The sequence below is a fragment of the Melanotaenia boesemani genome, chromosome 18, assembly GCF_017639745.1.
Source record: "Melanotaenia boesemani isolate fMelBoe1 chromosome 18, fMelBoe1.pri, whole genome shotgun sequence".
Lineage (NCBI taxonomy): Eukaryota > Metazoa > Chordata > Actinopteri > Atheriniformes > Melanotaeniidae > Melanotaenia > Melanotaenia boesemani.
Window position 1 is genome coordinate 29,922,651 of NC_055699.1, and position 288,358 is coordinate 30,211,008.

Genomic DNA, 288,358 nt, shown 5'->3' on the forward strand with positions numbered 1-288,358 from the left:
AGAGCAGCATTTCTCGCAGTTATATGCACAGCTAAATCCCAGGTATGGGTGAAGGGTCACTTCACTAAAAATCTGTCAGTCAAACACCGTTCTGGTGTGGAGGGAGGGCTAAGTCTGCTGCTTACTAACTATGGAAAAAAAATCCAGATTTTCATAAAAATAAACCTCCAGAAATGGAAAATTCAATTAATCGATTTTATTGATTAATCGCCCAGCCCTAATACATAGACTTGCTTAATCTAATAACTTCTCACAGTGCCACTCTCATCGATAACATTTTTATGAATGATACTTTAAATAAGACAGCTTGTGGAATATTACTTAATGACATTAGTGGCCATCTACCAGTGTTGGCGGTGTTTGAGTCCAGCTATAAAGCTAACCAATCTTTTGAAACAAAAATACACAGTGGCATCTCTAAATGCACTTAATAGTGACTTATTAGCACAGGACTGGAACTGTTTATGCACTGAGAATGACATCATGAACATGACATGAAAATATTTAAAGATTTGTATAATAAAAAATGTTTAATTCAAATTATTACTAAGAAACCAAAGTGTGAAGATCATCCATGGATAACTAAGCGACTACAGGATGTTTGTAAAAAGAAGAAAAAACTTTACAGAGTTCATAGAGGCACAAATTAAACATAAAAAATATAAAAATAAATTAAATGTAATCTGGATCAGACCATTAAACTCATTAGCAATTTCCTCAGTATTTTCAATAATTCAATTATCATTACTACCATTTTTATGATACCATGAGGCACTCTCTAGATACCCTGAATGTTTTAGCAGCAATTGATCATATTAGTCAGTTTTTTTGTTTACTCACTGAGAGTTATTTTGTACTCTCATAATAGTCAGTTTGTTTTATATTTTTTGTACTTCTCCTCCTTATGTTTTGTTCTGTGTGTGATCAATTCCCCATAGAGCCTATTTTTCTTTTAACAAGCTTTTTACAACCCTTCTGAAATCCATGGTTTTTCATTCTTTTTGGGATTTTGTCTGTATTCTTTCAATAGACAATAGCGGTCATAAAATGACAAAATGTATCTAAAGATTAGGGATGCGCGATATTTATCGGGTCAATAAAAAATCGGCTGATATGGGTATTTTTTTTATTGATCAAATTGGTACATTTTCCCGATAAAAAAACCCTGATAACACATACGTCATTGCAGTGCGCAAAGTACTGTTCCAATTCACAAAATTTTAAGGACCCTTAAAAATTATTTTTTTTAAACTAGACTTTAGTATAAATGTTACAAAACCAAGTACATTTAAAGCGTGTTTGTTAAATGCTGATATTAAAATTCGGTAATATTTGATATTCATGGACTTTTAAGGGGTTAATGAAGTGTGTACCGGCTGGAAAACAACAGAGCTTCAAACCGTGTTTTTTTTTTTTTTTTTTTTTTTTGTTTGTTTGTTTTGTTTGTTGTTTTTTTTTAACTGTCGGTGCTGCCGGTCAGTGTTCAGCGTCCACTGAAGTGTCCCATGAGTAATTTCAGAGGTTTAAGTGATTCAACGTCCTATGTTGTTGCTATGGGAAATTCTTGTTGGCTAGGTAGGCTGTCCCATTTCATTAACGTTAAGCGGACTTCGAAGTGTGTAGACTACGGAGGACACTCTGTAGCCTAAGTAGTCTGTGCACTTCGAAGTGTGCAGACCCTGAATTGTGACACACCTCTTACGTGCGTCTTACTAGCAGGACCCAGGTTTGGCCCCGAACCCCGCCTGACTAATAATAAGCAAGCATGTCTTCACCAGCATGGTCATTATTTCTTGGTCACAGAAGACGACAACAGAATTGCTGTTAGCAAAACCTGAATTCTGAAAGGAGGAAAGAAGGCTTCAAGTTTAACGCAATAAATATCTCACCTGAAAAATCGTCATCGTAGCGAAGCAGTATGGAAAGAATATGAAGCAGCCGTGGCAGCAGCAAGCGGTGCTAAAGCTAAAATAACAACACCTCACAGGCTCAAGGTGTCCATTCAGCAGGTGTTTGAGCCTGTAAAAACTTTTAATGGCTTTTTAAGCCATTAACGACAAAGTTATAGAATTTATAGCGCTCGACGACTGGCCTTTTTCTGTCATCGAGAACCCAGGTTTTAGTAAGTTAATAGCACATTTGGAGCCATGTTACACCCTTCCGAGCAGACGCTTCTTCTCGGATGTGTGTCCCTCCCTGCGCTCAATGATATGGTTGCCACACACATCGATCAACAAGAACAGACTACACATAAGTTTTACCACAGACACATGGATGTCCAGCGTTAGTCCAGTCAGCATGCCAAGCCGGACGGCTCACTGGTTGGATCATGTTTTTAACATGGAAAAAGCAATGCTGCATGCTGGGGGGAGGTTAAATGTTGAAAGTGGAAATCACTGAAGTTTTATTTATCATAAACTATAAGATTTTCAGAAAAAAATCTTTATGATGCCTGATGCAGTTAAAGCATTCACACTTCTGTAAACCTTTGGTAGATTATTCACTCCCATTTTTGCGGATGCACTTTATTTTATTCATTCGATTACATTTGTGTAACTGAGGCTGACAGTTTTTCAGTACATATAATTTCATATTTGAACACAAATACCTTTGGAGATAAACCATACATCTGCTACACAAGTTTGAAGGGATGCACTTTGTTGACTGAATGGAATTGTCTTTTGCTGCTGTTATTTACAGCAAATGACCACAATTATATGCTATGACATAAAAAAATAGACATTTGAAGAGCCAGAACTTAGTTTGCTGTTTTAGATAAGCCAGGGCTACTTAAATATCAGTTTCTCACAGCTGCATTCATCACAAACTGCAGATTATAATATCAACATAAAAAATGAACTTATTGGTTATCAGTATCGGCCATGAGAAGCAGAAAATTATCGGTATCGGTTGAATTTTTTTACATGCATCACTGCTAAGAAATGCATCACATGGTTGATTGGTATCATCTACATAAACTTCCTGCCAGCATCTTTGGTTACTCTACCAGGTTTTATCATTAACAAACGGAAACTCAAACTAAATATTGAAAAACTCTCCAGACTTCAATAAATCAGTGTTGAAGTCACCACAAACCAAATCAGTCTCATCATTATGTTTTTCATATAATTCAGAAATCCTCTGTATGAATTGACCCTGGTGTTCTATAAATTCTTTAATTAATATGTTTTTGGATCTTTCAACCTTTTCAATGGTTATATATTCCTTGTATTTAAGCTGCTGAAGACAATCTTTGATTTTGAAGTTAGTGTAGAGGCTCCTACTCTTAAAATTAATCGCTAACCCTCCATCTGCACACTGGAATCAAACTTCTCTTCAGAATAATATTCACAGTTAATGTCAATGTTCTTGTAGACGTGGATCTCTGGATCAGTGCCTTCTTCTACCTCATAGCGCTTGTGATCATGAAAGTCAAAAGACTTCAAATCTGTGTATTCACACATTTTTTACCATATTTATCACTAACAAGCAGTATTTCACATATACCAATATTTAATAACAAAATAAATATTTGACATTTCCCCACTGTTCCTCCTCTTCACCATGTTATTCATCGTTTCCGTGTGTATTAATGCAGCTCTGTAATGTCTGACTGCGATTACTTTAGCCTGGTCTGGTCTTCCATTTAGTTGGATCATTATTTAACAGTTTCTGCTCTAAGTGTCTTGAATCTGCTTTTCCTTTCTCAGAATTCTAGCCTGTCTTGCAATTTCACCATTTCTCTTACTGAGATGCTTATTTGCATACACCCTTAATTTTTTTGCCCGATTTAACAACTCATGTTTGTATTTTCTACTCACTAACTGAACGCTGGGCCTGCTGGGCCTGATGTCTCGTCTTTGGATTGGCAAGCAGCTGTATTGTGACTGTCTATAAAATATCTTTATTGCTGAAGAAGTGGATGACTTGCTGCTCAAGTGTGCATACTTCATCTCATGGGTCGGATCAGGTATGCCAACATCGTACTGAGCCAGACCCTTTAATGGAAATGGAGCTTTTTTCAGACCACAAGAAACAAAATCCTTTAAGCTGGTGGAGTGAAGACTAAAATTTAATTCAGTTGGTGGAAACCAGGCACTGAGCATCACCTCATTAATACCAGACAAGCATGGTGATGGCAGCATTATGATGTGGGAGTATTTTACTGTAAGAGGGGTTGAGATAATAGTCAGGATAGATGTCAAAGGGTCAACCAACAAATGCAAATGAAGGGTCTGAATATTAAGATTAAAAGAATTTTTCTGTCGTTGTATTCTAGATAAATTTATAACATATATTTCATTGTTGAGTTTAGAAATAATCAAATCTAATTTAGGATGACTTTAGGGTCACTGTGCTTCTCCAAAACCTTGACAGACTTCCACATGAACAGGTCACATTTAAACCCTGAAAGGTCTTGCTGAACTCAAATGCTTGACAACAAATATCGTCCCTTTTCTTTCCTGCTTCTACCTGCCCAAAAGCACCCATCAATCACAGTCATGCTGCCAGAATCTAAACTGCTCATCTCTCCAGCAGAAAGTGGACCTCAGCCAGTGCATGGATACCCAGTGCGAACGTCTGTGCACGTTTCTCCTGCATTAAGTGCACCATCATCACAGCCTCCTCTCATTCTTTAATGCAGAAGAAACGTCTATCAAAGCTGCCCATCCTGGATTCAACAGGCTGTTCTCACAGGAGACAAAGTGGTGGCGGGTCTGTTCAGATATTCATGAAAACAGTGGAGAGCAGTTGTGTGGATGTGCTCGATAGCCTGCCTCTGAATTAGTGCCAGCAGCTGCCCTCAGAGGCTCATAAAGGCTGATGTGTTTGTCTGGCTTCAATGAGCAATAGGTAAAGCAGAGGCAGTGTGTGTGTTTTATATTTCACTTCCCACTCTTTAAATAAATGATTTTCATTTCATGATAGTGGCCAAAAGACATGAAATGCTTTTTTTTTAGCAGTTTATATCTCATAAGAAATTTGTGGCTCCAGAGTGCACGAGAGATTTAATATGCATGAGAAATGGACAACTGTAGTTGTGATTCTGGCAGAAACACGAGGGGATACACTGCAGATGCAGATGTATCACACAGGCTGAACGGTAGAATTTTAACTCAACCAAAATATACCAGCAAGCTGGGAGAACGCTGCAGGAATGAAGCTTCACATGACTTCACAAAGCTTTTAATCAGTAAATTAAAAGTGTGTTGTTATGAGAACAGAAGATGGACAGCAGCTGTACTCATCTACCACCCAAAATCCAAAAAGGTTGGGTCTCTATCAGATGTGGAAACTGAGACGTTTTATCATTTCATGGAAAATATGAGCTGGTAGTGAATCTGATGGCGTCTGTAAAAAGCTGGAACAGGAGAAACAAAAAGCTGGAAAAGTAACTGGTACAAATCAGAAACAACTAGAACAGCAGTTAGGTTAATTGGTAACAGGTCAGTAACATGAATGCAAGGAGCATTTCAGAGATGCAGGGTCTCTCAACTGGGTCTTAAAATTGAGAAATTTCACAATTTATTTTTTTAAATTATATTTTATTTATGTTTTAAAAAGCACAACTCTTTGGGAATTGGTTTTGTGCTTAGGGGATGCTTCATCAGGTCATATGTTTTATTTCAGCCAGACTTCCAAACATTTTGCTTTACAAAATGAGCCAAAAGGAAGTTTTCGGTCCAGTCTTGTGGCTTCTAAGAGAACATTCACACTGGTGCTGTTTGGTCTGCCTCAAAAAAGAAGAAAAAAAAAAAAACATAAAAAAAAGTGACTTTAGTCTGAAGCACAGGTTGGAGGGGTATGCCCTGTAGGTTACCGGTGCGCCACCTAGTGTCACATCTAACAGCTCAGAGTCAGAGCAGTACACTACCATCAAACATATTTATTCTCCCAGTCTTAACAGTTAGTTTAAGTCCTTGTGTAAGGGGGAAAATCTCCCTTTGTCTCAGAGAGAAACTCTGCTGTATCCTCATATCAGCACACTATAACAATGCCTTCATGTTCAGTCTTTGTCGTGACGGAATCCGTATCCTGGAAATGCTTTAGATATCCCTCTCACTCCTGTTGCGCAGTTGATCCTGCCATCTCCCAGGAAAAATCTCTAAGTTTTGCACTCGAAGACGAACTACTGCTAGTTCCAGGTTGACCGGGCGCCATTCCTCTTCTCTCCAGATCCTTCCTTGCTTCTTCCGAGCTACTGTAGATCACTGAGCTGGTACCGTAAAACACTCTTATTTTTGCTGGGTAAAGTGTCTAGAAGCAAAGCCCCTTCTGTTTAAGTACCCTACCTTTCATTGTGTATTCGAGGAAATAAATGATCAGAAACCTAGGGGTGCTCTTGATGGTAGTTTTGAATCGAGGGACCAGTAAGAGCGTGAGGCCTCCAGGAGAGAAAGTTCGGATTTGATTAACTTTTCCAAAAACTCTTGCATATTCCCTCCTTCTGATCCTTCTGGAATCCCATGAATATGGATATTAATTCTGCAAGTGTATACTTTCATATCTGTAATATGAATTTCTTGCAAAGCTTCACACTATGGATGAGCAAATCTTCAGCTTCTGTACTCCATCTGTAATGGGTGACTGTGAGGACCCGGAAATTCAACCACACACAGAGGGTGGAATGTATAAAAAACAGATTTATTCAGCAAAAGGGGCAAGAGTCCGGCAAGGCTGGAAGAAGCGGTCTAGTCCTGGGGAAGGAGGAATGCTGAAAAATCCAAAATCCTAAAATCCACAGAGACAGCTGGGGTACTTATCAAAGGCGTCAGGCGAAGCTCGGGGTCCAAAACAAAGCATGGGTCAGAATCCAGAAATCCAAGAAACCAGGCAAGAGGTATCTGACAAGGGCAAGGTAAGAGGGGTAATCCAAGGGCGAAAGTATTAGGCAATCTGGAGACAACTGAATGCTAGATATCAACTTGGTGAGGTGCTGGTGATGATAATCAGGCAGAGAAGGAGAGACTGAAGAGGGATTAAGTGGTGCAGAGAAGCCAGGCAGCAATCAGGGAAAAACCAGGTGGGCTGAATTAGGCTGATAGCCTGTCAGAGCAGGAACAGAGGCAGAGAAAGAGTAGCAATTAAGCCCAGGTGATCTGAATCAGCTCATGAGCCCAGACAGGGCAGAGAACATGACACCATCTACATTATTCTTCTCTCCATTTCACCAACACTATCCCGGATCTCCTGAAGAGATCCGGGTTTTGTTCACCTTCCTGAACATCCACCCCAGCAGCTGCAGTAGGCGTAAGAGGCGGTGCCTTATTTTTAGAACCTCCCATTGTCAGAGCACCCTCATTAGTCACAGTAGAACCACCAGGCCCACAAGACACACCAGAGTCCACCAGCTGATCCACCACCAAAGCCTTCATGTCACTTTTAGTAGCCTGTTTCGGAACCTGTAGATTAAAGGGCTCCACAATCTGCAGCTGATCACATTTACGTCAATTGTCAGCAGCTACAAACATGCTCCAAACTAAAGGTAGATGTCATACTGAGCAGAGACAACCACATTCCGGGCACAGGGATTACCAGCGGATGCTCTTGGACGAGCCCCCCCTTACGTTACAACCCGGATCGGCTAGGAAAGAGAAGGGAAGTAACAAAACATAAAATAATAATGCCCAGATGTGAAATACAGTTAAAGGGAATTTTCTGTTCCATCTGGCAGGTGGACACAAAGAAACAGATATACAGAGGAGTAATGGGCGGGTGGTGTAGCAGCCGGTGGAAGACAACAGCCAGTCTAACTCAGGTTCAAATCAAAAACAAACAAAAACCTAATTAACTGCAGCATCGATAACAGTTACAAGAATTATAAAAATCTCAAGCAAAAAGCCTTAAAGTCTCAACACCAGACCTCAGGGGTAAGACACAATTCAGTATCTCACAAATCATAAGAAACCAACCAGTGACTCAAAAAGTGGGCAAGCTGTCAAACAAAGAGCACATCTGCCACTGACTGAAGGGATGCTGCGCCCTTTTATCCTTGGAAGAAGCCTCAGTAGCAGTGATTGGACCAGAGGGCAGCAAACTGGGGAGCAGGTGAAGAAAGTGTGATGACGTAGAGCCAGTCCCAGCCAGGCGATGACACATAGTGATTTGCATTCAAGATGGGTTAATTAGCTGCACAGCTGACAGCCGTAACAAGCCCAGTGTCCTGGTTTTTAAGAGCACATTCACACTGGCACTGTTTGGTCTGCTTTAAATTAACACTGGTCAGCTTCCCTGGATAATATAGTTCTTTTGAAGAGGTGTCATCGCCAACATCCGCACGTTGGTGTGGACCAAAGAAGTGAACGCTGATCAGCTTGAGAACTGGGGATCTCCTGGTGTGGTTTATTTCCAGGGAAGCAGAGAGAGGACATGATCTACAGTAATATGGTGGATATCTGGCTGCCTCTCATGCTGCTCATACTATTTTTGTAAACTACTGATTCTAAGAGTGTAGCGGTGAAACAGTTACAGTATGTGAGGTGGGTGAGTTGCGACGTGCTTTCTGAAAAACTCAGACACCAGCAGAACGTGAGGTGAGAAGCTGTGCAGCAGGTCTGATTAGCTCGGGCTGGGATAGTGTAGACTGGCATTACAGTAAAATATTATTGCTTTCTGTCCAAGTGCATGTTCTGCTTCGTGCACAATGACAGTGTGCATGCGGTTGGCATGTGCAGAGAGAATGTAAGATTCCCTAGACTTCTGAAGTTCCAGTATGATGATCAACGGGATTCTAAAAATAGAAGAGCACAGTCAAAATGACCACATGTAGCCAAAAAAGGTAGAAATGTCCATATTTCCTCTGTTCATTCTAAATATTAAAACTTGCTTTACTACTCATTCACACAATTTCACGAAATGCCAGGGACCAGCCAGCCTTGATCATTTTACTTGACAAAGTTACTGCAGCTGCTCTTGTGTTAAATTTATCTCATTTGTACAAAATAAAGATTTAGCACAGATATATTCAACACTACAGATTTCAACTGCAGGTAAAGTTAAAACTGACCATTTCTGTGAGGTGCATTCAAAGGCCTTGGATGAGACTCGGATTTGAAAAACAACAGGTGATTTATTGAGGTGATTAAATGAATAAATGTGGTAGAGGGAGGGGAGGAGGCTGAATATCCCAGACAGCAGTTTGCATTTATTTTTTTGCTTTCTTGGTTGACTTCATGTAAATATCTACAGTGTTTTTAGATTAAGCGATGGATTATTTACCCTTTTCAGGCCAGATCTGTAGTTTTGGCATCCAGACCAGTTTGAAGATATTATTGAGATGATTAATTTTCTTTACATTGTTTGTGTGGATGTGACAAAGATACTGTAAATCTGTGTTGTAGATATTTGTTTCTGCTCGCCGGTCAGTGGAAGGAGTCCTTCAGCAGCCGACCCGCCTAAACAAGCAGCTGACCCGCCTGAACAAGCAGCCGACCCGCCTGAACAAGCAGCCGACCCGCCTTAACAAGCAGCCAACCCGCCTTAACAAGCAGTTGACCCGCGTGAACAAGCTAAGCTTTTTTCAACATTTCCTGGAGCGCAGCAGCCGGTAAGACAGAAATGAATAAGCTGGTTGCGGGTTCATTGTAGGAGACATGCTCCCCCTGTCGACTATTGAATCGCCCAGGTTTAGAAAATTACTAGATAAAATGATAATGAGACAAGTGTGGCCATTTCTTCCCACAGACTGGGATGTTGTTCTTGTGGTTTTAAAGCCATTTTGTTTACAATATACAGTAAACACTCTGCAGACAGGCAGCGATGATTTGGCTATGATGTTTGTCCATGTCTACACGGTGAATTTAGAAATGGTAAAGTAGTGACGTTACTTTTCAAATGCAGTAAAGAGTAATTTAATTACAATTTACAGAAGTAACGAGTAACTAGTAACTAATTACTTTTTAGAGTAACTACCCCAACACTGAAAGTGACAAGTAAATAAGCCTCAGAAAAAATGTGTGACGGAGGTACTTTAGCTGATAAAACTAACCCGCTGCCTCTGACCACCTTTCTCTCACAATTCCCATAATGAGCTTTTGAAGGCAGAGAGGAGGAAGCTGATGGAGAGGCTGGTTAAAGACAGGCTGCTGCTGCTCCACAGGAAAATACAATTTTACATTCCTACTGACACACATGCACAGACTTCTGTTACAGATACACACACCTATAAGATCTTATATGCACGTACAGACCCACCAACGCAGGCTGAATAATTTACTGAGACCAGACTCCAGACTGCCAGTGTGTGTGTGTGTGTGTGTGCTTGGAATATCCCTGAGTAAACAGCGTAGGCGGATAAGGAGGGAAGCCGGTGTGTTCGAATTTCTTCCCCTCTCTAACTGTGAAATCACCATGGAAACTGAAGATTTGACATGTTAAGCTTTCAAATATGGACATCTGACCCACAGTAAGGAAACGTAGAACCCTTAACATCCTAGAGTTGTTTCACAGCAGGAACCAGTCCTGAACTCATGGAATCATTCATGATATTTATGATAGCCACCCTTTTTGCTTGCACTGGCCCCTTAGGTCCACCTTGCTAGTGCTGAGTTGGACCCTCTTTTTCCTTCAAGACTGCCTTAACCCTTAAAGTCCAAGCCATTTTCTGCCTGGCAGCTTTTTTTTATGTAAAAATGCATGTAGAAGCTCAACCCTTTTAATCCCGGTCAGCATGCAGACATGATGTTTACATCTACAAGACGACCACTCTACCCACTGAGCCATGCCGCCCTACTAACAGAATTTTGCAGAAATAACACACAGATCAACAGTGACCAAGTCTTTTCTCATCTGCACATCATTCTTTCAAGTCTTGGCTTTCAGGAGAAAAAATATTGGCATTGAAACAAACACACAACCAGGGGTCAGTTATTATTATCATTATTGAGCATACTCGATATATCCCGAGACCTGTTACGTAAGATATATAAAAGGGCTATATATGAAAAAATACACACACACACACAATCTACATATATATATATATATATATATATATATATATATATATATACATGTATACATATATATAGGGGGAGGGAGAGAGGGGAGATGATTGCTTGACGTTGTGTTACCTGACACAAACATCTCAGAGGGCGGGTGAAGCTCTTACAGCTTGTGTGTGTCCAGAAGATGATGCGACATTTTGTTTCAAACAGTCAAAGTCCACAGATAGTTTCCTACATTGTTTTTATTGCAAGACATATTATCCACCATTAACTCTGATCATGAAATGTGTATCAAGAAAGCAAGTCTATCCTAAATCGTTTTTATAATGTTATCCACCATTCACTCTGTATCAAGTATGTAAGTAAGGTAATCAAGACAGAAAAACAGGCGACGAACTATTTAAAATGAATGCAACATTGCCGTTGATCGTGACTTTTCAAGAAGATACTGGCATGTCCATGGTGGCGTTTGAAGGATGGAGATTTAACGTTTGTGGACCCTGACCACTGCTGGTTGGGACGTTGCAGGATGACAAAATGTTGCTCCATTCTCGTCTCTCCTGGACTGATGGAGCACAATAAGGCTGCAAGCTGCTTTAACAGCGATGTGCCTTCACAGACATGATCTGGTGTGTCTGCAGCCCAGTGTCTGAGTTTCTGTTGCCACGGTTACCAACTAGCGTTTAGCCAGTGCAATAATTTACAACAATAAGTCTATTTGACCGTTACTTCTTAAATAGGTGTCCATTATCACTTTTTAAATGGACACCCTCCAGCCAATCAAAATCGAGTATTCACCCAGACCATGTTATGTATATATATAAGTATATATATATATATATATATATATATATATATATATATATATATAAGTAAGTGGATAAGTGGATACATACATATATATACATACATATATACATACATACATGTACATAAAGGGTGAGTATAAACTATCACAGCAGCGTCTACGTGGGATTTTTTTCGTAGCACTCTTTCTGTTGGTCAGAGTTATGCTCACCTCACGCGGCATGGGCCCCCCTCTATCCAGAAAACTCTCCGGTGCACATGCGTGTTGTTGTTTCAGGAGAGACAGGAAAAACCATGGAGACCAGGCATGTGCATAGCTAGTTTACAAGCATTACGAGATAGAAGCTGAATGTGAGACTTCCATAATGACGAGGAGACTCATTGTTCAGCTGGGCGTGTTTCCCGATGGGCATGAAGTCCTTCGTAGCTAACATTATCATTAAAGCAGATATTTGTTAATTTACAAGTGGTTGATGCAACAGTTTCCAATGTGTGCTCTCTGTCTGCTGGTGGGAGTACAGCTGACCAGTGTGTGCACGCGGCAGACATGAGGCGGCATAATTATATGTCAACCTAAAAATCAGGCTGTTGTTTTTTTTAAAGGAAAAAATATAAACCTGTTCTAGAGGAAAGGGGACCTTAGATTACTTCTGATGTGATCTGGTGCAAAATAGAAAAAAAACTAAATACTTACATAATATTTGGAGAGAAAATAATCGAATGAAAGAAATGTAGATGATTCTGAGTAATTATGGAAAATAAAATAAACTTGCTCTTCTAGGGTTAATGTTGGGGGTTGGGACGCCCCCCTAATATAATGGTCATAAACTTAAACTTGATATAAACACTGGTTTATATTAAGTTTATGAGAGCAGGTCCCTGGTTCAGAATAAAAAGCCTGTTGAAAGAGAAAAAGTTCACCTAAATCTTACTGGTGTCTTTTTATGCTGATGATGTAGAATTTACACAGTGTTTCAGAGGAGATTTCAAACCGTCAGGATATATATCATGTATTGGGATAAGACAAGAAAAATATTGGGATATCAGTTATAGGTCATATCGACCAGCTCTACACAAACTATTTCCACTTTTTCCTCATTTCCAGTTATTTCTGCTACTATTTACCTGCTATCCTCACAAAACCAACTCCAATTCAGCTGCTTTTTGGCACCACCATGCATTAAAAACATCTTCATAGCTTTATTCCAGCCATAAAGGAGCATTTTTTTCTCTTCTTTTCTGCATACAGTTAACCTTCTGCTCACTTGTCACTTTTTGTCCATCACTAATCACTCTGCACCATGAGCAAGGTTTCTCCTAATGGTCAGGAAGAAGACAAACAATAGTTTCAGCTGCATAATTTTACTTTATTATGTTCTCTCAGCTTGAGACTGTGGATGTAATTTTGTTGATTTTGAGGATCTGAACTTGAGCATCCCTCAGAAATGATGAAGTAGGTTAACACGTCCCATCAAGTCAAACTGTCTGAATGTGAGGGTTTCTGCCTCATTTCCAGTGTTTTTCTCACAGTGGTGAGAGTAGAAAAAGCAGCATGAGTCATCATTTATGAGTGGAAAGCCTTAATAGGAATGAGAGATCTAATTACAGTAAAAGTGGATTTGCCTTTTCAGATTGAGACATTCCCACTTGGCACGGTCCTTTTGTTAGCACAAAGTAAGGGGGTCAGATATGGAACAATGCTGCACTCACTGTGCCGCTGGAAATAATTACTTCCATTCCTCTATTGGTTCACTTGGCTTTACAGACATTACAGCATTTCTCAAAAATGAAAACGATGTCTCAGCACAATGTGTTTTTCCAAGATTGACTTGTATTTGTGTCCTTTCAGAGGTGCTGGATGGACACTGTGCTGGAGAAGTGCTGATGTCATCAGTACGAGACAGCTGACAGGAGGACAGGAAAAGGAGCTCCTGTCAGGTTTTCACAGCATTTGTTTCTGTCTACTTAGTGATGCAGTGTAGAAAAAAAGTCTCTGAAAACTTTATATAAATGATGGATTTTGGTCAATGAATTTTTATTGTTGACAAAAATACCTGCTGGTACATTGTTGTCTGCAAGGCACAAACTCTGGAGAGGCGTCAGAAAAACCAGCATGCCTCAGACTGCACAGCTTAGTAAACTGCAGCTGTATGTTGTCTCAGTGATGCTCTGCTTTGGGACAGTAGAGCTCCCAAAGCACGGTATTCAGTTTATTCATAATAGCAGGGGATTTTACAGAGGAAGGAAACAAGTTCAATACCAGTCCAGTGCAGTTTAAATACTGCTTAAGATGACTGTTGCCAACATTTTTCATTTCAATATGATACCATTAGTTTATGGTACTTTTTCATCAGTACCTATACTGAAACTTTGTGCCCCTTAAAGGAAAATGACAGGGTCATAAAAATCCTGTCATAAATGTTTATCCATCGATTTAAATTTCTTTATATGATCATTTCATATTCAGTAGCATTTAATTTTCATTCATTTTTAGTTAAAATTACGTCTGAACGAGAACAGAAAATCCACACCAGCCATCACACATCAAGGAGGTGAATACATGGAACCACTGACTGTGTTTCCAGTCGCTACATATAAACTATGAAACTAAATGATTGCACTTATAATATGAACAGTTCACATGCTGTGGCCTGAACGCAGCGTCTCACACCTTCCTCCTGGTCTGCATGGACTTGAATTTCAGGCCCGCTTGTGCGTGATGAAATATCTCAAGTGGGATTGCTGCAGAGGTTATTGTCATGAGGTTTTGGGCTTTTGCCCTGGACAGGCGACTTCTCACGGCTGTTTGGATGTAGTTCTGGAGGCTGAATCTGAGCTGCGCTGCTACACTGGAGACTGGAATTACAAGCGCCACTTCAGCCAGAGTTTTTAAATCAGGGAACATTTCTCCAAGTGAAGTGATCAGAAGTCGGCACGACTCTGAACGCCGGCTTTCCTGATCCCGCAGCATGCGCTCCTTCTGGACCAGTGGTTCAGCTGCACCGTGTGACCATTAGTGGTCATTTTTCCAAGTGAAACCAACAAGGTCATGCAACAAGAGAGGTAAAAGCTAATTAATATGCTCACTTGCTACCAAGTGGTCAGGGGTGTGAACCGCAGTCTCTCAAAATGACAGATGGCCTTCAGATTTTTCCAGCACATTTTAAAAAATGGTCAGCGATGGAAAATATTCAGTTAACACGACCCCTGGTGTGAGGTGAGAATCCTCTGAGCCCAGGGGTCCTCAACTCCAGTCCTCGAAGCCCACTGTCCTGCAGATTTTCCATGTTTCCCTGCTTCAACCTGACTCAAATTTAATGGCTCATTGGCAAACATGTGGAGCTTGTCTGAGATCCATTTCATTTGAATCACGTGCGTTGCAGCAGGAAAACATCTAATATCTGCAGGATAGTGGACCTGAGGACCAGGGTTGGAAATTACTGCTCTGAACTTTAAAACAGCAGTACCAGCTTTGTGTGATAGGTGCTAGAGCACTGTTTGAGGAAAGGAATGTCTTAAAAGGACCATAGAAGAAGACAGTACACATTTACTGAGGCTGTGTCCGAATGTCCATCCTACTCTCTAACCCCTCGTTCACTACATAGAGCTGCACTACATAGCACACTACGTAATGACTCATTCTCTTGGCGATTCAGACACGAAGCTGCCTATTTTTTCGTCGCCCCAAACCACGTGACGACTGCCGTCACCATGGCAACCACAACCCACGTCAAGATGTCATTCCAAATCCAATCCAAAGTTGTGTGTAAATATTTTTATTTTTATTCCTTATGTTGTTTTTTATTGTTTGTTTGCTTATAGGTAATTTCGCGCAGCTCAATTTTTTCGCCTCCTTGCGCCATGTTGAGCTTCTGCCCGCAATGCATTGTGGTCTATATTGACCCGGTTAGTGACCATCGATGCTCACTACTTTTCAAGATGCATTGTGGGTAATTTTGAGTGCCCTACTTTTTTCTCTCTGGACATTCGGACACTCCAACAAAATGGCGTGACCCCTATATAGGGCACTATGTAGGGAGTAGGGTGCACATTCGGACACAGCTTTAGTGTCTCAAACTTACAGACAAACAGACAGATAGATTTTCTCTTTGATGTGGACTACTGATTGATCTGACCACAATCCACAGTTCTTCTGTGTGATGGTCCATCCCAGATGCCTCTGAGCCCAGAGAAGTCAACACTGACTCTGGACCAGGTTTTTTTTTCTGCTCAGTAAAGTCTGAAGTGACATTTGCAAATGTAACTGTATTGTAGAGTTGGACAAAGGTTTCCACAATATGTTCACGTGGTTCTATCAGCTGTTGATGAATGGCTTGATCCCTTATCCTTTATTCACTTTATTCACTCCCTCCGTTCAAAAGTTTGGGGTCACTTCCCTATTGAATCCCATGGCAAAGTGACCCCAAACTTTTGAACGGTAGTGTATGTAAATACCTTCCAATCTTTTTTAAGGAATGTTTAACTGTTTTTAAACAGTCCAATGATTTTCTCACATTTAGTCACAAACTGGCAACTCTGTCCATCTTTGCTCCTCAAAGACCTTTCATGCATGCTGCTACTGGACCAAACCATCATTACAACCACCTGCTGACATCCTGACTTTTCTTTCTTCTTTAAAACTCATTATTCACCCTAAACCTCCCCTGTCCCTAATTTTCTAGAATGTTTTCCAGGCCTGAAATATAAACACGGACCGGAGTCAACAAAGAAATATCTTGGATTCATAGTGTTTCAAATCTGAAATGCCTCTCTACAAAGCTCCAGATTCAGTCGTGCAATGTGGCACTTTTCAGAGAGTACACATCCATTTAGTTCCCAACAGTCGTTAAGAGTGATAATCCCGTAATCACCACAATCCTTAATGGGCTGTTTCGCTCTGAAGTGTCTCAGCCTACAGCGTGAACAGCATCTCTCTCTGCCTTAACGAGGTTATGCAGATTTATGCAAATGAGGTCTAATCCCTGGAGTTTGGGGACTCCGGAGAGGAGGAGAGTTGGCTTTTCTGTACCACCGGAGTCCCAGTGAATGAAAGAAGTGGTCCGAACAAGCAGGAGGCGGAAGCAGGTGATGGATGAGAAGATGATCGTGAATGAAAAGGAGAGAAAACTGAGACAGATAGAAGCTGAGAGAAAAAACAAGGGTGTAAACAGTTTCCAAAACTGTCAAATTAAACTTTTTCACTGAGATGAGCGTAACGAGTGAAGCATAACTAGAAACTAGACTCAGTATCATTGTGTAAAACATGATTTTCTTTTCTGCGTTACTTAAGAAACTTGTGTTCAAATGCAAACAGTAAAATTAAACAATTATATTTATAATTATATGTATAAATTTACACATAAATTATGTAATATTTGTAGAATATAACGAACGTTCATAATTTACACAGATTTTTTCTCTTCAACCTCACAAATGCAATAAGTTTCTTTTTTTAAAAAAAAAAAAAAAAAAAAAAGCTCCTGCTCAGACAAATCAATAAATACTGGCGCATGAGGTACCTGATATACACAAACACCTGCATATTATTAAACATTTTTATAAAAGCTGTATTTTATCCATTTTTTTCCTTAGAAAATCAATTTACTATTTAATATTTAAATCAAACTTTTAAATGAACAACTGAACACAGAACCACAGCAAATATAAATATTAAAATAAAGGCCAAAGCCTTTGTGACAGTTTTATCCAGCACACTTGTAATTACATCCCACTCCCCGTCTCTCTCCGTTACTCTGTATCTGGCCTTTACCACTACACTACAGAGTCCGCCCCTTTCTTTTTCCACATACTGGTATGATCCTAGTTTTTCCTGACATGTGATTGGCCAAAAGGTGTGCCCGTCAAAATAAAGGCCAACTCATTCTGGAGATTCAGGTCTTCCTGACGGGAGTCGCCTGTTCTCGTTTACGACAAAGACTCGGCTTTCAGAGCCGGCTCATTCCTAAATGACACATGGCTACACGATGCTTCTGAGACTCCGTTCACGCCTCCAGAAGCCTCACAGTTTCACACATACATGATGTGTGTAAGTACTGGTGGAAAGCTGGGAAATCTGGATTTTATTAGATTTTTCTTCTGTATAAAGGCTGTTTGCACCATATAGTGCAACATACGGTGATGAATGAAAGGAGTGTCTACTTCCATTCAGTGGAAATCAGGCTGGAGAATGTGTAATACACAGGGCTGCATGAGAGTTTTGTGCATGATGACAGCTCTATAGCATAGTTATCTGTGCGGCTACTTGGGTGGTTTTTTATTTTTATTTTTTGTGGTCAGATTTCATCAACTGATCTGGCAACATGAACAAATGACCCCACAAACACTGGGAAAAAAAAGTGTAACAGGAAAATGTTTCACCTATGAGATGCTGACATTTAGCGTTGCCTCTTTTCATGTCATCGAAAATTAATTTTACATGATTCCAACCTGAAACGACATATTCATTCATATTTCAGCTGTTTATATGTTGCTCTTTCTTCCGTCCTCTCACATTTTATTTTGGAAATTTAAAGGCTTTGTTTGTTTTAAATGTTGTAAACATGGACCTTTGAGCCAGTCAAAAATGAATTTCTTTCACCACTTCTATCTATCTATCTATCTATCTATCTATCTATCTATCTGTCTATCTATCTATCTATCTATCTATCTATCATGCCGCTTGCGTGTGTGGTGTGTGTGCTACAACAGCTCGGCAGATCCGTTTTTGAAATCACCCAAGAAAACTGTAAAACTAAGCCAACATACAGAAAATACATCAGTATCTCACTGGAATATATTAACCATCTCAGTGAAATCACATAAAATTACACATGAAAATGTATAAACACTGATAAGTTAGCTTAAGGCTAACATCTATAGAAAATACAAATGGCAAGCATGTGCAACCTGGAAAAAAAGATTTAAACAACAAATGTTTACCTCAACAATATTCTCTGTGTTCAATTACATATTGACTAGAAAACTTACAGGCAAATGTTTTCTGGCAATAAAGTAAAGCACGAAAAACATCTTAACTTCCACATTCTGTCTGAACTGACTGTGGAAAGACTGAAGGGACAAAACACACTGCTTTACGGCAAGAAATCTCCCCACTAGAGGGCTGCTAAACCAAAACGTCACAGTATAGTAATGATGTTTCTTGATTTAAAGTTCAATAACGGAGGTGAAAATAACAATTGTTTACATGTTGATGATATCAGAATAAAGTAGAAATGTGCAGTGGTAAAGAAAACTGAGGATGCAGCACACAGTGATGCATCGTTGAATCAAATCAAACCATGAGACCAGTGAAGATGCACAGCCCTACAAAATATTCCATTCAGGTGTTGGCAATAATTTGCCAACATCACAGAAATGTTCTTTAATCACACGGAACAAGAATTCCATGACTTAATTCATCAACTTAATGAAACAGATTTACAAACAAAGATAAACTGTTAGATCATCCTCGTTATTCTGTCCCCTGCATGCGTAACGCTCCACAGAGCGACAGGCAGCTAAACAGCTGTTCCAAGCTTTTACTTTTTTGTCTTCTTCATCAGTCGTCTCTCTTTACGGTGCTTTTCCACTCACGTGAAACTAAAAGCAAACTCAGTCATACTGATCACAAACACTTGCTAACTTATAGATTCTGTATGTGAAAGCAGAAAGCCACCATCAATTTTACCACATACCAAATAAAGACAAAATATTAAATAATAATATTAATTTCCAATCGCAAACTTGAAACATGGCAGACTTACTTAAAAGAAAGCTTCTTCAAGGCTGAACACAGGCAGACGACAGAGATTCAGCAGAGGCCCAACTGAAGCCTCTTCTACCAGACTTTGGTTCACAGTGGCAGGTCTGGCCTGAGATTAACCATGTGACTCAAACTGAGCAACAGAGAACCTGACAGAAACTGACTGACTGAAAACTGAGCTGCCTGCTTTCTCCACACAGTCAGTGGGTGGCGCTAAAACATTCGACTCATACATGAAACATGTAGCATCACACGTAGAGCTGTAATCATTTTGAAAAAAAATCTATATGTGAATGTTTTGACTAATTGCAGGTGCAATGTATTTGTGATCATTTTCATTTAAAAACATGTTAAAATTCTTATGGTTGATTTTTTTCCAGGGATCTGTACCAAACAAAAGTGCATTTTTAAGTCTTTAAATATGTTGTGAATGCCAGGTAAACACTTCAGTATCACATATTATGACTTTTATTCTTTTTTAATCAGTTATGTAGACTAAGTATCAACTCTGAGAACTAAACTCACATTCTTCTCCACTTTCCTCATCATCTCCTCCTCTCGGTGAACTACCAGCAGCTTTGATTTTTACCTGACAAAATAACACATTGCTTCATGATTTTGATTTCTTTATACTCGCCATTATTAATGACTCAATAATAGCTTGATAATATTCTTTTTGTAAATTAAACTTTTATGTTGACACACTCTAAAATACATCCTGATGTCCTTTCTTTGCTCTCAAAGTTCTGACTGAGGACAGAACCACCATTAGCACTGCCCTGGAACAAGCTAGCATTAGCCATTAGCAGAGTGAGTGACAGCAGGGACAGCCAATCACGTTAGCAAGACACAATAGAGCAGAGCCAATCCTAACAGCTGAAATGGTTCTTAAGGCCGGACTTGTTAGAAATAAAATTTATGGCTCTTTGATGGGAGCCAGATCTTGAGGAGCCGTTCTTTTCAAAGAGTCATTCAGAAAACTGTCTGTTTTTATTTTGTTATTATTATTATTATTATTATTATTATTTTTTGTAAATGTTTTGAATAGAACTCAGAGTATTTGTTAGCAATAAACACTATCTGCTCATAGATGCATCACGTTAATGGAGCTTGTTGGACATCAGACTCCTATGATGGCACACTTGTGTCATGTGAAAGCAGAGTGGATAATTTTTATATTAAAATGAGTGGCTCACAAATGAATGGCTCACAGCAGTGACTCGGTTCCCATTGTTCATCTAAGAGCCGTTTAAAAGAATCGATTCATTCATGAATGTCAAATCTCTAGGACTTGTAGCCGTCATGTTGTCAATTTAACAGCCCAGATCTGTCAGTTGTTTGTGTGAAAGAAAATTATCAGGACAACTCAGAAGATGCTGGACATTGACAGAGACTTGTGCCTACTGTTCCAACCCAGTTCTACACCCATGGCTTACGCCTCCATCGGCTGTTTGGCACTTATTTTACTCCTGTTGTGGCATAATATGTATTTTTTTAAATTAAATATTGCTAAAAATAAATCTTCTGAGATGCTTAAGTTGTAGTTGTAGAATACCAGGATGGGGTTAATGGATGGAGGGTCATCTGTGGTGGTTAGCTTTATTTCTCCCCTCCATCTGCTTCATCCTGATGATATAGACTCAGAAAAGCTGCTGGAGTCAGGAGAGAGTCACTGCCTCAAGATCACACTTGTGCTGGTGTGAAATGAGTCTCCTGCTCACACGCTCAGTGCTTCGTCTTCCTCCCTCCTCTCTGGTTCATACACAGACACCCACACGTTATGGAGGGGGCACACAGAGCATGTGCACAGTAAGCTAGCACGCTCACATACTTGTAAACTCTTAGAGCTTGTAAACACTTCTCTTTCGTTGACCTCACTCCTTACTTCTTGCTGTTTTGTCTCCTCCAACAACCTGTTTTCTGTCTGCTTCCTCCTCCTCCTCCTCCTCCTTTTTCAGTGCCCTGAACATGCCCGCTGTGCTGTCACAGCACCTGCAGGGTGTTCATACATTACAGCCTGTACTGCAAAGCCTAATAAATCCACCAGACGGATGATCGTGTAGAAATCAGCCTGAAAGTTTATTCATGCCTGAACAACACAGTAACGATATTCTCTTTATTTCTCTTACATTAATTTGTTTAATAGTTTAACTGAGTTTTTTTTTAAGCAAACCTTTTCTGGCAGCTTCATGATATGCAAACTGAGACCTTCATGATATTTTAATGACCAACTTATAGTTATACTGAATCCTTGAAATCATTTTACATTTTCAACATATCTGTTACTCTTCCTGGAGTCAAACTGAGTTGACTTTGTCTCTGAATAGACCTGAATGAAGCTCATAGCTCATAACATCATTCATAGCCTCATTCACAAGGATAGCCGGGAGGCCGTGGTGACAGGAGACTGGGATCAGGAAACGAAGGAGGGTCCCAACCCAGGACCCCCTCAGGAACAGGAGCCGGAAGCTGAGGAAGAGCGTCCCCCTCAGGTGCAGGAACCACAGGAGACAGAGGAGGAACGACTTCCTCGGAGACGTGAGCCACAGGAGGTGGAGGACCATCCTGACCTGGGACCCTTTCCTCCAGAAAATTTCCTCCAGGTTCCAGTGCATACGTTGCAGACACCATTTGTAGACAGTACCAGGACTCACCCCAAATAAAACTGCAACTTTTATGGAAAACCAGTTTAAAGTTGACTTATGACACCAACCCTTCCCAGATCAGTCAAACATGGCATGCTGGGAGCTGACACCAACCAACCACTGTCCATGCTCACAGGTGGCCATCAGTCAAGCTCAAAACAAGAGTAAACAGCAGAAAAAGCTGTTTGGCATTGGCAGAAAAGATTAGCAAGTTTTTCAACTCTGTTGCTCATCCCACGAATGCATTTTCCGTACAAATATGTCTCCATTTAAAACAGAAATAAACGGAATTTCCAACAGTGTTCCTATAACACAAACTGAGTTCCTTGCTTGGCTGTAGAGGAGCTTTTTAAACACATTTATCAGGTTCTGTATCCAACAATGCAGCTAAAACTACACAAACATGACCTTCATAAATCTTCAGCACACATTGAAGTATCATAAATGATCATTTAATGAATTTGGAGCTTCTTAAGCAGCATATGTGGACAGATACTGTTAAAAACAACTTCTAGTCTGCAAGGATCATCACTCTGGGTAATGCTGCAGAATTTTATCAGACCACGTTTCCAGTTCTATGCTGCAGCAAGAAACAGAGTCGACATTTTACTGTCGGAGTAGTTCCACTGAAATTCCTCTTGAAGATGTGTAGAGTTTGTCTCCTGCTGTCAGGTCGCACCAAACCAGAAGATAATCTGAACGGAAGTCTCATTCAATGGCCATGAAATAAAAACTAACATAGAGAATAAATACTTGTTGTGAGTCCTTTAAAAAGAAGCGGCTGATGGTTTGAAACTAGCAGTTACAAAAAGCTCTTAGTGAAATGTGGAGCTGAATGTTTGTGGTTGCACAGCTGTTGAAAGAAAGACAAGTTCCTGATCTGTTTTCTCAGATCGCAGCACACGTGTTAGCATCATCTAACACGTCTCCACATCACATGGTCAGGTTTTAATTAGCTCTGCTGGTACGTATATATTAAAAAAAGCTTGCCCCAAAGACCGAAGCATCAAACACTGCGTCTCTGTTGTGTTTTGCTGCTAAGATGAAAAGGAAAGACAGACTGATTGCATCAATAGCACCTTTTCAGGTGAAGCTCAGGGACTGGCAAGAAATCAGGATGCTCATTTCTTACCTTGATGTAAAACTGGAAGAAGGGCAGCTTCTTTTCTTGGATCAGAAAGAAAGAAGACTAAATTAAGCCATCTTGATAACAGACTGATTCATCTCCTAAATAGCTGCTGGGTTCTACTTAAGAGGAAACACGATGTAAATGATCACTGCTTCAGGCTTCAGTCTCAGAACTGTGAAGATATCCAGTTGTTTATAAGTTAAAACTTGTAAAGAGACTTTACATGACAGATGGAACCCTTCAGGGTTTCTGTCTCCCAAACTCCAGACTAGCACTGACTGTCCTCTTCCTCCTCTTCATCTGTTTCTTTATCTCAGGCCTTTCTAACTGGTTTCCTTGGGAGGAAAATCTGTGATCTGGTTTTTCAGTCTGGGACTTCAGACTGTTATCTTTATAAATGCTGGAAGGCAGCAGCTTCAATATCATCTTCTGTAATAAATCTCTTATATTCATTCTTTAAAATGAAGGTCTGCTGGGAGTGAATCAGTTTCCTGACTTGTGATGTTTGTTTTCATTTTAATGGTTCTGTCCTTGATGGCCTTGGAAGAGAAAGACATAGATCCAGTTTTCTGGAAAATTTAACGTTTATAAGTCCAAAAATAGATGCTGCAGTATGAGCAGCCTTACTTTCTTTTGAGTTGCCACAAAACTTGCAGCAGTCGTTGCGTTTTGGGGCTTTACCCACTTTGTTTGCACTGTTCATCTTTCCACAGAAGTTATGACATCACAGAAGTTATGACATCACAGAAGTTATGACATCACAGAAGTTATGACGTCAGTTTTTTTTTCTTTGGCATTTTTCATGAATTGGAATTTCATGAAAAGTGTGTTTGTTGTGGAAATATCAATCAACCTTACATTTTGTTGTTTGCTCATTTCTCGGTGCAAACTAGGCATACAGGTGAGCCAGCATAGTTGGTAATGAATGGATGCCCATGCAGGTTACACTTATATTTTACTGTAGAGCCACTGAGGAAGGACCTCCATGGGTTGCAGATTCCTGGTCTGACTGGTCAAACTAACACTGGGCCAGTCCACTCAAACTTTAAAAACCGTCCCCTTCCAGCTGTGGTCCCTGTGCCTGAATCATTCATTCATCCAAATAGTCAGCATGGGACTTTCTTTCCTGACCACTGGCCCATGAAACACATTAATATGCAGCCCATTGGTTCTTTTCTTAACAGACACCCACTTGAACCAGTCATATACTTCAAACCCCTTCTGGTTCTGTACCAGTGGATGCAGCTACCTGTCAGAACCAATGAGAGGAAACGGAGACGAAGAGCAGAGAAACAAAAGAGATGCTGCCAAATGTCCATAGATGATTGACATGTTTGCCACAGCAGGACCTTCATCAGCAGCCATGGATGATGATGATGATGATGATGATGATGATGGTAGAAACTGAGGTTAGCTGCATGGCTTTTACCTCACTGAATTTCTGCTCTGAGTAAAGAGACCCATTAAACCCAGTAAGTCTGATCCATGTGAGCCAGCTAGCCGTGGTGAACACGCTAAAAGATAGCAGTGAACATGCTGTTGAACATAACACGCTTAGGCCTGTTGCGATAACAAATTTTGCTGTGCAATACATTTTCTCAGAAATGATTGCGATAATATAAGCGATAATATGGCGCAAAGTGATAATGTTGTCATTTTGAAACCATTTTCAACTAATATAATAGGCCCATTCCGACAGAGAAGTTCTAAGAACGCAGTTCTAATAACTGTCCTAGTTCTAAGAACTACCTTCTCCAGGGGAACTGTTTCATGTTGCATTCGCACATGAGTTGGGGGCGGTAGCGAGACCGATGTGACGCATACGTCTGCGACAGTGACGTGTGATTTTAGCGCCACATAACAACAAAACAAAACCCGCTAAAAACAAAACAACACGGCAAGCTAACATGGAGAACGAAGAGATCATAGGGTTCATGCTCTGCTTGATGGAGATGTTACTGATGGACGATACAACCAGGCATCTCATGTCGAGGCTGGAAGGCTCCTGAAAGTCAGAAGATGAAAAATCCAGCGGCAGGAGATACGCCGCAGACAAAGGAGACGATGTGTAAGTTTAACTTATTAAACATGCGCCGATTGTATACGTGTCTTATGAGTAAATATTTCAGACGGCGGGTTTATTGTAACTCGTGTTCTGCGTTTCAGACGTTGCTGCAGCTCATTGAACCTCCTCACCGTCCGGCTGGTCCGAAGCAAAGCTGATAACTAGTGGGAAAAGGTTGTTCTCAATTTTACCGATGAGCAGTGGACAGAGAATTTCTGTATGTCCAGGGAGACATTTCAATACATCTGTGGCCGCCTGAAGCTGCACTGGAGAGGATGGACACAACCACCTGCTGCAGATACTGAAGGAGATGGAGAACAGCCTGGATGCTTTACCTCCTGCCTTCCAGCTAATCACTACACACCTCTTCATAATAAGCATCATGTTCTGGAAGTTCGACAGACAGAACATACATGTATACATGATGTACACATTTAAAGAGAAAATGTTCCATAGAAAATGCATCATTTCTTTTTTTTTTTCTTTTTTTTTTTGTGTTATGTACAAAATAAAGATCTCATCATTTGCTATTAAGCTTTGTGTGTTTTATGGAATCATCAGTAGAAAGGTGGAGGAGTGATCCATGACTGAAGGGTTGGTTGTGACTGAGTTATGGTTTAGAATTATGAGGACATAGTCACACAGATTTAGCGTATATGAAGGTAAAAATATAAAAAGGGTGGTGAAATGTTTACAGGTGTGTAATTTGTGTCAGATCTTGGTTAAACATGATAAACTTCATTCTGTGACATGGAGCATATTATAAAGTTGATAAACTAACGTAATTTACACCCAGGAATAAGACTTAAAATGTAGCGACCAAAGATGGATTATTTAATATTTCATAGCTGTGATAAGTTAATAACTACTCAATATTTTTATTAGCTAATATTTTATAGATGTGGCCAAAGCACATCTAACAGACACAAACTGAAAACTTCAGACTCTTTACAAAGTCATTTATTTTTTATAGTGAATACAGCAGAGCAAAAATAACTGTTTACATGTGTGTATATGCTCTGCATATCACACTGGCTTTTCCTGCCACACGCAGGAGTCATTTGCTGCGGCTTTGACGGAGTAAACATGTCGGTGGTACAAGCTGTCGAATTTACTGTTTTTTCGGTTTGTCCCGCTCCGGTTGTCGTGGTCCTTAATTTATTTGTAGTCTTGTGTGAGTTTTCTACGTGCGCTGCTTCGCGTTATCCCGCGTTCTCTGACTGAGAGCTGATTGTCAGGAATATTTTTATATTTCGCTGCGAACCTTCAAAACCTCTCTGAAAATCCTCTGTGGCGTAGACGGTCAGAAGAGCTTCGACCTCCTCGTCGGTCCATTTGTCGCTTGCTCTGTTGTTGTTTTTGTCCGTATGTGCAACCGTGTTTTTTAAATGTGGCGGGGACACAAAATGCGGAAATCTGACAAGGGGCGTAGCTACCAGTCACAAAGCACCTACGTCATGAGGGTTCCTATAGAACCCCGCTCAGACCCTGCCTCGGAGCAGGAGCTAAAATGGTTATAGGAACTGAGGGCTTTGGTCCCTAGTTCCTATATGTCGGAATGCGCGAAAAAACGGCCTGGTTCCTGAAAAGGTTATAGGAACTGCAAAAGGTTCCTACAGTCGGAAAGCGCCTAATGACAATGCTATAATTCAAAGATCAATAAATTTTCATTTCTGAGCATTTTACACTGGAACTGGAAGAAATTTTAAACAACAAAACAAAAACAATAAACAGAATGGACTGTCAGTCTGATTAACAATGAATGAAAAGCAAACACAACCAAAAACAGTAAGTATGTTAGATAATAAAGTCTCTGTTCTGTAAACAAAATTTCCCTTAAAAAATGTAAAAAAAAAATATATATATATATATATATATATTAAACATGATATTAAACATCATATATACTGTGTATCGTTGCTGTTTGTGAAGCTGAAATATCTCCCTCATCACTGCGTGTCAGACTGATCTATGAGCAGTGAATGAACCGCGCTGCTGCAACACACGCTTTTTCACATTCGCCGGGACACCAGCCCAAAAGTGATGTGGCCCACAGGAAATCCTTCTGAACCTCTCAATTAGCCGGCATGGCTCTTGATATGCATTTCAGCATGAGAAATCAGAGGTTTAGTGTGAGAGTGTGAGAAGCCACTCAAATGCACAAGTCTCACGGCCAATGCGTAAGAGATGGCAGCCCTGTAAAACAAATGCGGCGTACCGGCTCAACTCGTTAAGTTGTTCACCATGGTCTCGTACTGCAACATGCTGATGTCAAGTATGACACGAGAGAGATCACGCCACAAGAAACGAGAGCGTTCAGTCAAGATGCTCCATAGTGAAACCTACTGTCATACACAGTCTATGGTAAAGTAAGATGGAAAGAAAAAAAAAAAAAAAACGAAATCGCGGCTGGCAAACTTGTCACGCTTATTTTTTTCTTACCATGAAATTAATTGACTTATTGCTTATCGCAACAGGTGAACACGCTAGCAGTGAGTGCTGAAAACGCTAGAAGTTAACTGTGAACACACTGGTGAACACACTGGTGAACACACTGGTGAACACACTGGTGAACACACTGGTGAAAACGCTAGCAGTCAGCAGTGAACACGCTAGCAGTTAGCAGTGAACAGACTGGTGAACATGCTAGCAGTTAGGGGTGAACACACTGGTGAACATGCTAGCAGTCAGCAGTGAACATGCTAGCAGTTAGCGATGAAAATGTTTGCAGTTAGCAGTGAACACGCTGGTGAACATGCTAGCAGTTGGTGGTGAAAACACTAGCAGTGAGCAGTGAACATGCTAGCAGTGAGCAGTGAACAAGTTAGCAGTTAGCAGTGAACACGCTGGTGAACACGCTAGCAGTTAGCGGAGGACACACTAGCAGTTAGCGGTGAACAGACTGGTAAACACGCTAGCAGTTAGCGGTGAACACACTGGTGAACATGCTAGCAGTCAGCAGTGAACACGCTAGCAGTTAGCGATGAAAATGTTTGCAGTTAGCAGTGAACACGCTGGTGAACATGCTAGCAGTTGGTGGTGAAAACACTAGCAGTGAGCAGTGAACACGCTAGCAGTGAGCAGTGAACACGCTAGCAGTTAGCGGTGAACACACTAGTGAACACGCTAGCAGTTAGCGGTGAAAACACTAGCAGTGAGCAGTGAACACGCTAGCAGTGAGCAGTGAACACGCTAGCAGTTAGCGGTGAACACACTAGTGAACACGCTAGCAGTTAGCGGTGAAAACACTAGCAGTTGACGGTAAACACACTGGTGAACACACGGTTTTTGTATTCCTAAAATAAATCATCTTATTAAAAGTGAAAACATTTTCTATCGATCATTCATCAACATTATCAGTGAGTCAACAGTTTTCAGATTTTATCAACCTGTCTGTTACTGGTTGTGAGCTGATAGTCGGATACTTTTGGGTAAAATGTGTTACAAATAAATGTTTATTGAGAACTTTGTCTTTCCCAAGTGGTGACAGAAATCCTTCTTTGACTGGCTCAAAGGTTCACGTTTACAACATTTAAAACAAAGCATTCAAATTTCCAAAGGGTGAGAGGAGGGTTGAAAGAGCAACGTATGACTTGTGCCTATTTTATGTAACTCAGAATAGTTATGGCAGAGGGAATGAAAGATTTGTTTGTAGACGTTTTTTCGGGCCAGTGGAACTTTGTAATGTCTGGTTGAAGGTAGCAACTGAAAGGAGGTGTAAAGTGGGTGGGAGAGCTCCTCTGTAATTAGAGTGGCTTTCCTGGTCTCAGGGCAGCTGTACAGTTCAGACAGAGGTGTTTGGGGTGAATTGATTATTTTACTGGTCTGATTAATGGTGAGGTGGCTGAACCAGAAAGAACTAATGAAGGTGAGTACAGACTATCGCCAATTTGTACAGCACAGTTAAAATGTCGTTGCTGACACAGAAAGCCCTGAGTTTCCTGAGCAGGTGGAGATGCTGCTGGGCTTTTCGTAAACAGTGTCAGCGTGTTGTTTGAAGGACAGGCAGAAGTCAATTTCAGTTCCAAGATACTTAAATCCTGTAACCTGCTCCACCTGTTGGCTGTGGATGCTGATGGGTGTGAACAGAGGTGATGGAGAGTTGTCTCTGTCCCCACAGCACAGCTCCTTGGTTTTGGCAAGCGCCGGGTAGATGTCAGAGAAGGTTTGGACCAGATTGCTGACTGTCTGCAGGTACTCAGACAGAGCCTGGGTGTCGGTCAGGTGGGCCACCAGGGCCATGTTGTCCGCATATGGTGTTCCTCTTCTGCTACAGGTGATGTTGTTGGTGTAGGCAGACAAGAGAGCGGGAGACAAAGCTGGGGCAGTCCTGCGTTTAAAACTGATGCTCGAGATTTAAAACCATTAAAAAGAACCAGCTGAGGCCTGTCCTTTAAAAGTTCCCAATTCATAAAATCAGTGTGGGGTGGACCTGCAGGTCAGAGAGGCAGTGCAGCAGAGTGTCTGTGTGAATGGTGTTAAAAGAAGAGAATGAATCAATTTTGTCCAGCAACATATTTGAAACTCTCTTCATGCATTTACACAAGACAAACCTGAGGACAACTGGCCAGTAATCCTTCAGGTCCTGGGTCTTTTTAGGCACTGGGATAGTGGTGCACTTCTTCCACTCAATGGGGACTGAGCCTGAGTCCAGAAGGTGCTGGAATAGCCTGGTGAGAACCCCATAAAGTACTCTGCCTCTCAGCCTGTCAGGGTCAGAGGCCTTGTGCAGGTTCACCTTACGTAGCATGGAGGCCACCAGCTGTTCATCAACAGTGATGGTATGTAGGAGGGGCTAGGGGTCCAGGTGGTTGGTGTGTTCTCGCTAAAACGGGTAAAAAAATTAAGTGCTTAGTGAAGGAGACAGGATCTGGGTTTTGGGGACTAAGTCCATCATGATGTTCAACCCCTTCCAGGCCTCACTCACATTTCCAGATGTTAATTTCTGCTCCATCATGGCCTGTAACCCCCCACCATCATTAAAAAACAAGTCCCACTTTGTCAGCTCAAAACAGTCTCTTAATGATTCAGCTGTGATCCATATTTTAGTAGTAGGATGATGTTATGGTCTGAGTGGCTGAGAGGTGGGCGTGGTTTTGAGACGTATGAATTGGGATGTTGCCAGAGCACATGTCCAGTAGGTTCTGTATTCTGGTGGGTGTTGTTTTTAAACCATTCATTCATTCATTCGTTTTCTATACTGCTTAGTCCAGTTCAGGGTCACGAGGAAGCAGGAGCCAGCAGCTAGCAGGTGAGAGGCAGGTACACCTGGACAGGTCACCAGCCCATCACAGGGCCAACACAGAGAAAAACAACCACTCACACACACTCTTAGAGAGAATTTAGAGACCAATTGTCGTTGGGAGGAAGCCAGAGAACCCGGAGAGAACCAACGCATACACGGGGAGAACATGCAAACTCCACACAGAAAGGCCACTGTTCCGTCCTCCCCCAGCTGAGGATCGAACCAGCGAACTTGCTGTGAGGCAAGTCAAACTTGGTTTAAATTTATCAAAATATAACTAAGAGAAACACAAAGAAAAAAGAAAACTAAACAACAAAAAGTTGAAGACATTTTAGTTTATTATGACTGGAAAGTGGACATGATATTATAGTTTATTTCTCATTTTTTACATCTTCCTGAAATCATCAGAAACTTTTTGTCTTCTGAACAGTGCTGTGGAAGTTCATGCTTCTCAAGGTTCAGTTCCCACCGGTTAAAATGAATCATTCTCATTCAAGGTTCAGTTTGTTTTTTAGTTTAGAAATGAGAAGGAAAGATTGAACTTATACTTACTTTTATAGTAGAGCTTAAACTGTATCTACATGTGGAACAGACGTGTAGACAAAGCAGAAAAATGTTTTTTGTTTGTTTTGTTTGTTGTCTGAACAAACTTTTTCACTGTAACAGATGATCTTTCTTAACCAAACAGCTATCTTCAGCTTTTCTCCTCCCTAATATTAAAACCAGAAAAAATGCTGCAAATGTAGAAATATTATGAATAAACATCTTCTGACACTGGACAGATGTTTTAACTCCACTTATGTTCTCAAATTAGAAGTTGCTGAAGCTGATGTTCTGAATGCAGGCGGACATAATTTGCACAGAAATGTTAAATTGAATTTTCAGACAGTACGTAACATTCCCGTAAATGATCATTTGCAGACAAAGCATCTGATGTACACGCTGCGTCTGTAGCGGCAGTGCTGGTTTGTTAGAGTGTGCAGTGCATCGTGGGTGGTGTGACGTAGGTGTAGCACAGGGGAAACGCAGCCATTGACCCCACATAGTCTGAACGAGTTCACTTCAAGTTCTCTATTTGCAAATATGCTTAGTTCAGTTCAACGTTCTCAGAAAACGTGTTCAGTGAACTTGTTTGTGTACAACACTGAATTTAAATGGTTAGCCAAATAAATCAACCTAATTAACATTTTTTAACACCCATAATTTTTTGTTATTTAAGTGTGTTCATTTATTCAGTGGCTTGCACTCCACAAAGTTCATGTGACTTATTTAAGATCAGCAATAACAACTAGATTCAAATGAAATATATCCACTAAATATACTCTATAAAAACTAATGTTAATCTTACAATGTGTATGACAGGAAGATGGAGCTCTGGTAGCTGAAGGAGCCGTACTTTCTGTTCTGGGAGCACCAGGTCTCTGCACCTTATGCACCTCAGGGCTGACCTCGAAGCTGGAAGGAGAGCAGGACCGACCTACTGCAGGAAGGAAACTGAAAACAGGTTCAACTAGCCTGTTTGACCCACATTATAAGGTATTTCAAGCTATTATTAATGTTTCTTTGCAGAATTCTGTGCACTCAGCACCCAGTGCTGCTGGTATTTGTTGTTTTCACCTGTTGATTCCAGGTGAGAACAGCTGAAGTAATTGATGAATGTGGATGGGCACATTAAAGATCATAAAGATCTTCTGTTAGTAAGCATCCTACTGTGGGAGCATATATTTTTCTATATAGAAGACACAGTTGGCTGAGAGCTATGAGACAAGAATTAAAAGTGTAAACATATCTTCTAAATTTGCTGTAACTGTATCATCACTTTAGCAACAAAAGCTAATGAGCCTGGAATCTGACACAGCTAGCTGAAGTACTAACAGCCTGCAGCGCCTTTCATCTCCTTCATTTAGATGACTTACATACAACATGTTTATTTGGTTTGGCTTTGTAGCTGAAATGGGAGAAAATGTTCTAACATTACACAGATTTACACAAAGAGGGATTGTTTACAATATTTCCTGCTACTCTTCTATATTAAATTTCATGCCATATCAAAGTGAAGATAAAGAAAAATACTGTGCACTTGCTGCTTTTCTGTCTGCGTGTGTAGAGTTGCTTACATGTTAGTGACAGCTCACCTGCTGCAATGGTTCACTAGCTGGCCCCGTGCACGCCCTTATTCGGCCCCCAGCGGCTCATATTTCTTAAAGAGGTGAACTGCACAGTGTTTTTTCATTTTAACTTTTCGCTGATGAAGATGACTGGAGCTGCCAAATGGTCTGTCGAACTTTACCTTTACTTTGATTTTAGGATCTCTGAATAAATGTGATGCTAAATGTGTGTCAGCCTAATGTTTATCTACTTGTCTGCTTATTACTGCTCGTTTGTTCCAGTTAATAGAGTTCAAATTTGGTCACAGACTTATCAGTGAGGTCATTTCCTGAGCCATTTTTGGCAGATTATGTAGATGTGTCACATTGTTGAGTATTCTGAGAAGCAGGATGCTCATTGAGAACAGCAACGTGGCTCAGGGACAGTTTTAGGGCACCAGTAGACCTCTGCAGCACAGAATAATAGACTGACACACTTTACTTGTTAGAGTATTCTCCATATTCATCACTCCACTTAAAGTCCTGCTCAGAATGTCTGTCACGACGCTGGACGAGCAGCTTAGTGTGGAAACCTCAGCTTTCTACCGGACTTTCAGTCCTGACTGGAACCGTCCCAGTGTTTGGGATGTTTCCAGTGAATGCTGCTGCAGGTTAAGTTTGAGAAAATCAATTATCAAGAATAGATAAAAAAAAATAAAAAAATAAAAACCTTTGTGTCAGTAATAAAGTCTCTCCAGTTTAAACCATGAGACTTTCTCCTCCTGCTTCTCGGTAACGGACTGATTCAAGAACTCAAACTTCTTGTTGACCTGATAAGATTTGAAAGAACAGTTCATTTTTCAACAAGATTTCAGGACATGATGCAAAACCGCTTTTATAATATGTGCATGTTAGATTTCTAAAATATTTTTGTTAGAAAATCATTTTCAGAGGCACTAAAAACATTAATCGCCTATTTTTTACATTTATATAAACACATACAGCAAAAAAAAATCAGTTAAAATATCAAAAAGAAAAAGAATGGAATAAAATACAATTAAATTATAAAAAAATAAACAAATAAATTGATAATATAAAACAAATACATAAATAAGAGTAATTCTATGTAAAATTATGTGTAAAATACTTAGTGTAAAATACACAGTATTTCCTGCAACTTCCTGTTTTCTAATTTTTTACTTGTTTGCCAGTGTTTGACACAGCCAGGGTTACATCTAGAGAAAGAATCTGTACCTCTCACATGCTGCAAAACATCCAAATATTAAACCTCATAGCAGAGATTCTGTTAAGTGATATCAACAAGCCTGGAGCCATAAATACAGTATCTTGTGCCGATAGCAGTTGTTTGGTCCTTTAGTACAAACTTGAAGAAATTGAATTAAACTTTATCTGAAAAGCTGATACGCTAGTTTGCTGTTTTGTTTTTTTTTTTATTGTAGCTCAGATGTCAGGCACACACAGGGGACAGAGCAAACTATACAAATGATCTCTCCATCCAACTGCACATGTAAGAGGAACTGCCTTCACCTGTCACCTGTCTCAGTGAAATTAGCTTGTACCTATTCACAGAGCTGGAGTCATTTCATGCAGAATTGAAAGCAAACACTTTCTCTGACCAGTTGTGAAAGTAGTTTAACTTGTAAAAGTACTGAGCTGATTGATGTTTGCTGCAGTTTTACTCCTTATACGGTCATGTTGAAGGCATCCTGTGGTCAAGGAATAGGTGGAACTCTGTTTCAAAGGGTTAAATTATTGGTCTGTTACCCCCAATTTCCACCGGGTGCATGTACGAAGTGCTATGGCTGCACCGCGGCCTTCGTAGCTGTTCGCGGCCATTTTGGTCAAGGGTTTGGTTCCCACCAGACACCACGATGCGTGTCAGAGCGTCCCAGAAGTGCCTTGAAAAAAAAAATAAAATAAAAGTCCCCATGCAGATTTGTGCTGCTGTTATGCCATTAATCGGTCAGGGGGTCTCAGTGTTGTTTTTTCATCATGGATGACGAGACATTTATCCTGCAATTAGAGAATCACAAGATTCTCAAATTCTCCTGTGATTTCGTGGTCTTGCGAATCCAGCTAGGTGGACTGCACTCGCGGGAGCGCTGCACCTGACACGCCCCTGGTGTGGATTGACAGGTTACGGAGGTCGGAACAAAACCACGGCCCAGCCATAACGCGGCGCACATGCACAAGCTGTGATGTCATCATCAACGACTTCTTCACGAGACCCCTTGTACAGGGTTCGCATGGATTATGTAAAGCACAGAAGATGTTTGCAGACACTAAGAAGCAGCTGATGATGGGGATGATGATGATGGGGAGAAACTCAGCTGAAAGACTCCACCACGCAACGGCATTCAAACCAAACACAGTTCAAACCTCAGCAGTTATACGGGAATGTAAGAAAAACATGAGAACAGCTCTGTCCACTTTAGAGCTTCTGCTAATAAACTCCAGGAGAAACAGTGCTATAAACATTAGTTCCATGTCTCTGCAGTGATACATAACTCTCCTCTGGCTCCAAAGAAAATATTAGTCAACTCTTAATCCATTAGATGGGCACATTCCTAGTCTGTATCAAGCACTGAGAATCTCTAAGATGTCCAGCAAAAGATGCAGTGGTCCAACTCTTCCATAATCAGTGGGATATCTTGGTGAGTATTAATGCCCCTCTGGGTGGAAAAATATGGTGACATTGCAGAAATATTGTATATTGAAACTATTACACTGACTGGGTAGGTAGGCAAAGCTAAAGGTGGTCCAACTAAATATTAGAGTGTGACCAGTGTAAATGGCTCTGCAGAACCTGCTCGATGGTAAAGACTTCAGGTCTATCTGAAGCCATTTGTTGCAGACTTTGGTGTGTTGTTACAACTGTGACTGTCCACCTAGAGGAGAACCTTGTGTTTTCCTGTTTTCTGCCTTTCACCCGCCTCCCATCAATAATACCTGAGCTGCTTCCGCCTCTCTCCTGCCCCAGAGCTCCCAACTGCCTGACCACCTTTCCACAGCTTTGTGGATGTCAAACTTCATAAAAAAAACCGTTAAATGATACATTTCTTCATTTGGGGTTTTCATGCCTTTAAACATTGTCTCAGACAGCTCTTCTTCATCAGCTTCATTCTGTTTCTTTACACAAGCTTTTCCATTCAAAATGTCTGCTGTGAACATTTTCCTTTAGCTTCACCTGCTGCAAACAGTCGGATACAAAGAGTAAAATAACCCAGAGATGGTTCACAAGTTTAATTCCTCTAGCTTTTCTGGCTTTATCCTCTGTGTATGTGTGTGGGTGTGTGTGCATGCATGAGGTGGGTGGGTGTGTGGGTGGAGGAGTCAGCGGGGAAGTTGCCATGGTGATGAAGTATTTGTACTTGAGCTGCAGAATGGTAACATCCTCCCTGGAGGACAGTGGCTGCGAAGCCTGTAATTGGTCAAAGTCTTCTCTGAGCAGCATCAAACAGACAAGATCACATGACCCAAAGGTTGCTGTGACTTCCTATCCAGGTCAAATGAGCTGCCGCTTGGTGGAGGAGGCGCACAGACAGTCCAATCTGTGAGGAGCAGCATGGATTTCAAACATGGGGATCACAATACAGTGAGCAGAGATGGATACATGTGCAGAGTATCAGTATACAGTAAGCAGAGCCGCTGTGAACTCAGTGTATATAACAGCTGTGACACACCTGAGCTGGAAACCTTGAGGGCTAAATTTCCACACCTGTTTGAGCGCTGTTTCCCATTCTAATTAGTTTTACAGAGTCATATCAAATTGCATTTTTTTGTTATATTTGGTATATAGAAAGCAGAACAAATAGAAAGCTGGAAAAGTAAACATGCCCCCACCACACCGCCCCACCCCCCCCCACACACATCCATCCATTATGCATTCTCTGTCGAGACCGCTTGCAAATGAGCACATATTCAAACAAATGGCACACCCTTTGGCCAGTCAGTGCAACCTCAGAATAAACCAGCACATAGTAACAAGCTGCAGAAGGAGCTTCGTAAAGACGTGGTCCTCTTATGTCATAACGGCGTAGAAACTCTGATAATTCACTAAATTCTGATCAGTGGTGTTTCTGACATGTTTAGCCTTGAGGCCCTGCATCCACCTCACACCACAACAAGAAGAATGATATGAAAATCATGACAGGAATTAAAATACCAGACAGTTTCCATGTTTTTACTCTCCTATAAACAAATATGCTCCCAGTACTTTCCTCCAGTAGTACGTTCATAATAGATGTTTGATTAATAATCTGTCTAATAATCCGAGTATCCGTAGCCCAGAAACCCTTTGAAACAGCTACAATGCATCGCTGCAGGCTACCTGCCACCTGTCTGATTCATACACTGCTCATTGCACTGTAATTTTACTAGTAAATGTGATGCTGTGTCTCTTTACACTTGGAGATCATTTGCCATCATATGACATGGTATAAAATATAAATACAAACAAAATGCAATCATTTCCTTGATATCAGCCATGTCCCTTGAGCACAGGTTTGTCTCCAGATTCTCTAAATCTGTAGATGATTAAATATTCACACTTTTGTAGACATAGCTTTATGCAGCTCTTTACTTGTGAGACTTTACCTCTCTAAGCTGTTCTTTTTTAAATACTCACTTACTACCTGTTGAAATCCTGACCAGATGCCCGAGCCACATCATCTGGCTCTTCTCGATGAGGAGGAGCAGCGACTCTACACTGAGCCCCTCTTGGATCACCAAGCTTTTTACCAAATCTCTAAGAGAGAGCCCAGCCACCTTGCGGAGAAAACTCATTTTGGCTGCTTGTATCTAGATCTCTTTCTTTTGGTCACTACCCACAGCTCGTGACCATAGGTGAGGGTAGGAACGTAGATCGTCCAGTAAATCAAGAGCTTTGTCTTTTGGCTCAGCTCCTTCTTCACCACGACAGACCGATGCAGAGTCCGCATCACTGCAGACGCCGCACCGATCAGCCTGTCCATCTCCCGCTCCATCCTTCCCTCACTCGTGAACAAGACACCGAGATACGTGAACTCCTCCACTTGGGGCAGGACCTCATTCCCAACCCAGAAAAAACACTCCACCCCTTTCCGGCTGAGGACCATGGTCTCGGATTTGGAGGTGCTGATTCTCATCCCAGCCGCTCTACACTCGGCTGCGAATCGCTCCAGTGAGAGCTGAAGATCGCGGCCCAATGAAGCCAACAGAACCACATCATCTGCAAAGAGCAGAGACCCAATCCTGAGGCCACCAAACCGGATCCGTCAACACCTCGGCTGTGCCTAGAAATTCTGTCCATAAAAGTTATGAACAGAATTGGTGACAGAGGGCAGCCTTGGCGGAGTCCAACCCGCACTGGAAACAAATCTGATTTACTGCCGGCAATGCGGACCAAGCTCTGACACCGGTCTTACAGGGACCGGACAGCTCGTACAAGCGAGTCCGGCACTCCGTACTCCCGGAGCACCCCCCGCAAGAGTCCCCGGGGGACATGGTCAAACGCCTTCTCCTAGTCCACAAAGCACATGTAGATTGGTTGAGCAAACTCCCATGCTCCCTCAAAGACCCTTGAAGAGGGTGTAGAGCTGGTCCACTGTTCCACGACCGGGACGAAAACCACATTGCTCCTCCTCAATCTTAGGTTTGACTATCTGATTGACCCTGCTCTCCTGCACCCCCTGAACATACGACCCCCCCCCCCCCCCCCCGAAAAAAAGCTACTTTGAGCACACCTTCCAGTCTCCCTTTTTGAAGAGGGGAACCACCATCAAAGTCTACCAGTCCAGGGGAACTGTCCCCAATGTCCATGCGATGCTGCAGAGGCATGTCAACCAAGACAGCCCTACAGCATCCAGAGCCTTAAGGAACTCCGAGTAGATCTCATCCACCCCCAGGGCCCTGTCACTGAGGAGCTTTTTATCCACCTCAGCAACCTCAGCCCCAGACAAGGGAGAGCCCACGCCAGGGTCCCCCGACTCTACTTCCTCATCAGAAGACATGTTGGTGGGATTGAGGATGTTTTCGAAGTATACACACCACCAACTCTCAACGTCCCGAGTCGAGGTCAGCAGCTCTCCATCCCCATTGTACACAGTGTTGATGGAGCACTGCTTCCCCCCTGCTGAGCCACTGGATGGTGGACCAAAAGCTCCTCGAAGCCATCCCTTAGCGATCGCCAAAGCCGTGCTCTGCTTAGCCCACTGATACCCATCAAAAGACCATAAAGGCCCGATAGGACTTCTTCTGTTTGGTTTAGTGAGGATAGCAGGTAAATAGTAGCAGGAATAACTGGAAATAAGGAAAAAGTGGAAACATGGAAATAGTTTCTGTTGTGTGTTTGTTTCAATAACAATATTTTTTCTCCTGAAAGCCAAGACTTGAGAGAACGATGAGATGAGAAAAGGTTTGGTCACTGTTGATCTGTGTGTTATTTCTACAAAGTTCTGTTAGTAATAAATTCTGCTTTCTTCTTCTGGTCGACCTTTATGCTGCTACATCTATTCATACATTCATTTTACATCATTTTACCTCCCAATCTGACAGCTGAGAAACATCATGACTGATGCTGACTGGGATTAAAAGGGTTTAGCTTCTGAAGTGATAATTGTTCTGACATGAGATACATACACTGATGAAAATAATTTTTCAAGTGCATCATCTATGATAGTCAAACCCAACTTGAAACAACAAGTTTTGGCTGGTGCAGCTTCGTGTTTTAACAGTCTGCTGGTTTTTCAGTCTCAGTGCACTTTAATTTAAAATTTGACAAGCTAATCCTTTTTCTGTTCAGGTTGAATTAAAAACATAAGCTTGACTTCTTTGTTGGTTTACGGCAAGTTGAGAAAACACTGGATGGGTGATGAGATTATTTACTCAGGAGAAGATGTGTCAAGGAAACTAATAAATAACATTTAATACTGCTTATTAATATACAGTTAAAGAGACATAAGCAGTTCAAGTTAAAATAGGATGGGGTGCAGGCGGTAGTGATGTACATGCTGTGTGTGCATGAGAGCATTTGAGAGAAATTAAGGTCAGATGTGTGTTTTTATTTCTGTGTGCGTGAAAACTTATTTTTTAATGTGGCAAAAATGCATTTTTTATGTAAAGCACTTTGTGATACTTTTTGTATGAAAACAGTTTTATAAATAAAATTTGATTTGAAGGGAATATGACAGAAAAACGCTGCTTTGGAATTTGACGATAGAAAAACATTTTTTAGAAGTTTGGACAAATCCAACTAAGAAAAAAATAAAGTTGTGTAATGCAGAAAAACACCTGGAGAAATTAACCAATGAAAGATGGTTTGAGCAAATAACAGAGCTCATGTTCATGGAGTGGGAAGAATTTGACGATAACAACAGATTCAAGCAATTGTGAGAAACGTCTGCACAACAGATTAAACTGACAACCATCACTGAATGGATCATTTCATCTGCAAATAACCCAATAAACTAGTTTTGAAAGAAAAGTCTTCCGAGCAAAACTCACTAAAGAAGCACTGAAGTGGAAAGAAAACGGGTGTGATGGATCAGAATATGAGAGAATGTTTGGGGATCATGGACTCCAGCTTCTTTGATGGGAAGGGTGCTTCAGTTCATCTGTGAAGGCTCCATTAATGCTCACCAGGCTTTCAAGCAACATTTGCAGCTAAAGTTTTACTTATTTCAGAAATACAATGTCAAACCCTAAATACTGAAATAGATGGCAGCTGGATTTTCTTTTTCACTATTTGGGATCACAATGACCAAGATGAAAATATACAGCAACATAACGCGTCCATTCACATTCTGAGTTAGCACAGGTTGGTCCTGTCTGCAGACCTCACCTGTCTGTAGTCCTCACCTGTCTGTAGTCCTCACCTGTCTGCAGTCCTCACCTGTCTGCAGTCTTCACCTGTCTGCAGTCTTCACCTGTCTGCAGACCTCACCTGTCTGTAGTCCTCACCTGTCTGCAGTCCTCACCTGTCTGCAGTCCTCACCTGTCTGCAGTCTTCACCTGTCTGCAGTCCTCACCTGTCTGCAGTCTTCACCTGTCTGTAGTCTTCACCTGTCTGTAGTCTTCACCTGTCTGCAGACCTCACCTGTCTGTAGTCCTCACCTGTCTGCAGTCCTCACCTGTCTGCAGTCCTCACCTGTCTGCAGTCTTCACCTGTCTGCAGACCTCACCTGTCTGTAGCCCTCACCTGTCTGCAGTCTTCACCTGTCTGCAGACCTCACCTGTCTGTAGCCCTCACCTGTCTGCAGTCTTCACCTGGCTGCAGTCCTCACCTGTCTGCAGACCTCACCTGTCTGCAGTCTTCACCTGTCCACAGACCTCACCTGTCTGCAGACCTCACCTGTCTGCAGTTCTCACCTGTCTGCAGACCTCACCTGTCTGCAGTCTTCACCTGTCTGCAGTCTTCACCTGTCTGCAGTCCTCACCTGTCTGCAGACCTCACCTGTCTGCAGATCTCACCTGTCTGCAGTCCTCACCTGTCTGCAGACGGCACCTGTCTGCAGTCTTCACCTGTCTGCAGTCATCATCTGTCTGCAGACCTCACCTGTCTGCAGTCCTCACCTGTCTGCAGTCTTAACCTCTCTGCAGACCTCACCTGTCTGCAGTCTTCACCTGTCTGCAGTCCTCACCTGTCTGCAGTCTTCACCTGTCTGCAGACCTCATCTGTCTGCAGTCCTCACCTGTCTGCAGTCTTCACCTCTCTGCAGTCCTCATCTGTCTGCAGACCTAACCTGTCTGCAGACCTCACCTGTCTGCAGTCTTCACCTGTCTGCAGACCTCACCTGTCTGCAGTCTTCACCTGTCTGCAGTCTTCACCTATCTGCAGTCTTAACCTGTCTGCAGTCCTCACCTGTCTGCAGACCTCACCTGTCTGCAGTCTTAACCTGTCTGCAGACCTCACCTGTCTGAAGTCTTCACCTGTCTGCAGACCTCACCTGTCTGCAGACCTCACCTGTCTGCAGTCTTAACCTGTCTGCAGTCTTCACCTGTCTGCAGTCCTCACCTGTCTGCAGTCCTCACCTGTCTGTAGCCCTCACCTGTCTGCAGTCTTCACCTGTCTGCAGACCTCACCTGTCTGTAGCCCTCACCTGTCTGCAGTCTTCACCTGGCTGCAGTCCTCACCTGTCTGCAGACCTCGCCTGTCTGCAGTCTTCACCTGTCTGCAGACCTCACCTGTCTGCAGTCTTCACCTGTCTGCAGTCTTAACCTGTCTGCAGTCCTCACCTGTCTGCAGACCTCACCTGTCTGCAGTCCTCACCTGTCTGCAGTCTTAACCTGTCTGCAGACCTCACCTGTCTGCAGTCTTCACCTGTCTGCAGTCTTCACCTGTCTGCAGTCTTAACCTGTCTGCAGTTCTCACCTGTCCGCAGTCTTCACCTGTCTGCAGACCTCACCTGTCTGCAGTCTTAACCTGTCTGCAGTCCTCACCTGTCTGCAGTCTTAACCTGTCTGCAGTCCTCACCTGTCTGCACACCTCACCTGTCCGCAGTCTTCACCTGTCTGCAGTCCTCACCTGTCCGCAGACCTCACCTGTCCGCAGTCTTAACCTGTCTGCAGACCTCACCTGTCTGCAGACCTCACCTGTCTGCAGTCTTAACCTGTCTGCAGACCTCACCTGTCTGCAGTCCTCACCTGTCTGCAGTCTTAACCTGTCTGCAGTCCTCACCTGTCTGCAGACCTCACCTGTCTGCAGTCCTCACCTGTCTGCAGTCTTAACCTGTCTGCAGTCCTCACCTGTCTGCAGTCTTCACCTGTCTGCAGTCCTCACCTGCCTGCAGACCTCACCTGTCTGCAGTCCTCACCTGTCTGCAGTCTTAACCTGTCTGCAGTCCTCACCTGTCTGCAGACCTCACCTGTCTGCAGTCCTCACCTGTCTGCAGTCTTAACCTGTCTGCAGTCCTCACCTGTCCGCAGTCTTAACCTGTCTGCAGACCTCACCTGTCTGCAGTCCTCACCTGTCTGCAGTCCTCACCTGTCTGCAGTCTTCACCTGTCTGCAGTCCTCACCTGTCTGCAGTCTTAACCTGTCTGCAGTCCTCACCTGTCTGCAGACCTCACCTGTCTGCAGTCCTCACCTGTCTGCAGTCTTAACCTGTCTGCAGTCCTCACCTGTCCGCAGTCTTAACCTGTCTGCAGACCTCACCTGTCTGCAGACCTCACCTGTCTGCAGTCCTCACCTGTCTGAAGTCTTAACCTGTCTGCAGTCCTCACCTGTCTGCAGACCTCACCTGTCTGCAGTCCTCACCTGTCTGCAGTCCTCACCTGTCTGCAGTCTTCACCTGTCTGCAGTCCTCACCTGTCTGCAGTCTTCACCTGTCTGCAGTCTTAACCTGTCTGCAGTTCTCACCTGTCCGCAGACCTCACCTGTCCGCAGTCTTCACCTGTCTGCAGACCTCACCTGTCTGCAGTCTTAACCTGTCTGCAGTCCTCACCTGTCTGCAGTCCTCACCTGTCTGCAGTCTTAACCTGTCTGCAGTCCTCACCTGTCTGCACACCTCACCTGTCCGCAGTCTTCACCTGTCTGCAGTCCTCACCTGTCCGCAGACCTCACCTGTCTGCACACCTCACCTGTCTGCAGTCTTATCCTGTCTGCAGACCTCACCTGTCTGCAGTCCTCACCTGTCTGCAGTCTTAACCTGTCTGCAGTCCTCACCTGTCTGCAGACCTCACCTGTCTGCAGTCCACACCTGTCTGCAGTCTTAACCTGTCTGCAGTCCTCACCTGTCTGCAGTCTTCACCTGTCTGCAGTCCTCACCTGTCTGCAGACCTCACCTGTCTGCAGTCCTCACCTGTCTGCAGTGTAAACCTGTCTGCAGTCCTCACCTGTCTGCAGACCTCACCTGTCTGCAGTCCTCACCTGTCTGCAGTCTTAACCTGTCTGCAGTCCTCACCTGTCCGCAGTCTTAACCTGTCTGCAGACCTCACCTGTCTGCAGACCTCACCTGTCTGCAGTCCTCACCTGTCTGAAGTCTTAACCTGTCTGCAGTCCTCACCTGTCTGCAGACCTCACCTGTCTGCAGTCCTCACCTGTCTGCAGTCTTAACCTGTCTGCAGTCCTCACCTGTCTGCAGACCTCACCTGTCTGCAGTCCTCACTTGTCTGCAGACCTCACCTGTCCGCAGTCTTAACCTGTCCGCAGTCCTCACCTGTCTGCAGTCGTAACCTGTCTGCAGTCCTCACCTGTCTGCAGTCTTAACCTGTCTGCAGTCCTCACCTGTCTGCAGACCTCACCTGTCTGCAGTCCTCACCTGTCTGCAGACCTCACCTGTCTGCAGTCTTAACCTGTCTGCAGACCTCACCTGTCCGCAGTCCTCACCTGTCCGCAGTCCTCACCTGTCCGCAGACCTCAGCTGTCCGCAGTCTTCACCTGTCTGCAGACCTCACCTGTCTGCACACCTCACCTGTCTGCAGTCTTCCCCTGTCTGCAGTCCTCACCTGTCTGCAGACCTCACCTGTCTGCAGTCCTCACCTGTCTGCGGACCTCACCTGTCTGCAGACCTCACCTGCATTCCAGCAGATATGTTTTCTTTGCACAATTTCAATAAAATTAAAGACTTAAATGATATTCTGTTGGAAACATTGAACCTATAAAGACACCTGACTGTTGAATTAACTGTCAGTCCTACAAAGAACCAAATATCTGACTTGAAAGTGAGCCACAGAAAATGTTCTCCTTCGCAGTAATCCCTGCTGATCAGGATCACTCAGTGAGGCTGCAGTTGTGTGATGCTGCTGCTCGTCAGCACCTCTGTGTCTGTAGACAGGCTAAATTGTTGCACTGAATCCACCACTCGTGTTTTGTTTTAAACTGCTGCTGCTTTGATTATGTGATGATGAATGCAGAGAGACCTCAAAAAGATGCAAAAAGAGCTGCTGTCAACCTCCTGAACAACAGAGCACGGGTTAATAACCAAAATTTACCCCATGGAGTTCAGCAAAGATGTCCATTCAGCTCACATTGTGCAACCTTATCAGCTCCAGAAGAAAGTGACTGACATCCCATGATTCAAAAACCCTGTAAGTGATGTACTGTTAATGATACACAAGCCCCACAGCTCCCCTCACACTGCAACCCTCACCTTCCTCATCCTCTTCATCAGCCCTGAGGTGAGTTAATGGAGGGAACGTGCTGCGGGTGAGTGCTGAGGCATGTTTAAAGTCAGACTGCATATTCAGAGGTGGAAGCAAACATAAAAGATTTGCATCAGTGACAACACTGAAGATTGGACCTCTGACCTGCTACAGAAAACTGATTTTTGACAGTCAGAAAATTTGACGGTTTACACACTAAATGAGGCAGACATAATTGATTCTATGGCCCCAAAAGCAGCTCAGTGTGCAGTAGATTGCTTATCTGACTCAGAGAACAGCAGCTACACCAGACTCTGAGCGAAGCATCAAAGCATGAGAGCACAAACTAATCTCATTTTGCAAAGTGTTGTAACATAAAACCAGTAAAAGCACATTTTCTTGTATAACATTTACTATTTTATAAAAGAAAAAGTGATGTTTGTCTTTTATTTGACCAGATTTCTGTGTAAACAGGCTTCGTGTTTCCACAGATGTTCCACCATCGATGCGCCACTGTTGACTTTTCTGAGCCATTAAATGCGCATCGAAGAACTTCATTACAGAAGCTAATTCCAGAAAACAAGTGTCAGCCGAGAGCCTGCATCATTGGGAAGCCATTTTTAAAACAAATTGATTATTTATCACATAAAACACCCAGCAGGGTGAAGCTTTATTATGTCGTAATAAAAAAAAACTTGGGTCTTACTTTGACTGTCAAATTTCCTGATGATAGTATCCAGGAAGGTGTTCTGCGGAGCAACATGGCCCCTCCGGACCGGCATCTTTGCAGCTGTCGCCCCTGGACTTCGTGAGACTTTGCAGGACTTTTACCACACCGAGGCTGCGTTTCCAACCCCCGCTGCCGAGCGCACGATGGTCACTGCGCACCCAGCATGGACGCTCAACGCTGCCAGGTTCGCTGGCTGTAATCCAGGGACCGAAGTTTTCTCAAAAAGTTCAGACCGACGGTGGCACCCTGAAGGATCTCCAGGAGAAAGTGAGGAGAGTTCTGGAAAGGACGCGCACTGCACGCAAGGCAGATCTGAGCCTCTAATTTCCAGGCTGAGAGGAGAGAAGGGTGTCTGGTTCTGTCCCGTGAGGGGGGGAGCACCTGGCAAGTGATATTTCCTGAAGGTCTCACACTCCGTAGAGCACAGCGGACCTTTCATCCTGCTCCACAGCCCGCTCCTGGGAGGCGGACTTCGCGAGTTTTCCGATGAGGACTGTGGGAGCCATAGATGGAGCTGCGTGTTTCTGTTAATTTCTCCTTCCACTTCCTCTTTGTGCCTCTGAAGCACCGAGTGTTTGACTGGAGAGGAAAACAAAACAGTGATTATTAAAATAAAACTGATGCGTGCAGATCAGCAGCTTGGATCGTCCTGGTTCTGTGTTTTTAGGTGTTCTCAATGTCTCCTCCTCCCCGTGCGCGCTGCCGGGATGACTTCAGCTCCACCGGCGTCTCGCTGCGCCTCTTTAACCCTTTGCTCATCAGGAGGAGCTGCTCTGACGGGCAGAGAAGCGCACACATGCGCGCTCACTTCTCCAAAGAAACACCTATAATTACACCTGAAGCTCCAAACGTGGCTCTTAACCCGCCCGGATGATTAAAAACTCATTAATTAATAATTTGATTAATCTGAGGCAAAACGGATTATTTGTGGAGGTAACGAGCAGAAAAACTAAACACGTCAGAAAGATCTCACTGCCCGCAGGGACAGGTGGGAGTCTGGGAGCGCGTGCTTCGTTCACCATCCCAGAATCATCAACACATCACTCAGAGGCAGCGGATAGACGCCAGATGTGAACAGCTGTTGAGTTTTATTGCAGCTTTACGTGTCTTCGTGCGTGTGTGGAGGTGGGTTGGGGGGATTCAGTTTACACACAAACACCTCCTCCCTGTTCCCAGTGTGCGGCTCTGCTTTGTGTTAAAACAGGTTTGAAACGAACCTGTGGTGTGGTGACGCTCCTCCTCAGACGGACCTCGGCTGCTCCTGGATCAGCGGATCTGCTGCTGATGAGGTCGCAGAAAACGCGGCTGTAATGCTGCTTTGTTGAGCCTAAGGCCCGGATGGGGATCCACCACTTAGTCCTGCTCAGCTACGTCACACCGCCGGGGTTCCCCCCTTCCGTCATGCCGGGGATGATGCCTTCAGGAAGCGTCGGATATTATGTGTTTAAACTAGGCGTATATGGATCACATATTTCTTTTTAGGTATGATCTGCATTTATGTGCAGTCGATGCGCATTAAGTGCTTTTAGTAAGGATTGGTGGGGCGAGGTTAAGATGTAGTCTCTGCAACTGAAATATGAAACCCGGTTTGGCTAATTTTAAACTAAAAATCAACTTTGACACATAACAGTTCATCATCTGACCTCTGACAAAACCAGGGGCGGGTCTAGAAGATATTTTGATGGGGGGACAGGGGCACAGATTGGGAAAATTGTGGCACATGTGAATGAGACCTTTAAAATAATAATAATAATAATTTTAAAAATGGAAAATATAGGAATAGATAAGATAGAAAAGTAAACGGTCATATTAGTATTTTAAACAAAACATGTCTATGTTTTTTTTTTTTTAATGCACATTCAGCACCTTCAAGGACCGGCATTTTTTAATTTCATTGTACCTGTACAATGACAATAAAGACACTGAATTGAACACATTGAACTGAATGTAGTTGCAGAGTCTCTAAGAGTCCATTGGGAGGCGGAGCCTTCGGCTATCAGGTCCCTCTCTTATGGAACCAGCTCCCAGTTTGGGTCTGGGAGGCAGACACCCTCTCTACCTCTAAGATCAGTCTAAAAAACTTCATTTTTGATAGATATTATAGGTAGGGGTGGTTAGCCATCATATTTTAGTGTGGGGCCAATCTACCCCTCTGGCCCTCTGGTGACCTGTCCAAGTGTACCTGCCTCTCATCAGTGCTGGGTTAGACTCCAGCTGTCCCCCGACCCTTAATTGGACGAAATGGAATAGGTAAAGGATGGATATGAGCAAATAAAATACAAAACAAAGGCCAGATTTAGAAAATTTGGCCTTTTTTCATTTCCCTGAATTTATAAAACACATCATCTAAGTTCATGTGGTTCCTTTGGATTTCATCTGTAATGCTTTTAGATTATTTCTTGCTGGTTCAAATGATGAGTTTTTCTTTCCCTGACTGCATTTGAAGGTATCAGCAGTCTGAGCCCTTCATATCCAACATCCCTGTTAAAACAGGATTTTGTGCCATTTTTTTCATTGTGCAGGGCTGAGAGTGAAATTTCCTTTATGTTCAAGCCTAAAGCAACAGTGGCTGTGCAGTGGAGACATTCATCACCGTGGCCCGTACAGCTCCATGAATGCATTCATTCTTTGCCAGCGATCAGTGTTTTAATGACTGGTTGGAAGTGATGAATTGCAGCCTTGCTGCTGGACTACGACTCGGGAACAATCCATCAAAGTAAGGCATTTTGGTATGAATTAAAAATGTCTCGGTTGTTTTTCTCATTACCTTTAGCTGTATTTACAACAGCAAATGAAAAACAGAGCAGGCATGCTGAACAGTCCCCATCACAACTCCCTTATTTAGTCAGGAAAAGAGAAGGAGGGAAGATGGGGAGGTGTTATTGTGGAAGATGAGACAGATCCAAACCTGTCACACTTACGTATTTACAAAAGCACACATGACCTGTACACATAAGGACATAAATAGGCTAACTGAAGTTCTCTCTGAGCTCCAGGCCAGATGAAAAGCTACACCATTTCACGATGGTCAAACACTGATCAGAAATATCACCAAATCATTTTAATACTGCTGCTTCCTCCGGCAGATTGCACCTGAACCCAGTCCAACAAAGACAAAAAAGAGTTTTCATGTCTGTGGAAAAGCCGACGGAGCAACTGGGTGAAAATTATCATCTGCACATGATACAAAAGATGTAAAAAGAGGAAAAAGCATCAATAATTCAGAAGGGACGTGACTGCGATTTCAGAGTCTTCGGGGGGCGGGGGTGGGGGGTTGGGGGTCGTCCAGAGACAACAGCAAATTAAAGCCATGGTGACTGTGTCAGTGCATGATGTAAACTTATGTAACCCAGCTAAGGCACATAAATATTATGTTCCTGTGTGTGTTCTTGCAGTTTATCATAACCTAATGTGAATTTTCATTTTGAACCATGACAACCAGCAGTTCTTACACCCTCCAGATTTTTATCTGTAGCTCAGTCATAATGTGTTTATTGCAAGGGGATAGGTTTAATCAGTACAACAGCAACAAGAATTGTTACACACACACACACACACACACACATATATATATATATATATATATACTATCAAACTTGACATATATCATGTGTGTGTGTGTGTGTGTGTGTGTGTGCGTGTGTGTGTGTGTGTGTGTGTGTGTGTGTGTGTGTGTGTGTGTGTGTGTGTGTGTGTGTGTGTGTAACAATTCGATTCATATCATGATTCGTGGTTGCCGATACGATTAGGGATGATATTGATTCATTTAGAACGATGCAATCTAAAATGATTCAGTTACATCTTTAGCCAAAGATTCAACCAGTGTGACTGTGAAATGAATACCTGGGTACTGGACAGTGCAGGTAAAGTTTCCTAGATTCCTAGATACCAGGCAATTAAGTATAAATTAAATATGGGTATAAACAAACAAGTAAACAAGAACTAATGGCAAATGCAAGTTCAACAAACATTCTGGGTTGAATTAACAGGGGCTTAACCTTTCCTGGTATTATTTTCAGTATTTAAGGCATTTTTAATAAAAGTACAGTCAGTGCAAACAATATTTAAACTGTTTTGTACATGAAATGTGCTATACAAATACATTTTCCTTGCCTTAAACAGTAGGTTTACCTGCTACTTCCACTGCTGTTTTTCAACATAAAAATTTTACAGAATATTAATATAAAAATAGGAGCAGCTGGCATCGCTTCAGATTAAACGAGCAGTGGTTGAACCTGCTTCTACTCTCATTTTAATAAGCGTTTGTAGAACGGGTTTGTGATTTTTCTAGTTTTATGTGTCAGAACTGTCGATGTTCACAAACTATTTTGGAGGCGTCCATGTTTTCCACGTTGGTGGTGGGAACACCATCTGCCTGGTAAAAACCTCACCTACTCAGGATGCTTGGAATTACAAGACAGCTGGAATCCTGCTAGTTCAGGAGACATCACACAGACAGGAAGCTGCAGCAGTCAATATCTGTTTGAATCTTGTTTCGATCTTATTAATAGGCCCATTCGGATAGACGGCGTCTATCTACCATCTGACTTTGGGGTCAGAGAGAACTTCGTGAGTCATCAGGGGCGGACTATAAAAGCAGCGTAGCCAAGTCTGTTGACGTGACGAGTGCAAGGATGGAAGATCTCACGACATTTGCCTTCGTCGTTGCGAATATAGAAATCTACAGTACTGGATACTTTATGACGGAGGTTCGAATGTCCTCAACGGCGGCCATCTTGCCACAGGCTTGTTCTCTCGCGGGATCTGTGGTATCTGACGGAGGTGAGTGATCTGCACAAACATAAATACTCTTATTTTGCTGAAATCTTGACAGATTTACAGTTTGGTTTCTTACAAAAGTTATTAACATGGCTATAATCCTGGATGCTTGAACATGTTGAAATTGCAGCTTTTGTCTTTGATAAATGATTTTAACGTGCAGCATAGGTGTGTTCTCCATTAGAAGGCTCATCAGAGCAGCAGGGCGGCTCATTCGCCAGGCGTCAGCAGGTTCCAGCCAATCACAGCCCATCAGACTGCTGGAGGTCCTGTACATGGTACGGAAGAGGATCGGGTCGGAGGAAGTGTTTTTGCTGGAGGAGCACGTCGGCTGCACACAGTATGACGTAGACAGTCTCCACCATATGCTGACATTAGTTGTGTCCCTGTTTTTAGGCTAAAGCTGCACCACATTGCCAAGATGACTCCACTTAGCTTCCAGAGAAACAACATGCGCCAGAAGCTCAGCAACACAGTCCTGTTCAATGGGTTTAAGTTTTTTTTTTGTTTTTTAATTTTGTTTTACAAGAGCTTGTACTTTTATTACTGAGGTGTTGGTTTGATGTTCTCTCTCACTCGGACATGCCCTGTGTATCTGTCTAGTAACACCTGAAGTTAGGTCATTTAATTGTATATCAGTGTATCTCAAAGCCTTTTCAGTGTTAAATTAATTCCACTGTTTCACTGACACATCTGTTTTTATCTCTGTCCTCCATGTGTAAATCTCCACTACAGGGTGGGGTACAGGGTGGGGGTTTCAACAGGCTGCATTCCTTCATGTAAATGTGTAAATCTTGTACCTGTCTACTTTGTATTGCAAATAATTGTAACGTTTATGTCCAAGATGTTGACATTAAACTGAATAATGAGAATAATGTATTATTAATGCATTATAATATTACTAATATAATAAAATAATTTGAATTATGTTTATTACTAAATGTAATAAATCAATTTTTAAATAGTTTATATATATTATATATTTGTATATATATTTAGAATCCTTAGCTATAATTTGGCTATAATTATTCATTATCATTATTCATAGGTATGCATTGTCATAGCTACGTCTCTGCCGTTTGTATCACTATAAAACTCAGCAAGTTCTGGTTATTTATAAAGTGCATGTACCATTAAAACAATGTTATGAGTGAGCGAGCTGACTGTGGCAAGATGGCCGCCAGTGCAGACGTTCTCATTCTTCTCTGTCACAAATACAGTTTTCATTATACAGAATATTGTTATGAAGTCTGCCACGGCAGTTTTTTTCCTTTGTATACATATTGTACAAACTGAATTGGAATGACTGATTGTTCACTTTTGAATGAAGCATAAAAAACACAATAAAAAAATACCTATTTTTCTTTAGGACGGTGTAATTATGCAGCAAGGGAATAGCTGCCTTAATAATGGTCCGATGTCACTGCTTAACTGTGTCTAAGTAGTCTTTGTACAAATACTTGACTAGTCTAAATCTCTGTTTTGAAGTGAGCAGGTCAGGGCCCAGATCCTAACCCAACAGAGGTGCTATGACCTGAAAAAGTCACAGACTGAACACATCCAGGGAACATGAGTTAAAACAGTTCTATCCGGAAGAATGGGATGAAAGTTAGTGAACGTTGTGCAGGTCTGATCCAGTTCCTACTGTCACAAGGAGGTTTTCCTCGCCCTTGTTGCTCCGGGTACATCTAATAATAGACTGTTCAGAGTACTGAGACATTGTTGTTGGTGCTAATTACATGAACTTTTACTGCACCATTAGAAGCGTTTACCAGGCAGCATGTTATTTGCCTGTTAAGGTGCAAGACAAAGGTCACCAATCTGGTAAATGTTCAATGTCAAATATACATATTTTTAATGTTTTGCCTTGTCAGCTGCCTGCCAACAGCCTGACAGTAACAAGCAGGGAATGGAAATTCAGACAACATAAGAGATATGGAAAGATTTATTTGGATGGGTTATAAAACATCTTAACAAATGAGAGGGATTGATGTTATTGTTTTTACATCCTATTAAATACTTTTCATTTTTAAAAACCATACAAAGGTTGTTTTACTGAATATTTAATGACACCAGTCTGTGCAGCATCCCTACTGTTGAACTGATGTGAGCTGATCTCAGGGACACAAGCTGAACTCATACAGCTACTTATTTCAGCATTGATGCTGTACATAACACTGGACGCAAGTCTTTGGAACGAGGGGAACTCCTGTTGTCTGAACATGAACAGAAAAACCTGAACCTAGCAGTCCACAGCTCCACGTTTCCTCCCTCTAAATAGTGGCTGGTACCTGCTGCAGCATCAAAGGACTCCAGAAGTGACGCGTCTCATCCTTGCAGCACCTGTCCCATTATTTCCTCCTCTTCCTCATCATAATTTAATTATATTCTGTGTAATGTTGACTCAGATGTTTAAGGGGGATAGTGGCGTTGATAGAACACCTCTGAGTCTTCCCACACACATCACACAGCGTTCAGCTCCACATGTGATGCTTCGGCCTGAGTGAGTGATCGACATGCTGCTGCGGCCCTACGCTGGCCCATTTCACATACTACGGCAGGAAGAAAAAGTACTTCCTGCCAGCTGGGTATAATTTAGAGAAGATCCTGATATATTTACTTTTCGCTGTTTCCAGTTTGTTATAGACTGCAAATCCCAAAAACTGATTTGGGGCAAAATCAGTAAAATTTCAATATTCTAACATGAAAATCGATTCTACAATATTTGGTATCGTAGTATCGATATTTTAATATCGATCCTTTATGTAAGAATATGTGGGTCATCCAAATACAGTAGGCACATTTAACGGTTTGAATACACCAACAAACACTTTAAGAGGCAAACCTCTTAAAGTCTGGAAGCTTCTTAATGAACCAGGTTATATCTGACAAATGTTTGGAAAAGAGTCTTATTTATTCAGCTATTTATGTTTACAGTAGCTGTTTCAATCTCAGCATCTCGTTTTCTGTTGGAAACAGAAACAGACATTTTAGAAATACCTGATAATAGAAAGATGATCAAGAAAAAGGACAACAGAAAGATGGTAGAACCGTCTAATGCAGCTGGGCTGGAAACATGAAAACACTTCAAACTACTTGCTGTTTAGCCCAACTTTAAGAAGACCGATTATAAAAATATTTTTATTAACATTACAATAACATCTCCTGATGTGGTCAAACTGAGATTGTAATCTATAAATATAAAGTAGATAAGACTGTACAGGCTGGAGAAGATGCAGAAGAAGCAGTCAGTCATCTGATGACTGCAGAACAAAGTCTTCATCAGCACTCATCCATCTGTTTGGCCCAGAAGCATCCATCCATCATGCGGTGCCTTTCAGTGTGGTGCTCTTGTCAGCGTGGAGTTTGTACCTGATGTTTGCACCTGGCGCGCTCGCTCAGCGTCTGGACAGGTCACCTCCTGTGAAGAACCAAACAGTGATGCCTTCACACAGAAGTCATTTGTATTTTGTTTGATTTACTGATCACTCAGAATGTCCAACCAACCTGCTTCTCCGTTAGGAAGAGGTACATTAATGAAAGAACAAGTGCTAAGTTTGTGGAAGCCATAGCTATGTTACCAACAACCAGTGCAGAGTCAGTTGATGGACTCCTGGATCATTTCAATCTGAAAATCTTGAATGTAATGGATGCTGTTGCACCGATAAGAATCAAGAGCAACTTGATCAAACAGAAAACACCATGGAGAAACACCACTGTGGTTACCAGCCTAAAAAGAGAATGCAGGAAAACTGAACGGAAATGGCGGAAAAATAAACTTTAAATTCACTATAAGCTGTACAAACAAAGCCTGCGTAACTATAACAATGAGCTGCGAAGGCCAGAGAGCTGCATTTATCTGAAATGATTAACAGGAATGTCAACAATTCTCGCACTCTGTTTGCTATGATTAAAAAACTTACTAATCCTCCTATACAGATAAGCCTGGAGCTCCTTTCCACTGAGAAATGCAACCAATTTGCAAACTTTTTAACCAAAACATTTAACCAAAATATTAATGCCACACAAACATGAAAACTAGTCTGTGTCTAAAACACGGAAACATTTCTGATGTTATGTTCCAATTTAAAATGGTGAATTTAAAAATCCTACAAGAAACAGTTTGACATTTGAAATCAACAACATGCACTCTGGACATGATACCATCCGACTTTTTAAAACCAGTTTTTACCTCAGTAGAAAGTGATCTCCTACTGATAGTTAACAGCTCGCTGGCATCAGGCATTTTTCCCAAGTCACTAAAGATAGCTGCTATTAAGCCTCCTAAAGAAAAGGACTCTAGACGCCTCTATAATGAACAACTATAGACCTGTCTCTAACCTATTTTATTTCCAAGATAATTGAAAAAGTTGTATTTCACCAGCTTCATGACTTTTTAAATGAAAGTGGAAATCTTGATAAATTTCAGTCCGGCTTCCGACCTCATCACAGCCCTGAAACAGCTCTGGTCAAAGTGTTAAATGACATTAGGTTGAATACTGATTCTGGTCTAGTATCAGTCCTGGTTCTGGTCTAGTACTAGTCCTGGTTCTAGTCCAGTATCAGTCCTGGTTCTGTTGGATCTCAGTGCTGCGTTTCATATTGTAGATCACAGAATCCTGTTGCACAGGCTGGAAAACTGGGTTGGACTTTCTGGAGCAGTTCTTAACTGGTTCAGGTCCTGTTTAGAAGTCCGGGGTTATTTAGTTCCGATCGGCAGCTATGAATCCGAGCGAGTGGCCATGACTTGTGGAGTCCCCCAGGGGTCAGTCTTTGGACCTCTTCTGTTCAACTTGTGCTCCCTTTAGGTCACATATTACAGAATTTTAACATTACTTATCACAGTTATGCAGATGATACACAACTTTATGTGTCTCTGTCACCAGACGACTGCAGTCCAATAGACTTATTGTGTCAGAGTCTGGAACAAATAAACACCTGGATGAAGGAGAATTTTCTACAATTAAATGAAGACAAAACTGAGATTATTCTGTTTGGTAGCAAAGAGAAGAGGGTCAGCATTGGTAAACACCTGGAGACTCGGGCTCTTAAAACCACCGACCAAGTTCGTAACCTGGGAGTGTTGATAGACTCAGACCTGACTTTCAGCTGCCATATCAAAGCTTCACTAAGAAGCTTTTTACCAGAAACGTCAACAGAATTAAAAGTTTAGTTTCCCAGAAAGACCAAGAGAAACTCATCCATGCACTCATCTCCAGTAGACTGGATTACTGTTATGGTCTTTAACAGGACTTCCTAAAAAGAGCATTAAACATCTGCAGCTCATCCAAAACGCTGCTGCTAGAGTTTTAACCACGACTAAGAGATCTGAACACATCAAACCAAATCTTTACACTGGTTTCCAGTCAGTCACAGAATAGATTTTAAAACCCTTCTGATTGTTTACAAATCCCAGAATGGTTTAGGCCCAGAATACATCTGTGATATGTTCAGAGAATATAAACCTAGCAGAGCTCTTTGATCCAAAGACTCTGGTCATCTAGTCCAGACCAGAGTCCAGACCAGAGTCCAGACTAAACATGGAGAAGCAGCATTTAGCTGTTATGCTGCAAACAAGTGGAACAAACTGCCAGTGGAGATTAAATGTTTACTAAATAAATCCAGTTTAAAAACATTTCTTTTCTCATGCATCTATGCATGATATCAGCAGCTTTTAACTTATCTTGCTTTTAATCATTTCAATGTAATTTATTATTTTATTGTGATTTTTTGCTATTTTTTTGCTGCCATTTACTAGTTCTTAATGCTTTCTTTGTACCATCTGTAATGCTTTTAATGTTTTATGTAAAGCACTTTGAATTGTCCTGTACATGAAATGTGCTGTACAAATAAACTGCCTTGCCTTGTCATTAAAAACAAACCACTTCCTCTCTGCAGGGTGAGAGCAATGAAATTAATCTGTTAGTTTTGTTTCAGAAAGCCATGTGGCCATCATGAAGCCACGCCCCCACACTTCTGACCACCTGGTGAGCTTTCTTACACCTGGTAGGAAGTTGCTATTACATGATTTCACAATTAAACACAGTATAAAATGCTATGAGATAACCAGCAGCTTCAACTAGGTTAAATGGTAATGTTTATCGAACATATCACTGGCATTAAATGTTATGTTATTTTCATTTTTGTAATTATGTACAACACCCCAGATGAACTGGTCAGAGAAATTCAAGTCTCTCCACAACCTCACCCAAACCTTCCAGTTAAACCAGTAAAACCACCATGTTGAGGCTTCTTACTGCTGAAATGCTTTGCATTGTTTATATATTTTTTTTTCCTCAAATGTGTATGAACCATAGACTGTATATAAAAGATGGACGGAGCCTCTGTGACATCACCTGTAGGTTTCTGAAGAGCAAAAGTGAAGCTCGTTGAGCGGTTCCTACCATCACCATCTTGGCAGCGTCACGCCTGCTGTTGCTCCCGGAAAAACCAAAAAATGGGCAAAGTAGTGGAGCTGAGAGGAGGGTTGTGAGCATGGGGTGGATGATTGACATCTATCAAACTCTGAGCTGCCTGTAGCTAAGAGCTAACTGAGCCAACTCGGATCTAACGGTTGCTAACCAGCTAATGAAGGTAGGTGGGCTAAAGCGAAGGCGCACTGTTAGCAGGCTAAAAACCGCATTTGTGCTGCACTCTCCCTTCTTTCCGTGGATATCGGTTACATGTCAATCAAAAGGACACGCCCCTAATTATGCCGAATTTCAAAATTAAATAACATCCAAACGGATGAGTTAGAAAAATTCAGCCCCCTCACAGCTGTCACGAAGGTAAACTTGACCTATTAATCCTAAAATGGACTTTTGTACCGGGTATTAAACATGTTTATTTCTGCTGTGAAGTTGGTCTTTTTTAACATGGGAGTTTCTGGGGATTTGCTCTGTTTTGGAGCCCCTAGTGGATGAGGTGTGAACTGCAATTTTTGGCACTTCCACACAGGCTTCACATTTCTATTCATTGATTTTTTACAAGAACATACGACAAATATGAACAACAAAGCAAGAAAAAACAATAATTAACACAAACAACAAAAGAAATATAACAACCAGAACACAGACCTAAATAATAATAAAAAAAAAGGCTTCACATTTCACCGCTGGAGGTTGAACAGCAGAACTGATAACCTCATAATATCTGAGTGTTTATGTGTTATCCATCAATAGAGATCTCTCCAAATGTTCAGATCTGTTCAGAAAAACTCTGATTTCACAAATCAAACCTGTGCTTCAACAGCAACTAGAAAATGTGTTCACACATCATCCCAAGTCGTGTGTGTGTGTGTGCATGTGTGTGTGCCTGTTTGCTATCAAAGATTGATCACACCAAAAACCAAATCGGTCAGACATGATGTCCATGGGAGTGTAGCATCGGGGGTGGAGGAGTGTGCTCAGTCACATGTGGCTACATCCAATTAGCTAATGCAATCAGCCATGTTGATGAATGGATCAGCATATAATTGCTTTAGAGGTGGGATCCCAGATTGAATTATTCATGCCAAACAAAGGCAAGCATATGTTTCACAGAAGCTTCGCTGTGCAGGAACCTACAGAAATGTGTGTATGTGTCAGTGTTTGTGTTTGAGCCGGCTGTTAATGAGAGAGGGAAACACATGATGGCTGAGCGTTAGCAAACTTACTGAGCTGCTGGTGAAACTAGTCAAACTTTCACTGAGCCCACCAGTACACATACAGAGCCCACCAGTACACATCTCTGGATTTTTTTTTTTTTTTAGATTTCCACACCTGTTAGTTTCTCAGAGTGGAAGGCAGTAACGTTACCATGGTGACCAACTAGCAACAGGACAAATGGTTTTCAGATTGTTTCCTGTTTGGTTTCATTTCAGACGAGTCAGAAACTCTTAAGCTGAAGTGGGTTGGACGTTTTTAAGCGTCTTCACCCGTTTCCACCAACAGGTCCAACGCAGAACGGGACAGTACGCATTTTTTGACATTTCCAAAGGAAAAAACTGTGAAGGGTGGTGGAATATCCGACCCAAGCTATCCTACCCTTCCATTAGGGTCCCGGTATTACTGACCTGGCCCTAAAGGGTGGAGCTTGACACAATCCGTTGATTGGTTTAAAGAATCATCTCTTCCTTTGCGACTCGGCTAAGTGGGAACAGCTCCATGTTGAAATAGACTGTGGATTTTTTGTTGTTTAAACAACAGAAAATTTAGCCTTGTGGTTTTAAATTTTGAAGCCATAGCAGGAAGAAAGAATACAAGCTACTGGATGTCCACCATCCTTCGCTTTTGTTTCAGTGTCGTCTTCTGCTTCTTTCAAAGTCAAAGATGGCGTCACGCTGTTATCTCATGCGTCTATTGCCATCTAACTATCAGGTAAGGGTACAGCTGGCCGTTTGAACGCATCAGAAATCAGGGTTTACTGAACCAAACTGAAGCCAAATTGTCCCGTCTTGAGCCAAATCCAGATCTCTAGGTGGAAACGAGGCTCTGGATTGAGGTTTAGATTCAGACTGGGTGGGAGTTTTCCAGATACCACTCCACTGGTTTGGTTTATTAGCTGGAATTTCATTATAAATTTGAACGAAATGAGCAGATCATTGGATAAACTGTGAAAGTAAGCATGTTTCCATCCACCACTGTCTATCTTTTACAAGTATGAAAATATTTTTATGTATATTTGGTGGTTTTATTAATTTCATGGGTTCCATCCTACGTGTGTCTGTTGTCTCTCACAAGACTGGTCTCATGTTTCTGGATCCATTGTTCCCTCTATCAGTCTCCATCACAAAAAACATCCCCACAGGATGATGCTACCATCACCATGTCTGACTAAAGGGATGGTTTTATTTTTTTTATTTCTCTGCAGATATTGTCAGGTTGTCAGCTCATTTTCATTTCACCAGATTGGAGGATTTTACCTTTCTTGGCCTGATATTTGCTCAGAGGCTTTTGGTGAACTCCCATCCAGGGGTCTGACTCGGGACGGGATAGTTTGGCGTGGCTTGGTTTAGTAAATCCTGATCTTTGTAGCAGTCAAATGCACCCATACCTGGAAGGGATATTGTCAACTACTTCATAGCAGTGCAACGCCTTCCTTCAATTATAACGAAGAAGAACATGACCCAGAAACAAAGGAGGAGAAAGGTGGATATCCAGCTGTTTGTGTTCTTTTCTTCTTGGCACATAGCTTTAAACAACAAACATCTACTGTATATTTAAACATGGAGATGTTCTTGTTCTGTTCTTATTCGTGCCAAGCTGCACAGCAAGTGACAATTCTTTTGACCAATCAACCGATTGCATTGTGCCAAGCTCCGCCCTTTTGGGTCAGATCAGTGGGATTGGGAGCAGATCAGATATTCTGACATCATCTGAGTTTACTGCTGTCTCGTCCTGTACTGAGGTGGACCGCTTGGTGGAGATGGGGCTTTGAGTGAGGAATATCATCTGCCATAAAGAACGTAGTCCTGCACGGTTCTTCCATCTCCATAAAGGAACTCTGGATCAGTCGCTGAGTCAACTGCTTTCTTGGTTAGTTGCTGACCATGGTCCTGACTGGGCAGTGAGATCCAGGTTTATTTAGTATCTTTCTGTTTTAGAGCAATTAAAGTTTGCAGACATTTCCCAGATCTGCATCAGAAACATCATTTTCCATCAGTGTGTGATCTTCTGCTAGTCATCGGAGTTCATGCTGCTGAGTTAACCCAAAGAAAACCAAAAGGATTGTGTGTTTACTCACACGATATTAGTTGAGCTCATCTATAAACAACATCCTCAATCAAATTATCTGACTTTCCAGGTGGAGTGTTTACTCATAAAGTCTTTTGCATATAATAAAATGTTGCTTTCTTTTACTGACATGAGAGATGGGCATGCAAAACCCCACTAACCCCTTCATTCCTCACCTTGGCAACTGGTGCACTCACAGCTGTGTATGACCGGTAGGACGACCGGCTCACGCTCTCCGCTTTCACACTGCAGGCTGAGGAAACGGACCGGACTGTCCGGGTCCAGCCGGTAACTGCAGCACTCACACTCTGACAGGAGGTAGGGCTCCTGGAGGAAGGAGAAGGGAAGGTTTCATCTCAATACAACACGATGAGCGGATTAAATTACAGGTTAGGGAAGGAGGTTAGGGCTGAGATAAAAGTAGAAAAATAGAGAGATTATATGGAAGTAGAAGGGAAAAAATGACCCAATAAAAGGGGAAGAAGTCAGGTATAAGGAGGTGAAAGTGGGTAAGAGAGACATATGAGGAGAGGCAGGTGGCAAAATGAGAACCTCCATCATATTACAGTATACAATGAACCGGTTTAGTCTGCATGAACTTCAGCTGAGAAATAATAATAGAGAGCAAAAAGTCTACAGCATATAAACTAGCACAGTCTTTACTCACTGGGCATATGAACCAACATCACACATTACAGCTTCCTTTAGAAATGCACACATATTCTTAGTTAATGTTAAAACCTTAGCCACAACATATCAGGCAACACTAAAGCTATAATGAAACAAACCGTTAAATAAATCAAGAATCTGTAGCTGCTGTAGGTCTGTTCTGCCACTACAACACTGATGTAGTTACAATGCACATTAACATTTCATAGCAGTCAGTTTTCTCCAACATCCACCATCACTGTAGTTTCCACAGACGGTTTGGCTCTGAAGCTGCAACGTGAACCTCAGTGTTATGAAGCCTACTCAAAGAAGATGCTCGACTTCCCAATAACAGCTGGTTATTCATCCTTTAATCTCCAGGGAGCTGCAGTAAGGTGATTAACATCTGAGGTTCATCTCTAAGCAAGACTCCAAGTGGACTAAATATTGTTTTCTTGTAAAATAGACATCCAACACCCTGACAGGCGTTTGACATCTACTGTATATTTGGTTTTTGTTAAGTTGCACAGTAATAGTTACCTGCACACACAGATATCCTCCTAAGATACTAAAACTAAAAAAGCCCCACTCCAACTTCCAAAAATATTCAGCTTTGATATTTATGAGTCTTTTGTGTTCATTGCGAACATAGTTGTTGTTCTATAATAAAATTAATCCTCAAAAATACAACTTGCCTAATAATGCTGCACACCCTGTAGTGACATCAAAATGCAAACAACTTAGTCTCTTTTGGGTATACAAGGAGGGCAAATTAGCAAGAAAAAAGCCACAGAGGAATAATCTGCAGACTTCCGTTTCTGTGGGGCCTTCCTGCCATTTGAAAGTAATGTTTATTGTAATCTAAAATTTCCACAGCCTGAATATATCTATGAGTTTTTATATGAACCCAAGAGAAAAATGTGCTTAGGGGGATAAAAAATGGAATCTTATTCTGAAGGAAAGGTCAGAACAAAGAAAAACTCTCTGTTTATATTTCTCTCCAGAACAAACACTTCATAAGAGGAAACTCTTGCAAGGCTGCTGGTCCAGACTGCTTCTCAAGCACTGCGCCGATCAGCTGTCTCAGTATTCACAGACATCTTTAGCACCTCACTGACCCGCCATGCGGCGTCCTGCTTCACGGCATCCACCATCATCCCTGTCCCTAAAAAACCAAGCATCACAGGACTTTGTGACACCCTGACCTCTGTGGTCACAAAGTCCTTTGAGCACCTTTTGCTCTCTCAGCTTAAAGCCAACACTGACCCTGGACCCCCTACAGTTCACCTGCTGAGCCAAGAGGTCTGAAAACATGCGCCTCCATTTCATTCTCTGGCACCTGGATTCTCCAGGAAACTACCCCAGGATCCTGTTTGTGGATTTCAGTTCCACCTCTAATACCATCATTGCGCCTCTGCTTTGAGACAAACTGTCCCAGCTCAGCATGCCTGATTCCACCTGCGAGTAGACGTCCTGTCTGACAGGAGGCAGCATGTGAAGCTGGAAAAGGCACATAACTCCCACTGGTAGCATTGCCTTGCTCAAGGACCCACAGTGATGCACCAGTGTTCCCAGCCCAGGATTTGAACCCAGGTCCTGTAACCACTATCACTGCCCGCTAAATTCACTCAGCACTTTTGGGATGGATTTTGGGATGAAGCTCCACAGGTGAAGTCTGAGCTTTCTAACAGAGAAAGTCTCTCATTTGTTATCAGTCTTACTCTGAGGACACCTCAGCTCTCTGACCTCCTGGGCTTCTGGAAACAGATTGGTTCTACCTGACAGATTACTTTATGAGCAGAAACAAGAAAGTTAGCAGTGCGTGTGAACGCAGAAACATTCACAGGCAGAAAGTATCATTTCCACCGGGTGTGTGTGCATCACATTACAGCTGTGTCATGTTTTTGCAGCGAAGGCCGCAACCGTAACGTGGTGCACACGCACCCGGTGGGAAATGGTTCACTGGGAATCAGACTGACAGAGGCAGCAGTTAATGGAAAGGAAAATGGTAACTAAATACCTGTATAGTTCAGGCCGTTTGTTTACTATGACACAGATAAGTCTTGTATCTTTACAAAAATCGCTCTTTCTTGTTAGTCAGTCCATTTTTCTTTCTCTGCATTTTACATCCAAAGGGTTTTCACCTCCTCGACCAGAGACAGGAGGCTTCTCTGCTGCAGCATGACTGCAGAAATGTCCAGAATCAAACCACTTTTTTACTGTCATCTTCCTCTGCTGCTGGTATCTTCTTCTGTTTCTTCAAGACTTCCATTTTCTAGTAGAACCCAAAATACTAGTGAACAGTGTTACTCAGATTACTTCCGTTTTGGGTGTGTCGTGTTAGACGACTTTGTTTGCTTGTTACCTCCATCTTTGTAGCAACAACATAACATTAGATCTAGAACATAGAGATCTGCAGGATATGTCTCAGGTCCAACTAATACATCAGGGCTCCCTGCTAAATCAGCAGGCACACAACCTCTGACAGCCTCCAGCACAGGGGTCTCAAACTCAACTTACCTGGAGGATGCTGGAGATACAGTCTGGGTCAAGTATTCCAAAAACTGTACAACTGATCCAGTCTTCTCAATCTTTATTAACAGTTCTTCAGGTCATGAACGGTTCTTCAGGCTTCTCTTGCTTCCAGAGACCTGGCAGTGCTTCCTGTCACACAGCTGAGCCACATCTGGCCTGATAAAGGCAGCAGTCCAGACCCTTAGTGTGGGGCTTGAAGATGCTTATCCGTAAGTGTGGACCTGTACTTTAACTTGTTACAGTTCATGGTGGAGAAAAACTTTTCACACAGATTTGCGCTCTCAAAAACACACACGGTCCACTTGAACATCCTTAATATATCGGGACCCAAAAATACACAAAATCGCTTTATTCTACTTATTTATGTTTTAGGCCTTATTATTAATGAGCTGCTATTTATTAGCCCTTACATTTAGAATTTTTATCATTGGGTGTTTTATCATTGGTACTGGAGGTGAAGAGTTTGTTGTGCCACCATGGTTTGTCACTGTGTGCATATGTGTGTGTGTGTGTGTGTGTGTGTGTGTGTGTGTGTGTGTGTGTGTGTGTGTGTGTGTGTGTGTGTGTGGTCATGTCACTGTGAGACTACTTTTGACTGAGACCCTAATGACATTTAGAGCCATTTTTATACAGCTCTTCCTAAAAACATCATTTTGCATGACATCATTATTACCGGGTTAGTATGACATTAATTTCACCAGTTCTACTGTCCAAAATATTTACCATTTTATTGTTAACATTTTCCCTTAGTACTATTGAATTATAGCTACTATTACCAAATAGTTTTGGCTTTTAGTCATCTTTAAATCAGTTTCCCAATTATAAATGTAGGTTTTGGCCCCTAAGACCAGAAACTAGACCATCTCTAAGAGAAAACCTAAACTAAAATCCCACAGACCATGACACTTTCTGAAGCTGTGATGTGTTTTTTTTTTGTGTGTGTTTTCAGGTTAAATCAAAGCAGTTTAGGCTGCAGGAGACAGTGAAGGTGTTGTGGATTATTCATTGGACACAATAAATTTACAATATGCTGAGAGGGTATCAACAGTCTCATAACTTCTAACATGATGGTCTGAAAATAATAAAGCAAAGCCCTCCAGAAAGCTGAAGAAAACTTATGTTAAAGATTTTTCATTCTTCTTCTTTGCATTACAGATAATAATGAATTGGATTTTTCGTGTAAAACTCTTAGACAGTTAAAACACAAGGAACATTTTCATTATTTGATAATCAAGCATTTTATGAAATCTAATATTTAGTATGTTTGAGGGCAGCTCCACAGAAGCCACACCTGCACCTGACTCAGGGAGGAAAAGACCAAATAAGATGAAACTGTGGAAAAGTGCAATAAATGGAAGTAAAGACTGATTAGATGAGAGAGACAGGAGGTGAGAGAAGAGGCAGATTGAACAACCAGAAACAAATTAAACTTTAATCATTAATGCTTTAAGTGTGTGTGTGTGTGTGTGTGTGTGTGTGTGTGTGTGTGCTCTTGTTTTTGTTGCTGTGTTTCCTGAATTGATGGGACCAGAATCAGAATGAGTCGGAAAAGCATATCTGGAGGTCTCGCTGGACGTGGGGCTGAAGTGTGAACTGAGGGCTTGGCCCTACAAGGTAAATGAAAGCCAGTTTGATGTCTTGATGAAGATGTCAGTGTGTGTGTGTGTGTTTGTCTGCATGAACAGACCTAAGCTGGTTTGGTGGGTTGCCATGTGAGTCGGTTTTCCAGCTCAGTCTGGTCATTTTGAAAAGGGAACTTTTTTGTGCTGCTGAGTTACCGGTAACCATCCCCGGTTGCCACAGCAACAGGATGTAATGACACTTTTGGCTGAGCTGATGTTTATTTTCACTAATCTCTCACCATGACTGACTATTTTTACAATACAAATGCATGGATGCCAAGGAGTGACAACATCACCATGGCGATGATACAAAGAGCTGGATGAAAAGACACAAACATAGGAAAGAAAGAGGAGTATGTCCCAGTGGCATCTCCACAAGACTTTGATCAGTCTATATTTAAATCAAATGTGACTCTACTAATAAACTATTGCCCCTTTCCCACTAGTACCCACTTATCCCAGCCCGACACCACCCCTCCTGATTTGTAGGTGTTCCCATCAGGATTTTCCCAGGGTGAGTAGATGGATAAAGCACCATGTCCGTCGGGTTCTGAAAAACCCAACTTCCAACCACGCCATCTTTAAAACCCTGAAGCTGCGACTGTGGATAAAAACACTGGCAGCAGCGGCAGCAGAGATGGTGTTTCAGAAACAATCACCATGGTCCAACACAGAGATGAAGACCCCGCCCACACTGGACGCTGCCTCAACTGCCCTCTGTTGTAATGGGAACAATCAAAACCGGGGTGCTGTGGTGTCGCATTAGGGCCAAGTGGGTACTAGTAGGAAAGTAAGTATCTCTGTTTACCTTCATGTCACCTGTATGACTCGAGATTTATTGTGTTTCTAACAGCAGATGTGATGTGCTCCACTGAGCTGCATGTTCAGCTCAGTTTTGTTTTGTGAGAACACACTGAACGCTGAAATGCCAGGTCGTGTTTCAAGGGCGGAGCAGATAAGCTCAAGAACAGAAAAACCAAATACTCCAGATTTTATTGTTGCATATTGTGAAGACTAGTTTAGGGCTTATTTTGGATTTGAAGTGTTAAATTGCTTTTTGGTACTTCAAATTCCTAAGTTAGTTACTAAATCTGACAGAATTCCTCCACTCAGTCAAGCCTGTATACATTTGTTGGTTCGTTTTAGGTCATCTTGCAGCCAGTATTGATCTTTTCTCTGCTACCAGTTCTCACGATGTGGTCGATACTTATTCGTATGTATCAAGTAGTTCACTTATGTGTGTGCATGCATGACTTAGCTCCATACCTCCAGGATGACATCAGTTCTGGACAAACAGCGTCCCCTGCAGAAGCTGACTTCCACGTTGTCAAGCCGACAGTCTCCCTTGGTGATGTTCCGGACCTGAACGTAGCGCCGACACTCTGGTTCAGGCTCGCCTGACAGAAACAGAAAGGAGGGAGAGGTGGGAGGAAAGGGACAAAACAAGATATGACAGAGCAAAGGGGTGAAACAGAGTAAGGGAGAGGAAAATATAAGAACCCAGAAGCAAAAATGTTTTTTTGCATGAGAAAAGAAGGACAAAATGACAAATGGAAACCGAGCCGGAAAGTTCCCTACAGAGAGCACAGTGACTTTGCAGTGCCCCTCACAGTGTGACATTGCCTCTACAGGGAGGGAGATTAAAGCCCCACTGCAGGCTAAGTAGTGTAATCTCATACTAATTGGCAACTGCAGCATTGAGGTTTTAACCTCCTACAGAATGAAGATGAGAACTTTCATATCAATAAGGCGGTTTGAGGCCATCGGCCATGTAGATTTGGAGTATTTCATGAACAATAAATATCACAATGACTCCACTGGTTTCACTTTACCAGAGCTGAAAAAGCAAACACTGTGTTACTGAAGCATCCACAGACTGCTCTCACATCAAGGACTAACCTGGGAATGGCTTTCTACAGACCGGACAACAGCTGCCGGGTTCCTCCACCTTTACTTCTCCCTGAGAAAAAATATGACATGATTATTTAAATATTATTTACAACAGTCTAAATGAACACTTACACATCTATAATGTTGCATTCATGGTCAGTTTAGTAAAAAGGTAACTTCTTTCACCTTCAACACCTTATTTACAAACAGAAAGGTGAGTTTATCCAGGTGGGAAAGAGCTACAGGAACATGGAACTTCAAAATTCAGAGATTGCTCACAAAAAAACTGCTAACAAATACATTATAGATTAATATTCTTCTCCAGTTTTTAACTAGTAGATTTGTGAGGTTTGAGATTAAAAAAAATGTGTGTAAAATATGAATGTGCATTTTGTGATCCAAGATGGCGCAGCATCGTCCAGACACTGTCTGGACTGCTCCACTTACCCCTCCTTTAGATCGGGTGCGTGTGCAGCACGTTACGGCTACACCGCGGCCTCCACTGCTTTTCGCAGCCGTTTTAGTCAATGGTTTGATTTCCATCTGGTGCTCCGCCGTGCGTATTAGAAGCGTCCCAGAAGCGCGTTGTCGCGGCGCTCTTCTAAATTTATGCACAGAGTTAATTTTTGATGCTTCACGCACCCAGAATGCGTAACTTCCGCACTTTAGATAGGGGCAGACAGAAAATCAGACACGGGAGCAGTGTAAAAGCTTCCAGTATTTTTCAAAATAAAAGCCCCTGTGCAGATTTGCGCTACTGAACCATCAAAACATGACTTGATTAACCGGTCAGGGGGTCTCAGTGTGTTTTTTTTTTGGCATCATAGACGACGAGACATTTATCCTGGAAGTGGAGAATCACAAGATTCTACACTCCTGAGATTTTGTGATCTTGCGGAGCCTGCTAGGTGGACTACGGTCGCGGGCGCTCCACACCTGATATGCTCCTGGTAAAAACTGCAGCACCACGGAGGTCACAACAAAACCGTGGTCAGGACCTGACGGCATTCCTGGTCAGGTGCTTAAGTCTGTGCTGAGCTGCTAGATCCTGTCTTCACCATGGTGTTCAACCTTTCTCTGAGCCAGTCTGTGGTCCCTGCCTGCTTTAAAAGAGCCATCATCATCATCCCTGTGATGAAGAAAGCCTATCCAGCCAGCCTTAATGACTACCCCCATGGCCTTCACCCATGAGCTCATGAAGTGCTCCGAGAGACTGGTCAGGGGGCACATCTGTGCCTCCCGTTGAGAGTCTCTGGACCCACTTCAGTTTGCTTACTGGCCAAACAGATCCACGGATGATGCCGTCTCCCAGGGACTGCACACCACCCTCACCCACCTGGGACTATGTAAGGATACTGTTCATTGTCTTTAGTTCAGTTTTCAACACGATAGTCCCACCACGCTCTCCACTCCACGCTGCTTAGCATGGGGCTGAACTCCACCCTGTGTGTCTGGATCATGGACTTTCTGTCAAACAGAACTCAGGTGGTGTGGGTGGGCAGGGACATCTCCAGCTCCCGAACTCTCAACACCAGATCTCCACGGTCTGCATCCTCAGCCCTCTGCTTTCTCCCTGTACACTCATGACTGTGTAGCCATGGACAGCTCCAACACCAGAGTGAAATTTGCGGACAACACTGTGGTGGCTGGTTGCATCAACAACAATGATGAGCAGGCGTATACAGGGGAGGTGGAGAAACTGGTAGAGTGGTGCCATGACATGACAATACTCAAGACACAGACAGAAGCTGCTGAGGAAGAGATCCAGGGCAGAGAAATGAAGGTTGAATAGCTGCTGCTAGCATGCCGAGTCATACACACCAACAGCAGGTTGAAGCATCCCTACTATCATCATCCTCAGCTCAGCTCTGAGTCTTCAGCCATCTGTACCCAAATGCATCATCACACAGAGTCATAAAGAGGACCGCTTCAGGTCCTGTTTTATGTGGATTGCTGCTTATTCTAAAGTAAAAAAAACACTTGGGATCAAAACGAATGAGACAAACTGGTGTCTCTGACAAAAAAAGAAGTTGGTTTTTAGGTGAAAACATCCATGTATTGTCTGGAGGTATGATACCTTCATCACTGCAGAGCTGACTCTGTATGTCAACAGTAACCCACATTAACAGCATTAAATGAGCCAGTTATACTAACCAGGATGGTTCTCACCAAGTGCATTTTAAATGATCTGTTATGTCATAAATAATACCCCCATCGAGTTTGTATGGGCTTGGTCAGTGATTCCCAACCTTTGTTCCGTGGGGACCCCCTTTATGCAAATACTTACAAGCCATGGAGCCCTTAGAACCATTAAATCAGATAACTGGCTTTATGCATAATACAGACTGCCCTTACTTGTAAAATTAACAACAAATATAGTGTATTTTTACAGTTGTTGCACCAGACCTCTAAACAGTACGATAATAATAATAATGAACAAAAAAGAATATAAAGTGATTTATATTCGAGGACTTGCTTCATTTTATTTATAATGGAAATATTTTTTTGTCACATTTTTTTGTAGATGTCTGAAATGGGGCTTCCAACTAATTTTATTATTTAGTACCACTCCCAGAAACTCTTTTACATGTTCAATACTTTCATTATCTATATGTATGTGTATATAATCTTTGTTTTTTATAATTACCAAACATCATTATCTTTGTATTTCCTATTTTTAGTGATAATTATTATCCATCTTTTTAAAATTAATCTAATTCATAATTTCTAGTAATAACTAGCTAATCCTTTCCAGAAAAAAATGCTCTAATGTACTCTTTGCTTTAATATTATTATTGATATATGTGTTATTGATATTTTTCCTACTGCTACTACTTTATAACTTTATTGTAGCATCATGTATTGTTTAGAGTGGACTGAACAGTGGTTCAGTGGACAGTGGTTGGGCTGGCTGATCAACACATCATGGGACAGCTGTTTTCTCAGCTTCATGGTGTTCTCTGAACAGCTTAATGGGCTTTTAGAGATGTAGAAGTTGGAAAAAAATAAATACGTTTAGAGATATACTCACCATCCACCTGTTCAACTTCCTGTTAACACAGATCTCTAATCAGCCAATCACTTGGCAGCAACACAGTGCATTTAGTCATGTAGACGTGGTGAAGACGACCTGGTACGAGCAAGGTGGACATGATGATGTAGCTGATGAGTCTATAAATTATATGTTAAGAAGAAAGAAAAAACTCTTCATATCAATAATAACCTCGGGATCCTAAACAGTTTAATTCTAATCTGCAGGTTCCACCTGTTTTTAAGAACCACATAATGTCATGTTATCAAAGCTGATAGAGCTTTGGTTATGATCCATATTAATCTTTAAGTTTATGGTCAGGATCATTTTTAAGAACCGTTCCCAGCTTTCTCAGGCTGTGATGTATTACTCATGCTCGACATGAGGCAGCGGGTCAGGAGACAATAGAGGAAAAAGTGCAGGATGAAACGGTCGGGTATTGACCAACGTTAGCCAGCAGCATCCCGGCCTTATTGATGTTGGGGAAATGAGCATTTTCTCACTGACTCTCAGTAATGGAGATGTTTGTACCCAGCAGAGACGCCGTGGGAGCTGTTGCACCGGCGGGCGTAGTGGAGCGTACCGATGTTTCTGTTCAGGAGACTAATCTTTCTTCCACATTGCAACCTTCATGCCTACTCACCTGTTTGGATGCAACCAGTGCACACACACTGGAAGAAACACAGATTATCTACAAAATTATCTACAGATAACATACATCCGAGAGGCTGCTGAACAGTGCTGCTTCTGTTTTACCCGCCATATATGAGAAAATGAGAAGTTCCTCAATGTGTAGTAGAATCCGTTACCATGGTGACAGAATCAGGGTTTGACTTACCTCTCTTTCTGGACCAGAAAACCCAGAGTTAACAAGTAGTTTCAACATAACCTGCTTTCTGGAACAGGCCCCTGATATCATAGCAGGAGAAATGTTTGATAGAAAGGCCTGATCTAGAAAAACATGCAACCTTGATAGCACACACAAAAACATGTTGCAGTTAATTTACTAACAGGGCGAACCGAGGATTGCGTTTGCTAAATGGGCAAAATAATGTTCGCGGTCCATGTAGTCCAAATACTTACTTACCATGTAGTGCATTTGCCCATGATTGATATGATAAGATAAGATAAGATAAGATAAGATAAGATATTTATTCCCACTTATCTTGCTTTTAATCATTTTAATGTAATTTATGATTTTAATGTGCTTTTTATTTGTTGCTGCCTTTTACTACTTCTACATCTGTAATGCTTTTAATGTTTTATGTAAAGCACTTAAAATGTTCTGTACATGAAATGTGCTGTACAAATAAACTTGCCTCACCTATTCATCCCCAGCAGGGGAAATTCTAGTACAACAGCAGCGAGAAAGAAGGATCAGCAGTCAAAGCCACAATATAGGCATTTCTATCGGAACGTGTAAATTTTGGGAGGGGGAGATGCAAATAGATCAACATAGGACACCTAATGTGATTTACTATATAAACACACTGACTGCACCAGCTAATTTGGCGTCTAGCACGTCTGAAAGGCATTAACTGGCACAACTGTACGCAGAAATGGCTGCAGTCATTGTTACAAGGAGGAGGCTAGACACCTCAAAGGTGACGGGGAGACCTCATCTGTTATGATCATGTGAACATTTTTGGAATGCCAGAGGGAAAGATTATTGAAACGTGGCTGTGTTGAATGCTGTGTTGTGCAGGATGGGCTGCTGCTGCTGCGCTCTGGCTCTGCTGGCATTCAGAGCCCTCACCACCGCCTCTACCTCATCTTCCATCCCTCTCTTTAAGGCATTATTGACGGTGTTGCCAACTTAGCAACTATGTCGCTATATTTAGCGAGTTTTCACACCCCTCCAGCAACATTTTTTCAAAAAAGCAACTTTTCCAGCAACTTTTTCTGCTGATATTGGAGACTTTTGGAAACAGATGTAAATAAATGAATTTATTCTTCTCAATGAGGAGTGGGTACTACACAGACCCCTCTCCCATCCATGGAGGATCCCGCGCTGGCTCACCAACAGATAGTAATGTCTATTAATGCACTGCAGCCTTATGGCTGTGGTGTGGGCCCCGGTCTGCCCTGATCGGGGTGGCTGCCGCCCATGTAGGACATGGGTGGACTGGCTCCTGGTGAGGATGGATCCCCATAATATCGCTTCCTCACAGCAGCATCAAACCAGGTATTTATTTATTACTTTTAATATTTCATACATACTTTTGTGAATTGAATTGTGCTTAAATTTTTTTATCTTGTAAAGCACTTTGTATTGCCTTTGGCATGAAAAGGGATTTATAAATAAAGTTTGATTTGATTTGATTTTATGTAATGAAGAGTGTAAACAAAAACATTTGAGAAGTTAAGTGTTGAAGATTCAATTACACTTAATAAAATTAAGCTAAAAAACAAAGAATACAAAGAATTTATTTATTTGTTTAAGTATTTATTTTTGCTGTTCTAAAGAGTTTAAGGTTGTCTTTTCATCAAGTTCTGCCTTTCCCACGACATCCCTCTCCACATTAGCATCTATCACAACTATATGTACCAACCTGATTATTCAAATTAGATAGTAACGCCATTTAGCAACATCTACCAACTTCTGGGACAGACAGTAACTACTTTTATTACTGAGCAACTGGCAACAGTGATTATTGACCATCGTCAGCCCAGATGCAGCACTGATAAGCTGCAGAGTGTGCACTGCATGCACCCCCATTAGTGCACACAGCGTGCACGTCATGCGTGATAAAAGGTGCCACAGGAGGTGTGTTTATTTGATCAACATGTCCTGGGCTGAAAGTTTTATTTAAGTCAATAAAAACTATTGTTGTGTCACATACCTTGCTCTGCAATCAGCTCTAGTGGGTCATACCCAGTATTTCAGTCACCAGGGCCTCATTTATTAAACTGTGCGTAGCAAGCAAACTACAGGTGGTGTTTGCAGCGCAAAAAGGAAATGCAGCGCACTTCAACTTCCAGATTTATAAAAGCGTGCACACGCACGTCCTCCACCTGTTTCCGTTCATTAATCAGAATCAACTCTAAAGTGTCATTTCCATGACGGCTCAGCATCGGAGAAGGAGGGAAACAGTGAATTTTTTCAGGGTGTGAGACAGAGATCCTGATGGACCACGTTGACAAACGTAAAAATGTTTAATTGGTGGGCACAGCGTGGACATTACTGGTGTCAGGAAGGCAGAGTAGTGGCAGCAGGTGGCAGATGCTGTCAGATAGGGAAGACACGCCAGAGGTATCAGAACATGTAGCTGGATATGTCAGTCGGTAGGACGTCCGTCTCCCATGCAGGAGACCAAAGTTCGAATCTTACACGGGTGAAACGCTTTGGAGAAAAACGCCTGCTAAATGACAATAATGATGCCGGTAATTTGTTTTAATGTATAAAATAAATATGTACATATACATCTGAGATTGGTAGGAGTTTATTTAGTGTTAAATAATATTTCTTTCTCGCTGGGCGGGGCTCCAGCTGGATGGGAGGGGCTGCAGCTGGATGGGTGGGGCTCCAGCTGGATGGGCGGGGCTCCAGCTGGATGGGAGGGGCTGCAGCTGGATGGGCAGGGCTCCAGCTGGATGGGAGGGGCTCCAGCTGGATGGGCGGGGCTGCAGCTGGATGGGCGGGGCTGCAGCTGGATGGGCGGGGCAGAGGGACACGATCACCGCTATTAACGAGGTGGACAAGGAGTTGCAGGAAATAAAGACCATCCTGACAGAAATTGGGACAACAATTTTAAAAAAACATTGTGTAAGAATAAATAAAGGAAATCCTCCTCTTGTGTGTTTCGTTAGCATGCATCACTTCTAGACCTCCAGCCTCCAGTCTGGTCCCGCTCTGCTGGAATGAAGGACCAAAGCTACTTTCTACACTGACGGCTACATGCTGGCAGCAGACTGGCTCCTTATTTATCTGGATGGGTTTTATAACATGAAGTTTTGTTTCACAATGACAGAACATGTTTTAGTGGTTGAAGTTCTTATTAATATCATCTCCGCTTTTCCTGGAAATCCTGTTCCCCCCCCCGAGCGTGGCTTTTAGGAGAATTAATTTGCGTCTTTATTTATTTCTGCAAACAGCTTTCATCCCTAACATGTGGTGTGAAAGGTAATAGTGGATGGTGTACAAACGTCTCACATTTCACATCATTTCCTTGATTTCATTAGGTACCGTTGGTGTCGCGTTTCCCGTTTTTCTAGATTTTGTGCGTACGCCTGGGTCAGACTTGTGTGGAGGTAGAAACATTTTCCTGCCATGTTTGGTTTTCACAAATCCCAAAAGTTGACTATAATTAGCGTACGCCGGTTTTTGTTCCTATGCAAGCTTGATAAATGAGGCCCCTGCTCGTCACAATAAGTGAGCTGCACCATCTCGTGGGCTGGCCTCCACAAGTCCTCTTTGTTGAGGTTTTCATATAAGCAACTTGTTTTGGAACTTTGTCCTATATCTTGTCACCTCATCTGGTGTTCTTGTGGTTTACTGTCTAGCAAATGCTCTTCCACACTGAAGTCATTCTGATTACGATGAGATTTCTTTGCTGAAGCTCAGCAATATTTTTATGTCCTCGAATATCTGTATCTCCATCGGGCTGAATTTCATTTTGCATTTGCAACCTTCTTGCTCTGCTTCTAAACTCTCCATGGCCAAACCACCACGCACACTAAAGCCTCATTTGAATACTGATGTTTGCGCCAACATGTGCAATCTATTTGCATGTGCACACAATTTTACACTCAGTAAATCAGGGCTCTTATGACTTCTTGTGCTAATGAACGTGTTTCTAATACAGAGGAAGTGTTAGCATATGTATGTACATCTAAAAGCTAATAATTACTTCTTCAGAAAAATTCAAACGCAGCATTGAACAGATGATGATATAGGGTGTGTGTCTCACCTCGTCACAGTACAGTGGAGGACATCTCGTCTGGCACAGTTTTCTACCGTTCACACAGCTGCATGACAGACAGCCCTCCTCCCACTCTGATCCCGCCTGGCACACACACAAAACACAATATTTACACTCACCACACTTCACTGGGATGAAGTGAGGGGTGTGACTGCTGAGAGCTCAGGTTTATCAGGCTGAGAAGCTGTGAATCTCAGCAATGAGGCAGTAATTATTACAATAATAATATTCATACTAGCATGAAGTATCTTACAACTATAAGCCTGTACCACAGTCATGAGGTGGTTATTTAACCCTTAAAACTCCAAGCCATTTTTTTGCTAATTTTGTTCTGTTTGTTTTTTTTATTAAAGTAAAAATGCATGTAGAAGCTGAAGCTTTTAATCCCAGTCAGCATCAGACATGATGTTTCTCAGCTGTCAGATTCTGAGGCTGCAATGATGTAAAATGAATGTATGAATAGATATAGCAGCACAAAGGCCGACCAGGAGAAGAAAGCAGAATTTATTACTAACAGAACTTTGTAGAAATAACACACAGACCAACAGATTTTCTCATCTCATCGTTCTCTCAAGTCTTGGCTTTCAGGAGAAAAAATATTGTTATTGAAACAAACACACAACAGAAACTATTTCCATGTTTCCACTTTTTCCTCATTTCCAGTTATTCCTGCTACTATTTACCTGCTATCCTCACTAAACCAACTCCAGCTCAGCTGCTTTGTGGCGCCACCGTGCATCAGAAACGTCTTCTTGGCTTTATTCCAGCCATAGAGGAGCATTATTTTTCTTCTTTTCACACACACATAGAACTTTCTGCTCACTGGTTGATCTTTGGCTGCTCCTGATTGGACGTTACCGTCAATCTAAGCTCTCTGATTGGTGGAAAGTCTGACAGGAAGTGGCTTCATCATCATGTCCAGGTCTAAATGATAGAAGTGATGGTGATGTTTTTATGATGAAATGTGTGTGATGTGTAACAATGCTGTTATCATGGATCATGGCTTTAACATATAGAGAGTGTCTGAATAAACACTACATTTTGTGGCTGGATTGTAAACCAGGATACAAATGCCTTGAAAACTTCTGGAGATCATCTAAAGGGTAAGCTATCCATCACAATTTAGAGCTACACACTACTGTTCCCGGGAAACTGTTGATGCTCGGGGGTGCTGGAGATCAGTAGAGTTTTATGGGTTGAAAAACACAGACTGAGACAGTAGTCATTACCAGCAACAGATAAGAAAATGACAAAAAAGGAGTGGAAGAAGGAAAAAAAGAAAAAACTAATGGAAGTATGCGACTCCTGAGCACCTCTGAGAAATAAAGCAGCACAAGGAGAAAGAAAGAAAAAGCAAAGAAAGATCAAGAGGAGGGAACATGACCTCTTGTCAGTGTTATTAATATTATAATCCTTTAATATCCCCTCCTTCATAAATAATTTGTGGCAGGCTTGCCTTCTGTGGTCAGGGTCCTGGCTTTGCACTGAGCTTCCTGCATAATTGATGAGGCTGGAGGGATGGAGAGGCCTGGTGGTGTAATGTAGCCCACAAAGCTTATCACTCATCTTCTAATAGGCTCTTCTTTATGAGTAAATAACACAAAGGGAGTAATACCGATAGTACAGTTCAAACACACTACACGATGAGGCAGGAACAATGGCTACAAGCTGCCAGCGTGCCAGGCTTCTGCTGTGTTTACCTCCCACAGGACGTCCTGGTCATGGCAGGGGCAGAGGGCGGCGATGACACACACACCCTCCGGGTTTCGGTAAAGCCCCTCCCGGCAAACGCAGCCCTCAGCGGAGCGGCTGCAGTTGACAGGTGAGGAGGTGTAAATGTCCTGGCAGCCCCTCTCACACAGCAGCACCTCCTCTGACAGGCTCCTCCTCCACTGCTCCCCGGCAGGACACTCTGAGCAGGAGGAGGTGACAGCAACAAGGTAAGATGGAGACGGGGAAACATGGACTGAATTTAATCAGAAAGGAGTTATCGTCTGAAGGGTTTTAATCCCCAAAAGTTTTGAAAAGGGAAAAACATAGCATTTATCTACAGCTCTCTGACATCAAGGATCCAAGGCTTTGGTTAAACCTGCTGGCATGACCTTCATCTGCAAACAGAGGCTCAGTCATGGCAACAGTAACCAAGGGGTGTAGCTTGATCAGTTTACTTCCTGTTTGGCTTTTATGCTGCTGTGTGGCTCCATGCAGCTTAAAGGTCCAGCGTGTAGGAAATTGTGGTATCTAGTGGTAAAGATGGGTATAGCAATGACTTCAAATACCAAGCACAGTTATGAATGGACGGTGGCCATCAGTGGTCAAAATTCTTCCAGACATAAACATGTTTTCATCTGAGTGGATCCAGTGTCCAGCAAAGACTGCACTGCAGGTAACTACTTGTGTTCTGTCTTCTTCTGTGGTTCTTTAAAGTGTTATTTGTGCCAAGCAGTGCACTAGCTCTACAGTTTTAAAGCTTCACACACAGAGTTGTTTGTCCATTCAGAGATACTGTAGTAAAATGGTAGCAGCTGCCATGTAAGTGGACCCACAACAAGTAGATAGAAATAGTTTATTCCTAAGAGAATAAAAACATTTACATTAGTAATGTGGTTCCATGGCAATAGAAACTTAGTTTTTAATAAAATGAAACTTTCTGTCTAAACCTTTGCTTTTGTTACACGCTGCACCTTTAAGGAAACGATGATGATCTGAAACATCTCTGCCCTCACTCACCACAGTCAGGAGCAATGCAGGTGGTGGTCTGCAGGTTAGAGCCTTGGCACGGGGCCCCTCCATACTGCCTGACCTGCAGCACGGACCTGGTGGAGCTCCGACGGCCTGTACCACAGCTGGCTGAGCACGGACTCCATGGGGACCAGCTGGACCACTCACAGTCCACTACAAGGGCACGAGAAGGTGGGGCGAAAGAACATGAAGCAACGATTTTACTTCCTTCTACCTGCAGCAGCTATTGAACGAACACTACAAAAACAGTTACTTGTAAATGAAATCCACTCAACTGCTGCTGGAAGGAAAAGACATATTTATCTATACTGGAGAAGAATATGGTGACTTTTTATTTTTTAAGACTTAAAAGTAAAAATGAGTCAGAGCAGGAAGACGAAGGATGTGGCTGATGTGTGAAAACTGAACAGAACCACATCCTTTTTCAGTTCATTAGAAATCCTGACTGGAAAACTTTACGAATGACTCACTGATCGTTTCCATTTATGTGAAAGTTAAACATTTCTTGCTGCATTAATGACGGGAAACCTTTTGCATTTTTTACTGAGTTAATATAACTCTGTTTTATTACTTAAAACATATTTTAAGACAAAAATGAAAAAAAAAACCTGCTGGATTCAAATCCCGATAAAGATATTCCTAAAAGTTGTACCAACCTCACACATTCTTCCCTAAAGCTCCCATTATGCATCCATGTTATCAGATCCACATTCTAGTTCCGGGTTGGACCTAGGGCTGGGCGAATCGATCCATATATCGATACTATCGATACCAAGGCGAGTATCGGTATTAATCAACATCGACATAATGAGATCAATATATTTTTACAGTGATTTGGGGGCAAAAAGCCAAAGAATGTGAGTGAGAGCCAACCAATAGTAGGTTTTGCTCTTGTTTAGCTAATTTACACGATTACAATTTTCAAACAACTGTCTGATTAAAGTGAATAACAGTTATTTTGTTACATTGTTCATATTATTTTATATTGTTTACAAATAAAAAAAGTTTGTTAATACAAAATGTTTTGTTTTATACCCTTCATACTGTGTTTGATTATGATAATAATAATCATCAATATCATTAAATGATTGTGTAATTTTAAGCAAAGGGTATTAATATCGGCATCGATGATACTTACCTGGAATTACTTGGTATCAGATCGATACCAAACTTCGCAGTATCGCCCAGCCCTAGTTGGACCCCTTTTTATGGGGGTGTTTCCCTTTTTAATCAAGAGCATACTTGTTTAATTTGCTCAAATATCATGTTGCTCTCTCTCTCAACTCTGCTCTCACACTCTAAAAGTTCTTAGGGTTGCAGGTTCAAATCTCCAGCTTGTTCTCTTTCCCTCACACTCAGTCTCTGCTCTCAGAACTTCTGGTCTTGGATATTTTTCCTCTCTCTTGGGTTGCTGAGTGAGCGGTCTGTCAAACGTCCTCCAGCCAAGAGAATACTAGATAAATGCTGACTGAGCAAATAGTCCCCGCCTTCTTCAGGGTGCGCTTGTTTTACTTGACACAGTGACTGCAGACTAGTTGTTTTGTTTTTACTTTAACCAAAGTCTGCTTATTATAATCATTTTATAATTTTCCTCTTTACTTTAAAAAGTAGACTCTTATATGTCAGTAATATTCAGCTCATTGGTTGTCTGATAGATCCATGTGATCAGCTACTGATCAACTAAGATTACTTCACATAAAGTAGCGATAAATATCCGGATGGATGACTCTGTATTTGATTGCAACAGTCTCTCTAATATGTGACGTGGAAACAGATCCTGTAGGAGTAAGAGGGCTGACATTTTGGAAAATATGTTAGTTTCATGTTATATATTTTGTGAGAAAGAAACACTAACTGCCATGTTAGTGTTTATTTAGACTCACTGAGTAGTACTTCCATTAGTTCTGAGAACTCTTACACATATTTAACCAACCTATAGGAATGATGATCATCTTAAAATGTAGGTTAATTCAATAGTACTATAAAAGCAGAATATTTATGTCTCCATTTATGATTTCCTTCGCTATATGCTTGGCATACTGTATATTTTTTTCTAGGTACAGTTTGTTTTTAAATGAGTACTTTGACTGTGAGTTAGCAAGTCTGTGTGTTTTTCTTTCATTAAAGCCTGTATGTAAAAAAAAAGAAAATCTTAACAAAAACATAATGCTTACTAGGACTGCTGGATACCCACAGTTATACCATGGTCTGGGTGAATACTCGATTCTGATTGGCTAGAGGGTGTCCAATAAAAGGGATAATGGACACCTATGAAAGAAATTCCGGTCAAATAGACTTATTTATTGCGCTGACTAAACTGCTACTTGGTAACCGTGGCAACAGAAACTCAGACGCCGGGCTGCAGACACACCAGATCATGTCTGTGACGGTGCATCGCTGTTAAAGCAGATGCAGGCTTATTGGGCTCCGTCAGTCCAGGAGAGACGAGACTGGAGCAACATTTTGTCGTCCTGCAACGTCCCAACCAGCAGTGGTCAGGGTCCACAAACATTAAATCTCCGTCCTTCAAACACCACCATGGACATGCCAGTATCTTTATAAAATGTCACGATCAACGGCAACGTTGCATTAATTTTAAAAAGGTTGTCTCCTGTCTCTCTGTCTTGATGACCTTACTTACATACTTGATACAGACTGAATGATGGATAACATTATAAAAACGTTTAAGAGTCGCCGCTGGAGGCTCGCCGGGTCATGTCTGTGATGGGGCATCGCTGTGAAAGCAGCCTGCAGGCTTATTGAACATGTGGGAAACTATCTGTGGACTTTGTTTGAAACAAAATGTGGCATCGTCCTCTGGACACACACAAGCTCTAAGAGCTTCACCCGCCCTCTGAAATGCTTGTGTCACATAACATAACGTTAAGATGTGATTGGCTGGTTAGATATTTGTTTTGACAAGCTGGTGGACCTGATAAAGTGGACACGAGTGTACATTTATTAAATAAAACTCAGTGATGGCCTTTTCGTGCTTCAGCCAACAGATGGTGCTGCAATAACTACAGATAGGTCAGCATGTTGAGTCTGTCCTCGTCCTCCCAGTTCCGCCTCAGATTGTTTTTCCTGCTGCGTTTATTACTGAAGGAAAATGGCATCAAATCACTCACCATCACAGGACTCCGAGGTACAGCTGAATGCTCCAGCTTTGCACACACTGGAGATAAAAAAGTAAATATGAGAAGAGTCACCATCACAATTAATTTCTAATTAAACTGAGCAGTGAGGCACCAGATCATCATCATCATCACTAAGGAGCCACTCACACTGTTCCACTCAGCACATCTAATGATGTCGAACTGGCAGAATCATTACAAATAAACGGGATGAGGATGAGAAAATGGTCCAGTTAAACTGAATCGGTTTAACCACATGCATACATAGCTCTGTATATTTAAAAATGCAAATCAATACTAAAGCATTTTTTCAATTTGTTACCCAATTAAAGTTAAAAAACCAGAGCCAAAGTAACACCAATATGATGTCAGCCAAAAACAAATAACGCAAAGGAACGCATGTGTTATATTTAGTGTAATAAATTATCAAACACCAGTAATATAATTTGATTTATGTCCCTAAATCAAATTCTGCTAAGGGCCTTTAAAGGCTTGGGCCAGCCTTGCATCTGCAGATCATATCGAGGCGTACAGTGTAAGTACCAGACGTTACAGAGGTGCTGCACGGTGGTTCCAGGCTCCAGCAGAGCCTCTGTCAGGCCGTCAGAGCTGATGTTCCAGGTGTGGTACTCAGGCGGCAAAGAGAGAGATGAACAGGGACAGTCAGCATGAGACACACAGGAGCCTCCAAACAACACCTACGAAGGACAGAAAGATGGTTTAAAGTCATGTCTTACTTAACCATCCTCACACACACACACTAAGACCTCTAATACCAAGACATGTACCCCATTATAAAGGATATGTGTGTGTGTGCCCGGAATAATTTCAGGAGTTCAGCATCCAGCAGTGAGGGATATAACGGCAACAAGGACAGAAGACAGTTATCTTAGACTGATCTGTAAAGTCAAATAAAGCTTTTAAAGAATGAAGCGGAAAGCTGTGGATTCTGCATTTCCCCTGATGAGCAGTTGAACAGAAAGTTTTAATGAACAGCTGATCGAGGTGGTGAGAAAATATGTGAATGTAAACAACGCATGTGGGATTTAAAGACATGGACACCGAGTCCAGAACCCCGTCCTGCCACGGACCAAGTTCATATGAAATAACAGCTGTTCGTTGAACATAAAAACACACACACCCCCCTGCAGCAAACCCCGCCCCCTCGCAGACGAAGCTTCTCGTGGAGGATGAAATGATTGGACTTATACAAACTTTTTTCTTGTTCTTGTGGCCTCAAGAACAAGAACAAACCTCTCGCTTCTCGTTGAGTAACAAGCCTGTCGAGTTTTGCAAAACAAACTATTTCTTTTCACTTGACTGAACTGGATAAATCAAGCACAGGTGTTGACGAGATAATGCTCCAAACTGGCCCGCGAAGAGCTGAAAGATGCTGCGGGGAATGGTGTCATGGGGTGGTTGACACAGCCAGGAATTGCTCTGAACTGAACTGTTAAAATGAATTGCTTTCAGCAGCAGGTGGAGAACAAGCTCGTTTGGATCACCTCCTACACTCCAGGCTGGGTATATCTAGCTGCTGGCTGCAACAGTTCTTTGCCAGATCGTCTTCTCTCCTGCTTGGCCTGAGTCTGCTCCTGGGAAACTTCTACCTTGCCTGCCTGACCCCACCAGTCTACACCTGCTTCTGTCTGTCCTTTGCCTGCCCTGCCTGCCGCCATTTCCTGGATGGAAACCATTTGTCTGCTACCTGTCAGCTGGTGGTTCACCTCCCTTCCCTGGATCTAGAAGGACTAAGTAGGACTGGTTCAGTATTATTTCAAGTTCTGACCCCTTATTAATTAGTTGGCTCCATATAACCTTGACGCTCCTTTTCTGGCAGAACAACAACACGTAGTGAAGACTTCCTCCTTTGTTCTGCCATGCCTGCCAGTCGGTCAGTCAATAAAATTTCATATTATTTTGCATTAACGGTGGTTCTGTCTGCTTCCTGTGTCCGAGTGATCTGGCCAACCCAGCAGACACAGCCACCATCCGTGCAGCTCTCTCATCAGGGCGTTTTGTTAGGTCAGCATGACCAGATCCTTTCGGATGTGGTGACGCAGTTGCGTCTTGGAGATAAACGCTGAACTCAACCTTCCTAGTGGCGCTGCGGCAGCATCACCTATCGTACATGCAGATATGTCTTCCGGTTTCCATGTCAGTGGCCCAACTCAGCCCCCTACAGAGAAATATGGGGGTGAGTTGGGTCGCTGCGGGGGATTCATTCTTCAGTGTATGTTGTTGTTTAGTCGTTCTCCACAGGCTTTTCCTGATGACGTGTCAGATCTCATATTTCGTTGGGTTGCTTCGGGACCGGGCGTTGCTCTGGGCGGAATCGTACCAGCCTTCCAACACCTTCGACTCAATGAGTTATGATGATTTCATGAAGGATTTCAAGCAGGCGTTTGATCACTCACATAAAGACACAAAGGCGGCACAACGTTTGATGGTAAAACAAGGAACCAGCTCAGTGTCTGATTTCGCAGTCGAATTCAGAATCTTAGCTGCTGAGGCGGGTTGGGGGGACAAGGCGTTACTCGGTGCATTTTATCACTCCCTGAACGCGCGTATAAAGGATGAGCTAGCAAGGGACGTAGCTGCCTCTGAGGCGTTAGTCACTCTGGCCATGGGGCTTGATAACCAGCTTCGTGAACGGGCACAGGAAAGACGCTGTAAGTTCTCTCCATACTTGTTTAGTTATCAACCGGCACGTGTAACCCATCAACCCGCTTCCCCTTCTGCTTCCGGTGTTAGCACCCTGCATGCTACTGACATAACTGATAAGCCAATGCAATTAGGTCAGACCAAGCTCGCAGCTGAAGTACGACAGCAAAGGAGGGAGGCTAATGCGTGCTTATATTGTGGGCAATTGGGGCATTTTGTTGCCACCTGTCCGGCGTGACCAAAAGACAGAGCCTGCCAGTAGGAGTGGAGGTACTGGTAGGCCATGTTAACAGCGGAACTCCTCATCGCATGCAGCTTCTGGCAACAATTTGTTTTGGTTTTAATAAATTTTCTTTGCAAGCTTTTGTTGACCGGTGCGGAACAGAGTCTTATGGATAAACAATTGGTGAAGCAATTAGGAATACCTTTGGACCCTTTACCGGCACCCCTGCCTGTCACAGCTCTTAATGGCCACCTACTTGCCCGGATCACTCACTGGGAACTGTATATTAAGGACTCCCTTGCGGCTGGCATTATCCATGCGTCCTCATCTCCAGTAGGTGACTACTGTCAATACAAGGGTCCGTTCCCTTTCCTGCATCATGACAAATGGGTCACTGCATTCAGTCGAACCAGGGACCCTGGCTATGTTTACTCAAATAAAATAACCACCAAGTAGGTGAACTCATTTATTTTTGTCCTTATGAGTGAGGCGACCTTGCATTATGACAGAATTAAAGAGGGCTCGGATATGCTCTATGTTACGGCTCCCAATCATGGATGTCACCTGAGGCCTATTCCATATGCAAACGTTAGCTGGCAGCGGCCTGTTCGGAGTGGCTACCCTGGATACACCTCTGACTCCTTCCCTTGGATTGGTTACCACCCAGCCAATCCCTGCATCGATCGCCAGCACCCCGGAAATAAAGCCGGTTATGTGCGCTCAATCAGGGGGGGAAACTGTGCGACACAGACGGTTTCACCCTCGGCTTGTCGGACTTTGTGGTGGCTTTATTACTTAGTGGTCGTGTGTTCTATGTCTTGGTGGTGGCATCTTCTGCCTTGATAGTCCCTAGTAATTGTTTTTTGTTTTACTTCGGTTTTGGGACAGTGGTCTTGTGTTTTGTTTAGCAAACTATTGGAACCCCTTTTATTGTGGAGCTACATCAGCCTTTTTGGCTGCTCCTAGTTTCTTTGTTTTGGATAAGCTTTTAGTTCCTTTTTCACCAAATACCGCTAGAATGTGCTGGGCTAGTTTAGTTTGAACACCTCTTTTTTTGTTTTGCATTGTTCATAGATTATTGGGACTGCTTTTTAGTTAGTTCTTTGTTTAATGCATGGTCCTTTTTGGTTTTTCCCTTCTGAATATTCTGAGTTTTGGTTCACCGGCTGAGTTCTAAATTAGCAGGATTATCTAAATTTGTTGTTTTGTTTGAGCAGTTCCTCTAACCCTCGTTTTGCAGGTTGTGTATGTTTCTGGGTTTTCCAATAAAACTGATTGCTTATCTACGCCCACCTGCCTCCCTCTCACACTTCTTTTGTTAAATTCATCATACCCCTGTGTAACGCTCTACAATCCGAGAGGAGTGGGTTTGTCTCTTGCTGCAGCCGCTGTGGTGGACTGAGGGGAAGAGGAAGGGAAACGGTGGTTCAGGGAAGGTTTTCTGAAGGTTATCATCAACCTTCAGCAAATGTTTAGAAAAGCTTTTATCTCAATGATCCAGGCAACGTTCTCTGAATTACGCACGTCTGCAGGTGGAAAACCTTCTCAGTCACTGTCACTAGTGACTGGGTGATTTTCTGTTAAGAGAGAAACATGATGACATTGTTCTGGAGATTCTTTTTATCATGAAGCCCATTTCTTTAACCTTTGCCAGCTGGAGCTTAGATTTCAGTAGCCGTTATTTGGAAGGAGCAGTAATAGCAGGTTTAACAGAGAAGTCCTTTTCACAAACATGAGCCCCAGAAAAGCTCAAAATCTTTCAATGCTCCTGCCTAACACTCCACACAGAGGTGCTGACCTGTCCTTGAGGACACCTGCACCCAGGTGTACAGGGTCCAGGTAGACACTGAGTGTGTGGCCACAGGTCCTCACAGGTGAACGGACAAGAACCAGAACAATTAGTGTACACCTGCCTGCTGGGACAGTCTGCAACACAAACGACAGCATCGCAATAACGCATCAGCAGACAGAAGATGGTTTTATCCTCATAAAAAGTTCTGAATCAGCTTTCAGAGTGTGCGTCGTACCAGGCAGGCAGCTGTTGGTGTTACAGACAGTGTGTTGTTCAAGGGGTCCAGCACAGGCCGTCCCACCGAGCTCCGCTTCACGAAGGACAGTCTTGTTCCGCGTTGATACCCCCCCACCGCAGGTGGCGCTGCAGTCAGTCCAGGCTGACCACTCGCTCAGCAAACAGCTGGCTGCAAACCAGTGACACACACATGTTAAACTCTGCTGCAGAAAACTACCACAGTACACGAGTTGCATCTCACACCTGGACAAGGAGGCAGATCACAGCTTCCTGTCTCCATGGTTTCAGCACAGGGGGGGCCGCCCTCTGTGTCCTGGCAGCTCCGGGTTCTTGATCTTTGGCCATGACCACAGGAAGCAGAGCAGGAGCTCCATGGACTCCAGGGCTCATAAACAGGACAGGGAAGTGTGGTGCATAGCAGAGTCCCATTGTCACATACACTGTGGATGAGGATGAGGGGGTGGGTGGTGAAACATCTGAGTTTAATATCCAGCTCTGAACATCAGAGTGTTTCCTACCAGGTATTACAGTCAACAGCAAGCTCATCTTTGGGACTGAACTCCAGCGTCCCGTTGCCTGATGGGATACCACAGCGGCACATGGTCACTGGAACACAGCGACCATCCTGCAACAACTGTCCTTCAGGACATCGACAGCCTGAGACAGAAAATAAAAGCGAAATCTAAACATAAAGACGCTCATCTCTCTGGACGAACCACAAAAGCCAAGTTCTTTTTGATGTTTACCTGAGTGACAGGATCCTTGGAGACACTGCACATGCTCCCATAAGTCAGTGCAGCTGCGAGGACACCGATTAGCACAGCTCTCCTGATACGTCCTCTCCCTGTCCTCACAGCGCTCACCTGCACAACATGAAAAATCCCTCAGCCATGTTTCAGACAAAAACACCCCCAAAACCCCAAAAGCTGCACATCTAGTTTGATGACCAATAACCGAGAAACAGAGGAGACAGTTTCACTGAGCTGAAAGGAAACATTTCCTCAACCCAAAAGTTTCCAAAGTGAAGGAGACATTTAAACCAGTGGTTCAGGATTAAAGCACAGGAAGTTAACCTGTTAACTTTATTCAGGAGGCCACACCCCCTCATCCAATTCAAAGATTCAAGATTCAAAGGGTTTATTGTCATTTTCCCAGTAAGGAAACAAGTTTCTCTGAACAATGAAGTTCCTGCTTTGCCGTCCACACTGAATGCCATAAAAGATTATAAAATAAAGATAAAAAATTTTTTAAATTAGGTAGAAGATAAAGATAAAAAAGATGAAAAAAAAAAAAAACTCTGGAAGAACTGCCGTGTGTTACAAACTGTTGTGCAACAATCAATGATTAGCTGTACAAAAAAACTGTCATTTAGTAGATGGTGAGAGTAAAAAGTAAAGTAAAAAGACACATAAAACATTAAACAATATTGCAGTTACTATGGTTGACAATATACAGTCAGTGTGCAGGGTACAGGCCGTTGTTACACACTCCTATCAGCTGTTCAGGAGTCTGATGGCCGTGGGGAAAAAAAAGTTTCTGACCAGCCTCTTCGCCGCACAGCTTTGAAACACAAACAAATTAACCAATCATAGAACTTCAAACCTCTCTACAACTCCATCCATACTGGTCATTAAACCAGTGGACCACCTTTCTGAGGTGAGCTTATTCCAGACTAGATCATCTAATGTAAACCTAGACTTAAAACTTAGAACTGAACCCAGTTGAATCTCTGGAACAACTAAAGTCTTAATAAAATGTGCTATTGGCCCGTAAAGAACACTGTGTAGGTGTAATTGTTGATCTGAAAAAGGACTTTGACTTGGTAGACCATTAATATCTTGCTTGGCAGGCTCAGCATTGGGCTTTCAGAGAGAAGCTTGTCATGGTTTAACGGTTATTGCACCAACCTTCATCTTCTCTAACACATAAACAAAACAAAATTTAGGATTTTAAATAGAAGTTTATTGTAGATCAAGTGCCCTCACAAAATCTTCTCTTTGGATGGTTCAGAAATTAAATTTAACACCTGCAAATACCAAATGATATGCATATCAACACCTCGCTTTCCAGACTGAAGTCCTGGATTGGTTTCTTGTACTATAATAAATCATCTTTCACACACTCTGCAAAGCACTTACTGCTTAAAATGTCAATCCCTCCAATATTAAGATCAGCAGCCGCCGGCCCCGCCAGGGACCGGCCACCCAGGGCAGCCCAAGCGAAGGGCCCAGGGCCCCAGGAGCCCAGAGGTGGCCCCCCCACCCCACAAAGGCAGAGGGCCCGCAACATGCATAGGAGGACCAGGCCCCCCCAGACAACCACCCGGCGTAGGCCAGCACACACCCCAATGTTCCAGCCGCACACCCCGGGAATTGAACTGCTACTAACGGTCTCCATAAACTGGATATTGTCCGCCATGCTGCCACCCTCTTTGCCTCTAGAGCTCCCTTCAACACCATCACTGTGATCTGTCTTCTCTTGTCAACTGGCCAACACTACATTCCCATAGGCTGATGCACTGCTATCAGTTGTTTTGTAAAACCTTAACAGGTAAAACCCCTGCTTTCCTCCTCCTTACTGAGTTACGCCCCAGTTACATTAACTTCTAAATCCCAAAAGCCTGTAGATCCTTCAGACGTTCCTCGTTCGAATTTCCAGCTTGTAATGGCTGGAACCAGTTAAAAGAGAATGGCTGGAACCAATTATAAGAGAATGGCTGGAACCAATTATTAGAGAATGACTGGAACCAGTTACAACAGAATAACTGGAACGAGTTACAAAAGAATGACTGGAACCAGTTACAAGAGAATGACTGGAACCAATTATAAGAGAATGGCTGGAACCAATTATAAGAGAAGGACTGGAACCAATTATAAGAGAATGGCTGGAACCAATTATAACAGAAGGACTGGAACCAATTATAAGAGAAGGACTGGAACCAATTATAAGAGAATGGCTGGAACCAATTATAAGAGAATGGCTGGAACCAATTATTAGAGAATGACTGAAACCAGTTACAAGAAAATAACTGGAACCAGGTACAAAAGAATGACTGGAACCAGTTACAAGAGAATGACTGGAACCAATTATAAGAGAATGGCTGGAACCAATTATAAGAGAAGGACTGGAACCAATTATAAGAGAATGGCTGGAACCAATTATAAGAGAATGGCTGGAACCAATTATTAGAGAATGACTGAAACCAGTTACAAGAGAATAACTGGAACCAGGTACAAGAGAATGGCTGGAACCAGTTACAAGATAATCGCTGGAACCAGTTACAAAAGAATGACTGGAACCAGTTACAAGAGAATGGCTGGGACCAGTTACAAGATAATCGCTGGAACCAGTTAGAAAAGAAATACTGGAACCAGTTACAAGAGAATGGCTGGAACCAGTTACAAGAGAATGACTGGAACCAGTTACAAAAGAATGACTGGAACCAGTTACAAGAGAATGACTTGAACCAGTTACAAGAGAATGGCTGGAACCAATTATAAGACAATGACTGGAACCAGTTAAGAGAGAATGACTGGAACTAGTTACAAGAGAATGACTGGAACCAGTTACGAGAGAATGGCTGGAACCAGGTACAAGAGAATGGCTGGAACCAGTTACAAAAGAATGACTGGAACCAGTTACAAGAGAATGGCTGGAACCAGTTACAAGAGAATGGCTGGAACCAGTTATAAGAGAATGGCTGGAACCAGTTACAAAAGAATGACTGGAACCAGTTACAAGAGAATGGCTGGAACCAGTTACAAGAGAATGGCTGGAACCAGTTACAAAAGAATGACTGGAACCAGGTACAAGAGAATGATTGGAACCTGTTACAAAAGAATGACTGGAACCAGTCTCAAGATAATGGCTGGAACCAGTTACAAGAGAATGGCTGGAACCAGGTACAAGAGAATTACTGAAACCAGTCTCAAGATAATGACTGGAACCAGTTATGAGAGAATGACTGGAACCAGGTACAAGAGAATGATTGGAACCTGTTACAAAAGAATGACTGGAACCAGTCTCAAGATAATGGCTGGAACCAGTTACAAGAGAATGGCTGGAACCAGGTACAAGAGAATGAATGGAACCAGTCTCAAGATAATGACTGGAATCAGTTATGAGAGAATGACTGGAACCAGGTACAAGACAATGACTGGAACCAGTTACCAGAGAATGACTGGAACCAGTTACAAGAGAATGACTGGAACCAGTTACAAGAGAATGGCTGGAACCAGTTACCAGAGAATGACTGGAACCAGGTACAAGAGAATGACTGGAACCAGTACAAGAGAATGGCTGGAACCAGTTACAAGAGAATGACTGGAACCAATTATAAGAGAATGGCTGGAACCAATTATAAGAGAATGCCTGGAACCAATTATAAGAGAATGACTGAAACCAGTTACAAAAGAATAACTGGAACCAGTTACAAAAGAATGACTGGAACCAGTTACAAGAGAATGGCTGGAACCAGTTACAAAAGAATGACTGGAACCAGTTACAAGAGAATGGCTGGAACCAGTTACAAGATAATCGCTGGAACCAGTTACAAAAGAATGACTGGAACCAGTTACAAGAGAATGGCTGGGCCCAGTTACAAGATAATCGCTGGAACCAGTTACAAAAGAAATACTGGAACCAGTTACAAGAAAATGGCTGGAACCAGTTACAAGAGAATGACTGGAACCAGTTACAAAAGAATGACTGGAACCAGTTACAAAAGAATGACTGGAACCAGTTACAAGAGAATGACTTGAACCAGTTACAAGAGAATGGCTGGAACCAGTTATAAGAGAATGGCTGGAACCAGTTACAAAAGAATGACTGGAACCAGTTACAAGAGAATGGCTGGAACCAGTTACAAGAGAATGGCTGGAACCAGTTACAAAAGAATGACTGGAACCAGGTACAAGAGAATGACTGGAACCAGTCTCAAGATAATGGCTGGAACCAGTTACAAGAGAATGGCTGGAACCAGGTACAAGAGAATTACTGGAACCAGTCTCAAGATAATGACTGGAACCAGTTATGAGAGAATGACTGGAACCAGGTACAAGAGAATGATTGGAACCTGTTACAAAAGAATGACTGGAACCAGTCTCAAGATAATGGCTGGAACCAGTTACAAGAGAATGGCTGGAACCAGGTACAAGAGAATGAATGGAACCAGTCTCAAGATAATGACTGGAATCAGTTATGAGAGAATGACTGGAACCAGGTACAAGACAATGACTGGAACCAGTTACCAGAGAATGACTGAAACCAGTTACAAGAGAATGACTGGAACCAGTTACAAGAGAATGGCTGGAACCAGTTACCAGAGAATGACTGGAACCAGGTACAAGAGAATGACTGGAACCAGTACAAGAGAATGGCTGGAACCAGTTACAAGAGAATGACTGGAACCAATTATAAGAGAATGGCTGGAACCAATTATAAGAGAATGTCTGGAACCAATTATAAGAGAATGACTGAAACCAGTTACAAAAGAATAACTGGAACCAGTTACAAAAGAATGACTGGAACCAGTTACAAGAGAATGGCTGGAACCAGTTACAAAAGAATGACTGGAACCAGTTACAAGAGAATGGCTGGAACCAGTTACAAGATAATCGCTGGAACCAGTTACAAAAGAATGACTGGAACCAGTTACAAGAGAATGGCTGGGACCAGTTACAAGATAATCGCTGGAACCAGTTACAAAAGAAATACTGGAACCAGTTACAAGAAAATGAATGGAACCAGTCTCAAGATAATGACTGGAATCAGTTATGAGAGAATGACTGGAACCAGGTACAAGACAATGACTGGAACCAGTTACCAGAGAATGACTGGAACCAGTTACAAGAGAATGACTGGAACCAGTTACAAGAGAATGGCTGGAACCAGTTACCAGAGAATGACTGGAACCAGGTACAAGAGAATGACTGGAACCAGTACAAGAGAATGGCTGGAACCAGTTACAAGAGAATGACTGGAACCAATTATAAGAGAATGGCTGGAACCAATTATAAGAGAATGCCTGGAACCAATTATAAGAGAATGACTGAAACCAGTTACAAAAGAATAACTGGAACCAGTTACAAAAGAATGACTGGAACCAGTTACAAGAGAATGGCTGGAACCAGTTACAAAAGAATGACTGGAACCAGTTACAAGAGAATGGCTGGAACCAGTTACAAGATAATCGCTGGAACCAGTTACAAAAGAATGACTGGAACCAGTTACAAGAGAATGGCTGGGCCCAGTTACAAGATAATCGCTGGAACCAGTTACAAAAGAAATACTGGAACCAGTTACAAGAAAATGGCTGGAACCAGTTACAAGAGAATGACTGGAACCAGTTACAAAAGAATGACTGGAACCAGTTACAAAAGAATGACTGGAACCAGTTACAAGAGAATGACTTGAACCAGTTACAAGAGAATGGCTGGAACCAGTTATAAGAGAATGGCTGGAACCAGTTACAAAAGAATGACTGGAACCAGTTACAAGAGAATGGCTGGAACCAGTTACAAGAGAATGGCTGGAACCAGTTACAAAAGAATGACTGGAACCAGGTACAAGAGAATGACTGGAACCAGTCTCAAGATAATGGCTGGAACCAGTTACAAGAGAATGGCTGGAACCAGGTACAAGAGAATTACTGGAACCAGTCTCAAGATAATGACTGGAACCAGTTATGAGAGAATGACTGGAACCAGGTACAAGAGAATGATTGGAACCTGTTACAAAAGAATGACTGGAACCAGTCTCAAGATAATGGCTGGAACCAGTTACAAGAGAATGGCTGGAACCAGGTACAAGAGAATGAATGGAACCAGTCTCAAGATAATGACTGGAATCAGTTATGAGAGAATGACTGGAACCAGGTACAAGACAATGACTGGAACCAGTTACCAGAGAATGACTGAAACCAGTTACAAGAGAATGACTGGAACCAGTTACAAGAGAATGGCTGGAACCAGTTACCAGAGAATGACTGGAACCAGGTACAAGAGAATGACTGGAACCAGTACAAGAGAATGGCTGGAACCAGTTACAAGAGAATGACTGGAACCAATTATAAGAGAATGGCTGGAACCAATTATAAGAGAATGTCTGGAACCAATTATAAGAGAATGACTGAAACCAGTTACAAAAGAATAACTGGAACCAGTTACAAAAGAATGACTGGAACCAGTTACAAGAGAATGGCTGGAACCAGTTACAAAAGAATGACTGGAACCAGTTACAAGAGAATGGCTGGAACCAGTTACAAGATAATCGCTGGAACCAGTTACAAAAGAATGACTGGAACCAGTTACAAGAGAATGGCTGGGACCAGTTACAAGATAATCGCTGGAACCAGTTACAAAAGAAATACTGGAACCAGTTACAAGAAAATGGCTGGAACCAGTTACAAGAGAATGACTGGAACCAGTTACAAAAGAATGACTGGAACCAGTTACAAAAGAATGACTGGAACCAGTTACAAGAGAATGGCTGGAACCAGTTACAAGAGAATGACTGGAACCAGTTACAAGAGAATGACTTGAACCAGTTACAAGAGAATGACTTGAACCAGTTACAAGAGAATGGCTGGAACCAGTTACAAGAGAATGACTGGAACCAGTTACAAGAGAATGGCTGGAACCAGTTACAAGAGAATCGCTGGAACCAGTTACAAGAGAATGGCTGGAACCAGTTACGAGAGAATGACTGAAACCAGGTACAAGAGAATCGCTGGAACCAGTTACAAGAGAATGGCTGGAACCAGGTACAAGAGAATGGCTGGAACCAGTTACAAAAGAATGACTGGAACCAGTTACAAGAGAATGGCTGGAACCAGTTACAAGAGAATGACTTGAACCAGTTACAAGAGAATGACTTGAACCAGTTACAAGAGAATGGCTGGAACCAGTTACAAGAGAATGACTGGAACCAGTTACAAGAGAATGGCTGGAACCAGGTGCAAGAGAATCGCTGGAACCAGTTACAAGAGAATGGCTGGAACCAGTTACGAGAGAATGACTGAAACCAGGTACAAGAGAATCGCTGGAACCAGTTACAAGAGAATGGCTGGAACCAGGTACAAGAGAATGGCTGGAACCAGTTACAAAAGAATGACTGGAACCAGTTACAAGAGAATGGCTGGAACCAGTTACAAGAGAATGGCTGGAACCAGTTACAAAAGAATGACTGGAACCAGGTACAAGAGAATGATTGGAACCAGTTCCAAAAGAATGACTGGAACCAGGTACAAGAGAATGATTGGAACCTGTTACAAAAGAATGACTGGAACCAGTTCTAAAGATAATGGCTGGAACCAGTTACAAGAGAATGGCTGGAACCAGGTACAAGAGAATGATTGGAACCAGTTCCAAAAGAATGACTGGAACCAGGTACAAGAGAATGATTGGAACCTGTTACAAAAGAATGACTGGAACCAGTTCTAAAGATAATGGCTGGAACCAGTTACAAGAGAATGGCTGGAACCAGGTACAAGAGAATGACTGGAACCAGTACAAGAGAATGGCTGGAACCAGTTACAAGAAAATGGCTGGAACCAGTTATAAGAGAATGACTGGAACCAGTTACAAGAGAATGACTGGAACCAGTTACAAGAGATTGGCTGGAACCAGTTACAAGAGGAACTAAAATAAAAGCAGATTGCTTTAAGAAGTGTGACGTTTGGTGCTTCTTCTCCAGAAGCTCAGCTTGTCACTGTTAAGGATTATATTCTGTGTTCATACGATATTTACATCTTGTGCTCAGAGGGCTCCTGTCAGAGCTGACCGCTATGCTAACGGCCCGGCTCAATGAAAAAGAGGGAAAGAGGAGCATTAATGTCCACAGGTGCTGATGGGAGAAAACCCACTGTTGCCACCTTGCTGGTAGGATTCCAGCAGCCTGAAAGCAGCATTTTTAGTCCAGGTTAGTAAAAAAAAAAAAAAAAAAAAAAAAAATAGAGTGAAGTGTTTCTGTACCTGGGCAGAGCCCTGTGTTGCAGCTCTGGCTCTGTGTCTGCTGGCTCCTGCAGCGGGGCCCCGGAGGAGAGGCCAGGGGCCGTCTGTAGCGCTGCCTGACTCCACCACTGCACGGCTCGGCACATGCTGTCCAGGAGCTCCACACACTCCACAGACACAGATCTGAGGAGCAGAGTGATCACCTGTGTATGACTGTATTATCGACTGCAGCAGCTCTGATCGCTAAATCATCATGTACAACCCCAAGTAAATAAAAACAGAATGATTTATAAACCTCATCAACTCATATTTTATTCCCAGTAGAAAATAAACATCATGTCAGATGAAACCGAGACATTTTACGATCTGATGGAAAATATGAGCTGATAGTGAATCTGATGGCAACAACACATCTGGAAAAAGTAGTTCCAGGGTGATGTTCAGCATGGTGTAAAAAGTAGTTCCAGGGTGATGTTCAGCACGGTGTAAAAAGTAGTTCCAGGGTGATGTTCCGCATGGTGTAAAAAGTAGTTCCAGGGTGATGTTCAGCACGGTGTAAAAAGTAGTTCCAGGGTGATGTTCCGCATGGTGTAAAAAGTAGTTCCAGGGTGATGTTCAGCACGGTGTAAAAAGTAGTTCCAGGGTGATGTTCAGCACGGTGTAAAAAGTAGTTCCAGGGTGATGTTCAGCATGGTGTAAAAAGTAGTTCCAGGGTGATGTTCAGCACGGTGTAAAAAGTAGTTCCAGGGTGATGTTCAGCACGGTGTAAAAAGTAGTTCCAGGGTGATGTTCAGCACGGTGTAAAAAGTAGTTCCAGGGTGATGTTCAGCACGGTGTAAAAAGTAGTTCCAGGGTGATGTTCAGCACGGTGTAAAAAGTAGTTCCAGGGTGATGTTCAGCACGGTGTAAAAAGTAGTTCCAGGGTGATGTTCAGCACGGTGTAAAAAGTAGTTCCAGGGTGATGTTCAGCACGGTGTAAAAAGTAGTTCCAGGGTGATGTTCAGCACGGTGTAAAAAGTAGTTCCAGGGTGATGTTCCGCATGGTGTAAAAAGTAGTTCCAGGGTGATGTTCAGCATGGTGTAAAAAGTAGTTCCAAGGTGATGTTCAGCATGGTGTAAAAAGTAGTTCCAGGGTGGTGTTCAGCATGGTGTAGCATCTCTTCTTCTAACATGTCTGGAAATGTCTAGGAAGTGAGGAGACCAGTTGCTGGAGTTTTAGGAGAGGAATGTTGTCCCATTCTGGTCTGATGCAGGATTCTAACTGCTCTACAGTCCTGGACCTTGGTTGCTGGATTTCTGCTTCCATGAAGCTCCAGACGTTGTGTATTGGTGAAAGGTCTGGACTGCAGGCAGGCCAGTTCAGCAGCCGGACTCTTTTCCTGTGAAGTCATGCTGCTGTGATGGATGCAGGATGTGGTTCAGCATCGTCTTGCTGAAATCTGCAAGGTCTTCCCTGAAAGAGACGTTGTCTGGATGGGAGCAGATGTTGCTCTAAAACCTTCATGTACTTTTCAGCATTGATGGAGCTTCACAGATGCGGAAGCTTCCGTTTTGCCTCAGACTATTTTAAATGAGATTTGGTCCAGAGGAGATGGCGCTGTTTCTGGATCCTGTTCACATCTGGCTTCTTCTTTGCATGATGGAGCTTTAACCTGAATTTGTGGGTTTCAAGGTGAACTGTGTTCACAGACAGAGGTTTCTGGAAGTCTTCGGGAGACCATGCAATGATTTCCAGTAGAGAATCATGACTGGTTTTAATGCAGGGCTGCCTGAAGACCACCGGCATCCATTTTGATCTTCAGCCTTGTCCTATACGTACAGAGATTCCTCCTGGTTCTCTAAATCTTTTGGTGATATTATTCACTATAGATGATGGATCGTCAAAGGCTTCTCAATTTTACATCGCAGAACATTTTTCTGAAATTGTCTGAAATTGGTGAACCCCTGTCCTTCTTTCCATCTGAGAGACTCTGCCTCTCTGAAGTGCTCCTTTCATACCCAGTCATGTTACTGAGCAGCTGCCAATTAACCTGATCCAGGGGTAGGCAACTCTGGTCCTCAAGAACTGCAGTCCTGCAGGTTTTAAATGTTTCCCTGATGTAAAAACACCTAATTCAAATTGAACAGATCCAACAGCTGAAACCTTTCTGCAAATTTGTGCACAGTGACTCATTCATTTGAATCAAGTGTGTTGAAACAGGGAAACATCTAAAATCTGTAGGATTGCAGCTCTTAAGGACTGAAGGACCCACCCCAAACCCCTTAGCTACCTTTGATGGAAAGGATTCATCCGAACTGACACATAATAAATGAATTCATGGCTGCATATAAACTGTAAAACTGTCTGACTTCCCGTTTGGATGTTTTCATATTATATAGGGATCACTTGTTCATGTGAGGCGCCATGAAAGGATCCGTTTTACTTGTCTAATACACATCTGAAGATGGAAACCTGTCAGAGTCATTGCATCACCGTGTTCAACTCTTCCACCCGATAGAAAATTGAATTTTTCTCTTCTGCTACGCTTGTCAAACTCTGACTCGTTCACAGAGTTTCCTGCATGCAGTCTTTTGACGTGAGCTCAGTGTTACACAGCTGCAGCAGCCCGAGGAGAGCTCAGATGGAAAAACTCTGCACTGCATTACTTCTGGACTAAAACACAGCTCCACTAAGAAACAGAACTTTTCTGTAGAGATGAGAGTGAATACATTTTGTCCTCTTGGACAAAGACCATCACCTCTGCACGTGTCCTCAGGACAGCTCCTCTCCTCGACCAGCGGTCCAGCACACTGGCTCTCCTCCTCTGTTCTAATAGGAAGACCAGAATCAAGGTCCAAACAGGCTCGGAAGCGACTCTGGATCGAGACCATTTTAGTGCCATTGATGACTCCTTCTAGAGAAGCACTGAGCTGCTCGGAGGAGACGGGTGCGCAGGGAGAACAGGGCGTCCACTCAGACCACTCACTAAGGATTGCTGAACAGAACAGGATAACAAGCAGAAGTAAGACAACAAGCTGCGGATGTTACACAGTTCTTCTCGTTGTTCGGCTTTCTTACCTTCACACTCTCTCATGTCACAATGCAAAGTCCCGTTGTGGCAAAGGCTTGAAGACAGGAAGTCAATAAACAAATGATTTGTTAAACTCAGTCAGAGAACCCAGGTGAAGTAAGAGAGAACAGGAAGTAGATGAAAATGGATCCAGCAGAGAAAGCTTCAGACACAGCAGAACAGGAAGGTCCAACCAGAGGACCGAAGCAGAGGGTTCTGAGGCCTCACTTATAAACCTGTGCGTAGCAAAGCAGACTACAGGTGGCGTACACAGGGAACAAAGGAAATGCAGCGCACTTAAACTTCCAGATTTATAACAGTATGCACGCACATCCCACGCCTGTTTTCGTTTATAAATCAGAATCAACTCTGAGCACCGCAGCAGCCGTGTCCTCAGAGGAAGTCCTGCAGGTGCAGAGTGACACCATCACCGCTATCAACCAGGTGGAAGAGGAGTTGTGGGAAATAAAAACCGTCTGGATGGAAACTGGACTCTGCTACAAACTGCTTTGTTCTGTTTGCCTGTTTCCCCCCAGTGAAGGAAAGTTAAAGTAATGTTGGGACAAAGCAGTGATCCCGTCTAACACGGCTGAAGGTTGGCTGTGATATCCCCGACCTGTTAGCCGGTTCCCTCAACAGAAAACCCAACGTTGTCAGCACTTGCAAGGGGCTGGCACGACAGTCGGAAACGGTTCTTGAGGTATGCAGTAAGTTTCGCACCATATCGTCCAGCAGTCAGGTAAGCAAATTGTACGTCTTTCCACACTGGGGTGCTGTTTTTATATCCAACCATCAATGTCCTGATTAGCTACAGGTGGACTGACGAGCATGTTTCCACAACGACCATGTTAATAGTAATTATTACTAATTTGTCTAGCACACTTCTTTATTCATTTATTCAAACAGCTTTAATATATAACACGGCGTGAAAGATCATATTGGATTGTGCACAACTGTCTCACACTTCACATCATTTCTTTGATTTTATTCTGTCCTGATGGTGTCACAGTTTCCTGTTTTTCCAGACTTTTTGTGTACGTCTGGGTCAGAGCTGTCGTGGAGGTAGGAACATTCTCCCACTAAGTTTGGTTTTATAAAACCCAAAAGATGACTATAATTAGCGTACGCCGGCTTTTGTACCTACGGCAGCTTTAGAAATGAGGCCCCTGGTCTTTAATAGCTGGGGTCTCACCAGGTGCTGCAGTCGATCGTGACCGTGCCTCCCACAGGGACAGTGACAGGTGTGGGCGGATGTCCTGAAGCTTGGTGCTGCAGGTAGATGCAGCCACATTCCTCTGGAGGCACACAGCTGCCGTTCAGCTGAAGCAGACCCTGGAAGGAAAACCAAACTGACATGAAGGCATGTTATTTTAATTTCTTTTCTTTTAAAGCAAGACTACTGAGACTACTGAACATTAATGCACTTTTCTCACGAAGGTGCTCCCTAATCCAGCACCTATCTTCATCCTGTCTCATCCCTGAGATGTCTCTAGCTAGTAAAAGTCTGTCTGGTTTACTGTCTTATCTTTTTCTTTTCCTCTTTTCCTCCAATAATGTTATCTTGGGTCTTCTTTGATTAATTAGTCACAGTAACAAAACAGTGGTGTTAATTTCCATCTGTGGATTATTTGCAACAAAACATCTGATGGTTCTGTGTTCTTCAAGAGCGCTGCATCCTCTAAAAGCCTTTTCAGAGTCAATTAAATCTCTTTTTCAGCACATTTTCCCAGAGAACACACCCACCCTCATTACACAAATAAACATCCCCTGATATGCTTAAATCCAAAGTATTCAAGTACCGGCTTGGAGTTGCATAAATATGCATAATATGCATAAAATGATGGCATAATTATTATACTTACTTGTCTAATAACTGTGCCCACAGTCTTTAATTATATACATATATATATACATATATATATATATATATATATATATATATATATATATATATATATATACATACACACACAATAAATAATACAGTAGATGAACTAAGGAAGAATTCACCTGTGGGCAGTAACAGCCAGGTGTGCACTCCCTCACACCTGAACACAAGTCTTTACGGCCCTGCAGTGCACAGTGCTTCTCACAGGGGGCGCCGCATGCAGAGTACACAAATGGAGCGTCACAGGCTACAAACAGAAGAAAGAATTCACAAAGATGATGGAAAATAGCAACATGTATGGAGACCAGAATGTGCACAGACAGAGCAGCTTCTCCACCTTCACATGGACTGAGGCTGCACGGTCGGCTCTGGGTTTCCACAGGAGAGCACTGCTGCCCCCTGGTGGCCGAGGTGAGAGCTACACGGTAACGCTGCTGCCTCTGAGACACGCACGAACACTGAGACCAAACACTCCACGCTGACATGGGACAGCCTGCAAAACAGAACCATCAATCCAGTCAGGAGCTCCTGGGGTAAACACAGAGGTGGTCCTGGTGGGTCAGCTGGTAACACACCCATATTATCCATACCGTCTCACTGGCATCAAAACTACAGGACAGAAGAAGCTGAAGCCAAAATCAGTTTAGCCAATGGATTCATAATATGTCATTAAGTTAAACCAAACCAATCTGAAATTTATCACAGCTGGAAACATGCTGCTCATATTACAGCATCAACTTTTACAGCATCCTGTGGTTATTTACAGTCTGCAGCCAGGACACCCTGAACATTTAGCTGCTTATACAGAAATTAATGTGACCTCACAAATTTATGATGTATAATCTCCTTTTTCTTTGTGTGATCCATAAAAAATAGTGTTAACAACCCCACATTAAAATAAGTTAGGATGGTTTGGACCTGTTCTAATCTTTCTTTGAGGGAATTTGTTCAGCATTAACATGTGGAGGCAAACTGGAGATCTTCTGTCCAGCTTTGATCCTGAAAGACTTTCATAGATAGCAAAGAAGCATCTGTTCAGTCGCAGAAGAACATAGTTTAACTGGAAATGTTCTCATGGACCAAAGTGGATAAATGAGGGCCCTGGTCCTTAAACATGGCAGCTCTCTTAGAAAGGCACAACAGGGCCTGAACGTGTCCTGATAAAAGAAGAATGTGTGTGACAGGCTGCTGGTGGTTTTCCATCACTCTGCAGTGGAGAACATCTTCACATCTGCAAAATTGCTCCATCTAACCAAGTCTTACAATCTTAAATCCAGCAAAATAGTCTCTTTAAACTTGTTTGAAACACCTAACTTGAGAAGATTCAGATTATAATCAATTGAAATCATCTGCCAGTAAAGAAAGATAATTACACTTCATCTGAAGTCCTTTATTAAGTAAAAAGTCTGAAAACTAGTCTGTCAGTGCTTCTCTCACGGATGTTTGTTTCTGTCTTTGAGAGTAAAGATCAAAACAAGGTTAAAAATCTTAAAGCATCACCAGAATATTTCACTTGATTGCAGTCTGAAACCTTCTTTCCTCAAATAAAGACGGCTCATTTTAGCAGCGTGTCTCACGGGAAACCTGGATGCTCTGCAGCTGACAAAAAGCTCCTCAGAGGGTCATTAACAGCACAGAAAATCACCCTCTAGAGCTTAAACCGTTATCACACACTCTTTCCAGCCTGGCAATCAGCTGCCCTCAGGAAGGTGATGCAGACCAATCAGATCACGTAGCAACACATTTACACACCTACTGCAAAAATTACCTTAATATTTGAAAAAAAACCCAAAAAAAACAACTCTAAACTTGAAAAGATTAAATTAAGATCACGTGAAAAATCTGCCAGTGCAGTAATTACAGTTGGGTTGATTTCCTGAAATAAGAAAACATTTCTAAACTTTAAACGAGTGAGAAAGTTGTAAAACCCTCATTTCAAACTATCCAATCAATGCTCGTTCTAGGGTTTCTTACTTTGAGAGAAAAGAGAAACTAAATGAGATGATTCTTCTAAGTTTAATAAATGTTATTGTTTTTTCTTTAAAAAGTATTTACACTAAATGAAATCAATAATAATGGATTAGATTCACATACAGAAACTGTTGCACACGCCTAAAGCACTTTATGTTCAACCCATAACTCATTATTCCACATTTATGCAGGGCAGACACCAGCTGCCTCTCTGAGAGCCAGTCCATGCACCAGAATGGGTGGAGTTTTACCCAGTTTAAGGACAGATTAGCCAGGATGAAGGCAGCCAGGCTTCTACCAGATTAAAGCTGAGGTAACCTGGATGCTCTGCATTGGTGCTGGTCACCAACAGCACAGAAAATCACCTGCAACCATTATCACAGACTCTGAGTCCAGAACACGGAGCTCGGCCCGATGGCGGCTGTGTGGATCAGCGGAGGCTCCTACCTGGACACGGCTGTTTGTAGCACAGCTGGCTCTCCTCGCTGTTCCTCTCAGCTTCCATCTCAGGGGGACACGCAGCATCCCCGCCCTCCTCACACACACACACCCTGCGGCGGGATGCAGATCCTGCCCCACAGCTTTGGGAGCACGGTGACCATGGTGACCAGGGGCAAAGGTCATCTGTAGAGAAGAAGAGCGATTCTGAACTGTGCACCACATGCACATCAGGCACAAGATTTAAACCATGAATTTATGAAGGAGGCACAAGTAGACGAACCCAGACAGGGAGGGGTCTGACAGTACTGGGTTTCTCTCTCTGGCCCAATGCAGTTCGTTCCGTTGTTCCGTGGTGGAGGGTTGATACAGGCTCGGGTTCGAACATGTGTGCCCTGACCACATGTCACCGAGCAGTCGGACCACACTGACCAGGGGGTCCAGCCACCATCCACTGGAAACAACACTTAGTTTCATTAGACACACCGTCTGCACGTTTGTTTAGTTCTGATGCAACGCTGCCACTGAGGCGGACGTTGTGGTTGGAACAACTACAGAGACCCACCTCTGCAGTCAATGTCCTGACAGTAAACTCCCTCTGGGGTGCATGTGCTGGGGGACAAACCAAAGAAGTATTTTATTTCCCAAACAAAACATGTTCTGCTTTAGTCCATCTTCTTTTGTCTCACCATTGTTTGCACTCGCCCTGCAGCCAGATGTCTCCCACACTGACTTCCTGGTCGTCAAGGAGACAGAGAGGTGGGCAGGGTCCTGGGTTGCAGGATTTGTGCTGAACTTCCTCAAAGTTGCAATCTGTTCCTTCAGCCTCCGGGATTAGGGACCTGGAATAATACAAATATCCAACATTTTTTTCTTCTTCTCTGGAGACCAAGATTACACACACAGCCCTGGTAGTTGGGAAGATAAACTTAATTTATTTTATGTCATTTCAGACCGGAGGCAGAAAAAACAGGCCTCATCAAGAAGTTAATGGTACCTGTGCAGAACTTGACAACAAGCTGTTCAATGGATTTAATGTGAATCAGGTGTGTTTCATTGTCAGGTGTGTGTCTTTTTGCACTTATTTATGGATTTGGACAAGCTGTCTAATGTTGCCTCACTGCAGTGCAAATAAAGTTAAAAAGTCAGAACGTCTGAATGACTTCACACAGAAAAAATGGGAATAACAAAAAAGATTGAGTAGTTTTATTTGTGTCCTTTCCCTTACCTGTACCTGGCTCTTTGGCCCCGCCCACAGGAAACACTGCAGGGGGCCCAACTAGACCAGGAGCTCCAGACGCAGGCAGTCTGGCAGCTGTGATTGGTGCAGAGGAGCTGTCCGTCAGAGCAGCTGCAGTTGTTACAGCCCACCTGATGCCAGCTGCCGGCTGCCCACACCTGTCCCACTGAGTCCACACAGTCACACTGCCACAATGCCACACACAGGCCGTCCTGCTGCAGCTCACCTGCACACACACACACACACACACACACACACACACACACACACACACACACACACCGTCATAAACTGAATTACAAATGTGTTCTACTTCTGAATGCTCTTCCAGTCACATTTATATATATATAAATATTTTTTTTAAACAAATCTGACTGTTGGACAGATTTATATCCACTTCTCTCACAGCTCTCACTTTTATCATTTATCATCAGTTATCATATCAAAAACAACCTACAGACTAAAGAACAGTCATCCCACCTTGACTGGGTGTCCCACAAGGTTTAGTCTTGGGAACGATTCTTTATATAAAAAGCCTTTAAAATATTTGTCACAATTATATGCTAATGACACCGTTCTCTATACACATGCTAAAACACTAAAAGAAAGAGCAACAGAACTGACAAAGTGCTGTGGAATCTGGATTATATTGAAATACCATAAAGACCATATTGAAGTTCTTCTCTCGTTAGCCAGCAGAGGGCGCCAAATATGTGTAACAGTGAACGAAGAGAGCCTTGTGTGGCGAGTTTCATAAATAAATACTGAAAGGAATAATAATAATTAATACTCTATTAAATAAAAAATTTGCAATGATATAAAACCATTTTCAGTGTTAAGATTATTTAATGAAAGTTTAATTTCATAATAGTATTTTTATTTATTTAATAACATTTTTATTTATTCATTATCGCTATGATCTATTTCTTAGCAAATTTGTTTATTAATGCTCTTATTTCATTATAGTATTTCTAATTATGCAACACATACTTTGCATAATCAGGTTTATGTACTTAATTAAAGTTATTTTGCCAGGCCACTGTTTCATAGCTCATCATTGTTGTTGTTTATTGCTTTTATTGTCTTTCCAGCCAATCCTTCCTTACCGCCACAGATAAGCGTGCAGCTTGACTCCATCATGCTTGTGCCTACATCTTCTACCAGGAATCTTGGTGTCATGGTAGACAACCAGCTGACCTTTAAGGACCATGTTGCCTCGGTTTCCCGATCTTGCCGATTTGTTCTCTACAACATCAGGAGGATCAGACCCTACCTGACTGAACACACGGCCCAGCTCCTGGTCCAGGCTCTGGTCATTTCACGCATTGACTACTGCAACTCCTTACTGGCTGGCCTGCCTGCATGCTCAGTTAAACCTCTGCAGATGATCCAGAACGCAGCAGCACGTCTGGTCTTCAACCAGCCCAAAAGAGCTCATGTCCCTCCGCTGCTAATCGCTCTTCACTGGCTTCCAGTTGCAGCGCATCAGATTCAATGCTTAGCTTCTGGCTTACAAAACAATAACCCAAACGGCTCCTGTCTACCTCCACTCCTTAATCCAGAGCTACAATCCCTCTCCACAGTTACTCTGCCAGTGAAAGACGCCTAGTGCTCCCACCACAAGGTGGCGCCACATCAGTATCTAGACTCTTCTCCTCTGTTGTTCCCCGGTGGTGGAACCATCTACCAAACTCTGTCTGATCCGCAGAGTCCTTATCCACTTTTAAAAGCAAGATAAAGACTCAGTTGTTTAAGGAGCATTTCTGCACTTAGCTTAACTCTTCTACTCAGAATGAGTTAGAAAGATTTGTCCAGATGTTTGGCTCAACCAGGTACTGAAGAAGCTGCTGCACTTATGTCTAAGATGATGTTGTGTGATGAAATCATGATCTTGTATTTAAACAAAATGACTTACAAAAAGAAAAAAAAAAGAAGCACTGCCTCTAGCACTGACTTTATAACATTCTCATTATCATCAGTATAAGTAATTCAAATCTGTCCACACAAGAAAGAAACTAAACAAAATAGAGTTTTTTCTCATTTTCTGATCCAAATAAACAGCACTCAGCCAACAGTAATAAGGTTTGAGATTTAAAGTGAAAACTTCCACTTACTGAGTTTATTAGTTAATAATAATTTAGAATAACAGTGGATTAGATTTCTTTAACACTTTTCAAGCCACCAAAGAGCCTCTTCTTGTAAAGGCCTGCCAAGGGACTAAAGATGGAAATGAGCTTTATAATCTTGCATATTTGCTTTTAAAGTTTACTAATATGAACTGACCTTTTTAAAAAAAAACAAATGAACTGAAATATATTTTAAAGTGAATCCATGATTCCTCACTTTTACCGGGTGGTGATAAACTTCATGTGTGGCACAGCTGCCACTTACACGACCTTTATAAAGGAGTTTGAAAACACAAACACACACTTACCTTTAGGACAGCGACACCCAGGCTGACATTCAGCGCTGCCCTGGCACTCGATACCCTGCTGGAGGTCCACGCAGCGCTGTGGACACTGGTTAGCACACAACACAAACTCCTGGCCGGGTGGGCATCCTTTCTCATCTGACAAAACACAACAGAAGGTCAAGACTTTTTTCCATAACGTGATTCACCAGGAATCCTGATTAAAGGCTGTGCTGCATTTTTCAGCACAAAGACACGAAGGGAAATGTCCAGATGTTGAATCAATGAGCATGCCTTCCTTCAGGTCCCAGTGATCCACATAAAAACTGTGTTTGCACATGCTCAGTTAGTCTCACCACACGGTTTGGTGTTGCAAGGTTTGACCTGGTTCTTCTCTCCTTCACAGTTCTTCCCACCGTTCTTGGGTGGAGGACTGGAGCAGGATCGAGTGCGTATGGAGCGCCCCCCACCGCAGCGTTTATCACAGCGAGACCAGGGACTCCACCGGGACCAGCCTCCATCCACTACAACACAAACAGCAGCTGGAGGAGCGCCCAAGAAAATAACTGCTTCAAAGAGATAAAACTACTTTCATTTTTTACGAGAAACAAGCATCGTTACCGTCCACTGAGATTAACGTTTGGTTAGGTGTTTTAATGCTGACAAAAAACTGCACGAAAAAATGTAATTTAACCTTAAACCAGGTTAAAAAGCCTCTGTTCACTGATAAACTCCTTAAACATAAACTGTGTTCAACATGACTGCACATGTTCTGTTTGTTGATTCAGATCAGATTATATAATAATCAGGATTTTGTTGAACAAAACTACCAACTAAGAGAAATAAAGAACTAAAAATCTTTACTTGCTGTTTTTTTTTAAAAATTACGTAGAAGATTATTTTTCTAAAAACAAATGAAACCATGTTTCCAGATCCAGTTTCATGCCAACATGAGTCCTTCTGTGATGTCACCTTAACTCCCTCGTCATAGTTTCTGCATTTCATTGCAGAGACCAGAATTTCCTCCTAAAGTTGCTGTTTGAAGGTCTGCTGCCCCCCTCCCTCATAGATCTTCCTTTTAAAGATGCTCCACAGGTTTCTTAGTAGGGTTGAGATCAGAGATGATGGTGGCACCACCCGGACTTTTTCCCCCTTTATGGCCATTGCAGCCATGTTGTGCTGGGATGGAGTGTTGTCTTTACTGCAGGAAACGCTCAGGTTGAACCTTTCTCCCAATTATTCCAGTCCAAACCATCTCTCTACCACCACCTTGCTGACGTGGCAGCTTTGTTGGGACAGGGTGGCCATCCACCAACCATCCAGACCTCCACCCATCTGGACCATCCAGTGTAGCACGGCATTCATCAGTGAAGAAAACAGGTTGAAAATGAGTCTTCATGTATTTCTAAACCCACTGCAAATGTTTCTTTCTGTGAGCAGGAGGGACATTTTTCTTTTTCCATGAAGTCTCTGCTGTTTTCATTCCTTTCTCCAGGTATTGAACTATTTTTCATTTGCAGAAAGATTCTTTTCCCCAATCTCCATGGAAACTGGGATTGTCTTAATAAAGTGGAACAACCTCCTTCAGTAGTTTCCCTGTAATGAAACTAATCCTGGAAACTAAAGATCAAACCTTAGATGCTATCAGTGACCTAAACAACATAAATCTAACACAGAAAAACCCAAATGTTCCTTAACTGAATTCCTACATCAGTAACAGTGTAAACTGATAACCTGAATGCACCTTCAGTAGTTTGTTTGGTTGTGACTTTCTCCATCTTGTCTGTATTTTTTATAGAAAATGAACAACCAAGAACATCTGCAGCACTTTTCCAGACTTCAGACTGAAATGAGCGGAAACAGTTGCAGATAAAGCTTTCAGAACTCACCGGGCTCCACATGCTGCTCACCTTTGCAGGGCCTGATGTTACAAAAGCGATGCTCCAGGTTCCCTCCAACGATGTCCTCACACCAAGAGCCGTTAGCTCCAGGGCTGATGAAGGTTCTGATCCTCTGCTGCTGACCCACTCCACAGGACCGTGAACAGGAGCCCCACTGCCCCCACTCTGTCCATGAACAGTTCCTTCGTGCACAGTCAGCTCCGACACACACCTGAGCTGCAGGGAACATTTACTGCTCAGTAACACGAGAATCATTCAAGTCCTGCTTCTTCTTCTTTTTTTAACTTCAACAGACGAACACTCAGCTGTAATCTTATGAATGTTTGAGTTCTGACATGTTTGTGTTATTTTCTACTGTTCAGTTCAATAAAAAACAATAAAATTACAGTCATGTTTTTAAAATAAATTTTGGTCATTCGCAGAGCATTTAGTTATTTCAAAATAAATAAAAGAGAAATACAGACGGACGTTATTAATGCACAGAATTGTGGGAGTAATTTGGCATTTTAGGTAATTTGGGGTCTGTTTACATCGGTTTAGCAGTGGCTCTCTTCTTTTTAATCTCTGTCTTAATCAGAGTATTTTATCTCATCTTTTATTTTCAAGTTGTGTCCTCAGCTGCAGCAGCAGCATGATCAGCTCACAAAGGAGAAAAATTAACCAGCAGATTTCTATCCCACGTTTCCATCCTGGAGGCGGTGCGGTGATGAACACGTCCCAGACTCAACGGGCTTCTGCTGAAACTTTTCCAGCTGATGTGTTCTGGTTGAGCGTGGGTTGGATATAAAGGACAGTTTACTCTGTTTAAGAACAAATAAAACAAACAAAGAAAAAAAAAACGTTTCTATTTGGCTGGAGCACGTTCGACTGACGGCTCATTCAGCAACTCCGGAGAGAGCAAAAAGATATCTAAGAGCAGAAGTTCTGAGAGCAGTGAATGTGTCCGAGTGTGATGCACCACCCACTCCATCAGTGCGCAGCCTCTTAAAATCATGCCACAGCAGGAGGAAACGTGCTTTACAATCTCTAGAAGGTTCAGTAGTCTATGTAACATTTATTCTACGTGAACCTCGTGTAGCTACGACACCACGATGATGATCGCTGTGACGCATTCATGGGACCAGACTGCTGTCCGAGTTCAGGAGGAGGTAGTGACCCGTTTCTACATGAAGCTGCTTTTCTATGATTTTAATCTCACTCTGTGATTATTTATAACCAAGATATCACTTAGAAATGAAGACAATCAGGTGCAAATTTTTTTGTTTAATTTTCATTCCTTCTGGTTGTTAATGTCATCTCTGTCCTCCGTTACCTGTCAGCTGCGTTTTCATAAATAAACTTCATAATTACAAGTTAAAAACTAATTTAAGAAGAGTATATGAATGTCTGCTGCTTTTTATTTGACATTAGATGATCAGGTTGAAAACTAATGGATGAACCAAGAAATGAGAATTTAATTATTAATCTACAGGATTTTATGTTCTGCTTTTAGTCGTTTAAAACACGGAAATCTTCTCTGTGGATTTACGTTGGCAGTCACAGCTCAACTCAGAGTAAAAGCTCAGTCCTGACCAGGTGCCCTTAAACATCAGAGCTGATCAGGGATTTAAAGGCGACCACACAGAAGCTGTTCAGGGGTTCCAAACAGCAGGAGAGCTGATCCCACAGCGGGATAGCAGTCATGATCATATATTTGTATAGAAAAGGAAAAATCTTGAAGTGTGCTGCTGTGTAGTGACACCTGGACACTGGGGCAAGTTGCAGGGCTTCTCCTGGTGAGAGCTTCCTGAGCAGGGAGGATGGACACAGTGCCGATAGCGAGACTTCAGGGCCGGGATTTGAACGTCGGTGCAGGTTTTAGTGCAGGGACTCCACAATGACCAGGGAGAGAAGCCAGGATCCTCCTCTGAAGAACATGGAAGAGGAAAAAGGATGACACAAATAACAAAGACACCAGGGAGAAAAAGACTTCCTGAGCATCCGGAGCTGGAAAGGCCAGTCAAATCAGAAAAGATGAAATGTTCTGATTAAATTTCATGTCTTTTACCTGGAGAGGTTGGTTCCTCCGTTGGAACAACAATAACTACCAATAGAAGACAAAAAGGGAAATAAATTTATCCATCCACGTCTACAATGTCCGCATGTCTCCACTCCATCCCTGAACCGGACCCTGTGCTGTACCTGGACAGTCAGGAGCCTGGCAGAAGGTCGATTCCTGACGTGGCCCCCGGCAGTCTTTCCCACCGTGGGATGGGGCAGGCTGAGAGCAGCTCCTAGAGCGAACCTTCACTCCTAGACCCCCACAGGAAAGTGAACAAGGGCTCCAGGGGCCCCAAGGGGTCAAGCCACCATCTACTGGACAGGGATCTAGGGAGCAGTTCCACCTGCCATGTTCACAGCCACTGGAGGGACAGAGGGGAGTTACTACGATGAGGAGAGCTGACAGCTCAGGGTGACTATCTACTCACCAGGTGCTGCAGTCGTGCACAACTGCATCTCCAGACTGGACCTCCGTCCCCTCGGTGATGTTGTAGGACAGCAGAGATGAGACTGATGTGACAGACACTCTCTGTAGAGAGGCCAGAAACTCTTTATCCACCAGACAGGGGCACTCCTGAAACACGCGAACCACAAAAAAATCAGTCATTAAACTGTCTGAGCCGTGTGATGAGGTTTAGTCTGCGGGGAACCCACCGGCAGGCAGGCTCCGAGGTGTTGGTAGGTGTGTGGGGGGCAGTGGCAGCCTTCCTCGCATCCATCAGAGTAGCAGCCCTCTCTGCCGCTGACCTGAGCACAGCTAAAGGGACAGCCTTCTCCACGTTCACACTCCCTGTACAGCCTGCCGGGGGGGCAGCCCACATCTGCACGACAACATGGTTGAAGATGTTAAATCACTCTCCTCCAACGAAAGTCCTTTCATAATTAATCTGACTTGGAAGGAAGATGTATCCTGGGAAACCGGACTCACCGAGGCAGACGTGCGTGTTGCAGGTTTTGCTCTGGCGGCTAAGGCCGTGACATGGCAGAGAGCTGCAGAGACGAATGCGGGTCTGCTGCCCCCCACCACAGCTGACTGAGCACACGGACCACTGAGACCAAGGCAGCCAGGGGCCCACGGAGTCTGCTCACAGAACACAGACATGGCTGAGCAACAACACCATCCAGTCAGAATCTCTGTAATGCCCTTTTCCAGAGAGGAAAGCTGCACTCTGATATTTCTAAGACTTCCACGATTCCAGCAGCATTTCAGAGGCATCGTCTCGATACTAGGGATGTCAAGTGATTAAAATTTTTTAATTTGGATTAATCAGAGCCTACAAAATAATCATGATTAATTATATTGTGCCTGGAATCTGCCTGTTTTTACTTTGTTGTATCAACAGAAAGAGCCAAAGCTCACTTGGGTTTTTCTTCACATTTTTACATTAGATCAGGGTTATTCAAGTCGGTCCAGCGAGGTCCACAATCCAGCAGGTTTTCAACACACCTGACTCAAATTCATTAATCATTGTGCAGAACTTGATTGGCTGTTAGATCCATTTAGTTTGAAGTTGGTGTGTTGAAGCAGGGATACATGGAAAACCTGCTGGATTGCGGCCCTCATAGGACCGAACTGAATAACCCTGCATTAGATGATCACTTTAGTTGTAATAATCAGTTAAATATAACATAAAATCAAGACCTTATGAAATATATCTCCTTTGTGCCGGCCTTTTCCAGACCCGCCCCTGCATATCTGTAGTTTAAATCCTGTCTACCACCTGTCAGCTACTTTGTTAGAGAAGGTCCTTCTCTGATCTCTATCTCGTACATAATTCATAATTTCTCTCTCCACATTCATGGCCTATAAATGATCCGATCTGTGTCTCCAACATCTGCACAGCAGCAATGATTTAGAATAGACATTTTCTCACTAGAAATCTGAACCTGGTCTGTCTTCATAGATGTGTGCATGGCTGTCTGATGTCTAGTAGATTTTACAGCTGTGTCACTAGCAAACCTCATTAACAAGTTATAGGAAATCAAGGTAAACAAAATCTAAGTACAACAGGCAGCTGTTACCAACATGTTTCTTTCTTCAGCTTCATGTGACAGTAACATGGATCTGACGACATGAGACTGATCACTTCAGCTAGCGCGTCCAAAAGCAGCACTTTTAAATATGTGCTGTGTGAGCCGTGGACAGCTAGTTTTCTACTATTCGGCTGAATGATAAACAAACGCAACAAGAGAGACGTTGCTAACGACAGACAAGCCAATCAGCTGATCACCGACAGCCATCATGATTCACCACAGGAGAGGGAGGAGGGAGGAGGAGGCTGCAGCCATGCGCTGCACAGCTGCAAAAAGTGTGGGTGTTAAAACATCCTCATCCTCCACCAGTGTGACACCTTCAAATCATAGAGCCGGCTCACCTTCAGACATCTCCATGTCTCGCCATCATAAATTACGTAAAATACGTTTAAAATTCGAACACGTTAAATCAGATACGTTAGTTACTGCCGTTAATGCATAACTTTTGACAGTCTAAGCTTCTGAAATTTCACATTTATTTCTGTTTGTACATCCCAAAAGATCCTGCATGGGGTTCAGGTCTGGACTCTGTGGTGGCCGATCCATGTGTGAACGTGATGCCTCCTGTTCCCTGAACAACTCTTTCACAATCTGAGCCCCATGAATCCTGACACTGAGCCATCAGGGAAGATGGAATAACCTGCTTATTCAGTATATTCAGGTATCAGCTGATCTCGTTCTTTGGACACATAATGTTGCTAAACCAAGACCTGAACCCAGACGTGAGCACAGACCTGACCATAGACTGCCCCCACACCCTTGTACAGTAAGTAGGCTCTAGGCATGATGGCTGCATCCCTTCATCTTCCTCTCTTCTTACCCTGATGGTCCATCACTCTGGACCAAGGTCAACTGGACTCATCAGTCCACATGACCTTCTTCCATAGCTCCAGAGTCCAGTCTTTATGATCCCTATAAATCTAAAACCTTTTTCTCTGGTTAGCCTCACTGATTAGTGGTTTTCTTATGGCAACACAGCTGTTCAGTCCCTTGAGTTCCTTCACATTGTTCATGTGGAAATGTTCTAACTTTCACTATTAATGTGAATTTCACTGTAATGTGAATTAAATATACAACACACACCTGTGCATGAGTGTGTGTTGCAGTCTTTCCGCTGCTCGCCGTCTCCCAGGCAGCTTCTGCCGCCACTCTGTGGAGCTGGATTATCACACAGGCGTCTCCTGAACTTCACTCCTCCACCACATGGAAGCAAGCATTCTGTCCAAGGTCCCCACTGGCCCCAGCCTCCATCCACATGGCAACCAGGGACCGACTGACACTGCAGAACCCCAGCAGCACATGAGCTGAGAAAGACCAGAAAACACAGGAAAACAACATGATGTGGCCAAAACAAACCATTTGTTAATCCTGAAAGAAACAGTGAAAGATATTAACAGACAAAGACTTCTACGAGCATCCATCCCAGGAGGAAGACTTAACTTCAGTTCGCTTCTTCGTCATAAGGCCTGTTTTGTTTTCTGGTTTTGATCCTTTCATTCCAACCAACCAGATCCCTCAGGTCCAGAGTCAGAACTAAACGTGGAGAGGCAGCGTTCAGCTTTTATGCTCCTCACATGTGGAACAAACTCCCAGAAAACTGAAGGTCTGCTGATTCAGCAGTTTTACATCAGGGTTAAAAACTTTTCTATTTGATGCTTTTTATCAAAACAACTGTTAATTCCTTACACTGGAACTTTATTTTTTGCATGTTATCTCCTTTTATGTTAGTTTTGTTTTAATTTGTGTTATTGATTTTAATGCTCCTGCACCCCACTGTAATGCTTTAATTTTAGGTTGGGTACCAGATGCTCCCGTACATTAGAAATAAGCAAACAAATACTGTGATGACACTAACCAGGGTATATTTAGTTTGTTCCTGCTGTACACCTTGTTATTGATGATATTCAGCTTTCTCCTGTTGGAAAAATGCATAAAATATAGTCTAACTTGGACTAAGTGCAGCAAAAAATGTCTTTGAATGCAGAAAACCTCCTCATAGCATCTCAGAGACCGACTGGCTTCAAAGCTTTTTGGACATTACCTGGAACTGTCACCAGCAAGATCATCAACCCTGTTCCTGATGTTCTGGAGTTAAAGTGCTGAATATAGATTTTAAAAAGTTGAAAAATGTAATTGTTAATGCAAATGAAGTTCAGATAAAAAGTTGATGAGGAAAAAAGATGTGCGTTTTGTGGTCTTTAAACACATTACTTGTATCATACCAGTTTTTACAGTCGCTGATGATGACGTCTCCTGGATTTGCAAACTGCCAATCAGACCCACCAGGCCACACCCACGATGTATTACTGGAATCCAGACCAGCTGCACAGGAAGCCACATGATAAATGTCATCACTACAACACAGAGACTCAAAAGCTCCATCAGGACAGAAAGTAGGTCAAACCTGTGGTGGAGCTGTTATGGTACTTGCAGCGACACTCCTCCCTGTCCACACACACTCCGTCCTGCAGCACCATGTCACCTTGACAACCACAGGTCCGACTGCACCCAGGAGAGTCTGAGCACTCCGTGTCGCCATGGAGATCAGAACAGGAGCGAGGACAAGGCTTCCCACAAGGCCACTCCTCCTGGCCTCCACCACAGTCTGTGATAAACAGGTAAACATAGGGAATGGTAGTAGTTAATACACATCTTACCAAAAATATTCCATGTACTGGATATGCAGTTTTCAACGTCCGCTGCACAGCCCTCCTGTCTCCTGAAGTGTAGCTGCTGTACCTTATAGCTCATCAGGATGCTCTCAAAGTGCATAGAGTTGGGGAGCAAGTTGTGTATTGTTCAACGTAGTTAGAAAGTCCAGGTGTTTCTGTCCTCTTCACCAGATGGGATGTTGTTCTAAAGGAATACTTTATAAGTTTCTGACCATCACTCTGCCCTGCAGAAACCACCCGTCACAACTTTTTATCCAGCCAAATATGACGGATTCTGTTAGGAGGCACCAACGTGAGAAACATGATCTGTCCTTGAGGCCCTGTTTACAGCAGGATGCTGCAACAGTAAAACACAAAGGTTTTGCTGTATTCCGGCCTCTTGTTTCTATGGTAACAGAGTTTTGGGTGGATAAAACCACAAAGATTAGACGACGGCCTCCAGAGTAATATTTTCTTGCAACAAAAGGCGAGTGCTGTCAGTGTAAACTGGAACTGGAATCTTTGTGGACTCAGACCCTGCTTAATCTGTTGTTGTGTTGTTGGTCTTATGAGGATTCGGCGCACACCTGTGCTGTTGCAAAGTGTTACTGCACTCTAGAGGCCTGGCATATACCCTACATCATTTCATTTGTGTTTTCCCTCCACGGGGGCAGTTTTATTCCGCGGTTGTGTAAATGCTTTACTTTTATTTATTTATTTTTTATTTCAAATACACAAAGAAAACAGTTTTGCATTTTGCATGAAAACATTGTCGTGTAAACAAGGGCCTATACGAAGAAAACACTACTTAAATGTTTGAATAAATGGTGTTAATAAAAGAACAAAAGGGACTAGTGTGAGCAGAAATTGATCATATTACATAGCCAAGCCAACTTTATTTATAAAGCACTTTACGACAGCAGCTACTGAACAAAGTGCTGAACATAATATAGTAAAAGTAGCAAAACATTAAATAAAAGAAAAAACAATAAAATCAATTAAAAATCATTAAAACAATTAAAACAATACAAAAATAAAAACAATACAAGCAATAAAAGCAAACTCATACTGGGTGAAAAGCCAATGAAAAGAGGTGGGTCTTTAGAAGGGATTTAAAACTGAACAGTGATGAAGCCGGTCTGACCTGCAGTGGCAGAGAGTTCCACAGCTCTGGTCCTGCCACAGAAAAAGCCCTTTCCCGTCTGAGCTTCCTCCTCATCCACGCCACCTCCAGGAGCAGCTGATCCGCTGACCGAAGGGACCAGGAGGGGGAGTACATGTGAAGCAGCTCAGAAAGGTAGTGAGGGGCAAGGTCATTTAAAGACTTAAAAACAAATAAGAATTTTAAAATGAACTCTAAAAAGAACAGGCAACCAGTGCAGTGTGGCTAAAACAGGATAAATGTTTTCTGTCCTTTGTGTTCCAGTTAACAGACGAGCTGCAGCATTTTGCACCAGCTGCAGACGGGACAGAGATTTCTGAGAGACACCAAAGTATACGGCATTGAAGCAGTCCAGCCATGTTTTTATGAAAGCAGGAATTACTGTTTCAAAATCCTGCTTTGAAAGAATGTGTTTGCCCTTTGCCAGTTGCCTCAGCTGGAAGAAGATAGCTTTCACCACTGCACTGATCTGCCTGTCTAGGTTAAAATCACTGTCCATTTTTACTCCCAAGTTTGTCCCATCAGATTTACAATACTGTGCCAGAGGACCCAAGTCGACAGGAGAGGACCCACTGGCACCAGGACTAAAAGCCATAACTTCCGTCTTCTTTCGATTAAAATGAAGAAAATTTAAGGCCATCCAGGCTTTGACTTCATTGAGACAGATTAAGAGTTTTTTAAAAGAATACGAGTCCTTGCGTTTAAGAGGGAAATAGACCTGACTATCATCTGCATACAGATGGAAAGCACAATTGTGCTTCCTAATAACTGACCCAAGGGGTAGGAGGTATAATTAAAAGAGCAAAGGCCCAAGAATGGACCCCTGGGGGACACCACAGGATACAGGAACAGGGGATGACTGGAAATAGTCCAATTTAACAGAGAATGTCCTCTCAGACAGGTAGGACCTGAACCATTCCAGGGCAGTACCATGAATGCCAACACAATGCTCCAGACGAGTCATTAAAATGTTGTGATCCGCTGTGTCAAAGGCTGCTGTTAAATCCAATAAAACCAAGATCGCATGGTCACCAGAATCTGTAGCTAATAAAAGATCATTAAAAACCCTCAGTGCTATGAAGAGGTTTAAAACCAGACTGAAAGGACAAAGGAGCGCTGTAGAAACGGCTGCTGCCTCAGTATGCCTGATCTGGACGGGTTGTACTGGACACTCAAATTTCCCTGAGGAATTCCAAAGGGATTAATAAAGTATTTCTGATTCTGATTCTGATTCTGATTCTAAAAAACCTCAAAAACATTATTTACTTATAAAAACTCTTATCTGTGTATAAACAATCCTCTCTAGGATTTTAGAAATGAAAGGAAGTTTGGAAATTGGTCGGAAATTATACAGAATTATTTGAGTCGTGCATGAACATCACACACACAGCTGAGACTAATCTAACTGATAAAAGTAAAATCCTGAGCCTGAATGAAACAAACAGATTGTAGATGTTTGTTAACAAGTGACGTAATGACTGATGGATGACTTATGAGCTGTTTGTGTTTGTAAGTTATCAAGAGCATCTAAAACCACATATTCCATCCTAATATTTCTCTCTAGCAGCTCTTTTTTCTCCAGCTGGCTCTCGTCTTCCTGACAGAAGAGCCAATTCATCTTCTCTACGTACAGTATGTGGCGCCTAAATTTATTTTGTGTTTATGTTTGTCTCTATACAAAGATCCAGATGTAAACCCTTTATTATGCTGACCTGAGCACACAGTGATGTTGTCATGGCAGCCACGGCTCTGCATGCTCTCTCCCAGACAGGGTAGGCCACCAAACCTGGCAGGAGGACTGTTACATTCCCTGTTACGGGTGGATGATCCGGTACATCCATCACACTCCGACCATGCCGACCAGGAGCTCCAGGAACCATGAACTGCAGGAAGTAGACAGAGGAGAACCAAACCATGTGTTACTGAATTGGAATAAGACAGGTGTTTGTTCACATCGATGAAGGGGCATCACAGAAACGAAAATCTACAAGGGATTGATGATGTGAACAGGTGTAACTGCCTCTCACCTGCTGATGGATGGATGGATGGATGGATGGATGGATGGATGGATGGATGGATGGATGGATGGATGTGTGGGTGGATGGATGGATGGATGGATGGATGGATGAATGGATGGATGGGTGGATGGGTGGGTGGATGGATGGATGGATGGATGGATGAATAGGTGGATGGGTGGATGGGTGGGTGGATGGATGGGTGGATGGAAAAAAATCTGAGAAAGATGTGATAAATGGCCCAGAAGCTACTTCCTGGAGATTCTCATCATGGATGCAGCCGACAAACCTGCAGCAGCTGTGTGATGCTGTCATGTCAATATGGAGAAAACCTCTGAGGAAGGTTTCCACCACCTTGTTCAAACAATTACACCACAAATGTGCACACCTGTATAGAAACCTTGTGAACATTTTAAAGTTAAGGAAAACACTGGATACTTGTAAAAGTCATTTTCACTTGAGGTTACGTTAGAATTCTGCTGTATCATTAACATTCTATGTCAGCATTTTTTCATGATATAATGTGGATGTATAGAGTTCTGGATCTGAGACTTAGCCACATTTCTGCACAGATTTGCAATGATACATTTTTATCATAGATCCCACACATTGTTTTCTAACATTCATCTTACTTGGGCAGAAGGAGATGACGGGACAGGGCTGTCTCTGGATCTGAACTCCGACCCCGTTGTGTCTCTCCTGCTCTCCAGGGCAGGGCTCCCCTCCAGCCTTTGGTTCCGGGCAGCTACAGCTCCTGTAGCGGGTTACCGACTCTGCCCCGCAGGTCCTGGAGCAGGGAGTCCACTCTGACCAGTCACACCAGCCACCTGACACTAGAAACACAGGCAGGAACTATTAAAAGCGCTGTGGTGAAAAGGGATATGTACAAAACTTTAGCTGACATTTCTCACCTGGGCAGGACTCTGTTGAGCAGTTGAAACGCCCACCCTCACATGTGCTGAAAAACAGAGAAAGTTTGGACTCAGAAGAAGATATTTACTCTTTCTGACTGTTTCTGTGGGTGTGTTAATGTGCTGTACATGCGCTGATTGTATGCCCGCCTTGTGTATATCATTCTGACCAGTTGTTGCATCCATCAGGTGCCTCAGTGACCTCTCCTGGTTCCAGTCGGAGTCCAGTATTGAGGTCCAAACAGGGACAGTCTTCCCTAACTACACAGGCTGTCTCATTAGCAGACAGGACCTTTCCCTCAGTACAGTAGCATCCTGGCTCGCAGCGCCACTCACAGTGCTGAGAGACAACAAAAATCAGGAAATGACATGTCAGAGAAGTCCTACTGAGGAAAAACAGTCCTGCTACGCTTTACTCACCGATAGATCGTCACAGGATCGAGGGCAGGAGGGTCCACAGCTGCTGAACACTGTGCCTGGGACCTGGGAACACGGTGCCACTGAAAACACACAGAGCCCCCTGATATCAGACCGTATCACCCCAAACCAAAGGCAGAACCTGAACTCATCACAGTACCTGGACAGTGGTCAGTGCTGCAGGCTCTGACTTCAGTCCCCAGACCCTCACAATAACTCCCCTCCCCCTCTGGAGCAGGACTGTCACAGTTTCTCCTCCGGCTCTGGATACCCCCACCACATGACTTGGTACAGTCCGTCCAGTTGCTCCACTGACTCCAGCCGCCATCACCTGAAAACGAGCCATCACATGACCACACCGTCGTAAATGTTTAAACCTGCTGTTTCCTGCTTTTTTCAACTATCTGAAACATCCCTTTGTGCACTTTTCACGATGTAACAGCAGGTTTAAATGTTGTTTTCATGGTAACTGACCGACCTAAAAGTGTGCTCACAGAGTAATAAAATGAACTCACGGTCACATGGGGCGAGGATGCAGACTTGGTCCTCACGGTGAGACCCGAGACATGGTAGGCCTCCGCCAGAGCGCTGTGGGCTGGAACAGAACCGGTACCGAGACTGTAGACCCGCTCCACATGACAATGAGCACGGACCCCATGGAGTCCACCCCGACCACTGGCCATCCACTGCAGAGAACAGGGACAGGAGGAGAAAAACCAAATTCTGCTGCAGGTTAAAGACAAATCTCTCAGTGTGATACAGATTACCGAACACTGACAAAATGAACAGATTAAGAACGTCACAAATATTAAATAATAAAAGAAAAACGCCTACAAATGAACTCAGACGTGTTCCTTTCTTACCGTTACAGCTGACTTGAGAGCAGTTTACCAGCCTTCCACCTGCACATGTGCTGAAATATTATACACACTTTAACCACTTTCACCTCTTCTTTGTATTAAGACAAACAGAAACATAAATCAGATGTTTCTCAGAAACAGAAACGGGTGTGTTGTTCTTACCAGTTATTGCAGTTTCTGGACACAGTGACTCCAGGTTTGTATTGTCCTCCATTAACATCACAGCGACACTCAGACTCAGGAACACATACACCATCCTGCAAATATAATGCAAATACGATGAACTGAAAGAGTGTAAATATAACATATGTGTTAACATGTGTGTGTTTCTGTCACCCACCTGCAGGACAGTCCCAGGAGGACACTGGCAGCCTGGTGTGCAGTTCCTGCTGAGCTCCAGTGTGAGGTCTGTACAGGACACTGGTCCTCTAACACACTGATTCCATTGCTGGCCTGCAGGACACACCCTGCCATCACCTGTAACACCAAGCAGAATAATTATACACATTTAAAACAGAACTTTCTATTTTATTTAATTCCTCTTGGCTATTTTACAACCCAGTTCTAAAACAGTTGAGTCTCTGTGTAAAATGTTAATAAAACAGACAGCAATGATTTATAAATCCCACCAAGTCATTTTTTATTCCCAGTAGAACATAAACCACGTATCAGATGATGAAACTGAAACATTTTACTATTTCAAGGAAAATATTAGCTGACAGTGAATCTGATGGCAGTAACACGTCTTAAAAGACGCTCATCGCTCTGTCCTCCGCGCTGCTTTAGGACTTTCTGAGCACTGTCTGCTTCATCTCATCCCGACATACAGGCATAAATGAAAAACTTCTAGGCCTGTAGCAAGGACTGAGGAGTCAAAGCTGAAATTACAGGCCTGCTTTGACTGCTCTGATTGGACTGTCTGTAGAGCTGCAGAGCTGACCTCAACGGACTGACAGACACTGTGACATCCTACATCTGCGTGGACGTGTTTGCAGACCGAGACAACCTACACATACAACAGCAATAAACCTCGGTTCACACCTGAGCTCAGGAAGCTGTGGCAGACCAAGGAAGAGGCCTACAGAAGTGGGGACCGGGACCTTTACGAGCAGGTCCCTAGTGGGACACTTCATATCCAATTTGTATTTCGGTTCGTGGGTGAGGTTTGCTAGAATAATGAGCAGGACGTCTGGGTGTTTTTCTCCACTACTGTTATCTGGTTTATGTTCTACTGGGAGTAAAATAAGGACTGATGGGATTTATAAACCATTGTGTATTGTTTTTATTTACATTTTACTTAGATACACCACTGTTTTAGAATTGGGGTTGTAATGAAGACACAGGATGATTGATTTGTGAATGATAAAATATTATTGGATGTCTCCTGTTTCTCCATCAGTGTGTGGAGAGATGAGATACATTTTACACAGCTTCCCAACTGTTTTTTTTTTTTCATTTTTAGTTTCTTCTACGGTTTCTGAGCACAAAAACTAAGTTTAAATTGACAAATGAAGTATGTAAGACTTTTATATAATATATTATCATGAAAGCATGTTTTGGAAAAAGTCACAATGTGATTGTAAGAGTGTGTTTTTCTGCTGTACCACAAGGCTGCAGGTTACAGGCACTGAACTGCTGAGCAGTGCCGTGGACTCTGATGGGCCCGCGGGTCCGGGTCCTGTAGCCGCCTCCACAAGTCACTGAACACTGCGACCACACACTCCACGGCTCCTTTAGACCTTCACACACATCACCACACATAACAGCTGAGTTATTTCAGTTCTATCTAAAAAATCCAGTCCTGGAGGTTCGCTGTCCTGCAGGTTTTGGATTTTTACCTGCTTCAACACACCTGGTTCAACTTAATGGGTCAACGGGTAAAATTGTTCAAGCTATTGGATCCATTTGATCTGAATCAGGTGTGTTGGAGTAGGAAACATCTAAAACCTGCAGGACTGACCCTCCAGACCAGAGTTTGAAATCTAAAAGACACATTTGTTTTCCATTCACAACACGGATGCTGCAGACATCAGCATCATTAGCATCATGTTTCTCACCAAGGCAGGGTTCAATGCTGCATGTATCGATCCCAACTCTGTCTCCCCTGCAGGGATGACCACCAAAAGCAGGAGGAGGATTTGTTCCTGAACGATACCTCCTTCTTACACCGACATCACATGTTCGACTGCATGCACTCCACTGTGTCCAGCTGCTCCAGCCACAGTCCACTGAAAACAAAAATATGTACATGAAGACAAAACAAAGGCTCAAACATGACAGGCAGACACAGAACATTTTAATTCGCAGTAAAGAAGTCACCTGGACAAGGAACCGTCCCACACTCCATCTCTCCACTAATACAGGTACTGTTAAGAGACACACATGCAAAACACACGTAAGAGGAAAGAGATCGTCTTCCTACGGCAACAGTTTTTCACAACTGTGCAAACACTTTTAGGGCACTGAGAATTTAGTTCAGAGAGCAGAGTTGTGTGTTTTAGTAAAAGAGAAAAACTGTCAGTTTGATCCATGATTAAAGACAGTACCAGTTATTACAAGCATCAGCAGGCAGGGCAGCACCAGCTGGATACAGCTCCCCCTGGTGGTAACATGGACACTGCTCCAGAGGCACACAGCTGCTGTTGAACAGGTAGAAACCCGGGGCGCAGTAGCAGCCGTCATAACAGGAAGTGGCGCACTGCACCTCTGAGGTCATGTCCAAACACACCCGTGGACACGCACCACCCTGAGCCTCGCAGTCAGGTGCCGACAGGTGCATCATCCCTTCAGGACACACACCTGCGGGGAGAGCAACACAACATAATCGCACACCGCTGCACACCTGGTGTATGTTACGCCATGGCTCCAGGTAAACAGGGCAGAGTACCTGAACAAGGATGGGAGTTGCAGTCTCTTGTCTGTATGTGAGGACCAGAGCAACTATTTCCCCCATGCTGTGGTGCTGGTGAGCTGCAGAATCTCTCTCTGGTCTGGACACCAGAGTCACATTCAGACGAGCACAGAGACCACTGTGACCAGGCTGACCAGCCACCATGCACTGGAAACATCCAACCACAGTCAGCTCCTCAGTGTGGACTTTTAAGGACTTGTAGATGAAGAGTTTTCTGCAGGTGTGTGCTTATATTGGTCTTACCTGGACAGAGCATGGTGTCGCACGGCTCCTGCTCCTCACCGTCTCCATCACAGAGAGACTGTGTGTGGTTAAACAGTGCAAGCGTGTGGTTGCAGATGCGAAATCGTCGTCTAATTCCGACATCATCGACGTGGCTGAAGCACGACTTACTGCACTCTGACCAGCCGGTCCACTCGCTCCACACAACATCTGCTGGAACTGCACAACATGTGCAATAAATTGAATATAAAGAGAAATAAAGAGAAGAAAGAGGCCACCATGCTCAGTAAAATGCATGAAGAATAAAAATTGTCACTGTGTCTGCACTGTGAGCACATGTACCAGGGAAGCATGGGCTGGAGCAGTGGCGAGCCTCAGATGAGTCTCCTGGACAGGGCGGGACTCTGACTGCTCCTGCTGGACTCACCAGAGCCCTGAAGAGAGAAAACTGGGGTGATGAAGACGTCTCAACCTGATGCATGTCCATTGTATGGTGTGTGTAATTGACCTTTGCTCTGAACAGGTGCACTAAGACACAGTCAGTCAGACATTCAGTGAACAAGGACCAGTTGAAACAGCACATCAGTGAGAGATTATAACAGAGGAAGATTGTGTGAACACCAAGAAACTGAGGACAGGAAGAGATGAAGGTGATGATATGAAGTTTATAAAGATAACAGAATCACTGGTGCAATGAGCCTCATGGAACGTGAAACCTTATAGACAAAGAAAGCTCACCTGTAACGTTGTTGCAGGCCCGCACCGCAGGTGACATCACATGGTGACCATGACGACCAGGCTGACCAGTGACAGGACTCTGGACAGCTGGACATGTCACAGGTGACACGCCCATCTCTGCACACACTGAAGGACAGACAGGAGCCATCCAATGAAACTATTTTATCAATCACAACTTCTGTATCATAATTACAACCCAGTAAAGCAGGTCTCTGTCTAAAAAGTAAAAAAAAAAACAGAACTCAACCCATATTTTATTCCTAGTAGAAAATAAAAACATGTCAGATGATGAAACGGAGACGTTTCACCATGTGATGGAAATATGAGCTGATAGTGAATCTGATGCAGCGACACATCTGGAAAAAGTTGAAACAAGAGCAACAAAAGGCTGAAAAAGTACCTGGAACAAACCAGAAACACCTGGAGGAGCATTGGACAACTAATCAGGTTACCTGGTAACAGGTCAGTAACATGACTGGTATAAAAGGAGCATTTCAGAGAGGCAGAGTCTCTCAGATGGAAATATGGACAGAGGTTCACCAATCTGAGACAAACTGGATCTAAAAGTTTCAGAAAAATGTTCCTCAGTGTAAATTTGTGAAGCCTTTGAAGATCCCACCATCTACAGTGTATAATATCATCAAAAGATTTGGAGAATCTGGAGGAATCTCTGTACTTATGGGACAAGGCAGAAGGTCAAACTGGATGCTGGTGATCTTGGGGCCCTCAGGCAAATCTGCATTAAAACCAGTCATGATTCTCTACTGGAAACCACTGCATGGACACAGGACGACGTCCAGAAACCACTGTCTGTGAACACAGTTCACCCTGAAACCCACAAATTCAGGTTAAAGCTCCATCATGCAGAGAAGAAGTCAGATGTAAACAGGATCCAGAAACAGCGCCGTCTTCTCTGGACCAAAGCTCATTTAAAATAGTCTGAGGTGAAGTGGAAACCTGGATGAAGATGTGAACTAGTTTGTGGAAAGCATGGACGGCGTGTCCTGCAGACTAAAGAGGAGAGGGAGCATCCAGCTTGTTATCAGTGGACAGGTGAAAAGCTGCATCTCTGATGGGATGGGGCTGCATTAGTGCCTATGGCGTGGGCAGCTTCCACATCTGTGAAGCTCCATCAATGCTGAAAAGTACATGGAGGTTTTAGAGCAACATCTGCTCCCATCCAGACAACGTTTCTTTCAGGGAAGGCCTTGCAGATTTCAGCAAGACGATGCTGAACCACATCCTGCATCCATCACACCCATCAAACTCACGATCAGCTCATATTTTCCATGAAATGATAAAATGTGTCAGTTTCAGCATCTGATATTTGTTCAAATAAAATATGGGCTGATGGGATTTATTTACATCCTTCACAGTTTCCCAACTTTTTGGGAAGTGAGGTTGTATAAAAGCTGTGATAACCATGTAAGACCATGGCTCTTCTTTCTGACTGGTTTATGTGTGTCTGTGTCTTACCATGTGGTACACTGGTCCGTACTGATCACCTGTCCAGGATGCAGTGTTTTACCGTCCCAGTGGCACACACATTTACCAGAATTCACACATCGACCTTCCTGAAGGTACGTCCCGTGGGGACAGCGACAGCCTGAGGAGAGATCGTTTAGGTCATACATTGTGTTTCCAGCTACTGTAGAAGATGCTGAGATCCTATCCAGCTCCCAAAGACATGACATTTACCGTTACATATGTCATGTAACAAATGTTAATGTAGACTCTGACTGGTCTCAGACTTTTGACTTAAACTGAGGAGCAGTTTTCATCTGTTCAAACATGATCCAAAAGTGTAAATAGAGTGTGTCCTACCCAGTACACATGTTCCAGTGCAGGTGTGGTTCATGCTGAGGTCTGAGCAGGTGGGAGGGCAGGGTTGAACTCTTCCAGCCTGGCAGTCTTTGCTGGTCACCAGCACCATGCCGCCGACACAACCTGTCAATCAGTTAAGTTCCAGAAATTCAGGACAGCCTCAGCTGTCAGATTCTGAGGCTAAAATGATGTAAAATGAATGTATGAATAGATGTAGCAGCATAAAGGCCGACCAGAAGAAGAAAGCAGAATTTATTACTAACAGAACTTTGTAGAAATAACACACAGATCAACAGTGACCAAACCTTTTCTCATCTCATCGTTCTCTCAAGTCTTGGCTTTCAGGAGAAAAAATATTGTTATTGAAACAAACACACAACAGAAACTATTTCCATGTTTCCACTTTTTCCTCATTTCCAGTTATTCCTGCTACTATTTACCTGCTATCCTCACTAAACCAACTCCAGCTCAGCTGCTTTGTGGCGCCACCGTGCATCAGAAACGTCTTCTTGGCTTTATTCCAGCCATAGAGGAGCATTATTTTTCTTCTTTTCACACACACATAGAACTTTCTGCTCACTGGTTGATCTTTGGCTGCTCCTGATTGGACGTTACCGTCAATCTAAGCTCTCTGATTGGTGGAAAGTCTGACAGGAAGTGGCTTCATCATCATGTCCAGGTCTAAATAGAGGTCTCTTAGCAACATAGTAGTGATGGTGATGTTTTTATGATGAAATGTGATAAATAATGCTGTTATCATGGATCATTTTAGATTTACCAGATAAAGAACCTGAATAAACACGACATTTTAGTTTGATATACTTTAATGTGACGTTATTGCACTACATTTTGTGGCTGGACTGTAAACCTGGACGGGATATAAATACCTGAAAAAACTTCCATAGATCACCTAAAGCAGGGCTCTGCAAACCGTCCAATCCGAAGAGCAATTTTTCCCTCAGCCAGCTAAAAAAAACTCATTTAGAGACACAAATGTTACAAGACCTTTTGAAAAAGGAAAACTTATCATTTTTTATAAATATATACTATAAGAATTTATTTAGAACATTTTTAATTCTATTTTTAGGTTTTAAAATAAAGAAAAACATAAAATTTTTGCAAAAAAGACAGACTTTCTTCTATGTCATGTAGATATTTGTGAAAAATGTTAAAAAAAAAAAAAGCCCATAGTTTCCAATCTAATGACAAGAAAAAAATAGATAAAATATTATCGCTACTTTTAGTATCAATATGTTTAAATATTTAAGGAAATTATTCCATGAAAAAAACTGAAAAAAATGCTAAAAACCTGCATTTGTTATTATATCCATATTTAGAAACATTAGTTAGTTCTTTAGCATTTTTAGCCATGTATTAGGAGCCATTGTGGAAGGTCCAGAGAGCCACTTGTGGCTCCGGAGCCGCAGGTTGAAGACCCCTGACCTAAAGGTAAACTATCCATCACAATTTACCCCACAGAGTTACACACCACCGTTCCTGAGACACTGCTGATGATTGAAGTGATGATGCTCGGGTGGGTCTAGCGGAGTTTTAAGGATTACTTTTAGCCATATTTTCATAAAATTCACCTAAAATGACAAATCCAAGGTAAATAAAGAATTTCTCCACAGTACACATCTTCATGTTTTTAGTGTCTAAGGACATGTAGAGGCCTCAGAGTGTATTCTCAGTGTCACAAATGTAGTCTGTGACTATGCCTGAGTAAGACAGAAGAAATGTGATGTGCAATCCTCCCCAGTCGCCATGCTGTTATCAATCACATTCAGCAACAAAATGACTTCTAAGCATTAATTCTGCCTTTTTGTGAACATTAGAGTCTAAAATTTGAGCAACAGTTGAAAATAAACGCCGCTACCATCTTTCAGTATTTTTTATAGTGGTGATTGTGTCATTTCTGGGCTGATCAGGATTAAAGTTTAATGGACCCTCAGAGTCCAGCTGCAGACAGATGTACCTGACTCTCACCTGTCTGTGTGCTGGTATCGTTGGTGCATGGCTGGCTATTGCAGCTCTCACTCTGCAGGGTCATGCCCTCACAGTCCCGTCCACCGTTCTTAGGAGGGGGGGCAGAGCAGGTTCGGTTCCTCTGCCTGACCCCTCCTCCACAGAGAGCATCACAGCCTGACCACAACGTCCACTCCGACCACTGACCACGAACTATGAGGAGAGACAGGAGCACATGTGGCTCAGCTTAATACCAGACCTCAGACTGGTGTAGAAGGTGGATTGATGCAGGTGATGGATGGAGGTCAGAGGACAGACCTGGACACGCTTGAGGAAAACAGGCTCGACTGTCAAACTGAGCTCCACCGCAAGAGCCTCCAGGCAGAGACTCCCTTAGAATGTCCCTCTGACGGAACAGGGAGCCCAGACCACACGTCACGCTGCAGGCGCTCCACGCTGTCCACGGGGACATGATGCAGTCCACTTCAGGACAGAAGAGAGCAGGTGAGGAGACAAAAACTCCTTGATCACATGATCAGTTTAGAGACAAACATATAACCTACCACAGTCTTTTTCATCTGACCCATCCACACAGTCTCTCTGCAGGTCACACCTGCGGTCCAGGTGGACACACTCCCCACTGATACAGGAGAACTGCTTCGGAGAGCAGGGTCTGGGTACCAGGGGGCGCTGTGTAGCCACTGCTGGCCTGGATGTGGTGCCTGAACACACATGGAGGTAAAGAGACTCACTCCGTTTGTCCATATTTCTATAATAACCCTTAAAACTAAGCTATTTATTTACTGTCTGCCTGTCTGTCTGCCAGCAGCATAACTCAAAAAGTTATGGACAGATTTTGTAGAAATCTTCTGGAAATCTCAGAAATATAAAAAGGAAGGAGTAAAAAAGTTTTGGGGGTGATCCGGATCACCGTCTGGATGTTGGAGACACAGGTCTGATCATTTAGGAGCTATGAATGTGGTGAGAGAAATTTTGAACAGATATAAATCAGAGCAGGACCTTCTCTAACAGAGACAGCTGGTAGAAAGCATGAATGCTTCAGATGTGCAGGGGCGGGTCTAGAAAAATTTTGATGGGGGGCCAGACAGGAACACTGACCAGGAAACGGTTGGCCTAAGGAAAATTTTTTTAAGGTCTTGAGATTATAATATTGAACTATTACAACTAAAGTAATTATCAAATGAAAAAATGCTAAAATAAACACAAGTTGGTGGAGATTTAAATGTACATTTACAGTTGGATAGTACTAATAGTAAACCTCTTGAAAAACACTCCTGACATAAAAAATAAAATAAAATAAAAAAAAAGTGAATGCACTCCTTGAGGAGGCAAGTTTAATAGATTTTTTTGTGGAACATTTTTCCCAAATAGAAGAGATTATACACATTATTCTGCCCCACATTCCCTTTATACAAGGATCGATATCTTTTTGGCATTTAGGAAGGATAAAAAGAAAATGAATGATAGTGAAATTGGGACAACAAACTTAAGTGGCCATGCACCTCTCTATCTGTCTATCCATTTAGGCCTACAACCAAGGAACATTACATGGCCTGTCTTCTTCTTCCCCAAGATGCCTGACTTGGAAAAATGTGTAGGCTGAGTTTTCCATGAAACCTCCACCAAAGTAAACCACTGGCTGCTTTCGTCCTCTGCAGTAGCTTCTGCTTAGCTGAGCTTTACGGTTCGTAGTGGATGTTTCACACATCTGCGCTGTCTTTCCCAAACCATATTAATGGAACAGCCTGAGTGTTAACGACACAGTCATCTACCTGCTGCAATTCTTCATTTGCATTTGGAAGGCACTGTGGCAGTCGCTTTCTTTGATTTCTCTAGTGCTTTAAACACCATCCACTCAATGCTACCGGGTACGAAGCTGCGAAGGGGTGGGTGTCGACGACTCTGTGGCCTCCTGGATTACTGACTACCTAACAGACAGGTCACAGTTTGTCCATCTGGGTAGCGTTCAGTCTGACGTTGTGGTCAGTGATGGATGGAGATCCTCAGGGGCCTGTGTTGTCTCCTTTCCTTTTCAACTTATACACCACTGATTTTCAGTACAACACTGAGTCCTGCCAGCGTCAGCAATTCTCTGATGACTGAACTGTTGTTGGGTGTATAGCAGAGGGAGGGGAGGAGGAGGACAGAGCCCTGATGGACGGGTTTGTAGAGTGGACTGGCAGGAATGGCCTGCCATCTAAATGTCACCAAGACCAGACTTCCGGAGGAAGAGAACTCCTCTTACTCCACTGATAATCATGGAGCATGAGGTGGAGATTGTTGAGAACTATAAGTAGCTAGGAGTGACCATCGACCAAAGACTGGAAATCCAACACAGTTGCTGTATCTTTTGCACAAATGGGTGCTACTCAAACACAGCATTTCCCAACTTTGGGATTTAAAAAAGCATCTATCTATCTATCTATCTATCTATCTATCTATCTATCTATCTATCTATCTGTCCGTCAGTCCGTCAGTCCGTCCGTCCGTCCGTCCGTCCGTCCGTCCGTCCGTCCGTCCATCCATCCATCCATCCAAAATGTACCAAAAAGGTGGTGGAGTTGGTCAGAAGGACGTGTAGTAATTTCTCAGGTGATTTCTCAGGTGTTTTTATTCACAGGATTGGACCGGGCACTGATCGGTCTGTTGTCTTGTTTTGGAGCGATGGTGGTATAGTGGCAAGCATAGCTGCCTTCCAAGCAGATGACCCGGGTTCGATTCCTGGCCATCGCAGGAGTGTTAATGGACTTAAGGTGTGTCTAGTTGTTTTTCTCCTATAAACTGGCTTTTCATGATGAACTCCCTTTATACTCCTTTTTGCATTCATACTCGTAAAACGTCCATCACCATCATCGACGGCCTCTTACTGTTCTGCTCTCCAAAACCGCTTTCTCAACTGCCCAAGGCTGACATGCAGCTCTTCATAGGCACATATGCTACATTCCCTTAAATGCCACATGCACTTTCAGAGTTTAGCTGTGGATAAGGAGTTAAAACAATTGATCTTATCGATCCAGAGTATAGATTGCCTTGCATGCATGACGCCCAGGGTCCAATACCCAACATTTATCTCCAGTGTATCTTACGAGAGGTGAAGTTGTGCACTTCCCAAGGCTTTCAACACATGCGCAAGTGTAGAAGATTGCTGCCAAGGCCTGTTGTAACAAAGTCCACACATCAGAACTAGGATTGGGTGTTCCGACATCGTTGTCGTGGCCGAGTGGTCAAGGCGATGGAGTAGAAATCCATTGGGGTCTTCCCGCGTAGGTTCGAATCCTGCCGACAACGGGTGGCCTGTCTTCTTCTTCCCCAAAATGCCTGATTTGGAATAATGTGTAGGCCGAGTTTTCCATGAAACCTCCACCAAAGTAAACCACTGGCTGCTTTCGTCCTCTGCAGTAGCTTCTGCTTAGCTGAGCTTTACGGTTCGTAGTGGATGTTTCACACATCTGCACTGTCTTTCCCAAACCATATTAATGGAACAGCCTGAGTGTTAACGACACAGTCATCTACCTGCAGCAATTCTTCATTTGCATTTGGAAGGCACTGTGGCAGTCGCTTTCATTGATTTCTGTATTGCTTTTAACAACATCCACTCAATGCTACTGGGAACGACGCAGTGAGGGGATGGGTGTCGACGACTCTGTGGCCTCCTGGATTACTGACTACCTAACAGACAGGCCACAGTTTGTCCATCTGGGTAGCGTTCAGTCTGACGTTGTGGTCAGTGATGGATGGAGATCCTCAGGGGCCTGTGTTGTCTCCTTTCCTTTTCAACTTATACACCACTGATTTTCAGTACAACACTGAGTCCTGCCAGCGTCAGCAATTCTCTGATGACTGAACTGTTGTTGGGTGTATAGCAGAGGGAGGGGAGGAGGAGGACAGAGCCCTGATGGACGGGTTTGTAGAGTGGACTGGCAGGAATGGCCTGCCATCTAAATGTCACCAAGACCAGACTTCCGGAGGAAGAGAACTCCTCTTACTCCACTGATAATCATGGAGCATGAGGTGGAGATTGTTGAGAACTATAAGTTGCTAGGAGTGACCATCGACCAAAGACTGGAAATCCAACACAGTTGCTGTATCTTTTGTACAAATGGGTGCTACTCAAACACAGCATTTCCAAACTTTGGGATTTAAAAAAGCATCTATCTATCTAACTAACTATCTATCTATCTATCTATCTATCTATCTATCTATCTATCTGTCCGTCAGTCCGTCAGTCCGTCAGTCCGTCCGTCCGTCCGTCCGTCCGTCCGTCCGTCCATCCATCCATCCATCCATCCAAAATGTACCAAAAAGGTGGTGGAGTTGGTCAGAAGGACGTGTAGTAATTTCTCAGGTGATTTCTCAGGTGTTTTTATTCACAGGATTGGACCGGGCACTGATCGGTCTGTTGTCTTGTTTTGGAGCGATGGTGGTATAGTGGCAAGCATAGCTGCCTTCCAAGCAGTTGACCCGGGTTCGATTCCCGGCCATCGCAGGAGTGTTAATGGACTTAAGGTGTGTCTAGTTGTTTTTCTCCTATAAACTGGCTTTTCATGATGAACTCCCTTTATACTCCTTTTTGCATTCATGCTCGTAAAACGTCCATCACCATCATCGACGGCCTCTTACTGTTCTGCTCTCCAAAACCGCTTTCTCAACTGCCCAAGGCTGACATGCAGCTCTTCATAGGCACATATGCTACACTCCCTTAAATGCCACATGCACTTTCAGAGTTTAGCTGTGGATAAGGAGTTAAAACAATTGATCTTATCGATCTAGAGTATAGATTGCCTTGCATGCATGACGCCCAGGGTCCAATACCCAACATTTATCTCCAGTGTATCTTACGAGAGGTGAAGTTGTGCACTTCCCAAGGCTTTCAACACATGCGCAAGTGTAGAAGATTGCTGCCAAGGCCTGTTGTAACAGAGTCCACACATCGGAACTAGGATTGGGTGTTCCGACATCGTTGTCGTGGCCGAGTGGTCAAGGCGATGGAGTAGAAATCCATTGGGGTCTTCCCGCGTAGGTTCGAATCCTGCCGACAACGGGTGGCCTGTCTTCTTCTTCCCCAAAATGCCTGATTTGGAATAATGTGTAGGCCGAGTTTTCCATGAAACCTCCACCAAAGTAAACCACTGGCTGCTTTCGTCCTCTGCAGTAGCTTCTGCTTAGCTGAGCTTTACGGTTCGTAGTGGATGTTTCACACATCTGCGCTGTCTTTCCCAAACCATATTAATGGAACAGCCTGAGTGTTAACGACACAGTCATCTACCTGCAGCAATTCTTCATTTGCATTTGGAAGGCACTGTGGCAGTCGCTTTCATTGATTTCTGTATTGCTTTTAACAACATCCACTCAATGCTACTGGGAACGACGCAGTGAGGGGATGGGTGTCGACGACTCTGTGGCCTCCTGGATTACTGACTACCTAACAGACAGGCCACAGTTTGTCCATCTGGGTAGCGTTCAGTCTGACGTTGTGGTCAGTGATGGATGGAGATCCTCAGGGGCCTGTGTTGTCTCCTTTCCTTTTCAACTTATACACCACTGATTTTCAGTACAACACTGAGTCCTGCCAGCGTCAGCAATTCTCTGATGACTGAACTGTTGTTGGGTGTATAGCAGAGGGAGGGGAGGAGGAGGACAGAGCCCTGATGGACGGGTTTGTAGAGTGGACTGGCAGGAATGGCCTGCCATCTAAATGTCACCAAGACCAGACTTCCGGAGGAAGAGAACTCCTCTTACTCCACTGATAATCATGGAGCATGAGGTGGAGATTGTTGAGAACTATAAGTTGCTAGGAGTGACCATCGACCAAAGACTGGAAATCCAACACAGTTGCTGTATCTTTTGTACAAATGGGTGCTACTCAAACACAGCATTTCCAAACTTTGGGATTTAAAAAAGCATCTATCTATCTATCTATCTATCTATCTATCTATCTATCTATCTATCTATCTATCTATCTATCTATCTTTAAAATGACAGCTCACTTTATATTTATATATATATATATAAACTTCTTGATCTTATGATTATGTACTTTGGACTTATACCCCAGAATTGGCCAAAAAAGACAGATATCTGATGAACAATCTGCTGGTTGCCACTAAAAAAGTCGTAACCAGTAAATGGCTCTTTCAGGAAAGCCCGACCCTGAATGAATGGATATCATGACAGATATTCACAGTGTAGAAAAGACAACAGACTTCATCAACTTTAAGTTGGAGCTAATCTCGTCCTACTCGACAAAAGGGATTCAATATGTTATGCCACTTAGGCCAGATTTTTTTTTTTTTTTACAAGTGATTAGACTTATTTTAGAGAAAATGATGTGAATGGTTAATAATCATGACTATTTAATTTATAAGCTGTCTTACAAATTCTGTAAGCAGACTAATTTTTCAGGACAACCTCATTTCTCAGATTATGTGGCTGAGTCATCATCATGTCCAGGTCTAAATAGAGGTCTCTTAGCAACATAGTAGTGATGGTGATGTTTTTGTGGTGAAATGTGATAAATAATGCTGTTATCATGGATCATTGTGGATTTACCAGATAGAGTCTCTGAATAAAACTACATTTAGTGGCTGGATTGTAAACCTTCTGGACGGGACAGAAATGTCTGGAAAACTTCCGTAGATCACCTAAGGGAAGCTATCCACCACATTTACCCCACAGAGCTACACACTACCGCTCCTGAGACACTGGTGATGGTGATACGTTTAAGGGTTAAAGTCCTCTTCTATTCTGCTTCAGTCTGACAAGTTTTTGATGCTCACCACAAAGTTCTTCATCTGATCCGTCCAAACAGTCCTTTCTCCCGTCACACACACGTGCAGAATCCACACATCCGAATGACCAGCATGTAAACTGGCCCTCAACACAAAGGACTCTGGGTAGCCCCCCATCATGGGGGCTTGTGGTGACTGAAGGGGCTGTAAACCATCAGAACATAGAAAACATGTTCAGTCTTTTCTGTTAAATGAGATGGATCCAGTAACTAAAAAGAGCTAAATCTTCCACCTGCTGTTGTTTGAAGACCAGGTCTTCCAGGCTGCAGAGACGTGGACGGATGCAGTCCAGGGTGGCCTGTTGTGCCTCCTGAAAAGACATATTTTCTGATGGTTAAGACTGCAAAAAGACTAAAGACAAGACTGAGCTTTTAAACAAATGTTCTTCTAATGAGAGCAATAAAATCAAGTAAAACAGCATTTATATAAGAAACACAATAGAAATATGTGTTTAGAGATTTAAAAGAAGACCCTGACTCATAAGATCTCAAGCAGCTCGTTCCAGAATTGAGGGGCTTTGACTGCAGACTAAGACAATGCAACAACTAAAACTCCTCTGCCAGAAGATCTCAGACTTCTTACAGGCTCACATGATTCTAAAAAGTCTGATAAGGCCACGAAGGGCTTTAAAAGTCAAGATCTTAAAATCATCTCTTTAACATACTGGGAGTCAGTGCAAAGATGTTAAAACAGGAGGGATGAGCTCTCTCTTCTTTTTTCTTGTTAGAGGGTTACAATATGGCACTATGTTGCCTGAAGGCAACACACCAGCTTTTGGCCTGGCACATTTCCTACATGCATCCCTTTGGGTGCTATACTTAAAAAAAGAGGGAAGACCACAGGGAACCAATCACCATGCTTTAATTTGTCACATGACTCTCAGAAAGCTTCTTGGCAGACTTTTTTAAATGATACAGCTTTATTACTTTGCTCCACAAAATGAGTTTAAAAACATTATATCCTGACATTTTCTGTCTGTAAACAAATATTCACACTACAAGGAGGGTAAATCTTCTATTTTTACAGTTGCAAGTTAAACAAGCTTTTTACATCATGAAAACTGTTTCCCTGAGATAACAACGAATCATCAGGGAAAATTGCATATTGCCTTCAAGGAAAAAAAGCAGGGAGTGTAGCAGCACATAGCTCAACATACAACAGTTACAGAGGCTCTAATTGGTAAATACCATTGTGTATCATCGGCATTAAAATGGAAAGAAATACCATGTTTCTGTATAAAGTGACCAAGGGGGAAGGAAGTAAGAAGAGAGTAAAAACAGTCCTACAACTAACCCGTGCAGGACACCACATTTCTGTGGTTATCTGTGGTTATTGTACAACACAATTTTTCTCTTAGATAAATAGTCCAAGAACCACTGTAAAGCTGTACCAGATGTTCCAACCCAGCTTAAAGCTGTCAAACTTGTCACAGCAAACACCACAACTAAAAATAAACTGATCACACCTACTGGAACCTGAGGTGGAGGTCTTCTTAAGTGTGATCGGTGCCGTGACTCCTGGTTTCGCTACACCAGGAAACATACCTTGGACACCAGTTGTATGTAGGCCAGGAACACCTGTTGTGGTGTTGCCATGGAAACCTGGTCTTCCAGTGTAACTGGTATGATTGTAAAGCCCTGGAAAGCCTCTAGTGGGAGCAGTCCCTGAAGAAGAGAAGCAGAGAGATAAAAAACAGTGTTGGTCCTTTCTGAGCCGGTAGAGGGACAGAAACTGGCATGAGCGGTGCGGCATGGCTAATAAAACCCGTTAAACCCCCACCACAGCTGATCTCATCAGAGTGGTCCAAGCAGTCTGGCCGATCGTTACACAGCACTGACACTGGGATGCACTCCCCGCTGTGATGGCATGAAAACTGGCCTGGCTGGCAGCGGTGCATAGTCACCCTCCCACCACTAGAGGGAGACGTGGTCACACTGCTGGGGGTCACCAGCTCATCTACACAGAGAAGAAGTTCAAATCTTTCAGAAACACGTCCTTTCAATAATGAATAATATCAACAAAGACAACTAAACAACACAGAATGCATTTAAGCACTGGACAAAACAACAAGACAGCACTAAGATCAAGGCTTATAGCCACAGACCAACACACAATATATGTTTCCAAACTAGTTTGACATAAATACATGCTGGGAAAAATAAACACAAAAGCATTCTGGTGGCTTTTATTATGACATGGAATTTACACCAGAAGTTAAACCTCCGTTCTTTAGTAAATCTACAGTTTCAAATAGTAAGTGAGCTAAAACAGGTTGCCAGATTAAAAAAACATAATAAGTTTGTTATCTCCCTTTAATGTAGCAGAGAGGTTTTCATCAGCATTAGCTTGCATGAGCTCTCTATACCACCGTGTTCCTGTTGGAAGTTTGTCTTCAATCAATGTAACAGCAGTTTCATTAAAACTTCATATTAAAACCTTCTGGTGGAAATCCCAAGAAAAATGCAGCTCATTTAATTTTATACAACTGTACATAGCTCTTTACTAACATTTTTCAAAAAAATGTGCAATTATCGGGCATGTTGAAAGAAAATATGTTCCTACCTCCTTTACACAGAGGGGACGTGTTAGAGCTGCATATATTCAGAAACTGTACATTTTCTTCTATAAAGAATTTAAAACTGCCTTTATTTAAAACAGTTACATTTAAATAATTTATTTGCCACTCTTCTTTCTCCCATGTACTGGTGGTTTTATTAGCAATATAAAAGTCCTGGGATGGAGGTTTCAGATAAAAAAGGAAAATTAACTTTCTGCTGATATTTGTAGCATATTTATAATCAGGAAATTTACAGAAGGTGAATATAGAATTTGTAATGTGCATATATACAAATATATATATATCATGTCTGTAAAACCAACTACATATAATCTACTACACAGACTGATGCTGTAGCCTCATGTCTGACCGTTCTGATCATTCTCACCTCCTCTGCAGCCCAGGATTTCCACTCTCAGGTAAAAGGTGTGCCTGAACTCCACTGGGATAATACGCATGTAGCGTGCTCGGACCAGCCGACTGAGCCAACGGGTCACAGGGGTTCTACCCACCATCCGGACTTCAAACACCTACTCAACAAGCAAAAGTACTGACAGAACCAAAGACATTCACCAGCGAAAACTGCAAGTCATTACAAATACCTTGGGGGGACCACCAGGCCTCCCATCTTCTGTATAATCTGTGAAGAAGCTGCTGTGCAGAGCAAAGGCCAGCCGGTATTTAGTAAGATAGCCCCACATACGTTCACTGCCCTGTGTCACCACACCCGACACCCAGGTAGGCTCCAGGAAGTCCACCTGAAAATATGGCTGCGGATCGTTGGGGGAGGGGCTCCATCCAGGTTTCATAACCTGACTGTAGGAACCAGAGAGAGAAGCATCCTGTCACATCTTCACTTCGAACATTAACAGAAAACATACCGTATAAGGGAAACTGCAGTATCTAAATATTGATTAATAATGCAAGGATGAGGATGCTTCTCCACAGAATCGTCACCTTTTCGTGGGCAGGAGACTGGAAAGAAAGATAAAACACATTGTCTAGAGGAAGGAAACCAGAGCACATTCCTGGAGCCAGGTGTGGGGAGCGGGAAGTCATTGACGAACACCTGGGGATCAAGCCTTGGCTCCGGACTCAGCCCAAAAGAAGCAACAAGTCAAACACTTTGCTTGTTGGACCCCACCAAGACTGCCCCACATCACCAGTCCTGTTTGTGGTGGTCATGGACATGATCCCAAGGTGCTGGCAGGGGGAGGAGGGCGTCTGCTTTAAGAACCTCATGTTTCATCCCTGCTTTTTGCAGATGATGTGATTCTGTTGGGTTCTCCCGGCCAAGATCTTCAGCACACACTAGGGCAGTCTGCAGCCGAGTATAAAGAGTTCAGGATGAAACTCTGAGGCCATGGTTTTCAACTGGAAAAGGGTGGGGGGCTTGGGTTGGGAATAAGTTTCATCAAGCTGAGCAGTTAAAGTGTCTTTAGTTTGTTCACAAGTGATTGTAGGATGGTACAAGAGATGGACGGATGAATCAGGGCTCTGTCTGCAGTAGTGAGCATGCTGCACTGGTCTGTTGTGATGAAGAGAGAATCAATGACTTTACTGTTTATTGTTCCAACTCTCCTGAATGGAAAATAGCTTTGACAACAGAGGCCGAAAGGATGAGATTGTGGATATAAGCAGCTGAATTGAGCTTTCTATGGAAGAGAGACTGAAGAAGGAGATCACACATCTGGAAGGAAGGTGGTGTAAAAATGCTGCTCCTCCAGCTGCTCTTTTGAGCCAACGTTATATTAAAGCAGATATTTCTGTCTGATTTACAGGTTGATGTGAAAAATTTAAATAACCTCAATAATAATGTATTTGAATAAGAAGTAAGATAAGTAAGATATTAATTGAGCAGTTATAGAAAACAAAATGAACTTGATCTTCTTGATGAAAGAGAAAACTCACAATGAAGTTAAATTTAGTTTACTTAAAACCTACTGGTGTCTCTTTATGCTGATGATATTGAATTCATCGTTTACACAGTGTTTTAGAGGAGACTTCAAAAGATCAAGATAGATATCGTTTATCAGGATAAGGCAAAATAAATATTGGGATTTCAGTTATAGGCCATATCACCCAGCCCTACTTTCTGGTAACAGTCCATTGGAAGTTTTCAGGTACATGCTCTGCTGGGAAGACACCTCATTTGAGGACTTTTAACACTTTTGTTTAATTATTCTTGGTCAGTGGTCATTTGTCGCAGCTGCACAACGTTGTCCAGGTGGTTTGGTCCGGTCAAGAAAAGTGCAGTGTCAAAACAAACTAAACCAAATAATGTTGAGAAATTTCGTGGAATTCCCCACCCACTCTCACTTTCCTAAATGTGAATGCCCCCTAAAACTTAAAATTTCTACAAACACATTGCTTGTGTCATCACATGTTTAGGCTCATGTATGATAATCTAGTGGCTCACATGTTCGGGACAATGTTGAGTCTCCCTGCATCAGCAGGGTTGTTCTCTCGGTGTGAGGACGAGGTCAGCTGACCATAATGAATCCTCCCATCCTCCAGCCCCAGAGGAGAGGAGCAGATACCTGTAACACATGATGACTCTTAACACACCTCAGCCTAGACTCCCAGACAGACTGCAGAAGAAGGCCTTTCTTATCAGGACTCACCGCGATGTCCAGGGCCACCTTCCTGTAAACACGTGACATCAGAACACATTCGGTTTATAATTTAAATAAATGTTTGACCAGGATCAGAAAACATTCAGAAACAGCATTTCAGTTCAGATGTTCCCTTACTGTTGGTGTTACTGCAGAGTGAGAGACAGCAGCCATAGATGGAGTCCTCAGGGGGGCTGGGGTGGGTGTCAATGCCCTATAAATATCAATAAAGAGCAGCGATGAGGCATGAATGAAACTCAGCCTCTGGATAAAGAAAGTGTGGGAGCAAGCATGAGCCTAAACCTCCTGGAGGATGAGGGCGTGGTGAAGTTATGTGGGTGGCATCCATTTTCATCTTCTCCACCTGGACAGTGAGGAACACCATCGCAACGCTTTCCTGCCTCGATGCAGCTCCCTGGTGGAGCGCAGGAGAACTGACCAGTCGGGCAGCTGCGTGGACTGGTGGGTGTGGAAGAGGACTGGATACCTGCACAAGAGGATGATATCAAGTAATCAGAGTATCTTTTCTGTTAACTTCTGATTTATGTGACCTGTAAAATGCCAGTAGTGAAGGTAGAAGAAGAAACTGTCTGGCCAGTGAACTCACCACAGTACATCTCATCTGATCCGTCCCCACAGTCGTTGACCCCGTCACAAATGACTCCCAGTGGACCTGCTGGTACACAGCGACCATTTCCACACTGGAACTCTTTGTCTCGACAGCCACCTACTGGGGAGACTGGGGTGGGTGGGGTGGGAGAAGTCGACCAGTGAGAACCTGGAGAGGAGAAACAGAGCAAGGTGAAGTCCCACTTCTGGAACACCAACAAAACTTTTTAATTCTTTACCAACCTTCACCACAGCCCATGATCTCAAGCCGGAGGTAGATGCCGTTCTGGAAGTCGTGAGGCAGCAGGCGAACAAACCGAACCAACACCGTCCTGTCCAGCCTGCTCTCCGTCACACCTCTATCGTCATGGTTACCAAGGAAAACCTACAGAAGGAACAATCACACACCACCTTCAGCTTGTGGAGCATATAAGGAAGCAGCAGTGAATCTGTACTGTTGTTGGACCTTGGCTCTGGGCCGGGCGTCAGACCCCAGCTCTCTGTAGGTGTGCCACAGACTTCCATCCTCGCTGAACTGAAGGTAGAAGCTGGACACAAAGGTGCCAAACGCACCACCACCCTGGGTCAGTACACCTAGAGACCAGAACAGAAACTGAACATTTTTTACTGATTTCACTGATGTACAGTCCTTAATCTGACAGAAAAATTTACTCCCAGGTTACAGGTTACACTGAACCAGACCACTGGTTCTTGCTGAAAGGCACCTGTGTGAATCTTTACCAGTGATGTTGTATGGTTTCAGCAGGTCTATTTGTAGGTAGGGGCTCTGTAAGCTGTCTCTGTGCCCCTCAAGTCTGTGCTGTGGTAGGTCTTTATAATCTTCTGGTTCTGGACTCCAGCCCTGTAGATTAACACAGATTACACCTGCTGTCCAGTTTCACAGATGTGGTCTTCAGTTTGCACACAACTTATTCACACAGAGAGAATTCTAACAATAACATGTCTCAGGTAATGTTAAGCATGTTAGCATGCTAAAGTTTTTGTGCATTAAGGACCTTGTAGGGGCAGATTTCCTATCATTAAGTCTAGTGTACCTGGAGATCCCTATGGGGGTCCCATCCATGGAGACGGGCTGCCTCTGGGGGGTGAAAAGCCTGCTGGGATGAGGCCTTGAAGCTGGAGGATGGCAGAGTCTGGACACCCAGAGGAACCCAACACTCATCTGAACACAGGGGATTAAATAACAGTTATTAAAGTAGATCAGCTAAACGTTGGGATGCTCTACTTGTAACCTTGAAGCTGCACTAACCTCCGGGTGGAAGCGGAAATGTGGGGACCAAGGGTGTAGCGCCCTCTGTTGGCATGGAGGTCACAGTTGTGGGGCTTAACGTCACAAAGGTGGTTTCATTTTCTCCTACACATCAAGACAAGATCCTTTCAAAGGTTAGTGATTTATTCTTCACCACATAGTCCTCATTGACTAAATACCTTCATGTTGTGGTGAGGAAACACTAATTACACCCAACTTTACCTTTTTGAGCCCATTTCAGAAGTGTTTGCTGCAAAATTCTGTCCTGCTGTTTACTAAAATGTCAACTTACACCCAAAGTCACTGTTCTCTCTCCTGATCTGTAAGAATTTAAAAAACCTTCATCTGGATAGACCAAACAAGGTGATTTTGTGGCTTTGACATCTGAAACACATCTCAAATATTTACTTTCTTTTGGTCAGCTCATCTATTCTCACCAGCCACTTCATCAGCTCCACTGTTTAACTGCTGGTCAACACAAATATCTAACCAGCCAATCACATGGCAGCATTTGGTCATGTAGATGTGATGAAGATGACTTGCTGAAGTTCAAACTGAGCATCAGAATGAGGAAGAAAGAGGATTTAAGTCACTTTGACGTGGTAAGGTTGTTGGTCTGAGTATTTACTGGGATTTTCACACAACCATCTCTATGAGTCTCCATTTCAGCTCCATATTCAGATGCTAGGTTCACAATTTGGTGAAAACATGGATCCATCCTGCCCTGGATCAACGCTTCAGGCTGCTGTTGGTGTAATGGTGGGGGGATGTTTTCTTGGCCTAGTTTGGTCCTCTATGTACCAATGTGGCCTGGTTTAACCAGCACAGCCTACCTGAGTATTGTTGCTGATCACGTCCATCCCTTTATGACCACAGTGGAGCATCTTCTGATGCTACTTCCAGCAGGATAATGCACCATGTCACAAAGCTCAGATCATCTCCACCTGCTTTCTAGAACATGACGATGAGTTCACTGGACTCCAACGGCCTCCACAGCCACCAGGGGCCTCATTTATCAAGCTTGCATAGGACCAAAAACCGCCAAATATAGTCAACTTCTGAGATTTCTGAAAACCAAATTTGACAGGAAAATGTTTTTTACCTCCACACAACTCTGACCCAGGCGTACGCAAAGAATCTAGAAAAACGGGAAACGGCGACACCAACGGTCCAGAATAAAATCAAAGAAATGATGTGAAATGTAAGACATTTGTGCACAATCCACTATTACCTTTCACACCACATGTTAGATATTAAAGCTGTTTACAGAAATGAATAAAGACGCAAATTCCATATTAATTCTCCTAAGACCCACGCACTGGAGAAAAAACAAAAAAAAAAAAAACAGGATTTCCAGGAAAAGCGGAGATGATGTTAATAAGAAGCTCAACCACTAAAACATGTTCTGTCATTGTGAAACAAAACTTCATGTTATAAAATCCATCCAGATAAATAAGGAGCCAGTCTGCTGCCAGCATGTAGCCGTCAGTGTGGAAAGTAGCTTTGGTCCTTCGTTCCAGCAGAACGGGACCAGACTGGAGGCTGGAGGTCTAGAAGTGATGCTACGCTAATGAAACACACAAGAGGAGGATTTCCTTTTATTTATTCTTACACAATTTTTTTTTATTGTTGTCCCAACTTCTGTCCAGACGGTCTTTATTTCCTGTAACTCCTCAGCCCCCTGGTTAATAGCGGTGATCGTGTCCCTCTGCACCGCCCACCCAGCTGCAACCCCGCCCATCCAGCTGGAGCCCCCAGCAACTAGAAAGAAATGTTAATTGACACTAAATAAACTGCTATCAGTCTCAGATGTATCTGTACATGTTTATTTTATACATTAAAACAAATTACCGGCATCATTACTGTTATTTAGAAAACGCTTTTTTCAAAGCGATTCACCCGATTCTTACTTTGGTCTCCCACATGGGAGACGGACGTCCTACCGACTGACATATCCAGCTGCATGTTCTGATACCTCTGGCGTGTCTTCCCTTTTGACAGCATCTGCCACCTGCTGCCACTACTCTGCCTTTCTGACACCAGTAATGTCCACTCTGTGCCCACCAATTAAACATTTTTATGTTTGTCAACGTGGTCCATCAGGATCTCTGTCTCACACCCTGAAAAATTCCACTTCTTAACTCTTTTTCCCTCCCAAGCTGTCATGTAAATGAGGTGATAAATGTGTATCATAGGTGTTCACCTGACCATTTATAGCCACCACGTGGGTGGGGTAAGTTGTTCTTTCCTGTGTGCCCGCTTTAGAGTTAATTCTGATTTCTAAATGGAAACAGGCGTAGAACGTCCACACGCTTTTATAAATCTGAAAGTTTTTGTGCGCCGCATTTCCTTTTTTCCCTACATACGCCAGCCGTAGTTTGCTTTGCTGTCCACAGTTTGATAAATAAGGCTCCAGATCTCAGTCCAGTAGAGCAGCTTTGGGATGTGGTGGAACGGGAGATTCTCATCATGGATGCAGCCGACAAACCTGCAGCAACTGTGTGATGCTGTCATGTTAATATGGAGAAAACCTCTGAGGAAGGTTTCCACCACCTTGTTTAATCTGACACCAAGAATTAAGGCAGCTCTGAAGGAAAAACAACGCCCAACTTGGTGCTAGCAAGGTGGACCTGATGAAGTGGACGGTGAGTGTAATATGACTCACTGATAGCATTACTAATATAGAAATGCAAATAATTGTGTTGATCATTTTGTGGGAAAACATTTGACCTGAGTAAAAAAATATAAATGACTGTATTGATTTTACCTTGGCAGTAACAACACCTGTCTCCCTCTCCAGGTACCAGACTGAAACCCTGCAGAAACAGGAGATAACGCTCAGTCACAATGTTCATAGTTCTCTGCAGGAAGAACTCTCAGAAATCTGCCACTTTCTTCAATAATAACTCCAAGACAGTATTTCTAAAGTCTGTCATAATGAAAAACCCCATTTCAAGATGAATAAAGTGACACCAGGTGTTGGACTGTAACAAAACATGGAAAGGTTTATCTCACACATGACCCCTCTCCTACCTGAGGGCATCCGGTGGCAGCGTGTGGACAGTAGGAGGCGCACTGCACCATCAGGCTGGGAAGACAGTGGCATAGCTGGCACCGCTCTGAGCGCCATCTGTCTCCCACTGCATGAGACTGACCCTGATACTCACACTCATCACAGGGCTTTGTCTGACACCTGCGCACACACGCATGCGCACACACACACACACACACACACACACAATAAAAGGAAAATGTACATTTGAGTAAAAACATGCTGATAAATGCCACATGAGGGGTCGCAGAATGAAGGTGATCAAGGCTACAGTTTGGTGAAACCTTTTTCAGTGCAGCATGAAAACAAGCAGCCGGTCCTGTAAATATTTCTGATATAGTAAGATCCCATTAAAGCTTCAAAGTGCTCACTTTTGGGTTTTGGTCATACATGGGAGTAACGGCGTTAAAATAAACAGCGGTACTTTTTTTAGTAACATGTCATCGACCTAATGACTCTTTCCATCGTTACAACGCTGTTATCGTTACTGATGATAAAACATTACTGACGATAAAACGTTACTGATGATAAAACGTTACTGACGATAAAACGTTACTGACGATAAAACGTTACTGATGATAAAACGTTACTGATGATAAAACGTTACTGATGATAAAACGTTACTGACGATAAAACGTTACTGATGATAAAACGTTACTGATGATAAAACGTTACTGACGATAAATCGTTACTGACGATAAAACGTTACTGATGATAAAACGTTACTGACGATAAAACTTCACTGATGATAAAACGTTACTGACGATAAAACTTCACTGACGATAAAACATTACTGATGATAAAACGTTACTGATGATAAAACGTTACTGATGATAAAACGTTACTGACGATAAAACGTTACTGACGATAAAACATTATGGATGATAAAACGTTACTGATAATAAATCGTTACTGATAATAAATCGTTACTGACAATAAAATGTTACTGACGATAAAACGTTACTGACAATAAATCGTTACTGATGATAAAACGTTACTGACGATAAAACTTTACTGACGATAAATCGTTACTGACGATAAATCCTTACTGATGATGAAACGTTACTGACGATAAAACTTTACTGACGATAAATCGTTACTGATGATAAAACGTTACTGACGATAAAACGTTACGGATGATAAAACGTTACGGATGATAAAACGTTACTGATGATAAATCGTTACTGACGATAAATCATTACTGATGATAAAACGTTACTGAAAGTGCACTGCTAGGTGAGATTAATTTTAGTTTTTCTGTTGGGACTATATTGTGGGCAGAAGACAAATACTTGGAAGACGGACAGTTTTGTCATACTTCACTGCTCTTATATGTCCATGCGTCTTTTACATTTCCATGGGTAATACGTCAGTTTTACCCACAAGTGGGCAGTGGCGAGTTCAGAGTTCACTTCTGCGTTTTGACCCTGGTTGGTGGTGGAAATTCCCTGATATAAAGTTCTTTACAACTTTACAAAAACACCAAAAGACGAAGAAAAAGCAACTCCTTTTTCTTCTTTGTTTAGTGCTTTTTATTTGGTGGTTCTGTATCATCTTCTTCCAGTTCCTCTTCTTCTTCTCTGGTTTGTTCTTTTCGCTGGTTGCGTGTTAGCTCAACACTGCTCCCGCGATTTCCGGTAGTGTTGCTCTGCTTCTGCATAAAGCGATGGATATCTAAGTTCCCTGAAAACGAACCAAATTACTCTCGTAACCGACGCAGAAGATGTACGAAACTGTCCATTAGTTTGCGTATCCGTCTTCTGCATCCAGCATGAATGGGCCTTTAACATTAGGGCAAACTAAGGTACGTCTGTGTGTGCAGCCACACACACAACCAGGAGACACAGAAATGGCGAGTCCAGAGAAAACAGAGGAAGACTTTTAATCTGGAACGACAGACATCACTTCCCTCAGAAATAAAGACACGAACGCTGTGAGAAACATTCAGAAAGAACAGAAACAAAGAGTTTCTTCATGTTGGCTGTAAATCAGGTGAAGCAGCTCCACCTGAGGAGGAGACGGAGACACGACATCCAACAGCCTGAGATTAATCTCCCTGATTTCTCTGTCAGTAATTTATCCTGTTAGTTTCCATTTCAATCATTAGTCAGATAAAATATTCAGTTTTATTAGGAATAAATGAACATGAAGATGAATTTGAAGTTCTGTTAAAGGGAACATATTTGATCATTTTTCAAAAACAAGTTAATCTTATGATGCTGTATCTGTTACCAACTCAGTAGTAACTAAACTATAATCAATTACTTTTTTAAAGTAACATGCCCAACACTGCACAGGGGTAATTTATCTAGTTCATCCTTTGCAGACAACAAACCATCTAAAAATGAATGTTTGGTGGATTATTTTTTATTGTAATGCTTCTTGGTAATAAATCTGAAAGTGTTAGAAAGTCTGTTTATTTACAATTTAAATGGAGCCACATTTGGAGGGAAAATGTATTTGATGAGTTGAGTACGTGGGTTGCATCCATGAAAAACTAAATATTCTCTTCCAAACTTTTACTGAGGCTCCCAGCGGTAAACTTTCTGGCACTACAGCGCAGACAGACGAGCGTTTAAGAGGCAGGTAGCAAGACGGTAGAAAGAAAAGAAACCAGCTAGATAAAACAGACGACTGCACAGAGATGTGTTTATATATATGTATCATACTAAGTTATTATGATATCCCAATATGATAAGTGTAGTAAGTCAGTCACATGTTCAGTCTGTCCGGTTTCTGTCTGCTGCAGATGTTTCCTGATGTTTTACAGAGTTGAAGCTGAACTAAATGAACCAGGACCAGTTTGGTTGAGCTCTAGCTGCCTTTCTCTAAGACAAACCTATGTAAACTTGTGCAGGTTAGTAGCTTATTAAACTGGAATGTGTCCTCTGATAAGGTCAAGATTCATTTGATAAATGGGCCCGCCCTGGTTCTCTGCCCTGGTTGTAGAAGAGGAGAAACTCACCGTCGAGCTTTCCGGTAGATCCCTCTACAAGATCTCCCGTCTCCATGCCGGGTGGGATTATTTGGGCTGCGAAAGGACCACTGAACACTCTGGACGCCACAGGGCCCCAAACACTCCCCCCACTCAGACCAGGATGACCAGCCACAGTGCACTGCAGGGGGTAAAACCCAGTATGAATACACAGCAGAGGCCAGAGCAGAGTGGACATGTGGAACACTGTCTCACCTGAGCAGTCCAGGTTGGGCTGACACCGCTGAGGTCTTCCTCGCTCACAAACACAAATCTCACAGTTCACCTTGATCTGCTGGCCCGGCCAGTAGCGCACACCTGCCACCTCGCACACACACTCTTCTGGCAACACACACTGCTGTGTGTGGCTCATCACCTGGCCCTCTGGACACCAGCAACCTGAAGGAGAAGTTCATGAGAGAAACATCTCCAACAGAAATCTGAATTTAACGGCTTCAGAAAGACACAGACCGTAGAAGCAGGGTGCGGTGGGATCACAGGATGTCCCACTGCTGATGTGGGAGCAGGACAGTGGACATGGAGCACAGCTGTGTCTCACCAGGCCTGGGGGACAGCTGGTATTGGTGCATCCATCATCAGTGGGGCATGGTTCTGCAGGACAGGACAGACAAGGTTAGTGGTTTTCACCTTGTTAGGACCCAGCCTAAACAAAATGTGGATGGGGTTGTTACAGTTACTGTACAAAGACGTGGAACTCCTGAAGCCAGTAAAACCAGCCCTGTGGTCTGCAGGTAGCTCTTACTGATTTCCATGAGGTGGGGCGGTCCGGGGAGCTGGGAACAGTCTCGGCCTCCGTAGCGAGGAGGGATGCAGCCTCTGTGTCGAACCTGCACTCCACCACAACCACTGGAACAGTTGGACCAGGACTCCCACGGCAGCCACTGACCGTCCACTGAGCAGAGGGAGGACAGCCAGCTCAGTTTGACTCAAATATCAAATATTAGGAAAACTACATAAATAAATCTCTGTAATTTGTCCCAACGGGTTGGGTAGATTCCTCCCTGGATTTCATGGATGTAATTAAAGTAAATCACACCACAAACTGCTTCCTAATAAACTGTTTCATTCAAAGTTTTGGTTACATCCTCATAGTGTCACATATGTGTTATCATCTTTTTTTTTTTAGGTTTTGTGAAGTTGTTAAACAAAATTAAACACCAGTCTGTTAGGGATGAGCATCTTCACTGGTCTCACGATTTGATTACAATTATCAATGATTTGATTCGATTCAGCGACGCATGGCTGTGTGTCACATCAACCTGCGTTTTCACTGCTCCACCTTACCATCAACCCAAACCCCTAACCCACTTTCTACATCAATGAATACAAGCAGTCAGATAATTATGAACTTCATGTTTTTTAAAAATAAACATCATAAACATGTAAATAATGATTTTATTTTCAAGTTATTTACTGAACTTTATTTTCCCATTGTCAGAAAATCAAGAACATTACTATATTTGTGACATTGTTATCAAAATTTCTAGTAGTAAAGTATTGTGTTTTGTCCCTTCAGTCTTTCTGTAGTCAGTTCAGTAAGAATGTGGAAGTTAAGATGTTTTTCATGCTCTCATTTATGGCCAGAAAAGATTTGCCTCCAAGTCTTCCGGTCAATTTGTAATTGAACACAGAGAAATAGTTAAGGCTGTCAATGGACAAGGTTGTTTAATCCCTTGCTAATATATAAGCTAACTTATGGGTTTTTATACATTTTCATGTCTAATCTTACATGATTTCCCTGAGACAATGAATGTATTTCCAGCGAGATATTGGGGCATGTTCTGTACACACACATATATATATATATATATACATATATATACATATATATGTATATATATATACATATATATGTATATATCTCCAGAGTCGGGTCACAAGGGCAGCTGCCTAAGCAGGGAAACCCAGACTTCCCTCTCCCCAGCCACATTCACCAGCTCATCCTGGGGGAAATCAAGGCGTTCCCAGGCCAGCCGCGAGATGTAGTCCTTCCAGCATGTCCTGGGTCTTCCCATGGTAGGGAGCATGGGTCAGGCATGGTAGGAGTTTGGAGAGGCCATGGAGAAGACTTCCAGACAGATTTGAGGAGATTCTGGTCCACCATCCAGTGGCTCAGGAGGGGAAAGCAGTGCTTCATCAACGCTGCGTATAGTGGGGATGGGGGGCTGCTGACCTCAACTTGGTATGTTTTGAGGTGGTGGAGAGAATACTTTGAAGACCCTCTCAATCCCACCAACACGTTTTCCAATGAGGAAGTAGAGTCTGGGGACCCTGGTGTCTCCTATCTTTGGGGCTGAGGTCGCTGAGGTGGTTAAAAAGCCCCTCAGTGGCAGGCCCCGGGGGTGGATAAGGTCCACCCAGAGTTCAAGAGCTCTGGATGCTCTAGGGCTGTCTTGGCTGACACACCTCTGTAGCATTGCGTGGAAGGTGGAGACAGTTCCCCTGGACTGGCAGACTGGGGTGGTGGTCCCCCTCTTCAAAAAGGGGAACTGGAGGGTGTGCTCCAACTACAGGGGGATCACACTTCTCAGCCTTCCTGGTAAGTTCTATTCAGGGGTGCTGGAGAGGAGGGTCCATCGGATAGTCGAACCTCAGATTGAGGAGGAGCAGTGTGGTTTTCGTCCCGGTTGTGGAACAGTGGACCAGCTCTACAGTCTCGTCGGGATCTTGGAGGGGGCTTGGGAGATCGCTCAACTAATCTACATGTCTCCTGAAGACCCTTGTGGGGGGTACTCTGGGAGTATGGAGTGCCAGAACCCCTTGTACGAGCTATCTGGTCACTGTACGACTGGTGTCAGAGCTTGAACTGCAAATCAGAGTCGGTGAGGGTTGGACTCCGTCAAGGCTGCCCTCTGTCACCAATTCTGTTTATAACGTTTATGGACAGAATTTCTAGGTGCAGCAGAGGTGTTAAGGGGATCCGGTTTGGTGGCATCAGTATTGGGTCTCTGCTCTTTGCGGATGATGTGGTTCTGTTGGCTTCATTGGGCCGTGATCTTCAGCTCTCACTGGAGCGATTCGCAGCCAAGTGTGATGCAGCTGGGATGAGAATCAGCACCTCCAAATCTTAGACCATGGTCCTCAGCCAGAAAAGGGTGGAGTGCCTTCTCCGAGTTGGCAATGAAATCCTGCCCCAAGTGGAGGAAGTAAGATATTTCAAGCATTTATTTGTAAAAATTATGATGAGTATGGCTTACATTTTATGAAAACCCAAAAATCTAAATGTCAGAAAATTTGAATATGATTGTTCAATGTTGTAGCCTATAAGTTTCACACTCTAATTAGCCAATTAATCAAAATCATCTGCAAAGGCCTCCTGAGCATTTAAACTGTCTCTCAGTCTATTTCAGTAGAAATACATTCATTGGGAATGTGTCTGACCTGACAGTTATACAGAAAACCATCACTGACTCCCTCCACAAGGAGAGAAAGCCTCAACAGGTGACTGCAGAAGAAGCTGGATGCTCTCAAAGTGCTGCATCAAAGCTCATCAATAAAACGCTGAGTGGAAGGAAAAGTGTGGAAGAAAAAGGTGGAACAACCAGCAGGGATGAAGCAGCTGGAGAGGATGGTCAGAAAAAGGCCGTTCAGAGATGTGGGGGAGCTTCACAAGGAGTGGACTGAGGCTGGAGTTAGAGCTTCCAGAGCTACCAAACACAGACAGATCCTGGACCTGGTATAGACCTGGACTACATGTCGTATTCCTCTAGTCAAGCTGCTCCTGAACTAAATACATCAGAAGCGTCTTACCTGGACTAAAGAAACCATGACCTGGTCTGCTGAGCAGTGGTCCACATAGCGTCTGCCAGGAGGTTTTAGAGCTCTTCATGCTTCCTTCAGCAGAAGAGCTTGTTGGAGATGCTGACTTTATCTTCCAGCAGGACTTGGCACCTGCCCACATTTCTGTATTCACAATCCTTTTTTTATGATTTCGTGTAAAATTCAAATTTTCTGAGATTTTAATTTTTGGGTTTTCAGAAACTGTAAGACATAATCATCATAATTATAAGAAATTTCTATATAATATATTAATTTGCCTTTTTAAGTTAAAACAGAAAAATTTATACATACATACATATATATATATATATATATACATATATATATATATATATATGTATATATATATATATATACATATATATATATATACATATATATACATATATATATATATATGTATATATATATATATATATATATATATATACATATATATATATATATACATATATATATATATATATATATGTATATATATATATATATATGTATACAGCTCCGTGTCTCACATGATGAGGAAACCACAGCAATGTGTAAAAGCCAGTAAGTCATTTATCTCACCACAAACACAACGCTGTAACATGAAAAGTGACATTTCTCTTGCTTTGTCCAAAATTGGCTTTTTTTGTTTTGTTTTTTTTTAATCAAGGCGCCGTGATGTACCGTATACCAGGGACATGTTACGGTACCATAATTACGTTGATAGCGTAAACCGACCGTTTATATGAGTTACGGTATTTTGAAATATTTTTAATTTGAGTTTGATGTGAGCTGACAAACTTTACTCAGACTTTAATATGTTTCATCTGTTCGTCTCTGGGAGAATATCATGTTTCTCAGACATGTCTGTGATACTTGGTGTAAATCTCTACCAGGACAGGTGGTGTTGAAGCACTGCTGCATCTGTATGCCTTGGCCCCGACAGAGGCGCAGTGAATCCCCCGGAGGGCAAGATCTTCCCCGGCTCATCACACCCGTCCCGCAGGAGGTGCTGCAGGGGCTCCAAGGCCCCCAGGAACTCCAGCTTCTACAACCCTGCTCATCAGTGGGGCCCGTCTGTGTTACTGAGGAGTCTGGACAGTCTGCTACACCGTTACACACCTGAGAAAGAGAACAGGGCTTGACATTACCACAAAGTACAGTATGTAAAAATGATTGCTTCTGTGAAGAAGGCGGCTAAAAGTTCACATTTTCTGCAGCCATGTCTGATTTTTCTTTGCAATTTTATGTGTCAAAATGTTTTTGGTAAAGGAATAACATCAATATGAAGAATTATCTGACATTCTATCTAAGCATAGGCAGGAAATCTCAGGGTGTAACATGGGACAAAAAAAAAGGTTGGAGAGGAATCGGAGCAGACGACGAGGAGGAGAGAGGTGCGAGCAGCACGTTTGTTTGCTCGGCAGTTTGCACCGTGGAAAAAAAGAGCAGCTTAAACAGGAGTACAGGGGACGGCTAAGACACGCAGTCCTGCTGAATACTTTGTCATCAGCTTCTGCTCTGTAGAACCTTCAAGCACGTTTCATACATTGAGGGAGTACTTCGTCATCTTGCTAGTTAGCAGCTTTGCTAACGAGTTGTCGGCGGGCCACAGAAGACTTCAGCTCCAGGTGACCTGGAAAAGCCTGGTATTTCCTCTGGCCACGAGGTATGTTGACACGGGTTTTCGCCATCGCCACACATCGGATCTCCCTGGGTTTCTCCACCATTACACGCGGCCATGAGGTGAACTGTGCACGCATACATTTGTTCCATCTAAAGGAGTGAGTACTCCAGTTTGCTTTATCCTTTTGGATTTGGGACCAATGGGCTTTTCTCAGTTTTTGGCCCCACGCACCTATCTTTTAGTGTGATAATTATCCGCTGGTGTGTAATTGTCTGGGCCCACTTTAATTTATGCAAACTGAGTGAGCTAAACAGCTTGATATTTAATTTAACTTTATTATTGGTTCATTGTTATGATAATTTGTGTGTTTAAATAAATTTCTGGTACAACGTCCTTTTGTGATTTATGTTAGCAAGAGGTGAATATAAAGCAAACGGAAAAAATAATTTTGAACTTGACCTGGTGCACGGTTAACAGAAGCGCTACCTTTGCTAGCTAAACACCAACTATAAATCAATGAATGCAGTTAGTTTTCTCAGCAGTGGAAAACAGACTGGATAAAGACTCACGGAGTTAAAGGGAATACAGGTTCCATCCAAACAGGTGAATTCAGAGCAAGTGGTCGTGTTCCTGCTGCCAGGAGGTTCTGGTGAAACTGTTTTATCTGGATGGAAAAAAAAACATTTTAAATATATAAATATACCTATCCTATCAAACAAGTGTTCATCACCATAAAACTTCTTTCTTTCAGTTTTGAATGTTTATTTCCACAGTTTCTACCAGGCAGCTCTTTTCTTTTATTCTCCTCCTGCTCAGTTCTTTCACTCCATCCATCCTTACCTCCTCTCCTTTTTAATGGGAACTCACCACACAACAACTCATCGTCTCCCCGTGGACACTCTGGGATGCCGTTGCAGACCTGTGACACGTTCACACAGGTGTGGTTGTCGCATGGAAAACTGCCTGGGCAGGAAGGAATCTGAGTGGAGCCTGGAGGAAGACGACTGCCGTCAACATGGTGACCTGGTGACCCAAACTGTAGGTTTCCTTTAGTGTTCATGACACTGTTTTATCATTGACTTACCACAGTTGCTTACGCTCTCGTCTGAAGCGTCCCTGCAGTGTGGAGTCCCGTCACAGAGCTGCTGGTGGTCCACGCACTGGTTCCCAGTCAGGCAGGGCACCTGGCCAGGACGACATGGAGCAGCACACTGCTGCTCATCACTGCCATCCAAACAGTCCGTTTCCCCATCGCAGCGCCACGCCTGAGGCACACACTGTCCATCAGAGGCACAGCTGAACTCATAGGACCTGCAGGCTGGAGAAGTACAGTACCAGTTAAAAGTTTGGACATTCCATAGATTCTAATGAGAAAATGTGTCCCAACATTTAACAGGTAGCGTAAATGTGTTCATTTATTAAAAAAAAAAAACAGGGCTGGGACCATTTTAGCTTATTGGACAATAAGCAAATTAAACACTCAACAGTTAAAGAACTCCAGCTCTAAAAAGAATGAATTTGGACGTGATTTAGAATTACTCCATCACCTGTAGTCGGGGTAACGGGTAGCGGTGTGATGCTGCTGTAGCAGCTGGATGTGTTTTCATCTTCTCCACCCGGACAGTCGGCAGCTCCATCACACAGCCGGGTCGAGGTGATACATGAACCATCTCTGCAAGCAAACTGGTCGGGAGCACAAGTCACTGTCAAGTAAGAGAGGACTACGTCAGTGCCAGCGGAAAGCTAAGCAGGCTGGACGGTCTGGGAGAAGACGCCTGTGATCGATGTGAGCTCTGAAGCACACATCTGAAGCTTTTTTTCTGCATGATCTCTTTGCACCTTTTCTTGGACAGACAGCTTCATCTGTTCCAGATGGACAGTCTCTGTGTCCGTCACACACTCTGTCTGCAGGAACACACTGATCCCCGGGGCACTGAAACTCTCCTGCTGCACACACACACCTGCAAAGCAGCCAAAGCACTAGAAAGTTAGAACATTATATAATATCACAATGGGAAATGCAGACTAAAAAGGTAATCCTAAAAGCTTGAATAAAATGTAACTGCACTTCTTTTTATCTCTTGAAGACATTTCTTCTCTAATCCAAAAGATTTCTTCAGTTCTAAACCAAAGAAGTCCACTTGCATCTTAAGGACAACAGACACTTTAATGACATTAAAGTGCACACTTTGGACAGGGTTTGATAGAGGAGTGAAAGAAGCTTTGTTAAACAGAGGAGGACACCTCCTCTGTTTAACAAAGCCTTGACTCTCCTTCCCACGAGTCCTGTGACCAAAACACATCACATGTTAGTCAGCCAGGTGAGCAACTCACAGGTGGCAACGATTATAACCACCCACAGGATGGTTGGGTGGGTCAACGGCACTCATGTGACTTCAACGACCCTCAAGTGTGAAACCTACATCTTATAAACCTTTAACTCCTCACCAGTCAGTTTAAAACCAGAAGCTTTCTTGATGAGAGGAGAAACGTCTTTAAGAGACTAAAAGCAGCCCAGATGCCTTTGATCCACGCTCTTACGATTATTAATGGTAGAGAAATCTTTTAATGGCCTTTCTTAATGTAACTGTAAAGGCATTAAAACCAGATCCATCTATACAGTCTCTTTATAAACCTCGAATCTGAAACCAGTAAATCCGAGCTGAAAACACACCCTCTCTCATCACTGAGGTCTCCACAGTCGTCATGGCCATCACAGCGGTGGAGGTAAAGAATACAACGCCCTCCTGGACACAGGAACTCCCCTTCGTCACAAACCACACCACAGTCTGGACCAACAAAAGTACAGATCAGCCACACATGAGCAACACCGTGATTAGAACACATAAAACACATAAAACACATAAAACACAGGAAACCTGACGACAACAACAGAGACCAACAGTGAGAAACTGGTAGACATGGCAGAACAGTTTCCTACAGAAAATCACTCTTTATGAACTGATATAGTCTCTTTATGACTTTCTGGTAATGCACCTTGTTCATCAGAGCCATCAGCGAAGCCACAGTCCAGCCGTCCATCACACACCCGGCTGGCTGGGAGACATTTTCCGTTTGCACACTGAAACTCTGCAGGTGGGCACGGCGGCAAAGAAGTGGTAGGTCCGCAGAACTCCTCGTCTGATTGGTCAGCACAGTCTCGGTGGCCATCACAACGCAGAGCCAGGTTCAGACATGGTCCACTGCAGAGTTGGGGTCAACCCACTTAATTCACTTTAAGAATTAGAACTTAGCAGAAAGACAGACTGACCAGAGCTATGCTAGAACTAATATGCAGCTGGATAGAAACTCCAGGAAATGTTTGATAAATAAGTTTCTACAAATGTTGCATCTTTATCAGCAGACAGATGATCAGTCATCACACTAAAAGACTTTGTTATGATGACGATGAGTGTGTAAAATGATCCTTTTAGAGAGCAGGAAGTATGTAAAATCCAGATCAGCTGGTAGAAAAGCTGCGACAAGGGTGAAGCTCAGCATCAGCTTCTACAAACCTGGAATGCTGTGTAAAATGTAAAGAACAGAATGCATTTACTGAAAGTAGCATTTGCCCAGTTGTTCTTCAGATTTATACATTGTTCCATGCTTTGCTCCATAGTACATCTTCTGTTCATAAATCCATCCCTGATGGCCCCGATGCCTGTGTAGAATGTAAATAAACACAGAATGTAATGATTTGCTGCTGTCATCAACCCATATTTTATTCCCAGTAGAAGATAAACAACATATTAGATGTAGAAACTTTTTACCATTTCATGGAAAATATGAGCTGATTTTTAATCTGATTTTTGCATCTAAAAAGTTGGAACAGGAGCAAAAAACGGCTGGAAAAATAATTAATACAACAAAGACTGGAGGGTCATTTGACAACTAATCAGGTTACCTGGCAACAGGCTTCCCAGGAGAAGAGTCTGGCTGCTGAACTAGCCTGCCTGCAGTCCAGACTTTTCACTTTTCCAGCCTTTTGCTGCTTCTGTTCCAACTTCTTCCAGATGTGTTGCTGCCATCAGATTCACTATCAGCTCATATTTTCCATCACATGGTGAAATGTCTGTTTCATCATCTGATATGTTGTTTATCTTTTACTGGGAATAAAATATGGTTGATGACAGCAGCAAATCATTACATTCTGTGTTTATTTACATTCTACGCAGGCATCGGGGCCATCAGGGATGGATTTATGAACAGAAGATGTACTATGGAGCAAAGCATGGAACAATGTATAAATATGAAGAACAACTGGGCAAATGCTACTTTCAGTTGCATGGAGAGTTGGGGGTTAAAGGTCACTTATATTTATCCTCCATGAATAATTCTCATCTATAGATATATATTTCTAAGTGTGTTCAGATGTTTTACTTAAATTTCATGTGGATTCACCTCGGTGTGCTGGCGCAGCGAAACTGGTCTGGAGAGCAGCTGGATGGGCAGACCTCATCTGATCCATCACCACAGTCATCCTCATTGTCACACAGCCACAGAGAGGGGATGCAGCGCCCACCTGCACAGGTAAACTCTGTCTCCAGACAGGGAGGTGGGGGAGGAGGGCAAGCTACACCTTCACACTGCCACACACCCTCCACACATGAGCTGGAAACAAACAGGAAGTCAACAAACATCTATTTCATGGTCAGATTAATAATAATGATGATAAAAAAAAATGACTCTTTCATGAAATAAAATTTTCTTTGAGCTTTTTTATTTGTAAGTTTTATACAAATTTTATATATAAGTATCTGATTGAATGGCACTTTTAATTCTCACACTTGTTACAATGACAATATAGATATTCTATTCTATTCTATTCTATTCTATGCTGTGAGGTTTTCTTCATAGATTTATTCAGACCAACAGACCAGTTCTGGCAGTGCTGAGTGATGGTACTTCCAGGTGGAAACATGGACCCCTCCCACTCACATGGACACTGTGTGGGCACGATGCAGCTCTCGCCTGCTCGACAGAAAAACAAAGCAAACTAACAGTTCTGTATCAGCATGACAAACAAGAAGAGCTGCTGTCAGCGGAGCCAGAAGGATTTCTAGGTTCGGTGTATAAGAATTACTGACATCTAGTGGTAAAGAAGGGAATAGCAGGTGCTTCGAATTCCAAACACAGTTGTGATTGGAAAATGAGTCCAAACAAAAATGTTTTTTATTTGTGAGTGGATCAAGGGGCTTCGGGTGCAACAATGATTGCACTACAGGTAACTACTTAAGCGTTGTGTACATGTGTACCCATGGGCGTAGAATTGGGTAGCGACGGACGTGATACGTCCCTACAAATACCCAGCAACTCTTTGATTGTCCCTACCATTTTCCATGGCACAGGACAGCAGGGAGGGCATCTCTCAGCAGCCTGGCTGCTTCAAGTCCGCCTTATCAACAATTTAAATGGTTTTGATTGGCTCTGCGCTTGTGTTTCTTGCTACATGAGTGGCTGCCCCCGCTGTCAGTCACTCTGTTAAAAAAGCTAGCGCTTCTAGCTAGTGTCAGCGGTGCTAACAGTGGCTGTAGCGAAAAAGTCTATCAAAAGTGAAATTAAACATTCTTCATCAGGGGCTCTGCAGACTAATTTTAAGTCCCTACCAATGTCAAAATAAACCTACGCCCTAAAGCCGGTACTTGCAGCATAGGTATCCACAATTATTACAGCTATAATGTGATATATGATTTAACTCGTTTTTAAGTCTAAAGCTGTGTACAGCACTTTGGTCAACTTTGTTGTTTGAAAGTGCTTTATAAATAAAGTTGGATTGGATTGGATAAGGATGATATACTCTGTATCTATAGTTTATCACTGTGTGAACAATGGTTACCGTCTATCGTCTATCACAACAAAACACTTGCCTTCCAGGGACCTCTGTGCACCACGTTTATGTCCTCAGTAATGTTTAAATGAAAGCCACACCCTTCCTCTAAGATTTAGTGTGTCTCACCATGTCGGACAGTCCCAGGAGAACAGAAGCAGCCCTCCACACAGGAGATCACGCCACACTGGGAATATGGACTCTGCTGGACATTGGGACATGATGGAGCGCAAGCTGGACCACAGGGGTAATAAACCAGCCCTTTTTCACACTGCAGAGCTGCAGAGAAAGAAGCTAACATGAAAACAGGTAGAAAGGGAAGAAAGCGAGAAATCTCTAAGGGAGTTTGACGTACGGCAGAGCTCCTGGGACCTCCAGCGGATGTAAACCCCCCGCCGATTGCACTCTTCAGCGTAGGAAGCAATGGCTGTGCAGAGACACTCGCAGTCCCCACCCGAGTCACAGCTGAAATACACAGGAACAAGGTTTCTATCTTCTGATGGATGATGGTTTTGGATGAATATGGACATTGAAACACGATTAGTGAGAGATTCCAGGAGGAGCTGAGGATGAACTTGTACAGTTTGAGTTTTCAAACAGATGATGGGCATAAAACTGCAGATTCTGTCTTTTTTTAAAATTATTTTTACCTTTCATTGTGTTGTTAAAGCAATCCAAAACAAGCACACATGTACTGATATATTAGTCAAAAGTTATGTCGTGGCCTGGTGTAGATAAGTACTGTCACTCACCCACAAGCGTCAAAGACACACCAGTCATAATACTGCTGGAAGGGTACCTCAGCGTGGCACCGCGAGAAGAGCTCCTGCATCAGCACCGCACACCTTTTCCTGGCCCACGTCACCCTGTGGGGGTTCAGCTGGGAAACAACATTTTAAATCTCAGTGTGCTCATCACAAACTGATTTGTGACTCTCTGCATGTCTGAGTGTGTTTGTGTTTGTAGTGAACTAACAGCACAGGGATCTCTAAGGTCCTGATTCACCACATCTGGACAGGAAGGGCTGACTTTCCAAGAATTTCCAAACAGCTCAGCTGTAGCCTCCACATTTCCCTGCTGTGTTGTGAAGTCATTCTCTGCATCCCCGTCAAAGTTACCACACAGCCCCCCAACCCGACCCCGCAGATGCGTTGCCAAACGCACGTACACGCGCATCCCTGGAAAGACAAGAACAGGAAGACCCCTTTATTTGTTAAACAACCTGAAATACAGGACTTGAGTCAGCTGTGGAAGGTAGACTGTCCTACCTCCATCCCACAGCAAAGTGATTCCAAGTCGGGAAGAGAGGGAAACGAACAGGCCGACTCTTTCCAAAGAGAGACCACTGCCGCTGTAGGACTTTGGAAGTGTAACTGGCATCCCATTTACGGTGACAGCTTTGCCTACAGAAAAGAGTCTTTAGCTACAAATACATATAGCTCCATGTACGTATCATGCTGTACACTTTATTTATTAGGGACAATGCAAAGAAACATAGAAGGCAAACAGTACAACTGATGTTTTTCATATGGAGTAAAAAGCATTAAGCTTATTAGCAACTCTCCTCCTTGGCTGGGCTTTTCAAAGAAGAAAAAGAAAAAAAGAGACAAGAGCTTTTCAACAGAAACAACACCAATAAACAAAAGTATATAAAAAAGCAATATAAACCTAATTCCTATCTGCCTTATATAATCTAAAAACTTACACAAACACACTCCACAAACAGCCTTCCGGTTTGTTTTTTCCATCCAGTTTTAAACATTTGCTGTAAAAGTTTTCAAATCTGTTATCTTTTTCGTTTCATTTGGCATTGTGTTCCAGATACAACTTCAACTGTCCAAATGTGGGACTTTACAGCCATTACTGGCAGAGTTTCCCATGACTCTGCTTACGTCCTGTCTGAGGATGAAGCCACAGAGTAGCTTTGGTGCTGATGAAAGCATGAATGGTAAATGGACTGTACTTATATGGTGCTTTTCCAGTCATGTTAACTACCCACAGTGCTTTACACTACATGTCACATCCCCATTCACACACATTCATACCCCAATAGGCACACAGTCAATGAAACCTTTGAAACTTTGCAAATTATATATATTTTAGTATTTGGCAGCGATGAGGTTGAATTGGCTTTTCATCCATAATTTTGAGGTCTTTGTTGTATAATGAGCAGTCCCCTAACTTTGCTATTTTCCTCTAATATGACACTACATGTGAGTTTACTTACCTCTCAGCAGGTGTATGAGGGTGTTTCCCAGGCTAAGGGTGACGGACTTGGTGCAGGTGACCCCTGTGCTGCCACATGGAACATTCTCCGCCGTGACGCTGAACAAACCGCTGGTTTCTCTGGCCAGCACATACTGGCAGTCCCCCAGAAAAGAGAAGCAGCGGCCATCAAACGTCACATAGTGTGGATCACCGGTGGCCACGCAGACTCCAGCACAGACGGACTGGGAGCATTGCCAGCGACGCTCCTTACATACGCTGGACGAAGGGACAACCTTCAGTGTTCAGTTGTAGACGTTAACACAGTGCACTGAGCTGTGTATATTACCATGTGTTGCAGTCTTTAGTGATGGTGTCATTGCTGTAATACAGTCGGCCGTTATGGTGACACGGACACTCATCCGGCTGAACACAGCGGTCACCCTAAACATGAAAGCACATCATGAAAGGTCACCAAAAAGTGATGCTTCTCTCTGTTATGCACACCAGAAAAAATGAATCTTTAATCAGGTCTAACTTCAGGATGATTTGTAGACAGATCAGCATTTAGGCTTGTTAATGAGTGACACTTAACAGCAATTCCATTTATCTATTATTTAACTAGTTTAGTCCGACTGATATCATGAATCCTTTTTACAAGTTGTTGAAATGTTTATTCTTCTCCTTCTTCTAAGCGCTTTGAGGCCAAATGTGACCCCCTAAACACCCATGAAAAGTTGTGAAACAAGACCTCGTTCATACTTTTTACACCACTTCTCCGAGCTCTTCACTCCCGATGCACGTTTCCCTCCACGTGCACGTTCACTTACGCTCACACACACACTGAGCTGGCTGAACCACACACACAGCAGTTAGACACATCCCATAACACACAGATGAGCCATGGCGGCAGTGAGGATGAAGGGGTTCGGTGGAAGCGAGGAAACGATACATGGACATATTTTAACTATAATCCATCATCATTTTACTGGCAGACCAGGTCAAGTTGAGCATGTGTTCCTCATCCTTTGTTTATATTTTGGACGTGTGTGTTCAGGGTGGAGTTTTACACTTCAGAAAATTCTCAGAAATAAAGCCACAGTTACCAAAGTAAAGATGTTGTTGCTCTTTGCTTTTTTAGAGTAATTGATTCCACAGTTAGAAATTTATCTGTGTAAAGCAGAACCCTAAGTAGATCAGAAAGTATCTGCTGTTGGTTGGAAACCTTCTAAGTCTAAAAACATTCCTTTTAGTTTTGTAATTATTGATGAAAATAACCAAACAAGCTCACAATGTGTTGCTATATGTTGAACTTATAGATCTGCTATTTTCTTGTGTGACATGTTTGTATGATGAAGTAGGGCATCAATTCATGAAAAAAGATGAAATATAGAAATAAAAGGTTTCTGTTAAACAGCAGTTAAGTAGCACGACAGCATTTCATCCCTGTTGATGGGAAAGTCTCGGCTAAAGCGATCAGTCTGGTAAAGGATCTGGTTATTATGTAAAAGGTTAACTTGTTTTATGAGTTACTTGTTATAACCTCTCAACCTTGATTCCACTTTTTAATATGTATTATTAAAATTAATTTGTTAAAATATTAATGCTTTTTTTATTTGACTAAAACTAGACTAAAACTATCAAACTTAGAAATGACTAAAATGTGACTAAAACTAATAAACATTTTTGTCCTGAAGACTAAAACTAAGACTAAAACTGAGATGCTGCCAAAAACAACACTGGCTTGAATTCTGCTGGAATCCTCATTTCAGGCTGTTAAGTATATTCCTGTAAAAATAGGCCTAATCTGAATAGTTGGAAACAACCTCAGATGTCATTGCGTGTGATGCCACCAAACAATTATTTATTCTGTTTATTTTTATATTATTTTCTTTCATCTATAGAGGCATAAATTCAAAGCTACACCATTGCCTCAGAGTTTTATTTACCACCACCGTGCTCCTTGTACATATTTGTCCACACATACAAGTGTTACACATCCATTTGGTTTCACCAGACAGCACTGGTGAACGTTACCGATGATCTCATTTCTTCAGATAAAGGAGTCCTGTCTGTACTTATCTTGTAAAATCTCAGAGCTGCATTTGACACCACTGAACATTCAGAGGCTTGAACATGTTATTAATGAAAGGAATTACAGGATTAAAAGAATTGCATTAGGCTGGTTTAAAGGGGTAGTGGACCCAAAATGTGTTTTTTGAGCTGTAAACAACAGTATTACTTAATTGTGATGAAAATCACACATGCTGTTGATAAAATGAGTATTTTTCTAGTTTATTTTAAAAACAGGATTTTGTGTGTAAAAAGTGGCTCATAACTTCCTCTACAGGGTAAAACCAGGCTATGTTTTTCGTGCTATAGAGAGGTTATCTAAGTCAGGTGAAATTTAAAAAACCCCACAGCCCCTCCCTCCAGATGCAGATAGGTGGAGACTCTTGCTGGCATAGAAAACCACGCCCACCAACGTATATGAAGGGATGTGAGCTGAGCTGCTGTCTGTCAATCATTTCTGCTTGTGCATCCCATCCCGCCCACTCTGCTCCTCCCAACGCTTGTAGTTCAGGCATTTTTCAAATTCGGCAGTGGGTGGAGCTACGTAAAAAGTAGGGTGTGTACTTACACTTTAAGTCATATTTATCTATGGGGTTCCACAGGGTTCTGTACTTTTTATGTTATACACGATTCCCTTAGGTAATATTAAATTTTCCCAACAGAGCACTTTAATCTCTGACTGCAGCCTGGTGGTCCAGGTGGTTCTGGTGGTCCCTACTGGTTCTAAAGACAGAATGGGATGCAGAGCCTTCAGTTACCAGACCCCTCTCTGTGGAACTAGCTCCCACTTTAGGTTTGGGAGGCCGACACCCTCTATACCTTTCAAATTAGGCTTAAAATTGAAAAATAAAGTGTAAAAATGTTAATTTCACCTACTAGTAGGACAGTTCCCTGAGGACAGACACATCCAGACAGTGGCTCTCTGCAGCTTGTTTGCTGCAAAGACACCTGCTGATGGCCAGGAGGGTCCAGGCTGGAGCAGGTGAGGAGGCAGGAGCGTGGAGAGTAGACCAGAGATCCAGGACACTGCTGCACCTCCTCACAGTGCTCTTGGGAGCAGTTAAATAAGCTCCGTTCACACACACTTGAAAGCAAAGAATCATAAATGGTATTAATTTTACAAGTAAAGTTTCTGATGGACATAAAACATGAAATGAAATAAAGTTTAAAGTTGTTAAATATTATTTAAGGAAAAATATACACAAATATCAGAAATACAAGCATTCAAGCAGAAACCAGTTATCCCCGAAGTTACAAAAATCCAAAGCCATCTTTTCTAAGTAAGGCCTTGACACACACTGAACCGCTGTTTGCTCATCAGTTTATGATGCATCAATAAATTTTCACAATCATTTCACTGCTATCATCAGTCAAAGTTTGCATGTATTCTACGTAAAATCATATATTTGTGTAATAATTAGCCATTTCTCTGCAGGCTGGTTCTCGGTCACGTTGGTCCTAACGGGTCCAACGTGACTTTTAGCTGTTTAATGTGGATTTCTTCTGTTTTTTTGTGTCATTTTGACAGTAACGTCAGCTATAGAAGAGTCAGTAAGTGACTCTCGGATGCTGGTGTGACTGTCACTGAATGACCGATGATCACTGTGGTGAAGAGATGCAATGAAACCAACCTATCCTAGTTCAGAGAGCAGGAACATAGAGTGATTTCATCAGAGCTCTTTCACCACTACAGGTGCTACTGTCTCTTCAGAAGACAGAAATGAAGTTAGATGAAAAAGTAGTTTGTTTGTTTTTGCTCTGCAGGGTGATGGTTGCAGGTAGGATCACCTCTACCTGCTGTTTTGTTTGTGTTCAAGATGAGGCGCTTGTTTTTGCACTGACTCACAAACTGACTGACCAGTTCTCTGTTCTCAGCTTCTTGTATATCACTGATACTCCCCACACCTGCAGAGTAATCAGAGTATTTCTGCAGATGACAGGACTCAGGGTTGTACTGGAAGTCTGAGGTGTTCATTGTGAAGAAGTGATGAGAGTACGGTCCCGTGTGGTGCTGCAGGTCTGCTGACCACCATCTCAGACAGTCTCACTAACTGTGGTCTGTCTGTTAGTCCAGGTGGTGGTGGAGGTATCCACCTGGAATTTATTGTTTTAAAAGCGCTTGAGAAATCAAAGAAAATGATCCTCAAAGTGCTGCCTGATTGGTCCAGATGACACTCTGGACTCTGAAGCAGGTAGATGATGAACATTTCAATATGCAAACTGTAATGAGTCCTGAAAGGTGTGAACCAATAACAGCCTCTGAGGGGCGTTAAGGCAACCGGTCTGTAGTCATTTGGTTCAGATGATCGGGATTTTTAGGAACTGGAACAAGGCAGGATGTTTTCCACAGAACAGGAACCTTTCATGAAGTAAAACATCAACATTGCTAAACATGTACGAATTATGTATTCATGAAGAGGCGTTTACTACTTCCTTGTCACAGCTATCACATGATGAAAGTAGCACACAGGAACCCATAAAAGAATACGACTGCTTTTATGATGTGCTGTAAAAATATCAGGAGTAACTTCTATCGTAACGCGCTGTCGGGTTAAATAGGTCTGCTGTCTTTACTGCACAGTGATAAGATTTAAACAGGGCTAAAGGTAAGAGCTGAGCTTGTTCTTTGAACAACACACCCCCTGAAAAAAAGGCATTATAAATAATTAATGTAGCAGGTTTTTATGTATATTTATTCATTAAGATGACCCTAAACATCAGATATTCAAAAAGCAGATAAAGGGAATATTTTCTGCTGTATTTGTTAATTAATTTGCTGCATGGAAGTGATGTAAAATGATGTCAGTGAACATTTAGTTTCTTCTTCTGCTGCAGGACACATGCCTGAATATGAATGAGGCCTTTTTGACCACCACTTCCTGGAATCAGCTGCTCATTTTAAAAAGTCATTTGCCTTACGAGAGTCCCTGAGCAGGTCCACTGGGCTCGCTTGAGTCATGCAGTGTTCCACAGAAACTGTGTCTTCACCAAGAATGAAAGAAATATTACACTGATCCAGCAGGACATGTCTGACCCAGATGAGGTGTCTACCAGAAAAAAAAGTGTATCATTGGAAAGGAATTTGACCGAGTGCTCCTCAGTAACAGTGTTAGTGATTACATATCAGTCATAATAATAATTACAATAATAATAATGGATGACTAATGTATGTACTATGATCACAGTGTTTATCAAAACACAACACTTTATACACATCTATATTGTCTCATCTATAATGTTTAAATTAGTTTATAACACTTAGAATGAGTATTAATATTGATGGTAATAATGGTAGAAATGGCTGCACTTGTTATAAATATATGCAAACAGGCAGACATTCATTTCTTAATATCACCATCCCCAGATGGTCTGATCTTAGGACATGTTGTATGTTAGCTTGTTTAGACCTGTAACATTTAATGCTGGGCTGGGGATTGTTTATGGGGAGGGTGACGATGTTGCTGAATCTCTATCTGTACACTGTTTAGACTCAGATAGTCCACAGTCAAATCTTTAAAGAGGGTTTTAGAACCATTTCCATTCTGAAGAGTAGAAAAAATATGATCTCAGAATTGAAGTCGAACCATCTGTAGTTTGACCATCAAGGGCTACCCACCTGAGATTAAGCCCCAACAGGATGCCACCTGATCCACGGACGAGCAGGTGTGTAAAGTGATCCAAGGAAAGGGGATCTTTGATAGCCTCATAGGCCTACCAGGTTCTCTTTAATTTAAGGGAGTTCAGCTGCCACTTCCAGCCTCCTCTCAGTTCAAATTGATTCATTATCTTATTAATTTCCTTTGAGTTTCCTAATTACATCATTACTGTTGATTTTATGCTCATTTTACATGTTTAATGTTTTTCATGATTTTGTATCTATCCATCATCTAGTAATTAACACTGGTTTTATTATGACATGGTTATCTTCATCAGGGAATTTCTAAAAACAAGCATCAGTGCACAGTTTTCAGATCGACTGATTAGCCAAAATTTGATATTTTATAGTAGATTAAATTGTCCTCTTTTGGGCAGAGAGGTGGTGCCCCAACAATAACTTGTATTTTAGCAGAGTTAAATGACATGGCTTGGAAATCTGGTTAGGATGGAGGTACCATGGAAGAACTAAGTCTTGCGGCGGCTCAGGGAACACCTCGGTCTTGAAGAAGTGCCCGGGAGCTGGTCCCCCCGCGACCCGACTCCCATCAAGCGGATGGTATTGGTGTGAGTTGTGCTGTTAGGTTTAGTGTTAAATCTTATTTTGTTTCACGTCATATTCATGTGAAAATACTGAAACACAAGTAAAAGAAACGGGAGCAGGAGTGCCCAAACATGTGCATGCCACTGTGCTGCAAAGCTGTAAAGGTTTGGACAGTTTAACATGGTAGTGAAAAGGTGAGTCTTCTCTGCTTACCATTTGTTGCAGGAGTTCTGAATTACACCTCCAGGTGGAAACGTCTTGTCTCCTTGTACACAAGGACACAAAATGATGGGGACACACTGGCCCTGGTGGTCCCGGACGAGTCCTGCAGGGCACTGGCACCCAGGAACACATACTCTGTTAGCCATCCCATCTCCTCCGTCATCACAGCTCCAACCCTGTTGCAGGTCTGAACAGGAGCCCATACAGGCACGACCACACTCTTGGTACACCTGACCCCCTGAACACTGGATCGCTGGGTGTAGTGGAGAGGGGAGAGGGTTTAGTTCAGACTGCTAAATGAAGAGGAACAGCTACAAAGGCCTCTGTAGGCTGGGAACTAAGAACAAAGCATCAGAACCAAATACAGTCACAAGTCTGTGATGTTAGGGTCTGTGTTAAAGTCCTCCTTTGTTGTCTGAGGTCACAGTTGTCTGTTTTCCAGCTTACGAGTGGCTGAACTAACAAGGTCAGGGAGTGAATGTATGAAAAACACAGAAGACTTCATAGTGTCCTCAAAATGTTAAATATAACTAATACAATACAACTAAACTCACGGCAGAAAGTCTGGTTCCGCCAGTTGACTGCAGCTCCTTCCTGAGCGCAATGCCGGGCGTAGGCAGTGAGTACGGTGCAGTGGCAGGACCGCGGTGGTGCACAGCCGCACACTTCTGACAAGCAGAGACGGAAATATGGCTCCCGCTCCACCACATCATGACACACCTACAAGATGTACGAAGGAAAAAGGTGCATGTTACAAGACAGAATGAGCTCATTCCTCAAAGCAGATGTAACACACTTTGTGCACGCTGACCTGAAACACAGGGCTGTGTATGATGGCACACACGGTGTCTGCATAGTGCCTCCTTTGGGTGAATGTGGAGCAGGGCTCAGGTGGAGCTCCTCCAGGCAGAGTACAATGCTCTGTTATGAATTTCTCTGCAAAGGATACCACGCTGTTCTCCACATCTCCTTCTGGAGTTGTAAAGTCATCATGCTGGCTCCAGGTCAGAGTCCCACACAGGCCGCGGACCTTGAATTCACCATATGAAGGCAGCTGATTTGTGCATGTCTGTCAACAATGTCCTGAACACACACCAAATACTGCTCCTGGTTAAACTTTTAGAGCTGGATATGGTTAAATCACCTTGTTAGCAAAGCCTGGCTGCAGTTTGATGAGTGCTAATGGTCCATCTAAGTACCAGAGAAGCTGGGCTCCAAAGGTCTGGATGAGGAGAAATAAAGAGGAGGCCTTGCGGACAACCAGGTCTCCTGTGACCACAGGCAACGCCTCCCTCCGGCCATTCAGTGTCACTGTGCCTGAAAGTTACAGCAGCAGACACAGTCAACAGTCATCAAGTCATCTCAACAGACGGGAAGTCCCATTTATGGCCCATTTATGCTCGACGCAGAAGACGGATACACAGACAGATGGAGAGTTTCGTCTGTCTTCTGCGTCGGTTATGTTTGTAATTTAGTGCGTTTTCAGGGGGCTTAATTAGCCACTGAAGATGGCGCAATACCACCAGAAATCGTGGGGGCAGTGCTGAGCAGAATAGCTGACCAGCGAAAGAAACAAACCAGAGAAGAAGAAGAGGATCAAAAAAAAAAAAGAAGAAAAATGAATACAAGCACATCAGTGTAGAAACTGTGTGAGCTTTAGAGGAGAGACTATATGCAAGTGTTTAGAGTGTGTTGGGCGGTTGGAAACAACATGTATTACTGCCGCTAAATGGTGTGTGAAACTGACGTCGGCTCGTCGGAGTGAACCCTTAGGAAAGGAAAGTATGAGGAGGGTGATGCATGACAGTGTGGGCCTAAAGTCTATTGGTGTGAACAGTAATGAACAATATTTGCATTCGTGGGAAACACCAATTTTTTCCAATTTTTTTGAGAATTATTTTAAACCACATGACCTGAAATCAGTCAAAAGGATTCAACAAATCAGCCCCCAGGCGATACTTATCCAGCAACAGAAACTAAAAGCATCACTGCAGGAAATGAAACCAGTGGTGTTTGATATGCTGACATAAGTAGAAAATTAGTTGCCAGGAAGAGAAATCAGAAACAATACGACCAATCAGGATGGCTGGAGCTGCAGCCCCTGCTGACACCAGGTTTATGGCCTGTTTTTTTGTGACAGTGCTCTTCATGCGTCATTCACTCCGGCCTGACTCACCAGCATCTTTCATTTTCATCTTTCCGTAAGTTTTAAAGGATTTGGCCCTGCTTTACAGGTAAATACCCAAAAAATGCCCATAAGAGATCATGAGACTGAAGGGTTCATGGAAAGAGACACGGATGGTGAGACAGAGGAGGAAAAATAACAGAATTCCAACAGAATCAATTAATTAAAAACTAATAATAAAAAAAAATGGTAATTAACTCCTCCTGAACTTGGACAGCAGCCTGCAGTCTGATTCTATGAACGCATCAAGATGAACATCCTTGTTGTGGTGTGACCAAAGAAAAAGAGGTACGCTATAGAATAAATTTCACTATACACAAAAATCTGCCGCCGTTTTGTGTGTTGCCATCTTGCACTGAGGTAGCGAGTCCTAATCCCTATGAGGGATCGTATAGGACAGAAGGCATTTTTAACTCTCACACACACCACTGAAATCATGCATATACTGCTATAATTACTTGTATGTACACATGAAATCAACTCTCATACACACACACGAGCATCATGTCGCGTAAATAATAGTAAAACTTCACACATACACACAACTAAAACCCCATGCACACACACACAGGCCTAGACACGTTGCAATCAGTGGTATCAGTACTGTACGTTAGAGGCTATACATGTGTATGTGTGAGCTCATCAAATTTCACTTTCAATTTCAATTTTTATTTCAGATTCACAAAAGATACAAACACACAAAAAAAAACACAGAGAAAGACAGTACAAGAGTGTAAATGACATCATCCATACAAGCACTTTCTCCAGAGTCCAGAGCTATGTCGTACACTGCCTGACCGAACATCATCATCATCGTCACAAAGGTCATTCCTGATGACATGACCTAGATATTTCAGTTTATCCACAGCATATAATTCATTTTCTCCCAGAATAAAAGAGAGGAATGCTGTCTTCCTGTCCTCTTTAGTCCTGACAAGCATAACAACAGACTTGTTATCCTATTTTAGATCCAATTGCTGACCACAATCTGAACAAACTGAGGAGTTGCTGCAGGCCGGTAGAATAAGGAGACATGACAACAAGTCATCAGCATATTGTGAATGACAGGTTATACATGTGTACGTGTTAGCACAAAGTAGTATAAATGAGAGGTTATATATGTGTATGTTTGACCTGACAGTAGTTTGAATGAGAACTTGTCAGTAGTGAGGGGCAACCCGAGGCGGGGCTACAACCGTGCCAGTGGAAAGCAAAAAGCAGCTTGTTGCCACCTTTGATTCGTTTTTTTTCTTCCTTAATAATACAAACCTTCATTTAAAAACTGCATTTGTGTTTACTTGTGTTGTCTGGTGAAAATTTAAATTTGTGGGATGATCTGAAACATTTAAGTGTGACAAACATCCCAAAAAATAAGAAATCATCATCACTTCACATCCAGGTCTGAGTCCATGACTACTCCCAGACTTCTGGCAACAAAATTACAAGCCTGTAATTTGGAGGGTGATGGAGAAAAAGCTTGTGTAAACATTTCAGTGGTATTTTTGCCAATGTACTGTTGTTTTTAAACCTGTGTTTGGGCTTTCTTGTTGACAAAAACAGCATCTCAAAGAAAACACAGGAATGATCAGGCAGAGCAACATCCACCATCACAACCTGGGAAATATTCAGACCTTTAGAGATCACCAGATCCACACAGGGTCCTCTGGTCCACATGCTGAGTTAGACCAAAGTTATCAAGAACACAACACAGTTCTTTGTTCTCTGTCCTCCGGGTTATTTATGTTGGAATCACCTACAACAACTACACATATAAGGTTTTTGTTTTTTCTTTTTCTTTTGTTCTTCAGTGATCTGATATGGCTGAGTTTAAATTCTCCTGTTCTGCCTTCTCTTTCTGTGTTCTAGTGAGTCGTCCTGCTGTTTCTCTCTCACATTCTTCATCTGGGAGATGAAGTCCAGGACGGGTGGGGAGGGTGGTGAGGGGGATGGTGACTTGCATGGAGTATGATGAGATGAAGGAGGTGGGTCCTTGCTGGAAGCTTTCAGGGTTTTGTCAGGAAGGGGCTGAGGTGGTTTTTTTCTTAAGGTTTCCTCAAGGCTCTGTCTCATCATGTTGTTTTGGTCTCTCTTGTCTGTTATCCTTGTCCGAGGGTATAGAATGTATGTTCAGAAAATAAACCAGGTTGGAGGCGAACAGCCTCATTCCTGACCTGTTCAGCCAGAACATCTGTCTTAAAAAAGTGCCTGCGGTCCCAGAAAAAGAAGTTAAAATTGTCTATGAAATGAACTGGATGTGTGGTACAGACTTAACAGCCTGCTGAATCTCTCCACTCCTTCTCTGATGGGAGGGAGAGGCCACTGATGAATATCCAGGCATCCAGACAGCTGATCGTATCCAGCAGTTCAGTAAAATCCTGGTTCAGCACCTCAGATTGTTGTTTCACTGCGTCGCTCCACCCTACATGCAGGATGAGGTCAGTGCGCTGCCCCAATCTGAGTAATTTAGTCTCTCACATCTGATGCCATCTCCTTGGGAATGCTCAGTACTTTAGTATGTTTTCCACACATGTTTCTCACATCTTTCACACCAAAGTCACCATCAATCAGAGTCTGAGGCCCGGCCGTTTGCTTTTACTTTCTGAGCTGTTCTTTGGTCTGACCCTGGTGTGCAGGGAGATTTCATCCCGGTCATCAGATCCAGAATCCAGATCAGAATCCTGCAGCAGTGGAGCAAACCTGTGCTGTAGTTGCATGTGTGCTTGTTGTGGAGGAGACTTGTTGGTTTCCTTCTGACAACTGGCCATGTCTGTGTCTTGCTAGGGAGAGGGGTTGAGGAGGTGCTTGGTCTGGATGGCAAAGCTGGTCAGCCGGCCACATATCATTTGTTTTTTTTTTTCCTTCAGGTACCACCTGGGGGTCTAAAGTTGGTTTAGTTCACTGATACCTTGATTAAACCCCCACCCTAAGCTTGTCCTCTCAGCATTGAAACATGAGAGACACCAGAAAACTTAAATGTATCTATAACCTCATCCATGCTGCTAACAAAGCTGTGTGGCTCCTTGCTGGTGAACAGTTCTTTAAAATCAGCCTTAAAGTTGTTGCTGACCAAATAGCTACCTTCTGAGCCACACCATGCTAAAAAAACTTTAAATAATTAGAGAAAGGGGGAGAAGAGGGAATCAAAGAAATGGATGTTTACCACTGTGTAACAACAAGTTAACTCACCAGAGTCTGTGATGGTGACTGTAGTGCGCAGAGCTGTGACTGACATCTCCTTCAGACAGCCCAGGTCTCCTCCAGCAGATGTACACGCCCCACAGCGCACACCCACCACCAGCTTCCTGTCAACAAAGTCCTGCACACACAAGAGTTACGAGCACAAAGGACCAGAGACTATCAGACACACAGCAACACATATGTACTTGTGTGTAGATAATGCATCTTACCTCCACAGCAATGAAGGGACAGTCTCCTCCTTGCAGTGAATACCTCTTTTTGTCAAAAGTGGTCACCTGTAAGGCCCCCATCAGAGAGCACTGAGCTGCACACTTCTCAGCAGTACACTGCCACTGCCCTGCTTTGCATGTACTGGGAGGGTGAAAAAGAAGAACCAGAAGAAGATCAATGTTTAAGAGGAATGAGCGGAAACACACAAAGGCTTGTGTTAAACTCACCAGGTGTTGCATCTCTGCTGTATGGTGTCTCCAGGCTGGTAGGTGTGCCTGCGGTGGAAACAGGGACAGTCGTCTCTTTTCAGACAGCTGCCCTGGTGGAGGTAGAGACCTGGAGGACACTCACAGCCCCCCACACACTCCTCCCTGCACTGACCCCTGGCTGCAGGCGGCCCTGCAGACTGAGGTGACGAACAGCTGGGGGGACAGGAGGACACACAGTCTGAAAACAGCTGACCTCTGGGGCAGGAACGACCTGCAAAGAGAGGAAAATACAGCTTATTTCTGTACATTTCAGCCTGAAAATTTATTTTCTGCTCATCCTCACATTATGGCTTCGTACAGCTAATAAACTATGACAATCATCCCACTGTATTTTCCTTTTCTATACGCCATTCATTAAAAAAAAAAGAGAGAGATCTCTTCCTGCACTCAACGGAGGCGGACACTTTTTCCTTCTCTCCCTCCCCACACTCTGTCCTGCTACTTGTCCTGTCATCTCTGAGCCTCTCTCTGCATTACTGTTTTGAATTTACAACCATGGATCTGATCAGCTGGTCTCTCAGTGCAATTAACCAAATTTATTCAAACCACAAAACGGACGTAAAGCTGCTCGCTTGTCCTGGTGGAACATTCGTGGCTGGATATGTGATGGACTCCTGGGGGGTGTGGAAGGTCATGTGTCTGTCGCTTCTTTCTGTTGAGAACGTAGAGGACATCTACACATTTGGATTCATGATCACTGGGTTTCTGCTGTTTGGAGCGGGCGGTTTTCCAGGTGTATTGCAAAATTCGGGCACTGTTGGTGGACTTTTGTGCTGGTGTGTGCCGAACTATGAACAATCAGACTATGGCGTTACAAGAGCTTAACCATAAACTGGATGCCATCCTAGCTCAGAATGGCAAGCTGGTTGCGGTTCTGGAGCTCGTACGTGGGGTGGACACCAACTTGGAGAAGTTGTCGGCTCAGCTGGGTGGAAACTGACCCAGATTCGGATGATTAGTAGCCAGCGAGACCATTGAGAGACTTAAGGCGGACAAAACAAATGCTGTTATCCTAATTTGGCTCCCTGAACTGGCCTTGGATGACTGGTTATCAAGTTCCCCTGGAATGTTATGTAGTCTGATGCTCTGCCCCCATATCCCCCCATCTTCGCGGGCTGTGGACCCTGCCTGGATCAGCTCCCAAGGCCGTCTCATTCCTTCTGGCGACAGAGACTAGAGACTGGAGAGACTGGTGTAATGAACTGGGAAAGAGTTCAAAGGCTTACACTTACTTACACATACATGCATGCACACACATTTACACACATAATTACAGACACAGCCTCCTCATGATTCACCACGTTCTTTGGAACCCCCCCCCCCCCCCCCCCCCCCCCCCCCCCCCCCCCCCACTCCACTCCCGGGCAGTGGGTTGTATGGATGCGCTTTTTCAGCTGCGTCCACACCTGGCTGCAATGGGAGACCCTATTCCCCCCACCACGTGTTTTTATGTTGTATGGTCAGAATATGTGCTTTTGTGTACTGAGGTGAGGTACTGAGGCACCCTTCAGGCGCAGTGTAGAGATGCCTCTTTTTTTCCCTCACCCATTCCCCCCCTCATGTTATCTTTTTCCATCTGTGAAAATGACGCGTTGCTTGGCAGCTGCTGCCTCAGTCTGCCTGATCCTGTTCATGTTTATATGTTGTTGTTGGACGGGTTTGTACTGGGAAAAAATACAATAAAGTTTCATTCATTCATTCATTCATTCATTCACTGCCACGACATGGGCACCCATCTGTTACATCTGTTTACCACACAATGAGGCTGTCCTCCATATGATGACGACGTGCTGCTGGGCACACTCGCGGGCGTAACTGGCCAGCGTGTCACACACTGCACCTTCTCTGTCTTTAGGTGGAAGGCTACAGTACAGGTAAAGACAGGTGTCTATGTAGGCTGCTGGCTCCACCTGAAAGTAACAGACACAAAAATGACTGGTGTCAGCATTCACTCCTGTTTCTTTATGACATGAGTCGGAAATGTTAAATCCTCCCATCCAGGGAGGCTCCCGCTCCTGCATATAGCGGATTTAATCAGCAGAATTTCAGTCCATTGGTTTGGTGGCTCTTCTGAGATGTACAGTAGTGTTTGAAATTATGGAAATTAAGGAATTAAGGACAAAACACATTAACCCTTTAACATCCAACCCAAGAAATAATAGAAAAAAAAATAGCCCAAGAAAATTATATTTTTTGATCTGAAGTCTTTAGTTGGCTCTCCATAGATAAACAAAAACAATTTGCATATATGCACAGTATAGTACTGCGATATGTCAAAATATTGTATGCCAAAGGTATCCACCAGGCAAAAGACAAGCATCAGATAGTATTCAACAGGGTTTAAAGCAAAGATTTTACCATAAGGTGATGCAGTAGGTCTCTGTAAATATGATTCATTTGATTTTAAATGTCAAAGGGTAATAAAATGTAAAGTAATATCACTTCAAAAGTCTTATCAGGTAGTTTTAGCAAAGCTAAAAATCATAGTAAATTAAGTAGTGGTGGAAGAACTCTGTAGAAACATACCATTATTAGAAAGGTTTGTTATGTTTTTTTTTTTTTTTTTTTTTTTTTTTTTTTTTACCAATAATATAGTTTAAAGATGAAATCATAAAAGAATTAATCATGCAAGCTTTCCAGTTTCACAATGATATAGACTGGAATTGTAATTATTGATACATTATTTTGCTGTGTTATGTTAGTTTAAATTTAAGTTTCTTCAGGGTCCATTTGGTTTTTCTCTTGGGGTAAATAACATGGTTCTATTTTCTTTTACTGATAAGAGATATTTGTAATTATATACAGTATAACTGTAATCTAAAGATAGAGTAAGAAACCAGTAATATGAAAAACACTCAGCAGCCACTTTATCAGGTCCACCTAGTCAGCTTCTCGTTAACGGAGATATCTAGCCAGCCAATCACATGGCAGCATTTAGTCATGTAGATATGGTGCAGTTCAAACTGAGCATTAGAATGAGGAAGAATGGGGATTTAGGTGACTTAGAATGTGGCATGGTTGTTAGTCTGAGTATTTAGTGGGATTTCCACCCACAACCATCTCCAGGGTTTACAGAGAATGATCTGAAGAAGAGAAAATATCCAGTGAGCAGCAGTCGTCTGGACCAGGATGTCTTGTTGATGTCAGAGGTCAGAGGAGAATGGACAGACTGGTTGGAGATGATGGAAAGACAACAGGAAGTCCATTCAGCACTGGTTCCAACCAAAGTCTGCAGAACAGCATCTCTGGATGCATAACTCATATAATTCACACACACTCACCAACACTGGACAATAGAAGATGGAGAAACGTTGCTGGTCTGATGAGTCTCCATTTCAGCTCCACATTCGGATGCTAGGCTCAGAATCTGATGAAAATAACACGAAAGGCCATCCTGCCTTGGATCAACACTTCAGGCTGATGCTGGTGTAATGATGTGGGGGATATTTTATTCTCCCAGTCTGGCTCCCTTAGTACCAACATGGCCTGGTTTAACCAGCACAGCCTACCTGAGTATTGTTGCTGACCATGTCCATCTCTTTATGACCACAGTGGAGCATCTTCTGATGCTACTTCCAGCAGGATAATGCACCATGTCACAAATCTCAGATCATCTCCACCTGCTTTCTAGAACATGACGATGAGTTCACTGGACTCCACAGCCACCAGATCTCAGTCCAGTAGAGCAGCTTTGGGATGTGGTGGAACGGGAGATTCTCATCATGGATGCAGCCGACAAACCTGCAGCAACTGTGTGATGCTGTCATGTCACTATGGAGAAAACCTCTGAGGAAGGTTTCCACCACCTGCTTCATCTATCACACCAAGAATTAAGACAGTTCTGGAGGAAAATGGCCCCAACCTGGTACTAGAAGGTGGACCTGATGAAGTGGATGGTGAATATAAATGTAGTTGAGTGAAAAGTATAAGAGTAATTTAAGATAAATTGAGGCATTTCCCCCACTGTGAATGATTCACTTTGAACAGCTTGAATGAAATCAGCCAATGAGAGAAAGAAATGGGAAGCAGTGACATTGTGTGTTTGTGTTTAGTGTTAGCAGTGTCTGACCCGGAGGTGACAGTGCGTGAAGGGGTTTTCCAGCAGCTGGTGGCAAACTGATTCTGCCTGCTTGCGAAGGGCGGGGTCTCCTGTGACATCACAGCTATGGCCGAGCTCTGCTGCATCACTGCAACCCTGATGAACACACAGAGACTCAGTTACAGAGGTCTGCAGTCACTCCTCAGACCACCACTGACAGCATCCTGCAGCCTGAAGGTTTGTTGTTCTTCATCTGAATCACGGAGAAAAACATTTGGATCATACAACGATGGAAGCATCATGGTGATCCAGTTCCTCTCAGACTGAACACTAACAGTGAAAACAAAAGAGGTGGTGAAAACTTTAAAGTTAAAGTGCGTTCAGTGCAGTACCTCACTGCCCTGGTCTGGGACTTTCCACGAATTGCCGAAACTGGCAGGATATGGAGACACAATTCCACCCACTGTGGTGAAATCATCTGTGGAAATCAGAGACAAAATGGTTGGAAGTGTGTAATTGTCAAAACTTGACTCATAGTTCAACAAGTTCATAATAACAAAAAGTGGAGAACAAACAGCCCAGACCAGGGAACTGTAAAGGCCCATTTATGCACCTTTACATACATAAATAGGTATGTTTGTTTCAAACGTTGTCATTGGTTGCTGTCTTCATACTCAGTCAATTCATCCACTAACAGGCAGTGCTGAGTACAGAGTTCACTTCTGCGTTCTGATGTCAGTTTCAACTCTTCGTTCGTTAGCATCAGTTAGCATGACAAATGTTATCTGTTGCACCATGTTAAGCAACATGGAAACAGGATTTAGTGTCAGAGTGATGAATGTTCACCAACATTTCACATGTTTTTTGGGGGGGGAAATAAAATGCAGTGTTTGCCTGCCATGAAAGCATGTCATTTCTTCTTTGCTCTCTGATTGTCTCTGAGTGTTCCTCCCTGTTGCAAACACACCGCCATCAGTGGGCAAACAGCATCAACCACTGTCCACTCAGTGTCACACAGACAGTGACAATCTTCAGGAAGTAAAGCTCTGTGTTCTTTACATTTACTTTTTTTTTCTACAATAATAGGTTTTGCCACTGCTGTTTGAACAGCAAAGAAATGTATCAGTCCTTCCAGATTTTCTTGTCATTGTTAAGAAAATAGTCAGATTCTCATCTGTTCTGCACTGACATGCACAGAAATGCTACCTCGGCAATGGCAGAGGGTCTACTTGGGTGGTGTTTGCTTGGATTAGTCTTTATTGTGTGCATGTTCTTACCATCAGCGTCATTGTTGTAGACTCCACAGAGCCCCCTGGTGGCTGCCAGGTGCTCAGCGGTCACTGTCAGGTAAACTGTGTTGACCATGTCGAACTTCACTCTCACCCCAAGGCTGCTCTCCACAAACACAAAATCCCCCAGCCAATGGACACTCACCCCTGCAGGTAACATGGAACACAATGAATTATTTCTCCCCTTAATAATACCAGTTAGTGTTGTATTATACATAGTTAGACAGCCTGATTGGTCAGCTTTGTAACCAGGTGTAAGTTGTAAGGCTGATGCTTCCATGGAATGAACAACACAACTAAACATGTGGGTAGTGCCCCAAAGAACTGCCATAATCCCCTGTAATATTCACCAGTTGGTATTCACTCTGTTTTTTTTTTTTTTTTTGATGGACTGGATAATTGCACTCGCCAACAGTAATCAGGAAAAACAAAAACAAAAACAAAAAAAACCACACATGCCATTTTGGCACTTTATTCATTTTACGCTGTCAGGGACCTCAGTAGTGATGAAGATACATATCCAGTCACACTAGTATGATACTACTTCCTGATGCTGGTCACCAGTCTGGGCACATCTAGCTGTGGCATGGCATCCCATTCCTCATCCAGGAGTTGCTTAAGGTCAACTGGTGTGATTGTGTTAATCACTTTGGAATAGTGTTAGGCATTTTAGGTGATTTTTGAAGTCGACTAATCAGACCTTTAAAAAAAAAAGTTGATTATTTGTGACGTTATTCTGATGTCATCAATAATGGAATAAAAAAAATACTTGATCTCCAAATGGTAATTGTAAAACGTGAATGATGTTATTTGTATAATGTGTGTATTCCAAAAACAAGTGTTTTATTACACTGTTATATTTTTAGCATTGTGTGGGCTCTAGTGTCCTCTGTTGTTCAGCAGGTAGATGAAAAAGTGTATCAGGGAGACATGGCTTGCTTTGCTGCCTCCTATGCTACGTGAGCTAAACACCACACCCACAGGAACGTTTAGCAACAACAAAACCAGTTATTTTCCTCGTCATTTTGTCTGTTCTTTTGGCTCCTGAAGAATATTTCTGAGCATTTAGTAATCATGCCGGTCTGGTCTGTTGCCTCCACTATCAATAAAAACCCTGACAGAAACAACTGTTAAACTTTCCAGTTCAACACCAAGGTCGGGAGGCAGAGCAAAGGCGATTACTCCTGGGTGAAACTGCAGCTAGCTCCAGGCTTAGCTCCCTTCACTTCGCCCAGCAACTAGCTTCAGGCTTAGCTCCCCTCGCTTTAACCAGCAGCTAGCAGCAACTAGCTTCAGGCTTAGCTCCCCTTACTTTAACCAGCAGCTAGTTTCAGGCTTAGCTCCCTTCACTTCACCCAGCACCAGCTTCTGGCTTAGCTCCCCTCACTTTAACCAGCAGCTAGCTTCATACATAGTACCCTTCACTTAACCAGTAGCTAGCTTCAGGCTTAGCTCCCCTCACTTTAACCAGCAGCTAGCTTCATGCATAGCACCCTTCACTTTAACCAGCAGCTAGCTTCAGGCTTAGCTCCCCTCACTTTAACCAGCAGCTAGCTTCATGCATAGCACCCTTCACTTTAACCAGCAGCTAGCTTCAGGCTTAGCTCCCCTCACTTTAACCAGCAGCTAGCTTCAGGCTTAACTCCCCTCAATTTAACCAGCAGCTAGCTTCAGGCTTAACTCCCCTCAATTTAACCAGCAGCTAGCAGCAGCTAGCTTTAGGCTCAGCTCTCTTAAACTTTGCCCAGCAGTGAAGAAGCAGACATGGGACTTTATTGGAACTAGCAGAGCTCTGTGGCATTTACTGCTAAAGCTGGTAGCAAAACATTCACACTAAAAAGGGAAGTTTGTAGGGGGCACTACCTGTTTTGTTACTGGACTTCTGTACTCGTCATGGATTGTTCATAAGGAACACCATGCTCAGGCATAAGAGTGTCCACATGTGCACTTTGCACAAAGACACTCTAGGCTTCATTTCTGTGATCGACTTTGCAGCCACATCATTAGACTTGCGGCTGCATGTCTTGGACACTCAGGTTAATAGAGGGGAAGAGGTGTCAACTCACCACCAGATGGGAGGATGGGGGGAGGATGCTGGTCAGGCCTGGCAGACCCAAACGTGTTGTGAGGATCTGCTGGAAACGTCTGGCGGAGTCCCCTGTCAGAAAGAATTTTAACTGCCATCTCCGGCAGATATTTAACAATGTCCCAGGTGAGGTGGGGGACACTGAGTCTGAGTGGGCTGTGTTCTGCACCTCTATTGTTGAGGCGGCTAACCAGAGCTGTGGCTGTAAAGTTGTGGTGCCCGTTGTGGCAGAAATCCCCCAAACTAGTTGGTGGAAACCAGCAGTGGCAGATGCCACGGGAGCGGATGGGGGAAGGGCCACCTCGGTGGCTCCTGTCCGTCCACCCACAGCCCATGTGCCCATCCCCATGAGGCCCTAAATGTATATTGGTGTCTAAGTTGTAATTAAAATTTAGTGGGGTAGGCAGTCACAGGGGTCCACCGAGGGATCCCACAACTGGGGACCCCTCAGCCAAACCCACTGCCTCCGCCCGCCCCACAATGCCCTATGTGTGGTGTGTATAGTGTGGGATGGTGGGGGAGGAAAGGGGCGCGGGGAGGGGCACAACCAGGAGAACGATCAATCTCCCGGGCGACCAACTACTTCAGCTGGCAACTGTAGGCACCCCCGTCTCTCCAGGACCGCCCGAGGGCAGAAGGGCAAAGGCCCAGCCTGGCCAAGAGTCCAAGGTAGCAGCGCCACGGACGCCCATTCACCCCTGGCAGTCCCCGCCACCACACCAGGGGACCAGAGAGCCCAGGTTATCTTTGGTCAGATCCAAGGCCCAGTTCCCCCCAGCCAGCCCGAGCAGCCTCCGGTGGCATGGGAGAGAGAGAGAGGGAGAGAGAGAGAGGGGAGAGGAGACGCCTCCAATTCCACCTCCCATGAGCCCTAAACCCCACCACTCCCCACCAGGCCCCTCGTGGCCCCCCCTTCCCCCTACCCCTCCCTCCGTCCCTACGGATACATCGTAATCCCAAGGGCACCTGCCAGACACTAGATTGGCCCGACCCCGACTGACTATAAATCTAATGTAAGAACAGTTTACCATTTTGAAAAATCGGCTTCCCATTTAGAACAGGGAGGCTGTTCAGCGTTAAATTCCTGTGATGGACTGAAACCAAATCCAGACCCAGCATCATCCTCAGGGCCTGAAAACACAGAGCCACAAAGTCATTAATACTCAGGTATGAGGCTCTGCATTGCATAGTTGGTTATAAAATCATAATCATGAGAAAAACTGGAGAGCAAACTGAACCTCCTTCTCCTGCCCCAAGCGAACCTTCCCAATGTAACTCCCACTATTGATTTACAGTCATCTCTGCAGCTTTGTGGAGATGGTGTGAAATCCTACCTTACTGCAGTCTCCTCTCCCATCACAGACTGTACTGATGTAGACAGCCCAGGTGCCATCAGTAGATGAGGCCAGCAAGTAAGTGCAGGTGCCCTGGAAATGGAAGTGCTTCCTGTCAAAAGTGCGATAATGGGCTCCACCCCAGGACATGCATGTGGCCGAGCCCTGAGGAACCCTTGCAGTACTCAGCAGACCACTCCGCACCAAAGGAGAGAACTGGGAGTCTGGAAAGGGAAAGGGCAGGTGGTGTTTGAGATAAATCCCTCACTATTTGTTATCATAATTCAGAAAGCAGCTGTGCTTGTTGTCAAACCTGGAAGGAGAGTGTAGGTGCAAGACAAGCAGGTATGGTCAGAGGCATTCCTCCAGCTCAGTCCCCACATGCTGCTGCAGCACTGTTCCATGGACATGAGGGACGAGTTATGGACTCCGGGGAATTCCTCACAGATCCATGTGGAGTAGCACCGACCATGTACACCCACTCCTAAAAGGTGGGAGAGTGAGGGAGAATAAAAATGACATGTAATTCCAGATCTTTTAACTTAAAATAAATACATTTTTAACTAGAAATAAATACATTTGTTTATTATTTATTTGAACCCCTGACTTACCCTGACTTTTGACTTTTCTAACAACATAACAACAATAGCAGCAATACTCCACTTTATACGCTACAGCTAAATGGCCGTCCCTCTATGTACTGGCTGATTTTTATATATAAAATATAATATAAAATTATTCTTGGCCTAATTCATTTTTATCTCCCTAACTACATATCAAAGGACCAGACTCAATATAGCGTTCGCTCTCATTCTAGAGTGAGAACAGAACTTTTAAATATAAATAAAAATAAAAAATCTTTTAAATATGTTGCTCCTTCCACTTGGAATAACTTTCAAACTAATTTGAAATTAATTGGGGGAATTTAGGTTGATTCTAAGAGCTCAAGAAGAAAAATCTCTTGGTAAATATGACTATTTCTAAACCTCTATGCTGTATTTCTTTGACCTAATGTTGGCTGCTACCTTTGTTTTACGTGTTTCATTTTACTTGTGTTTTGAAAGTTGATCTCTGTTATGCGGTAAACTGTAAATTGGTTGTGCTGCCTTCCTGGCCAGGTTGATTATGAAGAGATTTCTAAATTCAACGAGGTTTTTTATCCGGTTAAAGGAGAAATAAAAATAAATAAATTAATCGTTTATTTGATGAGATATGAGAAGCTGCCACTTTCACCAACCAGATGTAATAACAATCATCAGATGACTGTTTCACCAATCCACACACACAAACCGGCAGAGCTGCACACCTAGCGGGAATGAATAAACACATGATAAAAATCAGAGGCAGCTGTCTGTGAAGCTAAAACGGAGGAGGATGAAGAGGTCTGGCCTCGTACACGAAGCATTTTACACAGTTTTAGATCTGAACTTTGGGCTGGAGGCGACAGTAGTTCCAGGTGACCTGGTTTTGTTGTTGATAAAGGAGCATTAAGCAGCTGGTCAACTTCAAAGACTTTTTGGTAACCAGATATTTTTTAAAAAATAAGTTTGCTCCCGCTTGTTATTCTGTTGATGTGTGAGAGGACAGAAACAGTATCCTTCAGAACTCAACCCACCAATTCCTAAACCTAAACTCAAACCAACAAGACTAGACTCAAGCAAAGACACAGGATGGCAGATGGACAGTAGATCATGACAGAAACAAACAAAACAAAAATGATCTCATACTGAACAAAGGAAACTGGACCATAAACACTGAGGAACTAATGAATGAGGAGCAGGTGTGATGGGAACAGGAAGTGAACACACGAGGGAAAAGAAAATGTGCAGAATGATGCATGCACACTGTCCACCGAGGCGACTCAGTGGTTGGTTGTCCTCACCCTGAGAGCAGCCTTGTCCTCCCCAGCCCTCGCAGCAGGCCCTCATCGTCTTGTTCACCGTTTGGCTCTCCATCTCTGCAGGCCTGAGGTGGACAGCACATTCATAAAGTCAGCAGCTTCCCACCTCATCTAAGTTCCAGTAATCAAAGTATTCACAGTGTTCTGATCCACTCATATTCCACTCCATCCACTTAACGTCAGATCCAGTGACATGAGGGGGGGCGGGCAGCCTCCACTGACTGCACAATAAAAAACTAATATTTATCACATAATGTAATTTTGATATTTGTCCACTAATCTGTGTTACAAATGTATTTTCTGTACGACTCCAATAATTTTTAACATTACCTTAAATTAAAATTGCTGAACTTTTCCTGATCAAATACAGGGCAGAACCCTGAGATGAGGAGCAGCGAGCCGAGCCGAGCCGAGCCAAGCCGAGCTGAATCGAGCCGAGCTTAGCCGAGCCGAGCTAAGTTAAGTCCCTGAATGTGCGATCCCTGGGTTGCATGGTGCATTTCTTTTTCTGTTTCTCAGCATGTCGCCAAATATAAAGTTTACAGAAAGTTTTATCATGCACATTGACCTTATACAGTGTGTGTAATGTATTTAATGTAAGTGTGTGACATAATTATCCTCGCTGATCAAACAAAGAAAAGTCATGACGTGAGGCTGACAGTACTCTGCTGCACCTTGAGGGGGCGCAGGTGAGCTGGAGGGTGCTTGTTGCTACGTGCTAAAGTTTTATCTAAAGTCAGGTCATGTGGTGCAGCCGTTATTTTATGTTCTGCTCTGGATGGAGGATTATATATCTAAACTAAAACGAAAAGATTGGAAACAAACATGCAGGTGGAATTAAACATATCAATAAAGACTTTATAATTTGGCCGTTATTTCTTTAGAGAGATCTTTTTGTGCAGCAGGATGAACACATGAACTTCATATACAAATAAAGGTAAGAGCACAAATGGATGTTTTCTTTTTAAAATACAGATGAGACTGAAAATTAAAAAATGAATCAAATAAACTCATTTTTTTAAACAAATGTGATCTTAAGTCAATTATTCTTGTTATCCTCTTGATGAGCAGCCTGTATTAAAATAGATAAAAATCAACTTTTAAAAACAACTAAGAAATTAACTGAGGGTCAAAACTGAATTTGTGTTCACATCTCTTTACTTTGTTCATAATAAATATAAACACATGAAGGGAGTAAATTTGCTCTATTCACGTCTCTTCCTATAAAAGAAATTTTCTTTCTAGGCCAAATATGTTCCTGCGTGTGTGTTTGTGTGTGTGTGTGAGCGAGGAATGCTGATGAGATATGAAGCATTACCAGCGGCCAATATGCTGCCAGCTGAATAGATATTAAGTTCTTACAATCGTAAATGTGACTCTAAAGGAGTCAGTGCCTCACCAGCCTCGAACCTCACCACACGTCACTGGTCAGACCAAACACACCCATCCTGATCATTTCAGCTGAAGACTCCCAGTTTGACGTGAACACACCCGGTGCTCTGATGTGAGACAGCTGCTGAACTTTCACTTACTTGTACAAGAAGCAGGAGGCCTTCGGCCCCTGCTGCTTGTAGTACAGCGCAACGCCGTCGTCCCCTCCATGCTTGCTCCGCATCCTGTCCACGTCCAGCCTCCAGCCTTGGGTGTTGTACCGATACACTGCTGAACAGCCGACCTCAAGCTGCAGACGCGGTGACAGGACGCGCTCCACCCTCTCCTCCACCATGTGTTCACACCAGCGTCTGGAACATGACACACACACTTTAATTGTTCTGCACAAACACATGCATCACTTTGCATTTAACACATACATGTGTTCACAGAGCAACGTCGTCACCGTAAATGCTTCAAAATTCTGAGAGGCAATGAATTTTCTGACAGGCAGCATTGATGTATTACAATAATGAACTCCAACCATGCTTTTATTTTCCACAAATTTAGATCTTGTGGGAAAATGGGCTCAGATGAAGATCAAACTCAAGCCTTTTCCATTATAACCCTATTATATATTTATTTCCCATCATAGAGCTATGCATAAAATGCTATTAGTAAAATTAAAAGCTATTTTTTTTATTTGTGAAGTGACTTTTATTTTTAGAGGGGATTGTGCCACATGCACTAACCCAACCAAGATGACGGCCAGACTGAAAGGAAATTTTCCCAGATAGACAAAAATGTCTACAGTGATGCACCAGGTTTAGCCCAACGCCAGCAAAGAATCACACCACAGAACTGTAAGATGAGGAAGTCAAAAGTAAATTAACAAGCTAATCTTACATTAAATACACAGATGAAATAAAAGGAATTATCGCCAGCATAAGAGCAAATAAAGAAATGAATGAATGAAAGAGGTGTGAACCAGCTTGTCTGTCTGGCCTGAGTGACCAGGTGGAAAACGTCCTCAGCTGTGTGATTAGATCAAAGACAAGCAGCTGCAGTTTGAAAAGCGAGAGATGAAGCATCTGCTGCTGGCTGAAGGACAACTTTGCACTTTCACTTTTGCATTTGACTTTGGGAGATTAATAACAGTTTTTAACCAGTACTTGTTTCAATTTATGTACTTGGTTGATCACTAATTTAAATGACATTAAAAGTCATAACGATTTCAGTAAGAGGCAAAAAAAATCTGAAATAAACTCCAAAGTCCATTTTCCAGTCATACCAGCTAAAATGTTTAAAAGTTTCTTCTGTTCAGTTTTCTTTATGTTATTGTTTCTACTTGTTATAATGAAAAACAATAAGATATTTAGGAAGAATAAAATGTTAAAAAATCAAACTTCATCTTATGTCTCCTTGATGACCTCTTCCGCCTGGTGTGAGAAAACCAGTTCTCAGCTATGTTTAATACCAGTTATCCAAGCAGCTGCTGTGCCATAACAGAGAGGTCGGAGACACTTTCTATAAATAGAGATTTGCTTAATTTATTTCTCTTTAAATTGTTTGAAAAAAAATGATAGTGAGGAGTTATACAGCATCATGTCTTCTGTTGGATTTCCACCGTGAATACCTGTTGTGACAAGCATCAGTAAATTAATCAGTGGATTGGTGAACTGAGATCATTTCCAGGGATGGTAGTGTTATAGAAGGAACTCAACCAGGATGTACTGAGATGAATAAATCCTTGTGACTTTTAGCAGAAAGCTCAGGAAACTCACCCCGCTCCCATCACAGTGTGCAGCCCAAACACAGTCAGAAATACAAGCTCCACCACTGCCTCCTTCATGTTGCTGTTTGCAGGTACTGAAGAAAAGAACATTTTATATCATACATCAGGATATTAGTTATAAATCATTGGTCTTGCCTTGAAAGCTAAAAGAAACAATTTTCCATGCAGCTGAAGAAAGATTCACTGAGTTTATAGCAGATCATAAACGTCTCAGATGATTAGTTATCACTGTCTCTCCGTCAGCCAATTTCAGCGTTTTGGGTATATTGTTTTATAAGCTTGTTCTCCTATAGTTAATAAAAACTGCTCTTACCCATAAAGTGCTTTAGGGAAATCTTTACCAAAATGTATTCCTTGTTGTTTAATGTCTCTTCTGCCTGTCTGTAGAGTTTGTCTTTCTCTTGTTCTTCCAGCATTCAGCGTACAGGCTCTGAGAAGTGACTCTCGTGAAGCTAACAGAACCGAAGACTGAGGGTTTTAAATGCAAGGGTGAGTCATGGGATGGACAGTGGCATTTGAGCTGGCTGCCATTGGGTATGAGTGGTAAGGTAACAGCTGGTGAGGCTTGGATTGGTCCCTGGACCTGTGACCGAAGCATTCTCTGACGTTGCAGCATCAGACATTACTGGACACTGTAGGTGAGGTTGGGCTGGGGTGGGGGTGGAGTGGAGCCTCAGCTGTAGAATAAAGAGATGTTTGTCTGTGTTTAATCCTGTAAAAGAAGGCATTTCGGGAAGGATGATGTGTCTTTCATTCAGTTTTATTCATGTCAAAGGACATGAGATCTGAAAGCTTTTAGACTCACCAACATCCCAAGTGTGACCTTCTGACCCGGAGCAAAGAGGCTCAAACACAGCTGTTACCACAGAACAACTTGGTGTGTGGAGGAAAGAAATCAGAAATGTTGTCACACTGGTTTTCTTTAAGCAAAACAGAGAGTAGGAATGACTTCTTATAGACACGCTTCTAACTGCTGGAACCACAGGGGCTCCAGATGGAGATATCAGTCTGGTGAGTCATGTTTTTCTGAGAAGAATTGTGATACAGAGAGAGGAAACAGAAGGTTTCCAGCTCTCCTGCACCTCATAACACTTCTTTGAGCAAATAATAGCTTTAGCATGGTGTTACAATGGCAATACTAATGCTAAACACATAAATCTGTTATGTTCAGCATCTTAGGTGAGCATGTTAGCATACTAGCATCTGCTGATTAGCACTTCATTAGCGCTAAATGCATAAAGTCATTAACAATCACAAGTGTTGAAGAGATTTCATTTGAACCAGATGAGCTAATTCAAGATTCAAGATCTTTATTGTCATTAATAATTTGAGGAGTCTCTCTGTGTTTCTGGGGAAGAAGCTGTCTCTAAGTCTTTTTGGGGTGGTTTTAATATTGCTGTACAGCTTTCCTGATGGAAGCAGTACAAACAGGGCATTGCCTGGGTGGGTAGAGACGGATGCAATATGTCTGGCCCTCTTCTGGAGTCGGGCGGTGTAGATGGAGTCCAGATCTGGTAGACGGCCGCCCACAATCCCCTGACCTGTCCTCATTACCCAGGCCAAATTATTTTGATATGACATCCCGAGATGAGGAGCTGCTGCAGCCTTGTATGCTCCTGGAATGTTACAGGACACCTGCTCCAATATATTAAAGTCTCCAACAGGTAAAGTGTATGAATTTGGGAAGAACAGAATCCCCAGCCACAATCAGCCTTCTCTGGATTAGCGTTCATCTGCCCGGTGATCAGGCAGTACCGCTCCTCCAACGCTAACTTAGCATTAGCTTGCGGTGGTATGTAGGCCGCTATGATCACCACTGAGATAATGCAACCAGAGTTCTAGGTTCATATCTGTCTTAACTTAGAACCCGCCCTACAGGCAGACAATGTAATCTGTAGGTCCACTTACCAATCAATGTTGTAGCTGCTATCGGAGATGCTGATTCATTGTATTGTGTACAATAAAGCTTCTAACTTTAATATTGTGTTGCTGCCATCATTAAACCCCCAAAAAATGTCCTTCAGCGATAAAAACTAGTGATTCAGACATCTGCACATGAATTTAAATATAATGCATATATCCATATGAAAAAGAAATAGGATCTTAAAATATAACTAGAACATCAATAAGAAGCTAAAGTCTACTTTAAAACTGTGCCTTATGGGTCTATTGATTAAGAGAATAGATAAAATACAGCACAAAAAGTTGACCTTCTGTAATAACTCTCATATAAAATACATGTGTAAGTAAATAAAAAGCAGGAAATGGGAGGCTGACTTATCCAGGAACTTTAATAAAGATAAATGGTCACAAATATGTTTAAACACCTTTAAAATGACTAAGAAATCAAATATGCAACTAATACAATTCAAAATTCTGCATAGAACTCATTATACAGGACAAAGGATGTTCAGGATGGGTCTGTCACAATCAAACATCTGCACACACTGCAATGAAAACACACCAGACAACTACCTCCATGCCTTGTGGTCCTGCACACCTGTCCGCAGGTTCTGGCTTCAGGTATGTGAAGACATGTCAACATGGTTTAAATGTAATATTCCTACAATCCCCGCACTATGTCTACTAGGTGACCTGGGTGACATTAATATGGCCATTAACTCTGCACACATGATGGCCACGGCATTATGCAACGCAAAGAAAAGAGACAGGGATGTTTGTATGTTGTGTGTGTGTGTTTTGGCTGTGGATGATGTGTGTGGATGTGGGTGTGGATGTATGTGCGTTGGCATGTGCTTGGATGAGTGGGAGTGTACAAGATCACAGGTAAGTAGATGGGGTGGGTGTGGATGACATGACCCTGTAGGGGAGGCCTGGGTGGGCCTGGGGTGGTGTGCCTTGGATCTGGGCTCTCTTTCCGCTCCTCTCCTTCCCCCCTGGGTGTGTGGTGGGTGGGTGCCTTCTGGGGTGGGTAGCGGCTCATTGGCTGCAGTCCCTGTATGGCCCTGTATGGTCTAATTGCACTTAGATACCAAAACACAAGAAACACAACACACAAACAACATCTTGGGGGCGTGTCATGCAGTGCATGGCTGGCGGGGCCATTTAGGTGGCCTCGCTCCCAGCACAATGTGGTCACTGCCCCTCAATTTTAATTGCAAACAACACACACTTCATAAACAGTCAGGAGCAGGGAGGGAGAGGGTAATGGGGACCTCTCATACCCCTGTACCCCCTGGGTGTGGCCAGGGGGAGGTGGTTGCCCCAGGGGCCGGGACCCGGATTGGCTGCACTAGTGGGCTGCTCTTTCTGGGGGGTGCCCGGTCTGCCAAATCTGGGTGGAGTTCGGAGGGTTGCTGGGATGGTGGTGTGGACCATGCTTGGGGCTTGCTGCCCTCTGGCCTGCCTGGGACGGCCCCCACAGGGCATGGTGGGTGAGTTATGTGTGACGTGACTGTGTGATAGTGAGTGCTTATAGGTACAGGGCAGGGGAGGGTGTGAGTGTGGGGTTAAATGGGGTGGGGCCCTGGACTCTTTGCTCAGGCCGCACTGGATGGGCGGTCCCTGGCAGGGCTGGCGGCTGCCAAACTTGGCCCACTGGGGCCTGTGCCTCAAGGCAGCGGGGGACTCTTGCTGGGGTTCTCCTCTGCCACCCTCCGGGTGGGGCTGGAGTTGTCTTCTGGGTGGGGTAGCTTGGGTTAGTGCTCCGGGGCTGCTGCTGAGGGCCCGGGTCTCTGAGCTGTCCTGGTCTGCCTCTAGCCTCCGTAGAGGCGAAGCCGCATTTGCACACTCACCACTCTTCATCGCTGATCACTCCTTATTCCTCATCCTCTGCATGCTGACACAGTCACTGATATGTCTAGTGGGTTTTTACACTAAGAGATAATTTTTCTTTTTGTTTCAGTGAGTTAGTATCTGGTTGTTGTTGTGATATGTTTGTGACATGTCTTTTTGATTTGGTTATTATTTAGGAACTCTTAACCACTAGCAGCTCTGTTTTCTTGTAAAAGTTGTAGGAAATTTTCTGGTACGTTCATGTACAGGTGTAACAGTTTGTTGTGTGGATTGAAGGGTCGTTGCTTCTGTCTGGGGTGTTTTTGTCTCCTCTTTCTTCTTTCGCTTTTGCTTCTTTATGCTGTCTTCCTTCTTTTTCTGTCCCCTCCGGTCAGGTCCAGCAAGATTACATAGATTCCATGATTCAAAGTAAGTAAATAAATAAATGAATCAGATTATCAGAAGGAGCCTTACCCATAAGCCTCCCCTTGGCAAAGCAAATTTGTTCAGCACGATACAGCAACCAGATAATCATTTTGCTTGATATGATGCTGGACAGGACAAGTTAAAAATAAATAAATAGCAGAGCACAAAGACGTGTCACATCATCAAATTTAGACTTCAAGTCAAGGTTGAGAGTCAGTAAAAATGCTTCAAACTTTGTACATTGCTGATTGGTGGATGAGCTGCTGAGTTCCCGAATCCTGATAAAGTTAAGGTTTAATAATAACTAAAAACTAAAACTGTGTCCTGGAGTGACAGGTGTCTTATTTATCCTTTACAATCAGCTGCTCTCGTTGCCATTAAAGTTTGTTGCATCCCAGTCAGATCTAACAATAATTATGTTGTTAACAAAATCATTTAATTTAATTATATTTAAACATATAAAAGATATAAACACACCATATATACACTTCTTTCCACTTATGGACACAACTTAAAATGATTAATATTATTATTTTTTTAACTGCATGCTACTAAACAAAGAAATTCAAGGCTGAATTAACTGCAGTGAAGGTAACAGTAACCATAAGCACACTAATAATGTAGTATTATCTCTCAGTGAAGTCTAACCCAGACAGGAGGAGACATGGCAGCCGGATCAGCAGCTTCATCGGAGAATAACAAAGGCCCTCAGGTTTTATGAGGACTTAAAGGTTTCAACAGAAGTGATCTCATCTCCACCAGAGATGAATCTTTCTGCAGCACATTGAATGAAGTGAACAGAAAGAACCTGACTGATACCTGAGTACAATGAATTACAGAAGTCATGGCAAGAAAGACAAACGCTGCAGAACTTTATGTATCTGCAGGAATAAGAAACAACTGGACTCTACTTATACAGCCCTTTTCTACTTACATGGTGACCACTCGAAGCACTTTTACATTACATGTCCCATTCACCCATTCACACACACAGTACTGTTGTTATCTAAGTGCTTTCTACTAGCACACACTCATACCCGATAGCCACATCAAAACAAGTCAGGGGAATCTGTCCACTGACTTTCCGGTTAGTAGATGTCGTCGAACTTCAATAGAAACAAAGGATCACACACTGGATGAGAATATAACAAGGGTGTTTTATTAAGAGCAGCAGCAATGGGAATCACACAGACGAGTCCAAAGTCACACCTTCATACATACACCCCCTGATCGAGCATAGCAGACAGGGTTGTCGTTAAGCAAAGCAGGAAAGTCTGGGCTCGTTATCAACAACTTCTTGGAATAAAAGAAGTTGATCTTCATCACTTCTGCTCAAGTAAAGGTGAGTGAGGATGCTATTCGCAGAGGTGAAGAGGTCTCAGTCCGGTTCAAACTGAATTCACTCAGCCATCTGCATAGGGTGCAAAAAACCCACATACGAGGTGTGCAAAAACAGGTTTATTATAAGACGGGCATACTTCTGCAATTTTAGGCTTGCAATAACAAAAACATCCCTGATAATCACTCTTTACACAAGGACAAACTTTTTCCAAGTGTCAGAAGCACAGCAACATATACTCTGAAATAAAGATATGAACTTATAGAATAAAAAATAAAACATATAAACTTAGACTATATGTAATTTTCCATTACGTAGACACCTGCTTTTCATCCTGAGCATCAAAACTGAGGTTTGAATAAAATCTGTCTATTCTAGTGACACTTTTCTCCAAAGAGACTTCCATCTAAAGGAGGTCAGCCAGTAGCATTAAAGGTCTTGTCTAAGGGCCTAACTGTGATATACACTGGGTTTCAAACACGGGTCTCCAGCAAATGAAGGGCGGATGCTCTGCCAACTGAACTATCCAGCCTCCAGTTCACCACATTTAAACAGTTTGGGTCAATGATGGCAGAGATCGCCATTTCAAACAGATGCTGACAAAACTAGTGAAAACATGCACAAAAATCCCAACATTGCATGGAATATATGAAGGGCTGTGGTTTAAATTAGACATACTGAGGCATTCACTTACACTATTAAGGTTGGACTGGTAAACAAGTTCCCTACACCTCTGGCAGCAAACCCAAGTGAACCGCACTGTTCACCGTGTTTGAGCCACATAAGGACAACAGTCACCATTCAGACCCTGCAAAGTGTACCCGGATCCATAAAACCAAGTTCTCATGCAGCCACGAAGTCAAGAAACCTGAGCTCGCTTCCACCTGAACACATTCATTCATCCAGTTCTACGTAAAAGCTGGAGGATTAAATTGGAGCCTTTTCACTCCTGTAATTCAACACATGCACAGGGAAACATGCAAACTCCACAAATAAAGAACTAGCAACATTTCTGCTGGTGGTCTTTAATGATTAACTTAGATTTATCGTTTCTACATGGACACCATAAAGGAAATGAAACGAAGTTCAGACTTATCATGATGGATACGTTACAAGCTGTAAAACATTATCCAAAACAAACCACTTTCTTCATTGAGGCTCAACTGAACACACAAAAGCACGTTTTCCCCGAACGAGACTGAGGCGATGGCTTGTAGCAGCAAGCTAGTTAACAGCATCTGACATCAGTTACTCACCTTTACCAGGTTTAAAAAAACGCAGAATAAGAACTTTAGCACATTAATCATGCATGAATGTATGTTAGTTACTGGTTTTTCAGCCTGAAATCATACACTGATCTGGTTTTAATAAGTAAAGAAATAGTTTCAAACTCTCTAAGAGGCTGTTTTTAATTACTTATTCAGATATTTGGCCATAGATCAGTTATAGAACTAGTTTAGGACACTGTGCACGTGACCTGTTTGTGCTTCTGACTAAATGATTTTTATTTTCTGGTCACTTGCCCTGATAAGAGAAAATACCATTACAATTTACAGTATTTCCCAGAGCAGACATTAACTCACAGCAACATGGCATCCCCTTGTTTTTTAGTCCATTAGCTTGAACTAACATAACAATCGCCACCCGTCGTGTCATGTTAAGCTGGACGGCAACATGCATACGGACAATTTAGTGTCAGATTAATGACTGTGCACCAGAATTTATAGTGTTTTTGTTGTTGGGTACAAAATGCAGATCAGCATGTAATTTTTCCTCTGCTCTCTGACTGGCCGGTATTCCTCCCTGATGCAAGCACACCGCCATCAGCTGACAAGCAGCATCAACCACTGGCCCTATTAAGTTAATGTCTGTTAAGTTTATTTTTTTTACCACAAACGTTTGCATTGCTGTTCAGAGCCAAGTAATGTTTCAGTCCTTCCAGATTTCATTGACATTGTTAAGAAAATAGATCTGTTTTGCTGTGACATACCACCTCAGCAATGGCAGGGGGTTCTACTGCTGTTTGTATGGATGAGTCCATAAGGAAACATTGCTTATGTGATTACAAGCCTCGTCCTGTTACTGACGTCATTCACTTGCAACGTCTTGCTGTTGGATAATGGAGCCGCTTGCAGGAGTCCACCAACCTGCCGCTCTGCCTGCAGACCGTGTGACTGCGGCGTCTGAAAGTTACTTGTGTACTTTTAAATCAGTCTGCTTAAGAAGAAGACTTTAGACTGATTATCAAGTTTTATTTTTAGTGACTTTTTAAAATCTATTCATTCATTTTGGTGCAAAAACGTCCATTCTGGAGACCTCTCCTTAACGCTCTGTACTAAAATCGCTCTCTTATCAGAGTTGACCTTTGCAGAGATAATGTTCCCATATTGTACTATGATCTGAAGGAGGTTAGAGCTGCAGATGCATCATTCCAAAGATATATTCATCATGAAGGGCTTTTTGTCTTTAGGCAAGCCAGAAGCATTTTGTAATTTATGGTATTTGCCATCTTCATTGATTCTCTACCAGTAACACATTTACTGAAGCGTTCCCTTAACTTTGACTTCTAAAGTATTAAAATAGACCATCTGATTGCAGAGATACACTCATTTCATTATGGTAATGCAATTTTCAAACAGAGGCCTAAAATATAGGCGCAGGGGTTTAAAGGGTTAATCGCTAACAGTTGCTCTGATCTGCTTCCCAGACCTCTTAGATGGGACGATGTGCTAACTGTCCCCAGTGTGAAAAATGGAGCGTCAGTTTAGAGATTTCTCCTTGTTAATGAAGTAAATGAAGGCTCAGGTCCTGTGTGCTCTCTTGACTTGACACACTTTTCTTATTTAACAGTAGAATACCCCTGCTTCTCATGCTCTGTTTCACTTTAACTGATAATTCTGAATGTGACAACCCTTGTCTTTGTATTATGGTAGGCCTGTTATAAATATTATTACCTCATGTTAGTCTTATTGTTGGACCTAAAAGTGCCTTTCTTTCTGGAAATTATTATTCAAAAGAGCGCTGGTGATTTCATCACATTTACAACCCACTGTTGGGTAATCAGCTCGTGAAGCTACGAAGAGGAAGGTTAGATATAAGCAGCTGTTGCTGTAATCTGGAGGAGCGGACTGATCCGTCGAGGCAGGGGACAGCTGCAGGTACAGTTTCTGCTTCTCTTTCATTTCTTCTGATGAAAAACTGCAAATATTTCTTCCGTTTCCATGAAACTATACTACAGAATCATCAGTAGTTTAGGCTGCTGCGAGGCAGAAACGCCTACTATGCAAACATACCGTAGCATTTAAACAGCAATGAAGAGCTGATAATAACATTAAAACTGACATGTGCAATTTATCTTGTTAGTTGTGTCTGTACAGATGGTCAAAGCCGACTCGATATGCACCATTTGTGTTCCTGCAGAGCAAACGGTGGTGTAATAAAGGGTAGAGTAAGGGCAGCCAGAATCAGCGATATGTGGGAGGATATGGGACTCTCAACCTAATCTACAAGAAATAATCACGAGCTTTCAACATTTGGTGAAATCCAGTAAAATGAGCCATTTAGTTTGAGCCTCCTAGCTTTTTAAGATTTAACTGTCAGTAGTTGCAAAAGACTTAAAATGTTGAAATATTTGTATTTGACAAGAAAAATAAATTTTTAATTTAAGAAAAAAAATTATTTATTTGGTTTATTGTGAGTAGGACAGTGTTTTACATCGCGTCTACAGAGGAAACAGTGAGGTGAGCAGACTCTTAAAAAGGTTGATAAATCAGTTATTAACAGTTATACATCTAAAACAAGTTTGCTTGTGATACATGTTGTGATTCACTCCATCAGATAGAAGATGAAATTTTATATTTATATAAAAGCAATTTTGGCTTAATTTACCAGAATACATTAAGGTCAAGCGAGCCATGTATTTCAGCTAAAATGACCCTCAGAGTTGAGTTTTGATTGTTCCTCCAATTTAAAATCATTCATATGTGAACATTTAAATACATTATAGCATGTATTACATATCTGTTCTAATTGTCTGTATGTGCTACCTTTGGTGCAGGATGCATCATGAGCTACGTACATACAAATGCATGGACACACTTCCAAAATCATCAGATTAATGATATTCTTTTAATTCTTAATATTTCAGTGTTATTATTTATAAATTACAATGTTATTACATATACTTTAGCTGTTCTGAAAACCAGAGGAACTACAATCATAGGGCGGATTTGTTTTCAGCTGCATGGTGTTGCTATAGAAACTGTAGTTTTTACATAATAGGAGCATTTTACCTCAAATTTAAAGTCACAAATATTGAATTAACAACAAACTGGCCCTTTTGTTGGTAAATTATAAGCACTGAAATATGCCAAGGTTCAAAGGTCAGTTCTTCAAAGAAGGAGCCATGTAGAGTTCATTTTCTTTTTTTAATGAAGACCTTTCCAGTGATGAATTTGGTTAGGTGAAAGCCAAAGTTTTTGTTTTTCTCATTTTATTGACAGACCTTCAGATGTTTAGGTTCAGAGAGTACATGCAAGACCTTGAATAAAAAATGAAGCTTTTCATTTTGTCCTTCAAATATTTGGGAAGTATATTCCAGAAGAAACCATCTTTAGACTTATAGTATCATTCACAAGCCAGGACATTCATATCAGCTCGAAAGAAGGTCTGAAATACTGGAATTAGGGACAACACACATAATCACAGTCTTAATTATATGCTGTTTGTCTGAAAATACGCCGTAATGCTGAAAATTTGAGGTCTGCTGACGGACAGGATTCCTTCAAATGGGATCAGAAATCTTCCTGCGTCAGTACTGCTGATCATCCATATGGATAGATGATAACGGCCTACTGTCCCAACTGGGCTGATAACCACTAATAATGTCAATTCAGTCGAGTGAGAACATCCTCATTGACTGTTTACTGTCCTACTATACTTCTTATTACCAGTATTAGCAGTGAATTGGTAAAAGAAGAACAAATTATCTGTCAGTGGTCAGGTTTCATTCAAAATGATCTGATGATGGAAACAAAATGAATAAATGGAACAAACAGATTTTTTATAACTGGTTTGTTTTGACTGTCTGTCTGTGTTACTTACATACAGGCTTAGTAAATGTCAGCAAGCTTAAAATCAGCTCTGCTGATTCATTTATTCATAAATTTTTAAGCTGTCACAGGTAACCCACCCGTTACAGGTAACCCACCTGTTACAGGTAACCCACCCGTTACAGGTAACCCACCTGTTACAGGTAACCCACCCGTTACAGGTAACCCACCTGTTACAGGTAGCCCACCTGTTACAGGTAACCCACCCGTTACAGGTAACCCACCCGTTACAGGTAACCTATCCATTACAGTGTGAATATGACACATGTGCTAATGACTAAATAACTGAAACATCATGAGACAGCTACACTCTACTTTGAAGAGACGATGCGTGTCCAAACTTCATTACGGACTAATTTTCCATAAATGACCCAAATGCAGTGATTAAATAAAATCTTTGGCCAGAAAAAGTCAAATTTTTAAAATGTCCTGATGAACATGGTTTCATTCAGTCGTCTCTCTAAATATTTCTAAAGTTCAGATCTTATAAAAACATGTTGATGTTAATAAAACAAAGAATATTGGATCGATTTTAAGCCATAAAATAACTCGTAGATGACTACAGTGATGGCAGATTCAGCTTGTTCAGTACCTCTATTTGTGTGGCATCAAAACTCAGAGCAACACACAGGGCAGCTATGACTTAATAAAAGAACAGTGTAAACCTGTTCTAGTGGAAAAAAAACCTGAAATTAATCTGTACAGAAAGCCAGGGCCCCCCTCTCCACCCCAGTGTAATTCACTGGGCTCAGGACTACGTATATGTAAGAAATAGTAAGAAATCATAAGAACCTTTTATGAGAGCAGCCTGACTACAGTTAATTTAGTGAAACTGAGATAATAAAAACATATTTTCTGCATTAGAAAACGTAACTTAACTGGTTAAACGTGACCAGAAAAGTCGTGCAGACGCCATGATTTCTATGGTCCCGGCACGTCGTTTTGAACGGTAACGTGTCGCAAACACGTGTTGAGACCTCGTGGTAATTTCACATATTACTGTGAAATCAAGTTTAAGTTTATTACGAATATGAATATAAAACTAAGTAAAAAAAAAAAAACAAAAAAAAAACAATCATACAAAAGTAAGACATACAAAACAAATTTAAAAGGGAGAGAGAAGAAGTATAACTAAACTCCCACCCCTTCTCCTTAAAGAATAAATAATAATAAGCTTCCTGGTTTTAACCTGTCTACAAGCTAAGACCTGATGTTAGTAGTTAAATAATTTGTATGTGTAAATAGTATTTATTACCCACAACTTACACAATATTCAACATTTCCTTTTCATCCACTTGAAGAAACAACAAACAAGGATTTCTCTCAGTTAAATGTTTATCATATGTTCCTGAATCAGGGATTTTTCTAGAAAGGTCAGGTCCTACACTAACAAAGTATTCATTAAAGTTATTTGCTTCCTCTTTCATGTTATGAAATGAAATGAAATGAAAAATACTTTATTAATCCCAAAGGGAAATTCAATATTGTAGTAGTAGTAATTTTTTTTTTTTTTTTTTTTTTTTTTTTTTTTTTTTTTTTTAAACAATCACATTAATTAATTAAGGGCTTTGTTCTTCAGCCTGATAGCTGCTGGAAGGAAGGATCTTCTGTATCTCTCTGTCTTGCATCGGACTTGAACAAGCCTCCCACTGAACACACTCTGTTGTTTCGTCACGGCGTTGTGTAGAGGGTGTGAAGGATCTTCCATTATCTTCGTCAGCTTGTACAGAATTCTTTTTTTGATGATCAACTCCAGCGGCTCCAGAGTTACTCCAAGCACAGAACCAGCTTTCTTGATCAGTTTGTTAATTCTTTTCAAGTCTCTGGTTCTGATGCCGCTGCCCCAGCAGATTGCTGCAAAGCTGATTGCACTTTCAACAACAGACCTGTAGAACATTTGCAACATTTTGGTGCAGACGTTAAAAGATCTCAGCTTCCTTAAGAAGTAGAGTCTGCTCTGACCTTTCTTGTAAATGTACTCAGTGTTGCTTTTCCACTCAAGTCTGTTGTCCAGCTGAACTCCAAGGTACTTGTATTCCTCCACCACCTCCACCTCCTCTCCCATGATGGAAACACTTCTATGTGTGTTCTTGTTCCTCCTGAAGTCAACAATCATCTCCTTTGTTTTCTTGGTATTCAAGATGAGATGATTGTCACCGCACCATTTCACAAACTGACCGACCAGTTCTCTGTACTCTGCTTCTTGTCCATCACTAATACACCCAACAACTGCTGAGTCATCAGAGTATTTCTGCAGATGACAGAACTCAGAGTTGTACTGGAAGTCTGAGGTGTACAGCGTGAATAGAAATGGTGAAAGTACAGTCCCTTGTGGTGTTCCAGTGCTGTTGACCACCATCTCAGACACACAACCTTTCAGTCTCACAAACTGTGGTCTGTTTGTGAGGTATTCGTAAATCCAGGTGGTTGTGGAGGGATCCACCTGGAATTTCTGCAGCTTCTCACACAGCAGAGCAGGCTGAATCGTATTAAAAGCACTTGAGAAATCAAAGAACATGACCCTCAAAGTGCTGCCTGACTGGTCCAGATGAGAGTGGGCTCTCTGAAGCAGGTATATGATGGCATCTTCAACCCCAAGCCCATTACGGTATGCAAACTGTAATGGGTCCTGAAAGGTGTTCACCTGCTTGCTGAGGTGAGCCAGTAAGAGTCTCTCCAGGACTTTCATGACGTGAGATGTCAGGGCGACTGGTCTGTAGTCTTTTGGTTCAGCTGGTTGTGGTTTTTTAGGCACTGGAACAAGGCAGGATGTTTTCCACAGCACCGGGATTCTTCTCTGACTCAGGCTGGTGTTGAACAGGTGCTGGAGAATCGGACATAGCTGTTTTGAGCAGGTCTTGAGAACTCTGGGACTGACACCATCTGGACCTGCAGCCTTGTTCTGGTTCAGTTTCACCAGTTGTTGCATGACTTGGTTACAGGAGACAGACAGAGTGGAGGTGGAGGCAGAGGAGGTTTCAGGAAGTCCTGATGTGGAGGGAGATGAGGTTGTGTCCAGGTCCTTGACTGAGCTGCAGGGTGACAGAGTGGAGGTGTGACAGGAAAGCTGTGGGCTCATGGAGGGTGTGTGGCTAGTTGGGGTTGAAGCAGGAGATGAGCTAAACCTATTGAAGAACATGTTCAGTTCATTCGCTCTGTCCAGACCTCCATCGGTCTGATCCTCCTTTATCCCGAAGCCAGTGATCTTCTTCATTCCTGACCACACATCCCTCACATTGTTTTTCTGAAGCTTACTTTCCAACTTCTTCCTGTAGTCCTCCTTGCACTTCTTCATTTGTGTTTTAAGTTGTTTTTGTGTGGACTTCAATAACTCCCTGTCTCCATCCCTAAAAGCTTTCTTTTTGATGTTCAGCAGCTTTTTCAGGTCACTGGTGATCCAGGGTTTGTTATTGGGGAAGCACCTCACTGTTCTTGTTGGAACGGTGCTGTCCACACAGAAGTTAATATAATCTGTCACACACTCAGTCAAGGCGTTGATGTCATCTCCATGAGGTTCACATAGGACGTTCCAGTCTGTAGCCTCGAAGCATCCTCTCAGAGCATCTTCAGCTTCATTAGACCAGGTTCTAATAGCCTTTCTAATGACTGGTTGTTGCTGAACGATGGGCTTGTAGGAGGAGGAGAGAAGAACTAGGTTATGGTCTGATCTTCCTAAAGGTGGCAGGGCAAAGGAGCTGTATGCATTTTTAATATTTGCATAAAATAAGTCCAACGTTTTGTTTTCTCTGGTGGAGCAGCTGACAAACTGTTGGAAAGTTGGTAGATAATATACAATTATTAATTATACTTTACATTGTCATAATCAATGAAATACTATAAATACTATTGTGTTCTGATGTATTTCTTATAATGTCATTTAGTATTTTCCATATTCCTGCATGTTATTCATATTATCCTCTAATATCTTCTTATAGTAATCTTTTTTTCTTGCCCTGATGATTTAGTTAATTTACTTTTTATATTTATATTTTGCCTCTTTCGTTCTCTTTATGTTTTACAGGCATTTTGTAGTCCTTTTGTGATCCATGGGCGTTTGGTATGTGCTACTCTTCTCCTGCATTTCAAACCCGGACAACACTGTGTTTTATAATGAGGAAAATATCTTTAGAAACTCGTTATATGCCAAATCAGCATATTTTTTTTCTGTATGTTATGTCCCAGTTATATTCCAGTAATTCATTATTTAGCTCATTAATGGATTCCTCGGTTCTTACTCTTCTATATTTTATTAGTTTGTTTGACTCATTCTTGTAACTGATACCATGTAAACACTGGCAAATGGTTACTTATGTCATTGATTAACAATCCACTTATTATATTGTTGTCAATGTCATTAGTGAAAATAATATTGATCAGATATAGATAGAATGAGGTGAATTCTGCTTGTCTAGTGATTTTTGGAAATAAGCCCTTTCTATGCATTGTATTAATAGATTCATCTGTAGCATTGTGATTGTTGGGATTCAATATGTCAATATTGAAATCCCCACACAAAAATATTTTTGAGTCAGGTGGTCTGTAAATACAGCTAACAATAATATTTTAGTTTTTTTCCATAGAGATTTCAGTTGTTAAGCATTCTAGTTAGTTGTCAGTCACAGTTGTCATTCTTTCTAAAACCCTGAAGTTGAAAGATGTGTCCATAGCAACACTCCCACCACCTTTATTTTGTATATTCTTATACCTGAGCAATCTAATTCGAAGTCTGTTCCTTTGTCAACATCCACTCATGTTTCAGATATTGTTATTATACTGAATGGTTTAGAAAGTTTGTAAATAGCTCTTAATGTTAGCTCTTAAATCAGGTTGGGGACTCTAGATTGAGGTTTTTCTGTTAGAGAAATTATCATTTTTTATAAAACTTTACATAATAACTGACTAAAGTGTGTATATGTTGAAATAAAGCCCTTTTTATACTAACTGAACTCACTAAATTCATGCAGGATCTCTTTTCTTGTTTGTAGTTCAGCCATGGAGCTCGTCTTTGTGTTGCTGATGTGTTTGGCTGGTTGCGGTGCTTCCGGCTCCAGGGAGTGGGCTCAGCATGGTGCCCCTATGTTTGCTGACCTCACACCACAAGAGATGAAAGCTGTGCGGAACTACCTACATGCTATTCCAGAAATGAAGCTCACATATGCCAGTAACAAGGCTCTGAAGAAGAACAGTATCTTGCTGATGGAGCTCCATCTGCCAAAGAAGCACCTAGCCCTGAAAGCTTTGGACCATGGACAGGCCAGACCCCCCCGTCAAGCTCGTGTGATCATCCAGTTTGGGAACCAGACCAAGCCCAAAATCACTGAGTACATTGTGGGTCCCCTGCCCTTCCCGACGACTCACATAGTCAAAACTTTCAAGGGGAACAAACCTGTCCGATTTGAGTCGAGGCCAATTACTTTGGTGGAGTATGACCATCTTGAGGACAAGCTTAAGACGATCGCCGCTGCAGCTCACAAGCTGCTGTTTGAGACCACAGGAGGGTTTTCTTACAGTAACTGTTCTGACCGCTGCCTGACCTTCTCGGACATTGCCCCTCGTGGTCTGGGTCCAGGTGAAAGGAGGACCTGGATCATGCTGCAGAAGTTTGTGGAGGGCTATTTTATTCACCCAATCGGATTTGAGGTACTGATCAACCATCAGGATCTGGATCCAGAGAAGTGGACTGTTGAGAAGATCTGGTACAACAGCATGTATTTTGACAGTGTTGAGGAGCTGGTAGAAAAGTATGAATCAGGAGAAATTGAGAAGCTCAAACTGCCTGATCATGATGACGAAGACCTTTTTTCTACCTACATACCTCGAGGTCACAGCAACACGGCCACTAACATCCATGGGCCGAAGATGGTCGAGCCCCAGGGCCACCGCTATCGCATTGAACAGAACTTCGTTGAGTATGCTGGATGGTCGTTTGCCTACAGAGTCCGCTCATCAGCTGGGCTCCAGGTCTTTGATCTCCGTTTTAACGGGGAAAGGATTGCCTATGAGATCAGCCTCCAAGAAGCTGTTGCCTTCTACGCGGGAGATACCCCTGCTGCCATGCAAACAAAGTACATCGATGCAGGCTGGGCGATGGGCAGCTCGACCTTTGAACTGGCACCTGGAATCGACTGTCCAGAAATCGCAAGCTTTATTGATCTTTACCACTACTTTGACACAGACAAACCCATGCTCCATAAAAATGCTCTCTGTGTTTTTGAGATGACCACCGGCATGCCTCTGAGGAGGCATTTCAATTCTAACTTTAATGGAGGATACAACTTCTTTGGGGGGCTGGAGAACACGGTGCTGGTGCTGCGGACAACCTCGACTGTTTATAACTATGATTACATTTGGGACTTCCTCTTCTACCAGAATGGGGTGGTGGAAGTAAAGGTTAGTGCTACTGGATACATCCATGCCACCTTCTTTACACCTAACGGACTTCAGTATGGCTCCAAGGTGTATGACTATGTGCTGGGTAACCTGCACACACACCTCGTCCATTACAAAGTTGACCTGGATATTGCTGGTAAGTTTTATAGTTTTGTATCTGCCTATTTCTAGGTCAATTTAAAGGCAGTTATCAACCCAGACACTTCAATCAAACCATTAAGCAGGAGACCAGAGTTCACATCCTTTCATAACCCTACTGTTAATATCTGATATTTTACTAATCATAACCATGATCTTTGCTCAGAATTAATCAACCCTATGGAAAAAAATTTAATATTACCTGTTAAATTGGGAAAGTCCTAATCTTTTAATGCCTATAGTATCATATTTGATACTTGATATCTTACTGTACTTAAATCCATCTGGAAAATTCATTTGAGGTTTAAAGGCCTTGCACAGTGGCCCTAAGTGGTTCACCTTCATAGAAGGTCCATGGATTAGACCCGAGGTCTTCCAGATCCAAGCCCACCTATTTTACTAAAGGCCACCAATCCTCTTACACAGGTTTTGTAACTGCATCACATTATGGTAAAAAGTTTGCTCAACATACTGCTGTGTACAATTTGATAATTATCTTCTACCTTTTTGCACTACAGTAATTCTGACATATCTTAGGTAATAAACAGTACATACATGCAAATTAGCTTGTTTATTTTATTCTTTTTTTTTAACATTTGGGCATTTTTTTTAATCTGTCAGTTATTATAATTTTTTTAGTGAAGATTAAGAGGTTAAACCATAATCACCTTTTTAATAAAGAACATTTCATACATCATAATATAATAAAAACTGCATATTACAACAGGTATATCATACAAATTGTAGCATATGTAGATTTTTGTTACTTAAACCCAAGACAAAAAAATGCTGCATGCTTTGAGAGTAAAGCCTTAATGTTGAGACTGATTTTCCCTGATTTTAAGAGCATTTACTTGCAGAGTGTCTTACACACTTTATATCTTAGCCCTGACCTAGTCTTTTCCTCATGATAAAGAAGCTTTATGGACTTTATCCCATCATAAAGGACACAGACTTGGTGTGTTTTGCAACCATTCTGCATTAACACAGCTATGTGGGATTAAGGTTATGTGTCAGTTTATAAATGTAAAGCATGTATTTTTGCAGGTCACTTCTATGAACTAGCTTTACAGTATTTAAACACATCTTATCCCTTGGAGACTAATAGTTTTAAACTCATTGTGTTTACTTTGACACAGGTCAAAAGAACAGCTTTGAGTCGATTGATCTGAAATACGTCAACTTCACAAATCCATGGAGCCCAGAGAATTTCATCGTCCAGTCAAAAATCCACAGAACGGAGCACAAGACGGAGCGATCTGCTGCTTTCCGCTTCGGCAAAAAGTTTCCTCGCTATGTGCACTTTTATAACGCTAATGAGAAAAACAAATGGGGGCACCAGAAGGGCTATCGGATTCAGTTCAACTCCCATGCACACAGTGTCCTTCCAAAAGGCTGGAGAGAAGAAGTTGGCATCAGTTGGTCAAGGTGATAATACTTTTTACTAATATGGTAAACTACTCAAACCAAGGCTGGACTGGCCATTGATGGGGATTTTAGGTTGGGTCTTCCCTTTTTTTAACAATTGTACTAGTATTCATTATGGTCGTGACACCTATTCATACACAAAACTGGTAGATCGGCCCATTATTCATGATTGATTCTGAACTGAACCAATTACAGCCGAGGGCCGATGCCACCTCCATCTTGGTCCACGGTTGTCAAACAATCAGTCATTCACATAGAGATGAGGACAAAATGGTGAACAATAAAAAAAGGAAAAGAGGCGCGGAGAAAGTTGAGATAAAAAGAGACGAGCCCTTCGTGTAGATGATGCCGAACGTAGTAAATAACACAGATGTTTGCTGGTGGCTGTGCCGGAGCTTCCTCTTCAGCAGCAGGTGATGATGGCGGAGGTGTCCGGCAGGCGAATGAAGAGAAGAGGAAGCAGGAGGAGAGTGTAAGAAAGAAGGTAAGAAATGATGAACTACAGTCTACCTGGGTCGTCTATAAATCAAGTTTAATTTATTCTCATTGTGTTTGCTAACTCTTAACACAGTCACTAGTTATAAGTGACTTTAGCTAGTTGTAGATGCTAACTAGCTAGCTTGTTGTTTCCCTACTGCTGGGCGGTTTCTCTGATGTTATACTAGTGATAGTGATCTTACTGCTTCAGCAATTTTATTTTACTAAATTAGTTAACTATAGTCGTTATTAGGTAGGTGAATATTTCAGGGTTTAATAATAAGGTACACTATGCAGTAAGTTTGTACTCAGATACAGCTAAAGCTCAACAGAGCATAAATGTTCACGTAAAACCAGATGATTAGGTTCGTATTCATCATGGACCCTCTACACTTACAGATATCATTTAGATTGAATCAGATTAGTATTTGCCAGGAGATGTGATGCTGCTCATTACCATAAAGTTGTATGGAGTTTAGTTGTCCTTTATATGTAAAAACCCTCTTTAATACAGTCCAAAGAAGAGGTTTTGCATCTAACTTGAGTGTTAACAAGTAAAGTGCTCAGAAAAATGCTTATATTAAAATTAATTAGAATTAGTGCATCTTAATAGTCTTAATGCATAAGACACTAGGTGGAATAAATATGGGAATGAGGTATTCTGGAAGAAATAACCTCCACTGTCTCTTACAGGATGCATTTTTGGAACCTGCCGTGGTTTCCTCTAAGCATGTACTTTATAGAATACATGACTCATCTATTTTTCTAAAGACACCAGTACTGTGATCATCTGAGCAAGTGTTGTTCTTTCTCACCTTTCTCTGTCTCCTTTCACTTTTTCAAGGTGTCCATGTTTGAGGAAATATTCTGAGCTGAGTGTTGCCGCTGTGGAGGTCTAAGGTGACATTTCATTGATGTAGTGAGAACTGTGAAAATATCATAGTCACAATTCATTTTAACATTCATCTAATCTCTGCTCCTCTGTGTCCTATTCTTCAGGAACCATCACACTCTGTTCATTGTTTGTTCAGGTTCATGTGAGTTACTACTGTATATGATGCAGCTGTTCCCCCACATTTTTCTAGATACCAGTACTGTGATCATATAAGTAATACTATCACGTGTTATTCTTTCTCATCTTTTTTTCTTTTTCTCTTTTGACTTTTCAAAGGTTGCCATGTTTGAGGAAATATTCTGTGCTGCTGTGCTGTTTATTGTTGTGGTGAATAAAAAGTCTGTGAAAATATAACTAAATCTGTCATTTTTTCATTTTAATATCCATTAATGATCATGTCTTGATCAATGGCCATGGTAACATGGTGGTTTTTTTCTGCATTAATTATTCTGAATTAAGAAATTCGTAAATAAAGTTTTCTCCTTTGTGTACATGGAAATACAGTAATACCTCGAGATACGAGTTTAATTCGTTCCGTGACCTTGCTTGTATCTCAATTTGCTTGTATCTCAAAGCAATTTTCCCCATTTAAATTAATTGAAATCCCATTAATCCATTCCAGCTTGCAAAATTCCACTTCAGTTGTTGTTGATTTCCCGTTTCAATTCAATAGACATCATCTTCTTCTTCACATCACTGTCCTTTACACTCACTTTCTTAGGATCCATGGTGTTAAATGTGAAAAAGTTGTACTGTACGCAAAATAAAAGCACAAAATACGAGCACAGCTTTATACAATATAGATGTGATGTTCATGAACGAATCGATTCTTTTGAATGACTCTTTTAAATGAACGATGGGAACCGATTCACAGTTGTGAGCCGTTCATTTGGGAGCCATTCTTTTTATAAACAAATTTTTGACACTGCCTTCATCAAATCAAATCAAACTTTATTTATAAAGCGCTTTTCATGCCATCGGCAACACAAACTTCTTTACATGATTAAAAGCATAAGAATAAAAACACTCAATGAAATCTTTCACACAGTCTCACACACACACACGTATACACACACACACGCCAAGCCCACCCCCACCCCCCTTCCAGCTAAAAATGGCTGAATGAATAAATAAATGAATAAATAAGTAAATAAGAAGTAGTACAGTTGAGTAAAATGAAAATAAAATAAATAACATGTGACATCATAGAAGTCTGATGTCCAACACGCTCCCTTCATGTGAGGCATCTATGGACAGAGAGTATTGTTTGGAAACAAATACTGTGAGTTCTATCCAAAACATTTACTAGAATTTGCACCGACTGCTCAGGTTTATCCTTTTTTATCTATATTTTTCCTATACTTTTTAAATCTTGTATAATAGATTTTATATAGCTACATATTTTGATTGTTTGTTATTCTTATATATTGTGAAATTTTGTAAGATATTGTAAGAACAATGGCTCTTTGAAAGGAACGGCTCCTCAAGATCCGGCTCCCTTCAAAGAGCCATAAATCCCATCTCTATTACACAAGTGTTTAACAAAGCGAGGTACACAAACACTAACCCAGTGAGACGCAGGATGCTGAGGCGGTGGAAACAGAGCACACGTTGTTGTTGTGGGTCTTTGTTCGGCGGCGGCGGCTCGGATGCTCATATCTCAAAAATTTGTTCATATCTCAAGGCAAAGATTTGGTCGAATCACAGCTCCTATCTCAAAAAAATTTGTATGTTAATGCACTCGTATCTTGTAGTAATTCCAAATTTAGGTTTACATGGAAAACACATTTAATCGCCTTTATTGATTCTGCCTCAGATCTGGGGGTTGGGAAGGGTTCTGATTGGACGGACATGATGCATTTACGTCTACCGGAAGAAAACAAGCTCCAGCTGGACCACTGACTATCTGACAGACAGGCCTCAGTTTGTCTGACTGGGGAACATCTTGTCTGATGTGGTGATCAATGACATAGGAGCACCTCAAGGGATGGTCCTTTCACCACTCCTCTTCATCCTGTACACCTCTGACTTTAAATACGTCTCTCACTCATACCACCTGCAGAAATACTCTAATGACTGTGCGGTGGTTGGATCTATCAGAGATGGACAGGAGGAGGGATACAGGGAGCTGGTGAACAACTTTGTGGACTGGAGCAGCAGCAACCATCTCCTGAATGTGGGCAAGACGACGGAGATGGTTATTGATTTTAGGAGGAGGAAACCTGAACACCAGCCCATCAGGATCCTGGTGAGGAGGTGCAGGTTGTGGACAGCTATAAATACTTGGGTGTGCACTTGGACAGCAGACTGGACTGGATGATCAACACAGATGCTGTGTACAGGAAGGGGATGAGCAGGCTCCCTGAGGAAGGTCAGATCCTTTAATGTCTGCAGCAAACTGCTGGAGATGGTCTTCCAGTCTGTGGTAGCCAGGACCATTATCAGGTTGAAGAAACTTATCTCAACTTTGATATGAAATTAAAAGGACAGTAAGCGAAATCGTTTCACCGCAGGTTTGCTGCTGTACGCTGCCTGTGGAGCCACACCTCCCTCAACCTCTTCCTCCCACTCACCTTGTTGGCAAACGAAAGCACAAACACACTGAGCAAAACAATATCATCACTTTGTGAAACATGTCGAAGTCACTTATAACATTTATGTTGTTACTGCCCAGCAGAAGAGCTAGCTTCCAGTCAAATTGTAGCTTCTTTAGCTTGCAGTGCTTTCCTCTTTGAAAATACGAGCCTAATGTTAGTCCGGGTTATGTCCCTTTCTCTATCCGACAACTTCTTCTTTTTTCAAGGTAAGGTCTGTTCCTGGTCGTCTTCTGGTTAATGTTTCATTCTACTCTCCACCATTTCGCTTCAAAAATATGTGCTGCCATTGCTCGCTGGCTAAAGCCTTTTATAGGGATGGAGGGAGAAGGAAGGAGGCGGCGATTCGCATGGATGTACATGAAGGTGTGGCCGGACCAGCTGATTAACACAGGGAGATCAACACAGAGAGACAGTGTGTGATGTCATGCTATAGTCGAGAAAAAATTACACCAATAGTTCTTCACATAGCCATTTTTGATTCCTACAATCTAGAAATGATGAATTCCACTTATTGCCTCTTTAAAGACCCACGCCATAACTTTTCAACCTTAAAACTCTGCATTCTGGACTTGTTTGATGGCACAGTGACATCTATGCTGCATTTAGGGGGTTAAGTGTTGAACTACAGCGGGGCTTTCACAGCTCTGGGGAAGAAGCTGACTCTGAGGGGGCCGTCCTCACAACGCCGAATTGTAGTAAAACCACAAATGTACTTTAGCAAACTGCCCTTTCATTCCCACGAAGCCAGGGATTAGCCTCCAGGAAACTGATCAGGTCTGAAACCAGGTACCAAGGTGGATCGGTTTGAAACCTCTACCATCTGTGGTACTGTGAGGACAGCGTAACCGCACCACCAGCTGTGTTGTGGTGCGGCTCCAGACAGTCCTGGCTTGTGTACAGTTACAGCACCAAAATGCAAGGCTTTTACAGCACAGTGCTGCTGAACCATCAACAGCGGAGCAAGCAGATATGTCATTATCTGCGCATGCGCTGTCTTGTTCTAACGCTGGACTTTTTACTTTTTAATCATCGTAGCGCCCCCCACAGCCTTGTAGTATGTACTACAGCGGTGTTGTGGGGATGTTGAAGCGTTTCTCCTAGTTTTTGCCACCGTTTTCACACCTGAACCGGCTTCAGTACCATCTGGACATAGCCTAAATCTGTTTGTGGTGGTTTTAATGATTCTGTACTGCTTACCTGATGGAAGCGGTACAATGTTTACATACATGACAGCTGCCATGTTTGTTTAATATAATTTTTACTATGGTGTCTCTGAATGGACAAAAAACTCTATGTGACGAGAGAACCCTCTCAGCTTTAAAGCTACAGTACTGGCTTTGTTTAAAAGATGATACAGCACTGCAAGAAACACCTTAAGGCCCATTATGCTCCCTTTATATACATATTTAGTTATGTCCATTTCAAACATCTCTGCGCTCATGTGTCCTTTACGTTGGCATGGTTGTTAAGTAAGCTAGAGGGCAGTGCAGAATTTGGAGCTCATCTCAGAAAGAGACATGAAAGGAGACAGTGCAGTGACGGTGGTGGTTTGTGGGTTCGCCTTTTTCTTTGTTTCTTTCACAAGCTGCACATCAGCTACACTGCTCAACACTGCCCCCGCGGTTTCCAGAGGTACTCCTCCACTTACTCCGCCATGGCCAAAAACAGACTAAATTAAGCACGTAAATGCAGAAAACTGACAAAATGCCCTGTATCCGTCTTTAGCATAGAGCATAAGTGGACCTTTAAAGGACCACAGAAAAAGGAGTTACCTGCAGTGCAGTCGTTACTGCGCCTGAGGCCACTGGATCCACTCAGTAATGAAAACTGGAAGAGTTTTGGCCACTGACGGCCACTGTACATTCACAACTGTGTTTGGTATTTGAGTCTTAGCTATGCCCATCTTTACCACTAGATGGGAGTGATTTACATACTATACCTTTAGTTCAATAACTCGTCACCAATTGAAACAATTCAGTTAAATTGGCTCAATGTTGGCAATCCAGCCTCTCTATCCTCATTATTTGTATGGACTACAAGAAGCAAGGGGAGAAGGTGACAAATACAGCTTTGATAGGGATGTTTCATCCAATCACTACACATTATTTACAGCAAAACTCTTACACAGCTTTTGTTTAAATGGTTGATTTCTGGTTTAATAAAACTAGGATAGTAGCTGGCTTTTTGTTGATTGTGAAATGACTGAATCAGATTCTTTTGGTCATTGATTCTTCCAGATATCCACTGGCTGTGACTCTACATAAAGAAAGTGAAGTCACCAGCAGCAGCATTTACACCCAGAATGACCCGTGGGAACCTGTTGTGTCCTTTGAGAACTTCATCAACAATGAGGACATAGTAAACCAGGTGCAATATGAACATTAATACAGATATACAGTAAACATGTTTTTTTCACAATGCATTTTGAAGACAAACATAAAAATGAAAATAAATGTCAAAGCAGTTGTGTCAGAAGGTGTTTAGATTGGACGATGATGAGAACAAAAAATCAAATTTAGGTTTTTTTGATGCAATGATCCCTTTGTGTGATGTTTCCTGCAAAGTTGCGTCATTTGTTTTGCCCTTCCTATAAGAATCTACTCATCAGTTCTGGTCATTCACCCTCACAGTAACATGCAAATAAAAACCCACCTGATTTGTGTTCCGTTGTAAAAGTTCCTGAGTAATGTTTGCTCCTCTGTGTGCAGGACCTGGTAGCCTGGGTGACGGTGGGCTTCCTACATGTGCCTCATTCAGAAGACATCCCCAACACAGCAACGCCTGGCAACGCCGTGGGCTTCTTCCTCCGGCCCTTCAACTTTTTTGATGAAGATCCTTCTTTGACATCCAAAAGCACCGTCATTGTCCGCCCGGACGAGGACGGCAAACCCAAGATCCAGAGATGGACACCTGAGGTCGTAGGTCACTGTGTGAGCGATAAGCCTTTCTTCTACAACGGCACGTACGCAGGAGTCTAGAAGAGTCCAGCGATAATTTGGATTTATGTGAAGTAATGTCACAAACATTTCTGTAAGGTTTTTTTTATGTTTAGATAAAATCAATCATAAATTACAAGATTAAATATCTTCACAATGGAAAAGTTCATACTGTGTAAACACTGTTTCCATGAATGATGCCTCGTCATGTATGACTTCTTTCTTTAAAATGCATGTACATTCTGAAATTATAGTTTTTCACGCATGTCTGCTCCATTTCTTGTTTCTTCACTGCTGGCTGAAAATATTAGAAAATGAACTCAGTGTTAAAGGATTTGGACCACGCCAGCTTAAACTACACCTGTGAGCAGCTGGTCAGAGTCAGAGATGTAGAGACAGAGCCTTGAGGGTTCTGTTAATCCCATGATGGGTCTCCATGGAAGAGATTTAACACCTCCGAGCATCCAGGATACAGGGTTGTGTGTATCCGTCCTGGTCGGACATTCTCCCTGCCCCCCATGGCAGGAGACACAACAGGCCTTAAAAAGCAAACAGCAAAATCCGGATCCTCCTGAGCAAACACTTCAGGATACCACCTGGCTGTGTGGTTGGCCCTGGAAACCCAACATGTGATGTACAGAGAATCAACGCCTCATGTAACTACTGTGTTCTGTATGTACACACAAAAAACACTTTAGAATAAATCAAACTGTTTTGATCATGTCTCGTGTGTCGGGGGTGACTCCAGACTTATCTGTATTAAACAAAGATTAATAAGCAGATATACTTACTACTGCAGAGAGAAGGTGTGAGTGAGGCAAAGTAGATTTGTGTGAAGAGTAAATAGTGGTTTTGGTTTGAGGAAACGGAATCCAGCCAGCGACTGTTGGCAGGATTCTCACAATCTTTTTTTTATAAGTGTGTGCTGAAGTTTTACAGTGAGTGTGGTAAAAGATGGCTGAGGACCGTACATGCATTAGTGAATGGACAACACTAAAAAAGAGGACAAAACATAAAACTAAAAAAAAGACTTTGGTTACAAGCATTCCTGCTGGCAAACCCATAGCAGTGGTCTTGACATCACCACTATAAAATAGTACTGAGCTTAAAACACAGTTTCTCATTCTTACAATATCAGTGTGAAACATTATTTCCCTCATGCTGCAGTCTTTTTCTGTCTTTTGAGTGTAGTGAAATGATTAAGAATGTATTTTACAATCCTGATTAACAGATCTATTTGTGTATAAAACCTCTATGAACAGGCTGTATTCAAATTTTGCCAAAGAAAAAATGTCCCACAACAGTGTTTCCCACAGTAGTTTGTGGAGCATGAGAAGCTCCTGTAGGGTTTACTACCAAACAGCCTGGGGACTTTGATGAGCACTTATCGCCATCTAGTGGTTTCTTTAATAATTACTTGGTTAGATCCTCAGCCGATGCAGAACATTCACTCATTCGTTCATTTTCTTTACCACTTACTCCAATTCAGTGAGTGTGCGTAAAAGTTAGATGTAGTAAGAAGACATTTGACCTATTAAGTTCCTGATAATTTCTAGTGTTACAACTGTTTTATTATTGCTTTATAGAAAAGATAAAAATGGTCTAGGTCACCATTTCTCAAATTGGGGTACACGTACCACTTGGGGTACTTGGGGAACTCCAGGAGGAATGTGAGAAAATAGAAAAATAATAAATAGTTGTCATGTAGAATTTAAAACAATCCTGTAATATCAATAAAATAAAGATTTAGGTTTTTAAACCAAAATGTTTATTTAGTATTCAGTTTAATTAATTATAACAATCCGTACCGGCATTTCTGACTTATTCTGGTTCATACCTGATAACATCACCTGTTAATCACTTGTTACAGCAGGTAATTTAGATGGTGGATTTCTGGCTGAATTGCAGCATCAAGATGCTGAAAAAGCAGTTTAGAACCAAAGAAGGCCTGAGTGGATGGGGCATGAATCAAAGCCTTGCCACCTCAGCTTACAGCACCGAATTCAAGGTATAATGATTATGGTGAAGGACTCTGGCCAGGGTCACTACATGGTAAGAGTTCCCAGCTCTGCCAGCCTGAGGGAAGCAGCTCCTCCTGAGTCTCTGCGGGTTCCCTTAATGAGCCTTAGCGACCGGCCAGAGCGGCGCCACAACACCACACCGTTGTTAGGATGATGAGGGTCTCTCATGATCCTGTTCGCTCTGGCTGGTGTTCTCCTCATGAACATTTCCTGGAGGGAGGGGAGTAATCAGACAACAGCACAGAAGTACTTAAAATGACACTTGAGGTCTATTCCGTTTTCAGCCAGATATACTTTCTATTTCTTTTTTTACTGTTTTGAGTTAAAATACAATTAAACGAATTTTTCCAGACATTACTAGATCATGAGTTTACAATATTAATTTCTGTGTCTATTATTTAATTCAGTCATCCACTAAAATCCATTCAAATAAAAAATGTTGCTTTTTCAGTTAAATATTTTTATGTGATTAAACTGTGATTAATCAAGATTAATTAATTACAAAGCCTGTGTAAGATTCATATCGTAATTCGTGCATTGGAGTTAATTTGTTTTAAGGTGCTAAATATATGTTATGGCATTGACTAGTTACTTATTTGTGTTAAAGAGTAATCTTCATAGGTTTAGCTCTCCTTAGTTGCATTTCAAAACAAAAGTGATAGTTTGTTGAATCCGCTTCTGTGTTTCTACTCTTTCCTTTCGGTTAGCCCCTCTTGACTAGCACTGTCACCTGTTATTTATCCCTCTACAGAGTGAACTACACACCACGTATCGAACCCTCACGTTACACCTGTAATTAATTAGATAAAGTTTTTAAACAGCCAGAGCAAACAGGATCATAAGAGACCCTCATCATCCTAACAATCCCCCACACTGGAGAGTGGCTCTAACAGATACCTGGAGAACCATCAGACATCTCCATCCAAGAGAGAGCAGTCCTAGGAACAGCTAAGATACTGTGGAGGACCCTCAAGCTCCCAGGACTCTGGTAGTGGACCTGAGCTGGAGATTAACAGCCACCCAGCCCAGGAAACACAGGATAGACGGGAGATTTGGTGAAGGAAGAGGTGTTTTTTAAATATGCACATATATTAGGGCTGGCATAATCCATGGGGAGGGAAAGTTTTTTTTTCTCATAGCACTAAATTTTCAGGAGGTGTTTTAGTTTTATTCCACCCTAAATTTAATGGGACATATACTCAAAGGTTTTCCTTGAGTATATGAGTAATTCCTCTCATATATATATATATATATATATATATATATATTCTTTATTATTCTGATGGTTAATGTTTTATTTTTGTTGTTAATGTCTATATGCCTCAAAGTCTCTGTCCTGAAGCTGAGTTGTTTTCAGAGCACCGGGGTAATTTAGCGTGAGGTCCAGCAGGAGGCGCTGCTCTACAGCTGACGTTTCAGTTCAGTTTTCAGTTTACTCAGGCAAAGAAAATATATTTACAATGTATGTCCTTGTAAAAAGAAAACTTAAAGACAGTCGGAAAAGGGTATATAGGCAGAAACAAAAGCTTATAATGCCCACCCCCCAAATCAGTTCACATCGAACTATAAAAGAAGAAAATAGCTACCATGACATACATACAATTATAGGATTTAAAATATAATATACACATATTTACTGTTAATAATTACATTCACATGATTCATAATGTTTAATCACACTTGTCTTAAATATGTTTTAAAACCTTTTAAAAGTTGTACAGTCTTTTAGCTCCTGGTCTAATTTGTTCCATATATCAACCCCGAGAAAAGAAACACAACGTTGTTTTATGCTTGTTCTTGCTTTTGGTTTTCTAAACATATTTTACCCTCTAAATTTGTACAGGCAACAAATGATTCTTTACTCTAAACATAAATTGAGCAGTTTTAAAGTCAAACAAATCTTTAAACTTTAATGTTTTTAAATGAACAAAAATTGGTCTGTATGCTCTCTGTAACCTGCTTTATTTACAATTCGAAAAGGCTCTTTTTTGGATTATGAACAAAGGATTTAAATTAGTTTTGATTAAGAAATTCTTTACCTTTGTATAACACTGCCAGTGATTTGGACAACTTTGCTCTAATATAATCGATATGTAATTTCCAGCTTAACACATTCTCTATTAAATTTTACATCATTTACTCTTTTGATTTCTTTATCATTTATTTTTAATGTTGTGTTCATATTAACAGCACGATTTGTGAATATGATAAATTTAGTTTTCTTTAAATTCAAAGTTAATTTGTTTGAATCAAACTAACACTTTAGTTTGTTTAGTTCATTTTCAATTATGTCCATTAGATTTTTTAGGATCATCTGCAAATAATATAAAATGTAATGTCTATGAAACTAAACATTTATCATTAATATGAAGAATAAATAATAAAGGACCCAACTCTGACCCCTGCAGGAGACCAGTGGTCATTGTCAGTAACTGATTCAGTGTTTTCAATGTGGACAAACTGGGATTTATTCTCTAAGTAACTCTTAATCCAAGAGAGAGCCCCACCCATGATTCTATATCTGCACATTTTTTAAGTAATAATTCATGGTTAACTGTATGGAAAGCTTTAGGTAGATCTAAGAACACCCTACAGGATATTGTTGTTTATCAATTGCTTCAGATATTTTTTCCACTAGAAGTGCCAGAGTCGTAGTCCTATCAGGTCTGAACTAATGTTGCTCACAGAGAATATTATGTTTTTCAATAAAATCATAGAATCTTTTAAGAAATATTTTTTCCAGTATTTTTGAAAGTTGCAGTAAAGGGAAATCGGTGTGTAATTAGAGACGTAATGTTTGTCCCCAGCCTTAGAAATCGGAATAAGCTTCGCGATCTTCATCTTTTCTGGAAACCTGCCTGACTGGTTACAGATGTGTGCCAGTGGTGTGAATGTACACCCAATGATGTCTTTTAATGCTGACATATCCACTCCATTCCAATCTGCTCAGCTTTTATTTTTGAAGTTTTGGACAATTGTAATAATTTCATTTTCATTTGTACTCTGTGTAAATATAGTTTTATCTAAATTTGTTATTTAACCTACAATTTTGTTTACATCATTTTGATTAGAATTCGTCTCTTTTGCCAAGTTAGGCTCAGAATCAATAAAATATTTGTTCAATTCATTTGCAATGTCATTAGATTGATTGATTCAGCATATTTATTTCTCTTTACTTTGTGGACTAAAGGGCAGCTTTTTTCATAAAGGGTAATAATGATATTCAGAAAACTTTCATAAGCCATGTTTACATCCTCTACATAAACCTCACCCCAGGTCTGTTTAATTAAAACAACTTTAAATAAATTTACTGCTTCTTGAGTTTGTTGTCTTGAAACTACAAACGTTTTACTTTTGGTAACTTTTGTAGGCCTCTGTACTATTGTAAAAACAGGTAAAAGGTCAGCAATTAAAATTCCGCTTAACACATCCCTTTCAATAACTTTAGTAAATATATTATCAATCACTGTTTCACTGTTTCTTGTTATTCGAGCTGGTCGAGTGATTGATTTGATACAATCCTAAACTAAACATGGAATTAATAAACTCTGTATTTACATTTTGCAAACCCCGCAAACAAAACACATTTTTATTGTTTATGCCATCATATATTTTTTTCCTAAACTTTTCAACACAGGATCCTGGTTTTCTATACATACAGCTAATTATTTCATTCTTTAATTTTTCCATCTCAGTTTCCAGTGACACACTCTATAGTTGTATTAATTACAAATGACATATTGCTCAGAAATTGCTGTTGCAGTAAATTTAATTTTTGTTTGTCTCAACCACCAAATAATCAGGACTTCTGCAATTAAAATGTATAACAGATTATTTGTCTTTTGTAATCACATTACTTTCAAACAGATCTTCTATATAATAGTCACAATGAGTATGTACTGTAGTAAAGAAATTATTCTCTGGATCGATATCATTTAGTATATCCTGTGATTTATACTCCGTGTAATCAAACATTTGCAGCTGCAGGCTTTCATAACATGCATCACCAGTTTCTGTTCTTACTGCTGATCCATCCAAATTCTTAGTGGGTCTTATTTTTTTATTGTCCATTGATTGTGGGTAGTCTTCGTCATGTCATCCATGTTCATCCCCAGCTAGTGTCATTTGTATTGTTCAAGTTGTAAAATATCTTTGATAAGCATCACATTTGGTGCTCTGGGGCTCCATTCAGCTTTATCAGTACTGTGCAGGTTCTCGTCCAGGTGTCATGAATCTTCTTTTCTCTTCTCAGGATCCTTGCTTGTCTTGCGATTTCAGAATTTTTATTTTGTAAGGTGCTCATTCACATATACGCTTGTGCCCTTCAATTTTTTAGCATTTCTCAGCACCTTCATTTTCCGTTTCCTACTAGCAAGTCTGATGAGAATATTTGGCTTTTTGCTATTTTTTGAGCCAAAGTATGACAAGCAACAATATCTTTACTGTCTATTGTGATGTCTCTGCTTTTAAAGGTCTTGATTACCTGATCTTCCAATGAAGAAGTATCCAGATTTAGAGCAGAAGGTAGCTCACTGTCATTTCCCCTATCATCAGCTGCAGCCTGTGCATAAGTGTGATGTATTTCAAGCCCCAATATCAAGAGGTCTTTTATCCTTGAACACTGCTCCAAGTCATCAATTCTTCTTTCCAGTTGTTCAATTTTTTATCCTTTTCTTGCATTATAGCCTTGAGATGTTTAATTTTGTCCAGTGCTTCTTGCCTCTCTGTTGTTTTGCCACTTTAGTTATTTCTTGTGACATAAAATCCAAACATTTCTTTATCTCCACCAGATCTCCAGCCAATTTCCCTGTGGTCATTGTTGCAGCAAATGTAGTCCTTAGATAATACAAAAAGTTTGGTGATGGTATCTGCTTACCAGAGGGTTGTACCTTCTGCTGAAAAGATCCAAATATTTCACCAAATTCAAAAAATTGTTGTAATCCAGAGGTATTTGTTTCTTAAACCAATTGAAAACTGGTTAAAATTAGGTGGATATTGGTTGATTTTTTTGAGCTGATGACTGCAGGGAGCGATTACACCTGTGGTATTGTGCAGCTTCGGCTGCGGGCCTGTGCACATAAACAGTCCCCTGTGGATAAAACCCACAAGTACCAAGAAGCAGTACTGCAGCAGTGGCTTTTATTATTGCCTGATAGCTCATGCAAGCCCATGTTAGCTTCTCTGGCTCCATCAGCATCCACTATTTCCGTTAGCTTTAATTAGCAACTGTTAACTTCTCTGTCCAGTGGATAAACTCACGGTTGGGAAAGTTTGGGGATATCCCACTTCTGATACCAACTGTTGTGCTTTTTGGATCTCCAACGGGAACTGTACTCCTCCTTCTGAACGTGTGTGCATGGGAAAGACTTCACACCACAAGGAATATCCGTTTTGGCAACTTTACTGAACGCAGATGGTACGTACAGATATGTAGCATCTACATTAGCATCTTTATCGCTGCTGTGTTGGGTTGCGGTCTCTAGCTCCGCATGGAACAGCAAGCTGAGCTGTCCATGCACCAAGCCGTGAGTACTGTTCTCATTTGTGTGCATGCTGCTCCTGTTACCCAATCTGAATACTATACTGGATAACATGCACAGAACGGGGTTGGTCAGACTTAGCTGCTGTGATCTGCCTTACAGTATCAACTGTGTATTGACCATTATAGCCTCAGCACATTTGAAGTACACAATCATTCTAATAGAAAAAGAAAATGCTTTTGTGGTGTAATATATATAAAATTCACACCTGATTTGCTTTCCTTTATGATAATTGAAATCTTTTCATGTTTGGGTTCTTGCCCTTTATCGTGTGAAATACACGGTGAATTTGACTCGCCTGAAAGAACCTTACTTGTTATACAGCTCACAAGGAAATTCTTCTCCTTTCTGGAAGGTGTTCAGAGCCAACATCAGCTGGATGGACTGGAAAAAGACATCTTTTTGATGCTATAGTCTGAATTAGAGCAAATCTCTGACAACAGATTTTCAGAACGATTATTAGCCTAATCAATTTCCAACATGTTTTTCAAGCATCTGTTTTGTCTCTTTGTGGTAAATTGATTTCTCTCGTGTTAGTATAGGAAGATGGACAGAGTTCCAGTAACCATAACCATACATGAGCAAAGAAGATAGTCGTAATAAGGTTAAAAAACTGCCATGAAAAACACCATCTATGTCAATATTTGCTTTTTTATTAAATACATTTTTTTATTTCAGTTCCCTTGCGGCCTCAGTTTGTGTCTGGTGGTGAGATCTCTGTCCTACCTCTCCATGTCTTACCTTTATGACCTTTTTCACCAACTTTTTAACCAGACAAAACAAAAGGTAATCAGACAACAATGGTGGCATTGGACATATTTGGAAAAAGTACAAAGTAAGAAGCGGTTTTATTACTCAAAACTGCCGGTTTTACTGCTTTATTCTCCTCTCACACTGTCATCTGCAGCTTATCGGCCATAATATCCCTGTAGAAACACTTAGAAAGAAAGAAACTTTACTTCCCCATAAATGTTGCTAGTCAGTAGAATAGCTTACACGAGCATCATACAGGTGTGTCTAGCATACCAGTTTAATGAGACAGTGGGGCATCAGTTTGACTTTAGAGACATTATGCTCACTGTGACTAGCACCCTCGCCATGGAAAAACATGATCGGTCTGTCATCTCTGGGAGACCCCGACCTTTGTTTTTTTTTTTTTTTTTTCCACAGTGGACTGATGTTGTGGTGGTCATCACTGCTGCATCACAGCAAAAAGGTCCCTGGTTCAAATCTCATGTAGCCGGGGTACTGATGGTGAGATCTGCTCTGTATGTGTGGGTTCCAGAGTCGATTTTGACATTAGCAAAGGCATAAAAAGTTCCTCACAGAAAAAGACAACTGTTTTGTTACTCGTCCTTATGAAAGACTTTCATTTCAATATCATGTAATTGAGTGGACAGGACCAATGAACAAGCAGACGATTATAATGCTAAATATTCTATTCAGGAATTTACAATAAATTGCTTTTGTTTGTTTGTTTGATTTGTTTGACAAACTGAAAACAGAATTATTTCCCTTACTGGTTTCTGTGATTTCATAAGATGAAGAAATATGTTGGGCAAATTTATTTCACATTAATATTTTCTAGATAGAAAATAGTTTGTACAACAATACATCACAAAAATGCACTTTAATCAGAAATGATAAGAAACACATTAGTTAAATTCATTAACATAAATGTGACCGTTAACAGATAGAACTGCAAAAGTGATAAACCCCTGTTACACAGTCACAGACATCATCGTCCTTATAGCCGTAATAATTTAGAAAAAGAAAATCTATATGCCACAACTTTGACTCGTTGTTCAAAAAACATGTTTAAATTATAATAATACATCTTTTTCAGGATCTGTACCCAAGAATTTTCACTTTATAAAATATTGTGTGAAGGTCAGGTAAACACTTCTCTATAATATATTATGATAATAAATGCATTTCAATTATTTACATCACCCAGGTCAACTCCGAGTGCTAAAGGCAAGGCAGTTTATTTGTATAGCACATTTCATGTACAGGACAAGCAGGAAGTAAAGCTCACCTGCCTCTTCTCCTACATCTCCACCTTCTTCTCTGCCTGCCTCAGCATCTCCTCTCTCTCTCTCTCTCTCTCTCTCTCTCTCTCTCTCTGAACTACCTGGCAGCTTTGGTTTATGTCACCTGACAAAATAATACATTGATGCATGCTAAGGAAACTAGTTTTTGGCTTCATGGCTATTATTATCACCATTAGGGATAATAATGACTGTTAGGAAATAATTTCTTTGTGACGTACACTTTCTCAATGAGTCAATCTAAAATAATTCTTTCTTTAAATTCTTAGTGACATTCTGACTGAAGCCATCAACACAGCCGTGAAACATCTCACAAGCTTGAGCTTTGCTTAGAGTTGGGTGTTTTGGCTGTTAAACTCAAAGAAAAGGCATTTTGACTGAAAAACTGAAAAAGACAGACCTTGTAACTTTCCTAAAAAGCGTTTAATAACAGTGAGACATCATTCTTTCACCTTATAGGTTGGTTTTTTTTTTGAGACTCTTTAGAGCACAGGTGTCTTATGTTTAAATTATCCCAGACAGCAAGAGAATTATATTATAAATCTAAAAACACACTACTGGACTAGGGACATCGGCTGACCTTAACGAAACAAGGTCTAGAAATTGTGTTGCAGAGGCACACAGGGGTCAAAGGACATCACAGGTCTCCCTTTCCAAAAAGCCGAGTCTTCTGAAAGACGTGGCTTCTATAGGGGACAAGACGTGATTTTTTTTAGTGATCGAACACACCTCTCTCTCTCTAACAGAACAGGACAGGTACAGAGCCTAACCACTGGAACCAAGGCCTGCGTACTAGTGGCAGACTGGGGTCAAAGGACCTCACTCACTCACTCACACTTTGCCTTCTTGTTTTTCTAAATGACTCACGTCACAAACCATTCTGCAATCCACGCTTCGCTGAGCCTTTTTTCTTTAAAGTTTCCACCAAAACTCTTCTTGCACCAAAAATCTTCACAAGCAAACTCTCTGCTGGTTTAGATCAACACTCTCATTGGTTCACTAAATAACCACCAACAGGAACACACTTCCTTCATGCATCATTCTTCCCTCAGGATAGGACTACAAACCTTGATCCAGGACTGCGGAAACTAGTACCCAAGATCCAGGACTACAACTTCCATCACTTCCTCATACCTCATTTCCTACCTCAACACCTACGTCCTGTTGCCGGGCATATTCCTTTTTGATTGACAACAACCAGTGCTCAACACACTTTGCACACTTACAAGACCAAAACAACAGCTGTGTGTCATGTGATCAACACGTCTCATACACACAGAACCAGAATAACAGCTGTGTTTACATCCCGTGATCAGAACAGACATGCTCCCTTCTTTCGTCATCAACAACAACACCTGCACCTTGCACCTGTCACTCATCAATCATTTTTGACATAAGGGTGTCTCTTAATTCTCTAAAACCAGTACAGAAAGTTTCTGTGAGTCCAGGTTAAATCGAAGATCATTAACAATCTTTAAAACGGCGTCTTGGTACTGTGGTTTGTCTTAAAAACCAGATTGATGTTTTTCTAAAATATTGTGTTTATGGAAAAACTCATGTAATTGCATAAAGACAAGTTTCTCAATAATTTTACTTAAAAACTGTATGTATGATACAGGTCGGTAGTTATCAATAATGTCTAGATCTAAATTACTCTTCCTCAGAAGGAGCCTCACCCCCGCGCTTTCAAAGGCAGCAGGGAAGACACCCGTCTAAAGAGAGTAATTTACCATGTCTAAAAGCACACACTCAAAGAAACTATCAAATGTTTTTTAAAGTGATGTGGGAATTGAGTCTAAAAGGCAGGTTGTTGTGTTACAATGGGAAACAGCTCGACCAAGCATCTTCGCATCAGCCAGGACAAAACTCTCCAGTGTTTCTCCAAAGCCTAGGGTCTGTTTGCTGTTAAAATGATCCACAATAAAATCACATGATGCAGGTACAATCTGAGCAGGAGTTTTGGTTTAAAATTTCAATAAAATATTTACTAGCTACTTTAAACCGATTCGGCTTGGGGCCGTCCTACATTAACTGGATTAAAATTTTATACAGCTCTCCTAATACAAGTGTCAGAACGAATGATCAAACTTCTCCAAGTTTTAATCTACAAAGGGGTACTAGACAAGGTTGCCCACTATCCCCCTCAATTTTTGCTATATTTATTTAACTGCTAGCTGCTGCGATTAGACAAAATCAAGCTATTAAAGGCATTCAGTCCAAAAATATAATTAATAAAATAAGTCTTTATGCTGATGACATTTTACTATTTTACTATTCCTCCAGAACTTACAAACCTCTCTGAAACAATCTCACTAATTAATAAATTCTCATCACTCTCAGACTAACCTATTAACTCATCTAAGAGTACAGTTCTACCCATTAACTGTAGGTTTCAAAATCTACCCAACATCACCTTACAATCAGGTAACATTAGATACCTGGATATAAATATTCCCTCCAGGCTCTCAGAACTAACTAAATTTAATCACATTCACCTTCTTAAGACTATAAAAGATGATCTTGCTCGCTGTAAATCTCTATGGGGAGAGTTGCCACTATAAAAATGATGGTTCTACCCAAAATCAACTACTTGTTTTAAATGATTCCTATGAAATTTTAACCAATGGTTTTAGCAAAGGAATTAAATACTTTGAACATATTATCCATAACAGAAACATTTTATCTTTTAATACACTCTCATTACAATATGGGATTAAGAGCAACTGATGCTCAGAATATCAACAACTCAGAACCATAATACACACAAAATTCCCCCTTCACCAAACAGACCTGGAACTTCCTCCAATGGTAGCAGATTTTATGGACCTCTGTACCCCAAAGTTACTTTAAAAAATATACAGATTAATGTCAAAAATAGATTATTCAAATTCCCTACCTACTTCAAAATGGGAGATAGATTTATCCATCAATCCCAGCTACGGGGTGGCTGGGAGAACTGGGCCTTGGATCCGACCAAAGATATGTATATGTAACCTGGTCCCCTGGGGTGGTAGTGTGGACATCCGGGGGTGTATTGGCATCCGTGATGCTGCTATCTTGGACTCTTGGCTGGGCTGGGCCTTTGCCCTTCTGCCCTCGGGTGGTCCTGGGGAGACGGAGGCGCTACAGCAGCCAGCAGAGGAGTTGGTTGCCCAGGAGAGAGATCTTTCTTCCGGTTGTGCCCCCTCCCTGCGCCCCTCTCCTCCCTCGCCAACCCACACCAGGTGGGGCAGGTGGAGATGATGGATTTGGCTGATGGGTCCCCCAGTTGCTGGATCCATCGGTGGCTATGGGTGGGCAGACAGTAGCCACCAAGGGGGTGGTACCTTGCCTTGGTGTTGGTTGGCGTGGCCTGCAGTGGTGTTTTTGCCTGGGGCAGTTGGGTTCCATCGGGTACCTGGACAAGGCTCTGTCGTGGGGGGATGGGTGGCTCTTGGATATGTGGGGTGCCTGCCCTCTGTACGGCCCATGCCACAGCGCCTAGTGCCTACTGGGCCTGCTCACTGTCACATAAATATATAAAAATTTGCAGTCACTTCACAAGTAATATATCGTTTCCTCACAGTTCTCACTGAGGCCTCTTGTTGGCTAAAATTGGTGATGTTCAAAAACAAACAGCAGTGGTCTGACACAGTGAGGTCAACAACAAAGGACAACACCAGTGGACAGACCATAGGTTATGACCAGGTCCAGGGTGTGTCCTCTCTTGTGGGAGATGTTGTTTGAAATCTAGACAGTTTAAAAGATTTAAAAGCTCAGAAAATCAGAACTGTTGTCAATGTGTAGGTTAAAATCACCAGTTATTAAAATTTTACTGTATTTTGAGTGTATTACAGTTAAAAAGTCAGAATTCTTGTATTAAGCAGGAGGGAGGCTTGGGTGGTCTATGAACAGTAACGCATAAAATAGGTGGGCTGCTATAAACAAAAGCATGATATTCAAATGACGAGTAATTATCTAAATACAATATTTTTGCTAAGATTAATCCTCGAACATTTGATGCAGTCCCAGCCCTCTTCTGGCTGCCCTGATTGAAAATAAAGAAATTTAAATTTTGGGGAGACGCTTCTTCAGTGAGTATAGCTGAAGCATCAGTATCAAGCCAGGTTTCAGCTAAAAAGAAACAGTCAGTTTTATTATCTGAAATAAGATCATTAATTATAAAAGATTTGTTTAAAAGAGAACGGACATTTAGAAGTGTCATGCTAAAAGTCATAAGTGGGTTCTTTTGTCTGTTGGTTACAAATACTAGTATATGATCGTAAGGAAGGTCGGGTTGGACTGGGGATGTGGCTGTGATGTCAATCCAAGAATAACTTGTAGGAGTGTGAATTCAATATTCCTGTTTGATTTGGATGAATGCCATCTGATTTAAAGAGATATGGTCTATTGTAAAAGGATGAGAATTTGTTGACATATGGAATGTTGATGGAGTTGCAGAAAATTTTAAGCCAGATATGGAGCTGCTGGAGACGGCTGAATGTGACATCTCCAAAGCGGTGGGAGGGCATTGGTCCAGAAATTATGCATAGTTTGTTTAAATGGTTGATGCTGTTGATAAGGTGTTTTTTAAGAGTCTCTGACTGCTAGTTTTGTACCAGCATGGACAATAAATGTGGAAACAGAGTGAATGTGTGGCACCTGTTGACTCAGATATGCCTGACCATAGATGATCCCACAATAAAGGATCTCACATCTGGGCTGTGACCATTTGACTCGGTTCTGACAGCTGACACATTCTGGTCAGCAACCGAATACGTTCCGGAGGCCCCTGCAGCAACAGCAGAAAAGGAGGATGCGGTCTCTGCCCATATCCCCACTGCAGGGGACACAGCAGAGGCAGGCGCAGCAGAGGAGGACGCAGTCTTCGCCGTGGAGGTTCCTGCTGTAGGTGCAGAGGAAAACGTGCTTGTAGCCCCCGCAGATTAACGTTCCCAGGCAGAGCAATGCCATGCCCCAGAGTGTTCACTCAGCTCTGAGGGGCTACCGACTGAGGACGACCTCCAGGAGTACCGAGACTCCCCACTGGTATGAGCATGGTCAGAAGCAGTGGCTAGTCACTTGCTGCTCGGCGCCGAGTCCCCACTTCTGGCAGCCTTCAGATCACAGCTGGACGATGAGGTGGTTAACCCCCCATTGGACACAGGTGCCGATAGGGTGTTAAAGTGGTTAGACAGGACAAGATTGCCACAGTCCGAGGCCCTCTTCATACAGCAGACAACTTTGAACCAGAGCAGGCTTTTGGGTGTTGAGCTCAGAAGCCGAGGCGATGTGTCCTGGAGAGCCGCCTTCATTGAGGCAATATGTATTGAGCACCGGTGGGCCATTGCTGGTGGGCCAAGTCCAGCAGGCTATCAAGCAGTTTGTTCTTGGACTTCAGTTCATCAGAAACAGCTTCAATAAAAGCTATGATACTGGTAAAAACAATTAAAAGCAGTAAAAAAAAAACAATGTAAAATGTACAATACTGTCAGAGCCTGTCATGAGTGGTAAGGAAAACGCCGGAATCGGAATCATGGTAAATAAGGGCAGCCTTGGCGGAGTCCAACCCCTACGGGAAATGATTCTGATTTACTGCCGGCAATGCGGACCAAGCTCTGTCAACAGTCATACAGGGACAGGACATCTCATTCAAGGGGGTCCAGCATTCCATACTCCATACACTCCATACACGCCATGCTCCATATGCCTTAAGTCCTCAACGCACATGTAGACTGGCTGAGAGTACTCCCATGCCCCCTCCAAGACCCTGAGGGGGCATGGTCCACTGTTCCACAACCGGGACGAAAACCACACTGCTCCTCCTCAATCCGAGGTTCGACTATCCAATGGACCCTCCTATCCAGCACCCCGTGAATAGACCTTACCAGGGAGGCTGAGGAGTGTGATCCCCCTGTAGTTGATGCACACACTCCGGTCCCCTTTTGAACAGGGGACTACCAACCCAGTCTGCCAGTCCAGGGTAACTGTCCCAGATGTTCACAGGATGCTGCAGAGGCAGCTTTTTAATCACCTCAATGACCTCAGCCCCAGAGATGGGAGAGCCAACACCAGAGTCCCCAGACTCTGCTTCCTCATCGGAAGATGTGTTGGTGGGATTGAGGAGGTCATCGAAGTATTCCCTCCACCACCTCACAACCCCTAGAGTCGAGATCAGCAGCCCACCCCATCCCCACTGTACACAGTGTTGATAGAACACTGCTTTGCCCTCCTGAGCTGCCGGATTGTGGATCAGAATCTCCTCGAAGCCGTCCGGAAGTCATTCTCCATGGTCTCTCTGAACTCCTCCCATGCGCACGTTTTTGCCTTAGCAACTGCTGAAGCTGCGTTCTGCTTAGCCTGTCAATACCCATCAGCTGCCTCTGGAGTCCCACAGGCCAAAAAGGCCTGATAGGACTCCTTCTTTAGCACCACAAGGCCTTATACGATCAGTCTGTGTGGTGGAGGTCTTTTAGTCCTAGCCAGAAAGTGCTGGTGCCTTTGCCAACAGATGACAGCAAGCTGCTAGCTAAGTGGCAGGGGCCGTACGAGATTCAGCAGAACCTTAGGCAGATCACCTACCAAGTAACCATTCCAGATCAGGCCTGCTCCGGCAGAGTGCTGCACATCAACCTGCTTAAAGAATGGATGGAGATCAAAGACTGCAGGTGTCTTATTGTTCTGATCCAGGATGTTCCAGAACATCTCTGGATGCCTTTAAATTTAATTTTTTTTTAATCTAACAAGTCAAGTCACCTTTCTTTGTGTTTAAAAACAACATATGTTGACCAAAGCTCAGTCTGGTTTAAAGGCAAGAGAGTAAAAGAATAGGCATGTTCTCCCCATGTATGCATTGGTTCTCTCCAGGTACTCTGGATTCCCCCAGCACTACATGTTAGGTTAGGTTAGGTTAATTGGTCACATGGAATCAGTGTGAGCATAAAGGCTAGTTTAACTGTGTTAGCTCTACAGGTGACCTGTCCTGGATGTAACCGAGTAGCTGCTGGGATCGGCTCCAGTTTCCTGCGACCCTGCATTGAGTACACGGGAATAGAAAACAAACCTGGCTGTGCTGCAAAGTTGCATCATTTATGTCTGGGGCAGTTCACCACATTAGCTTCAATAACCTTATATGCCTGTTTATACTCATCCATCAAAAGTGACAAATTTTTTATTCATATCAGATGAGAAGTTTTCCAGATACAGTACCAGTCAAAAGTTTGAATCAATGGATCTAAAGGTAATGTGTACTGTATGTGGTATACTGTACAATATGTATTGTATATGTATGTATCTGGTACTGTACATGGTTGATGTAAAGCTGCAGAAATCGCTCTGTTCAGCCTTACACCTTTTCTATGAAAGTAGGATGAATGGGGCCTTATCTTTCTGCAAACCAACACAGCAAGTGACCTGGACCCCTAACAGGACACACACAGAACTATCGCAACCCACACCGAGTGTTACAGAAGCGTCTGGGTATGTGTCTCTTTACTAATTCCTTTCTTTCATATTTTCAAAGTTGAATACTAATATTGTGGCTAATGGCAGATAGCTCAGTTTGCTGGGGATCCGTCTCCCATACGGGAAACCTGAGCTTGAATCCCACAGGAGAGGAATATTAACTCCATTTAGGTCCTTAGTCAAGACTGTCAACGCTACAGTATAACCACCAGATGTAAGTCGCTTTGGAGAAAAGCGTCTGCTAAGCCACTGTATAATAGAATAGGTGGAGAACATTTCTGTTTCTTTTTTAACAATCTCCAGCAGCATGTCAAAGTGGAAGTGTTACAGAAAAGAATAAGAGTGTATATGAGATAAGCAACATAAATACTGCATAAAAGATATTCTAAATAAAATATAGATGACATAGATACATATAGAAATATTGTGAAAGATGTAATACAGTTCATCCTAATATCCTGAGTTTTTAATAAAGAGGTGAAGTCTACGAAAGGGAGATGTGGGTAAGAGCTGTGTGCACCGCTGCAGACATAGCTCCATCAGTGGATCTGTTCCTTCAGCAGGTACATCAGTGAGGGTCCACATTGACATCAATGGCACCTTTTATCTTGGCCATGATCAATATCTCAAGATATTTTATGACAATCAAGCTTGTCAGGATGGGGGTGATGGTGACAGTCTTCAGAAAGGTAGGAACAGCCGCCCTTGAGACGGAGATATTAAAGATTTCCGTCATTGTTACCAGGAATGTTACCTGGGTCTGCTGCTTTGTGAGGGTTCAGCAGGGTCCTCCTCACGTCAGCTGGGGTACCGCTGAGGGTGCACCTCTCTGGATGGTGGGACAAATCTAATGTTTTAGAAAGACGCCTTCCAGGGGGGAGGTTGTCAGATGTCAGTTGTGCCATTTGTGTGTGGTTTCAATGTGTATTTTATAAGATTTGTGTAATCATTATGTGGAAATCATTTATTTGGGTAAAAAAAAAAAACATAGAAAAATCACCGACAGGTGTAGAGGAGTTGGCTAATTAGGTGCATGTGAGCAAACTAAAAGTAAAATGCAAAGAGGAACACAAAGACAGAATATTTAAAGTAATGCAGAAAATTTAGACTGAAACTCCAAAACTACAACAGCAGCAAAAATCTAGTCAACCTCATCAATATACAGGAAAATGATTTGACATTTGCTTCCTTTTTTCTCATTTCCTCGTTTTCTATTTTAAGGTTGAGTTTCAGCTAAAAGATCTTCTTCAGAAAACCTCATTTGGATGAACATTGCACAATCATGTGCATCTTTTTTATATTTCTTCTTTTTTCTAACTTTCCTTCGAAGTCAGATAAGGACGATCAGCAACCGTTTCTTATCTGCCGTGTTGGTGTCAGACGTTAGAAGTGAAGGAGGAAATATTAACACAGTGAAAGACTTTTTCAGTGCGATCCTGCTGCATTCAGAGGTAAATATGACTTCATTTATACATATAAAGATCCTTTAAAGCATGAAAACAGAGTAATTTACAACAGTTTCCCCAATACCTGAAAATATGTTCTTTTTTTAATTTTATATTTATTTTATTACCAGACCTGAAGAGTCATGGTCATGTAAACGGAGATAAAGTGATCTTTGGTAGACAAACTGTGTTTAATCATTAATGTTAATTTTCATTGACATTTTTCCTCAAAATTTATTTTAATAACAACTGTTTTACTATGTTAAAGGGGCGGCGTGGCTCAGCAAGATAGAGCGGTCGTCTTGTAACCCAAGGGTTGCCGGTTCGATCCTCGGCCAAGTCGAGTTCATGTCAAGGTGTCCTTGGGCAAGACACTGAACCCCTAATTGTTCCTGATGGGTCGTGGTTGAGCGCCTTGCATGGCAGCTTCCGCCATCAGTGTGTGAATGGGTGAATGTATGATGTAAAGCGCTTTGGGTATCATCCCTGGTACAGTAAAGCGCTATATAAATACGAACCATTTACCATTTAAAGAACCCTAGCTACAGTTCCTTTCTTAATACAAAGATTTGCAAAGTGCATGAGGGCACATCAATTTTTTTAGCATATGTCCCAAATACTGGCAGCCTGTCCAGGGTCTACGGCCTCTCGCCTCCTAACTGCTGGAATAGGCTCCAGCTTCCACACAACCCTGAAGTAAGCAGAATAGAGAATGGATGATTTCATCATTCTGCTGTGTGAGCTGGAATTTTGAGAATAAGAAAGGGTAAATGTTGCCATCACTTATGTTTTTATAACATCATCTGTCCATCAGCAGGTTTTACGTGGAAGGTTTCAACATGAACACCTCAACTAACATCAGCATCAGCATTGATGATGAAAACATCACAGATTCCAGCTATGCTGGCTCAGTCATGAATGTGGTGGAATGGATCATCATCTGCTTTGGACTTCCTCTGACTCTGGTGACCATCGCTGCAGTTTATTCTCTGGTGTGTACAGCTTCTCTTCGGTATGAACGGTTGTTCCTGGCGTGTTCTGCTGTAACGGATTGACTTCGTCTCAGCTCAGTTCCGAACTGAGACAGTCAGTTATGCTGCAGCTATAACTGAGACGTTGCTTAACCCTTTACCTGCCTGCCCCACTGTTTGATAGAGCCACTCTTTGTGTTTATGGGTACATTCCCACCAGGATAGTCCACAAGACTTGGTTCAACATTCTTCCGGATCAAATCTGGGTTTGCGCTGCACTACTCAAACGAACCAGACCTTTAGAATAACGTATTTCCCTCCCCGCCAGAGGCATCGCTGCATCACGAATTACTGGAGAAGACTAGACACACAACAAAGATGGAAACTAGTTCATTTATTGGTTAACTTCAGTTTCCACCACTCAGGGTGAACCACGGAGATCCTAGCGGTCTTGGGTTGATCTTATTTCTAGCAGAACATTTACAGAGTTCTACCCCGTCTGGTCGCAAGCCATTTCCTCCAGCCAGAGCCGCCTACTGTCCCACAATGCACTTTGATCTGTAGGCCACTTCCTGTATTGCCACTTCTTAACAAACCTCCCAAAAAAAGCTCATTTTCTGATCAAACAGACTAGGATTCGAATCATAAAGGCTGGTATGAATGTGCCCTATAGTGAGTTTTATTAAAACTTTGTGGAAATGCACAAAGTTTCAGATAAAACATTGATTCTTCTTATTATTGTCTAAAGCAAAAGAAAAAAAGCAAAAACATTTTCTTATTTTTTCTCATTGTGAACATTAAAGCAGATTTAGGGTAGAACAAGGAAACAATTTTAATTTAAGTTCTGAAAATGTTTCAAGCTTATTTATGTACATTTGTTAATGTTTTCCTGCAGATTTGAAAGGACCACGTTGCTCCAGTCTACATCATCAACCTTCTGGTTTCTGATCTCATTCAGCTCTGCTGTCTGACGGCATCAAAAGCAAACGTGGACGGCTTGTTAATCCTTTGCTTTTACTTTTTCAGTCTGATGCTCAGTGTTGGGTTCATGGTGTGCATTTCCCTAGAAAGGTAAGTAAGAGTTTATCCGAGTATGCCTCTGTTGATGTGTCTGACCATTACAGCTGTATATCTGTGTCTATCTTTCAGGTACTTGATCATCGCCTGGCCGTTGTGGTACAGATTCAGACGAAACATCAACACCTCTGTGGTTGTTTGTGTCGTGGTCTGGATCCTTCCTCTCGTTTATGCCCTCCCTTTCTATTTCAGTGTTGATTTTGGGGTCACAGAAACCATTTTGGCAGTCTACCTCCTCCTCCCCTTCCCCCTGTTCCTCTTCTTCCTGTTTGGGACCATTAAAGCTCTGTCTGCAGCTCACAGTGTTCCTGCTGATGAAAAACGAAGAATTGTGGCCATTCTGGTTGTGCTGCTGCTGATTTACGTGCTGCTCTTCCTGCCCAATATTATTTGGCTTTTGTCAGAAGAAGCCAGAAATAATGAGATTTACATGAACTCGTCTTTCATCCTACTTCATTTCAGTCCTCTTGCAGACTTGAGTATGTATATTTTCATCAGAAAAGGTGCCATAGACAAGCTTTTGAAATCACTGTGCTGTAAAATGTCCACCAGTCAACAGATGAGCAGCATGAGTAATGGCACCATGTCAGCTTCATGTACTCGGACTTTATAGATTTTACTTTAACTGGAAATTGTAGACTTCTATTTCTGTTACTGGAGTTATAGAAATAAACATCCTGCTTTGTATATTTTTATAAATTTGCTCATTGTCAAAGATCTGCCCCCTTGAAAAGTTTAAATAGTTTTCTTTTCCTTCTTGGTTCTTTTGAGCTGAATGTGTTTTCTAGCAGATGTTACTGTTGTTTTTATGTTTTATTGATTCTCGGTTTCTTCATTAGATTTTCAGTAACTGACATAAATGAATCTTTGAAGAGAAAATATCTGGTTAACTTGACACATATGAAGTGAGTTGCACAATTATTGTTCTTGCTGTTTGTGAGTTTATAGTTGGCTTTTATTTTTAAATTTACCAGAGGTTTTTAACCTGCCCTATCTGAACGGCTGAGCTTGACATGTTCTGGAAGCATGCTCCGTCAAAAATACACTCTGCTCCAAAGTTATAATAGCTTTGGATTTTTCATTAGTTTTTATTTCGTTTTGACTTTTTGTTTTCAAATTCAGTTTTAATTCGTTTTTAGAGCAGATTTTGAAAATGCTTTGTTTTAGTTTAGTTTTTATTATATATATATATATATATATATATATATATGTATATATATATATATATGTTAGGGTCATTGTCAGGTGCAAACTTCAAAATCATCAGAATAAGAAAGAAGTCTTTGTACACAGATGTCGACGTACATACATTGTTGTCTGAACAATTCAGGACTGATACTAGACTGGCCAGAGAGAATTACTGTTCCTGCCTTTTATTACACTTTGAAAGATGTGTTGAGTCAGCAGGTTCATGGGGGGGTAGTGTAGGGTTAGTTAGGGACAGTCATGGGTTGGAAATGTTGTGTCATCTCATAACTTTCTTGGTGACAGTGAGTCATGAACATCAACAATCTTTGTGAAATTTAAATAGTTTATAAGTGTTTAGATTTCTTTTTCAAAACTATAAATGTTTGTAACTGTTTATATTGGAAACAGTTTATTAAACTTTGTTCATCGTGTCAAGCATCTTTTATCTTTTTTTCTTTTTTTTCCAGTTGATTGAATTCCAGATGGGGCTGTGAATTAATTTCACTGCTAATGTTTTCTCCGACCCGACGGAAGCTGAGTGAAATATTTAGTAAAACAAAAATAAGAAGTGTTTTGAAGACCTGTCATTCTGGCATCCCTAAATGATTCCAGTTCAGAGACATTAAACATCACAAAATGTTTCGTAAGACTGATGCAAAATAAGACAATTTATTGATCCCACAGTAGGGAAAACAACCTGTTAAAGCAGGTCACACGACAGTACAATGTGCAAAGAACATGAGGAAGAGTAAAGTCTCATCAAGGCGGCTTTCCAACCATCCTGGATCCTCATCAGTCTGCAGACAGGAGCAGCGGGTCAGCCGATGATACCATATCAGTACACTGCACTGCAAGATGTCCAAGCTAGTTACAACACATCTGCCTGTGGATAAAGGAGCTGCACAGGCTTGTGTGCTGAGCCACTTCCTTTCATGACTGTACACACAACTGCACTCCAGTTACAGCAATTCTATCATCACATCTGCAAATGACGGGACAACGGTGGGGCTGATCTGTAAGAACAATGAGTCTGACTACAGGGCTGACAGTGTCATGCAAAGAAAATAACATGACACACCACGTAAAAAAAAATAAAACAAAATATAAACAAACAAAGAAGTCATTATTGCCTTTAATAAAAGAATAATACAACACTGGATAACAACAGAGAGAATCTGGAGAAGCTTCAAAATCTTGAGTGGCCACATCACAGAGGACCTCTCATGTTCATTCAATAACAACATGCTGGGGAAAAAAAACATGAAGAATGGAAGATAAATTTTACTAAATCCAGTTGCTAAATGATACAGATCCATTAAGAAGAGGTACCACACAATTTCTACAGTTTTTACTCCAGAGACATGAGCATGGTGAAGATTAAACTCAAAAACTACCTTCAAGTCAACAGCATGTGTCATGTGTTACATCTTAAAAAGTTGTTCTTTAGGCTCTATGTGCTAAAGTTAATTTAGTCATTTATACTGTATATACGTAGATATGTGTATATATGTGTGTATATATTTGTATGTCCATACATACGGACAGATATTACCTATTTGCATATTTCCATAACCCTTTCTCCATAATGCACACTGTGTGTGCTTGTACATAGAACACCAGTTACTGTGGTATATAGTTTTCATTCTATTGCATTTGTATTTTATATTTGTATTTTTTTTTTTATCTGCTTTTCTCCCTCTATTTTTCTGTAGTTGAGTTATAGTAACACTATATAGGATTAAAATGTGTAAATAACAGTTGTCGAGGCTGCCTAAAACACACCACAAAAAAACAATATAAACTACCACAGTACTATGATACATAAAGAAAATAGGATAATGATGATATAAAAAAGTACAGCAGTCATCAAATGTACCTGCAGATAAACGTACCAACACACAAACATCAGCAACATCTAGTCAGAAGCAGATGGAGAAACGAGCACATTTGTGAGCATGCACTTGTAAACGTGTGTGTGTGTCCATGCAACGAGGAAGAAATGTGTGCTTGCAAGGGGGCCGTGATCACGCCGCACCCCGAAGCATCAGTGAGGGACGGGGGAAGCCCGCGGCCCCAAAGGCCCAACAGGTCCACAGAGCACCAAGCCCAGGACAGCCAAAGCAGACAGAGCAGCGGCCCACTCAGACCAGAGCAGAGGGGCCCCCAGACTGGAGCCCCCACGGCGCAGGCCGCACAGGGGGCAGGCATCCCACAGGCCCAACGGCCACCCATTCCCCCCAGCAGAGCCCCGCCCAGGAACCCGACGGGGCCCAACCCCTCCCCCGACTGTGTAGTGCAATTCTGTTAAATGTGGTAGTGTCTAACGTGTAAATAAAATCGAGGGAAGAGAGGTCACAAAGGAAGGGGATGGAGGAAGGGCCACCTCGGTGGTTCCTGTCACCCACCCACAGCCCATGTACCCGTCCCCCCGAGACCCTAAATGTATATTGGTGTCTAGGTTGTGATTAAAATCTAGTGGGGCAGGCAGTCGCAGGGGTCCACCGGGGGGATCCCACAATAGGGACCCCCAGCCAAACCCACTGACTCCACCCGCCCCACAGAGCCCTATGTGTGGTGTGTATGATGTGGGGTGGCGGGGGAGGAGAGGGGCTCAGGGAGGGGCACAGCCTGAGGAGGCCTCCCCAGGACCACCCAAGGGCAGAAGGGCAAAGGCCCGGCCCGGCCAAAAGCCCAACGCACCAGTGACCCGAACGCCCACCCACCCCCGGCAGCCCACGCCACCACACCAGGGAACCAGAGAGCCCCAGGTTGCATACACATATCCTGGTTGGGCCCAAGGCACAGCGCCCCCACCCACCCGAAGGAGCCCCGGGTGGGAGGGGAGAGCGCGAGAAGGAGAGCAGACTCCACCCACCATGAGCCCTAATCCCCCCCACTGCCCACCAGGACCCCCGCCACCCCCCTTCCCCCTATCCCTCCCTTCATCCCTACGGACACATCGTAATCCCAAGGGTACCTGCCTGGCATCAGATCAGCACGACCCCGATGGCATGCCCAGGACGACCAAGCCCCACCGAGGCCCAGGCCCTTGAGAAATAATTTAAACTTGATCACACACATACTACTATACTCATACACATGCTACTATACTCTCATACAAACAATAGTATACTCTCTCATAAGTACTTGTATAGTCTCTTGCATCATAACCATACTCTCACACACTCTATTGTCTGAGCCAAAATTCATATTCATGCAAACTCACAATTTTTCTTTCTTACAAATACAACTGTTCTTACTTACAAATTATATTATACTCTTATGCCTACTCCATAGCTTTCTATAAAGCAGGATATGCAAGATGGAATAATCCTCTATATGAGAAAGAATTATGGTTTTGCACAGATGCAAATGCAAGTGTTAGTGGAGGTGAAAAACACTGACTATGAATGTGAATTAGTATCACAATGAGTGCAAGAGTGTGAAATGATATATGCAAGACGATATAAGTGAATGTGAGAAAGAATGAGTAGAATTTTCTCAGCAAGAGAAAATAATTGTGTGTTTAATGGTTTATATGGGAGGGAAGGGTGCTATGGGTGATCGAGTATGATTAAAAAGGAAGTTATTTTAATGAAACAGGAAGATGACTTAAATTCTCATTTCCTGATTGGTTAATACCTCTGAAAACAAATATTCCACCTATATTTAGTACTGCTAGCTAAATTTGAACTACATGCAACTCTCCCTCCAATGACAATTTTACAGCTTTATTTGACCAGTGATAGATAACAATGAGATTACTACTTATTTTTCTCCTTTTTCAAAGTCCGTTTATTTTTGTGGAAGCAAATGGTAATGAGGCTGACATGCACTGAGATGTGTTCAGGACATTGTGAGGGAAACTGACAGTGGTGGACATAACAACATGCTCATGGACAGATTATTCAGTGAGCTAACTGGATGTACAAGGACAATTTCTGTCTTTCTCTAAATTAGTCATCAACTTGAAAGGGGTAACAATCAAAGTGTAGGCGTCTTGGATGCGCTGTTTGCTTGTTTTTGCTCCATAATGAATTCATATGTAAGTTTTAGACCTGTGGAAAAAAGACAAAGAGATCTTTTAGCCTCAAGAACACCACCAAAAGTGAGAGCTGGTCATCCGAGCCGAGCAGGCAACAGGGTCGGTTCAGGAGGGCGACCCGGGGGTCGAGAAGACTTGGGCCGGATCTCAGGAGGATGACCCGGCTGATGGGCAGGCTGGATCTCTGGCGGACGGGCTGATGGGAGCCGCTGGATCTCTGGTGGGCGTGCTGACGGCAGGAGCTGGATCTCTGGCGGGCGCGCTGATGACAGGAGCTGGGTCTCCGGAAGGCACGCTGACAGGAGCTGGATCTCTGGAAGGCACGCTGACAGGAGCTGGATCTCTGGAAGGCGCGCTGAAGACAGGAGCTGGGTCTCCGGAAGGCGGGCTGACAGGAGCTGGGACTCAGGTATGCGCGCTGACTGAGGCTGGAGCGCAGGGAGGCGATCTGACTGAAGCTGGAGCGCTGGAAGACAGGCACAATCTATTAATTCTGGCGGACGACCAGGAGGTCGCACAGACAGAAGCAGAGTCTCTAGCAGGTAACTGGGCGGCTGTAATGACGGGAGCTCTGTGAAGCTCAATATCGTCCACCTCATAGCGAGCCCAAGTGCCAGAGGCTGAAGAGAAGCCTTCTTCGCGGCGCCGGGGACCACAAGAGGAAGAGGAGCGTCTTGACCAGGGACCTCCTCAGGGACAGGGATCAGAGGAAGGAGAGGAGCATCTTGACCGGAGACCCCCTCAGGGACAGGAACCAGAAGAGAGGCGTCACATCCGTTGACCCCCTCAGGAACAGGAATCTGAAGAGACGGGCAGGACAGGGGCACAGGCGTCGGAGGCTGTGGAGCAGACCATGGAGCAGGAGTCAGAGGCTGCGGGACCGGAGCCGACTGGGGATGTGGCGATGGAGGCTGTGAAGCCGGGCTGGACCGAGGGGCAAGCGTAGGAGACTGGACCTCCGCTGGCTGGGTCTCCGGAGGCTGGACATCCGCAAGCAGAGCAGACAGGGTCTCCGCAGGCAGAGCAGACAAGGTCTCTGCAGGCTGAACAGGCCAGGGCTCCGGAGGCTGAACAGGCCGGGGCTCCGGAGGACGAGGCACTGGAGCTGGAGGTGACACCGGAGACATAAGCCTGGGGGCAGGAGGCGATTATGGGCTGGTTTGTCTGCGAAACGGGTATCTGTGTGTTAGATGCCTCTGGTTCGAAACTGAGTGGGTCAAAAGGCCGGCATAGTTCCTCCGAAAAACTCTGAAAAGAGGCGGTCACCGGCAGGCCCCTTTCCCAGACTGCAAAACCCCATGACTGTGCTCGACCAGACAGCCGAGACACGACGTAAGCCACCTTGGTCCTTTCTGTGAGAAACGAGGAAGGATAACGTTCAATCACCCGTGAACACTGAGCCAAAAAAGTTTGACAGTAACCTGGGTCTCCTGAATATCGTTTGGAACGGAAAGTACCAGACTCATGAGTCGGATTTACAGACGGACTACCATGCGGGTAGTGGACCTTCTTGGGGGCAGACTTAGACAGAGGGGCTGTTCTTTTAGCCAGAAATGGAGCCTGTAAAGATCGGTCTTTCAAAACGGATTTCGCATTCTCGCACCGATCCCTGAGATCTGATGAATCCGCGGTTTGGCCAGATCGTACTGTCACGAACCTTTAGGGTGGACTCAAGAAAGCTCAGAACCCAGGGATAGGTGAAGGAGTTTTATTGAACAGAATCAACGGAATGCAAGTGAACTCAGGTACCTGGCAGTGATCAGAGAGTCCGGGTGGAGGAAGGCAGCAGCAAACGCTTCCGCGTTTCTCCGTCAGAGCAGCAAGCCAAGTCTGTGATCTAGAGACAGAATCCTGAGAGCAATCCAGAGGTCAGTTATCTAGGGAATCCAATAATTAATCAAGGCAGAGATACCAGTCAGGGAGCGGGCAGAGGCAAATATCCAGGTTCAGAAATACAAGGTCGACGGCAGGCAGGCAAGCAGACAGGTATCAATACAGGGTTTTGGGGGAAAGAAATATGCAACTATGGATGTATATTGATATGGTGACATTGCACAGGTTTAATCAAACAGTGCTGTGACAACTGTATGCAGTGATCATAGCTTCAGTTTCTCAAACTAAACATTAATGTTGCTTAGTTTTAGCCAGGAAATGTGCAATTTCTATGAAGTTTAAGCATTTTGTAGTTAAAGTATTTAAACCAACAGACATTACAAAATAACTTCCACGTATTGTTTTGCTTGATTTAATTTTTCCAGTTTAAAGGACTTCATCTTTTTATGTTGAAACGGATTTCTAAATATAGTGCCTTAAATTTGATATATAAATCTAATATGTTATTATTTTTACTAATATTAATCATATTCTTATTATTATTAACACAAAATGAGTAATTGATTGTTTTGTGTGAAACTATGTGGTGAGAGGTGTGGATGGATTTATTTGGCCTAACGCTTTGCTTTTAGGGTTTCAGAGCCTCTGCTTTCTAGAGAACCAGGTGTCCACACCAGTTTAACCAGAATCAAAGTGGGAAGCCATCAACATCAACATCTTGGAGATTTGGTCCTGAAAGTTGAAGGTTAAGTCTTCAGGCTCCATTATAACCTACAGTTTCCTAAAATAAAAAATAGACTTTATTCAGATGACTGGGTGAATTTTAAAAAATGTTTGAATTTTAACATGAGTTTACATAAATGGCCAACAGAAATTTCAAACGGTTGCCAGGCAACATAACAACACAGACATTCAGGTTTTATTTTAAATGAGTCCAGTGCTTGATTGACCTCAGTTAGCCTATCTGAACTTTATTTTCAACGTGGGGTATGTTGTCACCCCACTTTTTATCTATTCATTTGCTTTTTTCTTATGACAACATGTGGAAACTCAAACTGCCTTTAACAGCAACGCTTACAGCGACCAGTTTACCTGCCGAGGTGCAGCGTCCCTATCACGAGAAGACTAAAGGCAGCTGACGTGCAGCACAGCAGTTCTCTGTATCATCTGCTACAGTCATTGGTTATTCATGTTGACAACTGTTCATCTCCAGTAATTAAATCACATCATTTTAACGCAACTTTTTTAATGCATGAAAAATAAAAAGTATGAATGCTAAACTGCAGACAGAAAAGCACTGATGTTAACTGACATACTAAAAAGAACTATTTAAAAATCGCCCATATTTAATTTATTCACCTCTTCCTGGATTTCAAAGTCCATCCACCGAAATACTGTTGAGTTTGATATCGTGGTCACATCACTGTGTTAGCATTGAGGCTAGCTCCGGAGGTAATGCTGCTGGCGCTCCAGGATGCACCTGACCTGAAAATCTGCTGCATTTCTTGCTCTGTTGCCTCGTTAGAAGACGTCCCTGTGGATGACGGCTGCCGACTTTGTTCCAACATCTCAGACAGTTAGAGTGCTTAAGATGTTATTTAGTAGACTAACTGCCTCACTTAGGCGCTCCTGGTCTGCCATATTCCCATTTTAACAAGGAGAGTGGGCCAGGTTCTGATGTCCCGCTTCATTCTTCATCAGAGATAACCAATAACAAACTAAGAATTTAGTTTTACATCCGTTTCAATCAAACTCTCTCACACATACAACTATTCTCATTCACACACCATATCATCCTCTTTTGCATTCTTAGTCATTTTGTCACTTCCAGACGATTATTTGGATTCATGTGGACTATTTATGTCTTTTATATATTCTTGTATTTTGTTTGAAATATAGTGTTTTCGTTTCGATGTACAATCCTTCAATGAAATTGTAGGAATACTACGTTTCGGATTGTTGCTACAGTGGTTGCTACGGACACTATTAACAACATTAACAACATTAACAACAAACCGGAAGAAAGTTAATGGTGCGTCACGGACTGAGTTCCTCTTTAAACTGGTTACTGCTTATTTTATTTTTTATTGTGTATCTTTTATTAACTCAACTGAAAATGTGCTTGTGGCACTTCATGTGTGATCATCAGAACCACTGAACTATGTGTGCTGTGTAACATTTATTCAAAATAACTTACAATTCTTACTGTTTGATCCCTGTTATTTGTTCATGTGTCATTCATGTATGTCTCTTAGTGTACAGAGAAACTTTTATTGAAGTTGTTTTTTAAGTGATTTGTTCATTTTATTAGGCTATTATTATTATTATTATTATTATTATTATTATTTTATTCCTTTAAATTCTAAAGTATTTATATACCTCAGGCCTTGTGTTTAAAAACCGTGTAATAGAAATAAATAAAGTTATTTGATGCATTACAGTGACGTACGCTCAAGACGTAATTAAATCGACATTCACTTTCGACCTAATTTCACTCGATATTTACTGATATATTATTAATTGAAAAAAACCTAAATTAAATCTGTGGTAATAAAATATATTATTTAAGGAATTTAAGCAAAAACCCATTTAACAAAGCCCACTATCTGCTGTTAGCTGCAAGTGCTGGCGACATGCGCAACTTCACAGCGATGCTTTGCCTACTTACACACCTGGAGCGCGAACCAGGCCTCGGTCGCAACGCCGTGAAGCAGTATGGAGCCGCTTGAAGACGACGACGCTGTATTTCTTGCTAAGTGTTCTTGGATGAATGCAAGGTAGGCAATGCTTTCAGGATCACGATATCTCCGTATAAATTGATGATGTTTATTATGTAAGACTCGCATGTCCCATGATGGGTTTTGTTTTTCTTTTTAACGTAAATAGACTGCAGAAGTCTCGGAAACAGGCCCGGAGAAATTTGTTTGGCTCGAAGAGGACGAGGAAGGTAATCCTCTCCCAAAAAGGAGTAGAACGGGGGAGGAGCGCAAACGTGGTTCATCCACAGGTGAGTTTTCTTCCCCAATGCTTTTTCTGGTCACTTTGTCGAAATAATGACGCTTTTTTTTTTGGCCTCGCCATTTTATTTATGCATGACATAATAATGGAACAAAAGTCAATCAACTAAATCAGTACTTGGTTGATTCTTATGTTTGTGTGTGTAGGTATGTATGTACGTACATAAAGCTCAGGTGTTCCTATTGTTGTATATGTTAGGATCTTAACTTTTTTCCCCAAAAGTCAAACAGGAACAAGAGCTGGAGATTATGAATAGCTTTGTTTAGACTTCCTGTATCGGCTGCTCTTTAGACTTTGTTTACAGGTTATCAATCCATGCTTTTTACTGAAAGTTGTATCATATTGTCCCTTTCAAACAAATTTCGACACTCCAACAGTCACCTACAGAAGCACGGACCCATCATGTGCTCCGTCTTCTAGTGGACAACAGAGAATGACTGGGACCATTCAAGTCATAGGTAGGTTAGTAGCCAGTGTTCATTATTTTTATTATCAGCTACTTTGTACCTATCCCCAAACCCTGCCCTTGTTTTCAAGGCTCCTTCATCCAAGAAGTACAAGATCTTTTGGGACCTTCTGAAGACCCAGCCCCCTCACATTGGAAGGATAGCAAAGCTTCCACATTGGAAAAGTGGACTGTATTGAGACCTTTTATGGTTAATCAGATGTTGTTATCTGAGAAGACTAAAGCTACGACTTGCCACCACTGTAGAGCCAAGGTTGCAGTTGTGATGTGTCACGATTGTTTGCCAAGACCACTGCATTGTACAGCCTTTGACCTTGCTATACACGACTCCCTGGTGCTCCATAACAGATCATCCATGGTAGAGGGATTCTACAGGCCACTGCCACCAACCACTCACATCAGGGAAGAAGAGGGAGGAAAATTCTCGTACCATGAAAGAGGTCATTTCTGTGTTCAACATCACATGGGCCTAGTAAAATCTGTACAATGTCTAAGTCCAACAGGGGATGTTGGGTTAGGTAGCTGTATTTGAAGTTTTTCCTCATTGAGGGGAAAAAAAACACCTTCAATGGTAAAGTTTAAATATAATTTTCATGAGTGGAATGTAAAATATTTGTTTACTTCTTTCCAAGAGTGCTTCTTCCATGCTGTGACTGCTCCACTGGGCAGACAACCGTTTCTTCAGGAAAGGAAGTTATCCTGATTGGAATAAATGGTACAATTTTGTCCTTTTATTTATATTTATTTATTTATTTATTTATTGCGAATAAACAATCCAACCTTTATCTTTTTTCAGGGCGATACAATCTGTCTCTTCCAACTGTATCCTGCTCCTGTGGACAGACTTGGAATGTACAGTAGATATTAGTGATCTGGTTGAAAGTGGCTATTGGCCAGCCACAGTTTACTACATATGAAGATCTCAAGATTACTGCACCAGGAATGTCACGGCAAGCTTTTGTTAGCATGCTTGAACAGCGCACCAAACTCTTTGGTCGGGTGAGATAATCATCATTCAACATCACTGAAGCAATTGTCTACTACATTGACTTTTAATATGTATTTATATGGTTTCATGGCCTGGTTTTGTTTTTTGTTTTTTTTTTTACTCTTTTCTATCAGAGTGGTAAGATATGTGGAGACATTATGCAGAAATCATTCTTGGAATGGTCTTATGCAAAATTTGAGGTTGACAGGCTGTCTCAGGTGAATCACTTTCAGTGTCCTGCATGCACACCCTCCATGTTGGCTGTTGCAGTGGATGGTAACCGCAAGCTTTACCGCTTTAAGAGCCAACCAGGGTGGGTAAAATTCTTGTCCACTTAAACTGTAGATTGCCATAGATGTAACCTTTTGTGAGTTTAACCCCTATTTTGCTTCTTTTAGACCTAATGGATTTTTTGAAGGTGTGTTTCTGGCCAAGGATGCTGAGGTGACCTCCTTTGTTGACTACATCCATGGGGCAACACGACATGTAAAGTTTATTTCCAATTTTTGTTTTTTATAAATTATACCCTGCCTGCATATCTGTATTGTATTTACCCCATACAACATCATATTACCAATGGTTAAATTTTAATGTACACCACTTTGCTCTGTGTACATCTGTTTGTCTTCATCTGTATAAGAATCCTGGGAAAGGGAGGTGTGGTGCAGGCGAGTGGGTGGCAGCACGAGAGTCCTCTAACAAGTCTGCAAGCAAAGTAGATGAGGAAGGTGTCGAGGTTGCTGTCTGCCGCCATGGGATTTTACTGAAGGGACTGAATATGTTCCGTGGAGAGATATTTGCATATCCCTTATATCTCCAGAAACAGCTTGCTTCACAGAATGTGCAGTTCTTCTGCTCTGATGTGGTATGCAGATATTGGCCATATTTGCAGAGGGTCGTGGGCTACTGTCCTGAGTTAGAAGACCTGTTAAACATGCGTCCCTTTCTCTCAATCATGCATGCTAAAGCACATTCCTGGATGTGTGAGGTAATTGCCAATGGCTTATTTCTCATTAGCACCGTTGGACCTCTTCCAACCCCCTGTCTCCCAAAAGGTAACATACAAATTTGTTGTAGTTGCAATGGGGAGGACGAAATCAAGAGGGAGCAGGAACAACAATAGGAGAGGAGGTTGAACAGGTGAACAGCTTCCTCTCTCGAGCAGCCATATGTTCCAAGTACATGTCAAAAGCTGGTAAATATTTATTTTTTTTATGCATCTAACTTATTTAGTTTTGGTTTCCTGGCCTAATAGGTGTTGTGTATTAAGTCTGCACAGACATCCTTACCATTCAGGCCAGTGGCTGGAACAAGCGGAAGGCAGAAAACCTTGACCGGACATTGGCCAAACGATACATTAAGGTAAAGACTAGACCAGTGTTTTTTATGATGCGAAGACTTTTGCCTAATTTGGCTAAGCAATTTATTACTCCAGTATTGATTTTGACAGACTGTACAAAAGATTTCTGAGGCATCTGAGGATCTTGATAAGCTGGAGGAAATGGATATATGTAGATTAGTGAATGAGCTTATGTTAGATGTAGTTGACGATGCATGTCTAACATTTTAATTACTTTCTAGTCATTTAGAATAACTGATAAAACTTTATGTGAATTGCAGGTCATGGCGACATGGTAAATAAAAAAAGGCTTTATGACAAGGTAATGCTGCTGACCAGACTGAAAGAAGAGGAGGTTATTGTGGTTCGGGAAGTTAAGCAGGACTGGGAGTACTTGAGGAGTGTGGTTGGAATACTTGAACAGCTTTGCTTCCAGCTTTCTGAAGGGATTTTTTTTTTTTTTTTTTTTGCATTGATGTCCGTAGTTTGTAACATTTATGTTTTCCTTTTTTAATGTTATTGTCAGGCAGCACTGAAGCATTGATGGAGAGAGGACGTGAAGGGCTACTCTGTCTGCTGAGGAGGAGATTGTCTGCAGTACAAGCTCAGCAGGGTGCCGCTCGCTCAATTTACCAATGCGTTTTGGGATTGCAAGCATTGTCTCTGGATGATGACTCCACTGATGAAGAAAACTTGGGCAGTTGCTCCTCTGATGAAGAACTTTGACCACCCCCAAAAACAGTCACTGTAGCACCCGAATATGACCAATATACTGATGCCTGCATGGGGAAAAACTATTAATTGTGCAATCTGACAAATAAATTTCTTGTATTTGACATTTGTGGATGTATTTTCTGCACTACACTATTGTAATTTCTAAATGAGAGCAAATGAGCAACAGGGTCAAAGGGCCCACAGGCTTCATGTCTCAGCTAGGCTTCTAAAGGGTAAGTGAGCTCTTTGGAGCTCCTTTAAAGGAGTGTCTGACACCAATCTTGTTTCAAGACTAATAGCATGAACACAAAACAATGACCTCCTGTCTTTTGGAACATTTTCACACAAGGAACCACTTTGTTTTTTTTATAGCAGATGTCAATGAATAGGGCATAGGCTGGTACTTCAGGCCATCAGGAACCTTTTGTCCTGATATATGATTAATATATTATCTTAATATTTAATCTGTATTTTTGTTTTTTGTAGTCATAATACTTAATATAAGATAAGAGCTACAGGCCTCATCTGATCAACACCAAACTTGCAGGTATCCACAACAGAAAGCTTTGGAATTGTTTGAAATTCACACCTCGGATTGTTTCATGTGACAAGGTCTGAACTTATCCACAACTGGTAGAAATTTGGGGATTATGGGTCAAACTGAAATGTATGAGAAAGGGCTTTATTTTTTTGTGTACGTGCCTGTGCGTGTGTGTGCGTGCATGCTGCTGAGTGGGGGTGGCGAGGCAATGACGACCTTCCCAGAATCCAAGAGGCAGAGAGGTAAGAAATTAGCACACATGAGGTAATAACCAACAACACGTGAACTTCCAAATTAACTTAGATGTTATTATTGCCTCCAGTGAGGGAGTAAAGGCATTGTTACGGCTTTACTTTTTCCACTAATGGGTAAATAGGCAACTTTATCATTACAACGCCATTACCCTAACTAACTAAATGGACCTGACAGCGCGTTACTATTGAAAGATTTATATATACATATAGTTTATATAACCCAGTTTATACGATTAAAACTGGGTCATATCTGGTCCGTGTTCTGCTGTGACCATACAAGCTAATAGCTAATAATGAAGCAGCATCATATGTTTGCGCCAGAAGTTGTTTTCCCGGTGAAGAAGCAACCACATAGACAAAGTAATGATGATTGACTAATAAAGAGTAAAATGTCATAGCCCACGCGGTACGTAAGTGTGCGCAGCCTAAAAGACGTGTTGTGCACACAGCCACACATATGACCAGGAGAGGTTATTAGCATGTTAATCTAGAGAAAACAAACGAAGAGTTTAAACTGGAATATCAAACATAAGTTTTCCCTCTTCAGACATAAAAAAGACAATACAAGAAAAGAACGTGAAGGGAAATTACTTTTCAGAGTAAGTAGTTATTTTAGAATGATATGTAACTCTGTTACTAATGTAGTTACTTTTTGTAGAAGTAACAAGTAACTATAACTAAATACTTTAAAGTAACCCAACAGTGATTGCTACTGTGTTTGCCATCATTCATTCTCCTACAACTGTTTCTGTTTTTCTTACTGTAAATACCGGGAATCTGATAGTATCTTAGTAGTAGGTTAACCATAATAATTATAGGTGACATACTTATAGTAAACAACAAATCTACTCCAGCTTAGTCACTGATGTAAACTGTACACAGTTGCTTACATTACAGCTAGTTGTGGGTTGCAAACTGGACCTGACAAATTTCCCAGACATCTTAAGTTATTTCTAATTATCAAATTAACTAAAAATAATATTAGATAATATGACTTTGTTTTTACAAGTATTCTCAGAATAGAGTTCAACTAGAAAAGACAGCCACCGTAACTAATTTGTGGTTCTTTACATAGAAAAGTGAAGAATGTTTTATTTTGCTTTAATTATTAATTCACTGGGGGCACTGCACAATGAAATGTAGCTGAACCATAGTTAATAAATAGTTCATTTGCATCTATTGTCACTTACATGTTAAGCCTTATATGAACAGCAGGTATATTTCATAAAGCATTGATTCATAACATGCTAACTGAAACCAAATATAAAATGACTAACTAAGCAGATTATGCATGTACATGGTCTGTTTTTCTCACACAAGCATTCAGTCCTGCAGCGATGTATTGATTGTATACGTTACAACTATACAATTTGCTGAATTTCTGCAGTGCCCAAATGTCAACACCCAAGATAGATTTAGCATGTCAACTATTTCATTTGACTTTACTTTTTTTTTTACTGAAGACTCAGGCAAATTGCCAAGTTCTCCAGGCCAATCCTCTGAGTGTCAGCCTGGCTGACCGTGAGACAAGAAAGGACAACATGATCACTGATAATATTAAGTGTTTTTTTCCGTGTCACTAAATCATATTTTTTTATTCCCTGTTCAAGATGCCACGAGGCTCCACCACAACAAACTGCGTCAACTGCAAAGCAGTGATTGCTGTGGCCACCAAGACCTGCAAGTCTTGCAAGACAGTGCAGCCAAGGAAGCAAAGGCTGGCAAAAAAGCTTCAAAGATTTGAGGCAAAGAAAGAGGGCTGGTTGGAAAACCAAAGAAAAAACAAAACCACCTCACATGTTATGGATGAGGCATCTGTGTTGGTATGTGTTGTACATCTGTAAGTGTATTTCACAAAGCTATGGCTGATTTTATGACAATTTATTCAGTTTTCTTAGCTGGAGAAATTGCAGACTCTGGGACACAAAGCTGTGGTGTTTGTTGCCAAACCAATCAAAAAGCCCAAAAGCAAAGTGCCTGGACCGAATGAAGGCCTTATATGAGGTGTTGATCACTGGTAAGCTTGTCTATCTGCAACCATTTATCATTTCAAAATATAGATCAGTCTGTTCTTAATAATCATCAACAACTCACGAAAGCTTGATGATATGACAATGCATTAATAATTTTACAATTCAACTCTAAACGAAAGACATTTTATTTAGAAGAAATTTTCATCTGTTTACAGTAAGCAAATCTATTTAAATATCTCAACTAACAGTTCAAGCATGCAGAACAGCCCCACACTCATCATTTTGTCTTTTTGTGCCATTGAGGTTGGACGCACCAGCAGCACTCCACCTCCTCAGCCATCCAACCCTCCACCTCCTCAGCCATCCAGCACTCCACCTCCCCAGCCATCCAACCCTCCATCTCCTCAGCCATCCAGCACTCCACCTCCCCAGCCATCCAGCCCTCCACCTCCTCAGCCATCCAGCCCTCCACCTCCTCAGCCATCCAGCACTCCACCTCCTCAGCCATCCAACCCTCCATCTCCTCAGCCATCCAGCACTCCACCTCCCCAGCCATCCAGCCCTCCACCTCCTCAGCCATCCAGCCCTCCACCTCCTCAGCCATCCAGCACTCCACCTCCTCAGCCATCCAACCCTCCATCTCCTCAGCCATCCAGCACTCCACCTTCCCAGCCATCCAGCCCTCCACCTCCTCAGCCATCCAGCCCTCCACCTCCTCAGCCATCCAACCCTCCACCTCCTCAGCCATCCAGCACTCCACCTCCTCAGCCATCCAGCACTCCACCTCCTCAGCCATCCAACCCTCCACCTCCTCAGCCATCCAGCACTCCACCTCCTCAGCCATCCAACCCTCCATCTCCTCAGCCATCCAGCCCTCCACCTCCTCAGCCATCCAGCCCTCCACCTCCTCAGCCATCCAACCCTCCACCTCCTCAGCCATCCAGCCCTCCACCTCCTCAGCCATCCAGCACTCCACCTCCTCAGCCATCCAACCCTCCATCTCCTCAGCCATCCAGCACTCCACCTTCCCAGCCATCCAGCCCTCCACCTCCTCAGCCATCCAGCCCTCCACCTCCTCAGCCATCCAACCCTCCACCTCCTCAGCCATCCAGCACTCCACCTCCTCAGCCATCCAGCACTCCACCTCCTCAGCCATCCAACCCTCCACCTCCTCAGCCATCCAGCACTCCACCTCCTCAGCCATCCAACCCTCCATCTCCTCAGCCATCCAGCCCTCCACCTCCTCAGCCATCCAGCCCTCCACCTCCTCAGCCATCCAGCACTCCACCTCCTCAGCCATCCAACCCTCCACCTCCTCAGCCATCCAGCCCTCCACCTCCTCAGCCATCCAGCACTCCACCTCCTCAGCCATCCAGCCCTCTACCAGTATGCCAACTTATGTTATTATAACATTGTGGTAAAAGATTCTGTTACCGTACAAGTTGCAATGACAATATCTTCTTAGCGATAATAGAATATCACGTCAAAAGGACATAGTTTTGATTTGATATCACACTGGACGTACCGTCAGCTTCAATGAAATGATCACCTATTAGATCATCTGACATCAGTTTTTTTTTAATAACAGCAATAGCAATTTTAGTTTTTATTATTCTCAACAGATGTACCTCCAAAGAAGAAGGCAAAAAAGAACAAGGAAGACATACCTGGAGGTTATTTGGTCATCCTTTATTTACATTCCTTCATTTCCAATAGGACAGTACACATATTTCATGGTTCTTCTATATATCTTTGATATGACAAATCAATTAATCAATCAATTCAGCTTTATTTTTAATTACCTTTCATGGAGATTAAATGTAGTTCAGTGTGCAGTGATATAAAAATGAGAACATAAAATAGTGACAACACACGGTAATAACAAAGATGGGCGTAGAAAAAGAAACCCAAATAGTTAAAAATAAATTATATAACAACAGTAAGACTTAAAACAAAAATAATTCCAAGCATCACAAATTTAAAACAAAGACAGTGATGGAAAAAGCAGTTAAATAAAATATTGAGTTATTATTACACATTCTAAAAAGTTGATTTACACCTACATTGAACCTACATACAAAATATTGACGGATTAATTAGTTTATTTTTGGTTTAAAAGTATAGATATTCTCAGATCCCATGCACACATGTCCACTGTTTGAGAGCATAATGGCTAAATGAAGTACAACAAAATGTAAACTAAATGCATCTCTGAGAGACAGCCCAATGCAAGGCTGTGCTGTGCCTTAAAAATTAATACAATAATTGTAAAATCAATTAGGTAATCACAGGCAGCCAATGTAAAGAATTTTAATTTATGTAACGTGTGCTTTTCTAGTCTTCTACTCTATGTTGGCACCAGCATTTCTGCGTTTTTAATCAACTTGTATTCACTTTCTGTGCACCCCTGGCAGTTCTATAAGAAATGTTTTAAAAAATGTAAGTGTACACTTTTTGCTCTTTCAGATTGCAGCCATATCGTCGGGGGAAAGGACGAGTATTACCCGGTGAAGCAAGTTTTAAAGACAAAAATCCAGAAGGTTCTCCTTTGTCATTATTTAAAGTAAAAATGTAATGTGAATATATACCTTTAGTCTGAATGTATTTAGTGGATTTTAAAGCACCACAGCTCTGAAGTCCTCTGACAGTGTGATTGCTTATAGCAGTAAACATTTTAAAATATTTTTCAGGGAAACAAATAGAGCTGTGGAGTGGGAACCATGTTCCATGTGGTATGTATGATTTCCCTTCTTTTAATTTTATAAAAAAAATAGTCTTTAAATTGAAACTTTTATTATTCATGTAATGGAAGTTGTAAGGTATTTATTGTTAAATGCTTCTGTGCTATTTATTTGTAGAAACTTATTTTAAATTGCATTTATAGCTTGAGTATATAAAAAAACCTCAGTGAAATTATCACCATAAGACTGTGAGCAAATAAGTCATATAACTGTGAGCATGTTAACAAAGTGAATATGAGCTACAAACTGAAGCCCACTCAGTGTCTTTTACTGTCATGTTGTCATTGAATCTTCTTTACATTTATTGCAGTGGGAAGACGTGGCCTCCACAGTGGGTGGCAAAGGAGAATACAAAGAACTAAAACAGCTACCTTCAGTATTCTGTGGGCTGCTGTCCTTTTCCTTTTTTATAATATTTTGTTAATTTATTATCCATTATTATTATTGTTGGTGTTGATGGTGGGTCTTGTTATGTCCATATAGCATAATCTTTTGTAATAAAATAAAAACATTTGAAAAGGTGTGATCCAGATGTTGTTGTACTGCAATACATGCATTCATACGAACAAATAGGAAGATTGATTGAATGATTGATCTGATTCTAAAATTCTATAGTTTGTATTGTGGCTAAATGCTTTGATTTGTTTAATTTTTTTAATAGCTATCTTTTTTCAAATCAAACAAGTAATTATTTAATGGATAGTAGTTTAAGCAGATTTGTGGTTAAATGTAACCAGTTTGAAGAGGAACTCAGTCCGTGACGCACCATTAACTTTCTTCCGGTTTGTTGTTAATGTTGTTAATAGCGTCCGTAGCAACCACTGTAGCAACAATCCGAAACGTAGTATTCCTACAATTTCGTTGAAGGATTGTACATCGAAACGAAAAAACTACTAATTGTGTAAATAGACCAAATGGATACTATGAAAAAGTGTTCATTTGTCGCTAGAAAAGCTATCAAAACGAGGCTAAAGCCACAATCGATCTTAAAATATAGCATTTTCCAACAAAAATAGAAGGGATGTCCGCCATGTTTTTAGTTCACGCCGGGTAGAAACTCGGCAGTCACGTGACCCAAAGTACGCCCATAGAAATGACAAAGAAAATGAAACGTAACCATGCTATAATTTCAGAGCCCTTTTTGTGAAATGGCTACGTTTTGCCCTGTGGACAAACGTAGGTATTACACGATTTAGAGTGAGACTGGGTTGTCATGAGACGTGAATAAAAAATCAGCACATTAAACAGCAATGTTAAAGTCCTCAAAGACCCCAAAGTGGTCCCTTGAACGCAGAAAGTAGTGGAAACAAACCAGCAGGAGTTCAAAGTAAAATTTAGTCCTTACAAAATGATGTTTGGGGAAGATTTTAACATTTCAAAACTCAGGTTTCAAGGTTTCAACATTTTTTTGCAAACTAATGTGGTGGGAAAACGATGCCATATCTGAAACTCTGAAAATGTAGACTTGAACAAGAGGTTTGAATTTCTGAAAATGTGAAGCTGAAACTTTTCAAGGTTTCAATACTTATTTTTTAGACTTGCAAAACTTTATTTCAGGTTTTAAAATGTCAAACACCGATTTTCAAGGTTTCAAAACGTTTTCTTTCAGTTTCAGATTATGACAGTGTTCTCATCCCGTACTTTTCATGCTACCACATGGCTGCTTTAATAATTAGATGAAAGTAAACCGTAACAAGCTAATCATTTAACCTTAGAAAAGTGAAATGTAAGGACGGTTAGCAATAGAGGTTAATGAGGACCATCATGTTTGGTCATAGATATATACACGTAGATGCCACATTCAGGCTTGTCAGGCACGTCAACATGGCCGCCATCTTGGGTCGGGGTTTCAGACCCGGTCAGATCAGTCAGACTGTGTGTGTGAAACCAAAATGCCAGATTTTTGTGCTGCATACGGATGTTCCTGTGAAAGAAACACCAAAAGCAAGAAACAAGGGATAACATTTCACAAGTAAGAAGTGGTTTTATGTTATTTAACTGTAATGAACTTGTTGAATTTGACGTATTTTTAACATAAATGAAACCGGCTTATGTCAGGACAAGAAAATAAAAAATGTTTTTGTTAGTAAGACAATGATTATAGAAAGATGATTTAAGTGACATTTGGCAATCAGCCACTTCATATAATTGTGCTAAGTAGGTCATTTTAACTATCTATTAAATCAGTTTCATGGCGCTAACATGAACTTTAACTGCTGACCTGCAGCTACAGAAGAACTGAGAACTGAGTGATGTTCAGATGGATGTTTTATATGTTTCCAGAAGATAAATGTAGGAGGCAGCATGGGTAGCAGCGCTCAGGAGGAGAGACTTTGTACCGAAGGACTGTTCAGTCGTCTGCAGCCTCATTTTAACTCAGAGGACTTTAACAGGACTGGACGGTCCACTGGTTTAAAGGAAGACGTGATACCATCCATTTTTAATTTTCCTGACCATCTTTACAAAGTTAGTGTCATGACAATTTCTCATGTAATCCTGATATTTCACTAACACAACGGAGGCCCCTCTAAATGATAATAAAATACACTATTAGAAATGGTTCCTTTTGAATGGACCCTTCAGTACTTGTTGAAATTGGTCTTGAATTCCATGTTTATGTTATTTTCTTTGACGTGTTAAAAAAACGTGTGTTTTATATTAGTGATGTGTTCTTTGGGACCTTTATCAGGTTCATTACTTGTTGGGCTTCACATCAGAGGTAAATGTGGGTTTTTTATTTTATATGAAAATGACAAGAAGAACAGATGTAACTTTAACTGAGGTATTTTATTTTGTGCCTGTTTTGGTAAATGTTTAATTTTGGCAATACTTTTTTTTTATTTTATTTATTTATTTTTTTGAATGAGTGTTTGTTTTTAATTTTTTAAACTCATGCATTTATTTTAGAATAGAATAGAATAGAATAGAAATACTTTATTAATCCCTTTGGAGAGTCCTCAGGGAAATTTGGGTACCAGCAGCAATACAACACCAACAGTAAAGCAGGACAAGCACAAGACACAATAAATACAGGTACAAAGCAAAATAGAGGCAATAAGGTGCAAGAAAAGCACAAATAGAATGCAATAAATAACAATAAGATAAGTTAAATAAAACAATATAAACAAGCATTGCACACAGTAGAGGTGGTACAGATTCCCAGTTCACTATTGCACGTATAAGTTATTGCAACTGTTTGTATATATATCATATTATTTATATGATCTGTTGTATTATAAATATGTGGGACTTTTCTAATAAACCAAACCGATTGAAAATGGGTTGAAAATTCAGCGAGTTATGGTGATTTTAATCGTTGAAAGACCTCTGCCTCTATTGACTACTGCTGTAAGTAGATGCGGCCTACCCCGGCCCAAGATGGCGGCCGTGTTGACGCATCGTTCCTATGGACAGCAGCGTCAGAGGCGACATCTATCTGTATATATCTACGGTGTCTGGTCTTTAATAAATGCTAGCTTGTTGGTTGAGATGAATATTTCCCTCCAAAAATGTATGAAATTGTTGTGCTGGTTCCTCATATTTAATCTATTGTCAAACATGACTTGATCATCACTTAAATCAACATTAACATAATAATTCATTCAGTGACAAACGTCCATGTGCAGCAATAATATGTTTATTTAGTTTTCACCCTCAGTAATCCGATCGCTGCTGTCTGTCTAGCAGCGCGGGGTTTGTTTGGAACTATTGGAGGCTCCATGACCAACGTGACCGCTCTTACAACGAAGTCAACAGATGTGGCAACTCTGGGTATATGGAGGGCGCTGAGCCTCGGTAATCATATGTTTATAGCTGCATTATAGTTACATTCAATCTTAAAACTGCTGGCTTGGCCAGGACACTCTTATAAAGGAGATTCTTACTCTCAGTGAGGTTTTTCCTGGTTAAATAAATAAAATAAATAAAGTAAACGCCACCGTGATTACTTACAGATTTCAAAATGAGGCCTCTCTCTTTCTCTCTTTGTGTCCGTCTTGTCTTAGGCCACTTCAGATATTTCATATTGTTGTGTAATAGCCTTGATATTAATATGAAAATTAATAATCCTCATTTGTATAAAATTTGCCTTGTTTTGGAGCACCGTCCTTCTTTCTGGTCACTCGCACGGTGAAGAAGAGAAACCGTAAGTTGATATTTAATCAGGAAATATTTAATCTCTTATTTACTAAAGACGTAAATTCTGTCTGAATAGACAAAACCTCTTCCAAAATTACCACAAAAATAATCCCAAATTTCAATAATAAATTCAATATTCATAACACACTGTTAGTAAAATATATAAGCTTATTAATAAGGAATGTTTAACATGACTAATAGAGAATGAATATGAATTCAAATAAGTAGCACACCTGAGTAATTCCTTAATTACTATACCAATAAATATATCTGCAATAGTGACAGTACTTCATAGTATTCTTGTCAGCAGTTAATGATATACTTAGTACAGCAGTATAGGCTCTGTGGACTACTTATTAAAGAAATTAATTTTATTGCACTTCATAGTTAAATAAAAACGCTTATTTTAGCAGCTTTTAGACTTTAACAAAAAAAGAGTAAACAGTAAAAATACTTCATTCAATTTTTCAATTAGTTTCAATGAGAAATTCATTTTATTCAACTTCAATTTCACCAAAAATGGCTGTTATTACTTATTACTATCCATAAGGGAAAGCAGAGCTGAAGTCCACGAACAGGATCCTGGCGTAGGTCTAGGTGCTGCAGGATGAAATGGACCAGGTTGATTGCGTCATCTACAGACCTGTTGGGCCTGTATGTGAACTGCAGCGGGTCCAGGAGTTGGTGGTAAAGGATTTGAGGTGGGGCTGGACCAAACACTCAAAAGACTCCATGACTACAGGCTTCAGTGCCATGGGCCTGTAGTCATTAAGTCCTGTGATCAGTGGCTTCGTGGGAACAGGGACGATGGTGGAGGATTTGAAGCAGGTCAGCACATGACATGACAACAGCCGCTGTTGATGTAGAAGCCGACTCCACCGCGTTTGGTCTTGCCGAAGAGCTCCGGGTCCCAGTCCGCTCGGATCAGCTGGAAACCCTCCACATGTAATGTGCTGTCCAGGGTCTGTTCATAGAGCCACGTCTCTGTGAAGCACAAAACACAATCATTTTTCAATTAGTTCGGGAAGTGTTCAGTCCAACTGTCCAGGTTTTGTAAACTTCTTAAAGAAGAAATTAATTTTATTAAAATCTTGTTTGGAGAGCTTGAATGGCATCCAGAATACCATTAAAAACTTGATTTCCATGAGGGAACCTGCCCAAAGGGATCAACAAGTTTTATCTAATCTAAATAAATATGTTTTCTTTTGTTTTTTTACTTCCAATCTACATTTGCTTTGTAGTACGGAATTAAGTACAGTTTCCCCGAACAGATGATAAATAAGAGCCCGAGTTTCATTTTCTTACCGCCTTCGGTATTATATGTTGGCCGTTCTGTGTGGCCTCCGGCTGGAGAGATCTGTGGTTTGAACCGGTCTGGTTGTCTCTGGTTTTCGGACCTGTCTTGGCACCAGATTGCCAAAATGATGCATGCCCCCTCTCTGTCGCTAGGCAACATCAAAGCTAGTTTGACCTGCTGACCCCAGATGAAAACCTGCTTTTCTGAGATTTCATACCATATTTTTTATGCTTTTTGTCCTGAATCAAACTTCAGTAACGTTAGAAGTTCATCATAAGTTAAAACAAAATAATTTGAAAGATGTTATTATTCTATTAAACTGTTATTATACGTCACCATGGAGCTTTTAAAATTTTATTGTGTTTTTAAATCAATATTTTTAATGTTGAAATACACCCATTTGTACACAAAGTCAGAAAATTCCTGTCAGCGTTACCTCGGTTTAAAGTGTGACACAGCAGAACTAAGAATATGAAGCAGCAGCTTTAATGACAAGTTGATCTCATGTCTGTAAAATAAACAGACTTATTTAATTTTCAATAAACTGTTTGTAACTGCTGAGTTGTGATGTTTGTTTGTTTCCAGTAAATAATGACAAATCTGTGATCCAAAAACAGCTCACTATATGTATATGTATATATATATACATACATTTAAGTGGCGATTTAAGTTGTGTTTATACTGATTTAGAATGAATGAGTAAACGTAACTTACCCTTTATGCTAGTGCTGTCTCACTCCTGTGTATGTTTGCACTCTTTAAAATGCCCATTCGGCCCATTAGCATGATCAGGATTTAGCATCCTTTAGCTAACTGAGTTTGTGTGACTTAATTGTGACTGATGAAATGTTCCTTTAGGACACTGTATGTAATTTACAACAGTACACACTGATAAATCAGTCCTTTTTTCTTGTTATATATTTTCAGAAACTGCTCTCTACCCAGAAGACGCTGCTGTATCCATACAGTTCTACAGTAAACAATATAAACTTCACTGAGGGTTCACGTGCTTTCTGATCGAAGCCCTGCAGAGGTCAGTTAGACAAAAAATCAGCATCAGAGGTCTTACATTGGACAACCTAACCTAAACATAGCCGGTTTTTAATTACTATGAATTTCCGCTTATTGCCCCTTTAAAGATGGTGGGGTCGGGAGTTGCTCTCATGTAAATGTCTGAATTTAGATTTTTTTCTGAAGAGAGAACACAGAACTGTTTTTTATGCTTTAATCAACACTGACAAATAACAAACAGACAGTAAACAGTGACTCCAGTCAAGTTTGTACAATATGCAAATAAAGAAAGAAAAGAACTCCATCCATCCATCCACCCACCCATCCACCCGTCCATCTGTCCGTCCATCCACCCATCCACCCGTCCATCTGTCCATCCACCCACCCACCCACCCATCCATCCATCCATCCATCCATCCATCCACCCATCCACCCACCCATCCATCCATCCATCCATCCATCCATCCATCCGTCCATCCATCCATCCACCCACCCATCTATCCATCCATCCATCCACCCACCCGTCCACCCGCCCATCCGTCCATCCACTCATCCACCCACCCACCCATCCGTCCATCCGCCCATCCGTCCATCCGTCCATCCGTCCATCCACCCATCCACCCACCCACCCATCCATCCATCCGTCCATCCACCCACCCACCCATCCATCCATCCATCCACCCTTCCATCCATCCATCCATCCATTTTCTTCCGCTTATCCAGAGTCGGGTTGTGGGAGCAGCTGACTAAGAAGGGAAACCCAGACTTCCTTCTCCCCAGCCACATTCACCAGGTCATCCGGGGGATCCCGAGGCGTTCCCAGGCCAGCCAAGAGATGTAGTCCGTCCAGCGTGTCCTGGCTCTCCCCCGAGGCCTCCTCCTGGAAAGAAAAGGACTAAAGAGGAAAAATAAAGTATAAAATAAAATAAAGTATAAATACTAAACAAATATAAGACCCATGGCTCATTTGTTCTGGTAAATACTTTCACCTCCATTTGAGCAGCAAACTCCTCCCCGCTCATCATAAGTTCTCTCCGAACAGATTTTAGACCCTGGAGAAGTGAGCAGCTCGTATCGTCTGATTGATCTGATTAGTGGACTTAGTTCAGCTAAAGAACCAAAACATGTTGAACCTGCTGCATACTACAGCAGGTTGCCATGGAGACCCACCCAACTTAGTTTGTGTACAATGGTTCTGTTCCAGTCCTGAAGTCTGAGGGTCACCCATCACAGATAACAACTGGATCCTGCAGATCTTCCTCATCTTCCTCATCTCCCTGTAAAGTCGAAACACTCAGAACTAAAGCGTGAAAACAAAAATGTCCGTTCAGGTCTAACAAACAAACAGAAACCAGAAGACCTGCTGACTCAGATCCGCCTTTGACTCTTCAGAGCTGGAACAAACTGATGAGCGTAATTTATAACCTCACTATATTTTTATTCATGTTTTTATCTCTGCTATAAGATAAGATAAGATAAGATAAGAGGCCACTGTGCACCACAAAATATAACAGAAATTTTCCTTTAAATTAGAAATAAAAGAGCAATATTACAGTATAATATAAATAGAAAATAAATAGAATTACAAACTAGCATGAATGAGTTAAAATTTGCAGGTGATGACTGAGGTTACTGCTCTCCAGGGTTGTTCAAGTGTCCGGGTGGGAGGTTTATGGGTGTTGTGTTGCCCAGGGGAAACAGCTGTTGGTCAGCCTGCTGGTGCCGGACTTGTAGCTTCTTCCAGCTGTGGTTGTAAAGCGCTTTCTGAATAAAATGTGACTGATTGATTGGCTTCCTGTCAGAATGAGACGTCTTTTGATTCCTCGGAGCATCAGAGACACATCGGGATCAGCTGATGGTGTCATTTGGATTTCAGTATGTTTCTACTCGTGCGGTGTCTGGTTATGGCGCTGTACGCTCCGCGGAGGATTGAGGTCTTCCAGACCTGACGTGCACTCCTGCTACGCAGCACGGTCACGCTCCCTTCTGATTGGTCCGTTTCTGGTTACGTGTCTGGATCTTCCGGTTGAATTTGTGCAGTAACCACCATTTTTAAAACAAAACACAATATATTAATTTCTTCGTTTGCTTCCACGAGCGTGTGACGTCGCTGCAACATGTCGGCCGTCATCGCAATGAAACAGGAAATGCCTGCCGAACTGAAGCGAATCAGCGAAAGAACTCCGCCCTGTGGAGTTGTAGTAAGATGAAAAAAGAAAGCATGGATGTGGATATCAGAAAAGACCTGATTGAGGGCCAGACTGGCTCGATGTTCATTAAAAACGTTTTTAAAATGACCTTATTGGCCACTTTGAACCTGGAACTAACAGAGCCTGTTAGTTATTGCCTATAAAACAACATTAATCATTAAATAAATGAGAAAAAGTCTATTCCAAGCTGCTGCATTTATTTCTTATGGCTCTTTAGTCGTTTCAAGCAAAAACATTTTCTGCAGGCAAATATATATTCAAATATATATATACATTTCATAGTAAAAGTTATGGAATCTAATACAATTTCCAACCTGTGAAACCACAATATGAACTTATAGTTGAGCCATTTTACTTTACTTACTAATTTACAACATTTTTTTCCTCTTATTGAAGTAGGACTTTTTGACACTGTAGTTAACTGGTTTGAGTCCTATTTAAAAGTTAGGAACTACTTTGTGTCTATAGGTAACTATAAATCTGAGCAAACTAAAATAAACTGTGGAGTTCCCCAAGGCTCAATCCTGGGGCCACTGCTGTTCAACATCTACATGCTGCCACTCGCTCATGTTATGGAAACAACTAAACATGTTACCACAGTTATGCTGATGACACACACATCTACATAACCATCTCACCAGGAGACTACAGTCCCATCCAGACTCTGATCACCTGCGTGGATCAAATTAAATATTGGATGTACCAGAACTTCCTTCAGTAAAATGAAGACCAAATTGAAATAATAGTTTTTGGCGCGAAAGGGAGAAAGATTAAAATTCACCTCTCAGCTTCAAACAGCTAAGTTCAAAACTAACAACCAACCCAGAAACCTGGGAGTAGCCCTGGACTCAGACCTGGATTTTAGCAGTTATATTAAGACAGCTGTGAAGTTGGCCTGCTATCACTTAAAGAACATCTGAAGGATTAAAGGACTGAAGACTCAGCAGGGTTTAGAAAAACTGGTCCATGGATTTATCTTTAGTAGACTGGACTACTGTAATGCTGTCCTCACAGGTCTCCCTAAAAAGTCCATCAGACACCTGCAGTTAGTCCAGAATGCTGCTGCTCCAGTCCTCACTAAGACCAGGAAAGTAGATCCTAAAACTCCAGTCCTCACTAAGACCAGAAAAGTAGATACTAGAAATCCAGTCCTCACTAAGACCAGGAAAGTAGATCCTAGAAGCATCATGTCCAGATATGTACACACTTGAAACTGCTGGGTTAAGAATAACCCAATTTGGGTTGTTCTGCTGGGTCAAATATGGACCAACCCAGCCATAACCCTTAACTTAACCCAGAAGTTATGGGTTTGACCCAACATGTATGTTTTCTACCCAAACAATGGGTTAAGATGAGGATTAAAAAGAAAATCCAAATTTGGGTTATTAAACTACTAGCAATTGGGTGAAAATGACCCAACAGATTATAAATCAGCATTTACAAGTGGCAAAAAATCTTAAAACACATGATGTTTTAGCCTTTTTTTAAAAAAAATGGGCAAACCATCTTAGTTTGTAAAAATGTGCAAAAATACAATGTGTGAAATTAAAATGAAAAATAAAACACATGATTATTAATCAAAATTAATTTATTTTTATATCTGGTTTTGTGTAGCTGATATACAAGACAAAATGTTCTGAAAACCCATCAACTGCACTCAAAATAGATGGATGTTCAATGGCTGCCCCATTTATTACCAGACATACTATGGTAGCCCAGCACTCCTCTGCCAGCATAAGAAACCCCTCTTCTGTTCCATCAGGTAGTCCACCTGTTTTAGTCCAATCTGAGGAAAAGCATTAAAAAGAGCATAGTCAACCATTTTGGCTACAAATATGTCTTAATGCCTTTAATATGACAGACTGCCCAAATTTACAACTCATACAATACAAAGTCCTCCATAGGATGTTTAAGATGGGTCTTAATCACTCAGATATCTGCACACAGTGCACATGTAACACAGCAGATGATTACATACACGCTTTATGGCTTTGTGCACCTGTCCAGAAGTTCTGGAATAAGGTTTGTGAGGATTTATCAACATGGGTTAGATGTTACATTCCTGCATGTCCAAAACTTTGTTTACTGGGTGACCTAAGTGACATTAATATAAACACTAACAAAGCACATATGGTCCTCACGGCCTTATGTATCGCAAAGAAAACTATTCTAGTGAACTGGAAGTCTAAAAACAATTTAAATATTAACCAGTACAGAAATCTCCTGTTGGATCACATAAGTCTAGAGACTGTATCGGCATCCATTAAACACCAATCAGTTAACTCTCAGTCTCCCTGCACCCCGCTGATTAGTCACATCACGTAGTGGGAAAGGGTGCTGGGGTCTAGACGTTCTGTGGGGGTCAGGGGTGGGGCTGGCTGGGGGGCCCTGCCTCCCTCCAGCTCGGTGGGCCCTTCCTGGGCCTCGGGGGGGCTTGGTCGCCCTGGGCATGCCATCGGGGTCGGGCTGATCCGATGCCGGGCAGGTACCCTTGGGATTACAATGTGTCCGTTGGGTCTAAGGGAGGGGTAGGTGGAAGGGGGGCGGCGGGGGTCCTGGTGGGCAGTGGGGGGATTAGGGCTCATAGGGGTGGAGTCTGCTCTCCTTCTCGCTCTCTCCCCTCCCGCCAGGAGCTCCTTCGGGGTGGATGGGGGCGCTGGGCCTTGGACCCGACCAAGATATGTGTGTGCAACCTGGGGCTCTCTGATCCCCTGGTGTGGTGGCGTGGGCTGCCGGGGGTGTGTGGGCATCCGGGGCACTGATGCGTTGGGCTCTTGGCTGGGCCGGGCCTTTGCCCCTCTTCCCTCGGGTGGTCTTGGGGAGGCGGGAGCGCCTACAGCAGCCAGCTGGGGAGTTGGCTGCCTGGGACATGGATCTCTCTCCCAGTTGTGCCCCTCCCCGGGCCCGGCTGGGACGGGGATCTCTCTCCCAGTTGTGCCCCTCCCCGAGCCCCTCTCCTCCCCTGCCACCCCACATCATATCGGGGGGCTGGTGAGACCTCAGGGAGAATGTATGTGGTTGTGTGGGTGTGTGTATGTGGAGAGGGTCAGGTCTGGGGCCCACCAGGCCCTAGACTCCCTGGGCTGCCCCTGGTGGGGGTGGGAGGGGGTGGGGAAGGGTGGGGGATGAATGGGTAAGGGTTGGGGTAAAAAGTTTTTTTTTGTTGTTGTTGTTTTTTTTGGGGGGGGGAGGGGGGGAGGACCTGCGGACATGTTCTTATCCCTGGGGTGCCTAGCCTTGGTGTTGGGTTGGCGTGGCCCACGGTGGTTTTGCCTGGGGCGGTCGGGCCCCGTCGGGTTCCTGGGTGGGGCTCTGCTGGGGGGAATGGGTGGCCCTTGGGCCTGTGGGGGGCCTGCCCTCCGTGCGGCCCGCGCTGGGCCTGCTCGCCATCGCCCTGGGCTGCCCGGTGCCCCTGCCCCGTCGCGAAGGGGGTTCCGGTCTGGGGGCCCCTCTGCTCTGGTCCGGGTGGGCCGCTGCTCTGTCTGCTTTGGCTGTCCCGGGCTTGGTGCTCTGTGGACCTGCTTGGCCTTTGGGGCCTCGGGCTCCCCCCGTCCCCCGCTGATGCTTCGGGGTGCGGCGTGATCGCGGCCCCCTTGCGGGTACACATTTCCTCCTTCTTGCATGGCCACACATGCATGTTAACACGTGCATGCTCACAAATGTGCTCGTCTCTCCATCTACATCTAAATGTAGCTGATGTTTGTGTGTTGGTACGTTTGTCTGCACGTACGTTTGATGACTATTGTAATTTTTCATATCATCATCATCCTATTTTCCTTTTGGTATCATGTAGTACTGTGGTAGTTTATATTGTTTTGTTTTTTTTGTGATATGTTCTGGGCAGCATAGACAACTGTTATTTCCACATTTTAATCCTGTCCTTTTCTCCCTTTTTTTTTTTTTCTCTCTTCCTCTATCTCCCTGTCAGGTTCGGCACTGACATATAAAGACTAAAGAAAATAAGATTACAATGGCACACAGACCATCGTTCTGTATGTTAGGATGCTGGACAGGACAGGGTAAAAAAAAAAAAAAAGAGCATAACAAATCTTGAAGCTAACTATCAGTTTTCAGTAGGATGTCAGATATTAGATGTTACAAGCTGGACGTCAGCAGGAGCTGCAACTCTCCAGACCTCTGAGTAGCAAAATACTTCTTCCCGCTGGTTGGACACAGCTGGAGGAGCAGCCGCTGTAAAGCCATGTCATCTTATCTGTAAAATTAAAAATATTTGTCAGACTTCCTACAAATGTACATGTAGTGTAAAGTAAGTCTGTACGTTATACACATGGAGGCCCAGTTGGGCCTCTTGTGTATCTGCAGCATCTTGTTATCTTGTTTTATCTGTAGGGATGAAAACATTTAATAAACTTGCTTCACTCACCTTCCCCCTCAGTGGCTTGATCCCCAACGGAGACACTTTGGACCTTCCACAGCATGTTGGCCAGCTCACCTCCCTGCTGGTCAGGGCATGGCCAGAGACATCCCGAGCTGTATCACAGGATAACACGTTTGTTAGGTTCAGTCTGGTTCTGTGTCAGACTGTTACCAGAACCCTCGATATACTCGATATACGAGCGGTCACGGAGCCTCCAGTAGTTCCAAACAAACCCTGCGCTGCTAGACTCTACTACGGAACAGACAGCAGCCATTAGATTACTGAGGGTGAAAACTAAATTAAAACATACACGTTTGTCACTGAATGAATTATTATGTTAATGTTGATTTAAGTGATGATCAAGTCATGTTTGACAATAGATTAAATAAGTGTAACCAGCACAATAATTTTATACATTTATGGAGGGAAATATTCATCTCAACCAACAAGCTAGCATTTATTAAAGACCAGACATGATGGTCCTCATTAGCCTCTATATTTCTTACTGCTAACTAGTGCTGGAGAACCAGTCTGCTCCGGACCAGCTAATCCAAGTCTCGTCTCAACAAATATCTGACAGGTGTTGGGTGAAGACCTTAAAAATGCACAAGTAACAAAGAACAGGTACTTCTTCCCACATCATTAAAATAGGCAGGTACTAATTTCCCACTTTGCTACTTAATCAGGTACTGTTCCACATAAATTTCTTTTTACCTTCTTTCTTTAGGTTCTTCTCCTGCATGCTCGTTTTGATGGAACATAGATGAGAAACTACTACTCTCAGTTAACAATTTATTATTTTACAGGGTATGCAAATGTGCAAATTACGGAGCCCCGGGTCCATATGTATCCCTGGAAAACAGACATAAGAAATGTCCTGCTCGCCGCTACAGACAGGACCTCCACTCTGTCCCTGGACCCTTTTATGTTACAGATCCTGCTTTCTATACAGTTTTGCTGACTAATGGTACAGTTGCAGGAATCGGATCAGCTGCAGTCACAGGTCCTGTGACCCCCACCCGCTTGTGTCCTAAAAAACAGGAACAAGAAGACAATAAACAGACAAGCAGGAGATTTCCTCTGAACTCTGGTTAACTTAGACATTTCCTTTAAGAGTAACATTCCACATGTTGTTTTACCAGCAGACACAATTAATCAGCCCCTCACGTTATTCTCACTCCCCCCATATGAAGAGTCTCATTGTTGCTAAAGCACACTGTTAGTAAGTATATGAGCTTAAAGATAAGAGATATTTAATATGATTAATAGAGTAAGAATATAAATGAAAATAAGTCGCACATTTAAGGAATTTCATGATGAGCATCCCAATAAATTTATTTACACAGGATGAAACAGAACTTCTATAAGGGCGTTTCTCCAGGTAAATTTTGCACTAACGCTGATCACGTCATGTCATAAGATAAAATCACAACGAGGGGCAACATACGCTTTGTCATTTGTCAGAAATCTTATTTCATGGACTGGAACAGCTTACCAAACGTCTGCCAGGATTTCTAGTGACTGAAAGCACAGATTTAGCTCCACTAAGAAGGTGAACATAGTGAATCTTATTTATTCTCTGTAACTTTATAGAAAAACAAACTAATATTTTGGGGTTTGCAGTTTTATAATTCACTTTTTACCAGACGGAAAACAAATAAAACAAAAGATTTTACTAGAAAATGGCTGAAAAGAGTCAACTAACTAAAGAATATTTCCTCCTTATGTTCCAAATGAGGGTGTTCTGGTTGAAAAGCCTAGGAGACATTTAAATGGTCTTTGAACATAAAGTCTAAATTTGGTAAAGAAGTAAAGGCCCTGGAGACATCAGGTGTGTCCCAATTCAGGGTCTGCTAACTTGAAATGGGACAGCCTACCTAGTCAACAAGAATTTCCCATAGCAACAACACAGGACGCTGCATTTAAACCTCTGACATTACTCATAGGACACTTCAGTGGACGTTTAAACCGACCGGAAACACCGACAGTAAAAAAAAGGTTGTTGTTTTCCAGCCGGTACACGTCATTAACCCCTTAAAAACCCACCAATATCAAATATTACCAAATTTTAACGTCACCGTTTAACATGCCTTTAATGTACTTGCTTTTGCGACGTTTATACTAAAGTGCAGTAAAAAAAAACTACTTTTTTTTAAAACAAAACTTTATTTAAACTTAATATGTACTCTGCTGAGCTCGGTTGCATCCGTCTTGTGTGCAATGAATTCTGGGAGAAAAGAGGCTGCGAAGGATGCATCACCAACAGCCTTCGTTTGAGGCCGAACGAAGTGCGGATTTGAAGGGTGGATTCGAAGGCTCCTTCACATTCTGGGAATTTTTTTTTTTTTTTTTTTTTTTTAACTTGTCCTGTCCAGCATCATAGCAGTAAAATGATAATCTGGTTGCTGTATCATGCTGAACAAATTTGCTCTGCCAAGGGGAGGCCTATGGGTAAAGCTCCTCTTGATAATGTGATTAATTAATTTATTTATTTACTTTGAATCATGGAATCTATGTAATCTTGCTGGACCTGACCGGAGGGGACAGAAAAAGATGGAAAATAGCAAAAAGAGCAAAAGGGAAAGAAGAAAGGAGACAAAAAGATCACAGACAGAAGGAAACGACCCTTCAATCCACACCATCACCAGACAACAAAGTGTTACACCTGTACATGAACACACCAGAAAATTTCCTACAACTTTTACAAAAACAGAAACACACACACAGAAAAAACAGGGCTGCCAGTCATTAAGAGTTTTTAAATAATAACCAAATCAAAAAGACATAACAGCGACCATATACTAACTCACAGGAAAAATACAAAAAAAAAAAAAAATTAATAATTATCGCTTAGTATTAAAATCCACTAGACAACTCAGTGACTGTGTCAGCATGCAGAGCATGAGAAACAAGGAGTGATCAGTGATGAAGAGTGGTGAGTGAGATCATGCAAATTCGACCACGCCTCCACGGAGGCCAGAGGCAGACCAGGGCCTAGGCCGGGCCCTCAGCAGCAGACCCGGAGCACCAACCCCAGCTACTCCACCACAAAGACGACTCCAGCCCCACCCGAAGGGCGGCAGAGGAGAGCCCCAGCAGGAGCCCCCCATGGAACAGGGGCACAGGTCCCAGTGGGCCAAGATCAGCAGCCGCCGGCCCCGCCAGGGACCGGCCACCCAGGGCAGCCCAAGCGAAGGGCCCAGGGCCCCAGGAGCCCAGAGGCGGCCGCCCCACCCCCCAAAGGCAGAGGGCCCGCAACATGCCTAGGAGGACCAGGCCCCCCCAGACAGCCACCCGGCGTAGGCCAGCACACACCCCGATGTTCCAGCCGCACACCCCGGGAACCAGGGTGCTATCGGCCCCCTCCCCCCACTCCCCACCTACTTCAATCTGCACCCCATAAAACACCATACTCACACCCTCCCCCGCGCCACACCCCCAATCACTCACCACCACACAGTCACGCCACACACAACCCACCCACCATGCCCCGTGGGGGACACCCCAGGTGGACCAGCGGACAGCGAGCCCCAAGCACCCCCCCTTGACCCAACCCCAACAGAGCCAGCAGCCCACCAGCGCTGCCACCCCGGGACCCGGCCCCGGGGCACCCATGACTGCACCCCGTGACTGCGATGACTGCGGCCCCGACTAAGTGGCCCCGCCCGCCATGCTCCTCATGCCATGCCCCCCAGGTGTTGTTTGTGTGTTGTGTTTCTTGTGTTTTGGTGTCTAGGTGCAATTAAAACTGAGAGGCGAGTTGCCACGGGGTGCATCCAAGGAGACCACTGAATGGTCTCCTCCGTTCCACCCCGCATGGCTCCACGCCTCCCAACTCCCTACATGTGTGAGACAGAGAGAGCGGGAAGTAACAGGGGTCCGGGGATGTACGTCCAGCAAACTTCCCTCTGGATGATGAGCCTTTGGTGGCATTAGGCACCCCTGCTCCCCAGGAAGCCCCCCAGGGCAAGGCAGGCCAGGAGAGGCCGCCCCCCACGACCGGGCCATTCAGGGACCGCAGCCAGTGAGCCGTCACCCACCCCAGAAAATACCCACCCTCTCACACCCCTAACGGGGAATGAGAGGATGGGGACAGCGGCAGACCCACGCCCACCACCCCCAGGCCCACCCCCCAAGGGGGAAGGAGAGGAGCAGAAGGAGAATAGCAGGAGAGCCCAGATCCACGATGCACCACCCCCAGGCCCACCCAGGAACCCCCACAGGGTCATGTCATCCCTCCCCACCCACCTACTCACCTATAATCCTACACACTCCCACTCATCCTAGCACATGCATACACACGCACACAAACATCATCCAAAGCATAGACACACTCACAACATATAAACATCCCTGTCTCACACCCCAGCACCTCCCCCTTATAATCCCCCGAATCCCACTCAGCCCTCCTTCAAACCCCTGCACCCCCCCCTGGCCCCAGGCCATACCCTGGGTCCCAGGGTGTCAACCAGACACCAGGGCATGCACCAACCCACACCACGGCAGCACATCCGGGCAGGCCTAGACCCCCGGCACATACGAACCCCACCACCCTGGAGGGAGGAGGACCACCCCCGGGCACCAGAGCCCAGAACCCCCACCCAGCCCGCCCCTGAATAGCCCGGCCGCATTCTGTGAATTGGGACAGTACATCGTGCACCACAATGACGTATGTGGCCGACGAATCCGCACTTCGAAGTGTGCAGACCCTGAATTGGGACACACCTCTTGTCTCAGCCAGATGATTGCATTGAGCCATATAATAACACTAAGCTCCCCATGTGGGACTCAAACCCACAACCTCCATCCCATTACCCTCTTTTCACGTCCTGGTCCCACGGCTATAAAACCAACCAGCAGGACTGTATAACAGCAGTCTTCCAGCAGCCTGTCGGAGGTCTTTCTGCATCAAAGTAAATCATTAGTTTGTTTCCAGCTTCTGGCTTTGTGTCTGAGGCATCTTCTCATCAACAGTCTTTTCGGTTCCACAGGAACTGAAACAGATCTCAGACATTCAAGGGCAGATTAAACATTTTTCAGTAAAGTCTGAGATGAATCCAGATTGGTGCTCTGTGTGATTTTATCAGGACTGACTTCAGTGTTTTCCAGGATGAGGCTAGAAAAAAAGGCAAAAAAACACACCTCGGTACATAAAAACACATAATTCAGACATTCACAACATAAGAAACACGTGGCGGTGGGGGAAAGGGATCTCCCATCGCAGCCAAGTTAGACACAGCTGAAATTGAGCGCATCCAATCACCCTGCCGCCCGGGAGTGGAGGGAGGGGGGGGAGGGTCCAACCAAGGCAGTGAAATCATGGGATGGGGGAGGTGTGTCTTGAGTGTGCTTGCATGTGTGCTTGCATGTGTGCGTAGTAAGTTAAAGTAAGTTAGCCTGTGAACTTTCTCCCAGTTCCTTTCTCCAGTCTCTGTCCCAGATGATAGTGGGGTGACCTCGGGAGTGCTATGCATTCATCCATCGGTACACACACACACACACACACACACATATATGCGTGTGTGTGTGTATGTATGTATGTGTACATATATATACTGTATAACATATCATGAATCTGGCTGCATTCAAACTAAGAAAGGACACAATGAGATGTGTATACTTCACAGGAGGCATCATCAGTAGGTAAAATATTCAACCAGTTGGGCCGTTAAGGTGACCAGGTGTTAAAGTGACCAGACAGAAGCTATCCCTCACTTCCAGCTGTACCCACTCTCAACAAAGTGTTCATTACTGACTCAAACAATTGATATGACAAAGCTGATTTATCCAAAATCCTAACGCCACTTCAATAACCGATTTAGGTCAACAGAGGCGCTCACATCTCAACTGCAGTTAATAATTAATGACTGATTGTGTGTGGAGGTGGAGCTTCTTTGATTGGTCTAAATCCTTCTTATTTCACCTTGATGCAGGGCTCCAGACTGCAACCAAATGGTCGCATTTTGCAACTAAAATGTGAGACAGTGCGAGTGAATTTTTCATCTACTCGCACAACAGCAAAACATATGCTGGTCTTTTCTTGTAGAAGTTAAAACTGAATTAATTTAGTCACTAACAAACATCTGCTCCCCTCTTCAGCCCAGTAGTCCACAGTAATGCACATTAGCTGCTGGTAAAAGAGTTTCTTCAGAAAGCTTCTCTGCTAATTTCCGCTGTTATTCTGAAGAATATTTCACAATCATGTGCACCTTTTTTTTTTTTTTTTTTGTTTCTTCTTTTTTCTTATTTTAGTAAGCTTCCCTTCAAAGTCAGATAAAGACACCGTTTGTGCCGTGTTGGTGTCAGACGTTAGAAGTGAAGGAGGAAATATTAACACAGTGACTTTTTCAGTGCGATCCTGCTGCATTCAGAGGTAAATATGACTTCATTTATACATATAAAGATCCTTAAAGCATAAAAACGGAGTAATTCACAACAGTTTCCCCAATACCTGAAAATATGTTCTTCTTTTAATTTTATATTTATTTTATTATCAGACCTGAAGAGTCATGGTCATGTAAACGGAGATAAAGGGACCTTTGGTAGACAAACTGTGTTTAATCAGTAATGTTAATTTTCATTGACATTTTCCTCAAATGTATTTTAATAACAAGTATTTTACTATGTTAAAGAACCCTAGCTTACAGTTTCCTTTCTTAATACAAAGATTTGCAAAGTGCATGAGGGCACATCAATTTTTTTACATTATGTCCCAAATACTGGCAGCCTGTCCAGGGTCCTACGGCCTCTCGCCTCCTAACTGCTGGAATAGGCTCCAGCTTCCACACAACCTGAATTAAGCAGAATAGAGAATGAATGATTCATCATTCTGCTGTGTGAGCTGGAATTTTGAGAATAAGAAAGTGTAAATGTTGCCATCACTTATGTTTTTATAACATCATCTGTCCATCAGCAGGTTTTACGTGGAAGGTTTCAACATGAACACCTCAACTAACATCAGCATCAGCATTGATGATGAAAACATCACAGATTCCAGCTATGCTGGCTCAGTCATGAATGTGGTGGAATGGATCATCATCTGCTTTGGACTTCCTCTGACTCTGGTGACCATCGCTGCAGTTTATTCTCTGGTGTGTATCAGCTTCTCTTCGGTATGAACGGTTGTTCCGAACTGAGACAGTCAGTTATGCTGCAGCTATAACTGAGACGTTGCTTAACCCTTTACCTGCCTGCCCCACTGTTTGATAGAGCCACTCTTTGTGTTTATGGGTACATTCCCACCAGGATAGTCCACAAGACTTGGTTCAACATTCTTCCGGATCAAATCTGGGTTTGCGCTGCACTACTCAAACGAACCAGACCTTTAGAATAACGTATTTCCCTCCCCGCCAGAGGCATCGCTGCATCACGAATTACTGGAGAAGACTAGACACACAACAAAGATGGAAACTAGTTCATTTATTGGTTAACTTCAGTTTCCACCACTCAGGGTGAACCACGGAGATCCTAGCGGTCTTGGGTTGATCTTATTTCTAGCAGAACATTTACAGAGTTCTACCCCGTCTGGTCGCGAGCCATTTCCTCCAGCCAGAGCCGCCTACTGTCCCACAATGCACTTTGATCTGTAGGCCACTTCCTGTATTGCCACCTCTTAACAAACCTCCCAAAAAAAGCTCATTTTCTGATCAAACAGACTAGGATTCGAATCATAAAGGCTGGTATGAATGTGCCCTATAGTGAGTTTTATTAAAACTTTTTGGAAATGCACAAAGTTTCAGATAAAACATTGATTCTTCTTATTGTCTAAAGCAAAAGAAAAAAAGCAAAAACATTTTCTTATTTTTTCTCATTGTGAACATTAAAGCAGATTTAGGGTAGAACAAGGAAACAATTTTAATTTCAGTTCTGAAAATGTTTCAAGCTTATTTATGTACATTTGTTAATGTTTTCCTGCAGATTCGAAAGGACCACGTTGCTCCAGTCTACATCATCAACCTTCTGGTTTCTGATCTCATTCAGCTCTGCTGTCTGACGGCATCAAAAGCAAACGTGGACGGCTTGTTAATCCTTTGCTTTTACTTTTTCAGTCTGATGCTCAGTGTTGGGTTCATGGTGTGCATTTCCCTAGAAAGGTAAGTAAGAGTTTATCCGAGTATGCCTCTGTTGATGTGTCTGACCATTACAGCTGTATATCTGTGTCTATCTTTCAGGTACTTGACCATCGCCTGGCCGTTGTGGTACAGATTCAGACGAAACATCAACACCTCTGTGGTTGTTTGTGTCGTGGTCTGGATCCTTCCTCTCGTTTATGTCCTCCCTTTCTATTTCAGTGTTAATGTTAAGGTCACAGAAACCATTTTGGCAGTCTACCTCCTCCTCCCCTTCCCCCTGTTCCTCTTCTTCCTGGTTGGGACCATTAAAGCTCTGTCTGCAGCTCACAGTGTTCCTGCTGATGAAAAACGAAGAATTGTGGCCATTCTGGTTGTGCTGCTGCTGATTTACATGCTGCTCTTCCTGCCCAATATTATTTGGCTTTTGTCAGAAGAAGCCAGAAATAACGAGATTTACTTCAAGTCGTCTTTCATCCTACTTCATTTCAGTCCTCTTGCCGACTTGAGTATGTATATTTTCATCAGAAAAGGTGCCACAGACAAGCTTTTGAAATCACTGTGCTGTAAAATGTCCACCAGTCAGCAGATGAGCAGCATGAGTAATGACACCATGTCAGCTTCATGTACTCAGACTTTATAGATTTTACTTTAACTGGAAATTGTAGACTTCTATTTCTGTTACTGGAGTAATAGAAATAAACATCCTGCTTTGTATATGTTTATAAATTTGCTCATTGTCAAAGATCTGCCCCCTTGAAAAGTTTAAATAGTTTTCTTTTCCTTCTTGGTTCTTTTGAGCTGAATGTGTTTTCTAGCAGATGTTACTGTTGTTTTTATGTTTTATTGATTCTCGGTTTCTTCATTAGATTTTCAGTAACTGATGTAAATGAATCTTTGAAGAGAAAATATTCAGTTTACTTGACACATATGAAGTGAGTTGCACAATTATTGTTCTTGCTGTTTGTGAGTTTATAGTTGGCTTTTATTTTTAAAATTACCAGAGGTTTTTAACCTGCCCTATCTGAACGGCTGAGCTTGACATGTTCTGGAAGCATGCTCCGTCAAAAATACACTCTGCTCCAAAGTTATAATAGTTTTGGATTTTTCATTAGTTTTTATTTCGTTTTGACTTTTTGTTTTCAAATTCAGTTTTAATTCGTTTTCAGAGCAGATTTTGAAAATGCTTTGTTTTAGTTTAGTTTGAATTAGTTTTAGGTGTTATATATCATACGGGGGTAGTGTAGAGTTAGTTAGGGACAGTCATGGGTTGACTCATAACTTTCTTGGTGACAGTGAGTCATGAACACCAACAATCTTTGTGAAAATCTTTGTGAAATTTAAATAGTTTATAAGTGTTTAGATTTCTTTTTCAAAACTATAAATATTTGTAGCTGTGTTTATATTGTAAACAGTTTATTAAACTTTGTTCATTGTGTCAAGCATCTTTTTCTCTTTTTTTTTCCAGTTGATTGAATTTCAGATGGGGCTGTGAAATAATTAATTTAGTAAAACAAAAATAAGAAGTGTTTTGTCTAATCAAAGGAACCCCCACACACCACACACTTACACACACACTTACACACCACACACACACACACACACTCACTCACACACCACACACACACACACACACACACACACCACACACACACACACACACTCACACACCACACACATACACACACTCACACACCACACACACACACACACCACACACGCACACACACACCCAATGAATTCTAAATGAATTGAACTGCAGTTGAGACCTGAACGCCCTCTGGTGACCAACATGGCTTCTGTCGGTTTTACTTGAAGTGGGATTTCTAATAAATCAGCTTTGACATAGCTTGACTTTGTGTGTGAGTCTGTACTGGACACCATGTTGAAAGCTGGACATGGAGTCAGTGACAAGCCTCCAGACTCAGTGACTTAATGAGTTTTTCAGCCACTATAAGGCAGGAGCAGCAGCGACGAGCATCGCACCAGCTCCAGCCACCCATCCTGCACCCTGCTCATGTGACATGTACCCTCCACAACATCTGCATGCAGAAGGCAGCTGGCCTAGATGAGTCCCAGGATGGTTCCTAGAGACTGTGTTTCAGAGTTAGCTGAGGATATTTACTGGTATCTTGTACCTGTCTGAAGACCCGTCATTCTGGTATCCCCAAATCATTCCAGTTCAGAGACATTAAACATCACAAAATGTTTCTAATGCAAAATAAGACAATTTATTGATCCCACAGTAGGGAAAATAACCTGTTAAAGCAGGTCACACGACAGTACAATGTGCAAAGAACATGAGGAAGAGTAAAGTCTCATCAAGGCGGCTTTCCAACCATCCTGGATCCTCACCAGTCTGCAGACAGGAGCAGCGGGTCAGCCGATGATACCATATCAGCACACTGCACTGCAAGATGTCCAAGCTAGTTACAACACATCTGCCTGTGGATAAAGGAGCTGCACAGGCTTGTGTGCTGAGCCACTTCCTTTCATGACTGTACACACAACTGCACTCCAGTTACAGCAATTCTATCATCACATCTGCAAATGACGGGACAACGGTGGGGCTGATCTGTAAGAACAATGAGTCTGACTACAGGGCTGACAGTGTCATGCAAAGAAAATAACATGACACACCACGTAAAAAAAAATAAAACAAAATATAAACAAACAAAGAAGTCATTATTGCCTTTAATAAAAGAATAATACAACACTGGATAACAACAGAGAGAATCTGGAGAAGCTTTAAAATCCTGAGTGGCCACATCACAGAGGACCTCTCATGTTCATTCAATAACAACATGCTGGGGAAAAAAAACATGAAGAATGGAAGATAAATTTTACTAAATCCAGTTGCTAAATGATACAGATCCATTAAGAAGAGGCACCACACAATTTCTATAAAGTTTTTACTCCAGAGACATAAGCATGGAGAAGATTGAACTCAAAAACTACCTTCAATTCAACAGCATGTTTCATGTGCTACATCTTAATATGTTGTTCTTTAGGGTCTATGTGCTAAAGTTAATTTAGTCATTTATACTGTATATACGTAGATATGTGTATATATGTGTGTATATATGTATTTCCATAGATACGGACAGATATTACCTATTTGCATATTTCCATAACCCTTCCTCCATAATACACACTGTGTGTGCTTGTACATAGAACACCAGTTACTGTGGTATATACACACTAAAAAACGTTGGGTTAAATGATTAACCCATCTGCTGGGTTGATGGCGTTGGGAGAATTTATTGGGTTGTTTTCCAGTCATGTTGGGTAATTTGAAACAAACCCCAGCTGTTGGGTTGGTGTGTTTTCCCGCTCTTTTTTGTCATCTGTCGGAAGAAAAACGGACGGCAGAGGAAACATTCACTCCTGAAATATGTAAGTATTTTTACCCTTATTGTTTACTATTTATTACACAGACAATGGGGTTTAAACATGTACTTTATATATATGTCGAATGTAAGCTATTTCCAGTCTGTCTAACTTTGAAAGAAGGGAGTTTAATGTAAACTGGAGAGCTAGCTTGAATGCTAGAATAATCCATTCTTGAATTTCCCTCGGGATCAATAAAGTAATCAAATATAGTAAAGCCTTCGACGTTATTTCCCGCTCATCGATGTATAATTCGATGTAGTATTATAAGCCAAGTATGTTTCCAATAAGTAATAAAAGTGGTTTTCAGAATGACGGACTTTCTAGAAGAGATAACGGTTCTCTACCAACGCAGCCTCACTCCCGACGTGTCACATACCGACGCTTGGTCATGGCCCTTTCGCGTTGTGCACTGAAGCCCAAAGTAACCCTAACCCACATCAGAATAAGACGCTGAGAGTGTCAGCGCACAACGCGAAAAAGGGCCACGACCAAGCGTCAGTGTGTGACGTGTCTGGAGTGTCCTCTACGCATCAGTTATTGCATTCAGAACCGCTATTCAACCGTGTCAACAAGAAGAGTGAACTATCTCGTCCACTGATACTACGTTGGCAAACTACATGAGAGCACAAGGCTCTACAATTCGATATTTGCACGTCATGTGATAACACTCGATGGTCCGATTGGAAACTGGCTTTCTAATAGGATTACAGAGCGTGTGTACAACTCTCAAACATGGCGGATATTCGGTCGAAAGTGTGTTATTTCGAAGAAAAAAAGTAAGTCTTTGTCTATTACCGTTCCGATTCCAGCGCGAATTAGTAAAACATGTACCGAGGTGTCGTAGGCTGTCAGCTAGTTGAGTTATAATATAAGGTAAATGTGGCCTCGTCCTAATGTGTAAGCAGAGCGTTTTCTGTCAGTATAACGGGTGTCAGGTAAAACGGTTCTGACAGACAAAAATATAAAGATTTTCAGGTGAGTAGCTTTGATAAGAGTGGCTGAGTGGAGTGAGGTAAATGTGGATTGGCATTTCACATTGAATGTGTGCAAAGACAGCATAATCGCTTACAGTTATAGACAGTTATATATAACTTTGCTGTGTGAAAAATGTTACTAAACATGTGTAGCTCCCTGGCATTTTCATTTTGTAAAAGTAGCTCACTGAAGGTAAAAAGTTGGAGACCCCTGTTATAAGGCATCTGTTTTGCGGTCATCTAAAAGCATAGGCAACAGCCAATGAAAAGAGAGGATAGGAGACAGGAAATAGTGGGAATATCCAAATAATGATCAACTCCTTCACTCATTCGCCAGTCTGTTAGCGTGAACTCCAAGTCTTTTCAAAATTTACTGAGGCAGTGAAAGTCGTGTAGTGTGTCCCCAGCTTTTGTATATCTTGGTGAGGAATGTGGTGCTCAATCTAAACTCTCTACTGTTCTCTCCCATCATTTCACAGAGCTGAGGATGGATACCTTTGTCCATGAAAAGTTAAAAGACTGGAATATGGAAGGCCTTCTGGAGATCTTTAAGAGTAAGTTTTTTTTTAGTGGGATGAATGAAGTGGGAGAACAGTGACACATCTGAAACTGTGTAAACATGATGATGAAAACAGCATGGGTTGTTGTTAATGGGGGGTTTGAAACTCTGCAAAAACAAAAACCAGTGTTACACCCAGAGCTCATATACAAAATGATGTGTGCAGAAGATTTTAACATTTCAAAACTCAAGTTTCAAGGTTCAAAAAGGTTGCAAAATGCAGTTTTCAGATCTCATATTACAAGGTTTCAAAAGTTTTTTATTAACTAATGTGGTGGGACAACAATGCTATATTTGAGCCTATGAAAATGTGAGGTTGAAACTCTGTGAAATGCACTTATGAAAAATAAAAATCCAATCCCATAGATACACAGAGGGTGACAGGAGTTCCCAAACATTTTCCATTTTTTAACATGCCGTACTATGCTTCAGTTACAGCTGCTCAGGCAACTATTCTACAACAAATATTCTAGCAAAAAAATGACCTGTGGTTGTAATGGATAGGCCATCAAAATTTGCTATCAGAATGTAGCCACAGTGGGTGTGGAAATTTAAAGGATAGCAGTATTGCATATACAAATACTGTAATAAAACTATGGCAAAATGTTTTTTTTACATAAATAAAAATGTTTTCTTAAGTCCTGTTTTTCTCTCACTCTCATTACAGATGAACAAATTGACAAAGAAAGCTTCCTCTTGTTGGATGATGCGGCCATTGCAGCACTAATTCCAAATATCGGCCTACAGGTCAAATTTAAGAAACATCTGCAGCTGCTACATTTAGTGAGTGAATGCTGAAAAGTTTTTGAGATGGGATACATTTGCTTTAAATGCAGAAAGACTGTTGGGATTGATATTCGTGTCTTTTTTTCTCATCTGAGGAGAATACACAATGTAAATAGTTCATCTCGTTATTTTGAATATTGCCAAACCAAGTGTCACAGGACATTCAATTCGCTCATTTAAACGACACCTGGGCCAGCACCACATAGAGGCTAAAGCAGGAGAATCTATCCAGGCAGTGGACATGTCTGAGGTGAAGCAGGAGAGAAACATTCAGGTTATTGTCAGTCAACCACATGAAGAGGAAGATGATGATACTAATATCAGTGATGAAATGGAATGGGATGAGCTGGAACAGGATGCTATCACAGACAGAGTGGCCCTGTTTTTAGCAAAGCTCAGGGCAAAATCATCCATGACTCTTTCCACCGTCAGCTTTGTTGTGAATGAGACATCGAGTCTAGTGTTTGATCTCGTGAGTGATCTACAGAGAAAGACCATGTCCTTCCTGCAAAGAACTGGCCAGAGTGAAACTCCAGAAGGTCAACGGCTGAATCAGTGTTTTGTAAATGCAGCTATACCCTTTCAGAACCTGGAGACCGAACATAAGCAAATGAAATATTTTGCTCAAACAGGGTATTTTGTTCAGCCAGTTGAGCAACCTCTGCCAGGTGTCTCATACATGCAGCAAAGGGACTCAAAGACAGGAATTGTGAAACAAATAGCTGTGCGTGACACGTTCCACAGGATTCCTTTGCGTCCACTGCTGAAACTCATTCTTGAGAGTCCAGGGACGATAGAGAAAATAGTAGGGTGGAAAAGGAAGCTCTGTGATACAAAGAGTCTGGATGAAACCACTGTGATGAAAACCAGTGCTAATTTCCTAACTGAGCTTTTTGTTCCTCTTCTACTGTACAGTGATGAGTGTGAAGTTGTTAATCCACTTGGCTCTAAGACATCACTGCACAAGCTTGGATTTATCTACTTTACACTCAAGTGTTTTTCACAACAGTGTCTTTCAAGACTTGATTCACACTTTCTATTGGCGGTGTATAAGGCAGATGATGCCAAAACCTATGGCATAGATGCTGTCCTGGAGTCTGTTGTCGCTGATATCAAGGACTTGGAAACTAACAGTGTGGAAGTAAACACACATAATTTCAAAGGAAAATTAAAGGTTCGTGTTGTTCAAATTTGTGGGGACAATTTGGGCCTAAATTCCATCCTTGGGTACACAGAGAGTTTCTCCGGGAACAGTTTGTGTCGCTGGTGCCATGTGAAAAAACTGGACATGCGAAGACAAACCATGGAGGATCCTTCTCTGCAGAGGAATAAAGAGAGCCACCTTCAGATCTGGCTCAAAATAATCCATCAGAAACTGGCCTAAAAAGACAGAGTGTTTTGAACAACCTAAAGTACTTTCATGTGGTAGACAACGTGCACCAGATGTAATGCACGACATATTGGAAGGAGTTGGTGTCTATGAAGCCAAACTGGTGCTAGGGTCTCTCATCTCAAAGAAAGTAATAACTCTAGACCAGGTCAATTACAGAATCACAAGTTATGACTACGGCTTTTGTGACAGTGCCAACAAGCCTTCCACCATCCGACCCCATAAATTAAAAATGCCTGACAGTGCCATGAAGCAGACGGCAGCACAAATGTGGTGTTTGTTAAGGCTGCTTCCTTTGATGATTGGAGATCTTATTCCTGAAGGAAACATGCACTGGGAGCTACTGCTGTGCCTCTTAACCTGTATGGAATACATCTTTTCTCCATCCTTAACACAGGAAGCAGTGATTTACCTCAAGTACATCATCGAAGAGCATCACAGCCTTTTCCTCGAACTTTTCCCTGAAAAACATCTTAAACCAAAGCATCATTTCATGTTGCGCTATCCTGGTGCCATAAAGAAACTGGGTCCTCTATTGCACTACTGGTGCATGCGCTTTGAGGCCAAGCATGGGTTTTTCAAGCGGCTTGGGCATGTTACATGCAACATTTGTAAAAACCATGGCCTTTCGGCATCAGATGTTGCTGTGCTACAATGTTTTATCTGATCAGATGTTTCAGCACCAAAGAGAAGTTGGTCCTGGTTTCAGTGTTCCACTATCTTCTATCGAGGAATTTGGTCAGATCAGCCACAGATTTCAGCACACTTGGCAGACGTGTACATTCCCTCTTGGGTGAAGTGGCAAAGAACACATTATCGACCAGGGATGACACTTATTGTGTCTCACTCTCCAGATGGTGAGCCTCACGTGGGACCAATCCAGAAGATTGTGGTTTCTGAGTCTGTCATTAAGTTCATTGTAAAAAACTGGGATGCGGTTGGATTTAAAAGACACTATTTTTCTTGTCTGTCCCAGCAGACTGTGTTGACATAGACTCCATTGATGATTTTCATCCTCTCCATGTAGTGAGGTCATACAAGGAAGGGGACAACTCCCACTATGTGTCCATGCGCTACAGGCTGTTTTAAATGCTAGCTTTTTTACATTTTTAGGCTTAAAGCTTAAAGACACTTCCTCAGAACACATTCCCTTTTTGATTGACTGGCAGGTACAGTAGAAGGATAGATAGATAGATAGATAGATAGATAGATAGATAGATAGATAGATAGATAGATAGATAGATAGATAGATAGATAGATAGATAGATAGATAGATAGATAGATAGATAAGGAAGGACAGACAGACAGACTTTACTGATCCCACAGGGGGAAATTTACAGTGAGGCTGATGTGGTGAAGACCTTGAATGTGAAGTAGTGGACTCACCTCTACTACTATGGACAAAGGCTTCACATCATCTTCACACGTAAGTAGGTAAATTATATATATCCATATTTGTGGCTGTGCAGAGTGTTGTATTAGTGCTTCAGAGAGATGCTCCAGTGTTGCCACTTCCTCAGTAGTAGTAAAAAAAAGTAGTAATTTGCATAATTGCCTATTTGCTTGCAATTGTATTGGACGCTGTAGGGATGAGGAATAACATTGAGGCAGAGACAGTGTTTGAACTACCACTGTTTTGTTTTTTCATTGAAATGGGCTTTTTCCGTCTCACTATGTAAGTCATGATGGGATGAGCAGCAGCTTTATGCATGTTTGGACACATTGGGCTGACACATGGGTGGAGCTCATGGCAGGTTCCGACAGCTCATTGAGGTTCTCGTTGAGGAAAATCTGAAGAATGATATGTGGTTTCACGTCAGTCTCTAAAAGTCTACAGTAACACCAGAAAGAGTCGCCAGATTTAGCGAGAAAGTCAACAAGTTGCCTACACCATGTCAGTGGGATAAAATGCTTCCTGCACTACTTGCTGTGCATTGTTTTATTCTGTTGCTACTCTTATCAACGGACACAGAATAACTTTCATATTTCATAACTTTCATGTGACACTGACACATAGTTCACATATAGCGAATCCTACGTGCATCTCAAGGGACTTTTACATCGGGTGTCACACCAAAGCAGGTCAGTGTGGACACAATTGTTGTCCTGTGCACCATGTCCTGAACCAAGAAACACACACGCCCTGTGACGTGTACCGATTTGGATTTTTTCCTGAACCGTCCATCCCTAATGCCCACCTCCTCTCCTCTCCTCCTACACAGGGAAACGCACAGGAAAAACAAATACAAATACTATAACCATGAGAGAGCAGTATACTTCTGTTGACAGAAACATCTTCATGCAGATAATAATTGTAAATTGCCTGTAACATTGAAAGAATTTCAAAATTTCTTTTCAAATAAGTAATTCTGTATCATGTCTTTTGTAGGAGCTACAGCCAGAGAAGACCCAAACAGATTGCCTTTCTAGGCCTCCTGTGGACCAACAACTGGAAGGAAATCCAATGTCAGAGGAGGAAAGAGCCCAGATTTGTATGGGAGCGCAGAGGGAAAACAATAGAGAAATCCACAACCATGACACCATACTTGCCTTTAAAACAGATATTTCTTTGTCTTAGAATATTCGTGAGGTCCTAAGAAGCAGCTGTGATGGCAGTAGCATTCTGGCCAGTCTAGAACAAACCAGTATATCCTTAAAACAACGGAGACAACTCGTCAGAATTCTTGTTTCACATCTTGTGGAGCGCTTTGGAGAAAAATAAGTATATAATTCGTGTTTGTGGTGAATTTTGTAGTTAGTTTTAATCATAGATTTTATTGTAAGGGAAAGTGGGGCATTTCACGTTTGCTTGCTTTCACTGTAAAAAGCCAGAATCTGTAATATCTCTATGATCTGTGTTTCTTTCCAGCCCATCTGCTGACTGCAAGACAGCTTTGGCTGCAACTCTGGCTGCAGAGTTTCCTTGTCTGAAGGACACACAGGGGAAAGGTTATGTGAGTATGTCTTTTCTGTATTCACTATGACCAAAAAGGGGAGACAGTATAATGGAATGTGGTGAAAGTTATGAGTCTGACAGAAAAAGAAGTAGGACTTAGAAAGGACTGGTGGAAGTAAACAGGAATACAAGCAACTGCAGTGTAGAGTGAATAGAGGGTTTGCAAAGACCAAACAGGATGAGCTGTATGCCAGGTTAGACACAAGGGATGGAGAGAAGGATGTATACAGGTTAGGGAGATAGAGAGATGGAGATGGGAAGGATGCACAGCAGGTAAGGGCGATCCAAGACAGGTGCTAAGTGAGGAGAGTGCAGAGAAGACGGAAGGAGTATTGTGAGGAGCTGATGAATGAGGAAATGAGAGGGAGAGAAGGGAGGATGAGGTGAATGCTGTCGAGCAGGAAGAATCGAAGATCAGAAAGGATGAAATATGTACATGTGGAAGTGTCTAGGAGAGATAGCTGTGGGGTTTCTAACGAGATTGTTCAACAGGAAAGAGTCGTGGCTGCTAGGCTAAGACAGGAAGTTTTAAGCAGTATGTCTTCATGCCTACAAAGAGACTCCTGATGCAGTTTTTGCTCTGAGAATATTAAGTAAATTGTAACATGATGACTGCTGTAATTACTTCAAATTATGATGGTTTGGTGGTTGTCTTAGGGAGCTATGTTGAGTGACTCCTGAGACAACACTGCTTTATCTTTGTTTGAAAGAATATCTTTTTTTGTTTTGCAGGAGGCATGGTACATCCGTGGTCGGAGGAACCGGCCAGCCACAGGCTTCTTGGAGGAACGACTGAGGAACATCAGAAAGAAAATGCATCAGGAACGCTTTTCAGTCCAGACTTCTTCAACAACAAACAACGAACAACATATAAGCAGCACCTTGGTTATACCAGGTTTGAATGATATTAAAAAACACACAAAACAAATAAAGTTTGTGCTACAGTTCAAATGCAGTTTAGTAACTTTGTTTTTAAACGCTTATTTTACTTACAGACCAAACCATTTCATCTGAGAGGGCACTGCAACTAGCAGAATGGCTGAAGAACAACATGTGGCCAGCCAAACATTATATGAGGGAGACAGCCATTCACCGGGCTCAACGGCACTAAATCCATTGATGAGATAAACAACAAACTTCCTCGTCTTTTGGATACTCCAAGCATGGTAGGTTCAGATGTGCTTTTATTGCCTGAGACGAAAAATCTTTTGGTTTCTGTCTTTTGTCTGTGTTAATTATGAAACTTCTTAACTATGCAGTTATTGTAAATTTCGCACACAATACCACTGATTTTTATTTATTATTATTTTTTTTTTTTCTGTGCAAGTTAATGGACAACTGAATTGTTCCTTTTAGATTTCTCAAGATTTCTCGATGCTGTTCCCACAACATGCAGATAAGCTCTTTGAAACTTGGACCATAAGTTTCAGAGAGAAAATACTGCAGCTTGCCAGGCAGGAAAAGGGTTCTCAAGATCTGCTCAGCACAGATAATCTGCCTCCAGGTACATAGATACATGTACTTTATTCATCCCAAGGCAGGAAAGTTTCCTGTTGCAGCATCCATGTACAGGCACTCGGCAACTTATAAATATATCAAAAAACAGTGTAAAAAAATTAAGAAAAAATACCTCAAGAGAATAGAGTTCTACTTGACTGCACAGACTGGGATGCACTCTGCCAGCCCCATGTCATGGGGAGGACATCAATGGTATGACTGACAGCATCACAGAATACATCGAGTGTGTCTCAAACCGCGCACTTACATGAGTGCACTGGAAGGTAGTGCGTAGTGCGCACTAAGCACTACCTTCTGTAGTGACACTATCGTGGGTAAGTCCTGATCCAAATTGAGCATTAACGTTTTGCACTTACCGGTAGTGACGTACCAGCTTAGCAGCGCCGCTCGGTTAATATACTTTTTTTTTCTTCCAAAATCCAAAATCATGTCAACATACGTGTTTGCATGTCATACTTTTATGCTAAAACAGTTTTTAAATAAGCAAAGATATCTTAACTGAATTAAAGTACGTTACATTATACATTTGTTTTCATTGGTGTTTACACTGATACCGTTCACGTCTGCAACAGGAAACCGATTTTACTAGAAATCATCATTTAAAATATGAAATGCAGTAATGAAGACGCTAAAACGGAGATGCAGAAAACATTTTATTTAAACTTTTAATTAAATCATTTCTCTCTTGCCGCCTCCTCTTCTCCACAGCAGCGTCCTAGCCCGCAGGTGGTAAATGCCTCAGTGTCACTGTTTGATGCCACAGTGACCTACGGTGAACACAGAATGGAAGTTTATATAAAAGCAAACATTATTATGTACTTTATGGGTACTTTGTACATCACTTTAGATAAGCGTCTGCAATCAGCTACGGCTTCGTCAGCGGTACCATGGAAACGGGCCGGTTCTCTAAACCAGCGGTGTTTCCTAATCAGTATTCAGATCAAGGACCATTTCGTTTACGCCAGAGACCCCGCAGTGCTTCATCTGAAGGTTCAACAATCATGAATAAACATACGGAACCTATAGCATTAATCATTTTTAACACTTATAGCCCATCTAGATCCGCGAAATCGGCTATAAAACTGCTAAAATTTACGTTGCTGACTCTACTGCAGCCTCCAACAAATGATCAGATCCATAACTGTCATCAGGGATAGAAGAGATAAGATGCATGCTGCAGTTTATATTAGAATTATGATCATATATCTTCATACTTACAACAGTTGAAAATACCCTCCGCCTGCATCGGTACCGCTGAGTTGGTGGCTGCCAGCTCTGAAAAACTGGTTGAAAGTCCCTCCCCTTCCGCTACGTCAGCAAGATGGCGTCCGTTTAGTGCGTGTAGTGTTCGTTGTTTCAAACTAGATTTTTGGCCAAGTTTAGGGCAGCATCCGGGTACTTTCAGTGCACTGAGTTTTTACTGAAATATCTGTGTCAGCGCACTAAGCACTTAAATGTAGTGTTCGAAGTATAGAAGTGCGCGGTTTGGGACACACCCATCAAATTCTGTGAGGACTCGGTCATGCCCTCCAGGACCAGTGATGCCACAGATTACTTGAAAAAGTAATCTGACCACTGATTACTGATTACTTCTTTAGAAAGTAATCTAGTTACTTTACTGATTACTAAGGTTTAGAAGTAACTAAGTTAGATTACTAGTTACTTTATTAGTTAAAACCCCCCAAACAAAAAAATGACAATCGATTTTTTTTCGCATATACTTTACTGAAAGTGCATTAGTTACGAATGGTGACTTTACAATGTTTTGCAACTTGTAACTTTTAATTGTTTTTCACCTTCTATGAACATAGTCAGTCTCTTATTAACTTTGTAAATCATTCAGTGCTTCTTCCCTACCATCATATACATTAATTCAAATGAATAACAATACAATAAAGCAACATCTCTCGTTAAGCATAAGACAAATCTGCATTATGTTTTACGTTTACACATGAGAAAATAATGAAATAGTAACGGACTTATTAAAAAAAAAAATCAATTCGGTTTGGAATAGGTTCTGATGAGGGAAGTGGAGAGGCGGACCTCCCATCATGCACCAGGGTAATAAGTTTCTATATCATATTTTTTTCTAAAGTCATGTGCAGTGAATGATTTGTGTTTGTCGATTTAAAAAAGGTCAAGTTTCAGCGAAGAAAGGTAGCTGCATGCTTACGAGTACATAAAATTTCTATACCACCATTAATGAGAAGGTGTGTTGAGTTAGATAAATACACTTTCGTCCACGGCGCTTGATTTCAAATCATATGTGAAAGGAGTGGGGAGTGCCGAAGTAATGCAGGACGAATATGAAGAGTAACGGTAATTTGATTACATTGTAGGACATCCTAACGCGTTAGATTATATTTTGTTAAAATATGTAGTCAGATTACTGTAACGCGTTACTTTGTAACGCGTTACTGGCATCTCTGTCCAGGACTGTTAGATGTTTCCCCAACAACAAGCCGTGGATAACCAGCGACCTGAAGACTCTACTCATCACGAAGAAGAGAGCCTTCAGGTCTGGAGACAGGGAGGAGCTGAGGAGGGTGCCGCAGCAGCTGAGGGACAAGTTGAGGGAGTGCAAAGACTCCTACAAGAGGAAGCTGGAGGCCAAACTCCAGCAAAACAACATGAGAGAGGTGTGGTCTGGAATGAAGGTGATCACAGGATGTGGGGGGAGAGGCAGACTTGTGTCTGTACTTGACTGCTGCAACAACTAAATTTCCCAACTTGGTATGAATAAAGTATTTCTATCTATCTAAAACTTAGATTAAAGACAAACATAACATTTCAACAGAAGCCCGTGGTGATGTTGCATTGCGAGTGCTGCCCTTGATTCTGCCCACACCGGTCTATAAAGATGGAAAAAAGATGGTCAAGCCTGGATGAGAATATGAAGTCGTTCATCGATTACAAGCATGTAAGTAGTGTAGTATTACAAACATGAGTGTGACAGCCTAACAAAAATGTATTTTAATCTAAAACTGCACTTCTGAAAGGGTCTGAAAAGCAGTAATCAGTATTGGGTAGGCAAGATCCAGCAAAGTACTTGAGATTTTCAATAGTAGAGCCAACAAAGGTCAGATGTTCACGTTTATATACAGTCAGACAAGTTTTTAGCCTTCCCTGTGAGAAGAGACATTGTTATCAAATAACCACATTTTTTAACTTTTACTTAAGTGCAATATGTCAAAATTATGAACCTCCTCATACTAAATGCATCTTTTGTTGGATAACTACCTGCAGTTGTTTGGTGTACCTTATAACTTCTTTGGTGAATTTCTCAAGGTCAGCCAGATTTGACAGTTATCTAGACCAAGCATGGACGAACTATTCCACAAAGGGCCGGTGTGGCTGCAGTTTTTGTACCAACCATGCAGCAGCATGCCAGACTCGACTAATTCAATCAACTAATCTCAGTCTTCAGACAGCTGATTGGTCAAACTGTGCTCTTTGCTGGTTGGAACTAGTGTGCCTCTAGAGAGAGAGTGGCGCCATCTCCGTTTACTGCAATGGTTCAGTTTTTTCACAGCAATGGCGGCGTATGGAGCCCCTCAAAAGTTCCCGGTAGTTAGCAAAAGCTAAGCGACGGTCAATGTATTTCAATGGAGCAGATTGTCGGAGCTACACTTCTTCAAGGTAAGATGTTTTAATAGTCATATTTCCATATCAGTTGTGCATCGAAATCAACTTGACAGGAGTAAATAAATATGTCGACGGATTGTCCCCGTCTAGATTAATATATTTAGAGATTATAAACCGATAAAAGTTTATGCTAGCACACTGATAGCAACAGATGCCACAGGCTGATGAATGTAAATTCTGTTCGTCAATATAAATTGATCCAGCGCCGTTGATAGCGAGGTTAATGTGTAGGGAGAGCGATTGTAGTTACATTTTTATTTAATTTTAATATATTTATAAGGCTGTGGAATAATGGACAAAGATACGAAAATGAATACACAGTATTAGATAGCACAATACTCTTAGTATATATGTTTACAATCTTTGCAACTATAAAACCTAACCTGTTAAA

General features: G+C 42.3%; 5 protein-coding genes, 4 non-coding genes and 1 pseudogene across 10 annotated transcripts in view; 8 read left to right on the forward strand and 2 right to left on the reverse strand.

Moving 5' to 3' along the window:
- kcnh2b (potassium voltage-gated channel, subfamily H (eag-related), member 2b) overlaps window positions 1-46,142 on the reverse strand; it is a 338,190-nt gene extending 292,048 nt beyond the window's left edge. The window contains exon 1 of the mRNA XM_041968155.1: window positions 45,473-46,142. Coding sequence (XP_041824089.1) covers window positions 45,473-45,548 — 76 coding nt within the window. The 5' untranslated portion in view covers window positions 45,549-46,142. The remainder of the gene's footprint in view (window positions 1-45,472) is intronic.
- Window positions 46,143-53,069: 6,927 nt separating this feature from the next.
- Window positions 53,070-189,914, reverse strand: sspo (SCO-spondin). The gene is made up of 118 exons (XM_041968910.1): window positions 189,710-189,914; window positions 186,514-186,598; window positions 184,891-185,100; window positions 183,341-183,423; window positions 181,772-181,942; window positions 181,459-181,682; window positions 181,153-181,255; window positions 178,027-178,185; window positions 177,142-177,227; window positions 176,780-176,905; window positions 174,464-174,620; window positions 172,669-172,921; window positions 172,441-172,582; window positions 172,220-172,349; window positions 167,993-168,165; window positions 167,660-167,878; window positions 167,403-167,568; window positions 166,840-167,101; window positions 163,305-163,512; window positions 160,705-160,799; window positions 160,378-160,634; window positions 159,419-159,553; window positions 159,126-159,328; window positions 158,903-159,030; window positions 158,506-158,615; window positions 158,280-158,429; window positions 157,201-157,294; window positions 156,725-156,934; window positions 155,321-155,526; window positions 154,998-155,112; window positions 154,163-154,284; window positions 153,876-154,026; window positions 153,408-153,655; window positions 153,191-153,313; window positions 152,893-152,987; window positions 151,590-151,818; window positions 147,677-147,826; window positions 147,385-147,525; window positions 147,130-147,312; window positions 146,905-147,055; window positions 143,921-144,080; window positions 143,655-143,703; window positions 140,888-140,989; window positions 140,673-140,800; window positions 140,359-140,479; window positions 140,084-140,211; window positions 139,861-140,002; window positions 139,616-139,747; window positions 139,312-139,495; window positions 139,147-139,222; window positions 139,018-139,039; window positions 138,813-138,933; window positions 136,996-137,209; window positions 136,782-136,923; window positions 135,616-135,792; window positions 135,306-135,500; window positions 134,069-134,146; window positions 133,825-133,980; window positions 127,591-127,749; window positions 127,346-127,510; window positions 127,049-127,240; window positions 125,063-125,185; window positions 124,715-124,844; window positions 123,239-123,364; window positions 122,843-122,934; window positions 122,522-122,719; window positions 122,255-122,425; window positions 121,914-122,166; window positions 121,687-121,733; window positions 121,425-121,595; window positions 120,972-121,106; window positions 119,708-119,844; window positions 119,530-119,624; window positions 119,371-119,420; window positions 119,023-119,193; window positions 118,668-118,838; window positions 118,511-118,590; window positions 118,261-118,430; window positions 118,091-118,137; window positions 117,812-118,012; window positions 116,877-117,047; window positions 113,756-113,956; window positions 113,574-113,673; window positions 112,435-112,655; window positions 110,246-110,398; window positions 109,972-110,138; window positions 109,746-109,891; window positions 109,459-109,679; window positions 109,325-109,360; window positions 109,019-109,183; window positions 107,287-107,493; window positions 105,733-105,900; window positions 105,401-105,535; window positions 102,955-103,192; window positions 102,416-102,568; window positions 102,292-102,338; window positions 102,010-102,180; window positions 101,736-101,912; window positions 99,655-99,810; window positions 99,440-99,564; window positions 98,622-98,761; window positions 97,438-97,484; window positions 97,118-97,354; window positions 94,401-94,562; window positions 86,175-86,291; window positions 85,947-86,085; window positions 85,672-85,868; window positions 85,427-85,597; window positions 85,198-85,325; window positions 81,056-81,210; window positions 80,507-80,553; window positions 77,367-77,531; window positions 76,337-76,548; window positions 74,625-74,720; window positions 66,693-66,753; window positions 66,060-66,190; window positions 60,165-60,315; window positions 53,070-53,696 (listed from the first exon to the last, which is right to left on the reverse strand). Exons 1-118 carry the CDS (start codon window positions 189,912-189,914, stop codon window positions 53,674-53,676), a joined length of 17,406 nt encoding a protein of 5,801 aa, XP_041824844.1. The 3' UTR covers window positions 53,070-53,673.
- Window positions 129,710-129,781, forward strand: trnag-ucc. Its single transcript has one exon. It is a non-coding gene; the product is annotated as a tRNA-Gly (tRNA).
- trnas-aga lies at window positions 130,255-130,336 on the forward strand. The gene has a single exon. It is a non-coding gene; the product is annotated as a tRNA-Ser (tRNA).
- trnag-ucc lies at window positions 131,463-131,534 on the forward strand. Its single transcript has one exon. It is a non-coding gene; the product is annotated as a tRNA-Gly (tRNA).
- Window positions 132,008-132,089, forward strand: trnas-aga. Its single transcript has one exon. It is a non-coding gene; the product is annotated as a tRNA-Ser (tRNA).
- A 5,180-nt stretch (window positions 189,915-195,094) lies between the features above and the next one.
- Window positions 195,095-212,700, forward strand: aoc1 (amine oxidase copper containing 1). 2 transcript variants are annotated; one of them, XM_041968163.1, is made up of 6 exons: window positions 195,095-195,182; window positions 201,157-201,192; window positions 202,121-203,661; window positions 204,803-205,091; window positions 211,298-211,427; window positions 211,769-212,700. In XM_041968163.1, exons 2-6 carry the CDS (start codon window positions 201,182-201,184, stop codon window positions 212,036-212,038), a joined length of 2,241 nt encoding a protein of 746 aa, XP_041824097.1. In that variant the 5' UTR covers window positions 195,095-195,182; window positions 201,157-201,181; the 3' UTR covers window positions 212,039-212,700. The 2 variants fall into 2 exon arrangements, with proteins under 2 accessions (XP_041824097.1, XP_041824098.1); XM_041968164.1 differs by lacking the exon at window positions 201,157-201,192 and having other exon boundaries at window positions 195,148-195,182.
- An 18,239-nt stretch (window positions 212,701-230,939) lies between these two features.
- Window positions 230,940-233,719, forward strand: LOC121628835 (annotated as a pseudogene).
- A 10,576-nt stretch (window positions 233,720-244,295) lies between these two features.
- On the forward strand, window positions 244,296-251,414 carry LOC121629277. Its single transcript, XM_041968916.1, has 7 exons — window positions 244,296-244,395; window positions 244,481-244,568; window positions 244,723-245,070; window positions 245,160-245,277; window positions 245,353-245,444; window positions 248,541-248,627; window positions 251,370-251,414. Exons 1-7 carry the CDS (start codon window positions 244,337-244,339, stop codon window positions 251,412-251,414), a joined length of 837 nt encoding a protein of 278 aa, XP_041824850.1. The 5' UTR covers window positions 244,296-244,336.
- Window positions 251,415-271,564: 20,150 nt separating this feature from the next.
- On the forward strand, window positions 271,565-273,758 carry LOC121628849 (G-protein coupled receptor 4-like). The gene is made up of 3 exons (XM_041968234.1): window positions 271,565-271,768; window positions 272,595-272,770; window positions 272,849-273,758. The coding sequence occupies exons 1-3, from the start codon at window positions 271,616-271,618 to the stop codon at window positions 273,387-273,389; spliced, it is 870 nt and encodes a 289-aa protein (XP_041824168.1). The 5' UTR covers window positions 271,565-271,615; the 3' UTR covers window positions 273,390-273,758.
- The last annotated feature ends 14,600 nt before the right edge of the window (window positions 273,759-288,358 follow it).

What these genes read in the sequence shown, in the direction of transcription:
- sspo (XM_041968910.1), bottom strand. Translation starts at nt 189,914, where the DNA reads ATGCCCTGTGGGGGCCGTCCCAGGCAGGCCAGAGGGCAGCAAGCCCCA. An exon ending in GGAGGAACCAACCTCTCCAG is followed by an intron (nt 109,184 to 109,324) that starts GTAAAAGACATG and finishes CATGTTCTTCAG; the next exon opens with AGGAGGATCCTGGCTTCTCT. An exon ending in CAGCCTCAGTCCATGTGAAG is followed by an intron (nt 99,565 to 99,654) that starts GTGGAGAAGCTG and finishes TTCTGTTTGTAG; the next exon opens with CCTGTGACGCTCCATTTGTG.
- aoc1 (XM_041968163.1), top strand. An exon ending in AGTTGACCTGGATATTGCTG is followed by an intron (nt 203,662 to 204,802) that starts GTAAGTTTTATA and finishes ACTTTGACACAG; the next exon opens with GTCAAAAGAACAGCTTTGAG. An exon ending in GTTGGCATCAGTTGGTCAAG is followed by an intron (nt 205,092 to 211,297) that starts GTGATAATACTT and finishes TGATTCTTCCAG; the next exon opens with ATATCCACTGGCTGTGACTC.
- LOC121629277 (XM_041968916.1), top strand. Translation starts at nt 244,337, where the DNA reads ATGTTGGCTGTTGCAGTGGATGGTAACCGCAAGCTTTACCGCTTTAAG. An exon ending in TCCATGGGGCAACACGACAT is followed by an intron (nt 244,569 to 244,722) that starts GTAAAGTTTATT and finishes CATCTGTATAAG; the next exon opens with AATCCTGGGAAAGGGAGGTG. An exon ending in CACATTCCTGGATGTGTGAG is followed by an intron (nt 245,071 to 245,159) that starts GTAATTGCCAAT and finishes AATTTGTTGTAG; the next exon opens with TTGCAATGGGGAGGACGAAA.
- LOC121628849 (XM_041968234.1), top strand. Translation starts at nt 271,616, where the DNA reads ATGAACACCTCAACTAACATCAGCATCAGCATTGATGATGAAAACATC. An exon ending in TCGCTGCAGTTTATTCTCTG is followed by an intron (nt 271,769 to 272,594) that starts GTGTGTATCAGC and finishes GTTTTCCTGCAG; the next exon opens with ATTCGAAAGGACCACGTTGC. An exon ending in GTGTGCATTTCCCTAGAAAG is followed by an intron (nt 272,771 to 272,848) that starts GTAAGTAAGAGT and finishes TCTATCTTTCAG; the next exon opens with GTACTTGACCATCGCCTGGC.